This window comes from Lagenorhynchus albirostris, chromosome 8, assembly GCF_949774975.1.
Source record: "Lagenorhynchus albirostris chromosome 8, mLagAlb1.1, whole genome shotgun sequence".
Taxonomy (NCBI): Eukaryota; Metazoa; Chordata; class Mammalia; order Artiodactyla; family Delphinidae; genus Lagenorhynchus; species Lagenorhynchus albirostris.
In genome coordinates, this window is record NC_083102.1 from 103,857,518 (window position 1) to 104,071,085 (window position 213,568).

General features: G+C 38.4%; 2 protein-coding genes across 2 annotated transcripts; one reads left to right on the forward strand and one right to left on the reverse strand.

Annotated features, from left to right (window-relative positions):
- Positions 1 to 22,102: 22,102 nt before the first annotated feature.
- SPMIP7 (sperm microtubule inner protein 7) lies at positions 22,103 to 78,507 on the reverse strand. Its single transcript, XM_060156239.1, has 9 exons — positions 77,955 to 78,507; positions 69,701 to 69,798; positions 54,386 to 54,462; positions 51,892 to 52,030; positions 50,985 to 51,052; positions 38,280 to 38,321; positions 36,921 to 37,028; positions 26,964 to 27,071; positions 22,103 to 22,233 (listed from the first exon to the last, which is right to left on the reverse strand). The coding sequence occupies exons 1-9, from the start codon at positions 78,505 to 78,507 to the stop codon at positions 22,110 to 22,112; spliced, it is 1,317 nt and encodes a 438-aa protein (XP_060012222.1). The 3' UTR covers positions 22,103 to 22,109.
- A 2,779-nt stretch (positions 78,508 to 81,286) lies between these two features.
- Positions 81,287 to 184,300, forward strand: ZPBP (zona pellucida binding protein). The gene is made up of 8 exons (XM_060156237.1): positions 81,287 to 81,389; positions 84,868 to 84,948; positions 92,820 to 92,945; positions 100,619 to 100,768; positions 121,086 to 121,304; positions 133,596 to 133,672; positions 146,054 to 146,231; positions 184,206 to 184,300. Exons 1-8 carry the CDS (start codon positions 81,287 to 81,289, stop codon positions 184,298 to 184,300), a joined length of 1,029 nt encoding a protein of 342 aa, XP_060012220.1.
- Positions 184,301 to 213,568: the final 29,268 nt, after the last annotated feature.

A 213,568-nucleotide genomic window follows, 5' to 3' on the forward strand; every position in this document is an offset into this window, starting at 1 on the left:
GAGCCAGACCAGCTGCTAGAGATCCAGGTCAGGAACGGCAGCCTGCCCTCTCTGGATGCTACGGTGACTCAGAGCGCAGAACGGAGCTTTCCAGACAACTAGGGAATTCAAGGGCGGCAGGCCAGCCTCCAGACTGAATCCAGCCACGAACTGGTGAACCTGCACTGCCTGGTGATGTGCATTTCCACGGGGCAGAAGTCAGGAGCCTGCACTCTGGGAAGAGCTGCCCTGGGGGAAAGAGGAAGCGTGTGCGGTCAGGGCAGGGGAGGGCAAGGCGGGGAGCTGGATTAGGAGCCGCCTGGCCTTGGGGGCCTCAGTCACATTCTCCACGACAAACACAGTCATCTGAGAGGCCAAACGTTTCGCTGTGCGTTCATGTGACGCACACGTCTCTGTGCGGATGCAGCTGGCATCCTCCCTGCCTGGCCGTCCGGCAGGGAACGGGTGTCAGTGAACGTTTGGGAAGAAATGCTGGCTGGTGGGGGGAGCGAAGAAATGGTAGAACTCTGATGATACTAGTGATGCGACGGCCGACATGGCCTTCGGTGCCGTGGAGATGGATCTGGGCTTTCCCCTAAGCATAGCCTCACGGTTAAGATCGTGGACTCCCATTAGTAACCTTGGGTTCAAATCCCAGCTCGGCCACTTGTTAACTGATGCCATGAGTGTGTTCCTTAACTCTCTGCATGCAGGTTTCCCCAACTGTAAAAGGGAGTAGTGATAGTGCCGTGTGTGTGTGTGTGTGTGTGTGTGTGTGTGTGTATGTGTGTGTAAAGGCTGTCACTGTAAGTGAGGTGCTTAGAACCATGCTTGGCACAGAGTGAGGTGTCTGAAATTATTAGCTAGTATTATTAGTTGTAATGGCAGCTGTATATGTTTGGACACATGTAACCTAAGTCCCAATTTTCTCATATTTTCTAACTATATGTATAGGCTATATATAGATAGACTTCTTGGAATGGCTGTAAAAGATGAATGGCATAATGTGGCTGATGGGATCTGACCCCAGACCTCCCTTACCACTTGACTATTTCAGACAGAGACCACTGTGTTACAGTTTTGTATTGCCTGCATTTTTGCTTCCCTTTTTGTCTCTTATAGCTTAAAAATACGGACACAGAGTGCAAATATGTTGTTAAATAAAGTGATATCTAAGGTTTCAAATGATGGAGCAATTAGCAGGGAGAGGTAAGGACAGACGCACCCTTCTCATATCTGATGAATATGGTTTTTAAACCTTGGCACTCATTTTCCCGGCTTATGGAACGGCCCTCCATCTCGGGGGCCCTGATGGTCCTGGTGAAACATCATCATTTCCAGGAATCGATGTATCTGGAACCTACACATCCACCCAGAAACCCGGGAGGGATGCCACCGAGACAGCTGGGGCCGCAAGCGTGCATCCCAGAAGCCGCTACAGCAGGACCATCACAGAGGCTGCCCAGGTTCCTCAGCCCAGGGGCAGGGGGACTTTCTGGTTGGGACCCTTGGGCAATCCCCTGCTGTTACCCAAACGGTCACAGGGTCTGTCTGGGACACAGCGCAGGACAGGCTTCTCTGAAAGTTTCTCCTGAGAGGAAATGTGAACGGGCAGAGGTGCTGGATAAAGGGAACTTCTGGGCTGGCTTTGTCCAGAAATTTCCTGTCAAGTGTTTCACTTCACGTTTAGGAAAGGATTGAGGAACTCTTGGGAATCTAGTTAAAAAAGGTTTAGACTCAGTGAAAAGAAATTCTCTATCCAGGCCTCTCTTCAGGGCCTGGGACACGGCTTCTCACCGGCCTACGCCAAAGAGGTTGTTTTACATCCTGTCTTTGTGTCTTGACTTTCTGGTGGTCCTGAGCTTGCACTTGGGATTGTTGTTGTTGTTTTCTTCAGGTCTCAAAAAAAAAAAAAAAAAGAAAAACAGGAAATACTGTAAGTGGTTCATGTCTGCAGTACACCCTTGCTCTGCAAAGTGCGTGAATAACCATGGTCACTCTATCCCCAAGTGCTTTTCTGTTTCTTCCAACCCTTTACACTAATAACCTTGCCCCAGGCCAGACCTGTTACTGTAATACTTCTATTAAAGTATGCATTAAAACTTCATGCAGAAAAGAATATATATTTTTCAAAGACAGCATATTCTCAGCCCTCCTCCGTTGGTGTTAAAGAGCAGATTTTGGAAGACTGGAGAGAAAGAAAAGAAGACGGGATTTTCTTTTCATTTCATGGATCCTTATCCCATATTTAATGCAGCCTCTGGATTTGAGACACAGCAAGTGAGCTCGTAATTATTTCAAACAGTTAAAAAAGCTAGTTAATGATGTTCAACATAAGTAATCATGTTAATAGTAAAATTTAATTTCTTAAAAACTTAAGTCCTCATATCTTATGGAATGCATTGTGCTGTAGGGTGTCTGAGTGAATTAAATTCTCTCCCGCACACTAAAGCATCAATTTCCTTATGGTAATTATCTGCTAGATTGGATCTGTCAGAGGCAGGGAAGCAAGCCTGACACTATACCCTCTTTACAAAAAATGATTACAAAAAATTAAGACGAATGAGTAAAATTAAGGCCGCGGCTGGTAAGCCTCTCAAAAGCTCTCACGGATCACTCTACAGAAGATACCATTGTGCCGGGGACTAAGCCTTTAATGACTTAGCCGTATAATCAAGGCAAGTCCATTAAAGGACACCAGAAGTTACCGATCACAGAGATAACAGCGAGAAATGATTTTTCGCCAAGGAGAAGCAATTTATTATACACAAAAACGCATTTCTGATGGAAGTGTCTGGAGAGAGGAGGAACTTGGCAAAGTTGACAGGATTCCTTCCCTGGAAAGTCTGACAAATGCCGCACTGCTGGGCCCCGTGTGTGCTTTGCCTTTGACCCCGGCATCCCTGGGGTCCAAGTGGCTGTTCTGAGCTGGAACCCACAGGGTCTGCAGTGGCTGGCGGGTGCCTCTGGGGCTCACGCTGCCCCCAGACCCGAGCTCTCTGGTCCGGATCCCTCAGAAGCTGACTCGGACAGAAACAGCCTTTGGTTCAGGGCTGAACTCTCTGATGGCATCGTGGCAGCCAGTTGTTCATCTGCTGGTGCAAAGCCCAGCCATGTGTGAAGGCGCTCAGGGTATGTAACTGCACGGCTATCACGGCCAACACATCGTTTAATGAACTAAAGTCTAAAGCAAAAGCAGAATCCCCAGGGAAGCCCAAGGGAAGCTGCCCGATCTACGGGCAGAATGAAAAACACATGGTTTGGAGTTCAAGGCCCTGGACCAGTTACCTCCCATCTCCAAGGTACTGTCCCTGCCACCAGCCCCAGCCATGTCTTGGTCTGGGCTTGTCCTTTTGCCTGTTCATTTCAAAGGACGCCCTGGCCCCTCTGAGATGACAGACTGCTTGGTCCCACCGCCGCTCTGCTCTGGGCTTCGCACCATTTCCCCCTGAATTACTGAACTTCTCCAGGTCTCGGTTTTCTGATCTGTAAAATGGGATTTCTCACGGCAGCACAACCTCTCCGGTTTACGGGGGCATCCAGGCAGTGCTGGGCTGGCGTGTGCTGGGCACGTACCAACCCGAGTGTGACTTCTGACAACAACCATGCTTCTCCTGGCTTCATGGCAAACTGTGTGTCCATATTCCTGTTCTCTCCCGCTCTCTGTGAGGGCAGGGAACGTGCTTTGGTTTTCATTGTACTCCCAGGACCTAATGCAAACGCTGACAGATAGTAGTTAAAACGATGGCTGAATGACAGGTGTGGGGAATTGGAATTGTCCAGTCTTGAGTGAGAACTAGGGAAAATGACTTCTCACTGTGAAACCTCAGTTTTCCTCCAGTTGAACGCCCTTGAGAACCTGGGTTATGCCCACATGCATCTCATCGGTCAGGGATGTGCGTGGCACCTCACGAGGGGAACGCTGAGGACAGGGCAGCCTTTCTTGGGCGGCCGGTGGCAGGGGTGGTGTCAGACGGTCACTGCCGCCAGCCTTTCCTGTCCTGTAGCCTCTGTCCTCATCACCTGTCAAGGCTCCTCGGTTTCCAGAGCCTGCTCCAGCCACGTGGAGTAGGCTATTGTGCTGTCGCCTGGACCCTGCACACGGTCAGCTCCTTCCTTAATCCAAAAGACCCTGAAGGCCACGTTTCCTCGATGGCTTCTCTGATATGCTCAGGGAAAAGGAGCTGCTTTCATGACACTTTCTTTATATTTCCCTAAGAGCACTGATGAAATTATAGCGCCGGCTAATTGGATACGAGTCTGTCTCCCCCGGTAGTTAGCTACCGAAAGGCACAGGGCATATGTTTTTTTGTTTTTTTCTTGCAATACGCGGGCTTCTCACTGTTGTGGCCTCTCCCGTTGCAGAGCACAGGCTCCAGACGTGCAGGCTCAGCGGCCATGGCTCACGGGCCCAGCCGCTCCGCGGCATGTGGGATCTTCCCGGACCAGGGCACGAACCCGTGTTCCCTGCATCGGCAGGTGGACCCTCAACCACTGCGCCACCAGGGAAGCCCAGGGCATATGTTTATTCTCTGTTTATGCCCATGGTGGTCTGCAAGCCTGTCCTGGTATAAACCAACACCCAAGAATATCACCTTACTCTCAGGGGACCAAGGATACACAAGGTATCCATGGGATGGTGCAAAATATTTATGCACCAATTGGATTGAGTAAGCTGCTTTCCCTCCAAACTGGGCTTCTTGGGGCATCTGCTGATTCCTTTCTCTTAGTCTTCACCCTTCTTTCTTCCTGTTGTCACTATTGCTCATTTCTCACAACATAAGGTTTTTTAAAATTTTTTTATTGTGTTAGAATACAGATAACAAAATGTATCATCGTAACCATTTTTAAGCGTGCAGTTCGGGTTAAGTACCTTCCCATTGTTGGTCAATCACCAGAACTTTTCACCTTGCAAAAGTGACACTCTGTTCCCATTAAACAATCCCCTTCTTCCCTGCCCCACCCAGCTCCTGGCAACCACCATTCGACTTTCTGTATCTGTGAATTTGTCTTCTCTACACAGCTCATATAATGGAATCACAGGGTATTTGTTGTGTGTGTGTGTCTCTGTGTGTGTCGGGGGGCTGACTTATTTCACTGCACACAATGTCCTCAAGGTCCATTCATGTTGTAGCATGTGTCAGAATTTGCCTCCTTTTTAAGGCTGAATAATATTTTAATCTATGTGCAGACATCGTTCTGTTCTCCATTCATCCTTGGGTAGACACTTGGGTTGCTTCCACTTTTTGGTCATTGTGAACAGTCTTGACACAAACATGGGCATGCAAGTATCTCTCCAAGACCCATTTTCAATTCTGGATTTATACCAGAAGCAGAATTGCTGAATCATATTTTTAATTTTTTGAGGAACCTCCATACTGTTTTCCATAGTGACTGCACCAATTTACATTCTTACTAACAGTGCACAAGAGTTCTAATTTCCCAACACCCTCACCAACCTTTGGCATTTTCTTTTTCTTTTCCTTTTTTTTTGACATTAGTCATCCAAGTGGGTGTGTGGTAACATCTCACTGTGGTTTTGATTTGTATTTCCCTAAGGGTTAGTGACATTGAGCATGTTTTCATGTGCTTGTTGACAATTTGTGCATCTAATTTGGAGAAATGTCTATTCAAGTCCTTTGTTCATTTTCTAATTGAGTTATTTATTCTTTTGTTGTTAAGCTGTAAGAGTTACTTTTATAATCTGGATATTAACCTCTCGTCAGATTTGTAACTTGCAGATATCATTTCTTATTCTATAAGTTGCCTTTCCGCTCTGTGGACCATGTCTTTTGATGTACAGGAGTTTTTAGTGTTGTCCTAGTCCGACTTAGCCAGTTTTATTTCTGTTGACTATGATTTTGGTGTTAAATCCAAGAAGTCATTGCCAAATCCAACGTCATGAAGCATTTCCTCTGTGTTTTCTTCTAAAAGTTTTCTCGTTTTGGATCTTATATTTAGGTGCTTGATCCATTTTGAGGAAATTTTTAATATGATGTAAGGCAAGGATCCAGCTTCTCTCATAGCATAAGTTTTATGCTAACAAGTTTTTTATTTTGTTAACAAGTTAACAAAGAGGGAAGGGAAGGTTAAAGCTGAGAAGGGCATCCTGAAAGACAAAGACAATCTCATCCTGCCGTATTTCAGTCCACCAACACCTAACTTAGCAAATGTTTCTCAACTGAGTACAAATCTCTACAGGGATGATACGCGTTGAGTTTGTACCTCAGTCTAATTGCGTGAATGCCTTGCCCTTAGACCAGAATTTTGCTCCTTCATTGGCATCTCTGCCAGTTGAACGCTCCCACCACCATTGACGAGTTTGGGGCACGAGGGACAGTCCCATCTCCCAGGAGGTCTGCAATGGGTGATGAGACCCAATAAATCTAAGCCAAGGTTCTAGAAACTGGAGAGAATTAATACATATTGCTCAAAGCGTTGGAGCGGGACCTAAACAGGAAGAAGACTGAGAGTTGGGAACTGAAAAGAAGTAGGAGCACGTCAGGACCGGTGATGTGGTCGTATCCTGACTGCTACAAACCCCATGGACCCTGTGCCATCGATGACAAGTCCTTGGACCAGCCTTGATCCCCAGGAAAGATGGCGGAGGCAGACTGGGACCAGAGGTCTGGTCTGCACCAAGGGCAGATGGGCCGGGGGTAACAGGGCCTCTGAAGTCCACCGAGCACCACACTCTGACTGGACGGCCTTGACCAAGCTGGGCTCCAGGCCTGGTCAGGGATCTTGAGAACAACTTGAGTTACCCTAACAGAAGCTAATGGAATGCTCTTTGGTCACTCTTCTCTCTGCCATCCCACCCCCCCCAACTCCCCACCCAGGGATGGTATTGGGTGGGGCTTAGGCACCCAAGACCCTTAAGATTGTGACCTACACCCAAAGAACATGGGAACTGAAGTCCCAGGTTAGCAAAACTGTGTGGACCAGCTTTGTAATCAATGCACTCTGTGTGAACCCCGCCTCTGTGATTCTGTTTGGGAAGCAAGTGAAGAATCCAAAGAGGACCCAGAGATCTAAGTGGCCATAGAAACCCAGCCAGCACCTGAAGTAGCCCATACAGTCCTCATAGGTACTTCATAGCTAGCCTATACTGTCAGAAGGTTCTAGCTACTCATGACATCCTGAAGGGTGAGGTGGGCAAGAACTTAGAAATCCTTGAAATCTACCCTTTAATTCACAGGGGAACGCCTGGGACCCAAGGTTGCCACGTGACCTGCTTGATGACATCATGCACCTGATCAAAAGCAGAGGCCACTGTCCCCAGCATCTTTTCTATGTCATTTCTGCTCCTGCAACTCCTTACAGACCAAATGACAAGATTTAAGAATTTCCAAGGCCATCGTAAAAAAGAAAAAGTATAATTATTATATCAAATACTTTTGCCTAAATAATTATGGGCTATTTACCTTAGTTTTAATACTTTAATTGTCTGAAAAAAAACATTTTGACAGGATGGCCATTCACACAAAGGACCCAACTCTTCTGTAAGTAAAACTGATGGCAGAAAAGCACAAACTGGGCTTCAGAATGAACTCAGGAACAATTGGGATGTTAGGAAGGGATCTTGCCTGGCACATGAAATCAAGGGAGTAGGTTTCCAGCTAATGAACAGACGGGAACATTTTATTTGAGTTAAAATAGCAGAAAATCAGCTTCATAGGGAAGGGATATGAGAAGGTTTCGTGGCAAATTCTCCCTCCTGAACCAGCCAATGACCTGGATGTGAGAAAAGGACACTTGGGGTAGTAGAAATGGAGGAATACAGCTGGGTCCAGGCATCCGGTCAAATTTCACCATCAGTGGACAGCATCAGAGCCAAATGCTTTATACCTTGATTGCTTCCTCTCCCACCTGACCAGCTCTCTCTGACAGACTCAGAAGTAAATTTCCTCTATTTTATTCTAAATAAGTTTCAGCAGAAACCCACTACCTGAGGGATTTCACAACCACGCTGCAGGATGCCTCTCTACTAGCAGGAAGCCCGTCTCTACTGTTCGCACCTTCCTGAGTTCTTTCAGGTACAAACTTCGCAGGTGAATCAGTCCACAGTTGTCTTCCACTCCAGGCAAAGTCTTCTCCACACGCCTGCACGTGTGGTCCTAGGGCAGAATTCTTTTTAGCCACAGTATATGCCAAGTCTCATGTGTATCTGCATGCAGAATACAGGGTACTTTTTTTTCCTGGGCTATGGTAGGTTTTTAGTGTTTCCTAAAATAGTGAGAAATCAAAGTGAATGAGTTTGCAATGTTCCCCTCTTATCCTCAACATCTTAGGAGTCATGTTAGATAAGACGGTGGAGGTGTGAATGGATACGTGGTCTTTCACAGACATGAACCTCAGTTTACTTCTTCCAACATCTGTTGAGTTCTCAGTATACTCTAGGCAATGTTTCTACCCTTACAAGACATAGTTGCTGGCATTATAGGACAAACAGTCATATAGATAAACAATTATGAAACAGTTTACAAGTAAATAGATATATGTACAAAGTGCAATAAAATGATGAAGGAGTAATTAATTTCCCCTGGGTGTTAGTAATTAACTCCCACTGGAATATTATTATCTAGTGTTTACGTCTGGGGTGAGGAAGTTGATGGGAAATGCAGACCTTCCAGGCAAAGGCAAGAGAGTTTGTAAGAAGGTGTAAAACAAAACTGGCCACCTCGTGATGGCCACGTGGGATGGGTGGAGGCTAGCAGAAGATGGTCTTGGAAAGAAAGGTAGGGTCCGTGCTGTGTAAGACCTGGGAAGCCCTGCTAAGGGCTGAGGATTCTTTCTGGGTTTTTTTGGGATTTGTTCTGAAGGTAGAAAGACTCTTAGGAAAAAGTTGAAATAAACAGATGTGTGTTTTGAGCTGTCCTAGGACAACACTGAGGAAGATCGATTTGAAAAGGATAGAATGAGGGAGGGAGGGTGAGACAAAACACTGGAGACTGTTACAGAAATATCAGACACGGGACGATGAAGGCCTTGTGAATGAAAAATGCTGCTGCCGTATCAGTAAACAAATGATTCTGCAGCCGTCAAGCCATCACATGAGAGCTGCCCCAACAGTGACCCGAGGGGACTCAGGATGGAGACAAACAGGCTGCCCACTGCCAAGCTCTCAGCCACTACAGTGGCTCCAAACTCTGTACCCTGAGGGGATCCAGGATGGAGAAAAGCAGCGTGCTGGCCCCAGGTAGCTGAGGTGCACATCAAAGGGATGATGTCAGTGAGCCCAGACTCTGGCATCTTCCCATACATAGAAAAGCGTTAAATTCCTTAACTTGAGACGTCTGGTTTTCTTTCATTAACAGTAATCTTTTGATGTTCCTACTACCTGGTTTCTGTTGCAAATCTCCTGAATACCCTGGGTTCCCCTTACCTGTTTGGAGCGGTCCCTCAGAGCCATCTGAGAGGCTGCGTCCCGGGCTTACGTCCTCAGTTTTGTCTGCCAAATAATACATAATTCTCAACTTCTAGGTTGTTTATTTTTTTTCAGTTCACAAACCAGAAAAGCAGAACCAGTGGCATATAAGTATATGCGTGGGTGTATGTGTATATACAGATGTATATGTACACACACACACACACACGCGCGCACACACACACACGCACACACACACACCATTTTCAATGAACTCAGTACAGAAGGGGGCTGGCTGAGCAGCCTGCACCAGGCTGGCCTCCATCTGAGGCTGGAGCCCCAAGCCTGCCAGCAGGCCATTAGAAAGAATGGTTGTGAGCAGGCTGGAACCCACAGGTGGGGCTGGAGCCTCACGAGGACACAAGGGGGGCTGTGTCTGTTCTTGCTGCCTCTGTTCTTAGTGGTGGGGAGTCCTGGGGAAGCCAGGGCCCTCCTCCAGTAACCACACACACACACACACACCTGGCCCAGAAGGAAGGGAGGCTGGTGGAATAAGCCTCCACTCTTCGTATTTGATGGACCAGTAGACAGTGCTGCAGAACCCCATTGCCTCCCTTCCCACCCTAACTCTAGGGGGAAGCTCCCCATTGCCTGTCCTTACCAGAAACATACTGGAACAGAAATTCTGGGGAGTGGACCTCAGCCACGAACCATGAACATGGTTCAATTTCCATATTGCCACGAAACTTGAAGAAACTACCTCTTGTTGATTTTTACTATAGAATCAAAGAAGAATAGCTCCAATTGTCTAAAAAGTCTGTTAAGACATGCCTCTCCTTATCAACGATCTATGTGAGGCTTCACTGTTTTTTATAGACTTCAAAAACACCTGTTGCCACAGATTGCAACACAGAAGCAGACACAGAGTCCAGCTGTCTTCCAGTAAGCCGGACACCAAAGAGATCTGCAAAAATGAAAACGATGAGGCTCATTTAATTTTTTGTTGTTTTGCAAAATATAGTTATTTTTCATAAAAAGTAGTTTGTGTTAACGCGTAATGGCTTTGTTATTACGGTTTTAAAATGAATTAATAAAAATTTTAAAATTGATCAGTTTTAATTTCTAATACAGTAAATACGAATGACATAATCCAGATGAGCAAATGCCCTTGGTGACTTTCATCATTTTTAAGAGTGTCGAGGAGCCCTGAGATCAAATGTTTGAGACCCGCCAGCCCTCACGATGGAGGAAGTCAGCTCAGATCTCTCCAGTGTGCCATGTACTTTCCTCCTCTGCTCTGGCTCCCCTGTTGCCTAGAAGGGTCTCCCCTCCCCTCCCTTTAATGAGGTCCTAGGGTCATGGACCCCAGGAAGAATCATCTGTTTTCCATTCCTCTCTAAGAGCTTCCTAGCTACACCTACTGCACCTGGGGCCTTGCCTCACCTCACGCTGTTTATCCCTGCAGCTGGACCACATTCCATAACCCCCAGAACCTAGCGTGCTGGAGGGAGACCCCTACTCTGAGGTTCCTTAACTGAGGAACCAGAGCAGTTGGCACAGCACACTCAGATCCGTGCTAAAGGCTGAGATGTACTTGGAGCTTGATACCAAACAAGACTGTGGATGTCTACAGCCAGGCAGATGGATCTCATGCCCAGAGAAGCAGGCTGAGGACAGTCATTTTTTCTGGAATGGAACATTCACGTAGAGTCCGATGTTGCTTTTTTGAAGGAATTTGGCAGTTCCATCTGGCAGGTAAAACCTGAATTACAGGTATTTTCAAAGAAATCGTTTCTTCTCCTTCAATAACAATTAGAATGAGTGGTACTTGATTAAATATAATTTGTGATAAGCTGCAATCAGAATATCAGTTGTCTGAGGGGGGTGGAAGGAGCAGATCTACAGAGGCCAAGAGTTTTGAGGAAGCCAGACACCAGCTAAATTCCTCATTCTGCCATGAAGCCAGGTATAGCCTTGGATATGAGTCTGAATTCAATTTCTCATCTGTAACATGCAAGAAATAGTACCCACCCTGTAGTGTATTTGGGGTGATTAAATGAAATATTACTTTGACCCAGCTCATGGGGGCTAGCAGTGCTTTTGCTCTTTTGCTTCCCTTCTCTTCTGTCTGCTCCTCCCCTCTTACTTAAATTGAGATGAGGGGCTTCCCTGGTGGCACAGTGGTTGAGAGTCTGCCTGCTGATGCAGGGGACGCAGGTTCATGTCCCGGTCCGGGAAGATCCCTCATGCTGCGGAGTGGCTGCGCCCGTGAGCCATGGCTGCTGAGCCTGAGCATCCGGAGCCTGTGCTCTGCGATGGGAGAGGCCACAACAGTGAGAGGCCCGCGTACCACAAAAAAAAAAAAAAAAAAAAAGAAAGAAAAAGAAAAGTAAATTGAGATGAGGTCTCCAATCCACATTCAGCATTCCTTTTATAGTGTCCTTTACATCTTCACTTGCCAAATTCAGAGAAAGCATAATAAAATTATTTAAGAATCCTGATGATTGGGTCCAAATTAGTGAGATTGTACTGGATAAAGAAAATCTTTAAAAATTGACTTTCGAGATCCCTTTCTATTTTCATTCAAGTTTTAACTCCAGTTCCACATCTTAAAGGTCAGTGCCAATTTCCCTGACCTGAAAGTTTCTTTCTTTTCTCTGAGGCTCTAACATGTGTATAGTCTGCACCATGTAATTTAGCCCTTAGTGATATATGGTCTTATTGTTAATGAAGATTCTTAAGCTAAAGTAGAAGAATTTAACATGTTCTGTGTCCCAGATGCTCTCCCAGTAAAAGTGTGCACAGATTTGCACACACACACACACACACACACACACACACACACACGTCAGTTAGTATGTGATTTCTGAAGCTAGGTTCCCCTGACTGGGAAGGGAGAAATGCAGATACTTCTTCTCAGCACTAAGCAGAGATTAGATGCTTCTCTGTGCACTGGCCAATGGGAATGCAGACAGAGCTGAAGATTCAAACTGTGGGCAATGAGGTGGAGACTGGGAGAGCAGAGGGAAGCGGAAGACAAGAATAGGAGGGATGTTGACCTTAGCACAAGATGAAGGGAAGTGGTCTGAGGGAGGAAACACAGCAAACAAAAGGAGGGAGTGAGTGGGGATACAGCTAGAGAAGAAAAAGTACAGGGAATTCCTGACATTCAGTTTTATGAGTTGAGGGTTCAAACTCATTTTCTGCTGAGGGGACTTCTCAGAGTCCGGGATGAAGAATTACCCATCCATCCATCCGTGTGCCTGACCATACATCCATGTGTCCATGCATCCATCTGTCCATCCATTCAGCATCCACCCACCCATCCATCCATCCATCCATCCATGTATCCATCCACCCAACTATCCATCATTCATCTATCCATCCATCCATCCTGTATCCATCCATGCTTCCATCCATGCTTCCATCCATCCATCCATCCATCCAACCATCCACTATTACACAGATATTTTAAAGTATCTAATAAGCACCTGGCTAGGTATAGGACCTGGTTGATACCTAGATAAATAAAACACAGGTCCAGACTTCAAGGAATGGAAAAGGAAAATATGTAAACAGATCCTATCAAGACAATGAGATAATTGCTCTAATATATTACAATACATACAAAACCTAAGTAAGGCAATATTAGCAGACAGAAATAAGAGAGCTTATTTGAGAGCTGTAGCAAAAGCGAGAGAAAGTAGGTAGGATCCAAACTGGATGTCAGGTGACTCGCAGCTTCCGGCTTCAGCACGTGGTGAGTCGTGGACTCACCAGCTCGCTGGGATTGCAGAGACCGAGCAGGGTCGGAGAACACAGGACACGGTTAGTGGTGGGAGAAGGGCTGGTTGTTACATGAACAGTGCATCCACTCCAAGAAGGGAAGCCAAGGTCTGTTTCAGAGGAGCGTTATTTTTAATAATAATAATAATAGTTAATATTATTGAATGTCGCTAATGCACCAGTTACTTACATATGTTCTCTCCGTTAACACCCTCAACCAGCCAGCATTTTCCTAATAAGAACTGTGAGTACTGAGGACATAAATTTCTTACGACGAATCAAGGCAGGTGCTGTGCAGTCTTACCGCTCCCCCCCACCCACGCTGCCTGCCCTGGGGAAATGCAGACTTTGGCCTGGGCCAGTGAGTCAGCTGTGAGGGAGGGGCTCATGGAGCCCACTGCCCCTTCCCAAGGGGATAGGTCTTCACGGGATACCCATGTCAATTTAGAAAGTTAGAAAAATCAGCATTCAGATTTAGGAGAAAACTTTGACCTAGAGGAAGCAAATGCCCTGCTCTCACATTCAGGGGCCCCAGGAGGAGCTGAGTTGGGAGTCTGGGGTCTCCACCCCTGCTCTGGACCCCAGGGAAGCTCTGTCCTCCTGTTTCTCCTGGACCCCCTCCAGTTCAGACCCACTGCTTTCTTCTCAGGCAGGAAGTGAAAAGTCGCTCACAAGAGGTGCTTCTGATGCAAAGTGTTACCTCTTGGTGGGGCCTGTGGGGAAGGAAGGGGTGCGGTCACTGTGATTGAAGGGGGTTGAGGCTTTCTGAAGAAAAGCACCTTCTCTCAGGTGCCCACTCCAGGCACCCAGAAGGGCAAACAATGAAGAATTCAAAGGAACGGTGAACAAACTGCAGCCAACACAAACACTGTACCCCGCCTTCACTAACCTCATCTTTTAAGCAGAATAGGGTACAGGTTCTGCAAAGGTCCTGGGCTTTGCAGAAATATCGGGTGCCGTCACCTCCCCGGCATGGTGGCCTCCACCCCTGAGCCCCAGGGGGTCCTCTTGAGGGGCAGCCTGGCACCCGGCTGTGCCACTCGCAGGCCTGGCAGAGACTCCCTCATCGGCCTCTGAAGACCCCTGCCTCCAACTACAGAGGCCAGAGGGCACCTCCAATGTTCTGTGCCCCAAACGGGCAGTGGCCAGACCTCCTTGGGCGACCAGGAGCCCCATCTGAGTCTGCTGAAAGGAATCACACGTAGGGGGGTGTTTTCCACCAGAAGGCCCCTCAGGAACATCCCAACAACCGCCATCCCGCCGTGCACCCTGCAGGGCCTTCCTCTGACACAAAGACACACACGTCCCTCTGGGGACCTGGTTTGCTCTGTCCCCACAGTGCCTTGGGTCAGGTCTCCATCATTCAGGGCATGTGGACCTACTTCCCTGTCCTCCTGCTGTTTTCAAAAGGTCTCTTTGAAAGCCCCTTGTGAATTTCCCTGCTGACTCTAGAGAGACCCTTTTATATTTCAGCTGGTAAGTTCATCATTAAATAATTCTTAGAGAGACACAGGCCACTGATTTTCTGCAATTTGCATCACCCCACTCTAACATGTGTTGAAAGCTGAGCCTTTTGGTCCCCTGGTTTTAGAAGTACATTAAGATTTCTGTGACCTTTATGAGTTGGCAGTTGAGACATATGCTTTTAAATAGCAAAAGCAAGAACACCGATAACCTAAAGTGCGTATTACTGACCTTAGTTTGATAAACAAATTAGGAGAGAGAACTCTTTTCCCAAAGGGAAAAGAAATTCAAGGGGACTTGAAAAGTTCAAATAGAATAATTATAGACAGATGTTATCAGACAGATAGATAGATCAAGGGATAGATGATAGATAGATATATGATAGATAGATATAGATAGATGATAGATAGATTGAATGATTGATTGATTGATTTAGATAGATGATAGATAGATAGATTCCAATACTTTGCAGGCATGATTCAGATCCATCCATCTTTTGATGTGCTGCAGTGCTTTACACACCAGTTCCATGTTACATCTTAGGGAATTTACTTGAGTTTTTAAAGGATTACACATTTGGTCAGTACCTGGATGACAGAATATGTGGGAGAGAAGACGTGGGTCAGAGTGCACTGGCAGCTGTGCCCTCAGGGCGCAGCCACAAGCCCCTCCTTCTGCATCAGTGTTGGTCATGACCGTCAGCACCTCCTAGGGCTGAACCTGCCCTCGAGACCTGGATTTAGTTTGCGTGAACCTCCTTACTGGCGGGTCCAGGCGGTTGAGCCACTGTGTCCATGCCACCAGCAGAGCTCAGCTGAGGGGGACGTGAATCCCTGTAAGTGGAACCCAAGTCACAGGAGTGGAGGGGACCCAATGGCCACAATGTCTCTAGAATCCAGGGTCCTCCACTGCAGTGTCCAAAATAACGGTGACCTTGGGGTCTTGGTCTAGTTTCCGTGTTGGACTAGGGTCTGCAGTGGGCTTGCAGACATCTCAGTAAGGATCCCCCCCACCCCAGGACACCCTGCTCAAAACACTGTGACTTTCAGTGACTCTCTCAGGGAAGACTTGCTGTTGCATTTGTCCTCCTAGGAAACTAGTTGAGGATAGAGAGGGTGTCCCTAAACCGTGAAATGCTGCTGAGATGGGTTTGAAGTATCAGATCTACCGATATGAGACCACGGGGTTGCTGTTCAGGTCTCCCCATCCAGCTATCTGAGTGGGTTTCTTCTAGACTCTGCTTCAATAGTGCACATCAACCCTGCCACCCGCCGCCCCCCAGACCTGCCCTGACACTCACAATCCTGCCTGGGAGCCCAGGGCTGTGCTTGGCACTGTGTGGGCCCGACTTGCCCTATCCTCTGCACAGATCCCCAGGGGTCTCCCCACCAACACCCAACAGCCCCCTGGGACCCGCACCTGCCTGCCCTCCTTCCCACCAACACCCCCCAACCCACACCAGGGCACGTTGCCAAGTCTGCTCTGTCTGCTACCTCCTGGCCCTGCCCACAGAAGACACATAAAAGCAGTCAGCCAGCACTGGAAAAATTGATTTATGCAACACATTAGTACTTTATTTCCAAAGTGGGAATGCAAGGATGTAAAGCCGTTTGCATTCCAGTTTACAAGCTTGCAGCAGTGAGGTTTGCCTGGAAACCCACGCTGGGTGGGTGCCCTGTGAGGGCGGCGCTCTTCCTGTGCACCTGCCATCAACGTGAAGGCTGCGCGGGAGTGGCCTTTCATGTCAATTTGCACCGGGGTGTGAGGAACCTACATTGTAGGGGGGTGAGATGGGAACTGCCTTGATGACAGTAATTGTGAGTGTATTCAAAACCAACCACAATAAGAAAATACCAGCACAACAAATAAAACCACAGTGCAGTGTGTGAACCATTTGGATAGAACACAGAAGGACTGATTGTGACTCAAAGTCATAAAAAAACACAAAAAATCAGGGCGTCCGGATATCGCCTTTTCACGAAAGTTTATAAAAAAGATATTGTGCGCCTACTGGAGGCCCAGTACTCTTACGGATTCGCAGTTGTTACCACCCTTCCCCAAAGCCAATATAATTTATTCCCATTTTCCAGAACAGCATTAATTTGGGTAAACCAAGGTCTTTTATGGCAAAGATATATAATTAGTTCCAATGGATGATCCATTAAGTATATTTGTGTGTATGCGTATATACAGGTACACCTATCTTACGATAGGAAATATTTTTACTTCGAAAAATGCAGCGTAGTTTTTTGAAGAAAGATTGCTCAATTTACAATAAGGATTTATTTATTTATTTATTTATTTATCTGTGGTACGCGGGCCTCTCGCTGTTGTGGCCTCTCCTGTTGCAGAGCACAGGCTCCAGATGCACAGGCCCAGAGGCCATGGCTCATGGGCCCAGCCGCTTCGCGGCATGTGGGATCTTCCCGGACCGGGGCATGAACCCGTGTCCCCTGCATCGGCAGGTGGACTCTCAACCACTGCGCCACCAGGGAAGCCCTAAGGATTTACTTTTATTTTATTTTTTTAACATCTTTATTGGAGTATAATTGCTTTATACTGTGTGTGTTAGTTTCTGCTTTATAACAAAGTGAATCAGCTGTACATATACGTATATCCCCATATAATCTGTGGACGTGTGTGAGCTGAGAGATGAGCACATCGCTATCGTCTGTAGCCTCCTTGGCACAATCAACGTGTTTTTACATTTTCTACGGCACCTGTTTGTTCGCCAGTGTGAACGCTGGACGAGGACCCACAACTCCTGAACCCCAGGCATCTCACACATTGTTTCTTCTTGGGATATTTGCTGAACGACGAATGTGCACCGGACAAGGGTAGCCACCTTCCACGCTATCTCAGGGAACGAGGCTCTCAGTACTGTTGTGGCCACTGTCACACCCATGTTTCTGATTGTAATCATAGCACTATTTCTATATTCCTATGAATATGGAAATATATTATGTTCTTTCCCTCCCCGAAGTGTGGCTCAGAGCCATGAAGCAGCTCACCAGGACCGTGCGGGATTTAGATCCCATTCAGGCTGATCCTGAAACCCACGCTTGTAGCCAGAATGCCTCCTTGCCTCCCAGGCTTTAAATGAGAATAGTGATAGAAAACTCTGTCTTCAAAGCAGGTGTTTAAAAATATCAATCCTTAAAATGTATTTTGCAGAGAAACCTACCTGCTCCTCAGTTAATTGTAGTTATTTTGCATTTTCTTCTTTGCCTTTTATATTTTTAGCAGTTTATAGATCACAAAGCAGAACTCTTTGATTGCCGGAGATTAAAACAATCCAGTCTACCCTAGACTAAGGGGAGCAAATGGGCCTACCATAGAATGTTCTCATTTATTAGAAAATAGTCCTGGGTCATCAGGTTATTCCTGCTGCTGGGTGATTTGACCCTCTCCCGCCACCAACCTGATTCAGACAGGACCAGCAGGGCTGGAGGTTGCCCCCAACAAAAGGCAATTGGGACAGTTTTTACCACTCCGTCCCGGCTTGGGTTTTTCCTTCCTTAGCCAGTGCTTCATTATTTTGCATGAAACACTAATGGGGAAACATTAAAAATTTAATGTAATCTGTATCTTATCAGTTTCCTCAAGGGTGAAGGCATCTCCTAAGAGTACAAGGCTCTTAACAGTAGAAACAGAAAAATCTGAAACCACGTGAAAGGAGGGGAAAACGGGTACACTGCCCCGCAGAATCAGTGGTCCCCGACTTGGGCATGTGCCACAGGCCTCCAGAGGCCTGTGGAGCACCCCTGTTGAACTGGGCGCCTGGTTCAGGTCTGTTCGGGTTTCTAAGCTAATTTCTTTACTTAATACACTTTGAGTTTCCTGGCAGGCATGGGGAAATGGAAGCACTTCCCATTTTAGCGTTTTCCATTTACAGGAAGTGTAATTTCACTCCTGTGTAGATTACAAATCATCAAATTGTAGAAAAGATTGAGGTGGATGGCTTACATAATCCTCACACGCAGACACCAATTCTTCAAGAGGGACAAACGTTTCCCTGGTACTCAATTCATAAAAGAAATTTGGGGGTAGTTTCCTTTATAAGGGGTTTTGAAGTTTTAAGAATATTGTCTTTATATGACTTTTCAAATTTTCCAACTTTAAAGAAATACATGTCTACTCTAGTAGCAGTATAAAATACAGAATTAAAACTATTAACTTTTTTTTACATTTTCCCACATTATTCTATATGTTCATATATAAAATTAAGATATTAAATATACTGTTGTAAATTCTGCTTTTTGCACTTACCAATAATTGCATGTATATCTTTCCGTGATAATAAATACATAGAGAGCCCCATCATCTTTTAATGCATGTATTGTATTTTGGTATATTCATGGACAGCAGTTTATTAAATTTTCTCTTGTTGAGCATTGAGTTGTTTCTAATTTCTCAGTCATGAAATGCTGTAACTTCAACTCCTTTGTAAAACATATTTGCTCACTGGTGAAATTATTTGCTTGACAAAATCCTAAAAGTGAAATTGCTAAGTCTGAACTTATGCCACTTGGAAAAGCTCTTGAAACATTTTGCCAAATGCCCTCTGGAAAGGTGTTAGCAATGTCAAGACCGACTAGTGGAAGGTAAAGGTACAGACCTCTTCCCACGAGCGCCGACCATGGCTGAAAAGAGAAATACTACTGTTATTTCTCTAATACTCCAACATTTATTTATTGGCCACTTATATTTCTTGCTTTGAATGTATTTGTTAATATCCCTTGTCTTATTTCTATTGGTATAATATATATTTTTTTATCATTGGCTGTTTTTAGAATGAGGATATGAATCTTCTGTCTGACGTATTTTCCCAACAGGTTTGTCTTAAAATTTTTTGGCAGTATTTTTTAATATTAAAAGTTTATTTTTTTCTTCATGATTTCTGGCTTCAGAGGCCTCTTTGGAGAATATTTTCCATTATCCACATGTTATAAACCAGTTCTCCTGTATTTCGAGGTCACCTGGCGAAGGCTGTAAATTATCCATTTAAAGCTGTATTCCAGGAGCAGTTTTCTTTTGGTCTATGGTGAGACCTGGATCTTCCTTTCTGTTTTGTTTCCAAATAGTTGTCACTATATCATCTATTGAAAAAAATCTGTCCTGGGCTCAGGGGTTTAAAATGATTTCTTTATCTGTCCATTTCTAGATTCTCTCTTCTGCTCTCCCATGACTGTCATATTTTTCATAGTGTTACACTTGTGTAACGTTTTTACAATATTACGTTGCAATATATTTATCTGCTAGAATCAGCTCATTCGTGTGCATTTTCTCTTCCAAGTGAACTCTTTAATAATTTCCGACACTCTCTTCCACCTATGTTTTACAAAAGCTGCAGAGGTTCTCTGTGTCTGCGTCATCCCTGGTGATAAATGAAAGCTGAGGCAGTAACACTGTAGGGAAGACTGGGCTTGGGGACAGGAGCGGCGGGCAAGCGTCAGAGTAATCCAAGACCAGAATTCAGAACCTGGAGAGCAGATGCAAATCCCTGAAGCTATCTTCCTTGATTTTTATGGTTTTCAGTTGAACTGCTGACCATGGAAACCCAAGTCATACAACTTGCACTTGGGGGTAAGGGCCACAGACACGGGTGTTGCTATGTTGGCCTTGGACTCTGGATCTGTGGTGAGCGGGGTTTGCATTTGAGCTTCACAGGTGAAAAGTCTGAGCCAGTTGTTGTGAAAGTGAAGAGCTGCCATCTCTTTTCTGGATTTGGTCCAGGGATGCTGTGGACCAAGCCAGCACCCTTCTAGAAGCAGCTTTGGAGGTGCTCAGTGCTCTGATGGGTGCCCAGGGACCTGTACCGTGGAGGATGGAAACAGTTATCACAGGCTGCAGGGTGTTAGGATCGGGTGCTGCTGGTGCCCCGCCATAGAAAGGCCCAGAATGATAAACAGATGCCTCGGACTTGGAGCAACAACTCCTCCTGACGAAGTGACCTGCCGGGGATGTTTACCGCAACTGTGATCTCAGGTCTCTGAATTCATCTACCCCCTGGACAGGGCTCATCCTTCCCATCTGTGTTTGGGTGAGAATCTTGCAGAGATGAAGATTTTTGCTTTAGTCCGATTTTTTGATAGAATTGCTCTTTCTGAAAATACTTACACTGCACGACCGGGTTCAGGTGAAGCCATTCCTTTTCTGTGAAGGCAAGTCAGCTCCGCAGGATGGATGGAGGGTGGACGCCTGCCTTCCTGTGCATCCTGGCAGAAAAGCAGTGTGCAGGGAGGGTCTGCAGTCAGCGTCTAGGTCTGTAGAGGTGTCAGCTCAGGCAGCAGATGATTCCCAAGCCAAAACAGGTGACTTTGCCCTTCCGATGGGAAAGCAGGGCCAAACTACCCCAGATGATTTACACATCTGTTTGGAGTTCTGTGGGATCCCTAGCTCATTCTGAATCTCTCAGGAGAAGGAGAAGTCCTTCTGTCTCTGTTTGTTTGTTTTTTAATAACTCAGGGAAGGTTATTCGGTGTGCTGAGAAATGGAGTGGCCAAGGTTCGAAATCTGGAAAGCTTGGGTTCTAGTTCTAATTCTGCTAATTATGAGCGTGTGACCTTCGATCAGTATTTCCCTTCTCCTAGTCTCAGTCTGCTTATTCATAAAATAGCAAGAGATTTGAAAAATGCCTGCTGTGGGGTTGTGGATCAAATGTGCTAAGATTGGGCTTCCCTGGTGGCGCAGTGGTTGAGAGTCCCCCTGCCGAAGCAGGGGACACGGGTTCGTGCCCCGGTCCAGGAAGATCCCACATGCCATGGAGGGGCTGGGCCCGGGAGCCACGGCCGCTGAGCCTGCGCATCTGGAGCCAGTGCTCCGCAATGGGAGAGGCCACAGCAGTGAGAGGCCCGTGTACCGCAAAAAAAGAAAAAAAAATGTGCTAAGGTTTATGCAAGCTAACAGGATCTACAGACGTGTGGATACAAATATAACCACGTGTGGGAGGATGGAGGGATCCCACACAGCCCGCATCCATGCCTGAGAGGTTCTGGAGCTGGAGCTCCACTTGGTCACGGCCCAGCCAGGCCACACGCTGACCCTAATGTGGTTATGTGTGGACATTCCTGCCTCAGACCCTCATGGAGCCTGGGGTGCTCTTGTCTCTCAGGAAGAGAAACACTGGAGCCAGGCGAAGGCCGGCTTCTGTCTTCTGTATCACAGGCGCTGTCCCCATGCGATACACTCTGTGTGAAAAGAATGCCCCTTTCTCTCTTCATATTTAGTTTTCTCATCGACAGCATACGGGCCTTGGACTGGATAATCTGTGATCATAGAATCTGGGATCTAGGCTCCACAGTTAGAATTCCCCACATGAACCCCAGACCTCTAGGTAGCCTGGGGGCTTCCAGAAGACCTTGGCTGCCGTCCTGGAACGGTGGCACCACCAAACCTTGTCCAACTTATACAGACACACTGGGAACGTGCTTTACCTGATTTCTTTTATTTCCCCATTGTACTGTGCATGGCGCCTCCCCAAGGCTCAGGTGTCACTCAGGGCAGGTCCCTTTTAGTAGCCTACTGTTTCCTTTTCCTTCTTATTGAAGGGGTTGTAGGGTTTCACAGTTGTGACCATTCTAGACAGTGGCCCCTGGTGACGGAAGAGGTCAACTGCCGTTTCTCTCCGTAAGATGCTGTAAGAGAATGGAGGGGAAAAAAGACACATAAAATAAAATAAAAGCATATAACCTCATCTATCCTCCAACTAATGATACACACATCGGGGTGCAGGGGGGCAGGGAGAGAGAGAGGAGAAGCACAGAACAGAAAGAAAATGGTTAGTCCTTGTGTGTATTGTTTCCTTTATTTCATTTATTTGCATTCAGTTCATTGATTGCATTCTATGCATTCTATTGCCATCAGTTTCATTGACTGAAAATCTACTTTGTGCCTAGAATTACAGTAGGTGCTAAGAATACAGAAAACACAGACAAAAGGAGGTGAGGCTGCAGAGAGGCAGCTGAATAACCCAGGGCTACCACACAAAGCCTCCGTGGGGGTGGGCTCAGGGTGTGAGGGCACCCAGAGGCAAGGTCACCTTTCTGGGTTGGGGAAGGACATCCACCCACTGTCTATGTCAGGGAGGAATCAGGAGGGTCACAGTAAAGGCCAGCTGGTGCAAAGGTCAGAGCTCAGGGAGACAGGAAGATGGGAGGGCATGGAGCATGCGGGCAGGGCTGGGAGGGGGAGAGGGAGACAAGGGCAGAGGTGGGAGGGGCCCCGTGCAGGGCTGAGCGCTGGCTTCACCCTGCAGGTGGGGTAACCTGGTGGCTCCCTCATGATACTCTCAACCCACACCTTAGTCTGCTCATCTCTCCAATGGAAATGATGCCCTACCAAGTTTCTGCTGAGAATTAAAAGAAAGGAAATAACCGTGAAAATGTAGAATACTATGCATGTAAATGACGCTTTCCAAACACCTTTTGTGTCCAGAGGTGTCCACCTCAGCATGGACCTGGGTCATGCCATCTCTCTTGAACAACCGCACACAGCCTGCAGCGATTCTCCCATGAATCTGCTGCTACTTGAATCACACACACACCGCGATGCTCATATGGGGCAGAAGTTATAGAGGACACGGCAGATGAATCTCAAGCACCCTGTTTTTACGCTGCAGTTATCATGAAGTAACAATAGTTTTTTCTGATGTTGTGAAAAAATGCTGTTGAAATGAGAACTCCTGCTTCTGTGAAGGTTGAATTCTGGTGTGAGGGATGCACAGAAAACACTGAGCTGTGATGGAAACAGGAGTGGACACCCTACCTTCAGACCTGGAGACTCACAGCATCCCTCTGACCCATCTCCTGCACCCCCGTCTCCCCGCCTTGAACCCCTGTCCCATAATCCCTTCCCTGCTCCTTTGCATCTCCTCTCAGCAGTACCCATCCTAGGGCACTGCTGGTGTCCTGCACACCACCCTCAGCATGTGTTATGGGGACCGCACGGCCCTCCCTCCCTTGGCATCGACATTCAAGGCCTAAGCCACTCAACCCCACTCAACCACCACTGCGGCCCATCAGCCACAAACTCCACCGCAAGTGCGCCATTCTTGCCCTGGGCAGGAAGAGGGGCCCTCAGTCCTTCCCCCGGTTGTCCTGTGGGAGCTCTTCATGTGACTGCGAGAGGAGAGCCATGAGCTGGAGGAGGGAGAGGGCTGGGGGGTCGTGGAGCTGCGAGGGAGGGCAGGCTGGCTGTTCCAGGGGAAGGTCTGATGTAGGGAGGCCCTGGGCCTGGCCAGCCAGCAGCGAGGGAACAGGGCTGAAGGGGAGCTGGAACTCACAGGGAAGGAAGAACCTTTGAGGCAAGTGGGAGGTTGTCTTTCTGGGAGGAAAGGAAACAGGAGTAGTGGTGGGAGTAGCGATTTTGAAGTGGGGGGAGGACACGGGGGTGGTGGTCCACCGAAGCAGGTAGCCGGGGGGCCTGGGGAGTGGCAGGGCGGCCCTCTGAGGGGGAAGGGGGACGGCTGCTGCCACCACGGGGCGGAGCCAGCTTTCCACGGAAGGAGAGCCGCGAGGGGAAGCCGCGAGGAGAGGCCGCGAGGAGAAACAAAGTGCCTGGAGGCCGTCAGCTCGCTAAGGGCTCGTGATACTCAACAGACAGAGATTCAGACTCTCACGGCCGCTGGAAGCTTTTAGCGAAGAGAAAACAACAAAAACACATTAAGTGTAGTGTCACAAAGAAGCAGAGGCACTACTTCGCCACGGAGAACCTCAAAGACCTGACTTTTTCTGATCACAGGGGCCAGGACAGGTGCAGACCACTGGGCGCCCTGCTGCAGGCCGCCGGCCTGTGTCAGCAGAGTGCTGTTAAAAATCTACGCGCCTCCCTGTGCCTTCTCACCGCAGAGCCCTGATGCCACGTCAGGAGCCCTTGTTTGGGGGGACGCAGGGGTGATCTGGGCTCCCAGCCCAACACGACTCTGTCATTTCGTGTCACATAGTGGGTGACACTGTCTGTGTTTCCAGAGCCGGTGTGCACCCTGAGAATGAGAACCCCAGAGAAGACAGCTCCATGGGTCCTTGGGCCCCACTCTGGGACAGCAGGTGACAGCTGTGTGTGCAGTATGTGCGGGGTGAGTGCGGGTCTGCCAGGGCTCCGCAACCAGCCTGAATCTGCCGCTGTGGCCACTACCCCAAATGGCCTAAAGACTCAGGTTCTTTTCTCAAGTAGCAACAGTGACCACAGTAGGAACAGAAGTAGTAACGGTGGAGGCTAGTTTCCCACGTAGGAATAAAGATTCCTCTGAAATATATTAGGGACTTTGGACCGCTAGCTCACGTGGCGGCAGAAAAACGCCAGACCACAAGGCTGTCGGGGACGAGGTCTGAGAGATTTGGGGTGAGAAGATGGGCTGTGGACAGAAACGGCGACGGGTGAGAACCGGCTGCATTTGCCAGAAAAAGTATCCTCGAGTTTGCTCTCTCCTCGATCGTGAATTGCCCAGACGCAGGGCGTTACCCTGACTTTTCTGGGCAGTAAGTCTAAACGACAGATATAAGGATGCATTTAATTTTCACATAGTTTCTTTAGGTCCTTCAGAGGAAGTAAAACACTGTGTCTAAATTTCTACCAGCCCTTCCTTTGGAATTTGTGTGACGTTTGACAATGTGTCTTGAGAGAAAACGGACTGAATGCAAAACACCAGCCTAGAAAGCCAATGACCCTCTTTAAAATGTTTCCCACCGGGTGGCCCAGAGATGCCGGCCAGTTGGCAAACTGTCCGAGCTAAGCTCAGTTGACGATGCGCCCCGTCGCCTTGTGGTCACTGCCCTTACCACGCGGCTCTCTACACGCAGTTCACACCGCGGCGGGCGGTGACCTGAGAGCTGCCTCCCTGAGACCCCACGGCTGCACGATGAGGGCTGCCTGGGGCAGGCAGAGGCCTGCCCTCGAGTATCTGTGAGACGAAGCCCACTGCCCCGAGAATCACGGCGTGGACCACCTCCTCCTTTCGTGAAGTCTTCGCTGCACCCACACAGATGCCCTGCTGGCCTGGAGCCTCAGTTTCCTTACCTGTCAAATGGGAAGACAAGAGACCTTCCTCACAGGGTCACAGGGTTGATGAGACCAGTCAGTCCTTACAGGGCAGTGTCCCAGAAGCCCTCAGCTGTTAAGTGACTGTCACTATGAAGACACTGGGCATCCTCCAGGGTAACTGTTTATCCCTCGCTCACCGCTAGACTGGGAGCTCCTTGCAAACTGGGTCTAACTCTTGTGAATTCCTGGCACTGTAAACATTTGTTGACACAACATTTGTTGAATGAACCACACGCACACGAGTGTATGACGAGTGAACTGATGTATGAACTGTGGGCCGAGGTCCACGAGGCCCCGCCACGTCCTGCCTCTCGGGATGATCAGGAAGCCCATCAGGGCAGGAGCTCGGACTCTGCCTGCAGGTCAGCACCCACCAGCCCCCCTGACTGCCCAGCTTCCTGGGTCCCTGCCCAGGCTCTCTCTCCGACGTCACCCTGCCTTTTCTTCTGCATAGCATGTGTCTCTGTCCAAAATCGTTTTAATTCATGTCTTCAGATACTTGTATGCCTCTTTGCTTCTGTCTTTCACACCAGAACGTAGGTTCCTGAGAGCCTGGAGCTTTCCTGCTCAACCCGGTGAGCACAGAGCCTTCAGCAGTGCCTGGCCCAGGGTGGGTGCTCAAAGAATGTTTCAGGAATTAGTGGATTCTCCACCAAAAAGGAGAAAAGGCACCAATGGAGGCGGGGGGCTGCATTGGTCCCCCTCCCAGATGCACACCCACCGACCCACCACGAGAGCGTATTTACTGGCACGGGGCCAGCCTCTGGACCCCGCATTTGCATCTTCAGAGCTGTGTTATCTTATTTGCAAGGCCAGGACGTCCATAAGACGCTTTCAAATTTGAGGTGTAATGAGCAATAATGCGTTGCTTCTCACTGGCAGCTTCAACACACAGGGTCTGCGCTAAACTCCCATCAGATGTCTCCTGTTTTCAATTTGCAAAACAGTGTTTAAAAATATATATGGCTTTCAACCGAATGTTGTCTTTCGTGAAAAGTAAGGTGGCTATTCACAAGAAGTGAATACGTGTCCCGTGCAGTGTGTTCCATGCACGTTCTGAGGATCATGCAGAAGGGTGATGTGTATGCAGAGCTGAGCCCAAGAGGCAAAGATGCCATCCACCTAAGATGCATTAAACATCTTAATATGCTCCTTTGAGCAGCAACAGTGGGGAATGGACCCTTCTGTCTTTTTGGACTCGACACCCTATTTTTTAAACAACGTAAATGTACTCTCAGTACTGAATGGCTCTTTAATGGGCTAATCATCATTAGGACACCTCCCCACCGCGTATCTGAGCGCACTGAGTAATAGGACTCGTACTTACTGGTGCACTCCTGGATCGGGCGAGGGGGTCGTTGATGGACGACGAGAATTTGCTGGATGGGTGGCTGTGAAATGAACCTTACCAGCGTATCCTGGAATATTTGCAGAGCTAAAGGAAAGAGGGCAAGAAAGGAAAGGAAAATAACCATCTGTGAAATAGTCACGGTCACCAGCACCCAACTATGAAAACACAAAGGAGGACGCAGTCTAAAGGTTTTGTCCCACGTCAGGGCTGGAAATCTGGCTGCCAGACAGGAAAGCGTGCAGGCAGGGGCCAGAGATGTGCAGATGACAGCCCTGCTCTAGGACTAAAGAAACTTACTTCAGGTCCATGTTTTTCTACTGTTTCAATTTGCATGTGTTTTACATACATGATTCACAGCTGAGCTCTGTTTTCTAATGAAGGAGGACAGGCTTTCCTTACCAAAGAGTGGACCTGGGTCCCATACGGAGCTCTGTGACACCAACTCCAATATCAGTCACAACTGTGATTTTGTTTTTTTGTTTTTTGTTTTTGATACGCGGGCCTCTCACTGCTGTGGCCTCTCCCGTTGCGGAGCACAGGTTCCGGACGCACAGGCTCAGCGGCCATGGCTCACGGGCCCAGCCGCTCCGCAGCATGTGGGATCTTCCTGGACCGGGGCACGAACCCGTGTCCCCTGCATCGGCAGGCGGACTCTCAACCACTGCGCCACCAGGGAAGCCCACAACTGTGATTTTAAAACAATATTTATGTCTTGTCACCGTTAAAGTACTGATTTCATATAATTTCCTGAAATTGCACAAATTTAACTCAATTCCACTTACTCCTCTGCTTCCCTGGTCCTTTTCCCCTCCAGAGAGAGAGAGAGTAAAAGAACAACACAAGAAGGTCTGGCAGGGTTTTTCAGTGTGGGTATAAAATCCCTCTCTAGAACGGCAAGCAAACATCCAAAAGAAATACTTTAGTGGGTAATTCAGAGAAGTGTGAATAATAAGTATTGTTTTTGCCATTTTTACAGCGTATAAAACCCTTTCCATGGATTATTTCCTGAGGAAGAGGTGGGCCCAGTCCCAGAGCCGCTTAAGACATGCAGCCTCACCCTCAGGTGCGAGGAAACGTGAGGTTGAGACTATTTTCAAAGAGCAAGCACACGCTCTCTGCAAATTACAAGGTTCCCTCCAATAACACCCATCGCTGTGAAGTTCAGCTCTCAGGGTCCTCTTGCTGCCATGGCCAGGAGAGCGCCAGGGCTCAGCTTGCCGCGGCCACTCCAGGGCCCCTCCTCGGGAGCGTGACATTCCTCTGGCGAGGGTCCTTATCCTCGACGGAGGCCCAGACGCAAGGCGAAGAGCAGCGAGGACCGAGCCCCCATGGAAGGCAGAGGGACGGCTCCTCCGAGGGTCTCCTGGTTTCGTCTCATGCTTTCCACACAACCAATAAGACAAGGAAACCTCCAATCAGCACTGACCGCAGGAGGAATTTCCAAAATATGGAGCTTCAGGGAGGGTGCGGCGTACAGCCAGGGACGGGCAGACAGTGGAGGGCGGGGCAATGAACGGGGTGGGCTCAGGGCCGGGGGCTCAGATCTGGGCCTCAGCTACGAGAGGGGCGACAGTACCAAGCTCAAGGGCATGGGCAGGAGGGAGGCCAAATTCTACTTGTGTCTGTGGGCAGGCACGTCCTCTGGTGTCCTTCTGGGCACTGATGACGTGCCCCTGGCATCAGCACGTTACGGGAAATGACGTATCAGGTAGGAATTGCACCAGTAAAGTCCTGTGTCTCTTCCAAGCGCATCAGTCTACGACTTGCTGGCTTGCAGGCAATAAAGCAGGGGACCCCGATGCAGACAGAGTGAAGGGCAAGCACATCAAGGGCAACAGCAGGGTAAGCAGTGCAAGCTGATGGATCTTGTGAGGCCAGGAATATCAGGGAGCCAGGCCTGCCCTGCCCTTGTCTCGGCCAGCTGCAGCCCGAGGGTGCACGCGGCCTCCCAGCGCCCTGGGGGTCAAAGGGATGCAGTGAAGGTGAAAGCAACTGGCAAGTCTTTAGCACTTAGTAGATGCTCAATTAATCAAGCATGTAAGATTTTAAAGAAATAAGAACTGTACAAAATAGGGGCCTGGCAGGCGAGGAATGCAGTTCGTCCAGGACAGGCAGCCTGAGAGAGGTGAAGACAGACAGTGGTTTCCAAACGCTGCTGCGCCCTGACGACTCACGGGGATTTTTAAAAGGTACTGATGCCTTACTCCTACCCCCAGACATTCTGATTTAATTGGCAAGCCGTGTAACCTGGGAATTGGGGTTTTTAATCTCTCCAGAAAACTCCCATGGGCAGCCAGGTTTGGAAGTCTCTGTTTCAGGCTTGTTGCAGGGACCTGGGTGAGTAAACCACTGCTGTCCAATTCTAGGCAGGGCCCTTCAGGTTTTCCCGGAATTTTCTTAAAGAATTGCAGCTGTATGTCACAGAGGTAACAAAAAAATGGGGCAAAATCATTCATGTGTTGTGTCTCTCCCCAAACATTCATTAAAGCTTCCATGCATGTTACAAAGGAAATCCCCTTCCTCTGCACGAGAGGTTTTTTCCACTGCCCCTAAAACACCTGCAGAATGAAAATGCTTCTGAAGTCATAACCTTCCATCAGAGCAGTTAAGAAGTCAAAGGTGGAAGCAAGTGATGTGTCAATCACAAGAAGGGCTTGATATAAAACATCACCCCACTATATGTGCCTTGTGGCATTCAGGTTATTGATGTTAAACGGTATTATACATTACGTTATAATAATGATATTATATTACATCATATCTAAAAATAACACCCATGCACGAGTGGACTGAATTAAAGATAAGCTACTTAGGCCTGAGAAATGAATTCAGTTGCATAATAAACTGTCACATATTTGAAAACGAAAGTCCTCACCCACGCTGCTTCTAAAATCTATTCCATTTAACCCTTTGGCAGGGACATCACAGGGGGACTTTTTTCCGTCTTCAGTGCAACATGTTGACCTTATATCAAGAGGAGAATAGTCTCTGGGGGACACTCTGCAGACCTGCGGCTGATGGGTGACACGATTTTTCAGATGGAAGAAACAGAGATATTAGAGACACGGAAATGTACAGGCTCTAAGAGAATTTCCAGAGCAGTTGTACGTTCAAACCCACTCCCGCATTTAAGGAAAGCGAGAGAAACAGGAAACCATTTAAAGATAAGTGAAGTCTTCATGTTTGCCTTTGCTCCATAGTCTTTTGGACACCTTCTTTGGTGCCCAATTCCCACAATAAGCCTAGAGTTGGTTCACTAATGGGTAAATTTGAATAAATTGTTGCCTAAGTTTACAGCTAATTGGTTTTGCTCAGCAAAGCATAATAAAATAGAAATTAAATAACTTGAGAAATAAAAGGAACTTCAGTAAATCAGTTAGAACGAGGGAGCCCAGATGGTGTGTAATGAAAAGCTAAATAGAACATAAGGAAAACATGGAGAAAACCATGTTATATGTAGACTATAGGTCATGCATACGTGGATTAAAATTCCAGTGCGCACACGTTCTCTCTCTGTACCACAGGCCTGACGAATCCTCACTGAGTGTGCGCCCTTTGTGACACTTAACGTGAGTTGACTGGTTTAATCTCCCAACACTCTGGGTCGCTGGTCCTGGTATCATGCCCATTTCATAGATGCAGGCACTGGGGCCTCAGAAAGAGTCTAAGTCATGTGCCCGGAGACAACCGAGCTGGCAGGTGGCGGGACTGACCCGACCCAGAAGGCCCTGACACCCAGACTGCCAGCCGTGCTGGGAGAGCTGTGCTGGGACAGGGTGGCCAGCGTCATTCAGGGTGTGGGTGTAGTGCACATTCAAGCCACGTGGGCCCTCGTTCATCGAGAGCTATTCTGTGTCAAGTACAGATCGAGAAGAACTCAAACAGGCCTGACGCCTGACAGCTTTCCCGTTAAGCAGTAAAGTTGTTAAATGCACGACTAGAGGTTTACAGAATCCAAGCGGGGCAAAGATCACTGATGCAGAGTAAGAGCCGGAGGGTGTGAGAGGGACACAGAGGGAGGCGCGGGCTCAGACTGTCCCAGGGCTGGCATCGGCCTTCAGGGCTGCCCCCGCCAGCCCTGTGCTCCTGGACACAGGATGGGAGCGTTCTGGGCCACCTCTGCCCAAGTCAGGCATGGGGGGATGTGCAGCTCCCTTGCAGGGGGCGGGGGGCCGGGTTAGCTGGGCCAAGTGCTGGCCTAGTGCACGTGTGGACAGAGAAGCTGGCGGGCCTGGGAAGGCTGAGGGGAAGGAGGGCCTGGGAACTGGGACTGGTTTTGCTGACCGTTCTGTGAGAAATCTAGATAAGACCAGAGTCATGCTGGCCACTGGGCTGTGCCTCCCTGAATGTGGTAAGATGTGGTAAGATCCCCAGGACCTGCTCAGGAATTAGTGTCACTCCTACCGTCACCATGCTCTAGAGGATGTGCTTCTCCCTCTGTTCTCAGGGAACCTTCCCCTCTGGCAACCGGGAGGGGACACAGAAAGGAGCCGACAGCCCCATCAGAGCAGGGCTGACGCCCAGGAAGCGCTCACTGGCCAGAGGCTGCCCTGGGGACTGAGGGGCTGTTCTCCTAACCGCTCATGGAATGAGTACCTGGGGCTCTTACATAATTTACTCTGCTTCAACCTCCCCATCTGTAAAGTGGGGAGAGAACCTATTCCCGCACCTCTGGCTTCATCACACTGCTTTGAAAAACAAATGAGAGAGTCGATGTGAAAGTTCTCAGAAAAGGCAGAAGTGTGGGCTAGTGTAAGGAACTGCTATTCATAGCCCGTCTTGAACCTGCCTTGTGGTCAGATTTTGTTAAAGGTGCAGTGCACCCGGGACAGGGGCAGGGCAGCCCCTTCTTCCATCTTAGGCCTTGGCCCGGGGTGCCTGGAGGTCACTTTGGACAATTACTCATGATTTGCAAATGCTTCATCAGAGAGACGACAGAGGTAAAGGCACAGTGAATATGAAACTGGGTGAAGTCCTGAAATAAAAGATTATGATTTAGTGGAAGACAGCGCGGTGGAGGCGCCAGGCTGGTTTGGGAAACCAAACGGCAAACAGTATCTGGAAAGCACCGGGTATGGGGTCGGAGGGCACAGCCTCTGCTCTGTCACCTGGACGTGCCTCTCTCCTGCTCAAGCCCCAGCGTCCTCCTCGTTGGTAAAGGGAGGGGCTGGACCAGCTGAGATGCACATATGTGAGAGCCCACGTGGTCCATGGCAAAAGAAAAACATTCTCCCTTTTCTTAGGAAAGGGCAAAGTTCCATGATTTTGGATCCCAGGTCTGCACAGATCTGCTGTTACACATCATTCTCTAGTCAGGCACTTTGCACTGATGACTCCTGAATGCTAGGCATTTTCAAACAATGTGGGCCACAAAATAATTACTAACTGAAAACAAACTTCTCTTCCATCTCATTTTATAATAAGCTCTTGCAAAGAATATGGCTCTAGTATTTAAGAGTAGGATGAAAAAACAGATTGGGAAAAAAATGGGGGGGGGTCCCTACGTTAGTCTTACCTTGTTTGCTTGACAGATTATGAGTGAGGATTGACTTTTTACCTTTTTTGTGTGTGTGTAATTTCTACTCAGTGCCTGATCTTTAAGAACTGTTGAAGCCAATGGATATCGTGGATTCTAGCTCCTAAACTAGGCCCAAGTTAGAAGTTAGGAACCTCAGTGGAAACTGAATTAATGTCTTGAGTTCCTTAACTAAATATCTTTTAATAACTGGCCCATCACTACCAAATCAGAAACTATTTTATTAATTTTAATGAGAAAACTCATGCAACAATTCTGCTCTTAAGGATTTGTTCTATAGAAATGGATGCATAAAACTGTGCAAAGATATATGTGGAGGATGTTTACTGCTGTATTTTTTTAACAATAGGAGAGATTTTAGTAACTACTTGGCCTACGTAAACTATGATATAGCTTGTAGTGGAATATGACGCAGCCATTAAAAAAGATTTTCAAAGCCCTGCATAGAGCCTGGGAAAATGTCCATTGCACCTGTCAACCCAACACCACCCCACACTCGCATGCACACACAGCGACATGCAGCTACCTACAGGCAGAAATTCATGCACGTTTGGCGGTAAAGTCTAAAACATGTATCACTTTTCAACACTGGCCCTGAAAATGAAAGAGGTATTCCACTTTTGACAAACATATTTGAATGGTTTTTATAATAAACACATTTGGAAGGAAAAGAATATGCTATTTGGTGAGCTTTAAGGCTAGCATTGAAGGTGTGTGTGCATACACATTGCACATAAACTCTGGTTCCACTGTAAATTTTTATAATACTTCCAGGAAAGGATTTTGTAACATGCTTAAAAATGTTTATGTATTTTGACCTTATAATCCATTTCAAGGAGTCTCCCTTAAGTAAATAACTCCAAATTAGAAGAAGATTCACTTAAAGAGTGTTTGACAGCATTATTTATCATAGCAAAAAATGGAAAGAATTTACATATGTAACCTAAGTGAACTAGTCAATGACAGTACATCTACACCAATAAAAAATCATGATGAGTTCATAATAACATGTACCCATGATGATGTTGCAATGTTAAGGTAGTAAAAATTATATATGTAGTATGATCATAGCTATATAAATATACAGATACAAGATTCAGGATGACAGATGGAAATATGTCAAAATATTAATAATGCCTATGTTTCTGTGTAAAAGTTTAGTTATATTTTTATTGTTATTAATTTTTCCCGTACTTTTTTCTATAATGATCAGATTCAGTTCTACAACTTTAAAAGTTATTTTTAAAACTATTAGTATAGGGCTTCCCTGGTGGCGCAGTGGTTGAGAATCTGCCTGCCGATGCAGGGGACACGGGTTCGTGCCCCGGTCCGGGAAGATCCCACATGCCGCGGAGCGGCTGGGCCCGTGAGCCATGACCGCTGAGCCTGCGCATCCGGAGTCTGTGCTCCGCAATGGGAGAGGTCACAACAGTGAGAGGCCCGTGTACCGCAAAAAAAAAAACAAAACAAAAAAAAACAAAAAAAAAACTATTAGTATAATCACCACCAATACATTGGGCATGTCAAATGAGATGGTGGCCAGAATACAAAATCAACGAATGAGGAAAATTTGAAAACATTTACCCTTTGGGGAAATTGGTGATTCCAACCACCTGAACCCAAGAGGCAGTAGCCTTGACTCTGTCTGCAATGCGGCTTCCACTGAAGGAGTCAGGGCAAGTACAGCTCCTGTCCTAATTGTCACGGGTTATGAGAACCTTAAAGATGATCTCATAAACGTATTTCCCTTTAAGAAAGTTTAAGATGAGGAAACAAAGGAAGAGTCATATTTGCTTTTGAATAGGATGGTACTCTACTGGGCACAAAGTAAGTTGACGTGTTTCTGGGTTTTGGACCTTATGCAAATGATGTCATGTTGCATGCATTCTTCTGTACTTTGCTCAGTGTGGTACTGTGGAAAGGACATAACATTTTGTTTAGAGATTCAAGTATATGTAGCCAAACTATCAAGCAAAGCAAGCAAAGGATAAGCACAAAGTCTGATGTGATGACTTCTGGGTTGGGGAAGGAGACCAAGGAGATGAGGTTGGGAGGAATATACAGGTGGCTTAAAAGATACAGTACTATGTCCTTAGCTAAGCCCGGGATGCACAGGCATTTCCTTGTTATTTTGCTTTATATGTTACATATGACACTATACATTTTGTATCAATACCTCATAATAAAAATGGAAAACCTTTCTTTGTGTTAAAAGGTTAAGATTCTGTTAAAAAAAAAATGAAACCTCATCCAAAGAAGAAACTTTGCAACCTCGGAGGCCCTCTAGTGGCCAATTTGGGGAAGTACAGTTAATGTCCAATTCTTTTACATAATCCATTCAATTTCCTTTCCTTAAAAACACTAATTAACAGCAAGATGAGGTAGAATGGCCTGCTCCCAAATTTACTTAAGTTAAATGGTATATTCTACATCAAATTTTTAAAATGCTGCCAGACTGCTCTTTACTATCCTTGAAGAATGACCCAGAAGAATACATTTTATTCTTTAGCAAGAATGTTTCATAAAACATTCCAAAATTCAGATGTACATTTCAAAGGAGAAATAAAATTTTATGCCAGTAGGATATTTTCAGTTGGGTTTATCCTCATACTCTTTCCTGAAAATTTTTTAGAACTGCCACGTTTAATAGCAATAATTTCCTTGCAGAAATTCTGGAAGAATCATAACCAACGAACCCTTCCTCAGGACTCAGCTAAAACATCACAACCTTCAAGTCTCGTGGGTGAAAGTGACCTCTCTGTACAACTGAGATCAAAAGCACTAAGCTCACGGCTCAAGAGACTCACTCCACGCTGCTCTATATTATCATTGTTGGTGAGCAGAGCTCACCGGCCCTGCAGGTTTGCAAGCTACGTGAGGGCTAAGTCCTTGTCACAGTACATGGAATATTTTATGTATTCTCTCCTCTTTTTTCTTTCTTTTTTGTTTTTGGTTGAAATGGATCAACTCATTTAATTCTTCAATGCAATAAGTTACAGAAATATATTTTAAAACCAAATTTAGTTTTGAAACATATTTTAGTTTGGCCAACTAGTCAAAAGAATTAGAGTCAGAATATATAACACAGGGAGATTCAAAATTATTATAGGGTGTAGAATAGGTCTGAAGGACAGCCAATGTGAAATTTAGCTATTTCGTCTCATGGACACAACTGATGTTTAAAGAAAATAGAAAGCAGCTAACATTTAAAATACTGTCGTGATTCACACTATAGGCTTGCAGGACACCTCCTGCAAGGTTTTCAGTCACCACAGAAACTGATGGGGTAACAGCCATGATGTGTAGCAGCTCAGTGGCGTAATGAAGAAGATGTGGTACGTATAAACCACGGAATGTTACTCAACCATAAAAAGGAATGAAATAATGCCCTTTTCAGCAACATGGATGGACCTAGATATTATCATACTAAGTGAAGTAAGTCAGACAAAGACATATAATATGATATCACTTATATGTGGAATCCAAAAAGAGGGTAGAAATTAACTTATTTACAAAACAGAAATAGACCCACAGACATAGAAAACAAACTTATGGTTACCAGGGGGTAAGGGGGGGAGGGATAAATTGGGAGATTGGGATTGACATATACACACTACTATGTATAAAATAGATAACTAATAAGAACCTGCTGTATAGCACAGGGAACTCTACTCAATACTCTGTAATGACCTATATGGGAAAAGAATCTAAAAAAGAGTGGATATATGTGTATGTATAACTGATTCACTTTGCTGTACACCTGAAACTAACAACATTGCAAATCAGTTATACTCCAGTAAAAATTAAAAAAAAAAAAAAGAAGACACAGAATGTCAGCTCCCTGTAGTGTATCCTGTGAATCCTAGGGAAGGAATTTCTGAGGCTCAGTAGTTCCACTGGTGAAAGTGAATATATACATACTTTTTGTATATATTATATATATAATATATTCATAAAACATAGCATGTAAAGATATATTGCATATATATGTAGGCACTCAGGTTAGTCAGTGCTCAAAACTATAACCTCCTTTGTGAGAAACTACAGTCCTTTCAGGTACCTTTCTTTCAGGTATCTTTCAGGTATCTTTCCTCTTAAGCCGTGAGCAGCACGAGGCTGTTTTTTTTTTTAATTTTATTGAAGTCGAGTTGATTTACAATACTGTGTTAATTTCTGCTGTACAGCAAAGTGACTCAGTTATACACATATACATTCTTTTTCAGATTCTTTTCCATTATGGTTTATCCTGGGAGATTGAATATAGTTCCCTGTGCTGTACAGTAGGACCTTGTTGTTTATGCAGGGCCGTTTTTTAATTGCTCCATTCATTGCAAAGCCCATGACCATGTTTCCTCCTGAATAATAAAGTGAGGGGAATAATCATAAGTGGAACTCACCAACTTGAGCTCGTATAAAGAATTTCAGAGCTGCGAGGCTTGGCGAGAGATGTGACGTCTCCACAGGGGTCGTCAACGTCATCAGCATTTGTAGAATGCACGCAACCACTGTTAGGATGAAAAGAAACATAGAAAAAATAGATGAACATATCCTAACTTGCAAAGGAAATCTTGCCAAAATAGATCAAAATGCAAAAAATTAACCACGGTGATGGAACAATTTGCCTTAAAAAAAATAAAGTAAGGAGACTTTCTCTTTTTTAGAGTGAGAGCAACAGCTGGTTTGTGTTTTTGAGCAAAGAAGCAGCTGCTTCTGCAGCCCTGAGCCAACTCCTCCCTGGAGCTTGGAGGCAGCTGGGGCAAGGCAGAGATGGGTGTCTCCATAGCTGAGGGGCCTCCTGTGGGGACAGAAACGGGGCAGGTGCCTGGGGTTGTGGGCAACTGGCGATGTGCCTTCGGGGCCAATTAGTCCACGGCAGTGAGAGGGGGTCCTGCAGGCGCTTCTGGGGCCACTGGTAGGAAGGTGATCAATTCTACTGTGGGGTAGGAGAGGCTGGAGTAATGAGGGGGGAGGGTAGAGATGAAAGGCCCAGATTCCTCTGTTTGCTTGGATTTACTTTGTTCCAAGGTACTGTGATCTGACTGTTTATGTCCCCCCAAAATTCATACGTTGAATTCCTAACATCCAAAGGTGATGGTATCAGGAGGTGGCAGGTACTTGGGTCATTAGTATTCTTATAAAAGGGACACCACGAGCTCCTTGCCCCTGAACCGTACGTGGACACAAGTCTGTGACCCCTTGGCCGTCCCTACCTTCCAGCCTCCAGAACTGTGGGAAAGAAACGTCTGTTGTCTACAAGCCACCCAGTCTGTGCTATGTTGTGACAGCAGCCCAAGCTGACTAAAGCACACGATTTTTTCTCCAATATAAAGCAGAGAAGACCCCAAAGGGTGGTGACGCACATCTGTGCCACCCACGGAGAGCCAAATTTAAATAGAAAAGCAAGAGATCGCACTTCCTGCCCTTAGCTTTGGCGAGCACATTGTAGCTTCCACATCAAGTGTAAAAGTCTTTCTTGTTGACAACACCCAATGTTAGTAGCATCCAAGGTATTTTATTTCATAAAATAACCAATTTGGGAACACCGAAGATACTGCTCCCCCTTTCTTTCTCTTATTAACATCTTTAACGCATTTTTGATGAAATTCCTGACAGGCAGCATGCTAGGAAAACATTAGAAATCTGTTAGAAAGCGTAAGCTGTTTCAAAAAGTGAATTACAAACATGAGTGCGCTGAAAGCAACTACAATTTAGATGTAAATCTAGTAATTTTTAAAACATTAAGAAACATTACTTACGTATAGAGAGGAATGTATTTGCTTCTGGAACTTGGACTCACACTTAGAAAAAGAGAAAACATGGGCAACTGAGTTATCGACATTACTAAACATCACATGATTAGAGTATTTCTCTTATTAAAAAAAGTCTTCAGAGATATCCCATAGAAATGGGCTTCCAAAAGTTGGTAATTTTAAGCAGAAAAGATTTAAAGATGTAGTTTTTAAGTGATGAAAATCAAGCACAGAACAAATTCACTCCAAACAGCCAAGAACACGTAAGTCCTTGTTGACTCTTACGATTTAGCTCCAAAGCCTCTTCTCCTGGGTTTTTCTTTGCTGTTTTTGTCCTCAATGGTTAGACACGTCATATTTGGCAAAGCTGACCTCTCATTTTCTTAGACACACAGAGGGTCCACATTTGACTGGCTCTTACTGACCATTTAGTGTAACTCTCCATGGTGGAGAGGAAGCGACTGTGGCCCAGAGGAGTTCAGCGACGTACACAAGATTGCAGTGACTTAGGGCGCTTAGAGGAGCTTGGGTTTATTGTGTACTTTCCCTGCTCCAACCCTAGAATCAGCCATTTTTCCAAGGATCTCACAATGTCTTTTATTGGAGAGTGGCATTTTAAACCAACATTTTGGAGCTAGACATGCTTCTGGCTGCTTGTGTGTCCCTGCTTCTAGGCCCTCCCAGCGGACAGAGCTAGCAATATCTGGGTGTATTTGAACCCGTGTGTATCCATATATCTACATATATTTCTGTATTTACTTTCTGCTATATATATATATATATATATATATATATATATATATATATATATAAAGGGATACCTCAGAGATATTATGGGTATCATGGCAATAAAAGTGAATACCACAGTAAAGCGAGTAACACAAATTTTTTGATTTCCCAGTGCATATAAAAATTATGTTTATACTAAACTGTAGTCTATTAAGTGTACAATGGCATTATGTCTAAAAATGTCCATTCCTTAATTTAAAAATACTTTACTGCTAAAAAATGCTAACCGTAATCTAAGTCTTCAGCAAGCTGAAATCTTGTTGCACTAGTAACATTAAAGACCACTGATCACAGACCACCATTACAAATATAATAATAATGAAAAAGTTTGAAATATTGTGAGAATGACCAAAATGTGACACAGAGATGCAAAGTGAGCAAATGCTGTTGGAAAAACGGCCCCGATAAACTTGTTCGAGGCAGGGTTGCCACAAACCTTCCATTTGTAAAAAAACACAGAACCTGTGAAGCACAACAAAACGAAAAGTGCCTGTAAACATAAGTTCGTGGATGCCCCCACGTCTAATCAGCACCACGGGGCTCATTCTCAGCCTTCTCTGACAGTGTGAGACCTGCCTCTCACCATCTGCCAAAGATTTACTTTTTGTCACATGTAACAAAATGTGACAAAAAGGCACAAGTCACACTACATGTTCTTACATGGAGTATACATGTAAGAAGTTTAGAATTGCCAACCTGTTTCTTGGTGAGAAACACATTTACCAAGTAGAGTACAGATAGTACTTACATACAGTTCTTTTTGTCATTAGCCTTACAGTTCTGTGTCAAAATACTATTTCCAAGTGTATGAAGGTCCAAATTTAGGATCACTCCTGTTTTCCCCCATCCACTTAAATGTAGTTATGTCATTTGTTTGTAATACAGATTCACTTGTTACCTTCTGAAATCCATCCTGGATTTTCCCACCATCCTGGTATACCTTTCTCTCTCTTTCTCTATTTTTTACTTTGCATTCAGTACAGTTTGTTCTCTATGGTGTACATAGAGTTCTATGGGTTTGAGAAATACTGTCACGTGGCCAGCACCACAGAACCATATAGAACTGTTCCATCGTCCTAATGTTTGTTTACAGGCTCTTTGTCTTCAACACTGTCCCCCTCCCCCAAATCCTGGTAGCCACTGATCTACTCCTACCCTTGTAGTTTTGCCTTTTCTAGAATGTCATATAAAAGGAATCATGCAGGGCTTCCCTGGTGGCACAGTGGTTGAGAGTCCACTTGCCGATGCAGGGGATGCGGGTTCGTGCCCCGGTCCGGGAGGATCCCACATGCCGCGGAGCGGCTGGGCCCGTGAGCCATGGCTGCTGAGCCTGCGCGTCCAGAGCCTGTGCTCCGTAACGGGAGAGGCTGCTTTCATTGAGCAAAATGCTTTTTAGATTCATCCATATTGTTGTGTGTTGCGTTTGTTCTTTTTCATTGTGTAGCTCTACTCTAGTATCTTTATCCAATACGTGTTTTTCCATTCACCTGTTGAAAGCAATCCTGGTTGTTTCTAGGTTTTGAAGATTATGATTAGAGCTGTTATGAGCATTCACATATAGGTTTTTCTTGCTAACGGGAGCAGCATTTACTAGGGGAAGGCTCCAAGGTGAGTGGATCCCTCAGGAGTTCTGAGATGTGGCAGAACTGACTAGGACTTACAGCTTTTAGTTCAGTAGATGATTCATCATTAAAACAATAAATGCAATGGATGCATAGAAACTGGGTGAGCTATTTGCCATTTTACCACATGACATGTAAATAGAAAGATGCTAATAAAGTTTTTCTTTTCTTTTCTTTTTTTTTGGCTGTGACACGTGGCTTGTGGAATCTTAGTTCCTCAACCAGAGATTGAACCTGGGCCCATGGCAGTGAAAGGGCCTAACCTAACCACCATGGCAGTGGTTAGGTCGAGCCCTAACCACTGGACTGCCAGGGAATTCTCGCTAATAAAGTTTTTTATTAGCACTCACGTAATATTAAGAGTTAGCACCAGCAATTTACATCTTTATTCTTTTAAAAGATATTTGAATGGGATTATCAACTATTCCAGCTTGCTGTGTTTATAAGGAACTTATATTTTGAATGTTTTAATCTTTGATTTAAATTATTACCATTCAATTTATACATTGGAATCTATTATTTTTATTGGGGTGTTTTATACCTTTGGTTAAACCATCTTTTAAATAATCTTTATCAAAACTTTAAATACTGATTTTAGAATATGGCTCAATAAAATCAGTTTGCTGACACGACTCAATATTTTTCTCAATACTGTCATTACTTGCAATTCCAGATTCAACATTTAAACTTGATTATGATTTTGCATATTTCCACTTCACTACACTTTTTTATTCTAAAAATTAAAAAAAATCCTTTTTTTAACATCTTTATTGGAGTATAATTGCTTTACAATGTTGTGTTAGTTTCTGCTGTATAACAAAGTGAATCAGCTATATGTATACATATATCCCCATATCCCCTCCCTCTTGCATCTTCCTCTCACCCTCCCTATCCCAACCCTCTAGGTGGTCACAAAGCACCGAGCTGATCTCCCTGTGCTCCCAGCTGCTTCCCACTAGCTATCTATTTTACATTTGGTAGTGTACATATGTCAGTGCTACTGTCTCACTTCGTCCCAGCATACCCTTCCCGCTCCCCGTGTCCTCAAGTCCATTCTCTACATCTGCTGCCCCTAGGTTCCTTAGAACCATTTTTTTTAAGATTCCATATATATCTGTTAGCATACGGTATTTGTTTTTCTGTTTCTGACTTACTTCACTCTGTATGAGAGATTCTAGGTCCATCCACCTCACAACTAATAACTAAATTTCGTTTCTTTTTATGGCTGAGTAATATTCCATTGTATATATGTGCCACATCTTCTTTATCCATTCATCTGTCGATGGACACTTAGGTTGCTTCCATGTCCTGGCTATTGTAAATAGTGCTGCAGTGAACATTGTGGTACAGGTCTCTTTTTGAATTATGGTTTTCTCAGCATATATGCCCAGTAGTGGGATTGCTGGGTAGTATGGTAGTTGTACTTTTAGTTTTTTAAGGAATCTCCATACTGTTCTCCAGAGTGGCTGTGTCAATTTACATTCCCATGAACAGTGCAAGAGGGTTCCCTTTACTCCACACCCTCTCCAGCATTTATTGTTTGCAGATTTTTTGATGATGGCCATTCTGACCGGTGTGAGGTGATACCTCATTGTAGTTTTGATTTGCTTTCTCTAATGATTAGTGATGTTGAGCATCCTTTCATGTGTTTGTTGGCAATCTGTATGTCTTCTTTGTAGAAATGTCTATTGAGGTCTTCTGTCCATTTTTGGATTGGGTTCTTTGTTTTTTTGTTATTGAGCTGCTTGTATATTTTGGAGATTAATCCTTTGTCAGTTGCTTCATTTGCAAATATTTTCTTCAATTCTGAGGGTTGTCATTTCGTCTTGTTTATGGTTTCTTTTGCTATGCAAAAGCTTTTAAGTTTCATTAGGTCTCATTTGTTTGTTTCAATTTCCTGTACTCTAGGAGGTGAGTCAAAAAGGATCTTGCTGTGATTTATGTCATAGAGTGTTCTGCCTATGTTTTCTTCTAAGAGTTTTATAGTGTCTGGCCTTACATTAAGGTCGTTAATCCATTTTGAGTTCATTTTTGTTTATGGTGTTAGGGAGTGTTCTGATTTCATTCTTTTACATGTAGCTGTCCAGTATTGCCAGCACCACTTATGGAAGAGGCTGTCTTTTCTCCATTGTATATTCTTGCCTCCTTTATCAAAGATAAGGTGATCATATGTGCATGGGTTTATCTCTGGGCTTTCTATCCTGTTCCATTGATCTATATTTCTGTTTTTGTGCCAGTATCATACTGTCTTGATTACTGTAGCTTTGTAGTATAGTCTGAAGTCAGGGAGCCTGATTCCTTCAGCTCGTTTTTCTTTCTCAAGATTGTTTTGGCTATTCAGAGTCTTTTGTGTTTCCATACAAATTGTGAACTTTTTTGTTCTAGTTCTGTGAAAAATGCCATTGGTAGTTTGATCGGGATTGCATTGAATCTGTAGATTGTTTTGGGTAACATAGTCATTTTCACAATGTTGATTCTTCCAATCCAAGAACATGCTATATCTTTCCATCTGTTTGTATCATCTTTAATTTCTTTCATTAGTGTCTTATAGCTTTCTGCATAGAGGTCTTTTTCCTCCTTAGGCAGGTTTATGCCTAGGTATTTTATTCTTTTTGTTGCAATGGTAAATAGGAGTGTTTCCTAATTTCTCTTTCAGATTTTTCATCATTAGTGTATAGGAATGCAAGAGATTTCTGTGTATTAATTTTGTATCCTACAACTTTACCAAATTCATTGATTAGCTCTAGTAGTTTTCTGGTACCATCTTTAGGATTCTGTATGTATAGTAACATGTTATCTGCAAACAGTGACAGTTTTCTTCTCCTTTTCCAACTTGGATTCCTTTTATTTATTTTTCTTCTCTGATTGCTGTGGCTAAAACTTCCAAAACTAAGTTGAATAATAGAGGTGAGAATGGACAGCCTTGTCTTGTTCCTGATCTTAGTGGAAATGGTTTCAATTGTTCACCATTGAGAGCAATGTTGGCTGTGGGTTTGTCATATATGGCCTTTATTATGTTGAGGTAAGTTCCTTCTATGCCTACTTTCTGGAGGGTTTTATCATTAATGGGTGTTGAATTTTTTTTTTTTTTTTTTTTTTTTTTGCGGTACGTGGGCCTCTCACTGCTGTGGCCTCTCCCGTTGCAGAGCACAGGCTCCGGACGTGCAGGCTCAGTGGCCATGGCTCACAGGCCTAGCTGCTCTGTGGCATGTGGGATCTTCCCGGACTGGGGCACAAACCCGTGTCCCCTGCAATGGCAGGCAGACTCTCAACCACTGCTCCACCAGGGAAACCCGGGTGTTGAATTTTGTCAAAAGCTTTTTCTGCATCTGTTGAGATGATCATATGGTTTTTCTCCTTCAATTTGTCAATATGGTGTATCACATTGATTGATTTGGGTATATTGAAGAATACTTGCATTCCTGGGATAAACTCCACTTGATCATGGTGTATGATCCTTTTAATGTGCTGTTTGATTGTGTTTGCTAGTATTTTGTTGAGGACTTTTGCATTTATGTTCATCAGTATTACTAACCTGTAGTTTTCTTTTTTTGTGATATCTTTTTCTAGTTTTGGTATCAGGGTGATGGTGGCCTCGTAGAATGAGCTTGGGAGTGTTCCTCCCTGTGCTATATTTGGGAAGAGTTTGAGAAGGATAGGTTTTAGCTCTTCTCTAAATGTTTGATAGAATTCTCCTGTGAAGCCATCTGGTCCTGGGCTTTTGTTTGTTGGAAGATTTTAAATCACAGCCTCAATTACAGTGCTTGTGATTGGTCTGTTCATATTTTCTATTTCTTCCTGGTTCAGTCTTGGAAGGTTGTGTTTTTCTAAGAATTTGTCCATTTCTTCCAGGTTGTCCATTTTATTGGCATAGAGTTGCTTGTAGTAATCTCTTACGATCCCTGTATTTCTGCAGTGTCAGTTGTTACTTCTCCTTTTTCATTTCTAATTCTATTGATTTGAGTCTTCTCCCTTTTTTCTTGATAAGTCTGGCTAATGGTTTATCAATTTTGTTTATCTTCTCAAAGAACCACTTTTAGTTTTATTGATCTTTACTATTGTTTCCTTCATTTGTTTTTCATATCTTTCTGATCTGTTCTTTATGATTTCTTTCCTACTGCTAACTTTGGGTTTTCTTTTCTTTCTTTCTCTAATTGCTTTAGGTGTAAGGTTAGGTTGTTTGAGATGTTTCTTGTTTCTTGAGGGAGGATTGTATTGCTATAAACTTCTCTCTTAGTGCTGCTTTTGCTGCATCCCATAGGTTTTGGGTTGCTGTGTTCTGATTGTCAGTTGTTTCTAGGTATTCTTTTATTTCCTCTTTGATTTCCTAAGTGATCTCTTGGTTATTTAGTACCATATTGTTTAGCTCTCCATGTGCTTGTACTTTTTACAGTATTTTTCCTGTAATTGATATCTAGTCTCATAGTGTTGTGGTAAGAAAAGGTACTTGATAAATTTTCGTTTTCTTAAATTTACCAAGGCTTGATTTGTGACACAAGATATGATCTATCCTTCAGAATGTTCCACGAGCATTTGAGAAGAAAGTGAATTCTGTTGATTTTGGATGGAATGTCCTATAAATATCAATTAAGTCCATCTTGTTTAATGTGTCATTTAAAGCTTGTGTTTCCTTATTTATTTTCATTTTGGATGATCTGTCCACTGGTGAAAGTAGGGTGTTAAAGTCCCCTACTATTATTGTATTACTGTTGATTTACCCTTTTACAACTGTTAGCATTTGGCTTATGTATTGAAGTTCTCTTATTTTGGGTGCATAAATATTTACAATTGTTATATCTTCTTCTTGGATTGATTGCTTGATCATTATGTAGTGTCCTGCTTTGTCTCTTGTAATAGTGTTCATTTTAAAGTCTATTTTGTCTGATATGAGTATTGCTACTCCAGATTTCTTTTGATTTCCATGTACATGGAATATCTTTTTCCATCCCCTCACTTTTGGTCTGTATGTGTCCCTAGGTCTGAAGTGGGTCTCTTGTAGACAGCATATATATGGGTCTTGTTTTTGTATCCATTCAGCCAGTCTGTGTCTTTTATTTGGAGCATTTAATCCATTTACATTTAAGATAATTATCGATATGTATGTTCCTTTTACCATTTTTTGGATTGTTTTGGGTTTGTTTTTGTAGGTCTTTTCCTTCTCTTGTGTTTCCTGCCTAGAGAAGTTCCCTTAGCATCTGTTGTAAATCTGATTTGGTGGTGCTGAATTCTCTTTACTGTAAAGATAATTGTCTTTAAATGTTTTAATTTCTCTGTCAAATCTGAATGAGATCCTTGCTGGGTAGAGTAATCTTGGTTGTAGGTTTTCCCCTTTCATCATTTTAAATATGTCCTGCCAGTCCCTTCTGGCTTGCAGATTTTCTGCTGAAAGATCAGCTGTTAACCTTATGGTGATTCCCTTGTATGTTATTTGCTGTTTTTCCCTTGCTTCTTTTAATATTTTTTCTGTGTATTTAATTTTTGATAGTTTGATTAATGTGTGTTTTGTCATGTTTCTCTTTGGATTTATCCTGTATGGGATTCTCTGTGTTTACTGGACTTGATAGACTATTTCCTTTCCCATATTAGGGAAGCTTTCAACTACAATTCCTTCAAATATTTTCTCAGTGTCTTTCTTTTTCTCTTGTTCTTCTGGGACCCTATAATTGGAATGTTGGTGTGTTTGATGTTGTCCCAGAGGTCTCTGAGACTGTCTTCAATTATTTTCATTCTTTTTTCTTTATTCTGCTCTGCAGTAGTTATTTCCACCATTTTATCTTCCAGGTCACTTATCGGTTCTTCTGCCTCAGTTATTCTGCTATTGATTCCTTCTAGAGAATTTTTAATTTCACTTATTGAGTTTCTCATAATTATTTGTTTGCTCTTTGGTTCTTCTAGGTCCTTGTTAAATGTTTCTTGTATTTTCTCCATTCTATTTCCAGGATTTTGGAATATCTTTACTATCATCACTCTGAATTCTTTTTCAGGTAGACTGCCTATTTCCTCTTCATTTGTTTGGTCTTGTGGGTTTTTACTTTGCTCCTTTATCTGCTGTGTATTTCTCTGTCTTCTCATTTTGCTTAACTTACTGTGGTTGGGGTCTCCTTTTTGCAGGCTTCAGGTTCATAGTTCCCATTGTTTTTGGTGTCCACCCCCAGTGGGTGTGGTTGGTTCAGTAGGTTGTGTAGGCTTCCTGGTGGAGGGGACTGGTGCCTGTGTTCTGGTGGATGAGGCTGGATCTTGTCTTTCTGGTGGGCAGAACTGTGTCCAGCAGTGTGTTTTGGGGTGTCTGTGAATTTATTATGATTTTAGGCACCCTCTATGCTAATGGATGGGTTTGTGTTCCTATCTTGCTACTTGTTTGGCATGGGGTGTCCAGCACTGGAGCTTGCTGGTGATTGAGTGGAGCTGTTCTTAGCATTGAGATGGAGATCTCTGTGAGAGCTCTCACTGATTGATATTACATGGGGCTGGGAGGTCTCTGGTGGTCCAATGTCCTGAACTCAGCTCTCCCACCTCAGAGGCTCAGGCCTGATAGCCAGCCAGATCATCAAGACCCTGTCAGCCACACGGCTCAGAAGAAAAGGGAGAAAAAAAAGAGAGAAGGAAAAAATAATAAAATAATAAAAATAAAATATAAAAAATTATTTTAAAAACAATAAAAAATTTAAAAAGTAATTTAAAAAATGAAGAGAGCATCCAAACCAATAAACAAATCCACCAATGATAACAAGTGCTAAGAACTATACTGAGATAAACATAAAAGTCAGAAAGAAAAAAGTTGCAGACAGCAAACCCCAAGTCTACTGTTGCTCCCAAAGTCTACCACCTCAATTCTGGGATGATTCATTGTCTATTCAGGTATTCCACAGATGCAGCATACCTCAAGTCGATTGTGGAGATTTAATCAGCTGCTCCTGAGGCTGCTGGGAGAGATTTCCCTTTCCCTTCTTTGTTCACACAGCTCTTGGGGTTCAGCTTTGGATTTGGCCCCTCCTCTGCATGTAGGTTGCCCTCTGGCATCTTTTCTTTGCCCAGACAGGAGGGGGTTAAAGGAGCGGCTGATTAGGGGGCTCTGGATCACTCAGGCCAGGGGGAGGGATGGGTACGTAATGCGGGGCGAGCCTGCGGTGGCAGAGGCCAGCGTGACGTTGCAACAGCCTGAGGCATGCCGTGTGTTCTTCGGGGGAAATTGTCCCTGGATTATGGGACTCTGGCAGTGGTGGGCCACACAGGCTCCCAGGAGGGGAGATGTGGATAGTGACCTGTGCTTGCACACAGGCTTCTTGGTGGCTGTAGCAGCGGTCTTAGCGTTTCATGCCCGTCTCTGGTGTCTGCACTGATAGCCGTGATTCGTACCTGTCTCTGGAGCTCATCTAGGTGGTGTTCTGAAGCCCCTCTCCTCATGTACCCTGAAAAAATTGCCTCTTGACTCTTAGGCAGTTCCAGACTTTTCCCCAGACTCCCTCCTGGCTAGCTGTGGTGCACTAGCCCCCTTCAGGCTGTGTTCACGCAGCCAAACCCAGTCCTCTCCCCGGGGTCTGACTTCTGAAGCTCAAGCCTCAGCTCCCAGCCCCCACCAGCCCCGGCGGGTGAGCAGACAAGCCTCTCAGGCTGGTGAGTGCTGGTCGGCACCGATCCTCTGTGTGGGAGTCTCTCCACTTTGCCCTCTGCACCCCTGTTGCTGCGCTCTCCTCCATGGCTCCAAAGCTTCCCCCTGCTGCCCACCCTGTCTCCACAAGTGAAGGGGCTTCCTAGTGTGTGGAAACTTTTCCTCCTTCACAGCTCCCTCCCAGTGGTGTGGGTCCCATCCCTATTCTTTTGTCTTCGCTTTTTCTTTTGTCCTATCCAACTACGTGGGTAGGGCAAAAGAAAAAAGGTATGTGGGGAGTTTCTTGCCTTTTGGGAGGTCTGAGTTCTTCTGCCAGCATTCAGTAGGTGTTCTGTAGGAGTTGTTCCACATGTAGATATATTTTTGATGTATTTGTGGGGAGGAAGTCTTAATCCTCTGCCATCTTGAAGGTCCTCCCAAAAAATCCTTCTTTAAAGGGCAATTTATGCTGGTTTTATTGAAGTGCTACATACAATTGTTAAACATTTGTAAAATGTCACCTTTGATATTATTTTTCCATAACTTAAATTTATTAATAACTTATTAATTTTGCTGACTAAGGCCTAAAATCTCCCATACTTTGCTTTGCAATTAATGATGGATTAGGTAAATATAAAATTAAATGTACAAGATTAAAAACCCTCCCATTGAGGTGATGATCAAATTGACCATCATCAAACCAGAACATCACATGAAACTCCAGGGAACAAAAGATGGGATTATCTCACTGTGGACGCATGCATTCTTCTTATGCATTATCTGTCTGTCTCACACTATTCTTCATAACCAGCCATAGTATTTGTTGCAAAATACACATATCTGCGTAAAGTTCCATGTGATTCATTCTTATGTTTTCTATTCTATTTAATTTTCACAAAATGCTGGTTGTGACTCTCCACTAATGGGTTGCAGGCTACAAATCACTCATTAGTCTGCTCAGCAGTCTACTCACTAAACTGGGACAGGACAACTGCCGAGCCATGATGAGAAATGGGTCCCTGGCTCAGATCATAAGTGAGAATCGACTTCAAATGTTTTAAAGAGATAAATATGAAAAGAAAAACTTTAATTATTTTTAGGAAAAAAAGTAAATGAAGGATAATATCCTTTTTACTTCTGGATGGAGAAAGATCTATTAAAAATTCCACAAATATAACAAGGTATGGAGGTAAATATTGATGAATTCAGTTATATTAAAACTTTGAACTTCAGTTCAGCAAAGGGCACTATAAAATAGAAAAGTCACAGCCTAGAAGGAGATATGCATATTGCCAATAAAGGATTTTAATCCAGAATAATAGACTTAAAAATTTGCATGATCAATCAGTAAAAGACAAAATATATGAACAAGTAAGTTATACATGTGAACATGCAGTAAGTTACAACTTACAAAAAAAGTGGTTATTAGTAACCAGGTAAATGTTAAAATTATAATGAAGTACAATTTCATGCTTCTAAAATTAGAATTTTTCTAATTTGAAAATTCCAAATGCTGGCCACAAAGTTCAGTAGTGGGAATTCAAGCATTGCTGATGGTTGGTCCATTGGTAAAACTCATTTGGAGAATAACGTAGCAATATTTAGAACATAAAGAAGTTTACACCTCTTGATGTAGCAATTGTACACGTAAGGATGTCTATATAAAACCCAGAAATAGCTTTATACTTTATAAAGATATGGGGATATTGTTTCCAACTCCAACAGAAATAAGACAAAAAATTAAGTTATGAGAACGGATGAATAAATTGTGGTATAACGATTCAATGGAAGACTATGCGTCAGAGAAAATGAACACCTAGAGATGCCAGCATGAGTCTCACAAACACAATACTGAACAAAAATGTTAAGTTGTATGAATATACGTTTGATACCACTTATAAACATGGAACACTTATTTACCACTTGTAAACATGGAGCACAATTCCACACCTTGGTTAAGAATAACACACATGTTTTAAGGGTGCATGAAAATGTGAAACTTCACAGCTGGAATAATGGTCATCCCTTAGGAAGGCACATGTGCTTAGAGAGAAGTACGTAGGGGCTTCTGTGGTGTTAGTAATGGTTTGTTTTTATAGTTGGGAAGTAGACACGCAGATTATATCATATTTTTATTTTACATTTTTATATAGGAATTATTCAAAGATAAATTTAAAAAATAAAAGCAGAGATGATGGCTGTATTGTGGGTCAAAAGAAGAAAAAAGAGACAAAATAGTGACATTTTCAAAGACAGAAACACCAAACTTTTTAGACTAAATGCACAAAATTACCTATGTGGAAAGATTAGTAATAAATCATTGTTTCTAGCATTAATAGAACTCAAAATAACTATATGATACAAAAGTTGATAGAAAATAATTCATAATCCCTTTAAGTCCATGCATTTTACAACATTATAATTCTTCATATCAAGTGACATATAAAACACTCTTTATTTTTAAATGGTTGTGGTATATTTGATAGTCTAAGTTTTAAGAAGGGTTAAGAGAAAACAAGAGAAAGCTGGCAACACTGAGTGACTGAACTGGGATTTGTGTTCTCTTTCCAGCCACAGGGACGAAGTCTGAGGGCCTCTGGGATGCTCTCCGGAGGACATGCCCCTCACCCATGGGCTAGAGCCTCTGATTCTTATGATAAATATGTGACGGCAAAAGGTCTACTGATGAGAACATTAGGAGATAAAACTTACAAATTGACTGGTTTGACTGGTGCCAAGAAAGATCTTGTTTGAAATCTGTCCCATAGTCCACCAACCATCTAAAATCACCATCAAAATGAATGACAAGTATTTAACCAAGTTAGTGTAATTTCTAGTATTTAAGTTCCAATTACTGTAATCTCTAGTATATATGTTCTAAGTTACTGTAATTTCTAGTATACAAGCTTCAGTCCTCTCGTATCACAGGCAAGAGCCCCGGTCACCCAATGGAAAGCACTCCCCGAGCACCCTTAGTCACTCTGGGGGTTGCTCCAGAGCCACTCCTGATCTCTGCTCTGCTTGCAGACCTTCAGGGTCAGTTTGTTTTCTCACAGCTGGAATCTGCCTCGTTAGCCACCTCCTTTGGGCTGAAGCCCTTGTGAAAGGTCTGGTTTGGATTTTCATCCCAAGACTGTGCTTTCTTGGCTCCCCCTTAGCCCATGCTCCACAGCCCCAGGCTAGTCTCCCCCACCCAGAGCCGTCATCTTAGACCATCATCTCGCCAGGAAGGACTTTGGATACAAGTATAATTCAACACTAAACAATATGTAATAAAAGACCAATTTTCACAAGGTATAAAAATATTTTAAAGGAGTTGAGAGATTCTTAAAAATAGTTATAGGAATCCAGACACATTTTTGGTCCTTTAATTGGTTTTAATTTCTGTGCACAAATCCTGTGCTGAGATTTTATATTAAAACTGTATTTTTCCTCTCTAATTATCATTTTTCTCTGTAAAAGCTGAAGTTTTTCAAGATACTGTGGGCTTCTTAACCTGTAGTTCACAAACATCTTAGGAGTCCATGTTTAGAACTGTATTTCAATATAATTGATTTCCTTTTTAGTTTTGTGTACTTCGATGTATTAAAAAACTTCATTATGAGAGGTGATCACTGACCTGAGTTATTGCTGGCAATCCTTCATATCTTTTCAGTGTAAAACACTGTGAGATAGGGTCAGCAGCTTTTTCCACTGTTGTTTCTTCTGGATCAAGTTTTGGTGGTAGCATCTTGTCCCAAGGAACCATTTCATAAGCCCTATGAAATTATTAAATAATGACATTTTATGAAAAATACATATTCAGTTGACATAGTTCTTAACAATAGCATATTCTGTGGTAGGAAGAATTCTAAATTTCCCCCCAAGATTCCTGCCCCTGGCGTACATACTGTATGTAGTCACCTCCCCTCAAGTGTGGGCAGAGCAAATGTATATGGTAGGGTATCACGCCTATGATAGTTTATATGGCAACTTTATATGGCAAAAAGGGATTGTGCACAGATAATTAAGGTCCCTAATCAGTTGAATTTGAGTTACTCAAAAAAAATAAATAAATAAAAGGCAGATTATCCTAAGTGGTTCTGACCTAAACAGGTGACCCCTAAAAAGAAGCAAGAAAACAGCAGCAGACACACTTCAGTTATCCTTAAACAAATCCTGAGAGTCCTAGAGCTGCGCTGAGCTGAATTCTGCCAACAATCCGAAGGATCCTGAGAGACTGGGACTCAGCTACTGCTGACATCTTGATTCCAGCCTGAGAAACCCTGAGCATTGAACTCAGTGGGCACTTGCCAGCACTTCTGTCTTATGCAAACGTGAGCTACTAAACGGGCATGATGTAAAGCTGCCATATTGTGGTAATCTGTTACACAGCAATAGAAAACGAATGCATACACGTATATACATCTTACACTTTACCGAAAAAAAATTCATTTGAGCTTTGCAGCAGGGCAAGAAGAACATTAATTTATAAATAAATAAGCTATGGCTTAGAAAACTGAATTTGTTTGCTTAAGGTCACTCAGCCACTGATGGTCGAAGTTAGACCTCTGATCTTGATTACCTGCCACTGAGGAGTCAGTAACATTCACATGATGTTCACCCCCTGCCCCCTAAAGCACTTTCTTAGTTTGCCACCCAAGCACTAGGTCTCTGCATTTCCCCCCCCAACCCCCCATTGGTTCCCTCCTCTCAGTCCCTTGTGCTGGCACCACCCCCCTTTTTCTCCTCTTTCTTGATGTACAGATGCCAGGACTCAAGCTCTGTTCTCCTCTGGCTCATCCAGTGCTGGGGCTTGACATCCCTGCCCATAAGCCATGACACCCAGACTTGCTCCTCCAGCCCAGACCTCTCCCCCAGACTGCAGACCCACAGACCCCGTTGCCTACTTGACGCATCCACATGGATGTCTAATGAGCATCTTTATATTCAGTGCATCTAAAACTGGCCTCTGATCTTTCCCTCCAAACCTGCTCCACCGGCCTTCATCTTGATAAGTGATGGCTTCAGTCCATCCAGCTGCAGAGCCCTAAACCTTGGAATCATTCTCCATGCCTCTTTCTTTCAGGCTCACAAACTCCAGTCTGGAAACTGTGTTGACTCTGCTCTCAAAATGTATCCAGAGGCCAGCAACTGTTACAACTTCCTACCACACTCCTCCAAAACCCCATTATCTCTGACCTAGATGACAGCAGCAACCTTCTGCCTGGTCTCCCAGCTTCTCCCCTCACCCGGTCCACTTTGAACCCAGCAGCCACCATGACTACTTTGATACACAAGTCTGATCTGGCCACTTCACTGCTAACACCCTACTGTTTACAGTCTCTGCAAGTGCCCAGCAAGATCTGGTTCCTGGGTACTCCCTGACCTCTTCTTTTGCTACCCCTCTCTTACAGCACTGTAGACCCCTGGCCTTTGCTCTTCCTTGACACCTCAATCACACTTCTGACACAGGGTTTTTGCTCTAGGTTCCCTTTGACTGGGAAGTAGTCAATCCAGATATCTGCACATCACTCACTTCCAAGTTCCTGCTCAAATCTCATCGCTCAAGGAGGCCTACCCAGACCTCCTAGTTATTCTGGAAGCCTGTTACTCCACACAGGACACTCCTGATATTCTTATCCTGTTCTATTTTTTTCTCTGCTATTTTTTCATTGACTCATCACCTTCTAAGATATGACCTATTTATTTATTACTTTTGTGGCTTATTGTCCGTCTCCCTTTAGAGTGAGTGCTCATTGGAGGAGTCTTTTATTCACTGGTGAATCTCACAGCCTAGGGCATGGACACATAACAAATACTTTATATGATGTTCAACTGAGTAAAAAAGTTCTTCAAACTTCTCTGCTCTCATTTTCTATGATGCTGGACATCCTTATCTCGTCCTCTCTCTGAGCCTTTCCTTTCTGTTTTGGTTTTATTTTTCTATTAAATATAGGTTTTCTTCCTTTAACTGTTTATTTTAGCAATCAATGTAAGTAAGTAAAGAATTGTGTCTGATAGTCTTTGAATTCCTCACAGGATCCAGGATATTGTGGACACAAAGGAGATGTGTTATTAAACAAAAAAGAAATACATTTTTAAATCAAATTCTACTCAGGAAAAATGCTTACTTTTGTGTAGAGGACTTGTAAAATGAGTCTTTTGCATTATATTTCTTGTTTGATTGTAAAAGTGGTTCTCCATCATCCTAGAAGGGGTGAATAATAAGTTAAAAAAGATTAGCTGTAAATGAAAATTGCTAATGTTTTATATTCACCATGCTTTCTTTTTCTCTCATTCTGCATTTTTCTTCTTTCAAAGCACCTCTTGGATCCACCAGATTTAATGCTTTCCCACTTTCCTCTATTGTCTTAGAAATTTACATTTGTGTGTGTGTGTGTGTGTGTGTGTGTGTGTGTGTGTGTGTGTGTGTGTGTACTCCTACTAATTAAATTAAAACTTACAAATATATGTTATTCTACTCATTTCTTATTTTTGGCTTAATAATTATTTTAAGATTGAAATGTATTTAATTAATTTTAGACCTTTCTTGTTTTCTAATATATACACAAAAGACTATTTTTTTCTTCTTAGCAGAGTTTTAACTCCTTTATACAAAATTTGATATGTTTCATTTTCAAATTTATCATTCAGTTTAAAACATTTTCTAATTTCTCCTGTGATTTCTTCTTTGACCCATGGATTATTTAGAATTGTGGTGTTTAATTTAAAAATATTTGATGCTTTCCTAGACATCTTATAGCTATTTATTTTTAATTTAACTCTGTGCTGGTTTGAGAACATATATAGTAAATTACAGTCACTGATTTTTGAATGCTAAACAAATCTTGCAATCCTGGAATAATCCCCACTTAGTTGTGATGTATCATCCTTTTTATATATTACTAAATTCAATTTAGTAAAATTTTGCTAAGGATTTTTTTGTCTGTTCATATCAGACTAATTTTTGTTGTAATATCTTTTTCATATTGTGATGACAGGATTCTTTTGTCCTCAAATATATTATTTGGGTAAAATGATATTATTTCTTCCTTAAATATCTGACCTTGCTCATTAGTAAAACTACCTAGCCCTGGAGTTTTTTCTGTAGAAAGTGTTTTGATAATCAATTAAACTATTTAATAGGTATAGGGCTCCTCAGACTTTCTTATTATGTCAGTTTTGTTGTGTTTTCAAGGAATTTTCTCATCTTAGCTAAGTTGTCAGATTGACTGGCATAAAGTTGTTTATCATATCCTTTATTAAAAAAATAAACTGTATTGAGGTATAATATACTGCAATGAACTAAATTCGATAAATGCATACAACTTGATGAGATATTATAGCTGTGTATATCCACGAAAACACAACAGACAAGATTCAGAACATTTATATTTTGCAGAAGTATTTCTCATGCCCCTTTGCATCTATATCTCCCCCTGTTCCCAGGCCAGGGCAACAAATGATCTGCTTTTTGTCACTCTATATTGGTTTGCATTTTTAGAGGTTTATTTAAATAGAATCAGTTGGTATGTAATATTTTGTTTCTGGCTACTTTCATTCAGTATAATGATTTTGAGATTCATTCATGTTGTTGCATGTATTAGTAGATTTTTATTGCTGAATACTATTCCATTGTATGACTATGCCACAATTTGTTCATACTTTCACATGCATGTGAACATTTGTTTCCACATTTTGGCAATTATGAATAAAGCTGCTTTGAATATTTATGTTCAAGTCATTGTGTGGACATACATTTAAATTTGTCTTGGGTAAATATCTAGGAGTAGAATGGCTGGGACACTTGATAGGTGTGTGTTTAACTTCTAAACAGTGTTAAAGAGTTTCCAAAGTATCTGTAATGTTTCACAATCCCGCCAGCAGTGTGTGAGAGTTCCAGTGTTCTGGATCCTTGTCAACACCTGGAATTTTCAGTCTTTTAAATTTTAGCCATTGTGGGGATATACTGTTTTTCACTAATGACTCAGCATGTTGAACATCTTTTCATGTATCTTTTAGCCATTCTTATTTTTTTTGTGAAGTGTCTGTTCAGATCTTTTGTTCATTTTTCACTTGGGTTGTTCGTCTTGTTATTGACTGATTTTAAGAGGTTTTTATACATTATAGATACAAATCCTTTATCATATATGTGATTGTGAATATTTTCCCATTGTGTAGCTTGCTGTTTCATTTTCTTAACAATGCATTTTGAAAATCTAAATATTTAAAAAATTTTACAATCTTAATTTTATATTGAGGCCTATTATCCATTTTAAGGTTAATTTTTTGTATATGTTAATATAGTAAAACTTGATTTTTTTCCCCATAGGATATCCAGTTGTTTTAGTAATATATTAAGACTTCCCTTTCTTCACTAAAATGCCTTGGCACATTAAAAAAATCAAATGGCAATATATTAGGTGGCTCCACTTCTGGACTCTCTTTTATGTTCCATTAATCTGTATCTATCATTTTCCCTTTTGTACTGATTATTGTAACTTTATAGTAAGACTTGAAATCAGGTGGCATAAATCCTCCAAGTTTATTCTTCTTATTAAAAATTGATTTAGTTATTTTAGGATTCCATTTTATATTGATTTTATAATCAGCTTGCCAATTTCTTCAAAAGTGTCTCTTAAGATTTTGATGGAGTTTGCATTGAAAGTATCTATAGATCAACTGGGGAAGCATTAACATATTAACAATAATAAGTCTTTCTGTCCATAAACCTGGTTTGCTTTCCATTTATTTAGGTCTTCTTTAATTGATTTCATTCATCAATGTACTCTAGTTGTCAGTGAAGAAAATGTGCATGTGTTTCACTAAATTCTATGTTGATTTTGGCCCTATTGTAAACAGAATCTTTCGAAATTTCATTTTCCAATTGTTGCCTTCTGATATGCACAAATACAATTGGTTTTTGTATATTAACAATAAACTTATGCCTTTAATAAATTCAGCTATTACTTTTAGTAGTTGTTTTAAAGATTCCTGAGGATTTTCTATAAATATTAGGTCATCTCTATGTAAAGATAGATTTGTTTCTTCCTTTCCAATATTTATGACTTCTACCTCTCTTCCTTACCCTGCTGCAATAGCCATTACCTCCATTGGATGGAAAATAAAAGTGGTAAGAGCAGGCATTTTTGTCTTGTTCCTGATTTTAGAGAAAGAAAATTGTCTTTCATCATTACTTTAGCCTTAGTTCATCACAGATGCCTTAAATATCAGGTTGAGGAAGTCCCCTCATAAATCTAATTTGCTGAGAGTTTTTATTACAAATGAATATTGATTTTTCCCTTCTTCCTAAGAATAGTCTTGGTTATTTCTGATTCTTTGGTTTCTGCATCCATTTTATAAAGAAATTTTCAATTTCCACAAATACACAGATAGGATATTGACTGAAATTACATTGAAACTGTAAATCAGCTTAGAAAGGTCTAAAAAAACTTTAAATGTTGAGCCTTCTAGTCCAGATAATAGTATATTTCTCTATCTATTTGGGTATTTTAAAATTTCTCTCAATACACGTACTAACTTTGCCACAGGGTTCTTGAATATGTTTTGTTAGATTTATTACTCAATAGTTAATAATTTTGATGCAATTTTAAATGATAGCTTAAACTTTTAAAAAATGTTCTGCTTCTCACTGATATTTAGAATACAATTAATGATTTTATAATAATATTTATTTCTAGAAAACTTATTACACTCATTTTTTAATTTCAGTAAGTTAACTGCAGATTTAATTGGATTTTTAACATGCATAATCATATTATCAAGAATAATAGATTTGTTTAACACTTTCTAAGTTTTATACTATTCTTATGTTTCTTTGATTTGGCTGGCTAGGAACTCCAATGTGTAGAGTTCAAATATTGTTTGATTTACCTTTTCATAGATATCTATTGTTAATTTGAGGATAATTTTCAGTTCTTTTCATCAAACTTTTTTCTTTTTTTGCCTATGTTTAGATGAGTATATGACTTTTCTACTGTGATACAGTTAGTTATGTTTACCGATTTCCTAAAGTTAAGCAAATTTTACATTTCTGGGGTAGACTTAACTTTATCATGACTTAACTTTAGTAACCACGTGCTATATTGCTAGACCCTAAACATGTATGTGCATCTTCAGTCTTTACCTGATACCTTTCATTACTGATTTCTACCTTAATTCATTTGCAATCAGAGCATATTCTGTGTATAATTTCAATTCTCTTAATTTATTGATTTATTTTATGTCCCAGAATACAATTTACCTTGGTGAACCCTCTGTGTGAATTGACAAGAATTCCTATTCTGCTATTGTTGTGTGGACTATACCAAGTAGGTCAAGTCAGTCAATAATGTTTTTTTATATCTTCTTTATCTTCACTTTTTTTTTTCTGTCTACCTTTTCTATCAGTTACTAAGAATGGAGTGTTTAAATCTCTGATAGTGATTGTGGGTCTGCTTTTCAGTTCCATCAGTTTTTGCTTCATGTATTTGAGTTGCGTTATTAGGTCATTTTATAAATTGACCTTCTTTATCATCATGGAATATCTATCTGGTAAAATTTCTTGTTCTGAAATCTACTTCGTTTGATATTATTACAGATATTTCTGTTTTCTTTAACTCTTTTTTGTGCAGTATATATTTTCCCATCTTAAACTTTTATCTATTTCTATTTAACATGGTTTTCTTGTAGCCAGAGTATAGTTGGGTGTTAATTTTTTTAATCCAACATAAAAATTGCTGACTTTAAATTTAATTATATATAGTTAGAGTCAATATAACAATTGACATAATTTGGTTTAAATCTAGCTTTAAAATCTAGCTTTATTTACTATTTGTTTCACCTCCTTTTCCTTTTGCATTACTTTGTTTTGGATTAGTTAAGGTAATTTTTTTCCTCTTTACAATTTAATTTTATCTCTGCCTATTAGCTTTCTTTCTTTCTCTCTTTCCTTCCTTCCTTCCTTTCTGTGTGTCTCTCTCTCTTTCTTTCTTTTATCATGGTCACTCTAGGATTTACAATACATGTCTTTAATTCTAGGGTTTACAGTATATTACACCATTTCACAAATGGTGTAAAAATTACAACAGCATATCCCCTGACATTTCATCCTGACATTCCCTGGGTTACTGTTATACAGTTTACTCCTACATATGCTATAACCTCTAACTACTTGTAATGGTTATTTCTTTCTTTTCTTTTCTTTCTTTCTTTTTTTTTTGCTGTACGCAGGCCTCTCACTGTTGTGGCCTCTCCCATTGTGGAGCACAGGCTCCGGACGCGCAGGCTCTGGATGCGCAGGCTCCAGTCACGCAGACTCAGCGGCCATGGCTCACGGGCCCAGCCGCTTCGCTGCATGTGGGATCTTCCCGGACCGGGGCACAAACCCGTGTCCCCTGCATTGGCAGGCAGACTCTCAACCACTGCGCCACCAGGGAAGCCCTGTAATGGTTGTTTCTTTAACAGTCAGTATACTTTAACTTAAAAACAAAACATAGTATTTTATTTTTACCCACATATTTACCATTTCTGTTGATCTCAAATCCATTTCATTGTGGAAATTCAAATTTCCATATACTTTAGTTTTTTCTATCTAAAGAACTTCCTTTATGTCTGCTAGCAATGAATTTTCTCAGCTTGGTTTTTCTGAAAATGTCCTTGTGTGTTTTGACTTTATTTTTGAAATGTGTTATTTCTGGTTAAAGTATTCAGAGTTGATTTTTTAAAAATTTAAAATGTGTTTTCATTTTATTCTGGCTTGCACAGATTCTGACAAAAAACCTACTGTCAGTTTTACATGTGTTCCTCTGTACATAATTTTTTTTCTCTAACTATTTTAGGATTTTCTCTTTATCACTGTTTTTCCACAATGTGGTTGATGTGCATGGTTTTATTTATCTTTACTCAGCTTGGCATTTGCTGAATTTTTGGGATGTGAAGATTCATAATTTTCTTCAGTTAGGAACAATTTGGGCCATTATTTCCCAAAATATTTTTTCCCACTCTCCTTTTTATCCTGGAATTCCAATTACATGTATGTTAGACTGCTCGACACTGTCCCACAGCTGACTGATGCTTTATTTGTTAATTTTCTCTCTGTATTTCATGTTCGAGTTTCTACTGCTATGTCTTTAATTTCACTGACCTTTTATTCTGCAGTGTCTAATCTGTTCTTGAAGCTATCCATTTATCTTTCATTTTAGACATGGTGTTTTTCTCTACAAGTCCTTCTGAGTCTTGTTTGTATGGCCCATTTTCCACATCATCACAGTGTGGTCTCCTCTACATCCTGAATGTAGGGAACACATTTGTAATAGCTGCTTGACATATCCCTGTCTGCTTGTTTCTTCATGTCTGTCACTTCTGTGTCTGGCATTACTGACTTACTTTTGCTCCTGACTATGGGTAATATTTTTCTTCTCCTTTGCATAAAAATTAATTTTTAATTGAGTTTTGCTTATTTTGGATGTTAGTTCATTGGTTACTAGAACTTATTTTAATACTTAAATAGTGTTAGATTCTGTTCCAGCACAAAGTTCAGTACTTGAAATCAGTTGGGTGCTTTTGAGGGTTGCTTTTAAGTTTTGTTTATTAAAGTCCAGAGGAAGCTTTAGAGTAGGGCTAACTAAGCCTGACTTCAGAGGTGACATCCTTCTGAAGCGTCCACCTGACATCCCATGAACTAAAAAGTTTCTTCCTTCTACTTTGTGGGGACATGGACATCCCCTGCCTGTTTGAGCTTCAGAAAATGATCATGCCAGTTCTTTACAATAGGTGTTTCCTCAGCTTTGGTAGTTTCCCCTTAAGGAGGCACAGATCATTGCTCAAAGATCTGCTCATTCTCTTTCCCAGATCTCCAGAGCCCCCTGGCTGTAGCTCCCTCCCCCCTGGTATCCTACTCTGCAAATTATGCTTGACTTGCCCCTCACCCCCAGAACATCAATCCCTGTCTCCTCAACTGCATGAAAGTGTGAAGCTTTGTATGGATTTCCCTTCCCTGGACTGTGGTTTAGAAACTGTCTCCGGGTAGTAAGCCAGTATGATTGTGGAGTTCACAATGTTCTTCCTTCCTCAGAGAGCTTAGTACTTCACTGCCTCTTGTCTAGTGTCTGGAAGCCATTATTTCTCAAAATTTGTTCAGTTTTCTACATTATTAAGGCAGGATAGTTGAGTGCATGTTACTCCATCTCCTGTACTTCTTTAATTTCTTCTGTTATCTTTTTTCTCGCTTTGTACTATTGTTGTTTTCCTTTGCTGTCCATTTTCTAGCATTTTGAGAACGGATTTTCATTCATCAAGAAAGGTGCTACTGGTGTTTAGTGGGGAGAAGCCAGGAATGCTGCTAATCATCCTACACTGCACAAAATCTCTCCCACAACAAAGAATTATCCAGCCCAAAATGTCATTGCGCCAAAGTTGAGAAACCCTGGTTTAACATATTATTTCCATTCTATCATTTAGTTTTTCTTCAGGTACTCCAATTATACATATATTCTTTCTTCTTTGCTTATCTTTGCTTATCTTCCTTTTCAACCATTTTCACTCAGATATTTTTAACTAATTCTTCATTCTTCTTCTCTTGGATGTCTTCCTGCCTTTCTTCAAAGTCCTCCATTAAATTTTTATTTTAATTAAATCTTATTTAATTTTAGTTTCCTTGGGCATCATGAAATTAGGTCTTAATTTTGAAATGAATTTTCTTTCACTTGTTTCACCTAAAATTTTATTTGTAAATCTTTGAATTTCTTTAGGCAGGCAATTTTCATATTCTCAAATGCTTGCCTGAAAATATATAACAAACTTCAGAGTGTTATATTACAATATTTTTTAAAGTTGATTTGGGGAGGAATTTTCTTCACTAAGGTATTTTGATTCTTGTTTTCTGTTTTATTACAGTTTTCTTTAATTAATTCTGTGAATTTTGTGTGGTTTAATATTTGTAGTTCAGTGGTACCCTCTTCTGTCAGTGTAGCAAAGTACAGTTTCTTTAATAAAGTTTTTTCCTTATCTTAGTTGACTGTTACCAGAGGGGTTGTAAAATCTCCAATTAAATAATTCTTTTTGCCTTTCAGGATCTTAAATTTTCCTCTTTTCCTTCTTTTTTTTCTTTTAACCTTCTTCTCCTACACAATCAATTCCTTTCAGAAACTGCCATCTCAGATCACATGTTCTTTTAACTCCTTCTCTGTAGACTTAGACTTTGACATTATCTATATTTTTAGTCCTAGACTTTGTCTATTTATCCACAGTTTTGACCAATTTTAAGCTGGCTTCTGTCTACCATGTAATTTTTCCAAAGCTGTCCTTATTTACCAAAAAAAGGGTTTCTGTTGAGATGTTGAGACATGACTTGTTAGGATTTTCTGTTTTCTTTTCTTTTGAACTTGCAGTAATTTGAAATTTAGAGTTTCTCTGCCTTCTAGTTATGGTGATGGTAAGGCTTTTATATACTGTCATTTGTCTTGTTCTGCACTGTTTTTGAGGCTATGTGGGGATTCACAGTTTTATGAGGTCAGCATTATATTTGGCTTCCCCAAAGTTATATATTTTTGTTCTTCTTGATTGACAGTGGCAGATATTTATCAATTGTTTATCAATGAACCAACTTGTGGCCTTGGTGTTCTTTTAAAATATATGTTTGTTTTCTCTTTTCTTATTTCTCATTTTATCTTTATTATATCCTCCATTCAACTTAAAAAACTATTATTTTTTTCTCATTTTGAGATGGATGCTTGCTTAGTTCTTAAATTTCCAGGTTTTCTTCTGTTATAACATATTCATTTAAGATTATTTAAAAAAAGATTATATATTTTCCTCCAGGCACTGTTATAGTTGCATTCCCACATGTTGCTACAATAATTCTATTTTATTTTTTTATTTTATTATTTTTAGTGATAATTTTTGTTTTTATCCCTTAGAAGTGTGTATACAAGGAGACTAAAAGTAAATGAGCACCAACAGTTACAATTCCAGATCCCTTCCTTTTTTAGAATTAGCAGTAGTCAAATTAATATGAAGAACCTGGAGGAGGCCAGGTAGCAGAAAAATATATAAATTATTGGCCTAAATATCTTGACAAGCTATGTAAGTATTAGAAAATCACTTATTTCTCTCTGGGTTTGTTTCTTCATCTGTTAAATGAAACTTCAGAATTGTATGATTCTTACTGAAATAGTTATAGATGAAATTATATGATACCTGGTATTTTCTTTAAAATAACTGAGTGAGTTTAGGATTGGAGTATAGATTATATAAAACTGGCCAAATAATAACTGCTGAAACTGTATGATGGGTACATAGGAGCTCTTTACATTATGGCCTCTACCTTTGTATATGTTTGAAATTTCCCATAAATTTTAAAATTAATAATATTTTAAGAAGAAACAGATGATTCTTTGCCTCTCATTTTCACAAATTTTACTGCAAGAGGCAAGTACTATCTGGGATCGACACACAAAACCAAGATCACAGGCAACATCTTCAAAATGTTAAAAAGAATAAACTATGTTTAATCTGAACAGAGTCGATAATCTTCATATTGGATGTGTACTATTTTTAAAAACTGATGGTCTTGATTTCTTTTTCACAGATCATGAGAACCAGTCCATCCTGACCGCATAAGTGATTTTTTTCTTCTTCTCTGGTTTGTGGTGTACTGACAATGTAAGCTGTAGTTCTGATCTATTATTTGGTTTCTGTTTGACAGTGGAGAATCTGGAGCAGGAAAGATTGTGAACACAGAGGAGCGTGTCATCTAGTACTTTGCAACAATTGCAGTTACTGGAGAGAAGAAGGATGAAAGTGGCAAAGTGCAGGTGGGTCTGATTGGTGTGTCCAAATCAAGACTGTCAGAGTGCTCAGGAAGCCCAGATGTGAGGACTGCTCTTGCCTTTGCAGGGAACTCTGGAAGATCAAATCATCAATGCCAATCCCCTGCTGGAGGCCTTTGGCAATGCCAAGACAGTGAAGAATGACAACTCCTCTCGCTTTGTGAGTCTCTGGGTCACAGAGGGTTTTCTCAGGGCTTAAATGCCCCAAAAGGCATGTATGAGTTATTATTCAATCTCTTCTTACTCGTGCACTTCCAGTTTTGTATGTAATGTCATCTTTTTCACTTGCAAGGGTAAATTCATCAGGATCCACTTAGGTACCACAGGGAAATTGGCTTCTGACCTGATCCAAGTCCCTTCTGCCATGTCTGTATCTCCTGTAGTCTGGGGATGATTTGTAACTTGCCCTCTATCTAGGTTTTCTTCGAAGCTGGCCTGCTGGGTCTTCAGTCAGGGACCCTCACTGGCTCCAGGCTGGTGCCAACCATGGCGGAATCACTTCTGGCCTTTCCTTCCCTGGAGGTGCACTCCTCCCATGATCGATTTTATTTTTTAAATTGAAGTACAGTTGATGTACAACATTATATAATCTACGGCTGTACAATACAGTGACTCACAAGTTTTAAAGGTTATACTCCATTTATAGTTATTGTAAGATATTGGCTATATTCCTTGTGTTGTACAACATTTTATTATTCAGTTCAAGATATTTTCTAGTTTCCTTTATGATTTCTTCTTTGGCCCATCACTCATTCATAAATACATTTTTATATTTCCAAATGCATGATTTTCTAAGGTGTTTTGACCTGTCATAATAGTCTTGTGGGCAAAGAATATACTTTGTATGACTTAAAACATTTGAAATATTTTTAGACTTGTTTTATGGCATAGTATTTGGTAATTTTTGTAAATGGTCCTTGCAAAAAGATTTATTTTTGTATGTCTATTAGGTTGAGTTGTTAATTGTGCTGTTTTATTCTACTATATCTAGTTCCAGTATATCTATATGTACTATATTCCCCAGTATCCCGTTGTCCTGTTGATTGGCACACAGTTTATGATGATTCCTATCAGCCTGAGTCATTAGCAAATATTTCAGTGCCTTTGCAGATAAAAATCCATGTTTAGCATAGAGGTCACCCAAATAAACCTAACATTGTTAGTGTTATGCACTACTAACAAATATGAAATCTTTGACAAAACAATTTCTGCTACATCAATATAATTTCTACATCTTTTCTGAAGATTACACATAAACATGGGTAAGAATAAGGGCTGTGTGAGAGATGGAGCAAACAAGCAAATAAAACCAATGGATCTACTGTCAAAAATGAGGCATGTAGAAATGCAAAATCACATCAATTTTTTATTTCTAAAAAGTATTCTAAATTACAATTGACTACAATTCATTTAAAATGTTTTAGATTATGAGCTTTTCAGCAATTTACAAGATTTGTCACAATTACCTGTTTCCTGTGGGCAATGTATTGATAAAGTTGGTGAGTGATGTGTGGATAAGATTGGTCCTCCTCTAGTTTTACGGGTAAAGATTCTGAAATCTGTCATTTCCTATTGTTCTTCTTCAAGAAGGTAACTAAATATTTCCTAGCAGGGTCTGAATTTATGTCTCCCATTTTCTGGTGGTTCATATTATTGTTCATCATCATCTTGGTTTATCATGTCATTGGTATCATGGCACAGTCTTTCATTGGAATCTGGAATTTTCTCAAATACACATTTTTCTCAAATGCACAGCCTTTCATTGGAATCTGGATTTTTCTCAAATTTTTCTCATTTTCTGGTTGTTCATATTATTGTTCATCATCATCTTGGTTTATCACGTCATTGGTATCATGGCACAGTCTTTCATTGGAATCTGGATTTTTCTCTTCCACTTCCTGATTAGTCTTGTAAGCTGCCACTTCTATGTTATGTAGCTTCAATTTCTTTATGAAATGTTTTAGTTTCCAGGTCCTCAAATTTATCATCTACATAATTTCCTAATAAATATTCATTTTCTAGTAGCTATTCTTCTGCTGGTGCGTCTTCTATCTCTGTTCTCTGAATGTTTTGTGTGTACTATTTCATAAAGAAGTGATTAAATTTGATTTTTGACTTCATCTCTAGTGCTCTTGGAATCTGATTCAATGGGAACCTCTACTAATAAATCTAGATATTTCCTAGTTTCTTCTGACAAGACTAATAACATTGAAGGAGATCTCTCTTTATGTCCTGATACTTTAGCATCATTCACATTAAGATCCTCTATCACCAACAATATCATGTTTCAATTTCCTAGAATTTCATGTTCAACAAGACCTAACAAAAGATAACAACTGATGCCCAGATTCTAAACAATGCAATTACCATAAACAATGTGAAGAAATAACTTTCAAAAATCTCCTTCTTTCCATTTTTGTGTCTTCTGTGCTTTGTCTGTTTTTTGAGACTCTTGCTGCCATTTTTGTTGGTGCTGGGGCTGACACCAGCAGCTGCTGCTGCTGCTGTCATGATTGGCTTACTAATAATTAATCCTTAATGTACAGCAGAATATGTGAGGGGATGCCGCAGGGAACTCCATAAATAAACAGCAGTGGATATGATAATTGTGTCTTCACATGTTGCTTCTCTCCTATTCTCTTACACATCTAGAATTCCAAATAAACATATGTTTTTCTTTTTCACTGTATCCTCTATGATTTTTACTCTCCCTTTGGTATTTTCCATCTTTTTGTAAATTTGTGCATCATCAAGAGTATTTTCCTCTCTTTTATCTACAGTTCTCCAATTCTCTCTTTAACTGTGTCTAATCTGCTACAGCACCCATCTACCTTATTCTTTGCTTACTGTATTTTTCAGTTCTGGTACTACATTTTTCTCATTTTTCTAATTTTGCATTTTCTAATTTCTAACTTATTTACAAAAATTTCGAGCTTAATCTTTTTTTCTTTTTGAACATTTTATGCATATTTCCAACGTCTAGAATCAATTTTTGTCTCTTTGTTTTCTCTCATTTCTGCTGATTCTCATTCACAGTGTCCGTTCTCTTTATGCGTTTGGTTACTGTTGATTATGTGTTAAACATTATATTTTAAAAGTTATAGACAGAAATAATTTGAGGCTTAGTAATTAATATACTATCATCCTCCAAAGAAGTTTTATTTGTATGTCTGGATTCTGGGAATGATAGCAATCTAGGATCACCTTAATACCAGTCCAAGACTTGGTTTTCTCTTTTATCGTGAAGCAGCTGTAGTCTGTTCAAGGCTTTTTACTATTGATCTACCCTTACTTCTAAGGTGAAAGCCTTCAGGTGTAGTGGGTGGTTTTCAAAGACCAATTCTAATTTTTGGTGTTTTATACCCACGAGGCTAGGAAATGTTCAGTTAAAGTTTAGTTTCCCTTTCCAGAACAGCAAATTGCTGTAAGGCTGAAGTGACCCTAAGTGATAGCTTAAATTTTAGAGTTTCTACCCTCTCATTGGCCCAGTAATTTCTCTCCACCTTATTAGCTTTTTTATATTAAAAAAATGTTAATCCAGTTGTTTTTCCATTGGAAGTACTGTCCAATGTTACTTAGCTCCCACTACTGGTAGTAAAATATCAAGATTTTGTCATAAAAGTCTAAGCTTATTTTAAATTTAAATAAGTATGCTCTATAAGCTTTTGCAGGACAAGCACAAACTTCAGAATTCTAATTCTACAATATATAGCTAAGTAAAGCATGTAGCCTTGCCATAAATTTGTAGCCTTAGATGGAAAAAAAAAGGCATTAATGCCTTCAATTTCTTATAATGTTCCCTTTCATTTGCTTTCACAGGACTTACCAGAAGGAGCAATAGACTCTTTGAAGAGTCTGGAGATGGAATAAGTGAAACTAACAAATTTTCTTTACCCTTGTAAACAAATTCTGCCTTTTATCTGAATTTAGAATAGCTCAAAACAGGTCAAATCTCCCTCATTTCTAATGCTTTAATTTTCTTATAGAGAAAAATGCATAGACAAAGAAAGACATGAAGCCCTGGCATGGGTGGATGGCATCTTGAGTAAAGGAGGCATTGGTGACATTTATTTTGAATGACCTTTTTATTCCATGGCCATATACCCTAGTACATGATTTGTGGGAGGTATGCTCCATTCCTCTTTGTGGTAAAATTAGAAAAGGCAAAGGGAGAGGTGGGGAAAGAGGGAAAAGAAGAAATCAATCTGTATCTCTAAGTACAGATAATTTATCAGGCAGATCAACTTTAGGAAGGAGTACATACAAGAGTAACAGAAATGGAAATTGACTCCTTGAAAGCATCCGTATCTTTACTGCTAATAGGCATGGGTTTATTTTTGGAGTGATGAAAGAGTTCTAAAATTAGATGTGGCAATGGTTGTACAATTCAGTGAATATCCTAAAAAAATGAAGAAAAAAACCCCACTGAATTGAACACTTTAAGTGCGCAAACTTTATGGTGTGTAAAACATACCTCAGTAAAGCTGTTTTTTTTTTAATCCCTTGTCATATCTATGTATTCCTTGGGGAGTCTTCAAGTAATTTAAATACCATGGGTTTAGAATCTATTAATCCATATAGGATGATTCAGACATATATCTAGGTTTAAAGTTTGTGGTCAAAAGTCAGTTGCTTAACATCACAGGACTTCAGATTTCTCAAATAATATGGGGATAACAACACTGTCTTGTCCAGAAGCAGGGACTCAAACACAATTTTTGTTCAATTAATACATGGTAGGAGTGCTCTAGGTGAAGTGTAGGATACAACAAGGAAAACACACCAGTGGGAATGTGGTTTCAGCTGAAATCTAGCTTTATTCTGTTTCTTCAAGGAAGTCAGTCATTGGCCAAAGCCTGAGTGGTCAATGTGGGAGGGTGCAGTGTCCAGCTGGCAGCTGGCAGACATTTAGTGGCTATTGCCTACTGCCACTGGGGAGGGTGCACTTGCCAGTAGAGGGGCCTGTGTTGGGCACTACCATCATCTACTACTCATTCTTCTTCCATAGTACTGTTCTGTTGTAGGGATGCACAGACATGCATAATATACAATAACTGTGAACTTCTACATAGTGCCTGGCCCATAAGGAGTACTTTATAAATGGTAGCTATTTTTTTTAAACTTTTTATTTTATATTTGGAGTATAGTTGATTGGCAATGTTGTGTTAGCTTCAGATGTACAGCAAAGTGATTCAGTTATACATATACATGTACCTATTCTTTATCAAATTCTTTTCCCATTTAGGTTGTAACATAATACTGAGCAGAGTTCCCTGTGCTATACAGTAGGTCCTTATTAGTTATCTATTTTAAATATAGCAGTGTGTACATGTCAATCCCAAACTTCCTAACTATTCTTCCCACCCCCCACCCTTCCCCTCTGGTAACCATAAGTTTGTTCTCTAAGTCTGTTTCTGTTTTGTAAATAAGTTCATTTGTATCATTTTTTTTAGATTCTGCATATAAGCAATATCATATGATATTTCTCTTTCTCTATCTGACTTACTTCACTCAGTATGCGTAGCTATTTTTTACAGGGCATAAAATATCAAATACAGACAAGGAAATAAATTGATTACAAATACTACATAATGCTATGCAGTAAGAAAACCTTACGGTACATGTTGCTTTCTCATCAAATGTATATAGGTGATTTACTGAGTATTCTTCATGATGAGGTTGTAAGGCAGTAACTCTCAGTGGGCTTGTCCAACCTGAAAACAAAAATATATGTGCTTTGGGTACATACGTAAGAAATACAAATGTACACAATGCAATAGGAATTTCTTCTTCCACCAGAAATACTTCCTACTAGAAAGCTAAACAGTGTGGTATTGATTTTTCCATGGATTATCTAACAACTTTTCTCAGCAGTGAGAACAGAAGTACTCTGGAATTTAAGTGTTAGATTAATTAAATAGTGTACAATTATTTGTTATTTATTATTGGAAGAGATCTCTTGGGCACTATTAATCTGTGCATGTGCACACAGACAGGTTGGGGATGGTGGTGACACAAAGGAGTTTACTACGTAGATAATTCAACCTAATGATAAGAGATGGGCAAATATAAAAGCTGCCTTCAACAAATATTTACCTCACCACAAATGAAAGCAGATGAATGTATAAAGATGGAAAACAGATTTCCTGGTTTTGAAGTGCTCATGAACAAATGGAAAAGACAGACATGTAAGTAATTAATTTCAGTACAATGTGGTGACTGTGATCATTGTTGAGCTCTGAGTGCTGTGGGAGTGCAGAGGAGGAACATCTAATCCAGCCAGATTGTAGGGAGTTAGGAACATCTTCCTGAAGATAAGACCGGACCTCATCTTGACAATTGAGTATGACTTGGATAACAAAGGGGAAGTGGAGGAAGAAGAGTCATTCCAGATGCGGGAACAGTATGTACAATGGTAGGCTTGCCCTGTGAGAGCAGCATCACAACTCTTACTGAAGGTTGGGTATAGCTACATCTTGAAATGGCAGCCAGGGAATGGTGGAAGATGAACAAAAGAGGTAGGCCAATGTCAGGACATGAAAGCCTTGGACCTATCCTCCTTGGTAAGTTTTAATAAGAGAGACTGATAACTTTGGCAAATTACTCTGGTTTGGACAGGGGACTAGTGTAGGTGAAGATAACGGTTGTACCACAGAGATCCTTTTCCTACTGCATGGGGTCTTCTAACTTGGTCCTCCACTTTTTAGCTTTGCCCCATGAATTAATCTAACTCAGCAAAAGATGAACTAAAATGCTAAAACTGGGAGCTAGCTGCACAGCACAGAGATATCTAAGCATTGGTGAGATGAATTGTGAGAGGGATTTGGAATAACACAGGAGCACCCTGGTCACCATGGATAGCAATCTGGCGAAGCTCCATAAGAGACTACAGCAATACTTGGGGCTTAATAATGTATATAATTCCTGGCTAAGGTGCCACTGTGACCTCGTGAATTATTTGACCCCGTTGAGTCTTATTTTTCTTACCTTTAATGATTGCTGTCAGAGTTGTAAAAACTACCATTAATGTATTTAAAGGAATTGGCAAATTTCTGGCATGCAGTTTATAACATTATCAGTTAGTAGTTGTAACATTATTAGTACCTACAGTAGTAAGTAATATCATCTTCAGAATGATGATGTTGATTCAGTCAATATTTGACCAAGCAGGACAGAACCTGCAAACTCAGAAGTGGCAATGAAGGGCTGGAGAACGGGGGCCCCTCTGTGGATTCTGAAGGTAAGTGACAGAAAGTAGCAAGTGAGAAGGCCTTGACACAGCACTGCTGACTGTGAAGATGGAGCAGGCCATGTGAGAAGACTCCAGGAGCAGAGTGCATCCCCTGCTGCCAGAGAGCAAGGAAACGGGCGCCTCAGATATGAGGGACTGTATTCTGCACAGTTAGAATGAGTCCCAAAGTAGATTTCTCCCCAGACCCTCCAGATATGAACAAAGAGCACACCTTGACTTTGGCAGTTGGATCTCAAATAGAGAACAGAGTTAAGCCTGATCAGGTTTTTGACCCACAAACTTGTCAGTAATAAATGGCCTTTGTTTAAAGGTGCTAAGTTTGTGGCAGTTTGTTATAGCAGCAAGAGAAAACTAATACAGAAGCACAGGCAAGAGGCCAAGGCAGAGTGAGAGAGGCCGTGCTGAATTCCACGATCTTTTCAGTTTTGAGAAGAAGGATAATTCTGTCTGTGACTCAGCTGGCCAAAGAAAACCCTCCAGTAGATTCTCATGCCATCAGCAGCAATACGGTGCTTTTTGGTATCCTCCGATTTGAAGCCATTCTAGCAGCTACTTAGAAAAAAAAAAAAAAGGAAAGTAGAAAAACAAGAAAACTAAAATTTTGACTTTAAGCCAGAGTAGAAGTAAACAGGGCAATGAATTACAACTATATACCTCAGGGGCACTACGCTTACATCTAAGTATGATGACATCCTTTCTTCTACCTTGTTTCAGTAACTAGTGCTGCAAAATAACCTCAAACCTAGTAGCTTAAAACAACCATTCATCATCTACTGGGACTCTGAATTGTTCTGTCATAAGGCATAGCTCCGATAGCTGAAAATGTTCAAAATGACCTCACTCACATGGCTGGCAAGTTGGTATTGACTGTTAGCTGGGAGCTCAGCTGGGCCTGATGACAAATGCCTTATTTTTCTTCCCCTCTGGATCTAGGTTGGGTCTCTCACAAAATAGTGACTGAAACTCCAGGGGAACAATCCCTAAATGACCAATCTCAATGTGCAAGTACTTACCAGGCCTCCACTTGCATCATGCTTGCTAATATCTTATTGGCTAAAGCCACTCATATGTCCAAGCCCAGAGTCAACGTGAGAAGGAAACAGACCTCATTTTATGGTTGGAAAAGTGGCAGGCACACACAGGAAGGGGTGAGCTGCCAAAAGCCACTTTTGGGAACAGCTATTACACACCTCTCCTTCATAACCCACAGTCTAACTTCATTGCTTTCATGCCACCAAACAAATATCAAGTCTTTTGTCAAGGAAAGCACTGTATTATTTCCTTGACAAAAGTATTTCCTCATTTATTAGAGATTTAACATGTTTAAAACTGTGATCGTATTTTTACAGTGAATGGGTTTTGTGTGTAACCCATGAAACTGTATGAGTTTGGAGGAGTCTACTATGAACACTATTTTCCTATAGGCCTTATTATTTTTATTATAAAACATTTCCATAACAAGGTGTTTTTAAGGAAGTCAAAACCTTAGAAGAAAGATTCAAGGACTATTCTATGTATTTTTTCTTTTATTCATGTGTTATCTCTCCTCTAATGGTTACAGACAGGTTTTTTTTTTTAAACATCTAAAATACCCTTTGTGAGTGGTCTTCCCTGAGTTTTCTTTCTCAATATAGCAAAAGGTAGGTTAATTATGTTGATATTTTCAAAGAACCAACTTTAGGTTTAGGTTATTTTTTCTGCTGTTTTTCTATTCTCTATTTTATTTATACGAACCAAACATCCAACCTTCAAAATATGTGATACAAATATTGACAGAATTGAAGAGAGAAATGGCCCTACAATAACAGTTGAAGACTTTAGTACCCTACTTTCAATAATGAATAGAACAACCAGACAAAGATCAGCAAGGAAGTAGAGAACTTAAACAACAATTTGACCTAACAGACATTTACAGAACACTCAAACCAACAGAATACCCAAGCGGAATACACATTTTTCTCAGGTGCACTTAGAACATTCTCTAGGCTATATTGTAGGTGACAAAGCAAGTTTTAGTAAACTTAAAAGGACTGAAAGCATGTAAAATATATTAATACTTTCTGAACACAATGGAATGAAACTAGAAATCAATAGACTGGAATAAAATTAAAAACTGATATATGAAAATTAAACACCACACCCCTAAATAACCATTGGGTCAAAGAAGAAATAACATGGGAAATTAGAAATTATCTTGAGACAAATGAAAACAAAAACATAAGTAATGGGGTTCAGCAAAAGTAGTGCTAAGAGGAAAACTCATAGGTATAAATGCTTGTATTAAAGAAGAAATATCTCAAATCAACCACCTAAATTTACACCTTAAAAAACTAGAAAAAGAACAAACTAAACCCAAAGCTAGCAGAAAAAAGAAAATAATAAAGATTAGGTCAGAAATACACAAAATAGAGAATAGAAAAACAATAGGGAAAATCAATGAAAGCAAGAGTTGGTTCTTGAAAAGATCAACAAAATTGACAAACATTTAGCTAGACTGACTCAGAGAAAAAGAAAGAAGGCTCAAGTAACTAAAATCACAAACAAAAGAAGGGACATTACAACTGATTTTTGCTGGAGGTCATTGAGAGGATGTGACCACCCACTGACCCATGAGCTGAACTCAGGCAGTCAGAGGCTCCTACCCCCTCCTCTGTCCTTGAAATGAATGTATGTTCTGCCCACTGTTCCCACAGGAGGAGCTGTTTCAGGAACACAGCCTTGAGAGAGTAACGCTTCGTTGAGACCATCTGGACAGTATACGTGACTGAACCCTGTTAAGTCCTCTACGTAAACTTGAAGATTCTGGAGGGTGGGTGCAGAGATCTACTCATCTTAAGGCACCTAAGACAAGCATAAGTAAGTTTCCTTGGTAATTAAACCTGCCACCTACCCGTCTGGAGAGTCTGCCTCTTTCTCCTTGCCCTGTGAGTACAGGGGCCAGTTTTGGATTTCATCTGGGGAACTCCTGAGGTTTAGAACCAACAATTTTACAGAAATAAAAAAGGATTATAAGAAAGTACTATGAACAGTTGTACACCAAATGATTATATAACCTACATGAAATGGACAAATTCCTAAAAACACATAGCCTACCAAGACTGAATCATGAAGAAACAGAAAATATGAACAGACCTATAACTAATAAGGAGATTGAATCAGTAATCAAAACTCCCAATGAAGAAAAGCTCCAGATCAGATGGCTTCACTGGTAAATTCTACAAAATATTTAAAAAAGAATTAACACTAATCCACTTCAAGCTCTTCCAAAAAAATTGAAGAGAACACTTCCAAATTCATTCCATAAGGCCAACTGATACCAAAGCCAGACAAAGACACTACAAGAAGAAATGGACCAATATCCTGATGAATACTGATGCGAAGATCCTCAAATACTAGAAAACGGAATTTAACACACATTTGAAAGGATTATACACCATGACCAAGTGGGGTTTATTCCTTGAATGTAAGGAATTGTAACTGAGCATTAATACATTGTGTGGCAATGTAAAATGGATTAGCCACTATGGAAAACAATAGCTGGTTCCTCAAAACATTAAACACAGAATTACCATTGAGCAATTCCACCTTTCGGTATATACCCCAAAGAACAGAAAGTGGGATCTTGAAGAGATATCTGTACACCCACATTCATAGCAGCATTATTCACAATAGCCAAAAGGCGAAGCAACCAAAGTGTCCATTAATGGATGAAAGGATAAACAAAACGTGGTATGTACATAAAATGGAAAATTATTCAGCCTTAAAAAGGAAGGAATTCTGACATATGCTACAGCAAGAATACTGCTGTCCATGAGGACACTATGCTAAGTGAAACAAGCCAGTCACAAAAAGACAAATACTGTATGATTTTGCTCATATGAGGTAGCTAAGGTGGTCAAATTCATAGAGAAAGAAAGTAAAATGATTGCTAGGGGTTGAGAGGAGGGAGGGAAATGTAGTTAGTATTTGATGGATATAGAATTTCAGTTTGGTAAGATGGAAGGAGTTATGGAGGTGGACAGTGGTGATGGCTGCACAATAATGTGCTTAACACCAATGAACTACACACTTAAAAATGGTTAAGATGGTTGTTACTGAGGGTGTGTACCCCAAAATTCATATGTTGTTGTCCCTACCCCAATATGATGGTATTTGGAGGTGGGGCCTTTGGGTAATTAGGTTCAGATGAGGCCATGAGGGTGTGGCTCCCATGACAGGATGGAACTAGGAACAAAAAACAACTGACCACGGTTAAATGTCTAGATAAGGTTGAAATAGGACAAAAAATCAGTGATATAATCTTTCAGGATCTTGTTTTGATATTTATGAAAGTCCACTGAAAAGCATAATGGTGTGTGATATAATTAATTCTGAGAAGATATCCTTCTTTATCAGAATGTATGAGAAATTATGTGTATTTAGGTTTGCTAAAAACTGAAAGTATTTATTATTTATAATTAATGATTATTTCCAGAATCACTGAAAGCATAGGCCAAATTATATTGAAATCAATCCCTGAACTTCAAGTATTGTTCTTTGAAACTGTTAATAGATCATAACAGCTACTACTAATTAAATGCTTTACCAGGTTCCACGAATTTTGCTAAGTATTTTACCCATCTTAATTCATTCAATTCCTACAATTTTATAAGATAATTTATGTATGAAGGAACTGAAAATTCTGGACTTTAACTTAACATGACTTTGTTTAACTTTACAACATCTAACAAATGTTATTGGTTCATTCCTTTGTCAGATATTTTTACATGAAAAATGGTAAATAGCCCTCGCTATTATAAATTATAACTAGTATCTGAATTTTATAAATAAGGATACACAGGCATAGAGATTAGCAACGAGTCCTGGGTCATGGTGCAAGTAAATTTCCTGCCAGGAATAGAGTACAGACAGTCTCACTCTAGAGCCTATCTTCTGCATTCTGCTGTACTGATCTAGGCAGTGAAATAGAGGTTAGATGAGCTCTATATTTGGTTCTGAACTGTTGGTGCAATGTCTGTTATCCCTATTTCAGTCATAAGTTAGCTTCTTCACCTCTGATTTGTTGGAATGCTTTGACAGTTCACTCTTAGGAAAACTTAAGAAAACAAATCAATATTGTTCTTAAAAATTACACTAGGTTGGGATTTTCTGCTTACAAGCTAAGTGTTATACTTGTCTAAAATAGGACTACAAGGAAAAATGACCTCAATTCCTTTAAAGAAGAGTTCTTGATAATGACTATTAGTGTACATTGAAACATTAACAAAAGATTGAGCTCAAGCTCCTTTCTGGACAGATCAGAAAATTGGTCACTAGTTCAGAATCAGTGAAAACTGTACTATGGCTGTAAGACTGGCCTGAACTCATCAATGGTTCCTTCAATGTGAATTGCATTTGATTCTCAGTAATACCTTATTTCCCTAGATGGTATTTCAAACGGATTATAAAATAATTATTTCTTAAAATGTTATTGGACCTCATTTATATATTTACGTGAACATTCCAAGCTAAGGAATTTCCCTAAGCCTACCCGCTGAGGCCACAACTGGAGTGCACATTAAAAGCATAGTTCTTATCCCTTGCTTATCTCTCATCAAATTGGTCTTTTCTTGTTCAAGAGTGGGTATCTGGAGAGTGTGGCTTGGGACCATTATGTTGTGGGGCTTTGCATTTCTACTACCTTTGCCCTGATTCGTACTCCCTTCCTAGTCCCAAGTGCCTATGGCCTCTCTTCATGGAGGAGTAGCAGGAACCATGAGCTTCCACTGCTCCAAAAAACAATGATGTCACTGTTCCTCCACACAGCCTCCCTAGGCTTCTGGTCTGTGGCTGGGCACTGCAGAAGAGTGGTGAAGAGGGCACAGGCTCTTAAGGCTAGAGCAAGCTCAGCATCTCTTGCTATAGCACTTGGTCTTTGCCTTTCCCACATGCTCAAACATGTTAATCTCTTTTCACTCCCTGCCTACCAGGCACATTCCATACAGGAACACTGCCCGTGGATTTCTTCTGGAAGTTTCTCACCACTTCTGGGCCAGGCTTGTGACACCCTCTGGGAGTTCTTACAGAGAAACCAAAAGGTGTAGCAGTCAGTGAGTGTTCATCAAATTCTGCCTCCAGGAATGTGGTGGAGTTATTTATGCAGGGGTTGCCTCTCTTCAGCTCCTGTTCTTACAAGACCTCAAAATTTACTTTCAACTACTTTCGCATTGCATTTCAGCTCCTGTAACCTAACTCTTTGATAATCATCAGCAAATTAATTATTTCAAAGGACAGAGACAGATAAGGAGGCATGATACACAATTATCAAAGTTAAATATAAATTCCTTTGTGGCAAAATTAGGTTATCTGTGTGTTTAGAATAAATTATCTGATATATACTTTGAATTGGCCACATAATGATGAATGTATTTTTTGACAACCAACTATTTTTTTACAAACAGGTTTAAAAAAGGCTTATCATTCTTATTACTTTTTCCTTACAATCCATAATTTAAAAATAAGAATTCCTTATTTGGTCTTTTACAATTTTATGTCAAATGAACTGCTAAATCTTAGATCCATGCTCTTCTCTCTCATTTGAGTGTTTAAAAATTACAAAGCCCATGTCACTTCATTTACCTCCAAGTCTTGCTCTGATGGAAATGTCTGGTACTGCCCTGGAATTCCATCTCCTGTCTTGTTTTAGTTCTTCTAGTAATATTTTTTTCCTTTTTAGTGTCGTCTGAAATCCTGTGTCTGGCCTGGGAACTCGATGTTGAGGTTTCACATCACTGAAATCTACCAAGCTTGGTATGGTTCTGCCAACGCCAGGCTTTAAGTCAGCATCACCACCAGGACTCACAAACCCTGAACAGGTGTCACCTAAGGGTACATCATCCCGAAGTGGAAATAATGGATAATCTGGCCCATATGGTGTGGGATAAGGATAGTGTAAATGATAGTCTGGCAGGACTGAAGGGGGATAAGGGTGAAATTTAAGAAAAGTAGGGTTGCCTTTCTTTTCAATTCTGCCACAGTCATGTCTGTCCTCAACTCCTTTCACAAAAGGCATGTTCAGTTTTCGTAAGAGAGCATGATAGTGTGGGTAATCTATATTCTCAACAGCCTTTGTTCTTGAAAGGAAAGATCCTTCAGAGACACTTATCTTTCCAGGTGTGTGCTGTGAATCCATATATGCGGCCTTTCTCTTTAAAATTGTGGGTGACTGTATATTAATTGCTTCTGAAGTCTCCTTTCTCTTTAACTATAAAACTCTTATATTTCTAACCACTGACGACTGGTTAACCTAACATAGTTATTGATTTGGCTTTCTCAATGTCAATAGAGTTTTTTCTTTTAAAAAATTTGTAAGGTAAATATTTTTTCTTCATCAAAGGAAGTAAGGGATCAGAACAGAAAAAACTAAACGAAACAGAGCCCATGTTGCTTGGCAACAGCTAGAACTCTAACACATTGGACCATTTATTATATACATCATAATTTAATTCTTAGGAAAAACAAAAACAGACTTGTCAGTAAAATCTCCATGACAGTTTCCTCAGCAATGCTCAGGAAAACTGTGCTCATTTTTTAATTTTTCCATAAGTTGATACTTTCTGGGTAAATGAGATTCAGTAAAGGGTATAAATAAAGCAGTTAATGAAGAGGCAATATATTTTTTAAAACATATGTCTGAGATATTTTAAGTATTTACCTGATAGATATAAAAAAGTACAAAACACACTGCCTATATAAATTGTAAATTTAAATGCAGTACAAAAAATGAACATGTATTACATTACAGTTAAATCAATGTATCTAATTTTTAAGGAAAGTAACTTGCAATTTATAGTCAAAGTACAGGTTCATCTTTTACGTGCCCTACATTATCCTTACTTACCTTTTTGCTACCATGATGGCAGAGTAAGAGCAAAGAAGTTCTTAATCTCATTTCAGGAAACTACAGTAAGTAGCAGCTATTATCTCAATGCAAAAAAAGACATCATCAATATACTGTTCATTTAAAAGCTCATTTCAACTAGGTAACTTGGTCTTGCACGAAAACTGCTATCAAAGGAATTCCAGACAGTAGAATTTGGGCACAAAAGCTAACACCATCCCTACTGGAGTAAAAAGTGCAAATATGAATAACAGACCCACTTTCTTTTTGATTTTCAGCAATCAGCTTTCCATCTTTAGAATCACACCATACATTAACTAAGATCTCCAATATTACTTCTTATTCTCAGGTTAAATATTAGGAATTTACACAGCAGACCAAGGCAGGAGGGACTGAATTACAGAAAACAGAGATTTCACGATTTAGCATGGTCTGAACAGTCCTCTCTGCCCTTTATTCTCTATAAGTCCACAGTCCAAAGTTCATTTGGTAAAAATCATGTTGTGCAGGTTGACTTGTTTATAAAAATTAAAAGGAATTTTAGCAGAATATATATCCAGACAAATATAGTGATTTATTCGGCACTATTCAGTAAAATTTGTTTACTAGGTGTGCTCAAAGGAAGTGCAAGACCTTGACCAAAATGCTGGCTGGATCTAAATCATGCAGGTCTCTTTACTAAGACATGCCTGAACAGGCTGTACTCAATTCAAGACTTTATACAGATTAGAAAGGATTCTTAAAGAAGTAAATCTACTCAGTAGAATAAACTGTACTGGATACATTTTACCAATTAGCACATGCATAAAGATAGCCAGAAAACTCAAGAAATAAGCAGAAATTTCAATTTCCTTTGTTAATAAGAACCAAGGACTTCTTTGGATATTTACATAATCCTTAAGAAATGTCTTCAACCTGGTCCTGGTCCAAAATGAACTCTCCTTCCTTTCTGCTAGATGTTTTCTGTTCTTTTCTTTTTAAAAAATAAACTGGTTATTTGAATGCTTACTTTATACCAGGAACTATCCCAGGAATTGAGGTTAACATGGTGGCAAAACACACATGATTCTAGCTGTGAAGACATAGTTGGTAAAGCAGGCCAGCTGAAAGACAGCAAGGGGTGATGCTCTCTGTGGCACAAACAAGATACATCTGAAGGCATTGATGTTCGAGATACGCCACCGAACAAGTGGGGAGGTGGACTCAGGTGGGTGCTCAGGCTGTCAGTTCGAAAACCCTCATCTGGAGAGAAGGACACCCAGTGATGGCTTTCGGACCACCTGGACCACTCATTTCTTCCGATTACACAGGGTTATTGGGCATTCTGTCTTCTGTTGCTTAAACTTCATTGTCCTATGTACTTGTACCACCTGGGTAAGATTTACTTGTATCGTAGCTCCCTTCACGTGAAGTGAATCCTTCCCACCGCAGAAACGCAGAGTATTCTAACAGGTTCTGGCTATAAACACCCACGTAGGCAGACAGGTGGTTTTATGCATCTTTCTGAACTCAGGTATTAAAAGACCATCTTTCGGGCTGAGTGGTCCATTCCATCTAAGGCTGTTGCCTCGTTCTTCCCGCCCAGCCTCTTCCTGGGGCTCAAGGCCCACTTCCATTCCCAGTGGCTGGATCTTGCATCCATCGCCCAGTTGCGTCCCATAAATCCGTAGGTAGTCAGCAGCCGACGTCGGGAGAGAGAGGCAGCCCTCTCGGGCTGGACCAGCCCTCACTCCCGTGACCCTCGCCCTGTGGTCCAGAGTCGGCCTCAACACTCAGACTCGGCCAGCCCGTCCCTCTGCCCGCGACTCTTCTGCGGCTCCACAACTTTCCACAGGTCGCCTATGCTTTCCGGGTTGCCTGCGCGACGGCGGGGTCCTGACGGCGGGCGACTTCGTGCCCCCCGGGCCTCCACTACCCGTCCAGACCCGCCCCCGCCCTGCCGGAAGTGGTGGCCCTTTTTCCGGCCCCCCTTCCGGTCCGCTGGCTGGCCGGTGGGCGCGAGCTGCCTAACGACCTTCCACGCTGAGTGTCGGCCGGCGGCGGCAGCGGCAGCGGCGGAGGCGGCGGGTGGATGGAGGCCTCGGCCCCCTGCCGAGCACGGCGGGACTGGCGGCGGTCCCGGGCCGCGGTGGTCCTGGTGTTCTCCGCGCTGGTGCTGCGGGCGCCCCCGTCAGGTGAGGCGGCGGAGGGCGGCTACGGACCGCGGCTCCCGGAGGTTTCTGTGTGTCACGTGCGTCCGCTGATGGGAAAGCCTGTATCACTGGTCCCGCTCTTGAATTTAATAGGAGAACTGGGCACATTGATGTCGTATAGACGGGCGAGGTCATTCAAACACCCACAGCTCAAGGCTTGAGATTAAATTGGCTGTTAACAAGCCCCTTATCAGCCCCCGGGTCCTTTGCCAGCTTTCCGCGACGTACGGGTCTCAGGATTTCAGTGTATTTTGAAATGAGTAGACATCCCGCCGCTTTCTCATTTCCCGTGGTCCTGGAGCTCCATCTATTGGTTTTAGCTATAAAGTACAGGAAAGACTGGAAACTTAACAGTTTTGATATTCTGCTGCCGCCGTTTTTTTCCTCCTTTTGATTCAGAGATCCGAAATACTTTCTCATGTTTTAAAAATAGAGTTAAGATACCGAAGGGAGTGCTTAATTCAACGGTCATCATTTAACTAGAAAGGTTTTGGCTGCGTTATTTTGCGTTCAAGTTTTAGGCTTTTTAGAAATAAAGTTATTTTGCGTTCAAGTTTTAGACTTTTTAGAAATAAAGTATCTCCCAGAATTTAATCATACAAAGCTCAAAAGAGGCTTGTTTAAAATACAATTTGTGCAGAAAAGGGGCAATGAAAAAAGAAGCCCTCCAAGAATATGAATGAGGAAGGGCTGCGGAGGTAGACAGGGGATAGGAGGAGAATGGAAAGAAATGGAGTGAAGAGACATTACAAAATATGCCAAAGTCCAAAGGTCATTCTAGTTTAAGTAGAGACTAGCTGATAGCTGTTAATTACCCCGTAGGAGAAGGATGCTTCTTGACCATGGCCCATGATCTTATGCTAGGTACGACTCTTTGTGTGTGTGTGTGTGTGTGTGTGTGTGTTGTCTTTTGATCCAAGAACAAGATCAGGCCTAAGGATATAAGAAGTAGACTAAGAACGCAGTATCTTAATATGTAAGGTATGAATAGTGAAGCAAATTTATGTAGCGTTTTATAGTTTATACGATAGTCCATTCAGTTCCTACAAAAACTCTAAATCTGGAATTTAGTCTCATTTTGCAGATGAGAAAACTGAAGCTCCTGGAGTTTTAATTGACTTTCTTAAGACTCGTTAGTGGAAGTTGGGATTTAAATCCAGGTCATCTGACTTTGAATAGCATACTCTTCTTGGTTCTGTACCTCCTCTCTGTTAACAACAAAGAAAATTTGGGTCTAAGCTTTATTGCATTTTTTGTGCTGCTCCTGCCACTTGTCTGTGCACACTCATGTGTCCATCAACATTCACTTGTTCAACGAGGACTGAACAACATCAGAATATATCATATTTAACAATTATTATTTAATATTTGCTAGGTGCAAGGTATAGTGCTTGACAGATTATTTTTTTCTTGATTAAATCTTTTTTTTGCTTGCTGGTTTTTGCAGAGTCAAAGGATGGCTTACAAAGAGCTCCCCAGTCTGGCCCTAACTTCCTCTTCTGCTTCCCATCCCTGTGTCCTCCAGGTTTAAGGAACATACTTTTTTCTTCCAGTTTTATTGAAGTATAAGTGACATACAGCACTGTATAATTCTAAGGTGTACAACATAAGGATTTGATTTACATACATCATGAAGTGATTATCACAATAAGTTGCGGGAATGTCCATCATCTTATATGGGTAGAAAATTAAAGAAATAGAAAAAAATTTTTTTCCTGTGTTGAGAGCTCTTAGGATTAACTCTTAACAATTCATATGTAACATACAGCAGTGTTAATTATATTAATCATATGTTTATCATAATAATTTATATTATCATATAGTTTATTACATGCCAAATATGTACTTATCTTAATACTAGAAATTTGTACGTTTTGACTGCCACCTACTGAATGGGAGAAGATATTTGCAAAGAATATATCCTATAAGGGTTAATATCCAAAATATACAAACAACTCAACATCAAAAAACAACAGTCTAGTTAAAAAATGGGCAGAGGATCTGAATAGACCTTTTTCCAAGGGAAGACATACAGATGGCCAATAGGCACGTGAAAAAGATGCTCAACATCACTAATCATCAGGGAAATGCAAGTCTGAACCACAATGAGATACCATTCTCACACCTGTTAGAATAGCTATTATCAAAAAGGCAACAAATAACAAGTGCTGCATAGGCTGTGGGGAAAAGGGAAGCCTCCTGCACTGTTGGTGGGAATGTAAATTGATGCAGCCACCATGGAGAACAGTATGGAGGGTCCTCAAAAAATTAAAAATAGAGCTACCATATGATCCAACAATATCACTCCTAGGATTTATCTGAAGAAAACAAAAACACTAATTAGAAAAGATATATGCATCCCTGTGTTCATTGTAGCACTATTTACAGTAGCCAAGATATGGGAGCAACCTAAGTGCCCATCAATAGATGAATGGATAATGAAGATAATAGGTACATACAGTGGACTCCTACTCAGCCATAAAAAAATGATGAAATCTTGTCATTTGTGACAACATGGATGGACCTAGAGGGTACTATGCTAAGTGAAATAAGAGAAGGACAAGTGCCGCATGATTTCACTTATATGTAGAATCTAAAAAAACAAATGAACGAACATATCAAAACATAAACAGAGTTATAGATAGAGAACAAGCAGGTGTTTGCCAAAGGGGACAGAAGAAGTAGGTGAGGGAGATTAAGCGGTACAAACTTCCAGGTGCAAAATAAATGAGTCACAAGTTTGAAATGTACAGTGTGGGGAATATAGTCAATAGCAATGTAATGTCTTTGTATGATGACTTATCATAACTAGACTAACCGTGGTGATCATTTCAAAATGTATAGAAACATCAAAGCACTATGTTGTATAACAGGAACTAACAAAGTGTTGTGGGACAATTATATTTCAAAAACAAACAAACTCCTGGCAAAAGAGATCAGATTTGTGGTTACCAGAGGCGGGATTGAGGGGAATTGGATGAAGGCAGTCAAAAGATACCGATTCTCGATAAGTTGACATAAACACTGATCCTACTATTGAGCTTATAGTCAAATAAGGAAAATTATGTCTGTGTATGAAGAACTGTAATACAATGTAGAGTGAGTGTTGCTGATGATGTACTAAAGAGGTAAGAAATGAGGACAAACAGAAGGTTTGAGGGAGGAGGGACTTGTGATTTGGGTCTTGAAGGGTGGGGATTTGGACTTATTGAGAGTATTCTAAGTGGATGTAGAAAAAGCTGAAGGTGAGACATAATAGGGAAAGCGGTGGGTATGTTAATTTCATTGGAGCATATGAAGGGAATAGAGCTGGAACAGAGATACCAGATATCAGAGGATATTGATTTATGGCTCCCCTTCAACAAACATCAAATATACTGCGGTAGTATCCTATTTGAATGTCTTGAAATTTGTAATGAGCCAGATTGTTGATTAATTCTGTTCTTTTTGTTTTTGATAGTGGGATATTTGGCTCAATTACCAAGAGGTATTCACTTGACCCAAGATTCAATGAAAATAGTGGGATCACCAAATTTTCCAGGTATTAATAAATTTTCAGCAATTGTAAGAAAGTAATTGGCAGTTGTTTAAATTTTATCAATCTTTTGCAAAAGGCTAGTGTTCCCCAGTTATCCTAGTTTCCTATCACCCTTTTCCTCTATGGAAATGGATTAAAGTTGTTTCCACAGAGTTAGATTCATATAGTTTAATTCTGTTTGCTGTAACTTCTTAAGTATGCAAAAAATAATTATTTCTAAAAGCTATCTAATTAAAGTTGTCTACAGTGTTTTTGCTTGTTATTGTATAATAATTAAACATAATATTAAATGTATGCAGTTCTTTTTTTTTAAAGCACTTTTTAAAAACATTAATTAATTAATTTTTGGCTCCATTGCTGCACGTCTTCGTTGCTGCACGTGGGCTTTCTCTAGTTGGGGTGAGAAGGGGCTACTCTTTGTTGTGGTGCATGGGCTTCTCATTATGGTGGCTTCCCTTGTGGAGCACGGGCTCTAGGCACACGGGCTTCAGTAGTTGTGGCACGCGGGCTCAGTAGTTGTGGCTTGTGGGCTCTAGAGCGCAGGCTCAGTAGTTGTGGTGCACAGGTTTAGTTGCTCCGTGGCATGTGGGATCTTCCTGGACCAGGGATCGAACCCGTGTCCCCTGCATTGGCAGGCGGACTCCCAACCACTACGCCACCAGGGAAGTCCCCATATGCAGTTCTTATGCTAAAACATTTTTTAAATGGGATCTGTATATCATAAAGATTTTGGGTTAATAAGATTTTGCAGTAGTAACATGAGGCATAGCATCTACAACTTTTTATATATATATATATTTTTTTAATTGAGGTAAATTCACATGCTTTAAAATTCCTCCTGTAAAGTATACATTCGAGTAGTTTTTAGTATATTGACCAGGTTCTGAAACCATCAGCGCTGTGTAATTCCATAACATTTTCATCACTCTAAAAGGAAACACCGTACCCATTAAGCAGTCACACTCCAGCCCCTGGAAACCACTAATCTACTTTCTGTCTCCATAAATTTGTCCATTCCGGACATTTCATATAAGTGGAATCATACACTATGTGGTGTTTTGTGTGTGGCTTCTTTCACTTTGTATGATGTTTTCAAGGTTCATTTATATTACAGAATGTATCATTCATTTTTATGGCTGAATAATACTCCATTGAATGGATATACTACAATTGTGTATCCATCAATTGATGGATATTTAGGAAGTTTCCACTTTTTAGCTATTTTGAAAAGTGCTGTTATGAACATTTCTGGACAAGTTTCTGTGTGAACATATGTTTTCAGTATACCTAGGAGTAAAATTGCTGGGATATGTGGTAACTCTATGTTTAACATTTTGAGGAACTGCCAAACAATTTTTCAAAGAACCTGAACTATTGTACTTTGACACCAGAAATTTATGAGGATTCAAATTTCCCAACATCCATATTAACATTTATTATTGTCCATCTTTTAAAATTTTAGCCATCCTAGTGTATGTGAAGTGGATTCTCATTGTGCTTTTTATTTGCATTTCCCTAATGACTAGTGATGTGGAACCTCTTTTCATATGTTTATTGACCATTTGGATGTCTTCTTTACAGAAATGCCTGTTCAAGTCCTTTACCCAATTTTTAATTTGGCTGTCTTTTATATTACTGAGATGGAAGAGTTTTTTTTTTTTAATATGTTCTGGATACTAGACCCTTATCAGATGTTGGATTTGCAAATATTTTCATCTATTCTGTGGATTGTGTTTTCATTTCTTGATAGTGTTCTTTAAAGCACACATTTTAAACTTTGATAAGGTCTGATTTCTATTTTTTCTTTTGTACTGGTGCTTTAGGATTCATATATCAGAAGTGATTGTTTAATCAGCAGCCACAAAGTGTTACTCCTACATTTTCTTGAAAGAATTTCATAGTTTTAGTGCTTATATTTAGATCTTTGATCCATTTGGAATTAATTTTTGCATATGGTATACAGTAGGGATCAAAATTCATTCTTTTGCATGTGGATATCCCCTTGTTCCAGCATCATTTGTTTAAGAAACTTTTCCTTCTCTATTGAATGTCTTGGTGCTCTTGTTGAAGAGCAGTTTGCCATAGATGAATGAGTTTTTTTTATGGACTCTAAATTCTATTCCTTTGATATATATGTCTTTCCTTACGCTAGTACCACACTGTCTTGATTGCTGTTGCTTTATAATAAGTTTTGAAATTATCAAGTGTGAGTACTTCAAGGTTGCTCTTTTTCAAGATTGTTTTGGCTATGCTGGGTCCTTTGAAATTTTGTTTTATTCTAGAATCAGCTTTGGCAATTTTTGGAATAAAAGCCCATTGGGATTTTTATAGGGATTGCATTGAATCTGTTGATCAATCTTGGGAGTATTACCACCTTAACACTCTACAGTCTTGCAGTTCATAAACATGGAGTGTCTTTTCATTTATTTAGGTGTTCTTTATTTTCCTTCAATGATGCTTTACAGTTTTCAGTGTATGAGTCTTCTTGTACTACTTTTGTTAAATGTATCCCTAAATATTTTATTCTTTTTGATGCTACTGTAAATAGAATGTTTTTATCAATTTAATGTTTGGATTGCTCATTGCTACTGTATAGAAATACAATTGAGATTTGCAAATGGGTATTGTATCCTGTCATCTTGCCGAATCATTTATAGCTCTCATTTTTTTTTTTTTTTTTTGTGTGTGTGTGTGTGGTACGTGGGCCTCTCACCACTGTGGCCTCTCCCGCTGCGAGCTCTAATTTTTTAAATGGGGGATGGGGGAATTATTCCTTAAAATTTCCTGTATATAGTATCATGTCATCTGCAAATGGAGGTAGTTTTATTTCTTCTTTTACAGTCTGCCTATTTTTCCTTGCTAGTTGCTCCAGGTAGAACCTCCAGTTCAATATTGATGTTAACAGATATCTTTGTTTTGTTCCTGACCTTGGGGGCCTGGGAAAGATTTCAGTTTTTGCTATTAAGTATGTTAGCTGTGAATTTTTGTAGATGCCCTTTATAAGATTAAGAGAGTTCCTTCTGTTCCAAGTTTGTTGAGTGCTTTTATTGTGAAAGGGTATTGGATTTTGTCAAATGATTTTTCTGCATATATTGAGAGGATCAGTGGGTTTTGTCCATTATTCTATTGATATGATAAGGTATTACATTGATTGATTTTTGTATTTTGAACTAGCCTTGCATTTCTGGAATGAATCTGAGTTGATTATGATGTGTAATCCTTTTTCATGTTGCTGGATTTGGTTGCTAGTATTTTGAAGATTATCATGTACATATTCATAAGGAAAAGTGGTCTGTAGATTTCTCGTGTTGTCTTTGTCTGATTTTGGTTTTAGGGCAATAGTGGCTTCATAAAATGAGTTGGAGTGTGTTCCCTCCTCTTCTGTTTTTTTGGAAGTTTGTGAAGTATTGTTAATTCTACTTGTTTGGTAGTATTCACAAGTGAATTCAACTGGTGCTGGGCTTTTCCTTGTGGGAAGTTTTTTTTATTGTTCAATCGCTTTACTTGTTTTAGGTCTATTCAAACTTTCTATTTCATTATGGTTTCTGATGAGAAGTAAGCTAATTTTATTGAGGACCATATTATGTAATGAGTTGCTTCTGTCTTGCTGCTTTCAAGATTCTTTGTTTCTGGGTTTTCACAGTTGATTATGATGTGGCTAAGGTGTGGATCTCTTTGAATGTATCCTAGTTTGAGTTCATTGGGCTTGTTTGATGTGTGGATTTATGTTTTTCATCAATTTTGGGAAGTTTTTGCTATTATTTCTTCAAATATTCTTTCTGGCTCTTTCTCTCCACTCTTCCATGGGAGTTTTATGCATATACTGGCATGCCTGATGGTTTCCCAAAGGTCTCTGAGTACTGTTGATTTATCTTCACGTATCTTTCTATTTTTCTTTTTCTCAGATTGGATAAATCCCCCATTGATGTAACGTAAAGTTTGCTGATTCTTTCTTCTGTCTGTTGAGATCTGCTATTGACTCTTAACTGTGAATTTTCATTTGTTATTGTACTTTTTAATCTGGAATTTCTCTTTGGATCTTTTTTTATAATTTCTATCCCTTTATTGATAGTTTCTATTTGGAGAGACATCGTTTTCATACTTTTTTAGTCCTTTAGGCATGATGTTCTTTGATCATATTTAAAATAACTGATTTGAAGTCTTTGTCCAGTAACTCCAAAATTTGACTTTCCTCAGGGACAGTTTCTATTGGTTGCTTTTTTTGCTGCCTATGACTATACTTTCTTGGGTTTTTGCATGACTCATATTTTTGGTTGAAAACTGGACTTTGTAGGGAATATTATGTAGTACTCTGGAAATCAGATTCTTCCCCCTTTCTAGGTATTTATGTAGTTGCTTTTTGTTGTACAGGCATACTCAGAGATATTGCAGGTTCAGTTACAGGCCATCACAATAAAGTGAGTATCACAATAAAGTAAGGCACATGAATTTTTTTTGGTTTCCCAGTGCCTATAAAAGTTATGTTTACATTGTACTGCAGTCTATTAAGTGTGCAATAGCATTTGGTTAAAAACCAATATATGTACCTTAATTAAAAAATACTTTATTGCTAAAAATGCTAACCATCATCTGAAACTCAGGATTGCTACAAACCATTGATGGTAAAAAATGCAAAATCTGTGAGGTACAGTAAAGCAAAGTACAGTAGAATGAGGTATTCCTGTAGCATTTGTTTAGTGACTTTTCTGAACTAATTCTCTTTAAATTCTGTATTCCTTGTCATGTGTGGCCACTGAAGTCTTTGCTTAGTTAGCTTAGGTAGGCTAATGGTTCAACAGAGATTTCATTAAACACCTGAACCAGTTAGTCTCCTAATATTTTCTGAGAATCCTTGTGAGCTTGTCATGGCTTACCTTAAACATTTAGCCAGACAGTTGACAGCTCCACCATATCCTTCACTTTCTGCTGTACAGAGGCTCAATTTCAGCCAGAGGTGAGAACTTTAAGGCCTCTCATTCTTTACTGAGCATGCCCAGTCTTGGCCACGTGGCCTACTCTGTGCATGCACACGCCCTTCTATTTTCCTAGGAACGTGTCTGAAGTTTTCAAAGCTCCCATTGACATGTCATTACCCAGCTTTTCCTCTTAAGCTTTTGGTTAAGCTGATGTTTACTCCCACTGCTTCAGGCATTTACAAAGTTAAGTGGCAAGCTCTAGTTGTTTTTGACAAAGACTCTTGGGGAAAAGGCTTTTTACAGTGGGTGTGCTCCAAGCTAGGTCATGTAAAGATAGCTTTGTGCATGGTGTCTTCCAGAACACTGCCAGAAAGGTGAAATAATGACAATTCTCTGGGAAGGAGGCACTGAAGTCCACCTAACCCCATCTGCCCCTCTAGTGGCTACCAGGCTGCTGGTTCTAATGGGAATACAGCAACTTAAAGTGCTACAAGCTCACTGTTTTTACCAGGTGTATTTGCTAGGGGTTCGATAAAAAATTACCACAGACCTGGCAGCTTAAACAACAGAAATGTGTTGTCTCACAGTTTTGGAGGATAGAAGTCCAATCATGGAGGCTTGGGTGCGTCCTTCTGAGGGCAGTAGGGCAAGGACCTGTTCCAGTTCTCCTTCCTTGGCTTGGAGATGGCCATCTTCTCCCTATATCTCTTCACATTGTTTTCCTCTGTGTTTGTCTGTGTGTCCAAATTTCCCCTTTTTATAAGGACACCAGTCATATTGGATTTAGGCCTACCCTGATGCCCTCCTTTTAACTTGGTTACTTCTATAAAAACTCTATCTCCAAATAAGTTCACTTTCTGGGGAACTGGGAATTAGGACTTAAACATATGACTTTAGGGAGAAGCATAATTCAGGCCATGACACCGAGATTCAGTTGTTTTTCCTGAGTACATTTTTCCTGGGTGCTGTAAGTCTTTGATTAATTAATTTCCAGAGTTCTTAAAATGTTGATTCAAATAATATGCCATTTTCTTATTACCTTTATGAAGGGGATGAGTTTTGGAGTTCTTTACTCTGCCATTTACACTGATATCACAACTTTTATCACAGCTTTTGTTTTAAAACTACAGCTTTTAAACCTAAATTATAAAACAGTCATATATAACTAACTTCCCTTTTTATTGGATGTGCTTAAATTTATCCTTAAAATGAATTAACATTTCAGTTAAAGAAAACAACTGAATCTCAGTGTGATGGACTGAATCATCCTTCTCGCTAAAATCATATGTTTGAGTCCTAATCCTCAGTTCCCCAGAAAGTGAACTTATTTGGAGACAGCATCTTTATAGAAGTAATCAAGTTAAAAATGAGATCATTAGGGTAGACCCAAATCCAATGTGACTGGTGTCCTTATAAAAGAGCCAGTAAGTCGTGCTGAGGAATGGCATGTTAATACAATAAGCATTCATTAAAAGTAGAAAAAAGAAGAAACGTTTAAACTGAGGTGAGTAGGAAATAAAATAAGAGGAGAAATAAATGAAAGAGACCAGAGAAGAATAATAGATTGAATGGAACCAAAAGCTGTCTTTGGAGCAATTAGTAGACAGAGTTTTGGTAATTGTTTCACAAGAGAATAATGAAAGTACAAAAGTATTATGAATAAATTAAGATATGGTGAGATTTAAAAATCAGAATTTAGTATTCTGAATAATTTTATATAATAAACTTACAGTGAATAACTCTACTAAAATATAAGTTTCTAAAACAGACTTGATTAAATTACTTAGTAAACTAATAATTAAATTCTCCAGATTGTTAATCAGAAATTTGTTTTGCTACTTCCTCCCTTGCCAAAAAATAAGTACCAGGCTATATAGTTTCCAAGGACAAAAACACTTTACACATTCTTTCAGAGAAAATTTATAGAAGGAAATCTGCCTAATTCATTTTATGTGGCTATTATAATCTTAGATGCCTAACTTAATAGTGCTAAACACTAAATAACAAATTTGTACTGAAATTGGAAAAAGATAAAGGATAATGTAAGAAAATTATATACAGTTACATTTATGAATATAGGTGCAAGTGTCCCGTGAAAACAAATTACCAAGAATTGAGGGGAAGTTTCTTAACCTAAGTAAGGGTAGCTATCTAAAAGCTACATTCAATAAACATGATGTTGTATGGTTAAAGTTTAGAGACAGTTTCTTTAAAGTTAAGGAGAATTTTGATTCTCATAGAAACAATTTTTATTTTACTGGAACACAAAAATCTTAGTATATGGTTGATTAGTGAAGTGTTGCCATGGGATTACTGAGGAGTTTCTAGAAGCTTTTCTAAAAGCTTTCTTGTGAGTAAATGCAAAACAATTGAATCTTTACTGTGATCCTTTTGTATCTCCTAGAGAATACTATTTTTGCTTGTTTAATGAGCAGTGCTCTAAATTTTAAAGCAAAGTGGGAAAAATGCTTAATAATTAAAATCAATCAAAGCACATATTTGTGAATTTTTTAATCACATTACAATTTTAAAATTCAGTACACTGTGTTACATCATTGTGAGTAATGTATTGTTCCATAATCTAAACAAATTTATCTTGTCAGTTTCTTTCAGGTTTGGTGTCTTTGCAAAAAAGATGAAGTATAGATATAGAATTATCTTAATACTTTGTAATTAAAATAATTTTATGACAACAAAGTAAGTTGGTATATAAACTCTGAATAAAAAGACTAATGCATAATGCTGAGATTAAGATACACTCGCACACACAAATAAATTAAGTGTATGTTTTTGAAAGTTAGTTATATGGAATGCAATGAAATTTAGTTCTTACCAAGCAATAGCAATAATCCAAAGAAAACTTCTGAAAACATGTAACCCAGACTACAAAAATGTAAGCCATTATAGATCGTGAACGAACATAAAATATTATTGGAACATTTTAATATTTATTTTCAGTGAAAGTATATGTTATGCTCCATCAAAAGAGTCCACACATGTTATGTGTAACCCAACGACTGCGGAATTCTGAACTCATAGACCCATCATTCCAGTGGCATGGGCCGAAAGGAAGAATCATTTCAGGTGGGCTTCTGTTTCAGTTGTTATAATTAAAAATATGTATGAAATGTACTCAGAGCAAAAAGAATATTTGTATCTCATATACGCTCATGTATTAGCTCACTTCTTTTTCTTGCAATTTCTTTTTGGAGTTAGAATCTAACAATGTAGATGGCATGACTGTTTTTTCCAAATCTTAATTTGAGATAGAGACACACTGGATGATTAAACTGGAGAATTCTCTAAGCATACATATTTCAAAAAATTTTCCTTTTTTATTGTAAAATTCATAAAATCATTTTGGTTACCTCAGTTAGACTTTTATTAGCAAAGTATGTATGAAGAAGCAAATATGATTCTGGCTTTTGTTAAAAATACAAATGAGCACTTTGAGCTCTAGGTTTAAAATTCTGGTTTTGTTTGTTTTATACAGCCCCACATAGGGACAACTTGAGACTTTATTAGTAGTTACGATTTTATATTTTTTATCTTATATTTCACTCTGATTAAAATCCTGACCAGACAGTATGGATTATATTTGAATTTAACCTAAATATTAATATACATTTTGAAAAACTGGCTAAATTTAACATTCAGTATTTTAGTATGAAAAACATGCTCTTAAATATACTGCATGGTTTGGTGGTAGCTGTGTAATAATATGTTACTGATGCTGTGCTTACAAAAGAGGAAGTTTAGTACTCGGGTACTCATCCAGAGGAGAAGATGGACTTGAGATACATCTGAATAGTAGCCTTACAGTTTTCAGATTTTTGAGAAAACAAGGTCTTATTCTCATGAAGGTACATTTTACCACATAGAGATTACTATTGGTATGATTGATTTGGTCAACATTTTCTCCATTCAACTTCTTATTTTGTTATTTTGAAATGCCCATCTTACTTGTATTCTGATATCTCATTTGCTAAAAGCTGATTTGTTTTTGCAGTGTAGTTTAAAAAATATCAATTAGCTTAGCTGTTTTTGTTTTCAGCCTTGCTGAAAATTCAGATAATGAATTTTCATCCTAAATATCTGTTCAAGATATTTGAACAGATATTTTTGCATACCTTCTGTATGCAAAAATATATGCATACAGTATGCAGATATATTTGCATACCTTCTGTGGAAGTTTTTCTTTATTGCTCTATTCACCATGTTTTCTTTCTCTCTCTTTTCCTTCCCTCCCTCCCTTCCTCCCTCCTTCCCTCCGTTCCTTCCTTCCTTCTTCTCCTTTTTTTCCCTTATTGGTGTTTTGAGACAGTGCTTGTGGGTGAAAGCCTACAGGTTTATTTTGTAGACCTGGATGGAGGAAAGCAGTATATTCATACAAAGACTTGCTGAAGAAACATTCATAAGAAATATTTATTTTTTAATATGTTTTAATTCATATTTTATATAGTTGAACAATCTAGGTTGTACATTGCCATAATATTTATGTTGATTCTGAAATAGCTCAAGGTTTAAAGAGTTACTTTACTCTTTAGGTTAGGTGGTGTGTCTCCAAAGTGAATTACTCGGCTCTAGGTGAGTGACTACCTGGTGGCTGCCATTGTGCCCAGCTTTGCAGGAGGTACGCAGAGCAGCGTGACCTCTGCCTGGCTGCAGTACTAGAGTGTAGGAGGGGGTCAGCAGAGGTCAGGGACAGAGGTCCTGAGAGGCTAGGCAGTTAATATAAATCAGCGAAGGGGGCCAGGAGTAAAGGTATCCAATATTGAAAATAAAATCAATCTTTATTTTTATTGCTTTCTAATAGCAAATAATATAACACAAGCATGTATATTAAATATATTTTACATTCGTTATTAAAACTCTGTGAGTTCAAAAATAGAAGCATTTAAGTATTGATTTGTTGTGTTGTAATTTGTTACTCCTTTGATTTGAAAATTGAGATGTGAAACATGCTCTTCTCTGAGATGCCAGGCCAGGTCTTGCAGCTTGTATTGCAAAGTATACTATGTAAGTGAATTTTGAATCCTTTAACTAGAAGTGACATTTTATATTACTCACTTTCATAATGGAAAACAGATGTTCAAAAACGTAGCTGTTTCCAGGTAAGGATAAAATCATATAGATGCAATGGCTTTGCATTTATAAAGACTATTCTCAGAAAATCCTGGTATTCTGACATCATGATTACAGTTGTGTTTTCAGTGCAGTGTCACGTCATAGTTCGCTGTCTGCCAGCTTTAAAGCTCAGTACTATCACTGTAATTGCAGAGAGATGTGGAAAATGTCTAACTTCATTAAAGCTTGTAAAACAGAGAAGCTTTTTGGACTCTAGGTTAAACTACACTGTACTTTTTAAATCTTTTTATGGATATTCCAAAGATAGTTCCGCTACAGTTGAACCGAAGAAACATGTAGTTATGTACTTGCGCCTCCCTTTGGAGAGAAGCATCCAGGTTGTTTAGATGGTAGTACAGTGTAGAGGCCAAGTCTTAGACTTGCTAGGCTCTCTTCCTCTCACCCCCACTGCCACCCTCTTCTGTCTCTCTTCCAACATTTTTGGTTTACAAAGGTAAAGCATTTATTGCAGCAAGCCCTGTATCTCTTACTTCAACCCTAATACCATTCTGATGAATTAGCTCTTTTTGGTGTGTGGACTTTCCCATTTTTTTAAATGTTCACACAAACCTGTATAACTGCACACACACACACACACACACACACACACACACACACACACGTTTAGCTTTACCCTGTAACTGCATCCTTATTATGTTTTTTAAAAAATGAGATCATAGATTATATCTTACTCTACCTTAATATTTTTATTATGAAGCATCTGATAAATACAAATCTGTATAACAGATATGTAAGTTATGAAGCGTAATAAAACAGACATCCTTGAGCTTGCTATAGAAGCCAAGATATACCATTATCATGACTGTTGAACCTTCTAATGTTGAAAAATCCCATTCTTCTGTCCCCAACCCCCCTTAGGTAAACATTATCCTGAACTTTTACAATATTATTCCTTAGCTTTTCTTTATGCATTTACTACGTGTATGAATACACATGCACAAATACATACATATATCTATGTATGTGTGTATTCATACACGTAGTAAATGCACATATTTAAATATATATAAATATAGATATACATGTGTGGATATATTCTGCAAGCATATTTTTACTTTAGTGTTTTTATTCCGAATTTTATAAAAATAATCAACATGTATACTTTTATCATGTAGCAGATTCTGTTCTAAGCAATTTACATATACTAATCATTTAAGTTTCACAATAGCTCTTTGCAGTAAGTACAGTCATTTTCTCCCTTTTATATGTGGACAGAGGCATTGAGAGAACAAGGTACTTTCCTGAAGTCAAGTGCCTTTGAAGTCTGGCTTCAGAGTTCACAGATAATAATCTAAATGAGGTAGGACTAGAATTTTCCCTTCTCACCATTTTATGACTTTTTGTAGTTTGTGTCTTTTAAGGAATTTGTCCAACTTAGATTTTTTTCAACTTGTCAAATTTATGTGCATAGTTTATGATATTTTCTTGTTATCTTTTTGATATATGCAGGATCTCTATGATATGCCCTCATTCACTCCTGGTATTGGATGTGTCTTTTCTCTTTCATTTAACAATTTTATCAGTCATTTCAAGGGACCAGCTTTTGAGTTATTTTTCTCTGGTATTTTTCTGTTTTCAGTTTCATTGATTTCTGACTTTATTATTTCCTTTCTGTTTGCTTTGGGTAAAGTTTGCTTATCTATTTCTTTTGCTGGTTGTAGAATTCTGGATTGGCAGTTTTTTTCTTTCAACATTCCAAAGATGGCATTCTGTATTCTTTTTGCTTGCATAGTTTCTTGTGAGAAGGCTGCTATAAAATAGTCCTTATCCCTCTGTAGGCAGTGTGCCATATTTTTCTGATTAATTTCAAGATTTTTTCTTTCCGTTTCACTTTCAGTGATTTAAATACTAAATGCATTTTTTTTTGGTTATTTGTATTATTCTGCTTGGTGTTCTATAAGCTTCTTGGATCTGTAGTTTTGGTTTGTCATTAATTTTTGAAAATTGTCGGCCATTATATCTTCCAGTATTTCTTCTGCTTCATCCTATCTCTCTGCTCCTTCTGAGATTTCTGTCACCCTTATGTAACTGTTTGAAATTGTTCCATAGCTCTTGGATTCATTCTTCTTGGTGTTGTTTTGCTTTTGTTGTTGTTGTTGCTTTTTCTCTTTGGGTAAATTTCTTTTGATCTGTCTTCAAGTCATTGGTTCTTTTCTTAGCTGTGTCAAGCCTCTTTATGAGCTCATTGAAGGAAGACTTCATCTGTGTTACTGTGTTCTTTTTTTATTTTTTTGGTTTGGTTTTAGTTCTAACATTTCCATTTGATTATTTCTTATGGTTTCAGACTCTGCTGAAATCACCTATCTGATCTTGCATGCTTTCTACATTTTCCATTAAATTATTTAATACATTATTCATAGTTATTTTAAACTAACTGTCTGATACTTCTGACATCTGTGTCATTGCCTGGTATTTTGGAAATGTGCGATTTCTTACCCTTCTGTATGCTTCTTAATTTTTTAAGAACATCTTGAATAAGATAGTAAATATTGAGATAATTATTTTTATATTTGAGATGAACACTTTTTAAAATATTATTAAGCCTTTAATATTGGGAGTTTGTGTTAAACTAGTCAGGAATTGTCTGGCTTTGATATTGGTTATTGCTGTGGTTACTGAAAACTTATTTTTCTCCATTGTCTCATCTTTGGCTTTGGTTTCTCCTTTTTTGCCTTCTCTAGAGAGAATCTTTCTTGCAGCTCTCCTAGCTTGATTTCACTGCATTTTTGCTAGACTCTTATTAGTGATGGGCAGTTGGGAGAGAGGGGCAGTCTCTAGTGTTCTGATTCAGCAGGTGTGGTGTCACTGGATCTTGTGGGTGTGGCCTTTAGAAGTGCTTCAGCCTGTCTGCCGGCTTTAGTGTTGGCCTAGTACTTCTTGCTGACTTCCTCAAGAGTGAGGTTTTTTTTCTTCCTGTTTCCTTCCCTAGTGGTAACATGTTTCCACAGTGCCCTCAGTGACCATTTTTGTTTCTTCTCCCTTCTAGGTTAAAGCATTGCTCCTCACCAGGAGGTAGGGGAAATGGGCAAGGGTGGAGTTTTGGCAGGGCTGCCGACCCCCTCCTCTAGCCAGTACCCTGCGCCGGCCCCCTCCTCTAGCCAGTGCCCTGTGGGAATCTTGCTCAGGGTTCCCCTGATCTTCCTTTGAACACCCAAAGATTTTCATGAAGGTGAAAAGCCTGTAAGAGGGTGCAACTGCCTCTGCACTCCCCCTGCCCCCATCTGTGGTCCTCAGAGGCTTCACATGCTCACACTGGGCAGCACTTGGCTTTTAGCAATTTATTGAAAACTTCTAGCCAGATGTTCTTAGACCATTGAAGCAAATGCTTAGGTCTAGGTTCTACCTGCAGGCCCTGTTCATTCCTGGTTTTCAGGGTTACTGGTTGCCCTACCTGCCTCATTTGTTTGATGGGTTCAAGAAAATTTGTTGGTTGATAGTTTGTCTTTTTCCTTATTGTTGTATGATGTTGTTGCTCTTATAGTCACTCTCCATATCTGAGCAGAAACCAAAAGTATAAACCTGTTTTTAAAAATTAGTTGTAATGAAATGGTGCTTAAATTTTGCCATATAATTTTAGAGCTCTGAGGCATGTGCTTCTAGAAATCTAATCCAACTCTGAATTTTTAGATGATCAAGCTGAGTTCTAGAGGAAGAAGTCCTGACTTCAGTTTAATTATTTATTGACTGTCTGCTGTTGTTTGAGTTCTTATATAGTATATAGTGATATGCCTTGGCATCCTGAAATTCCCATTTAAACTTAGTTTTGTAAAAGTCTGTTTGTTAAGTGGTATTTGTTAAGTGGGTTCTTCTCTTGGCTATGCAATCATCTGGGTATCTTTTCAAAGTGTGCTACTTTTAAATTTTTTAAAATAAGAAGGTAGCCAGAGAGTGTTTTCTTACAAATTGTATGATACTAGATTTTCTGGCTGTCATAATATTTAACATTGTAGTAGGCATTCAAATATATATTAATACACTTATTAATGCTTCTGGTTTGGGAAATTTTATTTCAAATTTTTGCCAGGGAATGCATGGCTTCATTGCTGACATGATATTCTAAAATTTCTTTACAATTTGTGGGCACCTTTTATCATATTACTATGATGTATCTGTTTGTGTCTGCTGAAATATATGTATAGCAAACACTTGAAAACCTCTTAATCTGTTCTAAAAGAGAGACAACATGTTATGATAAATATGTACTCTTTCATCAAAAGCTATTCATGAAGAAATAGGCAGTACAATAGAAATGTATTCTAAATTTATATCACATTTTTTAGCTTCATCCAAGATATAGAAATGGGAGTTCTCAAGGCATAATGCTCTATGTAAATCCCTTGAGGGTGGGTATATCCATCTATTCATTTCTCCTTCAGTATCCGAAACAGGGCTTTGCATGTGCTAGAAACTCAACACATTTTTAGTGAAAAAATGAATAATGAAAATTTCTTCACTAAGAACATTCATCTTTTGTCTTATTTTGAAGCAATAAATTTCTTCAAAATAAATTTCAACTTGACAGTTACAGGCAATAAATTATTTTCTTAAAATAGAAAAAGATGAGTATTTATTAAGGTAATATTTTCAATTCTAATGAATAGTTTATTAAATTATTGAGTGAGTTTTAATATCTAATAATTTTTTCTAGTGCAAACCCGTGGTTATGAACTTTGAGAGTAACCATTTTTAATTGCTTAATGATTTATAGCTTTTTCAAGTACTTTAACATTCCTTGTATTTGTTATTCAAAAATGATTCTATGAGATATATTATCATATATTATGATTCTTTGTTGTACAAATGAAGGAGCTAGACTTCAGAAAGATTAAGTGATTATCCCCAGTTACACAGTTTATGAGAAAGAAAGGCACACCTAAAAGCCAAGTCCTAACCCTCTAAATCAGACTTCTTTCCCATTACACAACATGGCTCTCTCCCAGTGTGGTACTTAAGTGATGCTGAAGTGACAAGGGAACTTACGTCCACGTTCTGACTCCCAGCACTGCAGTTCTGATTGTGCGACTTCGGGTGTCAAGTGATCCAGTCTCCTGTTTTCTTTCTTCTGCAACCCTCACGGTTGTAATCCAAATTTTGCCAAGTACCTTGTGTAATGACAGCATATCCCTAGGTGTTCGTGATTATATTGAGTTAGCCTTTGTTCTGGACACACTGTTTTTATCCCTTTCATATACATTTTTTATGCTTAATGAGAGCATAACTCATCAATAAAGTATTTATATGCATATATACAAATATAATTACTTGATAGTATGTATAAGTATATGCTATATTATATGTATATGAGTACTGATCATGCCATCTCAGTGCGACAAGCAGATGAGGAGCACATCATGTACGTGTGATTGTTAGTCTCTTACCACTTAGGCAGCCACTCACTTGATGAACTCTGGTTAGTGAAATTGTGACACTAAGTTCATCCTGGCACCCACTGTCAAGAACCACCAGACACAATGACTTTGTCCCCGACTCCTTCAGTGATTCTGTAGGTAAATTTGGATGGTTTTTCTCTGTTAAGAAACTATTTTGTTATTTTATCTCAATCTCATGTAATTTAAGCTACTGATCACTGTATCTTATTCCTCTATTAGGAAACAGCACTGCACAAGTGACCTCCACAGGAAGCCTTGTATTCCAGAACTTCAAGGAGAGCATGAGTGGGGTTTACACGTGTTTTCTGGAGTATAAACCTACTGTGGAAGAAGTCGTTAAAAATCTCCAACTGAAATATGTTGTATATGGTAAGAAGGGATTTTGGTTGTATTTTAACATTTCTTAATGTTTACAAATATTTACATACTTTAACAGGTTTGTTTTAAAGGGATTTTGTTGTGTTTAGTCTCTCTTAATTAAAGAAAAATGTCTGCCTGCCTATATTTTGTGAAGTGCTTTGTAAGGGGTTCGTGGTAAGGGAAGATCATTTTTCTTCAGGGGAATATTGACATGTACAGATCAATTTAAGACAGTGCATAAAAACAGGGTGGTATGGAAATCGTGTTTTCAGAGAATGAGCGTGATATTGTATTCCGTACTGCCTTTAAATTCCGAGTATCCTCTTGATGGTGCACTGCCATCCCCGTGAACAGGAACATGAATTGCCACTGTATTAAAACCCCTGTCCAAAGGTAGCTTGATCTGTTGAGGTCTGAGACTGGAGAGGTGAGTTGGTCATGGAGTGGCCAGGAGAACACCCTGAGTGAAAGTTCTGTCTCACGGCTGGGACCCACGCATGGAGACAGAGTCAGGGTCCTCCAGGCTGTCCGTGTCTCACCTCCAGAGCTTCTGAATATGTTACCCTACAGTAGCAGGTTTTGCAGGTGTAATTAAGATCTTGAGAAGGGTAGACTCTCCTGAATTACTAGCGTGGGCCCAGTGCAGTCACAGGAAGAGGAAGGCAGGACAGCCCCAGAGGCAGAAAAAGGAGATGTGGCAGTGAAAGGAGAGGGTGGGGTAGGTGCCACAAGCCAAGGAGGTGGCAGGTCTCTGGAGCCTGGTACTTCCAGAGCGAATGTACCTTGATTCCAGCCTTGCAAGACTCACTTTGGACGTCTGATCTCCACAACTGTGAGATAATACATTTGTGTTATTTTAAGCCACGAGGTTCGTGGCTTAAGAAGTTAATATACCATTGGAAGCAATAGGAAGCTCATGCAGCATTGTTTTCACAGCTGGGATGTAGAACAAATGGCAGAATTATTAATGATTCCCTGATCATTTTTATACACTAAAAAACGGTGTTCCATATATCCAAAGAAAGACATAATTTTCATGAGAAATTATATTAACTTTGTTAGGCAAATAATTTGTTTAAACTTTGTAATCAGTCATGCTTCATTTTTGTTACATAGTTTTTCCTGTAAAATATGATATGTGTTATTTAGTATAGTTTATATAGTTTATAACAAATATACTTTGAAATCTCTCATAAGGGTATATTCACATAAGCTAACAAGTGTAACAGTGCCTAAAATGAATGCTGGTTTATAGTAATGAAAATGATAGCTAATATTTACCAAGCATTTATGCTGTGTTTTTACATGTAATTATAATAATAACAGCAAAACACATATATTGCTTATTTTCACAAGGCTTTTTTTTTTTTTTTGGCGGTACACGGGCCTCTCACCGTTGTGGCCCCTCCCGCTGCGGAGCACAGGCTCTGGACGCGCAGGCTCAGCGGCCATGGCTCACGGGCCCAGCCGCTCCACGGCATGCGGGATCCTCCCAGACCGGGACATGAACCTGCATCCCCTGTACGGGCAGGCGGACTCCCAACCGCTGCACCACCAGGGAAGCCCTGCAAGGCTTTTGTTTTGAAGTGCTTTATTTATATTCAACTTATTTAATTCTCACAACAAACCCGTACAGTAGGTACTGCAATTTTCGTTAGACTGTGGGACTCAGATTTCAATCTAGGGATTCTCGTTCTAGAGTTTGTATTTTTATCTCTCTTGATATCCTACTGTGCCCCACTGTTATACCAGTGGCAGCAGGATGACACATCATTTAATAAACTGATTTTGGAGACCTGCTATTTTTGTGCTTAAAAAAATCATTTAAGTCATTCTGTTTCACTCTAAGGATCCACTTTAGTCTTTCCAATGCCACATGGTATTCCAGATTTTGCTTGCACATTCCTCAGTTGATGATCGTTTCGTGTGTTTCAGATTTTCCCTGCCTCAAACAGCAGTGCGTGGAACCTTGAAATAAGTCCTTCAGTCTCTTCCTCCCTGAGTCCCTCTGTGCGTCTCTGTGTATGAGTCCGTCGCTCATCGATCTGTGTGTAAACACACACACTAGTATTCTTGTATTATAGATGTTAAATTGTTAGTATTTTGCTGAGGTGATTCTGTAAGGTAATATCTTCTACAGGGTTTTCACAGTGTTATTTTGATAATTCTGCTAGTTGCCCTGCAAAGAGTGTACAGTTTGTATCCCCGCCACAGTACAGAAGAATCTCATTACCTAAAATGCCCTTAGTATACTGTATCTTGAATTGTTGCCCATGTAATAGTCTAATAATGGTATTTCATGGCTTTAATGTTTATTTTTTGGTCATTGATGAGGTTTTTTGAGTTTTGCTATTTGCATGGGCTGTGAACAAAAGTTTTGCTTTTGTTGCTTTTACTTTTGGTGTTGGATTAAAAAAATTATCTCTAAGACAGTAAGTCAAAGAGCTTACTGCCTGTGTTTTCTGCTAGAAGTTTTATGGTTTCGGGTCTTACATTCAAGTCTTTAATCAATTTTGAGTTGATTTTTGTGCATGGTGTAAGACAGTGGTTACATTCTTTTGAATGTGACTGGCCAGTTTTCCCAACACCATTTACTGAAGAGACTGTCTATTCCCCATTGTATATTTTTGGCTCCTTTGTTGTAAATTAATTGACCATTTCTGTATGGATTTATTTCTGGGCTCTCTGTCTGTTACATTGATCTGTGTGTCTGGTTGTATGCCAATACCACATTGTGTTAATTACTGTAGCTTTGTAATATAGCTTGAAATCAGGGAGCATGATGCCTCCAGCTTTGTTCTTTTTTCTCAAGATTGCTTTGGCTATTTGTGGTCTTTTGTGGTTCCATACAAATTTCTGAGAGTTTTATTTCTGTGAAAAATGCCATTGGAATTTTGATAGTGATTGCGTTGGAGCTGTAGATTGCTTTGTGTAGTATTTAATATTTTAACCATATTAATTCTTCCAATCCATGAGCACAGAATATCTTTCCACTTCTTTCTTTCTTCTTCAATTTCTTTTCTTGATGTCTTATAGTTTTCAGTATTTTTACAGAGCCAGAGTTTTCAATTCAATGAAGTCTGATTTATCAAATTTGCTAATTAGTCATGTTTTTGTTGTCAAGTCTAAGAATTCTTTGCCTAGCCATAGGCAAAGGTTTTCTCCTTTTTTGTGATAGTTTTGCTTAACATGATGCAGTTTCAGTTAATTTTTGTGTAAGGTGTGAGGTTTAATAATTTTCATTAGGATATCCAATTGCTCCAGCATGATTTCTTGAAGTGTTTTTGTACCTTTGTCAACAGTAAGTTGAGAATATTTGTGTGGGTCTGTTTCTGGGTTTTCTAATTTCTTCCATTGATCTATGGGGTTTGTTCCTCTGCCAGTGCCACTGTGTGGATCACTGTAACTATAGAAACCCTCAGTACCAGGTAGTGTGATTCCTTCCACTATTCTTTATCAAAATGTTTTTCTTTTTTAGGGCCCACCCCTTTCCTTATATATTTTAGAATAATCCTATACGTATCTACAGTGTATCTGCTGGAATTTTGATGGGAATTGCATTCAATCTGTAGATAAATTTGGGGGATATTTGCGATCTCTCTGTTTTTTTCTTTTTGGCCATGCCATGAGGCATGTGAGATCTTAGTTCCCTGACCAGGGATTGAACCTGTGCCCCCTGCAGTGGAAGTGCTAACCACTGGACTGCCAGGGAATTCCCTCTTTCATCTCTATATACATGCTTTCTTAAGTGTATACCTAAGTATGTTATTTTGGGCTTTTTTTGCACAATTGTAAATGATGTTAGATTTCAAATTTTGGATTCCACAGGTTTATTGCTAATATATAGAAAAACGATTTATAAAAAATAAGAAAAAAACCACTTTCTTTGCTCATCCATAAGAAGCAACTCCCCATTTATTCAAGTTTTATCATGAGATTGCAGCAATTCAGTACAAAATATGATACAAAGACACAAAGTGAGCAAATGCTGCAGAAAAAAATGGCACTGATAGACTTGCTTAACGCAGGGTTGCCACAAACCTTCAATTTGTAAAAAATGCAATATCTGCTAAGCACAATAATGTGGAGCACAACAAAACGAGACATACTGTAAACAAAAAGTGGTTTATTATTTGTGTCTTGATCTCGAATTTTAAAAAAATGTTTGTAGATTCTTTGTGAGACTGTCATGTCATATGCACATAGGGACAGTTTTGTTTCTTTCTTTTCAATCGTATGCCTCTTATTTTTCTTTTTTTATTGGGGACACTAGGGCTTCTGGTACTCTGTTGAATAAGAATGGTGAGAGCAGATATCCTTGCCTTCTTTGTAATATTAGGGGGACTCATCAAGTCTTTTACTATTAAATGTGGTGTTAGATTGGATTTTACATAGATGCCTTTTATTAGGTTGAGGAAGTTTCCTTCCATTCCAAGTTTGTTGATTTTTAATTTTTTATTGTGAAAGGATGTTGGATTTTGTCAAGTGTTTCTCCTGCATTAATTGAGATAATTATGTATTTTTTATTTTCTGTTTTATTGTTATGGTATATTGCATTCATTGATTTTCAAGTGTTGAACCAAGCTTGGTTCCTGGGATAAAATCCCACTTGGTCATGATGTATAATGCTTTCAGTATACTGATAGATTCATTTTGCTGGAATGTTGTTGAGAATTTTTGTATCTATATTCATATGAGATATTGGTCTGTAGTTCTGTTTTCTTGTGATATCATTTTTACCGGGTTTGCTTTCATGATAATACTGAGTATGACTTGGGAATTTTTTCTTTCTCTTCTGACTTCGGAAGAGTTCATTAAGAATTGTTAATATTTCTTTAAATGTTTGGTAGAATTCATGAGTGAAAACATCTGAGCTTGGGTTTTTCTTCCTGGGTAGTTGTTTTTTCTGATTACTAATTTAATCTCTTTGCTTGGCATAGCTCTATTCATATAGTCTATTTTTTCTTGAGTCAGTTTCAGTAGTGTATGTCTTTTAGAGATTTTTCTATTTCATCTAAGTTATCTAATTTATTGGCATACAGGTTTTTATAGTATCCCTTTGTAATTCTTTTTATTTCTGTAAGGTCAATAATACTGCCTCCTTTTTTATTGATGATTTGTTAATTTGAGTCCTCTCTTTTTTTCTTGGTCACTCTAGCTAAAGATTTATAAATTTTGTTGATATCTTCAAATAACTATGTTTTTGTGTCATTGATTCTATTGTTTTTCTATTTTCTATGTCATTTATCTCTGCTTTAATTTTTATTATTTCTTTCCCTCTGCTTGATTTAAGGTTAGTTTTCTCTTTCTTCCCTAGTGTCATAAGGTAAAAGTTTCAATTATTGATTAGAGATCATATTATATTTTATATATATATAATTTTGTATATATAATTTCCCACAATGTACTGCTTTAGCTGCATTCCATAGGTTATGGTTTTTTTTTCAATTTATATGAAGTTTTTCTTCTAACTTCTCTTTTGATTCTTCTTTGACACATTGGTTACTTAGAATTATGTTGTTTAATTTCCACACATTTGTGAGTTTTTCAAATTTTTCTGTTACTCTAATTTTATTACATTGTGATCAGAGAAAATACTTTGTATTATTTCAGTCCTTTAAAATTTATTGTGATTTGTGGCTTAAAATAATCTCCATCCTTGAGAATGTGCCAGAGCACTTGAGAATGTATATTCTGCTGCTGCCAGGTGGAGAGGTATGTAGATGTCTTTTAGGTATATTTGGTTTCAGCATTATTCAAGTATTCTGTTTCCTTGTTGATCTTCTGCCTAGTTGTTTCATTCATTATTGGAAGTCTCCAAGCAATATTTTGAATTGTTTTTATCATTATTTAATGATATAATCATCATATAATCAAAATAGTTATTTCTTTTATCATTTCTGTCAGTTTTTACTTCATTTTGGTGCTTTGTTCTTAGGTGTGTGTATGTTTATAATTGTTCTCTCTTCCTGATAGGTTGTCTTTTTTTATTATAAAAAAATGTTACCCTTTAGCTATAGTAGCATTTTTTGTTTGTTTTAAAGTTTACTTTGCCTGATAATTGAATAGCCATTCCTATTTTCTTGTGATTGCTGTATACAGGATGTATTATTTTGCACCCCATCGCTTTCAGTCTATTTGTATCTTTGCATGTAAAATGTGTCTCATGTAGACACTAAATAGTTCATTGCTTTTTAAATCCAGTTTCATAGTCTCTGCCTTTTGATTAGATAATTTAATCCATTCACATTTAATATTATTATTTATATAAGTGGATATACGCTATCATTTTATTTTATGTTTCCCTGTCTCGTGTGTTCTTCTATTTCTCATTGTCTTGTGAATTAAGTGAATATTTTCTAATGTAGCATTTTAATTACTTTAATGATTTTTTACTATATATTTTTGGGTCATTTCCTTATTGATTGCTCTAGAAGTTACCACATATATCTTTTTTTTTTTTTTTTTTTTGTGGTACGCAAGCCTCTCACTGTTGTGGCCTCTCCCGTTACAGAGCACAGGCTCCGGGCGCGCAGGCTCAGCGGCCATGGCTCACAGGCCCAGCCGCTCCGCGGCATGTGGGATCTTCCCGGACCGGGGCATGAACCCGTGTCCCCCGCATCGGCAAGCGGACTCTCAACCACTGCGCCACCAGGGAAGCCCAACCACATATATCTTAACCTATCAGAATCAGCTTGACATCTTTACAAACTTAATTCTGGTGAGATAGAGAAACCTTAGTCTTATGTAGATCTATTCCTTTTCCATGCTTTTTGTGGTATTAATATTATACATATTACACCTGTAAATGTTACAAAACTAACAATACATTTTATAATTATTATTTTGTGTAACTTTATGTATTTTAGAGAAGCTGAAATTAGGAGAGCAAGTGTATATTTATAGATTTTGTTACATTAGCCTTCTTGTTTATCATTTTTTATTTTCTTTAATTGTTTGCTTTTTTTCAAGTTTCCATCTGTAGTTATTTCCTTAGTCTAGTACAGCTTTGCTCCCACCCACCTCCATTGTGCTCCTATTGGAAAATATATATTTATGTTTGGTCCCAGTGATACATCATATACAAATTCTTTTATACAATTGCTTTTTAAATCAGTAAAGAGGAAAGAAAGTCGAAGAAATATGCACTTATTCTGTCTATATAATTACATGATTTACTGGAGTGCTTTGTTTTTTGTGTGTGGATTCAGATTATTGACCGAGGTTATGTTCTTTCAGTCTTGTTAAAAAACAAAATTCAAGAAAATTTGAAGATCTAATTAGCTTTATTAGGTAATTCATGAATCAGGGAGCATCCCATCTAGCAACTAGAAGGTGGCTCTGAGGGGTTGTATGCTATTAGCAAAAGAAAAGAAAGGATTATTTTTAGACTAGGCCCTCTTTTCTTGAGGGTGTGGGGAAGGGAGTGGCAGGGGTTTTGGTTTTATCATGCAGGTTGCTTCTTCTTCCTCTGGGGACTGGAGGAGGCCTGTATGATAGATTACTTTACTGTTAGACTAGAAAATTCCAGACTGGTTGATTAGGATTGCATTTGTGGGAGAGGTTGAAACTGCCATTAGATTAGATATTAAGTGTAGTTTTAGTATCTTGGGGTTTAGCACATGTGACACAATTTTGGGCCTGTGGTTTTCTTTTTAACAGTCTGAAAAACTTTTAGCTGATTCTTTATTCTGTCAGGTCAGATCTACTGTTGAGCTTCTTATTGTGTTTTTCCTTTCAGTGTTTTTCCTTTTTACCTACAGAATTTCCACTTGATTCTTTTTTTTATAATTTTTTATAGATAGTTTCTATTTGATGTGACATTATTAAAATACCTCCCTTCATTAATCATGATTTTCTTTTGTTATTTTAACACATTTATATGAATGCTTTGAAGTCTTTAGTTTTTAATATTTATCTTTAAAAGTGACCACATCTGGTCACTCTTAAACAGGCAATTTCTGCTTCCTAGTTTTTTCCAGTGTATAGGTCATACTTTCCTGTTTCGTTGCATGTCTCATTAATTTGTTTGGAAACTGGACTTTTTAGATAATGTATTGTAGCAACTCTGGGTCCTGGTCCATTTCCTTCCCCCACCCTCCAGATTTGTCATAATTTTATCCTGTTTATTTGTTTAGCAGCTGGCTAGATTATTTCAGTGAGGTTCACTCCCGCTGCCACCATAGTGTGAGGCCTCCAAGGTCTGTCCTAGGAAGGTGCACTTTGGGTGTACCCATAGAGGTTTCATGTATCTGTTGTTTTCAACCATGCCCTGAGGCATAAATTCCTCTAAAACGGATCCAGTTCAGTTTGGGTTCCCCAGGTCTGTTTGAGATTTGTTCTGACCTCAGGATAGCTCCTTCCAGCTGACACCTCCTGTGTTGCTGTCTGACAAACTAGGCTGCCTACAGTTTCGCCTTCTCCCAGTTGTCTTTCCCCATATTGCCAGTGTTTTTGAAAGTGCCCTGAGGTTTGAGCTTCCCCACAGTTTATCACAAGGACGTCAGTTCCTTTGAGAAGAGATTCTGAGCTCTCTGTTCTACAGCCTGCTGCTCATCCCCGGCAGATTCTCTGAGCCACTGCTCTGGAGCTGGGGCTGGGGACGGTGGTGTGCTTCTCTGTGCGTGACACACTGCTTTAGGAACTTAGCATCTGTTGGAGGGGGTAGCAGAAGCAGCCCTGGGTCTCCACAGCATGTTTCTCCTGTGCGTACACTTCACATGACGAGCTGGACAAGGCTGATGGGCTCCCATTGTTTTCAGAATTGCTGCTGCCAGGTTAGAGCCTCCATCTCACAAAGTGGGGAGGTGGAAGGAGGGAGCCTTCACCTCTCAGCTGTACTCACCCACAACTTCCCTTTAGCACCAGGTAGCTCTGGTCTGCATGAGAAAGGCTGACCTCCTGTCCCTTCTTGGGGAGAGGGAGCCTTGTGCCCTTGTCTGCCCCAGTCTGGAATGGAGTTGCCATCTAGCTTGGATTTCGTTGACTCCTTCATGATCTCTAAAAACCTTTCCTCTTAACTATTTATTTCTGGAATATCAATTAAACATATTTGTTAGGGCTCCTTAATTTATCATCCATATCTTTTCACTTGTCTTTCATATATACAGATTTTTAAATGTGTTTAAGGTACCATTGTCCAATTTATCAAACCTGTCTTCAGCAGTGTGAAGTCTGCAAGTTTAGCTAGTCTATTCACTTTCTGTTTTAACTTTGGTGCCATTTTTCTATTTCAATGACTATACTTTCCATCCCCAGTATTTCCAATTGGATCTTTCTCTTTAAAATCTCCACTTGTTCTTTAGTCATATGTACCGGTTTTTGTTCTATAATTTCCTATTCTTAATTTATTACTTTCTTTAATATTTTGAGATATATATTTCTTACTTTTATTTTTTAATTTTCATAATGTGTATGAAAACTTGTTCATACCCATATCCCTCACAAAAATAGGTGTTATTGCTCTTTTATTTGTATAGGGGTATAAAATGTTATGCCACCGTTGTGATTGCATTTTCCTTAGTACTAGCATCTCTGAGCATCTTTTTCTGTGCTTATTATTCCTTTTGAGATTTTCTATTCATATTTTTTACCTGTTTTACTAAGTTATTGTGTTCTTGCCAACTTCTAGTAAGTTCAAATACTCTAACTCTGAGTATAGATCAGTAGTTTTCAAATAGTAATCTATGGACTCCTTGGAGTCCCTGAGTCCCTTTCAAGGGGTCAGCAAGGTGAAAACTGTTTTTGTAATTATACAATGATATTATTTACTGTTTTAACTGTGTTGAGATTTACAGTTGAAGTGGGTAAGCTACTGTGGAACAGTCATCCACAATTACGCAAAAAAGCTGTTAAAATGTTTCTTTCTAACCAACTACATATCTCTATGAGGCAATAAACCAACACACCATATGTCATTGAATGAACAAGTAAGTATAAGACTCCAGCTGACTTCTATTAAGCAGACCTTAAAGAGCTTTTCAAAATATAAAACAATACTACTGTTCTCACTGATTCTCTTTGAAAAGTGTTATTGTACCTAAAAGTGTTTTTTTTAATGTTACTGCCTGATGAGTTTCTATCATTTTAAAATGAATTAATAAACATTTAAAAAGGTTTTCAGTTTGAATTTTTTGTATCATAAATATTGGTAGATATATCCTACATAAAAGTTCTTTGGTGGTCCTTAGTGATTTTTAAGAATGTAAAGAGATCCGGAGACCAAAACTTTTGAGAACTCCTATAGATGTTTATGTCATTTTTTTTATCATTCCCATTTTTCTAGAGCCGTATATGTCTTTTTTCTTTTAAAGCTTCTGATTTTCATATGAGGATTTTATTTTTTAAACTTTTGCAGGGATTCCCTGCAAGGACTTGCTGGACTCAGCAGAATTGTACTCAAGGCTAAGGTGAGGGACACACAGTAGGAATGGCAGGGGGAAAGTCACAGCCAGAGCCAGGTGAAATCCACGTACAGGACTGCTGTGCTATCCTTCCTGTGTGAGGTTGCATTGAGCCCCCTCCTTTCCTTAGTGGTAAAAATCCAGTAAGCCCTGTGCCGACTCAGCACCCAGGCGCTGATTGGGAGCTAGTCATGAAGGCTCCCTCTGCCTGACAACGACAGAAGTCCCAAACTCCCAGAGGTGCAGGGTTCAGTTCCTCAGGTGGGGAAACAGTTTTCACATGGGGAGCAATGCCTGTCCGTTTAGGGAAATACTTACCAGCCAAGGCCCAATCCTGTAGGCAGCCTCCAGCCTGCTGTGTTCTCTTTTATACAACTTGTTAATAACTCATTTACAAGCGGATCCTGAGTTGCTGTGTGTGTAAATGTGTACTTCTCCCAGAGATAAGAAGCTGTCTTCAGAAAAGGACACTTTTGATAGAGTTTTTGAGGGCATTTTGAAGATATTGTGGCTTATATTCAGATTTCTTTCTATCAAATGTAATAGCATGATACATGCCGGATTTCTGGAAGGAAAAAGGAGTTCTTTTTTAGCCCATGAACCAGAGGAGTGCTTGCTCTGCCTGCAGTCCTTGCTGGGAGCCTTGCTGCAGCTTCCAGGTCCATCTGATAAGGTTCACTCTTCTACATGGTTCTTGTATGTATCACATCACACAGCTTTGATGTGATAAATCATGATATAATCAATATAAATCAGTCATTTATCATATGGGAATATATGTATCAGTAAATGCATGATATTGATAGGTTTTTAAGATTTATGTCTCAATGTGACATTGTTTTTCAGTTTTCTTATTCACAGTTTCATGGACCTTTTTGGTGTGGTGACACAAACCTTTCTTCAGCTTACAGAGTGTTTTCCCTGTTTGTCCCCTGATTAACTTCTCCTTTGTCTGCTCTGTTCTCTCCTGGAACTCCTTCACTTTGACATAGGATATCTGGGATCTCTCTTCCTTTTCTCTTCTTTTGCTCTTGTCATTTTGTTTCTAATTTTGATCTATGCTATGTGAGAATTTCATTACTTCATCTCCAAACATATTTTTAACCTTGTTTTCATTTATTACTTCAATTAATTTTTAAATTTTCAGTATTTGTATTTAAAAATTTTTTCCAGGATGCTTTTCGTATTTAGCATCACTTCTCTTCTACAATAGCTTTATAATAGTTTTATGGATATATTTTCTATCCTTACTAGTTAGAATTTTAAAAACTTATTTCTGAATGCTTCCTACATTAATTTTCTTTTATGTTATTTTCCCTTGCTTTTTCATTTTCATGCTTTTCTTTTTTTTATTATTTATTTATTTTTTGGCTGTGTTGGGTCTTCGTTTCTGTGCGAGGGCTTTCTCTAGTTGCGGCAAGCGGGGGCCACTCTTCATCACGGTGTGCGGGCCTTTCACTGTCACGGGCTCTCTTGTTGTGGGGCACAGGATCCAGATGCGCAGGCTCAGTAGTTGTGGCTCACGGGCCTAGTTGCTCTGAGGCATGTGGGATCTTCCCAGACCAGAACTCGAACCCGTGTCCCTTGCACTGGCAGGCAGATTCTCAACCACTGTGCCACCAGGGAAGCCCCTTCATGCTTTTCTTTAGTGATTTTGGAACTCCCCAGATTTGGTTAGGAGAATCTGTGGTTTTCATTCATGTTTGTAAATGAATTAGAAGCTGTCTGGTCTCAACCTTGAATACAAAGGCTTATAGTAGCTTGGTCTGTGCACTCAATTTTGGCTTAAATGAGCAGGTAGGAAAGTGAACAGTGGTGGCTATCACTTTAGTGAGAGTGGAGAGTGTCTCCTCAGCAGGCCCCTTGATTAACAAAAGTAGCAACAGAGCTCCCTGTCTCAGAAGGTAAACTTTTCTGATTTCTAGTACCGTGGATTTATCATTTTTATATTTCTTGTATCATTTCAGTGAGATTTTGAAACGGATAGAAAAAAAAACCCCTATTCTCAGTTTCAGGTGTTGCAATTGAACTCAATAAAGCTTATAGATAAGTTAGAAACATACTTTTTTTTTTTTGCCTATTGTTGGCAATTATATGACACCCTTTTCTTCTAAGATGAATATTTATTTATTTATTTATTTACATCTTTATTGGAGTATAATTGCTTTACAATGTGGTGTGTTAGTTTCTGCTTTATAACAAAGCGAATCAGTTATACATATACATATGTTCCCATATCTCTTCCCTCTTGTGTCTCCCTCCCTTTCACCCTCCCTATCCCACCCCTCCAGGTGGTCACAAAGCACAGAGCTGATCTCCCTGTGCCATGCGGCTGCTTCCCACTAGCTATCTACCTTATGTTTGGTAGTGTATATATGTCCATGCCGCTCTCTCGCTTTGTCACAGCTTACCCTTCCCCCTCCCCATATCCTCAAGTCCATTCTCTAGTAGGTCTGTGTCCTTATTCCTGTCTTACCCCTAGGTTCTTCATGACATTTTTTTTAATTCCATATATATGTGTTAGCATACGGTATTTCTCTTTCTCTTTCTGACTTACTTCACTCTGTATGATATACTCTGGGTCTATCCACCTCATTACAAATAGCTCAATTTTGTTTCTTTTTATGGCTGAGTAATATTCCATTGTATATATGTGCCACATCTTCTTTATCCGTGCATCCGATGATGGACACTTAGGTTGTTTCCATCTCCGGGCTATTGTAAATAGAGCTGCAATGAACATTTTGGTACATGACTCTTTTTGAATTATGGTTTTCTCAGAGTATATGCCCAGTAGTGGGATTGCAGGGTCCTATGGTAGTTCTGTTTGTAGTTTTTTTAAGGAACCGCCATACTGTTCTCCATAGTGGCTGTACCAATTCACATTCCCACCAGCAGTGCAAGAGTGTTCCCTTTTCTCCACACCCTCTCCAGCATTTATTGTTTCTAGATTTTTTGATGATGGCCATTCTGACTGGTGTGAGATGACATCTCATTGTAGTTTTGATTTGAATTTCTCTAATGATTAATGATGTTGAGCATTCTTTCATGTGTTTGTTGGCAATCTGTATATCTTCTTTGGAGAAATGTCTGTTTAGGTCTTCGGCCCATTTTTGGATTAGGTTCTTTGTTTTTTTGTTATTGAGCTGCAAGAGCTGCTTATAAATTTTGGAGATTAATCCTTTGTCAGTTGCTTCATTTGCAAATATTTTCTCCCTTTCTGAGGGTTGTCTTTTGGTCTTATTTATGGTTTCCTTTGCTGTGCAAAAGCTTTGAAGTTTCATTAGGTCCCATTTGTTTATTTTTGTTTTTATTTCCATTTCTCTAGGAGGTGGGTCAAAAAGGATCTTGCTGTTATTTATGTCGTAGAGTGTTCTGCCTATGTTTTCCTCTAAGAGTTTGATAGTTTCTGGTCTTACATTTAGGTCTGTAATCCATTTTGAGCTTATTTTTATGTATGGTGTTAGGGAGTGATCTAATCTCATACTTTTACATGTACCTGTCCAGTTTTCCCAGCACCACTTATTGAAGAGGCTGTCCTTTCTCCACTGTACATTCCTGCCTCCTTTATCAAAGGTAAGGTGACCATATATGCATGGGTTTATCTCTGGGCTTTCTATCCTGTTCCATTGATCTATCTTTCTGTTTTTGTGCCAGTACTATACTGTCTTGATTACTGTAGCTTTGTAGTATAGTCTGAAGTCAGAGAGCCTGATTCCTCCAGCTCCGTTTTTTGTTCTCAAGATTGCTTTGGATATTCTGGGTCTTTTGTGTTTCCATACAAATTGTGAAATTTTTTGTTCTAGTTCCGTGAAAAATGCCAGTGGTAGTTTCATAGGGATTGCATTGAATCTGTAGATTGCTTTGGGTAGTATAGTCATTTTCACAATGTTGATTCTTCCAATCCAAGAACATGGTATATCTCTCTATCTATTTGTATCATCTTTAATTTCTTTCATCAGTGTCTTATAGTTTTCTGCATACAGGTCTTTTGTCTCCTTAAGTAGGTTTATTCCTAGATATTTTATTGTTTTTGTTGCAGTGGTAAATGGGAGTGTTTTCTTGATTTCACGTTCAGATTTTTCATCATCATTGTATAGGAATGCCAGAGATTTCTGTGCATTAATTTTGTATCCTGCTACTTTACCAGATACATTGCTTAGCTCTAGTAGTTTTCTGGTAGCATCTTTAGGATTCTCTATGTATAGTACCATGCCTTCTGCAAACAGTGACAGCTGTACTTCTTCTTTTCTGATTTGGATTCCTTTTATTTCCTTTCTTCTGATTGCTGTGGCTAAAACTTCCAAAACTATGTTGAATAATAGTGGTGAGAGTGGGCAACCTTGTGTTGTTCCTGATCTTAGTGGAAATACTTTCAGTTTTTCACCATGAGGACGATGTTGGCTGTGGTTTGTCATATATGGCCTTTATTATGTTGAGGAAAGTTCCCTCTGTGCCTACTTTCTGCAGGGTTTTTGTCATAAATGGGTGTTGAATTTTGTCGAAAGCTTTCTCTGCATCTATTGAGATGATCATATGGCTTTTCTTCTTCAATTTGTTAATATGGTATATCACATTGATTAATTTGTGTATATTGAAGAATCCTTGCATTTCTGGAATAAAACCCACTTGATCATGGTGTATGATCCTTTTAGTGTGCTGTTGGATTCTGTTTGCTAGTATTTTGTTGAAGATTTTTGCATCTATGTTCATCAGTGATATTAGCCTGTAGTTTTCTTTCTTTGTGACATCCTTGTCTGATTTTGGTATCAAGGTGATGGTGGCCTCGTAGAATGAGTTTGGGAGTATTCCTCCCTCTGCTATATTTGGGAAGAGTTTGAGAAGGATAGGTGTTAGCTCTTCTGTAAATGTTTGATAGAATTCGCCTGTGAAGCCATCTGGTCCTGGACTTTTGTTTGTTGGAAGATTTTTAATCACAGTCTCAATTTCAGTGCTTGTGATTGGTCTGTTCATATTTTCTATTTCTTCCTGATTCAGTCTTGGCAGGTTGTGCATTTCTAAGAATTTGTCCATTTCTTCCAGGTTGTCCATTTTATTGGCATAGAGTTGCTTGTAGTAATCTCTCCTGATCTTTTGTATTTCTGCAGTGTCAGTTGTTACTTCTCCTTTTTCATTTCTAATTCTATTGATTTGAGTCTTCTCCCTTTTTTTCTTGATGAGTCTGCCTAATGGTTTATCAATTCTGTTTATCTTCTCAAAGAACCAGCTTTTAGTTTTATTGATCTTTGCTATTGCTTCCTTCATTTCCTTTTCATTTATTTCTGATCTGATTTTTATGATTTCTTTCCTTCTGCTAACGTTGGATATTTTTTGTTCTTCTTTCTCTAATTGCTTTAGGTGCAAGGTTAGGTTGTTTATTCGAGATGTGTCCTGTTTCTTAAAGTAGGATTGTAGTGCTCTAAACTTCCCTCTTAGAACTGCTTTTGCTGCATCCCATAGGTTTTGGCTCGTCGTGTCTCCATTGTCATTTGTTTGTACGTATTTTTTGATTTCCTCTTTGATTTCTTCAGTGATCACTTCGTTATTAAGTAGTGTATTGTTTAGCCTCCATGTGTTTGTATTTTTTACAGACCTTTTCCTTTAATTGATATATAGTCTCATAGCATTGTGGTCGGAAAAGATACTTGATACAATTTAATTTTTCTGAAATTTACCAAGGCTTGATTTGTGACCTGAGATATGATCTATCCTGGAGAATGTTCCACGAACACTTGAGAAAAATGTGTATTCTGTTGTTTTTGGATGGAATGTCCTATAAATATCAATTAAGTCCATCCTGTTTAATGTATTATTTAAAGCTTGTGTTTCCTTATTTATTTGCATTTTGGATGATCTGTCCATTGATGAAAGTAGGGTGTAAAAGTCCCCTACTATGAATGTGTTACTGTCAATTACCCCTTTTATGGCTGTTATTATTTGCCTTATGTACTGAGGTGCTCCTATTTTGGGTGCATAAATATTTACAATTGTTATATCTTCTTCTTAGATTGATCCCTTGACCATTATGTAGTGTCCTTTGTCTCTTCTAATAGTCTTTATTTTAAAGTCTATTTTGTCTGATATGAGAATTGCTACTCCAGCTTTCTTTTGGTTTCCATTTACATGGAATATCTTTTTCCATCCCCTTACTTTCAGTCTGTATGTGTTTCTAAGTCTGAAGTAGGTCTCTTGTAGACAGCATATATATGGGTCTTGTTTATGTATCCATTCAGCCAATTTGTGTCTTTTGGTGGGAGCATTTTGTCCATTTACATTTTAGGTAATTATCGATATGTATGTTCCTATTCCTGTTTTCTTAATTGTTTTGGGTTTGTCATTGTAGGTCGTTTCCTTCTCTTGTGTTTCCTGCCTAGAGAAGTTCCTTTAGCATTTGTTGTAAAGCTGGTTTGGTGGTGCTGCACTCTCTTAGCTTTTGCTTGTCTGTAAAGGTTGTAATTTCTCCATCGGTCTGAATGAGATCCTAGCTGGGTAGAGTCATCTTGGTTGCAGGTTTTTCTCCTTCACTTTAAATATGTCCTGCCAGTCCCTTCTGGCTTACAGAGTTTCTGCTGAAAGATCAGCTGTTAAACTTATGGGGATTCCCTTGTGTGTTATTTGTTGTTTTTCCTTTGCTTCTATTAATATGTTTTCTTTGTATTTAATTTTTGACAGTTTGATTAATATGTGTCTTGGCGTATTTCTCCTTGGATTTATCCTGTATGGGTCTCTCTGTGCTTCCTGGACTTGATTAACTATTTCCTTTCCCATATTAGGGAAGTTTTCAGCTATAGTCTCTTCAAATATTTTCTCAGTCCCTTTCTTTTTCTCTTCTTCTTCTGGAACCCCTATAATTCGAATGTTGGTGCATTTAATGTTGTCCCAGAGGTCTCTGAGACTGTCCTCAGTTCTTTTCATTCTTTTTTCTTTATTCTGCTCTGCAGTAGTTATTTCCACTATTTTATCTTCCAGGTCACTTATCCGTTCTTCTGCCTCAGTTATTCTGCTATTGATCCCATCTACAGTATTTTTCATTTCATTAATTGTGTTACTCATCGTTGTTTGTTTCATCTTTAGTTCTTCTAGGTCTTTGTTAAATGTTTCTTGCATTTTGTCTATTCTATTTCCAAGATTTTGGATCATCTTTACTATCATTATTCTGAATTCTTTTTCAGGTAGACTGCCTATTTCCTCTTCATTTGTTAGGTCTGGTGGGTTTTTATCTTGCTCCTTCATCTGCTGTGTGTTTTTTTGTCTCTCATTTTGCTTATCTTACTGTGTTTGGGTTCTCCTTTTTTCAGGCTGCATGTTCGTAGTTCCCGTTGTTTTGGTGTCTTTCCCCAGTGGCTAAGGTTGGTTCAGTGGGTTATATAGGCTTCCTGGTGGAGGGGAGTAGTGCCTGTGTTCTGGTGGATGAGGCTGGATCTTGTCTTTCTGCTTGGCAGGTCCACGTCTGGTGGTGTGTTTTGGGGTGTCTTTGGACTTATTATGATTTTAGGCAGCCTCTCTGCTAACGGATGGCGTTGTGTTCCTGTCTTGCCAGTTGTTTTGCATAGGGTGTCCAGCACTGTAGCTTGCTGGTCGTTGAGTGAAGCTGGGTGCTGTGTTGAGATGGAGATCTCTGGGAGATTTTTGCCATTTTATATTATGTGGAGCTGGGAGGTCTCTTGTGGACCAGTGTCCTGAAGTTGGCTCTCCCACCTCAGAGGCACAGCACTGAGTCCGCAACACCGAGCACCTTTCATCCACATAGCTCAGAATAAAAGGGAGAAAAAGTAGAAAGAAGAATTAGTAGAAGTCGTAAGAAAGAAAGAAAGAAAGAAAGAAAGGAGGGAGGGAGGAAGGTAGGAAGGAGGGAAGGGAGGAAAGAAAGAAAGAAGATAGAGTCAAATAAAATAAAGTAAGATAAAATATAATGAAGTTATTAAAACAAAAAATAATTATTAAGAAAAAAAAAACGGGCAGATAGAACCCTAGGACAAATGGTGGAAGCAAAGCTATACAGACAAAATCTCACACAGAAGCATACACATACAGTCACAAAAAGAGGAAAACAGGAAAAAATCATAAATGTTTCTCTCACAGTGCACCTCCTCAATTTGGGATGATTCGTTGTCTATTCAGGTATTGCACAGATGCAGGTACATCCAGTTGATTGTGGAGCTTTAATCCACTGCTTCTGAGGCTGCTGGGAGAGATTTCCCTTTCTCTTCTTTGCACAGCTCCTGGGGTTCAGCTTTGGATTTGGCCCCGCCTCTGTGTGTAGGTCGCTGGAGGGCATCTGTTCTTCACTCAGACAGGATGGGGTTAAAGGAGCCACTGATTCGGGGGCTCAGGCTCACTCAGGCCGGGGGGGAGGGAGGGGCACGGAGTGTGGGACGAGCCTGTGGCGTCAGAGGCCGGCGTGACGTTGCACCAGCCTGAAGCATGCTGTACATTCTCCCCGGGAAGTTGTCCCTGGATCCCGGGACCCTGGTAGTGGCGGGGTGCACAGGCTCCCCGGAAGGGAGGTGTGGAGAGTGACCTGTGCTCGCACACAGGCTTCTTGGTGGCAGCAGCAGCAGCCTTAGCGTCTCATGCCCGTCTCTGGGGTCCGCGCTTTTAGCCGCGGCTCGCGCCCGTCTCTAGAGCTCCTTTAAGCAGCGCTCTTAATCCTCTCTCCTTGCGCACCAGGAAACAAAGAGGGAAGAAAAGTCTCTTGCCTCTTCGGCAGGTCCAGACTTTTCCCCGGATTCCCTCCCGGCCAGCCGTGGCGCACTAACCCCCTGCAGGCTGTGTTCATGCCACCAACCCCAGTCCTCTCCCTGCGCTCAGACTGAAGCCCCAGCCTCTGCTCCCAGCCCCGCCCGCCCTGGCGGTGAGCAGACAAGCCTCTCGGGCTGGTGAGTGCCGGTCAGCACCAATCCTCTGTGCTGGAATCTCTCCACTTTGCCCTCCACACCCCTGTGGCTGCGCTCTCCCCCGCGGCTCCGAAGCTTTCCCCCTCCGCCACCCGCAGTCTCCACCCACGAAGGGGCTTCCTAGTGTGTGGAAACTTTTCCTCCTTCACAGCTCCCTCCAACTGGTGCGGGTTCCATCCCTATTCTTTTGTCTCTGTTTTTTCTTTTTTCTTTTGCCCTACCCAGGTACGCAGGGAGTTTCTTGCCTTTTGGGAGGTCTGAGGCCTTCTGCCAGCGTTCAGGAGGTGTTCTGCAGGAGTTGTTCCACGTGTAGGTGTATTTCTGGTGTATCTGTGGGGAGGAAGCTGACCTCCGCATCTTACTCTTCCGCCATCTTCCCCTCGTCCCCTAAGATGAATATTTAAACTTAGGGAAGTCTCATACCTGAGTTTGAGGCAGCATGACATGGTGGTTAAGGGCACAGACTCTGGGCTAGGCTCCTCAGCTAGAGTCTCAGTTTTGATAGCACAGGCATTAGGCATGTGACATAGTATCCCTCAATACATGCTGGATGTGAAGATTATACCAATCTTTAATAATCTTAGGAGATTTAAATGAGTTTCTATTTTTAAAGTGCCTATAACAGCATTTGTCACTTAGTAGCTGCTAGATAAGTGCTTGTTAAATTAAAAAAATATTTATATATGGCTGTATATAGAAACATATACAGTTCACCTTTGAACAACATGGGTTTGAACTGTGTGGGTCCATTATACATGGATGTTTTCAGTAGCAAATACTGCAGTACCACACGATCCAGATCCACACATTGCAGAACCCTGGATTCAGAGGAATATGGGTGAGGAGGGCTGACTATAAATTATACATGTATTTTCAACTGGGGGTGTGGTTGGTGTTCCTAACCCTAACCCCGCGTTGTTCAAGGGTCAAATGTATTCCAAATAATGATTTCTCTTGAATAGCTGAAATATATTTGAATTGCTTAAATAACCATTACTGTATTGTTCTCTGTTTAATTTTTTGCAGCTTATCGTGAGCCACATTATTATTACCAGTTCACAGCTCGATACCATGCAGCTCCCTGCAATACTATCTATAATGTTTCTTTTGAGAAGAAACTTCTTGAGATTTTAAGCAAATTGGTTCTTGACCTTTCATGTCAAGTTTTCTTACTGAAGTCTGAATGCCATCATGTTAAAATGCAAAGAGCTGGTTTGCAAAATGAATTGTTTTTTACATTTTCAGGTAAGTATATGCAATTCTTTAAAGAAAACAAAGTTAGACTGCAAAACTAATCTTAGAGACCTGAGTTACTAGTGGCATTTTTAGAATGTAAATGCTATAGATCTGAATGTTTCATATTCTTTACTTTCACTTCTTAGATCTTATAGCCCCCAAATACATTTCTGCTGATTCATGTACTTAATGAAAAGTTTGGGTTCCCAAATAACTTAAACATTGCTATGATAATTTACTATAGAATGGAATTTAGTATGAGGAATATCTATCATGATATTTAGCTACAAAGATTTAATTTGTAAAAGCATGTAATTATATAATAAGCTAGGTTAACAGTTTAGACCAGAGGGACTGTTCTAACAGCTTAGGTTGCTTTTCCTAACAATGCAGAGCAAAAGCCCAGTATATTCTGGAAAACCAAGAATTGGACTTAATATCTGAAGACTTTAGATTTATAAAGGGCCCGTTTATGAATGAGCATTTAGGAATACCCATGCATGTGTTCTTAATGGGTCCCAGTAGCAAGAGGACCCCCTCCACTTTTCATCTCAAATGGTATGTTGCTGTTTCCTTTCTTTCTCCTTTACCCTCTGTCCTTGATTCCTCTACTGTCAGTGTTTGTTTACACTTACCTATTTCTCTGATATTCCCTCTCTCTTTCTTGGCCATCTAGGATTGAATGTTTAGATACAAGTGAGAGGTGCGAAGCTTTCAGAGAAAAGAATAAGAGGTGTTCAACCCCATTTTCACTATCTTTTATCTTCCTTACTTCTTTTCTCCAGAAAAAATTTTGAGAGTTGTTCTCCAGCCCCTGAGGCAAATTATGAAAGATAGTCTGAGTCTTTCTTTAGCTCATCAAAGACCCACTGTTAGCATTCATGAGAGTTATGGGGTCTTTGTACCTGGTGTATTGAATAGGTGCTATTAATAGGCATTTAATAGTCTTGAGAAAAGCTGAAAGTGTACTTGAACCCATAAGAGGAAAGAGATGATTTTCAATAGAAATTAGTTCACTGTGGGCTTAATTTGCATTTCTCTAATGACTCATGATGTTGAGCATCTTTTCATGTGCTTATTGACCATTCATATATTTTTTTGGAGAAAAGTCCATTCAAGTCCTTTGCCCAATTTTGATTTTTTTCCCTAGCTTTATTGATATATAATTGACGTATAACAGTATGTTAGTTCAAAGTGTACAACATAAGGATTTGATGTATCTATATATTGCAAAATGTTTACCATAATAAGGTTAAACACATAGATCTTCTCACATAGTTACAATTTATTTATTTCTGCAGTAAGAACTTTTAAAATCTACTCTTCTAGCAACTTTCAGATATATACAATACAGTATTATTAACTATATTAACCAAGCTCTGCGTTACATCCTGAATTTATTTGTACCCTTTGTCTTCCTTCATTCATTTCCCTCACCCCCAGTCCATGCCCCTGGCAATCATCAATCTGTTCTCTTTTTCTGAGTTCAGTTTTTGTAGATTCCACATATAAGTAAGGTCATACAGTATTTGTCTTTCTCTGACTTGTTTCACTTAACAAAATGCCCTCAAGTTTTATCTGTGTTGTTACACATGGCAGAATCTCCTTCATTTTTATGGCTGAATAATATTCCTGTGTGTGTGTGTGTGTGTGTGTGTGTGTGTGTGTGTGTAGCATATTTTCTTTATCTGTTCATCTGTTGATGGATACTTAGGTTGTTTCTATGTCTTAGCTATGGTAAATGGTGCCGCATTGAACACGTGGGTACAGATATCTCTAAGAGATAGTGATTTCATTTCCTTCAGATGTATATCCAGAAGTGGAATTGCTGGATCATATGGTAGTTCTATTGTTTGTTTGTTTGTTTGTTTTTACCTTTTGAGGAACCTCCCTACTATTTTCCATAGTAGCTATACCAATTCATATTCCCACTAAAGGTGCATAAAGGTTACCTCTTTTCCACATCCTTGCTATCACTTATGTCTTGTCTTTTGGATAATCATCATTCTAACAGATGTGGGTGATATCTCATGGTTTTGATTTTCATTTCGTGATGATTTGTGACGTTGAGCACCTTTTCATTTACCTGTTGGCCATTTGAATACTTTCTAAGAAAAAAAAGTCTATTCAGGTCCTTTTCAATTTTTAATTGGGCTATTTGTTTTTTGTTTTTGAATTGTATGAGTTCCTTATATATTTAGGATATTATTGTCTTATCAAATTTATGTGGTTATCAAATATTTTATACCATTCTCTAGGTTGTCTTTTCAGTTTGTTGATTGTTTCTTTTGCTGTGAAGAAGCTTTTTTAGTTGTATGTAGTCCCATTTGTTTACTTTTGTTTTCATTGCTTGTGCTTTGGTGTCATAGTCATAAAGTCATTGCCAGCACCAGCTTTTCCCTGTGTTTTCTCCTAGGATTTTTATGGTTTAAGTTTTACATTTAAGTCTTTAATCCATTTTGAGTTAATTTTTGTGTGTGGCATGAGATAGGAGTCTAGTTTCATTCTTTTGCATGTGAATGTCCAGTTTTCCCAGTATCATTTATTGGAGAGACTGTCTGTTCTCAACTGAGTATTCTTGGCTTTCTTGTCAAATATAGTTGACCTTACATGCATAGGTTTATTTCCTGGATTTTCAGTTCTATTCCATAGGACTATGTGTTTGTTTTTATGCCAGTACCATATTGTTTTGACTACTATACCTTTGTAATATAATTTGAAATTAGAAGTGTGATACTTCCAGCTTCGTTTTTTCTTAGAACTGCATTGATAACTTATTCAGGGTCTTTTGTGATTCCATACAAATTTTAGGATTTTTTTTTCTATTTCTGTAAAAAATACATTGGAATCTTAGTAAAGATTACGTTGAATCTGTAGGTTACTTTGGGTTTTATGGATATTTTAGCAATATTAATTTCATTCAATTCATGAACATGAGGCATCTCCATTTATTTGTGTCTTCTTCAGTTTCTTTCATCACTGTCTTGTAATTTTCAGTGTATAGACCTTTTACCTCCTTGTTTAAATTTACTCTTATGTATTTTTTTGGTTTTGATAGTACTGTAAATAAGATTGTTTCTTTATTTCTTTTCAGATAATTTGTTATTATATAGAAATTATACCAATTTTTGCATGTTGCTTTGTATCCTGAAACTTAACTAAATTCATTTATTAAGTCTAACAGTTTTTTGCTGAAATCCTTAGGATTTTCTCTATGTAAAATTACGTCATATGCAGACAGAGATAGTTTCACTTCTCCTTGTTTGATTCAGGTGTCTTTTATTTCTTTGTTTTGCCGGACTGCTCTGGCTAGGACTTCCAGTACTATGTTATATAGGTGTGGTGAGAGTGGGCATCCTTTCCTTGTTCCTGATCTTAGAGGAAAATCTTTCAGCCTTTCATATTGAGTATGATGTTAGCTGTGGACTTGTCATACATGGCCATTATTATATTAAGGTAGATTCATTCTGTACCTAATTTGTTGAGAGTTTTATTTTGAATGGAAGTTGAATTTTGTCAGATACATTTTTGCATACATTGAGATGACCATGTGGTTTTTATTTTTCATTCTATTAATGTGATAAATCACATTTGTTGATTTGCATATGTTGAACCATCCTTGCATCTCAGAGATGAATCCCGCTTACTCATGTTGTTTGTTAGTTTTAATGTGCTGTTCATTTTGGTTTGCCAGTATTTTGTTGAGGATTTTTCCATCTATATTCATCAAGAATATTGGCGTATAGTTTTCTTTTTGATTAGTGTCCTTATCTGGCTTTAGTATCAGGCCTTGTAAAATGGTTTGAGCATGTTACCTCCTCTTCAGTTTTTTTGAAGTTTGAAAAAGATTCACATTAGTTCTTTAAATATTTGGTAGAATTCATCAGTGAAGCCATCTGGTTCTGGGCTTTTTTGTGGGGCTGGGGGGAAATTTTTGGTTAATGATTCTATCTCCTTAGTCACTATTGATCTGTTCAAATTTTCTACTTCTTTATGATTCCAGTCTTGGTAGGTTGCATGTTTCTAGGAATTTATCAGTTTCTTCTCAGTTGTCCAATTTTTGGTGTATAGTTATTCATAGTAGTCTCTTTGGCTCCTTTGTATTTCTGGGTATCAGAGCAATGTCTCTTCTTTAATTTATAATTTCATGTATTTGGATCCTCTTTTTTTCTTATTATAGCTAAAGGTTGTCAGTTTTATCTTTTCAAAAAACCAAGTTTTGGTTTTGTTAACCATTTCTATTTTTTCCTATTTCATTTATTTCTGCTCTAATGTATTATTTCCTTTCTTCTGCTAATGTTGGGATTAGCATGATTTTCTTTTTCTTATTCCTTGAGGTATAATGTTACATTTTTTATTTGAGATCTCTTTGCTTGATGTGTACTCATTTTGCTTTTTTCTAAGAATTTTTAAGTTTACCACCTACATTTAGATCTCAGATTCATTTTGAGTTAATTTTTGTATATGCTGTGAAATATGGATCCAACTTCATACTTTTGAATGTGGATGTACGATTATCCCAACACCAATTTTGAAGAGACTGTTCTTTTCTCTTTGAATTGTCATGGTACTCTTCTTGAAACTTACTTAGCCACAGGTATGTGAATTTATTTCTGGGCTGTTAATTCTATTTCATTGCTCTGTATGCCTATTCTTATGGTAGTCCACAACGTTTTGATCACAAGGTTTTGATAGTAGCTTTGTTTGTAGTAATATTTGAAATTGGGAAGTGGGAGTCCTTAAATTTTGTTCTCCCCTTTTCAACATTGTTTCGGCTATTTGAAGTCAGTTGCAATCCCATATGTTTTTTGCACCTGCTTTTTCATTCCTGTTGAACAAGGCCATTGGGGTTTGCATTGAATCTGTAATGTCTCTAATGTTACCTCCTGAACAATATTGTCTTCCAGCCCATGAACACAGGATAGCTCTCCCTTTATTTAGGACTTTGTCTTAGTCTGTTGGGCTGCTGTAACTAATACCATAGACTGGGTAGCTTATAAACAATGGAAATTTATTTCTCACATTTCTGGAAGCTGTAATTCTGAGGTCACAGTGCCACCATGTCTGGTGAGGGCCCTCTTAAGGGTTACAGACTTTTCATTATGTCCTCACATAGCAGAAGCAGCTAGGGGTTTCTCTGGAGCCTCTTTTGTAAGAGCACCAATCTCATTCATAAAGGCTCTATTCTCACGACCTAAGCACTTCCTAAAGACCCCACCTCCTAATACTACCACATTGGGCATTAGCATTTCAACATAAGAACTGGGGGGGGGGGATAAAATATTTAGAACACAGCAGACTTCTCGATCAGCAGTGCTTTATACTTTTCAGTGTGTAAGTCTTACACCTCTTGATAAAGTAATTACTACATATGTTATTGTTTTTGATGCTATTGTAAGTACAATAATTTTCTTTTTCACATTGTTCACCGCTAGTATGTAGAAATTCATTGATTTTTTTGTGTATCTTACATCTTGGTTTAATTAATTAAGAGTTATTTTATGGTGCTTGGAATTTTTAGTATTTTCTATATGGAAGATTATGTCACCTAAGGATAACAATAGTTTTACTTATTTCTTTCCAATTTGGATAACTTTTATCTCTTCTCTATCTATTTTGTGCCAAATTGCTCTTGCTAGAATGTCAATATATTGTTTAGTAGAAATGGCAAAAGTGGACATCCTTGAATTGTTCTTGATCCTAAGGGAAAAGTTTAAGTGTTTCACTATTGAATTTGATATTGGCTGTGTGGGTTTTTCATAAAAGCTCTTTATCAGGGTGAAGCAGTTACTTTCAATTCCTAGTTTATTGAGTGTGTTTTTTTTTTAATCATGAAAGGGTGTTAGCTTTTGTCAAATGTTTCTTTTGTATCAAATGAGATGATCATGTTTTTTTTTTTTCCCTTCTATGAATGTTGTGCATTGTAATTTTTGATTTCCACATGGTGAACCACGCTTGCACCCCTGCAATATATCCCACTTGGTCAGGGTATATATATATATATTTAGTATGCTGCTGGAATAATTTTGTACTTCTGTTATTGAGAGTATTTGCATTCAACTTGATATTAGCCCAGAGTTTTCTTTTCTTGTGATGTTATTGTCTGCCCTTGGTATCAGCATACTACTGGCTTCATGAAATGAGTTTTAAGAAGTGTCCCTTCCTCTTCTATTCTTTTGAAAGTGATGGAGAAAGATTTCTTTTAATAGTTAATGTTTGGTAGAGTTCATCACTGAAGCCATTGGGTCCAGGGTTTTCTTTATTGGAAGATCATTGATTACTGATTTGATCTCTTTGTTACATTACTGTTCATACTTTGTGTTTCTTCTTGGGTCAGTTTAGATAATTTATATTTTCATCTATTTCACGTAAGTTATCTAATTTTTAGCATACTATTGTATATAATATTCTTACAATCCTTTTTATTTATGAAAGATAGATAGTAATGTCCTCTACTTTAATTTCTCTTTTATTCTTTGTCTAGATGTTTGTCTTTTGTCTAAAGTTAATATTGCTTTTCCGGCTTTCTTTTGATTCACGTTAGTATGGTGTGATTTTCTCCACCCCTTTACTTTTAGTCTATCAGTATCTTTATGTTTAAAGTGGGTCTCTTGTAGATGAGATATAATTAGATCTTTAAAAAATTCATTCAGACAGTCTCTGTTTTTTAATTGGTGAATTTAAACCGTTGACTTTAAAAATGATTATTGGTGGAGTTGGATTAACATTTACCATATTTGTTACTGTTCTGTTGCCCCTTTTCTTTGTTTCTTTTTCCTCTTCCACTTTTTTGCCTTCTCTGGTTTTAATCAAGCATTTATATGACTCAATTTGTTTCTATTAACATATCAATTATAATTTGTTTTTTACTTTAAGTGTTTGCCCTGTAGTTTGCAGTACACTTTTATGACTAATCCAAGTCTACTTTCAAATAATGCTGTACCATTTCATGGGTAGTACAAGTACTTTACAATAGAATTCCCAAATTTGCCCTCTCTTCCCTTATAAAACTGCAGTAATTTATTTTACTCATCCATAAGCTTTTGAACAAGCTATTGTCAGATCAGTTAAGAATAAGAAAAACAGATTTAGTATTACCTTCTTTTATTCCTTCTCTAGTGCCCTTCCTTTATTTAGAGCCAAGTTGTGGACACGTATTGTTTTCCTTCTTTATGAAGAACTTCTTTTAATGTTTCTTATAAGTCTGGGTTTCTGGTGACAGATTCTCTCAATTTTTGTTTTTCTGAGAAAGTCTTTGTTTTTATTTCAGTTTTGAAGAATAATTTCACGGAATTCAGTATTTTAGTTTGGTGACTTTTTTTTTTTCAATACTGTGTTTAAAATCATTCACACTGTTCTCTTGCTTGCATGGCTTCTGAGGAGAAGTCTGATTTAAATCATTTATTTTTAATTTTTTTCCATTTTCTTAGTGTGGTAAAATACACATACATAAAATTAATCTTAACCATTTCAAGTATACAGTTACATGGCATTAAATACATTCATGTCTAACTGTTATCATCATTTACCTCCAAAACACTTTCATTGTGGGAAGCTGATATTCTGTTTCTACTAAACAATAAGTTGCTCTTTTCCCTACAGCTCCTAGCATCTACCCTTCTACTTTCTATCTCTGTGATTTTATCTAAATATCTCATATAAGGGGAATCATACAGTAGTTTTCTGTTTGTTTCTGGCTTATTTCACTTAGCAAAATGTCCTCAAGTTTAGTCCATGTTGTAACATATGGCAGGATTTTCTTCCTTTTTAAGAACTAATAATATTTCATTCTGTGTATATACAACATTTTGCTTCTCCGTGAATGCATTGATGGCCACTTGTGTTGTTTTCAGTACACATTATTTCAGTACAATAATGCTGCTTATAGGTGCATTCAGTTCTTTTGGGTATATACTCAAAGGTGTATTTGCTAGATCATAATAGTAATTCTGTTTTTATTTTTATTTTTTTTTGAGGAACTGCTACTATTTTTCCACAGTGGCTACAACATTTTACATTCCCACCAACAGTGTACAAGAGTTCCAATTCACCACATTCTCACCAGCACTAGTTATTTTCTTTTGTTTTCATAGTAACCATCCTAATGGGTGTTTGGTAGTGTCTCATTATAGTTTTGATTTGCATTTCCCTAAAAATTAGTTATGTTGAACATCGTTTCCTGAGCTTATTGGCCATTTCTACATCTTCTTTGGAGAAATTCCTTGTCAAATTCATTACCCATTTTTTTTAAAAAAATATTTATTTATTTGGCTGTGCTGGGTCTTAGTTGCAGCATGCTGGTTCTTAGTTGCAGCATGTGCGATCTAGTTCCCTGACCAGGGATCGAACCCAGGCCCCCTGCACTGGGAGCATGGAGTCTTAACCACTGGACCACCAGGGAAGTCCCTCATTGCCCACTTTTGTTTTTTTGTTCATTTTTTAATCTGGTTGTTTGCTTTTTTTGGTATTGAGTTTTAGGAGTTCTCTACATATTCTGTATATCTATCCCTTATCAGATATGTGACCTGCAGATATTTTCTCACATTCTGTAGGTTGCGTTTTAACTCTATTGCTATTGTGTTTTGATGCACACTTTAAAAAATTTTTTTGATAAAGTCCACTTGTCTGTTTTTTTCTTTTGTTTCTTGTACCTTTGGTGACATATCCAAGAAATCATTGCCAAATCCAATGAAGCTTTTGCCATAAGTTTTCCTCTAAGAATTTTGTAGTTTTATTTTTTACATTTAGGTTTTTGATCCATCTTGAGCTAATTTGCATGTATGGTGTTAGATAAGAATCGAAATTCATCCTTTTGCATGTGGATATCCAGTTTTCCTAGCACCATTTATTGAAAAGGCAGTGCTTTCCCCATCGAATAGTGTTGACACCATTGTCAAAAATCATTTGGCCATATATGTGAGGGCTTATTTCTGGGCTGTCTGTTATATTGGTCAATATTTCTGTCTTTATGCCAGTAACACACTGTTTTGGTTACTGCAGCTTTGTAGTAAATTTTGAAATCAAGGATTGTGATTTTTAGCTTTATTCTTTTTTAAGACTTTATATAAAGTCCCTTGTGATTCCGCATAGATTTTAGTGTGGATTTTTCTGTTTTGCAGAAAATGTAGTTGGGATTTTAATGTTGATTGCATTGAGTCTATAGATTGTTTTGTGTAGTGTTGACATTTTAATGATGTTACCTTTTCCAGTCTATGAACATTGCATGCATTTCTGTATGTCTTCTTTAATTTCTTTCAACAATGGTTAAGTTATAATTGTAAGTTAATTCCTGAGTATTGGTTAAGTTAATGGTTAATTAATTGGTTAATTCCTCAGTATTTTATTCTTTTTGATGCCTTTGTAAATGGAATTGTTCCCATAATTTTCTTTTCAGGCTTTTCATTGTAGTGTATAGAAATGTAGCTGATTTGTGCATTGACTTTGTATTGTGCAACTTTGCTGAGTTTATTTATTAGTTCTTAACAGTTTTATTTGTGGAATCTTACTGTCTGCATATGAGATCATAGCATCTCTGAACAGAAGTAATTTTCCTGCTTCTTTTCCAATTTGGACGCCTCTTATTTCACTTTCCTGCCACAACGCACTGGCTACAACTTGCGTTACTGAGGTGAAATGGCATAGTTGTATGTTGGCCCATCCCTGAATTCTGGCAATAAACCCCACTTGTGCATGGTGTATGGTCCTGTTAGTAAGCCCCTGAGTTTGGTTAGTATTTTGTTGAGTTTTTCATCAGTGTTGATTAGGGATATGGGACTGTAGTGTCTTATGGTGTCTTTGTCTGGCTTTTGTGTCTGGGTAACGCTGGCCTCAGAGGATGAGTTTAGAAGTGTTACCTCCTCTTCACCTTTTTGGAAGTGTTTGAAAGGATTGGTATTAATTCTTCTAACTGTTGTTAGAACTCACCACTGAAGTCATCCAGTCCTGGGTTATGACTGTTTTGTTTAAGACCTCTATTTCCTTACTTATCTTCTATCTGACTCTTCTATCCACTGTTGTGAGATATTGAAGTCTCCAAATGTTATTGTAGAAATGTATATTTCTCTTTTGAATGCTGTTAGTTTTTACTTCAAAAATTTTCATGGTCTGATATTAGGTATGTAAATGTTTATATTTGCATTACATATTCTTGCTGTGTTAAACCTTTTATTAGTATATATTGTCCTTATTTGTCTCTTATACCCTTTCTTGATTTTAAGTCTATTTTATCTCTTATGAGTATAACAGCTCTTGTTCTGTTTTGATTACTGTTTGCATGGAATATCTTTTTCCATCCTTTCATTTGCAATCTATTTTTGTTTTTGTATCTAAAGGGAGTCTCCTATAGACAGTACATAGTATGGTTATGTTTTTTTTATTCATTCTCAAATCTCTCTCTTTTGACTTGAGAATTTAATCCACTTATTTATTTGTTTATTTTTGGCTGTGTTGGGACTTCATTGCTGCATGTGGGCTTTCTCTAGTTGTGGTGAGTGGGGGCTACTACTCATTGGGGTGTGTGGGCTTCTCACTGTGGTGGGCTCTCTTGCTGTGGAGCATGGGCTCTAGGCTTGCAGGCTTCAGTAGTTGGAGCATGCGGGCTCAGTAGTTGTGGCGTGTGGGCTCTAGGGAGCATGGGCTTCAGTAGTTGTGGCTCATGGGGTCTAGAGTGCAGGCTCAGTAGTTGTGGCACACGGGCTTAGTTGCTCTGTGGAATGTGGAATATTCCTGGTCCAGGGCTTGAACCCACGTCCCCTACTTTGGCAGGCGGATTCTTAACCACTGCGCCACCAGGGAAGTCCCCAATCCAATTACTTTTAAAATGATTATTGATAATGCAGAATTTACCTGTGTCATTTTGCTATTTGTTTTCTTTATGCTTTATAGCAGTTTTGTTCCTCATTTCCTTCATTATAGTCTTTTTTGTGTAGTTGACTTTTTTGTAGTTAAATGTTGAAATCTTTTTCATTTCCTTTTGTGTATATTCTATAGTTATTTTCTTTGTTGTTACCGCAGGAATTGCATTTCACATTCCTAAGTTTATAACACTCTAATCTGAATTTATACCAACCTAACTTCTACACCATTTGAAACTCTCCTTTAACAGCTGTATCCCCACCTCTTTCAGTTGCTGATGACATAAACTTGCTACTTTATAAATTGTCTGCCCCAAAATATAAACTAATAATTATTTAAAATGAATTAGTCTCTTAATTTATATAGAAAACAAAGTGTGGAGTTACAAACCAAAGTTACAGTAATACTAGCCTTTAGACCAATTGTTTTTTTGTAAGTATATTAGGCTCTTAAGTCATATATAGAAAAATTGCTGTTACAATCCGATCTGACAGTAACAGCAGCTTCTGTCGTCCGTGTGCTTACCTTTGTTAAGGTCCTTATTTCTCTTCATGCAGCTTCACATTACCTCCTAGTATTCTTTCACTTCACCTGCAGAACTCCCTGAGCAGTTCTTACTGGGCAGGTCAGGTGGTACAAACTCCCTCAGCTCTTGTTTAGTTAGGAAAGTCTTCATTTCTCTTTCACTTTTGAAGGGCAATTTTGCAGGTTATAGGATTCTTTCCTTGCTCTTTGTTTTCTAGTACTTATCACCTTATCACAAAATATGTTTCTGTAATGATGACTGTTTATTGTTTTTATGTATTGTTGTTTATTCTCATTTGCTACCTTAGAATATAATTTCCAGAGAGTCAGGGAGTTTGTAGATTTTGATCACTTATGTGTCTCAGACTCTTAGAATAACTCTTAGTATATAATAGACTCTCGATAATTACTTATTGAATAAATAGGTACATCAATGCATGCATATATGACTATGTTCATCATTTTAGTTACCATGGCCACTACTGTAGTCCAACCTCATTCTCTTTTCAGTATTGTTATAATCATTTATCTCTTTGTAGAGATTAAGAATTGAGTTAGTCAAATGACTGACACTATGTTATATGGGTAGAGTTAAGTAGAATATTGAAAGAGTAAACACATTTATACATACATATACATATATATGGTATAAAAGGCAAAATAATTCCATTGTTAAAAATTGTATGATGTCAGTTGCCACATACTCTTAAGTTCACTGCAATAGGTTTTCCTGATTTATATAAGATAAATTTTTATGTTAGGTTTTTGGCTGAAAAGAGTGATTTAACATTTGGAAAATTGTTTAATTTTTTAGTGGAATAGAAATATTAGATACATGATCTATTTTATATTTCAAAAGCCAATTTAAATATTGTGATATAGTAGTTTAGACCCATGATAAAGTATAAAATATTTTCTCAGTTTCATCTCTAGACACTGAAAAAGGACGCAAACCATGTGCAGACCATAGTTGTGAATCTTCCAAAAGACTATCTAAGGTACGTTATGTGAGGTGAGAAAAAAGAGGAAGTGGTGAACATGCCCAGGGTGTGAGTAAGCATCTTAGCTATTTATAGAACACACCACCACCACCCCCAACATACACACTTAGGGAATTCAACAATAAAAATAAAACTTCATCAAATAATAAATGACGAGGATTTAGTGGAGTTAATATTTTTATGAAATGCTTTGAAATTTAGCATTTTGTAACTGATTGTATTAGGAAATAGGATTTTCCCATTTATAGGGCCTTGTTTGCTATTGCAAATTAATTTATAACTAATAATCCTGAAGAATTCTCTCCATGTTACTGTTATTAAGCCTAAGTAATAAATTTGATCTATACTGTTTATTAACTGTTTTAACATTGCTTTATACTCAGCATCTTGTATCTATGCTTAGGGTGAAAATTATGCTGTAACTTCCAGCAGCAATTTAATTTAGTTTTCTCTTTTACATTATGCTTAACATATTATTCATAATCAGTAAATTTATGGCAGATTTCCCTACTTCAGATTACTCTTCAGTGACCCTGAACATTTTGTTAAAAATAATATTTTAAAATATTTGGAATAAAATGTAATTTACATTTGATGGTTATGAAAATTTTCTGTTAAAATCATAAGTAATGCATATTTATAGGTCAGTCATAAGTAATGCATATTTATAGGTCAGGTCAAAAAAATGCCATTTATAGGTCAATTTGTACTCACTAAGCCTCCTGAAATGTAGCTTAAATCATCTATTTATATATAACCAGATATTTCCATATAAAAAACTTCCATAGGGGTTACCTCTCATCCCAGGGATATATTTTTTCCTTTACTTTTGAAATAGGAGTTAAATTTTACGGCATTGAGAACAGAAGGCAATCTTATTTTCTAATTCTCTTTCTTAATCCCTGAGTACTATTTTAATTATTATTTAGTATACCCCACAAATTTTGTTAATATTTTGTTGAAATTTAAAATTTTCAAAATACTTTTTTTAATTTGTCTTGAGATATTTTCTTTGACCCATGTGTTAGAAGTGTGTTGTTTAATCTCCATTGATTTCTGTTTAATTACATTATGATCTGAGAGCAGACATTGTATAATTTCTGTTCTTGTTAATTTGTTAAAGTGTGTGCTGTGGTGGAGTATATTGTCTGTCACAGTGAATGTTACATTTGAGCTTGAGGAGAGTGTGTATTCTCTTGATAGACGACAGTTATAACAGGTAATTCATGGTGGTGTTGAGTTCAACTATGTCCTTAGAATTCCTTCTTTTTTGTGGCTGTGTAAAATTCCACTATATGTATAGGCCACAGTTTTTTATATATCCTTTCAACCACAGATGGACTTTTAGGTTGCTTCTTTGTCTTGGCTACTGTGAATAGTGAACATGGGAGTGTAGATATCTCTTTGAGATCCTGATTTCAGTTACTTTGGATATATACCTAGAAATGGAATTGCTAGATCATATGGTAATTCTTTTTTTAATTTTTTGTGGACCTTCCATACTGTTTTCCATAGTGGCTGCATCAATTTACATTTATTCCAATAAAGTATAAGGATTCCCTTTTCTATATATCCTTACCAACACTTTATGTCTTTTGTTTTTCTGATAATTGTCATTCTGACATGTGTGATGTGATAGTGCATTGCAGTTTTTATTGCATCTCCCTGATGGTTAGTTCTGTTAAGAATCTTCTCATATACCTGCTGATTGTTTGTATGTCTTCTTTGGAGAAATGTCTCTTCAGTTCCTTTGCCTATTTTAAAATTCAGATCATATGATTATTATTATTATTATTTTGCTATTGAGTTTTATGTCTTCCTTATATATTTTGGAAATTAACCCTTTATCTGATACAAAGTTTACAAATACACTCCCATTTCATAGGTTGCCTTGTTATTTTCTTGTTCATTTCCTTTTCTGTTCAGAAACTTTTTAGTTTGAGGTAATCCCATTTGTCTGTTTTTGCCTTGTTGCCTGTGTTTTTTGGTATCATATCCAAGTTTTCATTGCTAAGGCCAGTGTCAGACTTTTTTTCTCTATACTTTCTTCCAGATATTTTACAGTTTCATGCCTTACATTTAAATATTTAATATATTTTGAATTGAGTTTTGTGTAAGTTAGAAGGGTCTGATTTCATTCTTTTCATCTGGAAAAATTGTTTGCCCAACACCATTTATTGAAGAGACTGTCCTTTCCCCATTGTGTATTCTTGGCTCTCTTGTGTAAGACCAGTTGACAGTGTATGTGTGGGTTTATTTCTGGATACTTCATTCTGTTTCTCTGGACAATATATCTGTTTTTATGCCAATACCGTATGGTTTTGATCAATATAGCTTTGTAATGTAATTTGAAATCAGGACATGTGATGACTCCAGCTTTGTTCATCTTGCTCAAAATTGCTTTGACTGGGATATTTTGTAGTTCCAGATGAATTCTAGGGGTTTTTTTTCTTTATTTTCTGTTTCTGGAAAAAATGCCATTGGGATTTGGAAGCAAATTTCAATCAATGTCTAAATCCCTCTAGGTATTCTGGACACTTTCACAATAGTCTTCCATCTTAATGTAGGGTATCTTTACATTTATTTATTTTAAAAAAATTTCTCTCATCAATGTTTTTTAGTTTTTAATGTACACATCTCTCATCTTCCTACTTAATTTTACTTTTAAGTATTTTATTCTTCTTGTAGTCATGTAAATGAGATTATTTTCTTGATATCCTTTTTAGATAGTTTCTTGCTAGTGTGTAGAAATACAACGGTGTTTTTAATGTTGATTTTGTATCATGCAGCTTTACTGAATTTGCTTATTCTAAGAGTTTTTGTGGAATCTTTAGTGTTTTCTGCATATATGAATATTTCATCTGAAAACAGATGATTTTACTTATTTGTTTCAGATTTGGATGATTTTTATTTGTTTTTCTTTTCTAATCACTCTCTTTAGGACTTTCAGTACTATATTGAATAGAAGTAGCAAGACTGGGCATCCTTTCTTTGCCCAGGTCTTAGAGAAAAGGTTTTCAGTTTTTCACTTTTGAATGTGCTGCTAGCTGTGGAATTTTTCTATATGGACTTAATTATTATATTTTGGCAAGTTCCTAACATTCTGACTTTATTGAGAAGTTTCATTATGAATGGATGTGAAATCATACTTTTCTACATCTATTGTGATAATCATATGATTTTTATTTTTCATTCTGTTAATGATTGATTTGTGTATGTTGAAACATCCTTGCATCCCAAAGATGCATCCCACTTGGTCATGGTGTATAATTCTTTTAATACGTTGTTGAATTTGGTTTGCTAGTGTTTAGTTGAGGATTCTTGTATGTATGTTAATCAGGTATATTATCTTATAAATTTTTTTTCTTTTGGTGTCTTTGTCTGGTTTTGGTATCAGAGTGGTACTGGCCTCACAAAATGAGTTTGGAAGTGTTCCCTATACTGTTGTTTTTGAATGAAGTTTAAGAAGTTCTGTTATTAATTCTTCTTTAAATATATGGTAGAATTCATCTATGTTGACATCTGGTCCTGGAGCTTTCCTTGCTAGAAGGTTTTTGATAACTGATTCAGTCTTCTTGTTTATTATTGGTCTGTTCATGTTTTCTGTCTTTTTCTTATTTCTGAATTCAGCCTCTATATTTTGTATGTTTATAGGAATTTGCCATATATTCTAACTTATTCAATTTGTTGGCATATAGTTTTTCATAATAGTTCTCTATTATGATTTATGAAAGAAAATAATCATCTTTTCTCTTTCTGTGGCATCAGTTGTAATTTCTCCTCTTTCATTTCTTATTTTATGTTTTCTGATTTTATTTAAGTCTTCTCTCTTTTTTTCTTTGTTAGTCTTGCTCATTGTTTGTCTTCTTAGTTTATCTTTAAAAAAAACAGCTCTTGGTTTCATCATTGTTCTATTTTTGTGTTTTCTACTTCATTTATTTCTGCTGTAGTGTTTATTCCTTCTTCACCTAACTTTGGGTTTAATTTGTCTTTCTTTTTCTAGTTTCTTGAGGTGTAAAGTTGGGTGTTTATTTGATATTTTTCTTTTTTTCTAACGTAGGCTTTTATTGCTATAAATTTACCTCATAGTACTGCTTTTTTTGCATCTCATAAATTTTAGTATTTTGTGTCTTTGTTTACGTTTGTCTCATGATATTTTCTTGTCTTCTTTGACTCAGTGATCCCAGGATGTGTTGTTTAAATTCCACATATTTGTGAATTGTTTTATTTTCCTTCTGTTATTGATTTCTAGGTCCACTTCATTGTGGTTGGAGGATATACTTGGTGTGAGCTTAATATTTTTATATTCATAAAGACATGTTTTGTGACCCATCCTAGAGAATGTTTGTATACACTTGAGAAGAATCCATTTTCTTCTGCTGTTGCATGGAACATTCTGTGGATCTGTTAAGTTCATTTGGTCTGTTGTGTTGTTCAAGTCTGGTAGTTCCTTATTGATTTGCTGTCTGAATATTCTATCCATTATTCAAATTGGAGTATTGAAGTCTCCTACTATTATTGTATTGATGTCTATTCTTCCTTTCAGCTCTGTCAGTGTTTGCTTTATATACTTATATACTCTGATATTGGGTGTATATATATGTTCTATCTTCCTGTTGAATTGATTCCTTAATCATTATATAATGACCTTTTTTGTTTCTTATTACAGTTTTGTATTATTTCAAGGTGATTTTTTTGGGTATATGTACATCCATCCTTGCTCTGTTTGGTTGTCATCTGCATGGGATCTTTTTCCATGTTTCACTTTCAGCTTATAAGTGTCCTTAAATCTACAGCTAATATCTTGTAGACAGCATATACTTGGATGATCTTGTTTTGTCCATTAAGCCATGTCATGTTTTTTACAGGGGAGTTTAATCTATTTACATTTAAAGTTATTATTGATAGGTAAGGGCCTACTATTGTCATTTTGTTAATTATTTTCTGTATGTTTGTAGTATCTTTGTAGTCCTTTCTTCCAATGTTGCTGTCATCCTTTGTTATTTGACTTTTTTGTGCATTGATACACTTTGATTCCTTTCTCTTCTTTAAAGATATTTTCTTTTTGGTTATCATGAAGCTTACATATAAATCTTATAACAGTCTACTTTAAGCTGATAACTTAGTTCATATGCAAGTCTGTATTGCATATGAATTGCGTATGAAAGTCTATACTTATACTCTCCTCTGCACAGTATGTTATTGATGTCACAAGTTACATTTTTCTTATTGTACATCTAATTACAGATTTGTATACTTATATTTTTGATACTTTTGTCTGTAACTTTTATACTGGTTTAAAATGTCATTTATGTATCACCCTTACAGTATTACATTAGTCTGTATTTGCTGTGAGATTTATACTTTTTAATGTTGCTGTTAAGTGTTCTTTCATTTCATTTCATTTGATGAACTCTCTAGCAATTCTTCTAAGGCAGTTCACTCACTTGGGCAGAGCACTGAGATACCGGGACTTCTAATGGTGTTGAACTCTTTCAGTTTTTTTTTTTCTGGGAAACTCTTCATCTTTCCTTCATTTTCAAAGGACTGTTTGACAGATATAGTATTCCTGGTTCATAGTTTTGTTTGTTTGTTTCTTCACTTTGGATGTATCATTATGTACTCTCCTAGCCGGAAAGGTTTGTGCCAAGACATCCACTGATTTCTAATCACTGATAGTATTATTTGTGTGGGGGGGTACCCTTTATTTGATGATGCTTTTCTCTAGCCACTTTCGTAGTTCTGTCTTTGTGAATATTGTCAAATTAATAACAATGTTTCTTGGTGTAGTTCCCTTTAGTACAACATATTTGGTATTCTTTAAGGTTTATGAATCTGTATGCCCATTCCCTCTGAAGATTGAGAAAGTTCTTTGGTATTATTTCTTTAAATAAGCTTTCTAGTCCTTTCTCTTTCTCTTCTTAAGGGAACTCCATAGTGCATGTATTGATTTAGGTAATGATATCAAATAAGCCTTATAGGATTTCTTCACTCTTTTTTTCTTTCTGTTTCTCTGACTGGACAATTTCAATCTGTTTCTCTGACTGGACAATTTCAAATGATCTGTCTTTTAATTCATTGATTCTTTTCTATGCTTGATTGAGTCAACCTTTGAAGCTCTATTGAATTTTTAAGTCCAATCACTGTATTTTTCAAAATAGAATTTCTGTTTGGTTCTTTTTTATGGTTTGTATCTCTTTGTTGTACTTCTTGGATTTTGTGTGTATGTATGTGTGTGTGTGTGTGTGTGTGTGCACACGCACGCACATGTGCACATTGTTTTCTTGATTTTGTCTGTGTTTTCTTGTAGTTTACTGAGTTTCTTTAAGATTATATTGAATTATTTTTAGGTGATTCATAGATCTTCCTAACTTTGGCCTTTGTAGCTGGTTATTGGAGCTTTTTTTGTTGTTGTTCTTTTATGGTGTCATGTTTTATTGATTCTTTGTGATATGCTGGAATTGGTGCCTGTGCTTTTAAAGAAAAGTTTCCTCTTCCAATCTTTATGGTCTGGCTTCAGGAGAGAATGACCTTTACCAGACTAGAGTTTCTAGGAGTCTCTCATACCTTTCTTATGGCTGCACCTCCTCAAGTCTTGCTTTTTCCTGGGGTGGATGTCTTAGAATTATTTCTTCTCTCAATCCTACAGAGCCATGTCAGGTTATGAGAGTCACATCAAGTGCTAAGAGCAAACCACTCCTTTTTCCTGAGGGCAGTGCCTGAAATGCCAAGGCTTTTTATGCATCTTCCATTTCTCTCCCTCCCTCCTAAAGGGGATGTCTTGGAGTTTGCTCCCTCTCTGTAGTCTGCAGAGTCATGCCAAATGTCCCAAGAGTCACCTTTCCCTTTTCCCCAGGGTAGTGCCCTTGATTCTGAGCCATGGGTTGCAAGCTCCATCTCTCTTCCTCTCTCCTGAAGGAACAGTCTCAGGGTTGTGCACCTTCACCAAAGTTTGCAGAGTTTAACTTGCTGCAGGCTTCTGTACCGCCTGCTTAGATCTGTGTGCCAGCTGTCAGGGCACACGTGCCAGGTGCCATGAGTTTCCACCCCTTTTCTTTGTTCTCAGCTTTCTCTAAATGATTCGGCCATGCTAATTTCCTCAGAGTTCTAGGTGCAGTAAGAGAAAAGTAGACCTCCAGAGGGAGTCCACATGGGAAGTGACCCCAAGCTTGGGAAAGCCAAACCTTCACGTTGCATTTTCCTTCCCCTGAGGGAGAAGTTGTGGTCTAGGGGGATCTCTCTGCGTGCTCAGTTTTGGTGACCTGGGAAGGTGGTGATGCAGTCAAAGTGAAAGAGTTTCTCTTAGCATTTTCAGTGTGCTTGATCTTGGGTTTTGTGGCCCATGGGGGTGCTGGAACATTTCTACTATATTCAGGAGTTCTTAAAAAGTATTTTCATCCCTGAATCGTTGTCAAATCAGTGTTTTTGTGCAGTGAAGACTGGAATCTCCTATTCTGCCGTGTGGCTGACAGCATTCCTTTTGGATATAGTTAACAATCCAGCTAACAAATCAAGTTAATAATCCCTGCCTCTTAATTAGAAGATTTAGACCAATTACATTTAATTTAATTATCAAAGATTTGGATTTAAATCCACCATTTTTTTCTATTTGTCCCATCTCTTGTAACTTTTTCCTTTTATTCTTTCTTTTGGATGATTGTGCCTTTTAAAGAATGATACTGTTTTATAGTCTTGTTCATTGCTTTATTGTTTTCAAATCATACTTCTACTTTATGTGGATGGGTTTTTATCATTCTATTATATATCATTTAACCTGGTTTTCTATTCTTCTGGTTTTGCTCCTTCCCTATCTTCTTTGGATTGATTAAACTTTTTTTAACTGACTTTTTTCTTGTTATATTTTTTTTCACTCTTCTTCTGGATTTGTTTCAAATTTTAACATATTCTTCATAGCAGAACCAAAACTTACTTAGTTTATAGTACCTTCCAAAAAAGTACAAAAGCCTTAAAGACTCTTAACTCTTATGACCTGTTTTTATCTTTCAAGGTTTTGTTTTCTAGTATTCTGGTATTTTTTTTAATTTTTCACTTATTATTAAGATTGTTTCAGAATGTCAGTGTCTGTTTAGATTTACCCACAGTTTTATCCATTTCTTTGCTTACAATTTCTTCTTGCCTCTTAGCCTTTCCTTATGTATTTTTCCATCTTCCTATATTTATTGTTCCACTGAAATCTGAGGATTCATTACTTTGATCAGTTCTGGAAATTTTTTCTGCCAGAACACCTTTGAAAAGTACCTGTTGCCCCATTTGCTTCTCTTGAACTCCCATTTAGTATGTTTCAGGTTATCTCATTTATTTCTCCACCTCTCTCTTACTTTTTTTTCTTTTTTTAAATATGTTCTTCATTCTGAGTAATTTTTTTTTTTTTTTTTTTTTTGCGGTACACAGGCCTCTCACTGTTGTGGCCTCTCCCGCTGCAGAGCACAGGCTCTGGACACACAAGCTCAGCAGCCATGGCTCACAGGCCTAGCTGCTCAGTGGCATGTGGGATCTTCCCAGACCGGGGCATGAACCCACGTCCCCTGCATCGGCAGGCGGACTCTCAACCACTGTGCCACCAGGGAAGCCCATTCTGAGTAATTTCTTCAATTATTTATTGCATTTAATTGTTCTGGCTCCAGCAGGGCCTAATCTGATGTTCAGTCTGTCCACTGAGTTTTTAATTTCACTACATTTTTTACTGCCTTCATTAATTGTAATTTAAGTAGGTAATTTTTCAAATATACTTTCTCTTTTATTGTGATATAAATTTCCTTTCCTGTGTTTTCATACCACTTTTATGTCTTCATGTGTTCTAAGGATACTTCATATCATTTTTTGCTATTTTAGGTCACTGGAGCTCCATTATATGAATTTCTTGATGGTCTAATTTGGCAGTTTGTTGACCCCACCGTTGTTTCTTAGTTCATCCTCTGCTTCATAATTCTGGCTGATAAGACATGTTTGTCAGTCCTGTATCAGTAGATGTAGCCCCTTTGGCTTAGGTTGTGTGTGTTTTTCTGTAAAGTTACTATGTTTGCTTTTGCCTAATGTTCCATGGTTGTTCTCAATCAAAGCCAAATTTTTATGTTAATTTCTGACTTGGGGATCTTGTACCACACAGAAAGTACAACAAAACCCCACACCCACTTTGAAAGCAAACCATCATGTAGGAATTCACTGAGGAGTTTTGCTTTCCCCCATCCCTCCACTCCATCACCCCCTCCTGCTGCCCCTCCCTACCCTATTGAGAGTCTTTCTTGTTATTTCCCTTTTGTAATTGAATTTCTTTTCCTGTTCCACTGTTTTACTTAGAGTCTTTCTTGGTTGTTTATTTTGTTTGTTTTTAACAACTTTAAGCCTTTTTTCCTTAGCTCTTTTGTTTGTTAAATTATAACACTCTGGAATACTCAGATTGACATGAAATGAAATAGGGACTCAGCTAATATTAGGTTTTTAATTTTCGTTTTTAGCAACTTTTTCTCTTTCTTTCTGTCTTTCCCTGTCTTCCTTTTTTCCTTTCTACTTTTTTCTTCCTCTCTTATTGTTGAAATATAGGTACACAATATCTGCTGTGTTATGTTCAGTTAGGTGATTTTTAGCAGGGTGATTTTTCAGACTATCTAGTGCACCAAATGGTTGGAAATGTGAAATCTTTTTCTGTATTTTTAAATGTCATTTCTCTCCTCTCACTCCTATCTTATCTGCTTGCTTTTTTCAATTAGAAATATACTACTTTAAAGAACTTTAATGTGACAGTTTAAATCTCTAATAATTTCAAAAGCTAAATTATAATTTATCTTTAATCTTTCTTCTAAAAATTCTGGTTTTCTAATACAGGTTTCATTTCTTGTGAAGCAACTACCATTTCAGTGACAATGCTGAGTGAAGAGTCGATTCTTTTGTCTTTTGCTTCAGGACTGAAGTAGACTACATTGCAAAGTTAAATTTTTCTTTATTCTAAAGTTCTGGGATTCATTATTCTTCTTAGCAGTGGATTCCAACTTTCATAGAATTCAAACTGTTATATAACCCTTTACTTTCTTCCTCTTCCCTTTGGCGCTGCTTTGAAACTGAGCTTTATCTCATAGTGCTCTGCCTGTTTTACTGATATGAGTGAGTGTACATCATCCATGCTGATGTTCCTACCACGAGAAGGACAACTTTGTGTTTTTGTTTTAAACTTTTTTGACAGTTCTTCATTGGGACATTTTCCTGTAAGATCTGGACACCCTACCTCTCATTTGCTCACTGAGCACTGAGATCACCAGTCTTTTCTATGCAAATTCACAATTCTTTCCATTTCATCCAAGATACTGTAAGCCTCTCCTTTTTTGTTTTTTGGGGTTTTGTTTTTTGCTTTTTAATTCCAGCCCCATTTGATGACTATAGTCATTTTCCAAAGAGATTCCCCAAATATAGCTGTTAACCAAAGTTTTCCAACAGACTCCATCTTAAAAGTGTATTGTCCATAACACCTGGTACATAATGAATTCTCCCCTCATGGATACTGGAGCTCCAATTCATCTCTGGTTGTGTATAATGTATGCCATTTTTTTGCCTATCCTAGGACTCTCATTGCTTACTGGACTAATGTAGAGCACATATTAAGCCTTTCTAGTTGCCTTTTTCAGTACCTAATGTGGCATGATCTGTTGAGCAGGTTATGGTATTTAAAGTAAGCTGTTCAGCTTCTCCACGCAGAAGTTTATATAGTTTACAAACTGCTTATTGTTGAAGTGGTAATGATTTCTTGTTCTAGTCTTGTAATCAATAACCAATAATTAGAACATATTCCTTTCATATATGCTTAATAAGTCTATAAAATTTGGGGATGGGTGGGTGAAGGGAGGAGTAGCTTGGGCCAGGCAATCTGATGTTTATTCAGTTGTATTAATTCTTTGTGATTAAGGTGATTCAGGTGATTAATCTGTGAAGAATTTCTATAGTTATGATTTGTTCTTATGTCATCCAAATTTGTCCAAAAATTTTTACTTTAAAATCTTTAATCTTTACCCAATTCAGAGAATTCTTCAGTTTCACACTTTCTTTGGTACAAATAATTAACCCCATGTCAACCATCAACATACTCATTATTTAAAAAAAAAATTTAGTCAATGATTCAAATAATTTCGTGCCTTCTTTCCATTTTTATCAAATAAGAGATTTATCCTCATTCTCCTTCTTAGAAAGAAAACAGGAAAGAAGAATCTGATTTACATGATAATTTTTGTTCTTGTCAGGTTTTGCGAGGTATAGTTTCATTGTTTTTTTTTTTTCTTTCTTTTTCCTGCATAGGGTGTCAGGAAGCCAAGTGATTATGATCATGTCTCCTGATACTTTTATTTGTAGTCTTGCATTTAAATATAGTTAATTGGATACCAGATTTGTAGCTAATTAATTCATAAGCACTTCCTTAACCAAAATTGTAAATAGCAGCAAATTTGACAGAATTTATTAGAAGTACAAGAAAACCATTTAGACTGTAAAAATATAGTAATTCAGTAATAGAATGAGTTGAATGCAGTATATTGAAAAACACTTTTACAATTATTTATAGAAATTTTCATCAGAGGGATGTAATTTGTAAGGTACCTGGAGAAGTCAGTAGATTGAGATGCACCATTCGTGGTTATAGATGAGCACGATTTCATTTACCCCTGCTTCTGACTACATGAGAGGTGCAGGTGAGCATAGGAGAACTGAGCAGAACTAACTAGCTTGTAGAGGGTGTGAACTCATGACCATACCTCATGCTTTACCAGGTAAGGCTTACCAGCCACTGAAAAGTATAAGCCTCTTGTTACTTTTCGGAGTCAAGCCAGAATAATTACTACAAGTAAAAAGGTAATTAATTATAGGTCAGAATTATGCCTTAATTATTTTGTAAATTTGAGTTTTGAAACAGAGCTATAAGTTCAAACATGTGCTGCATGCTATCTTTAAACCTAATTTTTCTTTATGTAAAGAGTGGAGCAGATGTCTCAGGATATGCTTCTTAAAGATTCTTAAAGTACATTTCTTTAAGAACATTTAATTGTTAGAGTACCCTTCTGAAAGTACATTTAATTTCAGAGAGCTGTCTTGTTTTGCTCTTATGCCCATCCATATATTATTCAAAACCAAAGGGACCAAAAAGTTTGGTTATATATTGAAATATTTTCTTTGTGTTGTATATGGAAGTACTTTTAGAAATATTTGAGGTTTATAGGTGATATCTTTTCAGTTTTACAGGTGTTATTTATATCCTATGAATTCAAGAAAAAATAAGGACCTTGAGAATTTGTTTCCCCTGCTTCTAAATACATAAGCATCCTTATTTGTTCTAAAATTACATTTATGTGATAATTTTTTCATACTTTATTTCTATTTTAGGCTAAAATTCTCATAGAGAGATTTTTTAATCAACAAGTGGAAGTTCTGGGCAGACGTGCAGAGCCGTTGCCTGAGATATACTACATTGAGGGTACTCTCCAAATGGTTTGGATTAATCGCTGCTTCCCAGGGTATGGAGTGAATACCCTGAAACACCCAAAATGTCCTGAGTGCTGTGGTATGTAATGAGCTATGATTTTATGGTTTATATGTATGAAAATTCACTTGTCTTCATTATGCCTAAGTGAATGTCTATCACTTATTTTTACTATCATTTAGGTTTGAAATAGTGTGTTTGAAAAGACTATGTCAATCTGAAGATTTAAAAGAAAAAGGCCAACTTAATTCTGGCCTTGTTTTACTACTAGAGTAAAGAGGGGTTGGGGTGTTAGGCAGTTGTCTGGGAGGAAGCACAAATACTAGTTATGAGACACCTAGAGTTACTTAACAGCCAAAATATATTTCTTTTAGAATCAATTTTTGAAGAGTTTACATTTGTATAGTCTGGATTAGGTAACTTTTTCACTTTTTTTAAAAGTAAGTATATGAGTTGCTTTATTACCAGTTGTTCCTTCTGACCGTTGATCCTAGCACTAAAGGATGTGAGCATCTATCTGGCTTCCCCATCTTTGTGCTCATTATAGGACCGTCTATAGAGGCTGTTTAGGATGAGGACGTGGATTCACAGTCTCAGAATTTCCATCTGCAGCTGTGGAGTGAGCCAATTAACCTTCAGTCTTGAAAGACTTCCCAACATAAATATCACTACATTAGTGCCATTGTTTGAGTCTTCTCTGTTCTTCCCTCTTTTCTACTATCTTATGTTAGATTAAAAACCTTTTCATATGGTAGAACACTAAATATTATTTTTGCTTTGCTTTATTTAACTTGGTTAGATTTTGCTTTACTTTTTCATAATATTGGTTTTGTTTAAGGATATGAAATTTGACAAAATGTACTGAAAATTTATCTCAGGAAATACAATACAAATTTAACAAATAAATCACTTACAAATGCCAACCTTGTGACTGTTTTGATAATCTGTGATTACGCATATCACGCTAGAGCACAGAAAATGATGAAGAAAAGCCTGGTGATGCCAAACAGTGAAACCAAAACTTAGTAGGTTAGCTGTCTATTAAATGCATTTATATTGCCTGTCAATAAAGCCTTAAGACAAACTTAAAAATTTAAATAGTTGCATCTTATTAATTCTAAGAATTTTGAAATAAACATAGCTCTTTCAGTTGAAATGATAGGTTTCATCATAATGAAATTATTATGAATAATAATTTCATCATTGGAGTTTTTTTGCATGTATAAAAGTTCAGATAAACCCAATTTTCAGGTACTCTAATTTTACCATGTAATTATAACATTCAGCATTATTATATGCTGTACTATTTGATCAAGTTCATTAAGCAACTCTTTTACACCTGACAACAAACACCATGGGAAGTATATAATGAAACTGTTGTATAAATCTCCAAAATATTTTCTGCCCCTGAAATACTCCTTTGCTCTCCCAAATATATGTCTTGGCCCACAGAGCTTAGAGATACAGGAGATGCATCCAGGAAACAATTAGAGAACAAGAGACCACCAAACTACAGGGAAGAGAACGGAAAGGAGATTATATAAAGCAAACTAAGTTAGAGATAGGATGAATCTCTATATAGGATTAATATAATTGAAAAAAAGGCTTTCTGAGTGATTTGAGACTTGAGGTAAGACTTTGAAGATACAGGCTTAGCAAGTATCACCCAAGCAAGGGCATGACTGAGTGTCAGATTTCTGGGGGAATTTTGCTTGACTGGGACTAGAGGATTAGTATCAGAAGAGCTGTGGGGAATGACAGGCTTTGAAAGCAAAGTGGGAGAGTTCAAATTTAATGTGGCAATAAGAGTCATATCTTTGCGTAGAGGAGAGAAATAACATTTATTTTTTGAATTTTATGGGATCATTATCATTGCTCAGTACACTTATCAAGTATTGATTTGCTGTATCTCATTTTGTGTTGTTCTATGGTAAATAAATATTTTAATTTAGAATTACCTTTATGCTATTATCATCTCTGTTCGATTACTTAAGCGAGACTGAGCTCCTTTTTTGCACAGAACTCATTAAATATAATGTGACCTTCAGGTCCCCATCATATACAGTCATTTTTACAGAATTTTTACAGTGATTAATACAGTCTATATTACAGAAGGCTATTACTTTAAAAATTTTAAAGAGCACATACTACCCAAAAAACATTTATATCATTCTCCAAATTGGTAGGCACTATAAAATATAACAATAGTTATAAGACAAAATTAACATATTAAATGAACTTACCCATTCAAGTGTGAAATGGAATACTAGATAGAAGCACATAAAACATATGAGATACTTTGTAAAGTGACTTAACTTCCAAAATGAAAACACACCAAGTTTATGTTCAGCAAAGATTGAATAAGCATGTCTATTATGTGAGGGAAGTTTATTTACTTTCTCAGCAGTTGGTAAAGTAAACGGTGATGTTTTCTTGTTTTTTGGATATCTTTACTCATTTAATCTTTATGTCTAGATCACAGATAAAGATTGTTTGCTTATAAACCTAGAGACTTAACATTTCTACCTGTATTATTTTTCTCATTTCTAGTTAATTTAGCATTTTAAATTGATTTTCACTGAAAGTACTTCTTTACACATTATCATTCTTACTATATGCATCATTTTGTCAATCATTTTGACACTGAATAATGAAAAAGTTCTAATTTGTGAATTATAGATGCCTCATAATTTCATAAATTATATCATAAAGATACTACAACCAAAGACCAGCTAGAATATTATATTGTTTCTGATAGAATTTTTTAAAACACAGATTCTAAAATATGTTTTACTCTGTAATTTCTGTAGTTTCTATTATTTCTGTAAGACTATGTATTTTGCTTTCCTTTTTATTTTATTCCTATTTAAGCTCATCAAATGACATTTTTTTTTGACATAATATTCCACTCCTCCTTCTTCTTCCTCTTTAAACTATGGCACTGTCTCAAAGTTACCTGAAGACCTTCTCAAAAATATATCCAAGGTGTGGGAGCCACACATTTACGTTTATAAGCATCCTAGGTGATTTGATGGACATGAAAGTTTGAGTCTCTTGAGTATTGGTGTTGATAAAGTGATACCTAGATAGGACGCCTTTCCTCCTAATGAGGCAGCACACTGTTTTTCATTGACTGTTATGGATGAATGTATAGCTCACTAATAGTTTATGCAGCACTGTTGTTTTCTGTTGCTTTCTTTATAAGTAAGGTTTTCTGTTGCACATCCAAAGCTTTGGGGAGTCCCAGGAAACTTAAGCAAGGAGCTCTTTCATGTTGATGTAGTGTCTGTGTTAGTAGTTAGAAATAATTAGGTTATAGGTTAAACATCTTGAGATAATTTTATTAATAAAGTGTACTTTTGTAATTTAATTTTACAGTGAAAGTGAATTGTGCAGTAGATACAGTTGTTTTTAATAAGGTATTTTAGACTCTAAAAATTTATCCTGCTCAGACATGCAACCATGAACTCTTGTTTTAGTTTTACATCTAAGGACCAAAAAAATGTGCTGTCAACAAAGCAGACTTTAAGGCAAGAAGTCTTACTAGTTATACAGAGAGGCATTAAGTAATGATGAAAGGGTAAGTCTAACAAGAAAAGGTGAAAATAAAATATTTCTAAATCTGTGAGGATTTAACATAGATCTGAAATACATAAAACAATAATTGTCAGGTAACACTGGCATATAAAGCCATATAGAAAAAATTAAGATTGGACCCAGCTAAAAATTCACTTCCAGATGTATTACAGACATATATACATAAAGAACTGTAAATGTTTTAGAATATAACAAGAAAATATCGTGTCTTCAGTATCAGAAAAAGATTTCCAGAAAAACACACAAAAATCACTAACTTTAATAAAAAACGTTTTTGTCTACATAAAATTTGAGTGCTTATGTTTATCAAAAGACACTGTAAAGAGAGAAAAGATAATCTACAGAATGGGAAAATTATTTATAATGGATATAACCAACAAAAGACTAGGATATATAAAGAACCCATAGAAAACATTTTTTAAAAAGACAAAACAATTTTGAAAAATGGGAAAAGATTTTAACAAGTAATTCACAAAAGAGTAATTCCAAATGGTCAATGGATCCATGAAAATATGTTCAACCTTTTTGTAATCAGGGAAATGTAAATTAAAAACAAAATGAGCTCCTACTACGCAACTATCAGGTGGGCAAAAAATAAATAGTCTCAATACACTAGGTGTTCAAAAAAATGTGGAGTCTCGGAGCAGCATACACTGCCTGAGTGAGTATAAATCTTGCCCCTTGGGCAGCAGTTTGGTATTATTGTAAACATGACGATGCACATACTCTATGATCTAGCATTTGACTCTCAGGGAAATTTCCTCTCAGCATATTTTCTCATAGTCCCAAACTAGAGACAACCTAAATGTCTATTCATAGTAAAATGTACAAATAAACAGTGATGTATTCATACAATGGAACGGCTATAATTGGTGAATGGGAATTACAACCACATGAATATATTTTATAAATATAACTTGTGGAAAAGAAGCTAAGGACAATGGAATCCATGTAATTTAGGCATAGCTAAACTCTGTTTTATAGAGATTTATTTGTGAATGCTAAAAGCTAAAACTAGTGCAATCCAAGGAAATTATCACCATGACACAGAAGAAGACTAGTGCTGATTTGTGGATGGGAAGGAGTGTGAGTGGGTGGGACATAGGCAGAGTGTTAAAGGGTGGCAGATTTCTACGTTATGGCCTCAATTGTTTCTAGACAGGTTTTCTATGCAAACATTCATTATATTGTACATGGTGGCAGATTTCTACGTTATGGCCTCAATTGTTTCTAGACAGGTTTTCTATGCAAACATTCATTATATTGTACATTTATGTCTTATTTTTTCCATATGTTAGATTTCATAATAAAAAGGTAAAAAATTAAAATTTTCCCTTAAAGCTTGAACACCATTGTTAACAACACTAAAGGCACGCTAAGGAAAAATAAGAAGTGCTTTCTTTCTCTAATACTTCAAATTTATAATTTGTGTATAGTATCACCTGATTTTTGTCTTCATAAATTTATAATTTTAACAGAGCTATCAATAAATGGTTCAGTGGGAATAATGAAATTATAATTTTTTTTCTGTTAACCATTAAGTTTTAAGTATCATTCCATATTACTCTACTGTCTTCTTATTACTTTTGTTTGTTAAAAATGGCCAACTAATTGTAGGAATTATGTTTAAACATTTTGTTTATGTTGGAATTTAGATTATTTCCTATTTTTATTATTATAGTAAATGTTATTTACAAGAATACTTAACCAGCTTTTATTTTTTGAGTATTTCCTTGTATAAATTTACAGAAATGTGAGTACTAATCTTAAATAATGGGCATTTTGAGTTTTCACATTTTTGGTGTGTTATTTTAACAGTTCAAAACGTTCATAGTATCTTAACCTCTCTCACAATGTATGTGTAACTACAGACTTTTTTTTTTTTTTGCGGTACGCGGGCCTCTCACTGTTGTGGCCTCTCCCGTTGTGGAGCACAGGCTCCGGAGGCGCAGGCTCAGCGGCCATGGCTCACGGGCTCAGCCGCTCCGCGGCATGTGGGATCCTCCCCGACCGGGGCACGAACCCGTGTCCCCTGCATCGGCAGGCGGACTCTCAACCACTGCGCCACCAGGGAAGCCCTACAGACATTTTTGAATGTCCTCTAATTGATTCTGAGCATGACTTTTCAAAAATTAAAAAGCAAAATTTTATAGCCGTGTAAAGACTGTATCTCTCACCCTGCTGTGTTCTGCTTAGACTGACATCTTTATCTGGGAGATTTCACAGGTCTGCCTGCCACACAGAGCTTGTTAACTGGACAGCCATTCATAGCACTTTATAACTGCTCATTCCCTTCTCTCTCCGCCACTGCCTTCCTACAGTTAAATTCTTGTTTAGATCTTTCACCCAAATTCATCTGCTTGTCTTCATCCCCACTGTAGTCATCTTAATTTGGATTCCATTTTCTTGTGCCTGGAATGATTAGTCTTTTCCTAACTGGTATCCCTTTACTTTTTCTCCTTTTCAGTCCATAGCTCACATTGCTTCCGATTATACTTGTAAATTCCAAGTGTAATCACCTCATTATTTTAAAACCTACAATAATAAAACCCTGGCTTCATAGGATAACTTTTTATACGCTTTGTAAGCCAAATCTTCCTTATCTTGAGCAACTAACCCTTTATTGTAACACTGATGTCATTTTTTATATTTTATTCCTCCAGGAAATGTGTTAGAATTCAGCAACACATAGCATGCTTACTAAGTGTCTGGCACTGGGGATACATTGATGAGAGACATGAACAAGTTGCTTCTCTGGTGTTTATATTTTGTCTGGGCAAGCAGCTTATAAACAAACAGGTGAATAAAGTCATTGCATATGATGCTAGGCACAATAACAAGCATTAAACAAGGTGATATGATGCACCCTAGTGTACCTGGCAGGATTTAAACAGTAAACAGGAGGTCTGCTCACTAGTATTTTGAATAGGATTGAATGAAAGTGCCACTGTCAAAGGTCTGGGTAGGGATAAGGGATGTTGAGGCCCTGGGACTACAGCATCTTGAAGCAGCTACCATCCATAGGCTTGAAGAATGATGAGGGAAGAATGAGACAGTGGCCTGTGAGAGCTGGGGAAGCAGGGCTGCCTGACACCAGCTGAGCTGTAGGCTCACAGTGAGGCAGCCACTCCATAAAACTGGCAGGAGGCAAGAGGAAGATAAATGTCCTGTCCTGCTGTCCTCTCATGGAGCCTTCCTGTGGCCAGACCCAAAGGAAGGGAACCTGGGTGATGGAGTCCATAGAGGTTAGCTCCAAGAGAGGGAGCAGGGCAGAGAAGGGTGGGTGATGGACCAGGTTTGGGGTTCAATTGGAGACTACCATGGAGAGTGTCTAGGGTGAAACTAGGGGATCCATCAATTGGATTGTCAAGGATGACTTCACTCAGAAAGTGACTCCTGGGACTTCCCTGGTGATCCAGTGGCTAAGGCCCCATGCTCCCAATGCAGGGGGCCTGGGTTCGATCCCTGGCCAGGGAACTAGATCCCTCATGCCACGACTAGGATTTCACATGCTGCAGCTACAGATCCTGCATGCCACAACTAAAAGATCCCTCATGCCGCAACTATAGATCCTGCATGCTGCAACTAAAAGATCCCACATGCCGCAATTAGGACCCGGCTCAGCCAAATATAAATGAATAAATAAATAAATAAATATGTTTTAAAAAGTGACTCTTGAGTTGAGCCCTGCATGATAAATGGGAGAAGATTATACAGAGATTTGTGTACCGAGTTTTCCTAGCAGAGAGAAAACACATACAAAGGCATGACTAAGGATGACATGCTTCAGAGCTGATTACTGGCCACAGCAATAGAAAGTAGATTTAGTATATTTAAGACACAATCAAGAAAAAGTGTTTATGGAATGTAAAAGCAGGAGGAAAGGGAAGAATAGAGTGGTTCTTATGTTTAAACATGAGTAGGTGGTATATACTGAAATCCCAGTTGAATTGTTTTATATTATGTGAAGTTGTAGTCTGATTTTATTTCATGTAGAATGCCCAGTTTCTCAGTGTGATTTATTTAGAAGTTCATCCTTTATCCAGTGCTACACTTAAGTATCTCTAAAGGCAGATATGTTTCTGAATACTCTTGTTCCACTGATACGTTCGTCTATCCCCAGCAATCACGCTACTGGGCATATACCCTGAGAAAATCATAATTCAAAAAGTCACATGCACCCCAATGTTCATTGCAGCACTATTTACAATAGCCAGGTCATGGAAGCAACCTGAATGCCCATCAACAGATGAATGGATAAAGATGATGTGGTACATATATACAATGGAATATTACTCAGACATAACAGGAAATTAAATTGGGTCATTTGTAGAGATGTGGATGGACCTAGACTCTGTCATACAGAGTGAAGTAAGTCAGAAAGAGAAAAACAAATATCGTATATTAACGCATGTATGTGGAATCTAGAAAAATGGTACAGATGAACCTATTTGCAGGGCAGGAATAGAAACACAGGTGTAGAGAACAGACGTGTGGACATGGGGGAAAGGAGAGGGTGGGATGAATTGGGAGATTAGGTTTGACATAAATACGCTACCATGTATAAAATACATGGCTAGTGGGAACCAGCTGTATAGTACAGGGAGTGCAGCTCAGTGCTCTGTGATGACCTAGGTGGGTGGGATGGAGGGTGGTGGGAGGGAGGTCCAAGAGGGAGGGAATACATGTATACATATAGCTGATTCTCTTCACTGTACTAACAATGAAGTAGAACAATGTACTACTACATTAGTTAGTACTACAAGTACTAACAATGTTAGTAGAAACTAACACAACAGTGTAAAACAGTTATACTCCAATTAAAAAAAAAACAGTTATAACTTTTAATGAGTCTCAGTCTCTGATAAGGCATGTCCTTTTGTATTGGGTTGGCCAGAAAGTTCATTCGGGCTTGTCTGTAACATCTTACAGAAAAACCCAAGCGAACTTTTTTGGCAAACCCAATGTTATGAGATCCATTGCCTCTCCATTCAAACTTTTGGATCAGCTTGTCAAGTTCTATAAAAATGGCTGTTGGATTATGATCACCACTTCACTGAATCTACAATGCTATTTGGGAGAATTGTCATCCTACCAGTACTGAGTCTTTCAATTCATGAACATGATATGTGTGTGTGTGTATGTGTGTGTGTGTGTGTGTGTGCGTGTGCGCGCATGCACGCACATGTGCTTCTTCATTAAAATATATCCCATTAAGTCTTCATTTAAATGTATCCCAATTATAATTGTTCTTATAGAGGTCTTACATATATTTTACTCAGATTTATATCTAGGTAATTGATTGTTTTAAACGTCTTATTTTGATATAATGTTGGACTTCAGAAAAATAGTACAAAGTATTCCTCTTTAACTTTCACCAAACTTATTGCTATAGGCTGAATATTTGTACCCCCCGTAAATTCATATGCCAAAACCTAATCCCCAGTGTGGTGGTATTTGGTGGTGGGGACTTTGTGAGTTGATTTTTGTATATAATGTATGATAAGGCTCCAACTTTATTCATTTGCATGTGGATATTCAGTTTTCTAGCACCATTTGTTGAGATGACTATCCTTTACCCATGGAATGGTCTTAGCCTCCATGTTGGACATCAGTTGACCGTGTACACGAGGGCTTGTTTCTGGGACTTCTGTTCCATTGGTCTGTATGTCTGTGTTTATGCTAATATCACATGGTTTTGATTACTGTAGCTTTGTAATCAGTTTTGAAATCAAAAAGTGTGATTGCTCCAAATCTTTCTTTTTCAAGATTTTTCTGGTTATTCGTGGATCCTGGAGTTCCATGTGGATTTTAGGATGAGGTTTTCTATTTCTGAAAAGAAAAAAATACATTTGGGATCTTGATAGGGATTGCATTGAATTTGTAGATTGCTTTAGGTAGTATTTTTATCTTAATATTAAGTTTTCCATGAACACAGGATGTCTTTCCAAATTTACATTTCCTTTAATTTCTGTCAGCAATGTTTTGTAGTTTTCAGTGAATAGATCTTCTGCCTCCTTGGTTAAAGTTATTGCTAAACATTTTATTTGTTATGCTATAGCAAATGAATTGTTTTATTCTTTTCCATGTTGGATTATTCATTGCTAATTTATAGATATACAACTATTTTAGCGTATTGGTTTCACATGGTGTGATTTTGCAGAATTTGTTTATTAGATTTAGTAGGGTTTTTAGAGTGTTGAGGATTTTATGCATATAAGATCATGACATCTTTGAACAGAAATAATTTTATTCTTCTTTTTCAATTGTATTCATTTATTTTTCTTACCAAATTATGCTGTCAAGAACTTCTGATAATGTTGAATATAAGTGGCAAATGTGGACATTCGTATTGTTCTTATCTTAAGGGGGAAACTTTCAGTCTTTCATCGTTGAATATGATGTTAGCTGTGAGTTCTTTGTATATGGCCTTTAACATGTTTAGAGAGTTTTCTTCCATACGTAGTTGATTATTGTTATTATAAAAGGGTATTGACATTGAAAAAATGTTTTTCTATGTAAATTGAGATGAGCATATGTTTTTTCCCCCCACACTTCATTCTGTTAATGTGGTATATTTTATTGATCAAGGTTTTGTATGTTGAATCGTCCTTGCATTCTGGGAGTAAAACCCACTCGGTCACAGTTTACAATCCTCTAAATATGTTGCTAAATTTGATGTTCTTACATTTTGTTGAGGATTTTTGTATTAGTATTCATAAGGGATATTGGCCTAATTTTCTTGTAGTGTCTCATCTGGCTGGCTTTATAGGATGAGTTAGGAAGTGTCTACTCCTCTGACTTTTTGGATGAGTTTGAAAAAAGAATTTGTGTTACTTCTTTAAATTTTAGTAGAATTCACAAGTGAAGCCATCTGGTTCTGGGTTTTGTCTATGAGGAGGTTTTTGATTACTGATTTAATGTCTTACTAGTTTCACATTTATTCAGATTTTCTATTTCTTTATGTGTCATTTTGGTAGATTATGTGTTTCTAGAAATGTGTCCAGCAACTATACTCCCCCCCAAAAAAGAAAATCAAAGAAAAAATAAAAATCCTAACCCCCCAAAAATGAAAGAAATGTGTCCATTTCATTTAGGTTATACAACTTACTGGTGTACAGTTATTCATAGTATAGTTTTATATTGCTGTTTGTGTAAAATCAGTAGTAATGTCTCCGCTTTCACTAATATTGTTATTTTAGTATTTTAAGTCTTTTCTCTTTTATTCATTGCCAATGTAGCTAAAGTGGTTAATTTTCTTGATGTTTTCAACAAACCAGCTTTTGGTTTTGTTGATATTCTCTATTACTTTCCTATGTACATACATATATATATATATATATATATATTTTTTTTTTTTAACCTCAATTTTAATCTTTATTATTTCCATCATTCTGTTGGCTTTGTGGTCAGTTTGTCCCACTTTTCCTACTTCCTTAAGTGAAGTCAGTTTAATAATTTGAGATCTCCCTTTTTTGATCTAAGTATTTAGAATTAGCACTTCTTTCGCTGCATCCCATAAGCTTTAGCATATTGTGTTATCATTTTCATTTGTCTCAAGTATCTGTTTCCCTTGTGTTTATCAATTGATTCATTAATTGTTTAATAGTATATTATTTGATTTCCAAATATTTGTGTACTTTCCAGTATTCCTTAATGTACTGGTTTCTAGCTTTATTATATTGTAATCATAAAAGACACTTTGTATTATTTCAATTTTTTTAAAGTTTATTGAGACTTTTTTGTTACATAACATATGATCTATCCTGAAGAATGTTCCCTGTGCACTTGATAAAAATGTGTATTTAGCTATTCTTGTGGAGGCTTCTCTGTGTGTCTCTTAGGTCTAATAGGTTTATAGTGTTGTTTAAGCTCTCTATCTCCTTATTAATTTTTTTGTATGGTTATTATTAAAGGTGGGTTACTGAAGTCACTAATATTTTATAGCTTTCTATTTCCCTTCAGTTCTTTCAATGTTTGCTTTATATATTTTGAGACTCTGTTTCTAGGTGAGGTGCATATATGTTTATAATTGTTATCTCTTCTTGATGAACTGAATTGTCCATCATTGATATGTAATGTTCTCGTAACAATTTTTGTCCAAAAGTTAATTTTGTCTGACAGTAGTATGGCCACCCCAGCTTTCTTTTGATTAATCTTTCGATTAATCCTTGCATGTAAGATCTTTTTCTGTTCTTTCACTTTCAGCCTATTTGTGTTTTAGAACTAAATGGGTCTCTTGTAGTTAACAGTTGCATCATGTTTTGTTTTTCTTTTAATCCATTCTGCCAATATCTGTCTTTTGATTGGAGATGTTAATCCACTAACATTTAAAGTTATTACTTATAAGGAAGGACTTCTGTCATTTTTCTCTCTGTTTTCTATATTTCTCACAGCTTTTTTGTTCCTTATTTCCTCCATTCCTGCATTCTTTTCTGTTTAGTTGATTTCTTATAATGACACTTTTTGATTCACTTCTCATTTCCTTTGTATATATAGTAAAGTTCTTTTCTCTGTGGCTACAGTGGCAATGAAATATAACATTCTATTATAACAATCTAATTATAATGGTTATCAACTTAATTACATTCAGATATAAAAACTCTCCTCCTTTACAACCCTGCATCCCCCTTAAATTATTGATGTTCTAAATTATATCTTTAATATTGTGTACCCAATAACATAATTTATAATTGTTTTTATGCATTTGTTTCTTAAATCCTGTAGAAAACAAAAATAGTGGTTAGAGCCTGAAACTACCATAATACTGATATTTATACTCACTATGTGTTACCTTTACTAGAAATCTTTATATGAAGATATAAAGTCAGATGAAGTCTGACTTTGAGTTACTGTCTAGCATCCTTTCATTTGTACCTTGAAGGGACTCCTTTTTTCATTTCTTTTAGGACAGATCTAGTGGTAATGAACCCCCTCATCTTTTCTTTATCTTGGAATGGCTTAATTTCTCCAAAATTTTTTGAAGGATATTATTGCTGGATATAAAATTCTCAGTTGACACTTTTTTTTTCCCAGCACTTTAAATGTATCTTCCTACTCACTTCCGGCCTACAAGGTTTCTGTTGAGAAATTAGCTGATTGTCTTATGTAGGGCCTCATGTAAATGATGAATTACTTCTGTCTTGCTGCTTTCAATAGTTTTCTATGCCTTTGTCTTCAACAGTTTGCTTGTAATGTGTGTGCTGGTGTGGGTCTCTTTCAGTTTTTCCTACTTGGAACTTGTATTTTTGGATTTGTCGATTCATGTATTTCATCAAGTTTTTGGTCATTATTTATTTTTCTTTCTCTTCTTCTGGGATTCCCATAATGTACATACTGGTGTCCCACAAGTCCCTTTGACACTAGTTACTTTTCTTCATCCATTTTTCTTTCTGCAAATTAGATTTTGTAATTTCAACTGTCCTATTTTCAAATTCACTGATTTTTTCTTGTGCAGCCTCAAATATGAAGTTCAACCCCTCTAGTTAATTTTATTTACTGTTGTTTCAGCTCCAACATTTCTCTTTCCTTTTTTGTGATTTCTGTCTTTTATTGTTATTTTCATTTTCTTCATACACCATTTTCCTTATGTTCTTTGTTCTTTTTACATCTTTAGCTCTTTGAACATATTTAACATAGTCATTTTAAAGTCTTTTTTTTTAATAAGCCTGATGTCTGGGCTTCTTCAAGATTGGTTTCTGTCTTTCTCTTTCTGACTTACTTCACTCTGTATGACAGACTCTAGGTCTATCCACCTCACTACCAATAACTCACTTTCGTTTCTTTTTATGGCTGAGCAATATTCCATTGTATATGTCAACTTACTATGTTCCTGTAATGGGCCATGTTTTTCTGAGCTTTTTTAAATTATTATTATTCTTTTAAGTTGAGCATTGGAATAATATAATGTGGTGACTCTAGAAATTATATTCTGCCCCTTCCCCAGAGTTTGCTGCTTTTGTTTGGTTTTTACTGAAGGTTTTAGTAGTCCCTTTGTTTTGAGACTTTTCCAAACTATTTTTGCAAAGTGTAAAACTATTTTATACTCGGTTGTGTATAGTCACCAAAATCTCTGTCTTTGAACAAATCTACTTCATTATTATATGCTGCTGGATTTAATTTGCTAATATTTTAAAGATCTGTGTTATTATATTATGTATTTTGTTATAATTTCTTTCTCAGGTTTGGTATTATGAATGTGCCAGCCTTAAGAAAGCAAGTTGGGCAAGTGTTCTCTCTTCCTCTGTATTCTGGGGGGAAAAAAAAACAGTAATTAGTTTTGTGTTTTTTTTTTGTGGTACGCGGGCCTCTCACTGTTGTGGCTTCTCCCGTTGCGGAGCGCAGGCTCCGGCCGCTCCGCGGCATGTGGGAGCTTCCCGGACCGTGGCACGAACCCGCGTCCCCTGCATCGGCAGGCGGACTCTCAACCACTGCGCCACCAGGGAAGCCCAGTAATTAGTTTTTTTAAAAAATTAGGATTTACTTAAAATGTCATCGAATTCATCAATGAAAACATCTGGGCTGGGGCTTATTTTTTGGAAGGAAACTTTTCCACAGTTGATGTGAATTTGGTCTAATTTTCTCATTTTTTGAAATAATTCTGTGCAGATATGTTTGTCTTTTTATATTCATTTTTAAGGTATTTGGGATGTCTTACAAAATTTCTAGTCCTTTTCTGCTAGTAGATTTATTTATTAATTTGTTTCAGTAATTGGAGAGGGATTCTGTGCCCTCCAGATTTTAGTTCTTTATTTCTTGCAGGATCTTAATTTTTTTCCCTTTGCTAATTTTTCACTTCACCATGCAACTGCCAAAGGACACTTTTCCCTTTTTTCTTTTTTTCCTCCTCAAAAAAAATTGTGAATTTTTTTTGGAGATTTTCAGGTATCATTTTGTATTGAGTTCTGATTTAATATGTTACTTATTAATTTAATTCATATATATAGTTATTTTATTGGAAACAATGTATATTCTGTAGTTGTTGAGTGTATTAGTTTATAAATATCAGTTATGTCCAGGTAGTTAATAATTTAATAATTATAAAGGGAGAAATTGGAAGAAAGAAAGGGGTCACTGGTCCCAAGCAAGTTTGAAATTTAGAAGGGAAAATTCCAGTATATTTCTAGTCTTGAGAATAGTCCTCTATAGCTCAATCCTCTGCCCACTGGGCCCACAGAGGCACTACATTCTAGTCCATGGAAGTTCCATTATCCCCTCTTTTAGGCCTGTGGGTCTGACTTGGTCTACCACTTGACCCAGTACTTTTCCATGGGAGTCATTCCTTTTTTATTCAAGGGTAGTGCATGTTTGCAGATGATTAATTCTACCAGCCCATTTCTTGCTTGTAGAATTTTGGAAATCTAAAAACTGTCTTTAATTTGATCCTGTCTCTGTTCCCTTTAGTCCAAGTTAGCAGTGTTTCTGCTGTAAAACATTCTTTAAAACCTGGCAGTTCTCCTGTGTATGTCATGGGTATTCACATCGTTAGTCAAGAGTGACACCTCTTGTGGAGGCACAGAACTTTTCTGCAATTCCATATCTCAATTCCAGGTTTCTTCCAGGATGGTTGAGTGGACCTATGAATCACATACGTAGTCTTGGTAGCAAAAGTTTATCCAGCCATAGCATTACTCTCTAGATCTCGCTTTTTAACAGTGGACTTCCTGATTTAGCATTCTTTGAAATCTGGATAGGTTTCTAATTACCAGATGATGGTTCCTTTTTGCTTAGCAGTGCCATCATCAATTTATCTCTTTCCTCCTGCATTTTACTATAAGCAGCAAGGCAAAGACAGAGTACACCTTTTATTTTGTTTTCTTTGTTGGGAAGTGTTTTTTGTCGTTTGGGTTTTTGTGTGTGTGTGTGCTAAAAATTCGATTTCTGTAATACATACGGCTATTCAGGTTTTTATTTTGAGGAGGAGTGGGTAATGTTTTGATAATTTGTGGCCGTCAAGATATAAACTTCTCCCTAGCCTTAGTGGCACCTCACAAATTTTGACATATTGTATTTTCATTTCCATTCACTTCATAATGTTCATTTCTCTTTGGATTTCTTCTTCAAGCAATTGGTTATTTAGAATTGTGGTGTTTAATTTCCAGATGTTATGGGAATTTTCAGAGATCTTTCTTTTTTTTTTTTTTGTGGTACGCGGGCCTCTCACTGTTGTGGCCTCTCCCGTTGCTCCGGATGTGCAGGCTTAATGGCCATGGCTCACGGCATGTGGGATCTTCCCGGACCGGGGCATGAACCCATGTCCCCTGCATTGACAGGCGGACTCTCAACCACTGCACCACCAGGGAAACCCTGAGATCTTTCTGTTATTGAAACCTAATTTAATTCAGTTGTCAGAGAGAATATGTGTGATTTGAATACTTTTTAATTTACTGAAACATTTTTTATGCTATATCCTTCTGGTTATATTCATGCCCCTACCATTATGAGATATTTTTTGTTCCTTGTAATAATCTTTCCTCGGACTTCTGTTTTGTCTAATATTAATACTGCCAATTACAGATTTATTTTTATTAGTATTATCATGGTTTATCAGTCAGGGTTCCACCAGAGAAAAGAATCAGTAGGATGTATGTATACTGAGAGATTTATTGCAAGCAATTGGCTCATGTAATTGTGATAGCTAACTAGATAATTCCAAAATTCATAGGGCAGGTCTTCAGGAAGGGTAGACAAAAAACTCTTGGCCGCAGTCTGAAGCTGAAGTCCACAGGCAGAATTTCTTATTCAAGGGACCCTCAGTTCTTGTCTTAGGCCGTTCAACAGATTAAATCAGTCCCACCAGATTATCCCCTTAAAGTCAGCTGATTGTAAATGTTAATCTTATCTACAAAATAACCTGCACAACAATGCCTAGATTAGTGTTTAATTGAATAACTAGTATTGCTTAGCCAAACTGACACATAAAACTGGCCAGTACAAATGCTATGCCTTTTGCTAGCCCCTTACTTTAAATTTATATCTTCATATTTAAGATGTATTTATTTAGGCAACATACAGTTTGATCTTGCATTTTAAGTCCAGTCTGACAATATCTGCCTTGTAATTGGCATCTTTAAACCCAATTTTATGTAACTACTCACATTGTCAGGTTCAAGTGTATCATCTCACTGTTTTCTATTTCCCCAACTTATTTTTTGCTCCTTTTTTTCCCATTTTTTCTACATTCAATTAAATTAATTGAATAGTGTTTGTACTTCCATTTATCTGCCTTGTTGACCTATTAGGTAGAGCTCTGTGTGTTTTTATTCTAGTGGTAATTTTAGGCTTATGGCGTATATCATTAATTTATCACAGTCTACCTTTAATTAATATTATACCACTTCATATGAAGTATAAGCATCTTAAAATATTATACTTCCATTTCTTCTCTCCTGACCTTTGCGCTATTGTTGATATCCACCCAGTTAAGCTTACCTGTGTCACAGATCCCACACTACATTGTTCTGTTTATTAAACAGTTTATCTTTTATGGGGATGTAAATGATAAGAAAAAAATCACATGTATTTACCCATCTAATTATCCTTTCCATTAGTCTTCACTCTTGGTGTAGACCCAATTCCACCTGCAGTTCTCTTCGTATGGCCTGAAGGAGTTTATTTAACATTTCTTCTGGTGTGAATTTGCTATTGAAGAATATTTCATTTTCTTGGATTTGTGGACACTCAGTGCTCCTCAAATTTGGGAAATAGTTTTACTTATTTATTCAAATAATTTTTCTATTAGTCTCATCTTCTCCACCAGGGATTCCAATTAAAAGCATATTAACCTGACTGACATTTTGCCACAGCTCTTTGTTGATCTCTTCATTAAAAATGTTTTCTGTGTGTTTTATTCTCTGTAGTTTCTATGGCTGTATCTTCAAGATTAGTCATGTTTCCTTCTACAATATCATGTCAACCAGTAATCCTACCCAGAGTGTTTTTCATCACACACAGCATGGTTTTGACCTCTAGAAGACTGAATGAAATTTTTTTTTATATCTTCCATATGTTATCTTAAGTTTTGAACATAGGGAATATTGTTACATTAATTGTTTTAATGTCCTTTTCCACTTATTCAGGGTAGTTTGCAATTAACTTTTTTTCTTATCATGAGTCATATTGTCTTGTTTCCCTCATGCCAAGTAATTTTTCACTGAATGCCAGATATTTGTGAATGTTCTGTTGTTTGGCATTGAATATTTTTGTATTTTTATATTTTTGCATTACTGAGTTTTTGGGTTTTTAAAAAAATTTTATTTACTTTTTTATACAGCAGGTTCTTATTAGTCATCCATTTTATACACATCAGTGTATACGTGTCAACCCCAATCTCCCAATTCATCACACCCCCACCCCCACCCCCCCACTGCTCTCCCCGCTTGGTGTCCATACGTTTGTTCTCTACATCTGTGTCTCTATTTCTGCCCTGCAAACTGGTTCATCTGTACCCTTTTTCTGGGTTCCACATATATGCGTTAATATACGATATTTGTTCTTCTCTTTCTGACTTACTTCCCTCTGTATGACAGTCTCTGGATCCATCCATGTCTCTACAAATGACTCAATTTCATTCCTTTTTATGGCTGAGTAACATTCCATTGTATATATGTACCACATCTTCTTTATCCATTGTCTGTCGATGGGCATTTAGGTTGCTTCCATGATCTGGCTATTGTAAACAGTGCTGCAATGAACATTGGTGTGCATGTGTCTTTTTGAATTATGGTTTTCTCTGGGTATATGCCCAGTAGTGGGATTGCTGGTTCATATGGTAATTCTATTTTTAGTTTTTTAAGGAAAAAAACTTTAAAAACTCCATACTTGTTCTCCATAGTGGCTGTATCAATTTACGTTCCCACCAACAGTGCAAGAGGGTTCCCTTTCCTCCACACCCTCTCCAGCATTTGTTGCTTGTAAATTTTCTGATGATGCCCATTCTAACTGGTGTGAGGTGATACCTCATTGTAGTTTTGATTTGCATTTCTCTAATAATTAGTGATGTTGAGCAGCTTTTCATGTGCATCTTGGCCATCTCTATGTCTTCTTTGGAGAAATGTCTATTTAGGTCTTGTGCCCATTTTTGGATTGGGTAGTTTGTTTCTTTAATATTGACCTGAATGAGCTGTTTATATATTTAGGAGATTAATCCTTTGCCCATTGATTCATTTGCAAATATTTTCTCCCATTTTGAGGGTTGTCTTTTCGTCTTGTTTATGGTTTCCTTTGCTGTGCAAAAGCTTTTAAGTTTCATTAGGTCCCATTTGTTTATTTTTGTTTTTATTTCCATCACTCTAGGAGGTGGATCAAAAAAGATCTTGCTGTGGTTTATGTCAAAGAGTGTTCTTCCTATGTTTTCCTCTAAGAGTTTTATAGTGTCTGGTCTTACATTTAGGTATCTAATCCATTTTGAGTTTATTTTTGTGTATGCTGTTAAGGAGTGTTCTAATTTCATTCTTTTACATGTAGCTGTACAGTTTTCCCAGCACCACTTATTGAAGAGACTGTCTTTTCTCCATTGTATATCCTTACCTCCTTTGTCATAGATTAGTTGACCATAGGTGCGTGGGTTTATCTCTGGGCTTTCTAAGTTTTGAACATAGGGAATATTGTTACATTAATTGTTTTAATGTCCTTTTCCACATATTCAGGGTAGATTGTAATTAACTTTTTTTCTTATTGTGAGTCATATTGTCTTGTCTCCCTCATGCCAAGTAATTTTTCACTGAATGCCAGATATTTGTGAATGTTCTGTTGTTTGGTGTTGAATATTTTTGTATTTTTATATGTTTGCATTACTGAGTTTTGTTCTTACACACACAGAAAAATTGTTTGGAAACAGTTTGGTTATTTCTGGTCTTACTTTTTTTGAGGTATGCGGGCCTCTCACTGTTGCGGCCTCTCCCATTGTGGAGCACAGGCTCCGGACACGCAGGCTCAGAGACCATGGCTCACGGGCCCAGCTGCTCCGCTGCATGTGGGATCCTCTTGGACCGGGGCACGAACCCGCTTCCCCTGCATCGGCAGGCAGACTCTCAACCACTTCACCACCAGGGAAGCCCTGGTCTTACTTTTAATTTATTTGGCTGAACCAATGTTCAGTCTAGGCTAGTCGTTCTCTGCTATTGAGGCAAGAATTTTCTGTTTACTCTGGCCATAAGCCTGTTATTCTTGAGTGTTTCCATACTAACTCATGGGATTATACACATTAACTGGCCCTGTGTGAGCACTGGGCACTGTTACATTACAGTATGGCAGTGGAATCTAAAAGCTCATGTCCTAAGACAACAATAGAAAGCCATGACCTAGCCTCAGAAGTCAGCAGGTGTCACTTCTGTCATACAAAGTTCCACTTAGGAACAGAGGTGACCCGGATGGATTCTACTGCTCAACAAGGTCACAATTGTAAGAATGTGTAGAATGGGATAGATATATTGTTAGCCATCTCTGGGAAATACAGTCTGTCACAAGGTCCTTATATTCCCCTATTTATTTTAGAATCAGCTGGTCAGTTTTCATTTTCAGTAACCCTGATAGGATTATGTTTTGGGGAGAAGGTAGCTTCATATTCATAAATGTGTTATATCTGTGTGTCTGTTTTTCATCTTCATTGTGGTATAATTGACAAAGTTGTGTGTATCTAAGATATACAACTTGATGTTTTGATATATGTATACATTGTGAAATAATCACCACAATTACGCTAATTCACATATCTATCATGCCCCATACCTCACATAGTTACATATATATATATATATATATGTAGTGTGTGTGTGTGTGTGTGTGTGTGTGTGTGTGTATGTATGGTGAGATCATTTAAGATCTACCCTTTTATCACATTTCAAGTATGCAATGTAATATTGTTAATTAGAGTCATATTGCTCTACTTGGTTCTCCAGAATTTATTCATCCTGCATAACTAAAACTTTGTAATATCTCTGCATTTCTCCCTCTCACCAGCCCCTGGGAACCAGCATTCTACTTCCTGCCTCTGTGAATTTGACTATTTTAGATCATGCAGTATTTATGGGAAAATTTTTTTAATCAACTTTATTAAGGTGTCATAAATACACTCATTTTTAAATGTGCACATTTTAATTGTACAATTCACCAAGTTTCGACAAGTGTATTCATCCATTTAACCAATACCCTATGAAGATATAGAAATTTCCATTCCCCAAATTGTCCCCTTATCCTACTTCACAATAACAACTACTTATTAAATTTACAGGCATTATTAAATTTTTGACAGGCATTTGGGTTGTTTCTAGTTTTGGGGTATTGTGAATAGAGCTTGTATGAACATCTCTGTGTAAGTTTTTTGTGGACCTATGTTTTCATTTCTCTTGGGTAAATGCATAAGAGTTAAGTTTTAGGATAATATGGTAGAGTATTTTGAACTGTTAAGAAACTCCCAAACTTTTACAAAGTAGTTGTATGATTTTGCATGTCCACCAAGCAGTGTATGAGATTTCTGGTTGTTTCACATTCTTGCAGTCTTGATATTGTCCAACTTTTAAATTTTAATCAGTGTAGTGCTATTTTATTTGTGATATAATTTGTATTTATAGCTAATGATATCAAATATCTTGTTCTCTGTGAGCATTCACATATGTTCTTTTGTAAACTGTTCACATCATTTCCTCTACCCTTTTTCTGGTTATTATTCTTCTAAATATTGACTTACAAGGTTTATTTATGTATTCTGGAAACAGGTCCATATATATTCGTTTTACTTTCTTAATGGTGTCTTTCAAATACAGAAGTTTTAATTTTGAGAAAACTAAGTTTCTTAATTTTTTTCTTAAGGAACCAAAGATATTGCGTCCATCCAAGAAATTTCTGCTTATCCCAAACTCATGAAGAATTTTTCCTATTTTCTTCTAGAAACATTGACCTTGTATTGTGTGGCCTTGATAAAACTTATAGTTCTAAGAATTTATTTTTTATTTTTAGGATTTTCTTCATACCTAATCATCTCACATAGGAATAAAGACAATTTCACTGCTTTATTTCCCATTTCCATGCTCTTTATTTCTTTTTATTGCCCCATTAGTCTGGCTAGAATGTTCAGAAAAGTGCTCACCGAAAGTGGTGAGAGTTGGCATTCTTTTCCTGTGCCAACTGTCAGGGCCCACGGGCTTTCCCCGTTAGCTGTGATGCTAGCTGGCGGCTTTTAAGAGATGCCATTAATCGGGTTGATGAAGGAAATTCCCTTCCATTCTCTATTTATTTTGATTTTTCATCATGAAAGAGATTGAATTTTGTCATGTCTTGTATACACCATTGAGATGATCATATGTTTTGTATCTTTTATCATGTTTTACGATGCATTGATCGATACATAGAAGTTAAACCAACTTTGTATAAACTGACCTCTAATATAAACTATATATGATCATCATTCATAATTTCTACATATCACTGAGGTTTATATGCTAACATTTAGTTAAAGATTCTTGTATCTATATCCATAAGGAACTTTGGTCTATAGTTTTCTTGTAAATATTTATAAAATTTTATTATTAGGGCACTTGCTGTTTTAAAAATGAATTGCAGTCGTTCCCTCTTCTTGCTTTTTCTGAATGGTTTATGTAAAATTTATATAATTTTTCCCTCAATACCTCATTGAAGCTATCTGTACCTTGAAGCTTGTTTAGTTTTGATTTTCAGGGAACGATGCATGTGTGTGTGTATGTGTATGTCTGTCTTTGATTTATTATCGCTCTTTGGAAATAAAATTTTTCTTTATAATGTTATATTTCAAACATCTAGAAATATAGAAAATGATGTTATAAACAAGTATGTTCATATCACCCATTCGAAACAAATTTCATATTCTGTCACTTGCTTTGTATCCTAAGATTTAAAGTGATTTAAATAGGACACAGCTGAAGCTTCCTGTGAAGGCCTCAACAATCCATTGTCTTCCTGTTCTGCTCAGATATATTCATTATCAGAATTGGATATTTTTTACCCCAATCCCAAAGTTTATACTTTTAATTCTTATTGAGGCAATCAACAATGACATATAGTATTGGTTTGCATGATAATCAGTAAATGGTGTCTTGCCTTAAATAACCTCTACAACTTGCTTTGTTTGGGCTCAACAATGACATACAATTAAGTATGCATGTTGAAATTATACAGTTTAATGACCTGGACACATATACATCCATGAAACTATCACCACAATCAAGAAGAGGATCTCTACTGTAACCCTGAATTTTGCTTATGTGTTTTTGTAATCAGTCCTCCCTCAATATCCATTCCCAAGCAAATGCAGATATGCTCTGCATCACTATATATTTGCATGCATTTTAATAAGTTTTAATAAATGGAATCATGCAGTATATAATCTTTGTCTGAATTCTTTCACTCGGCATAATTTTGAGGTTTGTCAGTATTATCTCATGTATTAATAGTTTGCTCCTCTTTATTGCTGAGTAGTAGTCCATTGTATGGATATACCACATTTTATTTATCCATTCACCTGACGATGGACATCTGGGTTGTTTCCAGTTTTAGGCCATTACAAATAAAGCTGCTATGAACATTCCTGTACAAGTCTTTGGGTGGACATGTGTTTTCAGTTCTTCTGGGAAAATACCTATGATTGCGATTGCTGGGTCATACGGTAAGTGTATGTTTAACTTTATAAAAAAAAAAGCCAAATTATTTTTAAAGTGGCTGTACAATTTTCATGTTCTACCAGCAAAGTTGTGGAGTTCCAATTGTTCTAAATACTTTCCAAAGCATAGTATGGTCACTCTTTTTTAATTTTAGCCATTCCAATGTGTGTATGTGTAGTGGTATCTCATTGTGGTTTTAATTTTAATTTTCCTTTTTAAAAGATATTTTCATCTTTCTATTGGATATTGGTATTCCTTTGCACAGTATCTGTTTAAATATCTTTCCCATTTTTTAAGTGGGTGGTTTGTCTCACTGAGTTGTAAGTTCTTAATTTAATATGGACAAAAAGTTTTTTTTCTTATATATGTGCTGTGAATATATTTTCCCAGACTGTGGCTTACATTTTTGTTTTCAAAGCAAAACGTTGAAGAAGTCCAATTTATTAATTTTTTTAATTCTGTGGTTCATGTGTTTTTGTGTTCTAATAAAAATTTTCCTACCCTAAGGTCACAAAGATTTTCTACTGTGCTTTTTGTTTAGTACTTTTGGGTTTGCATTTAAGTCTATGATAGATATTGAGTTAATATTTCTGTTTGGTATGAGGTAAGGGTCAATAATCATTTGTTACAATACAGATAACCTGTCCTGGTGATACAGCACCATTTGTTGAAGACTTTTCTTTTGTCATTAAATTTTCCTTGGTACCTCTGTCAAAAGTTCAACTGACTATATATTCATGTGGGTTTAATTCTGCTCCATTCATCCTTATGTTTATCATTTCACCAATACTGAAGTGTCTTGATTAGTGAAGCTTTATTACCATATTACATTAAAAAATTGCTTTGCTTGCTCTGTGTTTTTGAATTACTACAGCATATTGATTTTTAAATATTAACCTGGATCCCATATATCTGTTTTATTCAGTGATTAGATGTCATAATTATTTTGTAGACCCTGTATTTTTTTACAAGAATAAACATATAATCTGCAAATAACAGTTTTACTTCTTCATCTGATATCTGTGCCATTTTTTCTTTTACTTTATTGCAGTGACTAGGTCCTCCTGTACGGTGTTGAATAGAAATAAAAACAGGCATTCTTATTATTATTTTTGTTTTACAAGCTCTAGCTGGAGGTTTATCAGTTTTATTAGTCTGTTCAAGGAGCCAGATTTTAGTTTATTGAATTTTTCATTTGATTTCTATTTCATTAATATCTGCTCTTTATTTATGTATTTTTAATGCTTTCTTCCTCATCTGAAACTTAATGTGCTATTCTTTCTTTAGTTTCTTAAGGGAGCAGCATACTATCAATTCATTGATTTTATATCTTTTTCTTTTCTTACATAAGTATTTAAGGCTATACATTTTTCCCTACCATTGTTTTACCTTCATCCTACTAATTTTATTTATTTTTAAGTTTTCACTCAGTGCAAAATATTTTCTAATTTTCTTTGTAATTTTATTTGTCCCAGGGCTCATTTCATAGTATTCTGTTTAATTCCCATATAACTAATCACTTCCAGTGTATCTTTATATTGTTGATTTCCAACTAAATTTTTTCTGTTTAGAAAGCATGCTCTATATTACTTTGAAGTTTTTAGAAGTGTTTTAAGGTTCAGGATATGGCGCATCTTGATGAATGTTCCATATCTTCTTGAATAATAAGTTTATTCTGGCATTTAAGTAGAAGTTGTCTTCTGTATTTCTGTTGTTCTAGTTTCCACTTGTTAAATCAATTTGTAAGAGTGAAATGTTGAAGCTCCCAGCTGATATTGTGGATTGCACTATTTCTCCTTTATTGTCTTCCAAGTATTTTGAAACTCAGTAATTATGTAAATAGGCATTTAGGATTGCTACTTTTCCTGATGACTTGACTCTCCATCATTATGTAATGATACACCTTTTTATTCCTGATAATATTCCTTGCATTGAAGTCTACTTTGTTAGATATTAATATAATCACTCCAGCTTTCTTATGCTTAGTGCTTATATCTTGTGCCAGAAAGAGATAGACCCTGTTAACATTTCTGCTTAGCCATTTAACACAGTTGTTGATAATGTCTTTTGATGCACAAAATTTTAAATTTTGATGAAGTCCAGTTTATCCATTTTTTAACTTTGTTACCATATCTAATCATTTGTTGCCATACCAAAAGACATGAAGATTTAGCCCTATGTTTTCTTCTAGGAATTTTTAGCTCTTTATTTAAGTCATAGTTAATATTTGTATATAGCGTGAGGTAGAGATCCAACTTCGTTTTTCTGCTTGTGGAAATACAGTTTTCCCAGCACCATTTGTTGAAGAGTCTACTGTTTTCACATTGAATGAACTTGGCACCCTTATCAAGAAACAGTTGGTAATAAATGAATAGGTTTATTTCTGTTCCATTGGTCTGTAGGTCTGTCTGTTTTGATTACTGGAGCTTTGTAGTATGTTTTGAAATTGGGAAGTATGAGTCCTCTGGCTTTGTTCTTCTTTTTCAAGATTGTGTTTTGGCAGTTCAGGGCCATTTGCAATTTACTGTGAATTGAGGAATGGCTTTTCAATTTCTTTAAAAAAAAAAAAGCTGTTGGAATTTTCATAGGGATTGCATTGAATATCTAGATTGTTTTGGGTAATGTTGACATCTTAATATTAAGTCTTCCTACCATGACCACAGAATGACTTTCTATTTATTTAGGTTCCCTATAGTTTCTTTCAGCAATGTTTTGTAGTTTTTAGTATACAAGTATTTCATCTCCTTTTTTCTAGTTTGGTTTTATTTGATTATTCCCTTTATTATGTGTTTTCTTGCCTCTTTCTCATGCCTAGTAATCTTTTTGTAGATTCCAAACATTGTGATTTTACCTTATTTGGTACTGCATATTTTCGTATTCCTGTGAATTTTGTCTTGTTTTTTTCACATGCAGTTAATACATTATTGAAAACAATTTGATCATTTCATGTCTTGCTTTTCTAATCTGATCGGTGTTTCTGTTTCAGCATTCAGTCTAAAGCTAATCATTTTCCACTACTTTCCTAAGTGCTCCACCCAGTGCTTTTTGAATATGAATTTTCTTTTCTGGTTATTGGGAACAGACACTGTTCCTTAGCCTGAGTGATTGCCAAGCACCCTTTCCTCTAAAGTTATCAAAATTGATGGTCCTTTCCCCAGATTCAGGTAGCTTCCTCAGACACATATGCTGATTTCTGTTATATAATCAAGTGAGATGTTCTACTCATCTCCAGAGTTCTCTGTCTCCACAGTATCTCCTTTCTGGTTCACAGGAAGAACACTAGCTGCATTCAATGTCTTCTTGGACTTCAGCTTTGTCTCTTCAGTTCAGGGAAGAACTCAGCTCCACCACAGTTCTCTTTGCCATAATTTAGAAACTCACTGAAAGCAATAATCTACAACAGTTGTAGAGTTCATATATCAATATTTTGTTTCCTGTATGTCCCTTGGGATCACTGTCCCTTATGGTTTGATGTCCAGTTTCTTGAAAATCATTTTCCGTGTCTTTCTATGGTTATTATGTTTCGGTTGTTTCAGGCAAAATGGTAAATCATTTCCTTTATTCTATCTGTTCACTGTTCTCTTCAGGCTAAAGAACTTCTTTTAGCCTTACTTGTAGTGCAGGGTTATTGTCTACAATGTCTCTAAATTGTATTACCAAATGTCTTTTTTTACCTTTCATGTTTTTTAAATAAACTTTATTTTTTAGGCAGTTTTGGGTTCAAAGCAAATTTGAATGTAAGGTACAGAGATTTTCCATATGTCCCCTGGACCCCCTCATGCTTAACCTCCACCGCTCAACATCCCTCAGCAGAGTGATACATTTGTTGTAATTGGTGAATCTATAATGAATGAAATATCATTATCACCCAAAGTCCATGGTTTACATTAGGATTCACTCTTGGTGTTGTACATTCTGTGTTTTTTTGGACAAATGACATATGTTTACAATTATAGTATCATACAGTGTAGCTACACTACCCTAAAATTTCTCTGCTTTCCACCTATTCATTATTCTTTATCCCCAAGCCACTGATCTTTTTACTGTCTCCATAGTTTTGCCTTTTCCTGAATTTTATATTGTTGGAATCAGATTGGAATCAGATTGACTTCCTTCACTTAGTAGTATTTCTTTTTAGCACTGAATAATATTCCACTGCCTTCTAGCAGTTATTGCTCCTAGTGAGAAGTGAGCTGCTACTCGTACTTCTTCCCTCTCGCACCCTGCATTTAATGTGTCATCATTTTTACTCCATAGCATTTAGATTATCTTTACTGGGAGTTTATAGCAGTTTGACTATGTTGTGTGTAGGGGTGGAGGTTTTGTACATTTCATGTTGGTGTTTGCAGAGTTTTTTGGATTATTCATTTATGTCTTTTGTTAAATTCAAGGCTTTTGGGTCATATATGTCATTTATTGTTTTCTGCATTATTCTCTCTGTCCTCCCTTTTTGGTTATCAATTACACATATGTTGCACCAAGTTATATTGGCCCAGGGGTCACATGAAGCTCTACTCATTTTTTAATTAAGTTGAAATTCATATAACATAAAGCCATTTTAAAGTGGATAATTCAGTGACATTTAGTACATGGTGCTGTGCAACCACCACCTCTACCTAGTTCCCAAACATTTTAATCACCTCAAAAAGAAGCTCTGTGCTTATTAAGTGGTTACTCCCTATTTTCCTCTACCTTCAGCCCCTGACAACTACCAGTCTGCTTTCTGTCTCTATTCTGGATATTTCATACAAATGAAAAGATACAATATGTGTCATTTTTTCTCTGGCTTCTTTCACTTAGCCTAATGTTTCAAGATTTAACCACATTGTAGCATGTATCAGTATGTCATTCCTTTTTATGGTTGAATAATATTGCATCGTTTGTTTATACTTTATACACAGGCAATCCTGTGTTTACCTTTCTTGAGCAGTTTTCAAACTATTTAGCACAGTGCCTGCACAATTTTACAGTGCTACGAATAATATACAAGGGTAACTATCTCAACAACACTTGTTATTTTCCTTTTAAAAAAGTATTGCTATCCTTGTGTGTGAAGTAGGGTCTCAGTATTGACTTGCATTTCCCAAATGACTAATGATGTTGAGCATTTTTTCCTGTACTTGGTGGCCACTTGTATATCTTCAGAAAAATGTCTAGGCAAGTCTTATGTTCATTTTTTTTTTTTTTTTCGGTACGCGGGCCTCTCACTGTTGTGGCCTCTCCTGTTGCGGAGCACAGGCTCCGGACGTGCAGGCTCAGCGGCCATGGCTCACGGGCCCAGCCGCTCCGCGGCATGTGGGATCTTCCCGGACCGGGGCACGAACCCGTGTCCCCTGCATCGGCAGGCGGACTCTCAACCACTGCGCCACCAGGGAAGCCCTGTTCATTTTTTAAATTGGGTTTTCTTTCTTTTTGTTGTTGAGTTCTAAGGGCTATTTACATATTCTTTATACTCGGACCTTAGCACGTGTATGATTTGCAAAGGTTTATCTATTCTCAGAGAGTTTTTTCACTTTTTAATAATGTCCATTTGTGCACAGAAGTTTTATATTTTTATGAAGTTCAGTTTATTTTCTTTTTTATTGATGGTGCTTTTGGTGTCATTTCTAAAAAACCATTATGGAATCTAAAATTGTGAAAAATTTACCCCTTTCCTTTTTTTCAAAGAGGTCATTGATGATTTGAGGTAAGTTCTAGAAAACAGTGTGAGTTAGGGGTCCAAATATATTCTTGGCATGTGGCTATCTGGTTGTCACAGGACTTTTCACTGAAGAGACTGTTCTTTCCCCCTTGCGTGGTCTTGTCATCCTTGTTGAAAATCGGTTTGCCACTGATGTCTGTGGCTATTTCTGCACTCTCAGTTCTATTCCATTAGTGTACATTCTCTCTTTTTCTAGTACTACACTGTTTTGATTATGGTAGCTTTGTAGGGAGTTTTGAAATTTAGAAGTGTGAGTACTCTAGGTTTGTATTTTTCAAAACTATGTTGTATATTTTAGGCCCCTTGCTATTCCATGTGAATTTGAGGATCATCATTCCCTCTTTTCAAAACCAAACGTAAAATAGATAGCTAATGGGAAGCAGCCGCATAGCACAGGGAGATCAGCTTGGTGGTTTGTGACCACCTAGAGGGGTGGGATAGGGAGAGTGGGAGGGAGGGAGACTCAAGAGGGAAGAGATATGGGAACATATGTATATGTATAACTGATTCACTTTGTTATAAAGCAGAAACTAACACACCATTGTAAAGCAATTATACTCCAATAAAGATGTTATTAAAAAAAAAAACGAGCCTGAGGGATTTTGATACAGGATACATTGATCTATATGTTCCTTTGGATTGTATTGTCATCTTCATAATATTGTCTTCCACTTCTCCAACATAGGATGTGTTTCCATTTATGTAGGTCTTCTTTTATTTCTTACAGCAATGTTTTATAATTTTAATTTTACAAGTCTTCCACCTTCTTGCTTCAATTTACATCTAGATTTTTTGTGGATTAGCATGTAAACATAATTGCTTCTCTAATTTTCTTTTGGGACTTTTCACTGCTAGTGTATAGACATAACCACTTTTTGTGTGTTGATCTTGTATCCTGCAACTTTGCTGAATTCCTTTATTAGCTCTAGTACCATGTGTATACGTGTATTCACAGGTTTCTCTCTCTCTCTCCCTGTGTGTGTGTGTGTGTGTGTGTGTGTGTGTATACATACACACAATCATGTCATCTACAATTAGTTTACTTTTTCTTTTATAATTCAGATGCCTTTTATTCTTTTTCTTGCCTAATTGCTCTCTCTGAACTTTCTTTAGGACATCCTTGCCTTGTTCTTGATCTTAGGGGGAAAACTTTCAATATTTCACTATTGAAGATGATGTTAGCTTTGGGTTTTTCATAAAAGCCCTTTATCAGATTGAAATTTTTTTCATTTTGTTCTGTTTGTTGAGTGTTTTTATGATGAAACTTTTGGATACTGTCAAATTCTTTTTCTGCATCAATTGAGATGATCATGTAGGTTTTTTTCCCCCCTTCTATTTGTATAGTATATTACTTTGATTGGTTTTTATATATTTAGCCACCTTTGCAGTTCCTGGGATATATCCCACTTCATTATGGTGAATAATACTTTAATATAGTGCTGGAAGTTGCTTGTTAGTATTTTGTTAAGGATGTTTGCATCTGCATTCTAGAGATATTGACATTTATTTCCTTGTCTTAGTAATAACTCTATCTGGCTTTGATGTCAGGGCAATGCTCATATCACAGATTGATTAGTAAGTGTTTCCTCCTCTTCTGTTTTTGAAAGAGTTTGAGAAGAATTGGTTTAATTCTTCTTTAACTGTTTGGTAGTATTCACCAGTGAAGCCATCTCACCCTGAGATTTTCATTATTGGAGGTTTTCAGTTACTAGCTCAATATCTTTACTTGTTATAGATTTCTTCCAATTTTCTATTTCTTCTTCAGTCAGTTTTTGTAACACGTGGGTTTCCAGGTATTTTTCATTTTTTTTTTCTAGCTTACCTAATTTGGTGGCATATAATTTTTCTTAAAATTGGCTTATCCTTTTTATTTCTGTAAGTTTGGTAGTGATGTTCCATCTTCCTTTCTGACTCTGAAAATTTCTCTCTTCTCTCTTATTCTCAATCTACCTAAAGGTTTGTCAGTCCTTTTAGTCTTTATAAAAATCAACTTCTGTTTTCCTTGCTTTTCTCTATTTTTAAAATTCTGTTATTAATATTCACTTTAATCTTTAAAAAATTTTTCTTCCTTCTGCTATCTGTAGATTTAGTTTGTTGTTTTCTCATCCCTTCAGGTGTAAAGTTACATTATTGATTTAAGATCTTTCTTTTTTTTTCAATATAGGCATTTACTACTAATAAATGTTCCTCTGCTTTCACTTAATCTCATATGGTTTGGTGTGTTATGCTTTCATTCTAATACATCTCAATATGTTTTCCAGTTTCCCTTTTGATATATTCTTTATCTTCTTGGCCTTTTAAGAATGTGTTGTTTAATTTTCACATATTTGTGAACATTCCACTTTTCCTTATGTTACTGATTTCTTCAGTAGCTTCATTCTATTGTGATTTGTATGATATCATTCTTTTTAAATTTATGAAGAATTGTCTTGTGTCCTAAAATATTGTCTATCCTAGAAAATATTCCATGTGTACTTGATAAAAATGGGTATTCTGTTGCTATGAGTGAGGTGTTCTATATACATCTGTTAATTTAGTTGGTTTATAGTGTTGTCAAGTCCTCTATTTCCTTATTGATCCTCTGTCTAGAAACTCTATCCATTATTGGAAGAGAGGTAATGAAATCTCCAAGTATTGCTGTAGAGCTATGTCTCCCTCTGTTCTGCCAGTGTTTGCTTTATATATTTTCTGTACCTGTTGTTTGGTATGTATATTTTTATAATTGTTATATCTTCTTTGTGATTTGATCCTTTTAGGAATATGTAATTTCCTTTTTCTATTATAACAGTTTTTGACTTAAAGTGTATTTAATCTGAATTAGTGCCAGCTCTTTTTTCATTACAGTTTCCATGGAATATCTTTTTCCACTTTTTCACTTTCAACCTAATTGTTTCATTTGGTCTAAAGTGAGTCTCTTCCAGATTGCATATAGTTGAATCATAAATATTCATTCTGCCAGTTTCTGTCTTCTGATTGTAGAATTTAATCCATTTACATTAAAAGTAATTACTGATAAGAATGAACTTATTTCTGCCATTTTACTATTTCCTATATGTTGATTGTTTTTTAGAGTTCTTTCAAAGTTAATTCTGAGAGTTTTTGCTTGATTATTTTCATGTTTCTTTAGTTGAGACTGTCATTTGGAGCTGCCAGTATCTTTGCTGATGTTACTCTATTCATTTTTTTTAAACTCTTATTTCTCTTGACTATGAGTTAGTTTTCTGTGTCTTTGAAAATCTAATAATTTTTATTATATGCTAAACTTTATTGGTAGTGCTATGTAGAGTCTTCTGGCTTATTTTTGCTCTGAAGAGTGTTTATTATTTAGTCTAATAATATGCTAGATTCAAAATCTAAACTGTCTCTCCCATTGTAGGCACCATCTTCTCAGTTTTTTCAGCTTTCCAACTCTTTCCGGTTTTTTTTTTTTTTTTTGCGTTAACGCGGGCCTCTCACTGCTGTGGCCTGTCCCGTTGTGGAGCACAGGCTCCGGACGCACAGGCTCAGCAGCCATGGCTCACGGGCCCAGCCGCTCCGCGGCATGTGGGATCTTCCCGGACCGGGGCACAAACCCGTGTCCCCTGCATCGGCAGGCGGACTCTCAACCACTGCGCCACCAGGGAAGCCCTCTTTTTCTGGTTTTGAACTTTTTGCAATATCATTGACTAATGTGAAGGTCTCACATCAGCCAGTGATCTGCATGGAGTCTATATTAGATTTTAGAGTTCTTGCTTCTGTTTCTACCTATTTCCTTGAATTTCTCCCATTACTTTCTATATCTTCTGGTGGCCTAGAAGTGTGTCCTCTCAGTTTTTGTAACCAAGTAGACATAATTTTTGCTTCAGTTTTAGCCACCCATGCACCACATAGTGTGGTGAGTACCCACTGCTGAAATATATAATAATACTTTTACCCATTTGCCTGTCTTTGCTACCTCTTCAGGGCTGTCAAATAGTGTATGTTTCCTCTTTCCTGATGTTTTAAGTGTTTTCTGCAGATTGATTAATTCAGTATAAGCTAGAATTAGAATTCTTGGCCACTTGATTTTTAGCATTGTGGACATTGTCTTTGGTGCATTATTTTTTGTTTAATATTGTATAAGTCTTATTGCTTATTTTCTCTATTTGTTTTCTCTTATAAAAGTCTTACCTACCTCACAACCAGGAAAAAATTCTCTAATAATTTATTTTATTAATTTCAAATTTTGTTTCTTTACTCTCAGGTCCATAAAATAAGGGTACATACTGTGTGTGTTTGTGTGTGTATACATACACATATATATACTTATAATATATGGTGCATATATACACACACCTACATTTGTATGTATATACACATATATGTACATACACACGAATATATGTCTTTTAAAGGGTCCTCTTTTTTGTTTTACTGTTTGTGGTAATTAATGTCTTATTGTATAGAAAGGGTAAACCACCTTCTTTTTTCTCTTTAGAAGTTGTCCATTTTAAATTGATTTGTCAAGTTATATAAAATAAAATTGTAGTTGAGGTTTTATTTATGAGTGCAGTGCAGGTATAGATTAATTTGATTAAAACTTACATTTTTACATTAGCAGCATAAAGTTGGATTTTTAAAAATCCAGTCTGAGAATATGTCCAATGATAGGCTATTTTAACGGATTCACAGTATTGCAAATTGTATCTGTGAGATTCATGCACATTTTTGTGGTTATAACACAATTTTAAAAAATTTTCTTTTCTATATAATACTCTATTTTATGAATATGTCAAGGAGTATATATCTGTTTTATTGTTGGTTGAAATTGCTTCCTACTTCTCAGTTTTTCTACTATGACAAACAATGGTGTTGTGAATATTTTTGTTTGTATATCCTAGGTCTTTTTTTTTTTTTTTTTTTTAACGGTACACGGGCCTCTCACTGCTGTAGCCTCTCCCGCCGCAGAGCACAGGCTCCGCACGCGCAGGATCAGCGGGAATGGCTCACGGGCCCAGCCACTCCGCGGCACGTGGGATCCTCCCGGACCGGGGCACGAACCCGTGTCCCCTGCATCGGCAGGCGGACTCCCAACCACTGCGCCACCAGGGAAGCCCTATCCTAGGTCTTTAGCTAATATTGGATCATAAGATGAGCAATTCATTAAAATATGTCACATTGGGTTAATACAAAAAATTTAGAAAACACTTTTACAACGCAATGTAGGACAGATCCTGTCTACATCTATGCCAGTTCTTGGCATAACCAAACTTTAAATATTTGCAATCTGATGATTATGTAATGCATCACATTTTTTATTATGGTAAAATATACATAAGATTTAACCTTTTAAGCATATTGAAAGGTACAAATTAGTGGCCTTAAGCGCATTCACATTGTTGTGTAAGCGTCAATACCATCCATCTCCAGAACTTTTTCATCTTCCCAAACTGAAATTCTGTACCTATTAAACTCTAGCTCCCCATTCTGCCCTCCTTTCAGTCGCTGACAACCACTCTTCTTCTTTCTGTCCCTATAAATTTGACGACTACTCTAGGTACCTCATGTAAATGAGATCATGTGGCATTTGTCCTTTTGTGATTGGCTTATTTCACTTGGCATCTATGTTGTAATATGTGTCAGAATTTCCTTCCTTTTGCAGGCTAAATACTATTCTGTTGTGTATATGTGTGTATATGTATCACATTCCCACTTCCAACATGTGACCATCACACATTTTCATACCATTCCACAGTACTTTTTATAATTTCACATTCCCACATTAACATCACATTAGGTGGCCCAGCACGAATGTACCACATTTCCGTTGTCCACATGTGTATGCCACGTTTTCTTTATCTATTCGTCTGTCAATGGACATAGGGTTGCTTCCACCTCTTGGCTATTGTGGATAGTGCTGCACTGAACATGGGTGTGCAGATATCTCTTTGAGATCCTACTCTTAGTTCTTTTGGATAAATACTGTTTTAGGGTGGGCCGCCATAACAAAATTCCATATACTGGATGGCTTAAACAAAATTTTTTTTCACAATTCTGGAGGCTGGAAGCCCAAGTTCAAGGTGCTGGTGATTCGTTTCTGGTGAGTTCTCTCTTGGCTTGCAGATGGCATAATGGGCCACCTTCTCATTTTGTCCTCACATGGCCTTTCCTTGGTTCAAGTTTGCAGAAAAAGTTTCGATTTTGATGTCCAATTTAATTATTTGTCTTTTGTCCTCATGCTTTCAGTGTCATATAAAAAAATCATTGTAAAATCTAATGTCATAAAGCTTTTTCCTATGTTTTCTTCCAAGAATTTCATGGTTTTAGCTCTTATGTTTAGGTCTTTGATCCATTTTGAGTTAATTTTTGTATATATGGTGTAAGGTGCGTCCAACCTCATTCATTTTCAAGTGGATATCCAGTTTGGTCAAACATTTGTTGAAAAGACTGTCCTTTCCTCATTGAATGATCTTGGTATCCTTGTTAAAAATTATTTGGGAGTTTATTTCTATTTTTTTTATCTGTAATTTTGTCTTTATGTCAGTACCAGACCACTGAAATTACTGAAGCTTTGTAGTACTTAAATCAGCAAGTGTGAGATGTCCAACTTTGTTATTCTTTTACAAAATTGTTTTGGCTATTCTGAGTCCCTTGAGATTTCAAATGAGTTTTATGATGGATTTTTTTATCTCTGAAAATGCCACCACTGGGATTTTGATAGAGCTTTCATAGAATCTAGAGATTTCATAGATAGCGATTTCATGGATAGTTAGTAGTACTGACATCTTAACAATATTAAATATTAAATGAACATGGGACGTCTTTCCATTTGTGTCTTTGATTCCTTTCAGCAATTTTTGGTAGTTTTCAGTACACAAGAATTTGCCTCCTTGGTTAAATTTTTCCTATTATTTTCTGTCCTTTTCTCGTTGATTTACATGAATTGTGTGTGTTTTCTGAATGGTAGTCCTCTGTTGGTCACATAAGCTGCAACTATTTCCTAGTTTTCTTGATTGACTATTGTTACTATTGTTACTTTAAGTTCTTAATTTTAATACCACATGTATCAATTATTTTCTATTATGGCTAGTCACTTCCCTTTTTAAGGAATTATTCCCTATCCAAAATTCATTAAGATATTTTCCTGTATTTACTTATTTCTTCATATGTCAATACTGATCAGTCACCAATGCTTCCTTCTCTTCTTATTGAAATAATCAAGTTTTAATCAGGCTGCTCTCATAACTGTAGCGGGGAGATGTTCTACTCACTGAGACTCAGACCTGGAAGAAAAGTTCACTAATTTTGTACTTTAAATAACATTTTAGCATTTTTCCTCAATTCCACTTAAAAGAGAACAAAATATTTCAGGATATATCCTAGGAGAGAGTGCTACAGATAAGGGCTGTGTGGTGTAACATGTACTATATTATGAAGGTTTTTTAAATTATAAGAATATTTATTAGAATATCATTATTTATTTAAACTTTAATTTAGATGATTTTATGCCAGTATCAGTTCTGTTTGTAACAGTCATGTATAAAGTCTGTGTGTAAAGACTGCATGCAGGTTTCTCTTCTCCATATGTAACGATTTGACACTTTCAATACATTTGCTAAATCTTTCCATATTTGTACATCAAGAAATATTAATATGTGTTTTGAGAGAAAGTGTACCATGATCACACACCTTTGAGAAATATTATGTCATTAAAATTTTACCACATACATTTTCACTTTAGACACTCTTCTTATTACTGCAGCATAAATCTATTTAACTTTGTTTACCAATTTTTTTTCCATCTGGAACATTAATTCCCAAATAAAATGTCTGTTAAAACTTGAGGAGCTCTGTGGAACCTAGAATGGAAAATACTTCTTCTGAGTGATGGTTAAGATATTTCCCAATTTGAAAAAATATATTTTAAAAAGAATAAGAAATTAAATAATATAATATGACCCAGATTCAGTCAGTGGCATGTATTATTAAATCATGGTGCTAGAAAAAGAATCTTTTTTGATGGCCCATGATACCCATGCCTTAGATGTGCTGTTACTAACATCTTTGTGATCCCTTGGCTGACCACATCTGCAATAGGTTAGTCAGAGACCCCAACTCAGTTAGGGGCTGATGGCATCCCATGACCTTGATGCCCTCCCCACCCCCAGTGGAAGAGGTGAGTAGAGGCAGCAACCCCGCAATGCACAGGGTTAAGCATTTATTGAGTGCCCATCACATGCTGGGTGCCTTTTCATCTAAGTCATCTGGTTTCAGTCCTCACAGTAATGCTATGACTTGATTGTTACTGTACCTGTTTTACAAATAAGGAAACTAGAACTAAGAGAATTGACTACTTTGCCCAGGATCCCAAAGTTAATTAATGGCAGAGAATGTATTTGACCTTGGTTTCTTCCTGCCTTTCTTTACTTTCTATCACACAGAGGGAGCAGTGGTGACGTATTCATGGTATACATTGTCCTTATGTTAGGGGTGACCAAACTGAGTTACGTTTTAGGCTAAGTAATTTTTCCAGAATTACACCATTAGCCCAGGATAGAAATAGGATTTGAAATCAGAGGATTGTTAGAAATGATCTGCAAGTCCTTCTGATATTTGGGGCTATCTTTATACATCTAAATCGTGGTTACTGTGGACCATCTGGTAGTCACATTTGGTTCTTGACCCCTTGTGGCTTCTTCTGTAACTTACAGGATGGCCCAGTCAGCTTTCTGATGTCAACGTCGTGTGGTCAGTAAAACTATTTTAGGTCACAGTCTTGGTTTAAGCTGGATTAGAGTGAAAACTTAAAACTTTTCACTTACATGAGGCATTTAGAGGAGTCAAACTCATAGAAACAAATTGTGGAATGGTGGCTGCCAGGAGCTGGGAGAGGGGGAATAAGGAGATGTTTAATGGGTATAGAGTTGCAGTTTTTCCCAGATGCAGAAGTTCTGGAGATTAGTTGTACAATGATTTGCATACATTTAACACTACTGAACTGTACACTTAAAAATGGTTAAAATGGCAAATTTTATGCTATGTGCATTTTACCTCAATTAGAAACAAAAAGAAAAAAAAGAACCTTCTTTGAAAATTTATCCTCCGTGTAAAGTTAATTTACGTGGCATTAGGAAACTTTTACTTATTAACTTATTTTTTTATCCACAGTGATCTGCAGCCCTGGATCTTATAACTCCCATGATGGAATTCACTGCCTTCAGTGCAATAGCAGCTTGGTGTTTGGAGCAAAAGCATGTTTATAGGCCATTATTTTGAGCTCTTCGGTGGTTTGTTAAACACAAAAGTATATTTTTGAAATATTACTATATAATAAATCACTATTATGCCAAAATTAAATATATTAGATATTACCAAAATATGGTGTCATCATTTTAATTGAAACACGGTATCTCCAAATGCCTTATATACAGTACATCCAGTAATCTTTATTCATTAGTGCCAGACCTACATATGACTCCAAAATATTTCTTGGATCACTGTTTTTAAAATAGTTTCAAATATACTATATTGGGTTAGCCCAAAAGATTTTTTTATGATTTTTCAAAAATAGCCCATTCTATCGTTATTATATGTTGACTAATCTCAGGCTACCATATTCTTCCACAATCATTTTAATTTCAGCTTGTTTCATTCCTTGATTTTAATTTTATGGGATTCTATTCCTTCCAGTTTGACCTTTCATAGCTCAAAGTCACTGCAAGTCTTATTATTGCAATTTTTAGCCGCTTTAGTTTAAGACCTAGTCCCAAACACACTATGAGTTTTTAATATACTTCAATATGGTGATCTTAAACTTTTCAGTTGAAAGTCCCTCAAATTACCTTTTGACATTTTAGAATGGAGTAATCGTTGTATGTGCCTAAATTAACATTTGAGCTTTCACAATGTGGAGAGAGAAAGAGAAACTAAGCAGTTTCTTTCCCCAGCAGCACCTCTAGGGGTGAGAATCAAGCAGTCATTTTCACTTCCTTCACTATTACAGTGTTCTGTGACAGATACCACTGCTGCGACCGCCTAATACTTACTCTCTCACTCTGGGATGTTGTGTTTGAATATGAAAAACTACCAAAAATTTAAATATTAAATACATGAGTAAATCACAGAATTAGTAGCTTCTCAGTTTTCTAATTACTGTTTTAATTATATTCGTATCCACTTTACACTTTCTTGGAACGTTCCCTGTTTTTCTCTTCATATTTCCTTTGTGGAGACGTGAACATATGTAAATGGAAAATGCACACAGATTGGATCTGGGCACAGCTGTGCAGCACACTGGACAGGAGAGGCATATACTTAAACCGAGGCTCTGCATGGCTTTTTTTTTTTTTTTTTTTTGCGGTACGCAGGCCTCTCACTGTTGTGGCCTCTCCCGTTGCGGAGCACAGGCTCCGGACGTGCAGGCTCAGCGGCCATGGTTCACGGGCCCAGCCGCTCCGCGGCATGTGGGATCTTCCCGGACCGGGGCACAAACCCGTGTCCCCTGCATCGGCAGGCGGACTCTCAACCACTGTGCCACCAGGGAAGCCCCTGCATGGCTTTTTGAAAGTGTCCAATAAATACATTAGCTTCTCTGTCATCCTGTGGACAAACATTACTCTGGAATTCTCACACAAATAAGAGAGGGAAGGGAAATGACATTTCTTTGTTAGCCCTGTTGATCTTTCTTTAACAATCCCTTTAGACTTTCCTAATCATGACATAATTGTTTTCATATATTTTTGAGAGGTTATTCAAGAGCTGTCTTTCCACTATTAAGTCACGTATTTTTGCCGTTTTACTGTTTGGGTGAGTTATTGTTCTTCTTGCACATGCTTTCTGTAACTAGTAAAAGACCTATTAAGTCTCCATCTGTAAAAGTAGTGCAAGCTTCTAAAGTTTTCCAAATTTCTTAATTTAATAATGAGATGAATTGGAGTACATATTCTTTCCTTTGTACTCCCTAAGTTTGGATTACTTTCTTCCTATTATTTAAAAGCCCAGAGGAATTTAATTTCTGATGCATCCTTCTGAGGCGTGACCAGTACTAGCCTCCTCGCTGGTCAGCTGGGAAGGCAGTGGCAGGGGTGACATGGTGATGACGGGCACTGGAGGTCAGAAGAGATGGGTGATCTGGAATGAGAAGAGACAAGTGACAGGAGAATGAGTGGAGCCAGTCACGGACTTTCAGCTTATGAAGGCAGACCAGAAATGAGGCCACACAAATTCCAGGGGGCAGAACAGGTCAGATTTAAAAGTCCAGGCAAAAAGAACAGCTGGTAGAAATTTAAGCAGAGGATGAGCTAGGAGAAGAAAGACAAGTGTTAATTACTTCTTTTTCTTGGTTCTCAAAGTGAAATGTTCTTGGCTCTGTTTTACCACATATCACATTTATTTTAGTTGGTTGTGTGTCTGTCTTCCACATTCAATTATACTAGTGTATTCCTAGTTTCCTAGTCATCTTCAAAGCACATAGTTATGTGCTTAATAATTTTTAAACTAATTAATAGATTATTAAAGTCCTGTGAGTATAAATAAGAACTAAGATAAAAGTTGCTTCTGTTATATTAATAGATAGGTTGTGGAATGTTGAAAGTAGTTTTAAGCAATTGGCAATATGTATGATAAAAACTATAAACTAATCCCTAGGAGTGATTGTTGTCATGAGACAGTTACAGGTGTTCATTATTTTTGTTTATATCAAAATAATATCTTACATTTATATAATGCCTTAATTTTAACAAAACCTTTCTTTCTTAATTACACAATCTGGGATTTACATTGACCTGTGAACTTATGGGAAATACGGTTCCCATTTTTTATTTTATCAATTAGGTTTTTTTCTCATATTAGGTGTGTAATATGTATTCATTTGGCAATATGTAAAAAGAGTCTTAACAAGTTTGGTCCAGTAATATCACTTAAAGGACGCTATCCAAAGGAAGCAAATTAGAGATCAGGTGAAATATTCCATCCAAAGGTACTAATAATGAAAATGGAATTAACAGAAATTATCTGCAAGAATGAAATGGTTAAATAAATTATGCTGTTTCCATATGGTAGAATGTTATGTAGTATTGTTTAGAGTTTTAAAACAAATGAACCAAAAATAGTGGTCATGCTATGTGATAGGGTCCTATGGGAGGTTTTTTTGATACCCTCTGTTTTCCAAGTCTTCTACAGTGAAATGAATTACTTTGGAAAATCTTGGAAGCAGTAAACATACTTTGACAAATGACAAGAGTAGCCATTTGGGGAAGACATTGTTGCTCACTCTCCAGTATCAATTCGCCCCCCCCCCCGCCTTCTTCCCAACAGAGCACCAAGTTTGTTTACTCCAGAGAACTATCCTTCTTCGCCAGTCAGCACATGACTTTTTTTGGCCGCCGCTTTGTTGAAACCATGAGGTGAACACCCTGAGGATGAAGCCCGTGCTGAGGACCCCGAGTGGAGACATGGAAAGAGCTGGCACTTGATGATGCTGAATCACTACCCTTATGGTGTCTGAATCCCAGCCTGCCCTGGACTCCCCAGTTCTGTGAGATAGGAAGGTTCCTTTCATTAAAGCAAGTTGGGTGTTCTACAGCTAAAAGCATCCTAATTGGTAGAGAGTTCATTACAGGAAATAGGTAAAATGGAAGAAATTAGAAGTAGGGGGAAAATACCACTTACAGTTTCATAACCCAGATATCAGCAATGTTAACATTTTGGTAAATTTCCTACTTTTGTGTGATTTTTTTATTCACGTTATATGTTTTATTCATATATATGCAGTCAGTATTTCCCTTAATATATATTTTCCACACCATCTTATACACCTCACTAACATAATTTGAATGATTATCACGTATGATACCTTTCAGCAAAATTACTACAGTATGGTTAATCATTTCTAATTGTTGGACATTTCTACTGCTTCCAGACTTTTGCTGTTTTATGTAGCATTACAGTTAACATCTTCTTTCTTAATACTCTGTAGTATTTTTAAGTCTTCTCTCTGCCCAGAAGTAGAGTTACTGGGTTTGGATATTTCTAATCCTTAGGACCATTTGCCAAATTTATTTCCTAAGAATTGTATCAATTTATAGTCCCACCAGTGATATATCAGAGTATACATTTCACTGCACCCTCTCTGAATTTTTTTTTTTTTTGGGTGTGGGCACACCACACAGCTTGTGGGATCTTAGTTCCCCTACCCCGGATTGAACCCAGGCCCAGCAGTGAAAGCATGGAGGCCTAACCACTGGACCACCATGGAATTCCCTGAATTCATTTTATAAATTATTTACCTTGACAGGTGGAAATAGTGTCCCGTACTATACTTTCATTTTTCTGCGGCACTGGTGAGGTTGGGCTTTCCCCATATAATTATTCTGCTGCTGGTGCTAACGAGTGTTGTTTACTGAGTGCTTATTATGTGAAAAGATTTGTTTGAAATCCTTTGCATATATTTTTGTGTTTTATTTACCCAATTCTGTGATTTATTATTATATTACTCTCATTTCATATATGAGAAAACCAAGTCACAATAATTGTATGACTTCCCCAAGTTTACAAGCTGATTAGTGGTGAAGATGTGTGTCAGTTACAGAGAGCCCTGATGCAGCGGTTTCCATTCTGTCTCTGGGTCCAGCAAAGGTCGGGTTAGAGCTGGTGCCATGTCTCCATAGAGCTATCCTTACCTTGGGCCACCGGTCCTTTTTTGCTCCACCTTCCTTAATGTGGCTTTTGTCTTCATGTCTGTAGGTGGCTGTTGTGGATCTAGGCATTGGATTGACCTTCTGTTCAGAAAAAAGATGAAGATGAAAGCCCTCTACAAGACTTTTACATCACATTGAAGGGGACAATGTCCCAAAGACACGTAAGTGGGAAACTGATATATTCATCTTTGATTCTCATTAATAGAGAAGAGGGGTTAAAAGTGGACATGGACTTGGGATGGTGTTGAGTGGGCTGGTGTCTTTATCTGACACAAAGCATCCCTTTAACGAGTCTGCATCGATACACACCCTTCACATTAACAAGCTCTGCATGTCACATGCTCATTGTCTTTCCCTCCCCCATAATACAGGTTCAAACTCTCACCCAGTGAGTGCATTCAGGTTGAAGTTCAAAATCGGGTGATGTGTGGAAGGTTGCATCAGGTTCTGGGTCCGTATGGTCTAGAGTTGATGTGCCTCCAAACTACCAATATAAAATGGGTGAGAAGGAAGAGAGTGACTAGTTTAAAATGCCCATTCAGAAAAGGGAGTAAAGAGAAACACATCCCAGTCACCATCCAGGTGGGCAAGATATAGTGAGATCTTCCTGCTGTCAAATATGGGTGAGTTCTTTGATTGGTCCCTGGTTCTGACCTCAGTGGTTATCTTCCTTCTCTATTCTATTCTACTTTCTGCAAGTCGGGGGCCCAGAACACTTATAAGCTATCGCTGCCCAGATTTGGGTATCCAAGGGCAGGACAGTTCTCTTATGTTAGGTTGTGTTGTGTCCTCATGGTTAAGCTTGGTGACAAAAGATGCACAGGTGCCCTCAAAGGCCCCAGCTGGCCCTCACTTCTCCTCTGCTGTGTGTCTGACTTGCTGCCAGCATTGACCAGCAGTGACCTCAGTTATGCCACCCACTGCCTGATGTCCAGAGGATGAGCTTCCCCAGGGGTCTCGGTTTCCACAGATCTGTCCTTTTATAGATGTAAAGACAAGATGGACTCCACTGATGATGGCAACTCCTGGCATTCAGTGAGGAAACATCATTTAAATTATCACGTCATCACTCAGGGCCAAGTGCCTATGGAAGACAAGGCCACAGATGAAATAGTACATTTTAATGAAGACAGTGAAGTATAAGGACCGAGGTGAGTTGGTTGCTTCTAACTGCATTTGGTAAAAGAAAATGATGAGTTCAGGGCTTCAAAAAAACCCAGAAAGTTCCTATGACTGCCATGGAAGTAGCTCCTTTTTCCTGTGGCCACACATTTTTGATAAACAAACTTAAATTCGAATCCAATGGTGGATTGAATGATAAATCTACTTGAGCTCACCACCTAATATGTTTCCCATGATAGAGGCCAGGCACTTGTTGGGAAAGAATTGAGGTGAGGACATGTGAAGCCCAACATTCACTGGTCCCAGTGAAGCCAAACACATTAAGCCCAACATTCTACTGGGATTTGTTTGTCAGTAAGAGCAGCCCTTCCTCCCCTGAGGAGCCTAAACTTCCCCTTGCCTGAAGAGCCTATAATGGTCATCCTAAAACAGTTGTCTTGTTTCCTCCCCAAAACTATCATTTTTCATTGCTTCTGAACCTAGACCTTAACTTGAATCCTGGCAGTCCCAGGGTGTTTGGTTAGCAAGTGTTACCTATTACACGTATCAGAAGAATTGTAGTAGCCAGTTTACAGCAGAAGCTTACTGGGGAGATGCATAGGCGACGTTGGAGACACCTTATCGGGACCCCCCGGTGAGTTATGTCTGGTATAATCCTCTTCCCTCGAATGCATGTAGAACCTGTGACTTGATTTTAGACGACAGATGTCAAAGATGGGAGAGTCACTGAATTCCTTTTTGCTGGATCTGGAGCAAGAGATCCCTTCCACTGGCACAGAAACAGCTGCCGTGTCGTGAGAGGACCTGTAAGAGGACCAAGTGGCGAGGACCTGCAGTGGGCTCAGAGAGCTGAGGGCAGTCCCTGGCTGTCAGCTGGCAGGAAAGCAGTGCCTTAATTCTAAGACTGCAAGGAATTGGATTCTGCCAACAGCCATGTGAGCTGAGATGAGGACACCCTCCTCCAGAAAGGAGCCCAGCCCAGCCAGCACCTGCCTACAGCTCTGTCCCGGGCAGAGGACCTAGCTAAGCCATACCCCAGGAACTGGGATGAGAACGGGTGTTGTCCTCATCCATGAATATATGGTGATGTGTTACACAGCAATAGAAAGTGTATAACCGATGCATAGGGAATAGGTCCTCAGTGTACTCAGCCAGAGTGGAAGGAATGCCGTGTTGGGTGGGGCTGAACGTATTGAGACGGGTGTCATTGCCAGAGAGCCTGGATTCAGTGTACTAGTTGGAGCAGCTGGGAATCGCACTAACAGTTTGCTCATCTGATTGACTGGACTCTGAACCCAGCGGTGGGTAGCGTACATGGAATAAAGTGACAGCCTGGAATTACTTGCTGTGCCGAGTAAGGCGTCTGAAGGCTTAGGGAGGCTGGAATGCTGGAGTGGACGTTTTATGTGAGATTTCCATGCAGACTCCCCTGTTTCTGGCCCCTGATGGGTCTAGAGGCCTCTCCCTTCCAGGGCTCAGAGGAGTTCTTGGTGAAGAGCGTGCTGGCATCTTGAGGTCTCTGTACTGGCAGTGCTTTGTGGTCCAGTGACGGGAGTTGAGATGGACCTGGTGAATCACATGGGCTGATGGCATCCAGGAGACGTGCCATGCAGAGGCCAGAGGTGGTGGGCCTCAGGGCTGAGGCAGTGATCAGAACGCCCGGATCCACGGGGGTCTTGGCACATTGCTCATGGTGTCCCCAGACTGAAGGAGGCGGAGGGCAGTTCTGTCTGTGAGATTCAAATTCAGGTTGGTTTATCAGAGCTCCAGGCCTGTTTCAAAGAAGCCTGACTAAGCCATGGCAGTTGAGAATTGTGACTTCTTAGCTAATTTCCAGAACTGAGTCAATTCACAGACTCAGAGGTATGTGTACCTTGGGGCAGAGGCAGCCCACAGGGGCTCTCTTGAGGAAGGACCCGCCACGCGACCCAAGATTTATGCTGCACATCTTTCCAGCCTTCCCAAAAGGGACCCACAGCCGTTTGCTAGGGTGGCTGCATAATAGAGAATGAAACATACCAGCTATTTTGGAGATTACTCGACTCTGGCTTTCAACTGATGTTACTCCCAGGAACTCACGATACCACCGTGCTCAGGGTGGGGACCAGTAAAGGAGTGTGGGATCAGGTCTGTTTCACGATGGGCTGGATGGGCTCCCTGGTCCACTGATTGACTCTTCTGAGTTCCAGCACATAGTCGGAATAGCAGCTCGATGAATTCCTCTTGTTGCTTCCATGAACTATGGAGTTATTGGAACTGGAAAGACCTAGTGGAGCCCCTAGAACTGTCCCCACCTATGAAAATAATAAACCAAAAGCAACATTGCATTTCTGGAGGGATTTAGGAGATTAATGCCATTTTCAAAGACTAGAAGGATGAAGGATAGTGATTCCTCTCCCATCACCATGCACGCATCTCTCTGGCCTGGGCAGAAGATGGTGGACCTTGGAGAATGACCGTCCAACTCCATCAGGTGGGATTGCAGTTGCAACTCCCTTTACAGTTGTTGTTTCTTTACTAGAATAAATTAAAACAGTTCCTGATACGTGGTCCACAGCTGCTGATCTGGTGAATGCTCTCATCTTCGTACTTTTAGGTAAAGTCCACCAGAAGCAGTTTGTTTTCAGCTGGCCAGCCAATAATAACACTTTTACTGTCCTACTGCAAGGCTGTGTCAAATTACAACTCTGTCATCATCTTGTCTGCAGATACTTGACCTTTCCATTCCACAGTGCACCAGGCTGACCCACTGTGTTAAAGGCACCGTGCTCACTGCAGTGCTAAACAGGAATTACCAAATTCTTCACACAACTTTGTGAGACACAGACGTGTCAGAAGGTTGGATGCAAGCCCCACAAGAGTTCAGGATCCTGCCACCTTGGTGACATTTCTAGGGGTCTTGTGATCTGGCCCATGTTGATTTCCTTCCATGACTGTAGAAGAATTTCTTCATCTGGCTTCTTCCAGCAAGAAAGAGGTGCAAAGCCAAACGGGGGAATTCTCTTGATTTTGGAGTCAATATTTATTTCTACTGATCTGTTTCTCCTGCTAATTTACTAAGTACCCTGGCAAGCTGCCAGTTTTGAATGAGACTCAGAGCAAGAGATGGCTCTGCAGCTGTTGCAGGCCACTGCACGAGCTGCTCCCGCCACCAGCCATGGGAGTGCTGGACGGGTGTGCGTGAGAAGGGCTCGGGCGGGTCCTGAAGGCCTGGGGAAGTTGACTGTACATGATATATTGGAAGCATCCAAAAGTGGACAGTTACAGCCACGCTCACAGGTAGTCCTGTAAGAGCAGTGAAGGGAAATCTTCTCAAGAGATGGAACTTCGAGCAGTGCCCTTGTTTTTCCATTTGGTCAGAAATGAGAGTTGACTAGAAGCATGGAGCTGCATGGATTTTTAAGCAATAAGCAAAAGTTTAGTGGGACAAGATTGGAAATTTGTTGACAAGGAGGAAATGTTTGTGACTACATCTCTCAGAATAAGCACAGAGCATGGAGGAATGCACACTAAAGGGAAACTCAGCTGAGAGAGCCTTGACCATCCAATACACGAGATGACCATTCTGTGGACAGTGGTCCGCCTCTCCTTGCCATGAACCAAGTGGCCATGGTGACAAAGATGGAGGTTCTGCCTGATATCAAGACACAACCTGGCTGCAGCCTCTTCTGAGTGCCTGATCTTCCAACAGGAGAGTCCAACAAGGAGCCCCCATTACGGCAGCATTTACCAGGGAGACAGCCAACCACCTGGATGGCAGGTCCAGCAGCATGGGACCACGGCCATCCTGAAAGGGGCCATGCTTTGTTCACACTGGAACTGGGTGCAGCTTTGCTTTCCAGTATTTCTGCCAAAACCACCACCTGCAGATTTAGCAAATGCCGTTGTTGCTGTGATTGTGGTCCTCACAGCATTGCTACTGAACAGGGAACTTACTTTACAAAAGTGAAGCATGACAGTAGACTTGTGCTCTTACAGTTTACTAGTTTCACCCTGCTCCCCATTACCTTGAAACATCTGTAGTGACAGGATGGTGGGTTGGTCTGGTGAAGCCTCTTCTGGTGCCGCCTGAAGGGATCACCTGGAGGCTCAGGTAATGTCCTCCCGGGTGTGACTTATGCTTTGAATCACCAGCTAATAGCAATGGCCACACTCTCCTCATTGATTTTACTCCTGTAGAATTACAGTGATTATCTGGAGAAGGGCATGGTGGGAGAGCTGTCCCTACCTGTACGACAGTAGTATCTGGTAGTGTCACTTCTGTAGTTAAGACCCTCGTGGGTCTCCGAATCGTGTGTGTGTTGGGGAGTAGGTGACAGGAATGGCTTCTCACGATTACGCCACAGACCAACTAGCAAACGTTAGCTTCTGGTCTCTGCAGTTGTGGACTCTGCTAGTTTAGAGGCAGTATTTACCAAGGGAGGAATGCATCTATGAAGCTGTGAGCTGGAACTTGCATCTCACACTCTTGAATCAGTGCATAAGAGGGAGCTGACTGTAAGGTCAGAGTGATTGACTCTAGTGTTCCAGAGGAGACTGGGTTTCCCCAGCGCTGTGGAGACAGGCAGGAAGGCTGGGGTCCTCCGTGGCGAGTCTGAGCACCCCGGTGTCCAATGGCAGAGTGAACCGAAGACCACAATGCCCAGGATAGATGGGCTGGTGATGGCACAGGATGCGGGTGTAACAGCTGTGACAACGCGCCTTCCCCACCTTCTGCCTGCCATAAGGGGTGACTGACCTACGGACCGCGCTCTGGATCCCCTGCTGTTTGCCCTGGCCCCGCGCTTCCTTCAGGCTGTGTCCCCCAGTGACTGAGCTCCATGGAGCGCAGAGCTCGGGCCCGTTATCTGCATACATGGGGCTTCCTGATGGGCGACTGCGGCCTGAGGGCTGCCCATCACCCAGCCTGCCCTGTCTTGGACCCACACTGCAGCCTCCAGCTCCACCCAAGGCCTCCCCTCCTTCCTCCTTGCCTCCTAGGGGTCCAACCTACATCTTACCCCAGGCTCTCTCAGCCTCTTCTCTCTTTCTCCCCTTTTTCTCTCACACACATTTTCCCAAATAAATCTCTTACACATCTAATCTTATTTTTGTGACTGTTTCTCAGGAGATCCTAACTAACCCAAGGAACGCCAGGAGCCAGGAGTAGTCGGAGAACACCAGCAGTAAGGTGGGGCTCAGGGACAGTGGGCAGAGAGGGTGCTCACCTGTGTGCCGTGTGCTTGCAGGTGTGAAGATTTGAAAGATGAGGGGACAGTGATGCCACAAGGTCAACTGTGTTGGCAGAATACTGTTAAGTCACATGGATGCTTTGAAAAGGAATAATGAGAAACAGATGATTGAAGACTATGGGTCGAGCCAGAGGGCCCCTAGCTACAGAAGGACCCCATTCATTGCACTGGCAGCAAGCAGGAGGTTGGAGGGTGAGGGTGTTTGGTCAGAGGAACTGGAATATGAAATGGACTGTGCAAGGGTTCACTGAGCAGGACACTTTTTTTGGGTACCCCTGGCAAAGACCCTAGGTTATGCGCAAACTTACTGCTGGGGGGGGCGTGCTCTTAGAGGCCTGGGGAAAGTAATGGGCCACACTGAGCAGCGTGGAAGTGCTGGGGCAGCCCCGGGAAAGTGATGGAGCAAGGAATGCAGAGGTAGGGATGCAGGATCCAATAACTGACATGAGGCTGAGAACCCCAACAGAGCACTGTGTTCCACAAGGGAGCTCAAGGGCACACCATTCACAGGTCCATCAGGGACGTGAGGGTCTGAGCGGTACCAGCATCACTAAGCACTTCATTGGTGGGTCTCCTCTGCAGGCCAGGACTAAAGGGAGGAGAGAGAGACAAAGTAACGCGGTAATAAAGCCTGAGGGAATGCCTAGCTCTAGGCACAAGTGATCACGGACCCAGAACCGCCCACTGGGCACTGAATCTGGGCTGACCTGGCAGCAGTCCATTGTTGCCTGGAAGTGGTCCATTGAGGACTGAGTCCAGACAGGACCAGCGAGCCCAAGTACACTGCAAGAGCTGACGTCCCAACCCCCATCTTATCCACAACCGTTGCACCAGGGCCCTTCCCCATGCTCACATCAGTTCAACCAGCTCAAGGATGAGGAAGATCCCAAGCTTGATTTATGGGTGCACTGGCTCCGTCAGTGAGTGCAAGCCAGAATGTATGAGCGGCTGCCCATTTCAGAGGTTGCGGAAAGACTGGAGAGGGGATGTTCTATACCTGCTCCTGGTCGGTGGTCCACAGGCTGGCTGCAGCCAGGGGCCTAGAAGGAAAAAAAGCCTGGAAGATTGGATACAAAAATGTCTGGAGCAGGGACCTGTGGAAGGACAGAGGGGCATAGGCACAAGTATGAGGACATTGAATCTCATGTTAACATCCAGCAGGAAGCTTGTGCCCTGGAAGAGGCCCTGAACAAGCAAGTGGGTAAAATGTCCCAGCCAGGTGACACTTGCCAGCTTTCATCACATGGACACGTGGACAGAATGGCCAGGGTAATGAGGTGAGCTACGTGTGCTCCCGATGGCACGGACCCCTGCTTTCCCAGACTCTTCCAGTTCACGCCACCTCTGAGTCCCTGGTATGGCCCCCCTCCTCAAGGACACCAGCAACTGGGTAGCAACTTGATGACATTCATCTTCCAATGGTCCATCCTTTCAGGAATGTACACCCACCCACTGCGTAGTCAGCACCACTGCCCAGGGTGCCACTCCCAGCCTGGCCCCAGCCATGGAATCCTGCACAGAAGAGTAGTCAACCAAGGGTGGGACCACTCCATAGCATAGACGGTGCAGGAGTGGAGCCCCACCACCCAGCAGGGGAGCAGCAGTGCCACCTGCTTCTGCAGGAGGAGGGTGAGTGGGAGGCCAGCTCCCCTTCAGTCTGCTGAAACCAGGGGTGGGGTACACTTTTCTGCTGGTGTGTGCCCAGGGTAGGGTAGGAATGGGCAGAGAAGTCTTCTGTTGTTTGGTCATCCTTTCCCATCCTTTGGCCTTGCTTGGAGCACTTTTGTCTGTGCTATTGGCGGGTGTGGTTTCTAGGGGAGACAGTAAGGAAACAGGGAACTCTCTGCAGAGGTCTTCCCCAAATCTCACGGAACTCAGGCAGCCCCCTGCTTCTTTGCAACTTCCAGAGTCTTCTTTTGTTTCTTTTGAGTGATGTCCAGGGTTTTTAGTAGAAAGAGGGAGAATCTTCGAGGAAGGGAACTACTGTATTTTGGCAGAACCAGACGTCTCCTGAAGTATAATTTGATTATCTTAATATTTTCCAAGTCTCAAGTGACTTTGCTTCTTCCATTCCTGACATTTGTTATTTGTACCTTTTCTTTCTTTTTGTTCTTGGTCAGTCCATCAGATTTATAATTTTCACTGTGACATCTCATTTGTCCACTGGGATATTTGGAATTCTATTAATTTGCAACATATGGAGGCTTTTTACTTAGCTCTTCTTACTGATTTATAGTTTAATTGAACTGTTATCAGGAATTACAATCTGGATGATGTCAGTTCTTTACAATGTGTTGAGACTTCCTTTATGGCTCAGCATAAAGTCATTGTTTATAAATTTTCCACATGTGCTTGTAAAAAAATATGTATTCTGTAATTTTTTTAGGAAGAATTATGTACATGTCCACTAGGTCAACTTTGTTAATTAAGTTATTCAGGTTGGTAAAATGTCTCTGAGTATTTTGTCTCCTATTCATTTTACCAGTTACATATAAAAATACTACCCTATAAATTATAGTATATATTCTTATCAAGACCTAATGTTTATTTTTTTACTATTTTATATCCTTATAGTTTTAAGACATAAAACATAAAGATATTTTCAATCAAACGAAAACTGAAAAAAATCCCCACCAGTAGAAATTCACTAAAAGAGATACCAAAAAGTATTCTTTGGGCAGAAGAAATATAATTTTCAATGAAAATGAAAGAAGGAATAAAAACCAATAAAATAGCAGATACAGGGATATAGCTATACAGGGATATAGCTAAATGAATAATGACTATCAGAAAAATAATAGTCAAGACTTGTCAGATATAAAACACGTAGAATTAAAATATTTTAAATAATGGATATACATAAGGAAGAGGTAAATGGAGTTAAATCGTACTATGGCTTTGCCTGTAAAGTGATAAAAGCATCAATAAATATTACGTCTTAATAAGGCAACTACTTATGTATACTACAGTCTGTAGGGTACCGTTTCTGTATATGAAATTCTAAGTTGGCATTTATTTTCCTTCAGCACATTGATGATATTCAGCTGTCTTCAGAATTCCATGGTTTCTTTTGATACCAAAAGAAGAATTATACATTCTGTCCATCTTCTTTTGCTTTTGGCAGGAAGATTTTTCTAAATTATCCAATCTGCCAATTCAGGAATGTGAAGTTCTTAGCTTTAAAAAGAAGATTTTTGGGTTTTATTTATTTTTAAAGAAGTCTTCCTCCATGCTACAGTGGAGGAAACTCTAGTGAAAGTTTGCACTTAAGGTATTTACTTACTGTTAGACCCTATTTCTAGTTACATAGTTTAATGAGCATTGCATTTAATTATATATATATATATATTCTGGCTGCACTGGGTCTTTGTTGCTGTGCATGGGCTTTCTCTAGTTACAGTGGGTGGGGGCTACTCTCCATTCCAGTGTGGGCTTCTCATTGCGGTGGCTTCTCTTGTAGAGCACGGGCTCTAGGCGCGCGGGCTTCAGTAGTTGTGACACGCGGGCTCAGTAGTTGTGGCTCAAGGGCCCTAGAGTGCAGGCTCAGTAGTTGTGGCACACGGGCTTAGTTGCTCCGCAGCATGTGGGATCTTCCTGGACCAGGGCTCGAACCCGTGTCCCCTGCATCGGCAGGCGGGTTCTTAACCACTGCGCCCAGGGAAGTTGCACATTTAATTTTAGAAGCAACACAATGAAAATGTATTGTCATCACAGTCTGTACCGTGAGGCAAGTTTATATTATAGATACTACTTCAGTGTAATGTCCATCCTTTATTTTAATAAGAAGTGAAAGTCATAGTATATATTGAAATAAGCCTCAAGGATTATATTTAAATAATTCAAAATATTTATAGCATTTTGAGTATTTTAATGACACATATTATTCTTGTTTAATTTACTTTAAAAGACTGAACTATTTCAAAAGTATTCCTTTAAATGTAACTCTGTGTGGAAGTGCAAAACCCAGCTTAAAAATTAGATTACTTTAAGAATCAGCTCGACACACATACCCGTGAAACAATACATACACATTGGACCTAATCATATAAATTCAACATCACATATAATTAAAGTATTATAAAACATTTTCCTGGCAGATATCATATATAAATAGGATAAAATCTAAGATATTATATGTTTTAAATTTAAACATTTGAGAGGCATAGAATAGGGAAAAAAATGAGTTCTAAATTAAGACATTCACTTTTACTTAATTAGAATCTTCAAAAAAAGTTTTATTATAAAATATTGACTATATTCCCTGTGCTGTACATTAATTACATCCCTGTGACTGATTAGTTTCATAACTGGTAGTTTGTATCTCTTAATCCCCTTCACCTATCCTGCCCCTCTCCCCAACCCTCTCCCCTCTGGTACCCACAAGGTTGCTCTCTGTGAGTCTGTTTCTGTTTTGTTTGTTCATTTGTTTTGGTATTTAAATTCCAAATATAATTGAAAACATACTGTATTTGTCTTTCTCTGACTTATTTCACTGAGCATAATACCCTCTAGGTCCATCCATGCTGTTGCAAATGTCAAAATTTCATTCTTTCTTATGTCTGAGTAATATATATATATATATATATATATATATATATATATTTCTCATCTTCTTTATGTATTCGTCTGTCCATATCTTGGCTATTGTAAATAATTGAGGGTGCATATATTTTTTAAATTTAGTGTTTTCATTTTCTTTGGATCAATACCCAGGAGTGGGATTGCTGAATCATATAGTAGTTCTATTTTTAGTTTTTTGAGGAAACACCATACTGTTTTCCCTGGTGGCTGAACCAATTGGCATTCCTACTAACAGCACACGAGGGTTCCCTTTTTTCCACATCATCACCAACACTGAATCGTTGTCTTTTTCGTAATAGCCATTCTGACAGGTGTAAGATGATATCTCACCGTGCTTTTGATTTGCATTTCCCTGACAGTTAGTGATGCTGAGCATCTTTTCATGTGACTGTTGGTCTTCTGTATGTCTTCTTTGGAAAAATGTCTATTCAGGTCTTCTGCCCATTTTTTTAACCAGATTTTTTGTTTCTTTGTTTGATATGGAGTTGTATAAGTTCTTTATATATTTTGGATATTAACCCCTTACTGGACATATTCTTTCCAAGTATTTTCTCCAAAATATCTTAATTTCAATAGTCTCATATTTCCAGTGTGTTAAGCAGTGAACACTTTTATATGGACCTTGTGCCATGTAAATATATAAATATGATCTATTCTAGTCTGTGTTTTTTACAAATATTAACTCATTTAATTATCTTAAGGGTTGGTACTACAGTCTCTATTTTACTGATGAGCGGGGTGAGAGTTGGAGGTAGGTAGCATGGACTTGGTCCACATTCAGTAAGTGGTGGGGCTGGGGTTAGAACCAGCCTCCAGTGGCCAAAGTCTTAACTGCTAAGTTACATAAAGCAAAGAGATTGCAAACATCTATTAAGGATAAATGTTCAAAGGCTGCTCTGGCCTTTGTTTCTGGTGATTTTGATTCTGTGGATGTGGAATAAGGCCTAGGCCAGGGATGGGACCCACTTGCCTATGCCTGTTCACTCCTACCATCCTCTGCTGGTCCCAGATCCATCCCTCCAACTAGCATGTTCTAGCCCTTGTTCCTAAAAGCATCATGGGCATTCCCTTTAGATCAATTTCCTCGTCTCTTTTTCCCCAACAGGAATTCCCCAAGTATCTTCAACACTGAGCATGATATTCTCTATCTGTCAGATAAGCAGGAAAAATGGTGGTTGGAGAATTCTTCATTGTTACACTTGGTAGATAAAGTCAATGTTGTCTGATAAACTTGCACAGGACATGAACACTTACAGGCAGACTCGCTTTCACTAAAGGACTTTAAAAATACATCATCACTCTCAGTCTGTAGGAAAACTGTCTGTAATTCATAAATGTAGTAAATACAATCCCTGCAACAGTCTGTTAAAAATGAGAACAGGAACCTATGGTTTTATATTCATCTGGTACCTTGTAAATCATCACACATATTTGTAAATGATGCCATTTAAAATAATTTGATTTTGTTTTTTTTTTTTTTTTTTTCATTTTCAAATACTGGGTCTGTGGAATCAGTATCTAAAATTATTTTTTAAAATTAATTCAAATAAGTAGTAAATAACACAATTAAATACATATATGTATATATGCATGCTTATACTTAAAGCTATGAGCAAACAGTAATAGACTTTATGAATTTACAGAGACAAATTAGAATGACAGAGTCCTGAGTAGCATCTCTCTCAGTCTGCTCCACACACCTTTTACAACTTCCATCTGTCTTTCTTTGATGTCGGACATCAACTTTTGATTCTTACTTCAGTGTCACTATTTGTAAGATCTGTATTTTTTATGGTATTGATCCAAAAGAAATGCCTACCCAGTGATGCATTGCTTCTTTTGTCTTTTGCTTGTTTTGTTTCAATCTGATCCTACTTATATTTACATTTATACTTCAGATCTCGGTGAATTCAGAGGGTAAATGTTTAACCATGTGTTTAGATGCACGCATGTATGGGAAGAAGCTTCCAGCTGGAAAATACAGATAGTTGTGAGGAATATATTGAGGGAAATTATCTCTCCCAAAGACTACTTTTTAAAATGTATTTTCTTTATTTTTTTAAGAAAGGGATTCATTATATACTGTAATTTTTGAGCCTTTAAATCATATTCCTCAATATTTTAAAGGTTTCTAACACACTTTAAAATCTATATTAGTCTAAATTTCAACCTTTCCATTTTGGTTCCAGACCCAAATTAATCCCCCCTTATTAGTATATAACATTATCTGTCCTTTCAAGGGTAGGTATGTTGTTTATTGTACTAAAAAAGCCCATTATGTTTCTTTTAAAGGCACTTATTTTTTTTAATTGAAGTATAGTTGATTTACAATGTTGTGTTAATTACCGCTGTACAGCAAAGTGATTCAGTTATACATATATATATATACATTCTTTTTAATATTATTTTCCATTATGGTTCATAAGATGATATTGAATAGAGTTCCTTGTGCTGTAGAGTAGGACCTTGTTGTTTATCCATCCTGTATATAAAAGCTTACATCTGCTCACCCCAGCCTCCCACTCCATGCCTCCCCTAACCCCCTCCCCCTTGGCCACCACCAGTCTGTTCTCTAAAGACATTTAGTTTTTACATAAATAGAGGACAAATTTTGATTCTTACTTCAGTGTCGCTATTTTTAAGATCTACATTTTTGTGGTATTGATTTACCATAATTAATCCAAACCTACAAAAAGATCAATAGGAAATCATATTTTATATGAAGCTCCTTTATTGCACTGATGCCTATTTTTAAGTAGGAATGCTTTCTTCTAGAGAAAACAGGGAGGGTGGGAGCTGCTGGACTGACCTGGCCAGGGTCTGCCGACTGCCGCCCAGAGGGACCTTCTCACCCCCTCAACCACTCCCACTGCCACTGGAATTGTTTGCACTGGAGACAGTCCTTGGTTTTGTTTTGAGAAATAGCATGTACTTTGAAATCACAGATTTAAAATCATGTTGGGTTGGCAAAAAAATGCCTTCAGTTTTTAGGTAAAAATAAAAGACACATTTTTCATTTTCACCAAGAACTTTATTGAACAGCATATTTACCTTTTTGTTCCACTACCTTCTGCCATTTTTCAGGCAACTTCATAATTCCATCTTCCCAAAACTTTTTATCTTTTTGAGCAAAGAACTGTTCCAGGTGCCTTTTACAGTCTTCCAAGGAATTGAAATTTTTTCCATTAAGAGAATTTTAAAAAGACCAAAATCAATGGAAATCCAAAGGTGCAATGTCTGAATACAGCGGGTGAATCAGAACTTCCCAGCCAAGCTGCAACAGTTTTTGCCTGGTCATCAAAGAAACACGCGGTCTTGCGTTATCCTGATGGAAGAGTATGCGTTTTCTGTTGACTAATTCCGGACACTTCGTCGAGTGCCACTTTCAGTTGGTCTAATTGGGAGCAGTACTTGTTGAAATTAATTGTTTGGTTTTCTGGAAGGAGCTCATAATAGAGGATTCCTTTCCAGTCCCACCATATACACAACATCACCTTCTTTGGATGAAGAGCCAGCCTTTGGTGTGGTTGGTGGTGGTTCATTTTGCTTGCCCCACGATCTCTTCCATTCCACATTATTGTACAGTATCCACTTTTCATCGCCCATCACAATTTGTTTTAAAAACGGAACATTTTCATTACATTTAAGTAGAGAATTATAAGCCGAAATACAGTCAAGATGGTTGTTTTCGCTTAACTTATGTGGAACCCAAACATCAAAGTGATTAACATAACCAAGCTGGTGCAAATGATTTTCAGTTCTTGATTTGGATATTCTGAGTATGTCGGCTATCTCCCGCATAGTATAACCTTGATTGTTCTCCATGTCTCGATTTGATCGCTGTCAACTTCAACTGGTGTACCCCACCGTGGAGCATCGTCCAGCAAGAGATCTCTGGCACGAAACCTTGCAAACCCCTTTTCACACATTCGATCAGTCACAGCAGCTTCTCCATACACTGCACAAATCTTTCTTTGCATTTCAGTTGCATTTTTACCTTTCTTGAAATAATGAAGCATAATATGCTGAAACTGTTGCCTTTTATCTTCCATTTTCAATATTAAAATGGCTACACAAAATTCGCCAATTTTGCTGTCTTTTTTAAAATGCACGCTGATATGATAGCTGTCACATACAATCTAACAAAATTGTTTCGAATGAAGTTAAAGACAACTAAGCACTAGTAGAGCCATTTTATGGAAATAAAAGAACGAACCTTTTGGCCAACCCAATATAATGTGTGAAGATTATATTTATAATTAATTTATGTGAGTTAAATTAAACTGAAGTTTACGAGAATTAAATGAAAAAACATGTGCAGAGTATAACTAACCCAAGAAGACACTTAATACCTTTTTAAAGTCATTGGCTCCATACAATCTTAACCTCATAATTCAATCTCTACTGTATATCAGGAGGTATCAAGATTTTTTATTTTAAATTATAAATGATGATACTGATACAAGTTAATGACTTTATGCAAAAGTTCAAAGTGGAATTTAATGTCATCCCTGTTTTTACTGACTTAAGGACTCTGTAGGTGTCCTAGACCAAGAGTTCCATTGGCCCAAAGGCCATACATTTCTTGGTCGTCCGGGGCTAAACCATACTTGACCTATAGGATACACTCAAGAAATATCTGTAACATGATATCACTGGTTGAAGGAGGTCAGCTGATACTCCTCCGGAAGAATACTTGATGCAGGTGGTACCACCCATTCCAGCCCTGACTGTGCCCCATGCAGGGAAATGGGACCAGACAGGCATGGCCTTGGCTCTATCACTGAAACTCAGACACGTCATCTACCACGTCTTAATTTCCACATTGAGACAGCAAAGTTGACAAAAGGAAGAAATCAGATGAGAGAATCTGAGATATCTATTATAGTACGTGTCATATAATCGGCACACAGTAAATGGCAGCTTACTTCATTTAGTTTCAGGAAAGTGGGTCCTAATATTTGGTCATATTTTATAAATTTCAATGTAAGGACCATACCTAAACAAAGATATAAAAACCACTACTGATGCTTGAATACTCTTTTAACAAGAGATCTAGATATAGTTTGGTTAGGAGTAAAAGTATACAACAAACATTTAGACTAGGGAGTCATATTTTGTGAGGAATTACCTTTCAGTCTCACAACTGTCGAGATTGCCTTAGTAGAATTAGGGGAATCTGTGGCTGTTCGTTCCCTATATTTGTGTGGAATAGAGAGGAAGAGCATTTTGGAAATTCCTATCGAATTTCTGAAGGCTCTGCTTTAAAGTCCTAGGCTCTGATATAAAGCACAGTCTGTTTTTTTTTTTAAACATCTCTATTGGAGTATAATTGCTTTACAATGTTGTGTTGTTAGTTTCTGCTGTATAACAAAGTGAATCAGCTATACCTATACATATATCCCCATATCTCCTCCCTCTTGCGTCTCCTTCCCCCCCTCCCTATCACACCCGTCTAGGTGGTCACAAAGCACTGAGCTGATCTCCCTGTGCTATGTGGCTGCTTCCCACTAGCTACCTATTTACATTTGGTAGTGTATATATGTACATGCCACTCTCTCACTTCGTCCCAGATTACCCTTCCCCCTCCCCATGTCCTCAAGTCCATTTTCTATATCTGCGTCTTTATTCCTGTCTGCCCCTAGGTTCTTCAGAACCTTTTTTTTTTTTTTTGGATTCCATATATATGTGTTAGCATACAGTATTTGTTTTACTCTTTCTGACTTACTTCACTCTGTATGACAGACTCTAGGTCCATCCACCTCACTACAAATAACTCAGTTTCCTTTCTTTCTGTGGCTGAGCAATATTCCATTGTATATATGTGCCACATCTTCTTTATCCATTCATCTGTTGATAGACACTTAGGTTGCTTCCATGTCCTGGCTATTGTAAATAGTGCTCTAATGAACATTGTGGTATATGACTCTTATTGAGTTATGGTTTTTTCAGGGTATATGTCTAGTAGTGGGATTGCTGGGTCATATGGTAGTTCTATTTTTAGTTTCATAAGGAACCTCTATACTGTTTTCCATAGTGGCTGTATCAATTTACATTCCCACCAACAGTACAAGAGGGTTCCTGTTTCTCCACACCCTCTCCAACATTTATTGTTTGTAGATTTTTTGATGAAGGCTGTTCTGACCAGTGTGAGGTGATACATCATTGTAGATTTTTTTAAATTAATTAATTTCTTTATTTATTGGCTGTGTTGAGTCCTCATTGCTGTGCGTGGGTTTTCTCTAGTTGCGGTGAGTGGGGGCTACTCTTTGTTGCAGTGTGCGGGCTTCTCATTGCAGTAGCTTCTCCTGTTGTGGAGCGTGGGCTCTAGGAGTGCAGGCTTCAGTAGTTGCAGCATGTGGGCTCAGTAGTTGTGGCTCGCAAGCTCTAGAGCACAGCCTCAGTAGTTGTGGTGCATGGGCTTAGTTGCTCCGTGGCATGTGGGATCTTCCTGGACCAGGGCTCGAACCCGTGTCTCCTGCATTGGAAGGCGGATTCTTAACCACTGAGTCACCAAGGAAGTCCCCTCATTGTAGTTTTGATTTGCATTTCTCTAATGATTAGTGATGTTGGGCATCCTTCCATGTGTTTGTTGGCAATCTGTAGATCTTCTTTGAAGAAATGTCTATTTAGGTCTTCTGCCCATGTTTGGATTGTGTTGTGTGTTTTTTTGATACTGAGCTGCATGAGCTGCTTGTATATTTTGGAGATTAATACTTTGTCAATTGCTTCATTTGCAAATATTTTCTCCCATTCTGAGGGTTGTCTTTTCATCTTGTTTATGGTTTCTTTTGCTGTGCAAAAGCTTTTAAGTTTCATTAGGTCCCATTTGTTTATGTTTGTTTTTATTTCCATTGCTCTAGGAGGTGGGTCAAAAAGGATCTGGCTGTTATTTATGTCATACAGTGTTCTGCCTATGTTTTCCTCTAAGAGTTTTATAGTGTCTGACGTTACATTTAGGTCTTTAATCCATTTTGAGTTTATTTTTGTGTATGGTGTTAGGGAGTGTTCTAATTTCATTCTTTTACATGTAGCTGTCCAGTTTTCCCAGCACCACTTATTGAAGAGGCTATCTTTTCTCCTTTCTATATTCTTGCCTCCTTTATCAAAGATAAGGTGACCATATGTGCATGGGTTTATCTCTGGGCTTTCTATCCTGTTCCATTAATCTGTATTTCTGTTTTTGTGCCAGTACCATACTGTCTTGATTACTGTAGCTTTGTAGTATAGTCTGAAGTCAGGGAGTCTGATTCCTCCAGCTCCGTTTTTCTTTCTCAAGATTGCTTTGGCTATTCGGGATCTTTTGTGTTTCCATACAAATTGTGAATGTTTTTGTTCTAGTTCTGTGAAAAATGCCATTGGTAGTTTGATAGGGATTGCATTGAATCTATAGATTGCTTTGGGTAGTATAGTCATTTTCACAATGTTGATTCTTCCAATCAGAGAACATGGTATATCTCTCCATATGTTTGTATTATCTTTAATTTCTTTCATCAGTGTCTTAAAGTTTTCTGCATACAGGTCTTTTGTCTCCTTAGGTGGGTTTATTCCTAGGTATTTTATTCTTTTTTTTGCAGTGGTAAATGGGAGTGTTTCCTTAATTTCTCTTTCAGATTTTTCATCATTAGTGTATAGAAATGCAAGAAATATCTCTGCATTAATTTTGTATCCTGCTACTTTACCAAATTCATTGATTAGCTCTACTAGTTTTCTGGTAGCCTCTTTAGGATTCTCTATGTATAGTATCATGTCATCTACAAACAGTGACAGTTTTACTTCTTTTCCAGTTTGGATTCCTTTTATTTCTTTTTCTTCTCTAATTGCTGTGGCTAAAACTTCCAAAACTATGTTCAATAATAGTGTTGAGAGTGAGAAACCTTGTCTTGTTCCTGATCTTAGTGTAAATGGTTTCAGTTTTTCACCATTGAGAATGATGTTGGCTGTGGGTTTGTCATATATGGGCTTTATTATGTTAAGTTCCCTCTATGCCTACTTTCTGGAGAGTTTTTATCATAAATGTGTGTTGACTTTTGTCAAAAGCTTTTTCTGCATCTATCGAGATTATCATCACAGTCTGATTCTTAACTCAAGCCCGTCATTCAATGGAATGAAACTTGAACTCGTTTCTGAACTTTCTGAGGTTACATTTACTTTTCTGCAAAAAAGGAGATAATGTTAACTACTGCCTGGGGAAACTGCATAAGTCTTGGCTTAAAATATGCATTTATTGATTGCCTAATAGTGGATTATTTCAAACTACAAAATAAGTAACTCTGTTATATATAGGGTGCTAATAATTTCATAGAAAGACATTACTTATTGGATACTTTTCACTCGTTTTCATTTTAATTGTAGGAAATACATGCTTCCAAAGGAAATAATCCCTGAAATCAAGTAGAAATAAACATAGAATTGTATTCATTTGATAATGTAAGTATAATAAATAAAGAAAATGGGAAAACCAATATTCCCTTAAAGTATACTGAAAGGCAATAGGCCTGAAATTAATTACAGCAATTTTTAAAAATAGGAAATTAATCATTAAATGTTATTGAATATTAAATAAAATTGGGAAATGTTTGTATTTTTTGAAATGAATTTAAAACTTAGGTGTCAATATTTACAATTGTTTTTATTCATCAGACTGTGTCAGTAATGTACTAAAATGACTGCAGGTTTGATTTTTGATTTTTTAAAAATTTATTTATTTATTTATTTATTGGCTGTGTTGGGTCTTCGTTGCTGCATGTGCACTTTCTCTAGTTGCAGCGAGCAGGGGCTACTCTTTGGTGCAGTGTGCAGCCTTCTCATTGCAGTGGCTTCTCTTGTTGTAGAGCATGAGCTCTAGGCACATGGGCTTCAGTAGTTGTGGCATCCGGCTCAGTAGTTGTTGCTCGTGGGCTCTAGAGTACCAGCTGAGTAGTTGTGGTGCACGGGCTTAGTTGCTCCCTGGCATGTGGGATACTCCTGGACCAGGGCTCAAACCTGTGTCCCCTGCATTGTCAGTCAGATTCTTAACCACTGCTCCACCAGGGAAGTCCCTCCTTTGAATTATTTTTGATAATTCTGTGTCTCAGTAATGTGGCAGCCACTGGCTTTATATACTTCTCTGAACTTAACAGGTAGGTGTTAAACAGAATATAGTTCTTAGACCATAAAACGCCCATGTGCCAAGCAGTTGGGGCACATTTTCATTTACATTTTCTGAATGTTATTGAAACTCCGGTTGAGTGCTCTTGGCCAGCATGACTGTCCAGTGTCACTTAATGTTCAATGGAATTTATTACTTTTAAAATTAGGCATTTGTACTTAATTTCCACATTTCTGTGTTAGGTTAGAGCAGCAGGTTCTTCACAGTTTGACCATGGTGAAATATAGACAACCATCACTTTGTAACACTTTTCCAACAAGCCATGGAAACTTGTATTTCTGTACTGATAACTCAGTTCATTGATTTATTAATTCATCAGATACCTATTGAGGTGTTTAATTATGTTATGTAAAAAAATTAAAATATTCAGAAATACTCAAAATAGTAAAAGAAAGTCAAAGATAAGAGATTTATATTCCAAAAGTTAGAAATAATCAGTAAAGAAATACCAAAACTGTGAACTTGACTTGTTTTATCATCAGTAAGTACCAGTGTCTCCTCAGTATAAGAAATTACATTTAGCATCAGAAATTTTACACCAAAAGCCATTTGTTTCCTGACTTGCATCATAAATGGCCAATGACTGTCTCATGGCTACTCACCCTAAACTCTGCAACACTGGGGACTGGGTAGTCCTCAGGTTCCTGGCCCTGGACCTTTGAGGTCTGCAAGTCAACTGAGACACCAAGAGAACACCGGGCAGGCAAATAGTAATGGGAGCTTTGAGTTGCTCTTCAAGAAACGTGTTGGCCTTAAACAAGGGCAGCAAATAACTAAATTTATATATTGACAACAACTCAATAAACCTTTAACATAAAGGTACTGGGTGATATTCTGGGGATGGAATGGTCCATAGCCTGAATTAAAGCGATTTTAGAGTAAAGAATAGAGCAAAAATAAAGTGAACTATAATGCAAAGTACGATATTTCAAAATCATGCTAAAATACACTATTCACAACAGCCAAGACATGGAAGCTATCTAAATGTCCATTGACAGAGGAATGGATGAAGAAGATGTGGTACATATATACAATGGAATACTACTCAGCCATAAAAAGGAATGAAATTGTGCCATTTGCAGCAACATGAATGGACCTGGAGATTATCATACTAAGTGAAGTAGGTCAGACAAAGAAACACAAATATCATATGATATTGCTTATATGTGGAGTCTAAAGTATGACACAAACGAACTTATCTATGAAACAGAATCAGACTCACGGACCTAGAGAAGAGATTTGTGCTTGCCATGGGGGAGGAGGGGTGGGGGAGGGATGGATTGGAGTTTGGGATTAGCAGATACAAACTATTATATATAGGACGGATAAACAACAAGGTCCTACTGTATAGCAAAGGAACTGTATTCAGTATCCTGTGATAAACCATAATGGAAAGGAATATATTAGAAAAAGAACATATATATATATATATAAATAACTGAGTCACTTTGCTGTACAGCAGAAATTAACACAACATTGTAAATCAACTATACTTCAAAAAATAGAAAAAAATAAATCATGCTAAAATAAGATACCAAATGAATAGTATGGCAGGGTATAAAATGACTGTCCAATTAGGACTAAAGAAGCTTCACAAGTAATGGCCTTTGAGTTTGATACTGAAAAGTGGCTCATCTCTCCCTGCGCTGAAAAGGCAGGGATGGGAGGTAGAGGCAGGTTCAGAGCCCAGTCTGAGGTGCTGAGAGCCAGCAGGGCCGGGTCAGGGTGTGGACCAGGATCCACATGTAAAGAGGCAAGTCTGCCATGCTGAGGAGTCTGGCTGTTCTGTGTGCCATTGGGAGCATTCAGTCAAAATGGAAATCTATGTTTAGGAAACTAAAATCGTAGACTGGGGAGGTTGCTTTGGAGTAAGGAGCATGGACCAGTTCTACTGTGGAACCATAAAGAGTGGCAGCTGGAATGTGAAAAGTACGAACCGTAAAAATGCATTTATTCTAGAATAAGTGAATTGCTCGCTCTAAACCAGATTATTCAGGAAAAATGACTGCATCAGCCATCGGAGTGATAGTAAGTGGGCAGGTCTAGTAAGAATATTATGTTGCAAATTATATTGGCCAGAGAAGCCATATGCTGTCACCAGTGGTGCCCACTAACTGGGACGCCTGGAACTGTCCCCTGTGCCAATGGGATGACATCTAGGTCACCTTTGTTAATTTTTTATTAATTCTAAAAAGTCAGATGTGTCCTCCAATGCAACACAATAACATCTGACTTTTTAAAATTAATAAAAAGAAGACTTGCTCTCTTGCCTATTAAAGCAAATAGAGTGAGTTGTTAATATTTGCTAATTTGGCTTGTGTCTATACTTTTGTTTTTTCTATGTTTCAGTAATCTATGTTTAAAATAATCGATGCAGTTTTCAATAATGCTTGTTAGAAACTGTGTATTTTTCATGTTTCAACTAATGGACACATTAAGAAGTCCATTTCAATGCTTAAAATCAAAACAAAAACAAAAGCGAAAACATCTGAATTCTCTGAAATTTTTTGGGCATTTTTTAACATTGTACACATACAACACTTACATTGGGGGAGTGAAGAGAAGAGTTTATTAAAGTTATGCATGATGCCACAAATTTTAAATTGTTTAAGAATTCATCTCTTTATGTTTTACTGCACACAGGAGATGAAGACATTGAAGGTGTGAAAAGATTGAAAAGAAACTAATCAAATGTTAGTTTCAAGGCATATAAATTCCTTGAGGTCAAGCATACACTCAGGTCTCCATCTGTACTGCAGACTCTGGCATGTGGCGAAGGGTGCAGCTAACATTTGTTGTGTGCAGTAGTGAAATACGAGCTTCTGTGAAATGTACAAGTACTGACGGATCCATCCAACAAGGAAAGAGCCTGTGGCTGAAAGAATGAATCTAATTTGAAAATCTAAAACATCAGATTAGAAAATTCCAGAGTCACTATTGCTTATACAAGTAGCTTCAGGTTTTCAGATATTGATATAGGTTGAAACATTTTAAATAAATTCATGTAATACATTGGTAAGCATGGTTTCCTTTTTTTCACTTGAATAAACCATTCAACAACATTTATGAGGTACTCATGGAGTAGGCCTATTTGAATTTTAAGAATTATGGCTCTCCAATCACTTCTGCACTAGAATTTTGAGGCTCCCTTTTCAGTACTATGTCAAAACCGTATTTTGAAATCAGTAACTTGGACCCATACTTTCCTCTGTTAGAGCAGTTTTCATCATTAGGAATCTCAGCAAAATGTTCTATGGAAAGAGAGGAGGAAACCAAAATTTTCCCCGATATACTTTATGGATGTGAAAGTCTAATATCAACAGCATGAAATAAAGAACCTGAGAATCACGTTTCTCTTGGACAACAATGCAAATAGTATCATTCTACATGAAGCTTATGCAGTGTTGTTAATCCATGTTCTGCCCTGTGTTTGGTTATGAGTCATCCTTATGTGGAAAGAGGAGGGGCAGGGGTTACTTTACTGTAATAATGGCCCTGGGGCTCCAGCCTGGAGCATGCCTGGGACAAGGGTGGGTCACGCGAGTTTAGACAATTTCACAGGATGGTGTCAGGTTCACGCTCTCTGTGCAACAAAATACCAGGTTTCCTGGAATTCTCACCACGTTTGAGGAGCCATCGCCATGATTTCCAAGCTCACTGCCCACCTGGGAGGAGCGACATCACCAAGGGGAGCAGGGAGACTCTGGGCCCCCTTGATGGGGTCTGTCTAGTTGCAGCATGTCTGCTGGGGTGAGAAGAGGCTGCTTGTGTGCTGAGACATCCCTGCTAACCCACCTCCCCAGGAGGCTGGGGCCATTTGTTGACAAAATCATACCTTGATATAACCTTGGCTCATAAAAATCTTCCCTTGGATGATGGAGAGATGGCTGATTTCTAGTAGCCTTTAATACAAAAAGTAAGTTCTGGAAAGCTGATCACACCTGAGAGCGTCTACATGGTACTTCCCCTGAGGATTTGCATGGAAAGCTGTGTGCAGAGCCCATTTGGCCCAAAGTGTTCTTGATAAGATAAAAATTAAATATAAGCATATGTAAATTTCTTGAGGATTCAGTTAGTGGTGGCTTTGCAGTTAGTTATAAGGTCCACAATGGGTCAACTTTTTAGTGATGACAAAAGTATCCATTTTTCTTGGGTACTATTCAAACGTTAATGACTAAATGATTTCTTCTGTATGGAATGAAGCCTCTTTGACCACCCTTTGCCGACCTCTAGTTCAGCTCCCACCACGATGCACAGTGATTGATTTCTTATTTGTGTTGCACCAGAGGCCAAAAGTCCATGAAGGCAGGAAACCATGATTTATTCCTTTTTTTGTGGTCACAATAATTTGTACTTAGATGCTTAATTCAAAATTTTGGAATCAATAAATGTATGGGGGAAAAGCTTTAAAGGCATTAAATAGTGACCATAGTTCTGCTTTTTCTCCCTAAACCTATTAAAACTCTGGTTACCTTTTTCATCAATGTGTCAGGTGTTGATGTGATTGATAAAGGCAGAAATATTCTATAACATGCACTGATCAGATCAGCGGGATTAGCAGTGGCTTCTTTTATCCAAATGAAGAGAAGTGGAGTTGGTTTGGAGTGACATGTAACTCCAGGAACGTTGCCCATGACCTTCGGCACTGTTGTTTTAATATATTCAACAGAACTGCTTTCTCATTGGGCTCTTGCACAGTGACTAATACAGGGCTCTCATTCAGGATTGGACTATGCCTGCCATGTAGGA

What these genes read in the sequence shown, in the direction of transcription:
- SPMIP7 (XM_060156239.1), bottom strand. Translation starts at nt 78,507, where the DNA reads ATGGATTCACAGCACACACCTGGAAAGATAAGTGTCTCTGAAGGATCT. An exon ending in TACAAGTCCTCTACACAAAA is followed by an intron (nt 52,031 to 54,385) that starts GTAAGCATTTTT and finishes ATAATTTCATAG; the next exon opens with GGCTTATGAAATGGTTCCTT. An exon ending in CCCGATCCAGGAGTGCACCA is followed by an intron (nt 22,234 to 26,963) that starts GTAAGTACGAGT and finishes ATTCTCTTACAG; the next exon opens with CATCTTACGGAGAGAAACGG.
- ZPBP (XM_060156237.1), top strand. Translation starts at nt 81,287, where the DNA reads ATGGAGGCCTCGGCCCCCTGCCGAGCACGGCGGGACTGGCGGCGGTCC. An exon ending in ATTGTTTTTTACATTTTCAG is followed by an intron (nt 121,305 to 133,595) that starts GTAAGTATATGC and finishes ATATTTTCTCAG; the next exon opens with TTTCATCTCTAGACACTGAA. An exon ending in CTTCCAAAAGACTATCTAAG is followed by an intron (nt 133,673 to 146,053) that starts GTACGTTATGTG and finishes TTTCTATTTTAG; the next exon opens with GCTAAAATTCTCATAGAGAG.